Genomic DNA, 287,003 nt, shown 5'->3' with positions numbered 1-287,003 from the left:
AGGAGCTTGGTTCACTGGTGGCTGCTCTTCCCATGTGGTCTGCTACTATTTGGATCATTATCCCAGCTCATGATTTCATGAGAAAATAACTGCACAATATTTAGTGTTCAAAAGATTAAGGCAGGAGGACACTCTTTCTCACAATACTATATTGTAGACTCTAGAGGCCACTAGATCAACTCTTTTTCTTTCTTTTTTTTTTTTAGATTTATTTTTATTTATTTGAAAGGCAGAGTTACAGAGAGAGGTAGAGACAGAGAGAGAGGTCTTCCATCTGCTGGTTCACTCCCCCAGATGGCCACAACGGCCAGAGCTGGAATAATCCAAGGCCAGGAGCCAGGAGCTTCCTCCAGGTCTCCCACATGGGTGTAGGGGCCCAAGGACTTGGGCTATCTTAAACTGCTATCCCAAGCCATAACATAGAGCTGGATCAGAAGAGGAGCAGCCAGGACTAGAACTGGCACCCATATGGGATGCCAGCTCTTCAGGCCAGGGCGTTAACCTGCTGTGCCACAGCACTGGCCCCAGATCAACTCTTTTTCTAGAATATACTATGGAAACCAAAAATATAAGCACCAAGATAACTTACATTTTGGGGGAAAGATTCCACATATTTTTTAAAGGCTTTTTTTTTTTTTAATTTATTCGAGGTAGAGTTACAGACAGTGAGAGGGAGAGACAGAAAAAGATCTTCCATTTTGCTGGTTCACTCCCCCAAGTGACTGCAACGGCTACAGCTGGGCTGATCTGAAGCCAGGAACTTCCTTCAGGTCTCCCATGTGGGTACAGGGGCCCAAACAAGTACTTGGGCCATCTTCTACCACTTTCCCAGGCCATAGCAGAGAACTGGATCAGAAGAGGAGCAGCCAGGACTAGAACTGACACCTGTGGGATGCCGGCACTGCAGGCGGAGGCTTAGCCTACTATGCCACAGCACAGGCCCAGATTCTACATAGTCACATATCAGTTTCTTATAATATGTCTGCCTAGCTCTGAAGATACACCCTCCTGTTGAAAATCACTAAAATGTGTGTGTGTGTGTGTGTAAATAGTAAAGGAGTTTAGCAGAATGTTGGACAGAACTGAAGAGAGATTTTTAAGTTGGAAATTATGCAAAATGTATGAAAGAGAGTAAAAGAACAGGAAAAAATGAAAAAGTTAAAGAGACCCAGAGTATGGAATGGTGAGGTCTAGCAAATGTCTGCTTGCAGCTCCTAATGTCAACAAATAAAGAGAATTTTTCAGAGCCAATGGAGAACACTGCATCAACTAAAATCTGTCAGGAGACAGAAATGATGCCATAATTTGTCCTGGAAATTTTAAATATAAAACTTAACAGGGAATCCCCAGCTAAGTAAAAAGTGGTTGGGCCCAGCACTGTGGCATAGCCCAGCTCTAGCCATTGCAGCCATTTGGGGAGTGAACCTGCAGATAAAAGGCCTCTCTCTCTCTCCCCCCCCCCCTTCTCTGCCTCTGCTTCTCTGTAACTCTGCCTTTCAAATAAATAAATAAATCTTTAAAAAAAAGTGGTTAACCACTAAAAAAGTATGTGGGGATGCTGGCCACCTGAGGACCCCAGGCCGTGCTGCTGTAGGGTTGAGCCTTACACCCAGCCACTAGCTTAGTGGAAGCCACCATTGCTATAGAGTCGCTTGCTGAGTCACAAGCCCACAACCAGACCCCAGGAAACAAAACCCCAGAAAGTAGCAAGTCTCTTCCTCCTCTTCACCTCTCTTATGTCCCTCAAGAGTCCCTCACTGGCAGAAGGTGAATTGTATTTTCAGAGTCCAGCTTGTATATGGCAAAATACATAAGGGTAGGTTGGCGTTGTAAAGCAATGATGGCTAGCACAATTATAAATGCTCAGAGTCAGAGGTGCTATGTATTGGGCACTTATTTAATGCAAGTACTGTTTATATATATATATATATATACATATATATATGTATATATATATATATATAAACTATACATATAAAACTATTTAACCCTTGGAACAGTTCTACAAAGGGCTACATTTAGAATTCCAGTGAATTCCAAACAAGATATGTGAAAAACAGTCCAGTACTAGACTTTGTATTGGTAAAACTGCAACACCGAAGACTACAAGAAGATGTTAAAAGCATCCAGAGAACAAAGTGGATCACCTTCACAGGTGACAGTTCCACTGATGGAACTGCAGGGCAGAAAGCAACAGACAGCATCACCAGGCAATAAACAAAGGAATTGTCAGCCTAGAATTCTGTAACCAGAAAAGGTCTTTCAAGAATTTGGGCAAAATAAAGACATTATCAGACAAAAATGGGAAGATCACTGCTGTAGGCTCTCTTCTAACCCAGATATTTTAGGCAGAAATAATGTGAACCTGGTGGAAATGCTGAGATGCAAGAACAGAACAGCTAAGGATACTAATACAGGGGTGACAGGGGCCGACGCCATGGCTCACTTGGTTAATCCTCCGCCTGAGGCGCCAGCATCCCATATGAGTGCTGGGTTCTAGTCCTGGTTGCTCCTCTTCCAGTCCAGCTCGCTGCTGTAGCCCAAAAGGGCAGTGGAGGATGGCCCAAGTGCTTGGGCTCCTGCACCCGCATGGGAGACCAGGAGGAAGCACCTGGCTCCTGGCTTTGGATCGGCACAGCGCCAGCCGTCGTGGCCATTTGAGGAGTGAACCAACAGACAGAAGACCTTTCTCTCTGTCTCTCTCTCACTGTCTAACTTTGCCTGTCAAATAAAAAAAAAAGTGTTTTAAAAAATACATGGGTGACTCTAATAGACACAAGGAACAATAATATGTGGTTAAAAATAAGCAAGATGGAATTAAAATACATATCAATGGCTTGCTAGTTTCAGGGTAGGAATACATGAAGTTAAAGTGTTCCAGATAAGATCGAAGTCGGTGAACTCAAAAGGCAAAAGGCTTCCATAGCCTTGGCAACTCATGACTAGAGCCTAGGGAGATTACTGACGCCATAAACAAGAGTGTCAAATTGTTAAGTCAACAACAGGTGTCACTGTGTACTTACTTCTCATGTGGGATCTGTCCTTAATGTGTTGTCCAATGTGAAGTAATGCTATAACTAGTACTAAAACAGTATTTTACACTTTGTGTTTCTGTGTGGGTGCAAACTGATAAAATCTTTACTTAATATATACTAAATCGATCTTCTGTGTATAAAGATAATTGAAAATGAATCTTGATGTGAATGGAATGGGAGAGGGAGCGGGAGATGGGAGGGGTGTAAGTGGGAGGGAAATTATGGGGGGGGGCATTGTAATCCATGAACTGTACTTTGGAAATTTATATTTACTAAATAAAAAAAAGTAAAAAAAAAAAATAAAGTATTCCAGATGTTTGTATTGAACCGTGAGGATAAAAGTACTGATTATCTGTCTTTGGATTTTGGCAAGTTGACTACGTAAACTGTGATTATCACCTCATCATGGTGCCCTGCTCATAGTTGCTCAGCACTTGCCATGTCTCTCCAAGTCAGCTTTTCCTACTGTAAGCACCTGAGACTCTGAGAGCTGTCCCTGGTTGTAGGAGTATGTCCAGCCTCCATGTTGGGCAGGCCAGAAATGGCAGGGAATTAAAGCTGCAGCTCTCAACCAGTGACAGATCAAAGTTGGTGGGCACCCGGGGCAGCTTCCTTGCTCCTGGGATAAAACAATCCTGAAACATATCCTGGGTACTCTCCCAGAGGCCCCCATCACGATTGAGCCACTGATGCACCTGCATTGGCTTCTTTTCTTGTTCTGATTCCTCCCATGTTTCTACACAGGTGTTTCATGGGATCCAAAGTAGGATACTTAGGCTCCAATTTTCAATACCACAAATACAATATAATCAAACTGTATTAACTTCCAAATTAGCAGCTGAGAAGAAATGGAATAACAAAAGAACATCAATCCAGAAGAAGGCATGAGTGGAAAGAAAAACAGATCTGTTAGGATAATAACAAAGCCTAGATGAGAAGGTAATTGATGAAAAGTTGAACACAGAAAACAACATCAGTAAAAACATGCAGGGCTAATCAGGTTGACTTAACAGGTGTGTACTTGTGCAGTACACGGCACTGACAGCGACTGCTGTGGTCTGAATGTTTGGATCTACCTAAAAGTTATGTTGACATCCAAACCTCCAGTGTAATGACATTAGGAGGTGGGGGCTTTGGGATGGTAATGAGGTCATAGGGCTGGAGCTCTCAGGAAGCGAGGGTAGTGCTCTTATAAAAGAGGCCCACGGGAGCTCATTTTCCCCCTCCAGCATGTGTGAGGACACAGCAAGACCCACAAACCAGCAAATGGGCTTTGAGTGGAGGCTAAACCTGCTGGCGCCTTGACCTTGGTCTGCCCAGCCTCCAGGACTATGAGAAATTTCTGTTGTTTACAAGCCACTCATTTTATGACATATTTTTTGTGGCAGCCCAAACAGACGAAGACGCCCACGCAACTGTTTTATGAATCACAGGCCATTAATAAATCCCACTAGCTCATAAAGCAAGCCTCAACATGTTTCAAATGATTGGAATGATTCAGTGTATTCTTTGACAAATGCATCTAAGCTAAAAGACCCAGCCCCGGCTATTTCAGTATTCTGGAGAGTGAACCAACAGATGGAAGATTTCTCTCACTCTTGTCTCTCCCTTTCTTAACCCCAATTTTAAAAATAAAGAATTAATTTTTTAAAATAAATAAAAGATAACCAGAACATCCTATATGCTTAGAAATGGATCGAAGAATAAATCATAATTGAAATTATAAAGTATTTTAATTGAATCACAATAAAAATACTACCTGTCAAAATCTGGGCGTTACAGCTCAAAGTAAAGGGGATGCCATTCCTCCCATATGTGTACTCGTACAGGTTAGTAAGTGAGGAAGTCAGGAAAAGAACAGCGGAATAAACGAAAGGAGAAGAAAATAATACAGAGTAGAAAAGTTGCAACACAGTAGGGAAGGCCAGCAAGGCTCAAAATTTGGTTCTCTGAAAAGACTAATAAAAGAAACAGATTCTGGCTAGAATGGTCAAGGCCAAGAAGCAGCTCATTTACCCAGGGTCAGGAATGACGAGGGGCCCCTGTCGGATGCTGCAGACACGTAAAAGACAGCGATAGCAGATGAATGACTGTAGGCCAATGTATTAAAAAATTCAGATTTATGAGTCCTACAGAAATATCTAATACATACAAAATCCATTTAATTCTATGGCCATGCAGATTCACACAAAACCTTCAGGAAATGTGGCTTCACCAGTGAGATCTACCATATATTCAAGAATCAATAATTCTGATCTTCAGAAATTCTCAAGGTGGGCCGGCTCTGTGGCATAGTTGGTTAAGCTTCCACCTGCCACGTCAGCATCCTATGTAGGCGCCGGCTCAGGTCTCAGCTGCTGCCCCTTCTATCCAGCTCTCTGCTGATGGCCTGAGAAAGCATTGGAAGATGGCCCAAGTGCTTGGGCCCCTGCACCCACTTGGGAGACCTGAAAGAAGCTCCTGGTGCCTACCTTCAGATCAGCCCAGCTCCGGGTGTTGCCAGCCATTTGGGGAGTGAACCAGTGGATGGAAGATCTCTCTCTCTCTCTCTGTGTCTCTGTAACTCTGCCTCTAAAATAAATAAGTAAATAAATCTTTGGGGAAAAAAAGAAACTCTTTCAGAGACTAGTAAAAGAGAAGATGCCTCTCAACTCTTTTTGTAAGTCCAGTAAAACCCTATTACCAAGGTTATTAACATGATGGAAAAATTACAAGCTAAAATCACCCATGCAAACATCCTTAATGAATTATTTTCCAGTCAATAAAATTGTAAACACATGGTGCTTTGTCCCAGGGATAGGTTTAAGCATTTTGGACAAATTGCTAAACATTGAAATAGTTTTGACTGTGAGTTAGGCACTAGTATATTCCCCATTTCAGCATCTAAGGAAACAGAGGTACAAACAGGTTAAGTAACTTGTCTGAGCCACACTGCTAGCCAGTGGGATAGCCAGGTTCTAGACCAGGCAGATTAAGTCAAGAGCTAATTCTTTAGCAGCTACATTAAGACAAAGGTAGTTTATCCCAGGAATACAAGATGATTTGATATTCAAAAATAAGTTAATGTTAATCATCACATTTACATATTAAAGGAGAAATACCTTCTGATCCCTTCAATAGATGCAGGGGAAGAAAAGCTCAAATTCAGCATCCATAAAAAGAACTCTTGCTAAACTGGGAATAGAATTAGACTTCATTAATCTGATAAAGATTATCTACAAAAACCTCAACAAACATCACACTTAATGATGACACATTCAAAAGCTCTCCCTTCAACTTGAGGACAGAGACCAGAGTGCTAATGATTACCAATTTTATTCTGGACAGCAGATTAGGTTAAAAAAATAATAGGATTGGCCAGTGTCGTGGCTCACTAGGCTAATCCTCCGCCTGTGGCACTGGCACTCCGGGTTCTAGTCCCGGTTGCTTCTCTTCTAGTCCAGCACTCTGCTGTGGCCCGAGAGGGCAGTGGAGGATGGCCCAAGTGCTTGGGCCCTGTACCCACATGGGAGACCAGGAAGCAGCACCTGGCTCCTGGCTTCAGATTGGCGCAGCCGTAGCAGCCATTTGGAGGGGTGAACCAACAGAAGGAAGACCTTTCTCTCTGTCTCTCTCACTGTCTAACTCTGCCTGTCAAAAAAATTTATAATAATAATAGGATTGAGGGGCCGGTACCGTGGCACACTAGGTTAATTCTCCATCTGCGGCACCAGCATCCCATATGGGCACCGGGTTCTAGTCCCAGTTGCCCTCTTCCAGTCCAGCTTTCTGCTGTGGCCCGGGAAGGCAGTGGAGAATGGCCCAAGTGATTGGACCCTTGCACCTGCATGGGAGACCAGGAGGAGGCACCTGACTCCTGGCTTCAGATCGGCATAGCTCCGGTGGTAGCAGCCATTTGGGGAGTGAACCAACGGAAGGAAGACCTTTCTCTCTGTCTGTCTCTCTCACTGTCTGTAACTCTACCTGTCAAATAAAAATCTTTTAAAAATAATATGATTGAAAGTTGGATGTTTGGCACAGTTGCTAAGTTGCTGCTTGGGGTGCCTGTATACCAGGGGTACCTGGTTCAAGTCCTGGCCAGTGTGCTTTCCATCCAGTTTCCTGCTATGGGAGGCAGCAGGAGATGGCACAGATATTTGGATTTCTTACACCCACATGAGAGATCCAGATGGAGTTTCAGACTCCTGGCTTCAGCCTCGCCCAGCCCTGGTTGTGGCAGGCATGTGGGGAGTGAGCCAGTGGATGGAAGATCTCCTTGTCTCTATCCATCTCTGCCTTTCAAGTAAAAAAAAAAAAAAAGATATCAATAATTTTAAAATATTAGCATTGGAAAGGAAAGTGACAAAATTGTTATTATTAGCAGATAACATGATACATATAAGTATAAAATGAGAAACAACTACAAACAAATTACTAGAATTAATTTAACAGTTTAGGGAAATTTTTGGATATAAAAATTAAATTCATGTCCAATCAACAACAGTAATAAAATGAAATTTAAAACAGACTTTGTCCACAATGACATTAAAAATTATCAAGTACCTAGGAATAAATCCAAGAAAATATGTACAAGACATTAATAGAGAAAATTATAAAATTTTATTGAAAGACATTAAAGAAGACCTAAATAAATGGAGAAATATACCACCTCATGGATTGGAGGACTGAACATTGTAAAGATGTCATTTCTTTCCAAATTGATTTATAGACTCAGTAAAATCCCAATTAAAACTCCAATAGGTTTTTTTGCAGAACTTGACAAGCTGGCTGTAAAATTTATATGACAGTGCCAAGGGCCAAGACTAGCTACTCTTGAAGAAGAGAAATAAGGTGGGAGGACTTGCTCTACTAGATATAAATACTTATTATAAAGCTACAGTAATTAAGACAGTGTAGTGTTGGTACTAGGATTGACAAATAGACCAGTGGACCAGAGTAGGGAGCCATAAACAGACCTATACCTTCATGAACGTTTGAAATATAACAGAGGTAATGCTCAGATCGGCAGGGAAAGAGATGGACTCTTCAATAAATAGTGCAGGAATAATTGAGTATCCATCAGGAAGAAAATGGAAGTAGAACAGCACCTCACATTATACACAAAAATTAATTAAGGCGGATTAACAAGCTGGACAGGAAGGGCAAAACTCTAAAGACTCAGAAGGTAATGTATAAGAATATGTTCATGACCTTGCGGGTAGGGAAGTAGTTCTTAAAACAGACGCAAAATCCATACATCACAAGTGAAAGGTTTATAAATTTGAGTATTACAATTAGGAAGGTCTGTTCCGCACACACTTTAAGACAACAGAGACAATCCACAGCATGGGAAAAGATGCCACAACATAGAAAACCGACAAAGGATTGAGATTCAGAATTTATAAAGAACTTTTATGGCTCAAAGTGAAAATAAAGAAGGAAACAGAAGACTTGAACATATACGTTTTACAAGAAAGGAAATCCAAATGGCCAACAAACCTACAGAAAGATACTTAATCCCACCGATGAAATGCAAATTAGAACACAAGGAGATACAATGATACAGCCATCAAACTGGCAAAAATAACATCTGACCAGCACCAACGGATAGCCTCATGCATTAAACAGGTGCAGCATCCTGGGAAACAGCCTGTAGCCAGCAGAGCTGGGTTTGTGCATTGCCTGTGCCCAGCTGTTGCACGCCTGGGTATGTCCTGGAGAAAGTGTGGCACTTGCAATGAGTGTTCTCAGCAGCATGGTTTGGAATAGCCCCCAACTAGAAGCCGCCTAAATGTCCAACAAGAGTAAAGAACGTGCATACATACATTGACGTATATAGCAATGCAAATGAGCAAATCACGGCTACGGGCACCGATTCAGACGACTCTCCAAGTGATGTAGAGTTAAAAAAAAAAAAATCCCAAGGAAGACCTACTTTTTGATTCTATCAGATTCAAAACAGACCAAAATGAGGCTATATTGCTTTGTGACGCATAAGTGGATGGAAAGACTGTAGAGAAAAACGGTGAAATGATGCGCAATCTCTAGGGTGGCCTCCACGAGCTGGGGGACATGGGAGGAAGGGGATTGTGTTCAGGCCGGACAAGGTGCTTCTAAGATCCTGTAGTGCGAACCGGTGTTCACTTTGTATTTATTTTTATAATAGAGGTAAATCTTTTGTTTAATTTCCCCACATGTCTGCTGTATCTCATGATTTTCCAAAGCATCCTGAGGCGGGCATTCACCCTCAGTTAAGACACCTGTGTCCTGCAGCGAACCGCCTGCACACGAGGTCCAACTCTGCCTCCTGGCTCCAGCCTTTTGCTCACGCAGAAGGAGGTGGTGCTGATGGCTCTAAGAGCCGGGCTCCTGCCACCAACGCGGGACACATGGGTTGAGTCTCTGGCTCCTGACTTCAGTTCAGTTGAGCCTCAGGCTGTGTGGGCATTAAAGGGGAGCAATCAGTGGAGGAAGGCTTGCTCTCTGCCTCTCTCTGCCTCTGAAAACAATTGGGGGAAAAAAGCACCCCGCCTGTGCAGATGCAAAGTGTCTGGACATCAGCATGAGTTTAGAGATCAAGGGTACTTGTAATACAGGTCTCCTCCAGCGTTCCCTCTGAGGCAGGACCCAGGGTGTGTCCTGCTGCTGAGCTGTACCTTTCAGTGGCACTAAGAGACACACACACACACACACACACTGCTATCTCAACAACAATGGGGATGGCCTCTTTTAGAAACCATAGTTCAAGTTTCTCCAAGAGTCCTCTGCACCTCAGGTGACATCAGGGCCTACTTTAGACCAGAGTCCCAAGATGCTCAGAGGTGACACAGAGTCCAGTAGGAGCGATCTCTCTTGACAGTCCATGGCTCCTGCTGATCTCCCAGGAAGAGTGTCCCCCCAGGCACAGCACAGTGATCATGAGCCTGCTCCGTGGCAAGGCAGGGGTTCACCTAAGCTGCAGAGAAGCACCTCCTGGGCCTCGTCCTGGTTCCCAGCTGAATCTTGTGCCAGGTGTGAGCCCCCAGGTCCGAAATCAAAGGCAGAGCCCAAGTAAGCAACTCCTGGGGTCAGAAGAACCAGAGATTTAATGAACAATAAATAAACAAAATTACAACCAAGATGATAACTCATCAAATTGATGGGGTCCCACCAGGCTCGACTCAGATTTTAATGAATAGGCACGCTGAGGCCAAGGGTGATTCATCCGAGCCCTCACTGCAGGGAGGTAGAGAACTCTTTCTTTATTTTTTTTATTTTTTTTTATTTTTTTATTTTTTTATTTTTGACAGGCAGAGTGGACAGTGAGAGAGAGAGAGACAGAGAGAAAGGTCTTCCTTTTGCCGTTGGTTCACCCTCCTTAGAGTCCACAACCTCTCCGTGCTTCCCTCCTTCGTTAAGTGTCTGGCTCCTGTGGGACTCCCCTGGAGGCTGTTCCATCAGATCCTGAGTGAGGAGCCCTGTGTGTGCACAGAGGGTTCCCTCCCACATGCACATGCTCACAGCCACAGTCACAGCCACAAAGAAAACTGATTCCCCTAGAAACTCCAGTTGTCTAGCATCTGGCTACCAAGTCTCAAGAATCCCAAAATTTGAAACTGGCTACGGAACCTGTTGCAGGTTACAGGAGACATGGAAAAGCATGCCAGAGAGGGTAGAGGAAGGGTGATGGGAGAGAAGAAATACTGGGGTAGGGATGGTTGATGGCCTCCTGGGAAAGGAAAGAGATAGCTACACCTCAGCCAGGACCAGGAACAGTGTCCATCATCCAGCCGGGAGGCGTCCAACCCCAGCCTACCCCCATTGCATGGTTGGTGAACTGCAGGGAGATGGTATCCTGGGTTGCAGGGCCTTTGGCAGAGCCAGGTGCTAACAGCTTTGCTATGGCAGGCAGCCAGCTTGGTAAAGGTCAGTGCATGCCATTGAATGCAACACCAAATGCCAGCGAGATGGAAAACCAGGGAGGAGCTTACACAGCATCCGGCTGGCACATGCTGGGAGCGTGGGTGGCTCCTGTGCTGTGGGGATCGTTTGCCTTTGTTTGCTGTTCTCCGTGGCGTGGTGCTCCTTTGTCACATACTTGCCTACCAGTCTTCCTGGAACCTTCTCTGTACTGCTGGTGACTGCAGAGGTCTGCATCAGTCAGGACAGCCATCCGTGCCGTGCAGACGCCCTGTGGCCGGTTCCCAGGGAGCACCACCTTTCAGCACACTCACCGAGACCAAGGTAATGCTCAGGAGTGAACATTGCCTGCTGGGGCCACTGCAGGAAGAGTTGTTAGCCACCACCCGCTGGCCTCTCCTCTCCTGTAGAGAGCATGGACGCGCGAACGTGTGGGAATGTGCTGCACCTCCTTCATCAATAATCAGATCTGTTAACTATTGCCAGGTATTCTTCCAGTGCTCATCTGCTTGATAACCACAGAGTGTTTAACCCTGACTCAACGCATGCACCCACCCTGTAAGAGAAGCACAAGCCTTAACCAGACTCGGGCTTGTAGGGCAGCCAGCTCGGAACACTGACTGGTTGTTTACAGGTTTAAATCCTCAGTTGGACTTGCTGGATAAACTTTGATTTTCCAACGAGACACTGATGATTTCAGTCCATACTATTAACTACGGATGCTACATGAATATAAGTACATCGTATCTCACCCTTCCCTCCTTCTGTTTATTATCTATCCAAAAATCAATTCATTTTATGTTTTGGGTAAAGGATGTTAGGATTAACATTGGATCTTGTAATTCTGTTCCTCTTTTTTATGGTTTGCTTTTGTTTAGTTTTTGAGAAAGCACAGGGCCAAGTGATTAAAAAAGCACGCTGATTAAACTGGAAGAAGGGCAGCGAAGGCTGGCAAGGGTTTTTTCCAAACGTGGGGCTAAGACGCAATCACCTCGCGGAAATCAGATCCTGGAAAGGACGCCGAGCCGCAGAGGTGAAGAGCTGTGATTGTCTGTCTTCAGTCTCTTCTCAGCGAGCTTTAGAAGTGAACCAAGAATCTGCAGAGTGGAAGTGAATGCATCTATTAGCTTCTATTTTCTTTTTTCCCTGCCAATTTCCACTCTCATCTGACTCCCCGATAGGCAGCCATCCTCAAGGGTTTACCATATTTTCTCTTCTTTGTACTTTTGTGAAATATGTGCTGCTATTGTGTATATATATATTTTTATTTACATCATTTTCACTACTTTTTTAAAAAAAGATTTATTTATTTATTCGAAGGCAGAGTTATGGAGAGGCAGAGGCAGAGAGAGAGAGGTCTTCTGCTGGTTTACTCGCTAATTGGCCGCAATGGCCAGAGCTGGGCCAATCCAAAGCCAGGAGCCAAGAGCTTCTTCTGGGTCTCCCACGCAGGTGCAGGGGCCCAAGGACTTGGGCCATCTTCCACTGCTTTCCCAGGCCACAGCAGAGAGCTAGATCGGAAGTGGAGCAGCTGGGACTTGAACTGGTGCCCATATGGGGTGCCAGCACTGTAGACGGTGGCTTTACCTGCTATGCCACAGCGCCAGCCCATTTTCACTACATTTTGAATGCTTATTCACATAATTGTGTATGCCTGTATTGCTACTGCATAACTCTTCATGGTTTGCATCCCCTTATTTACTTATCCAACCTCCAGTGCTGGGCATCCAGATTGCTTCCAAGCCCTCAGCTCCGTGACTTTGTGGAGCCCCAGGTTTCTTCCTTGTAGACCTGGGTGGAGGATGTCTGTGGGGTGTACCTCCAGTAGCAGAGCTTCTGGGTCCGATGATAGGCACCAGTTAACCTGAGCGAGAATGTCCAGGTCACCCCAGTCAGCCTATACCAGCCTGCAGTGCCGGCCGCTGTGCATGGCGGTTCCTAACTCACGATACCCGCTCTCATCCCCACCCAAATCCTTGGAATAACATGCTTTACTAACTTTTGCAAGCCGAATGAGAATAAGCAAAGTTGTATTCATTTTTATATTGCCTTTCTCTGATAAGTTTGAGCACATCTAAAACAAGTGTATCCGAGAGATATGCTAAGTGATGTAACAAGCTCCAAATACCAGTGGCTTCACAAAGTAGGTGCTTATTTTTAGCTCACATCACAGATGAGTGTGGGGAGGGGCTGGGCAGGGGTCATTTGGGCACTCAGACCTCTTTGATTGAGTGGCTCTGCCATTAAGTAGGCCCCCAGGGTCCTCCACTAGGCGCCCTACCTCCAGCCAGCCAGGGAGGGCGGAGAGACTCTTTGGAGGAGGATGGAGCCAGAGGTTTGAGGGCCTGCGTGAGAGAGTGTCACACACTGGCCATTCATACTCGTTGAGTCCGCATTGTCACGTGCCATGCAGCAAGGGGGCTGAATTACACAATCCAGTTCTGTGCCAAAAAAGACATGGGAATTAGTGAGATCCAGGCAGTCTCTGCCATGGAATGCTTGCTACCTTAGCGTTTTCTTTTCCAGAAACTTCCTCATACTCTCCTTGCTCCTCTTGTCTTTTGATTTCCTCCTGTTGTTGATTTACAGAAGTTATTTGTATATTTAGAAGGTATTGGGCTCCTTTGCTTTTATCCATTACAAATATTTCTTCCAATTTGCCGGCCTCATCATGGTGGCTATAATGTCTTTCATCTGTTAGGAATCTGATTTTTATGTAATGTAATGCATTTTTAGTATTAAGGTTTTTGTTTTTGAAATTGTATTTATTTGCTTAGAGTCTTAATCTCTGGGTCCCTCTTGAATTTACTCCACTGAGGCACAGGGCTCTATCTCCTCTCTGGATTTTCCGATCTGGGTTGTGATGTGGTGCAGCGGGTTAAGTCCTGCTTGCGATGCCAACATCATCTATCGCAGCACAGGTTTGAGTCCTGGCTGCTCTGCTTCCAATCAGCTTCCTGCTAATGTGCCTGGGAAAGCAGCAGAAGATGGCTAGTGTTTGGGCTCCTGCCACCCATGTGGGAGATGCAGATGGATTTCCTGACTCCTGGCCTTGGCCTGGACCAACCCTGGCCATTGCAACCATTTGGGGAGTGAATCAGTGGATGAAAGATCTCTCTGTTTTTCCCCTTTACTCAGCCTTTCAAATACATAATTTTTTTAATTCCCAATTTGCAGAGAAGTCACCTGTTTAGGTACAGGAAAGTAGAAGTTCCCAGAGGAAAAGATCCAGCCCCAAAACTAATTTTCCCACCTCCAAGTCTCCTGTCCAGCATCCAATGTCCTCTAATTCTAACTCCCAATTCTGGAATACCTCAGTTCTCCAAAATGCCTATGGAAACACACAAAATTGTCCTGGAAGTCCCTTCAACTGGCTGAAAAGGCAGGCATGAGCCAGTTTGTGAGTCTGTGTCCATTAAAATGGTTGCACCATCCAAGGGTTGCCAACTGGAAGTGGAGTTTTCTCAGACACACTCAGCTTCTAATGCCCCCCGTGCTGTTTCTTGACTCCCATCTCGGCCTCACACTCTGTCCCCTTGCCTGAAAAGCCCTCTCTCTCTCTTTTGCTTGCTCGAACCCCCTTATCCTTAACGCTCAGCTTGAGCATTAATTCCAGGAAGCCATCTCTGACCTCCCTGCACACTGACCCCAAGGCTAAATTAATGCAGCTCTTCTGTGCTCCCCAAGGCTTTGAACTCACTCACTCTCTTTCTCCCTCTCCCTCTATCTCTCTCTCTCTCTCCCTCTATCTCTATCTCTATCTCTATCTCTATCTCTATCTCTATCTCTATCTCCAGCTTACCACACATTTCACAATGGCCATTTGCCTCCCAATTGGTATACTTTTTGGAAGATCCTGAATCTGATCCATCTTTGTATTTTTGTCACTTGCATGGGACATAATACAAACTGTTGAGTGCATCAAACCAGCTCACTATGCTCTGTCCACTGCACTGGGCCCTCCTGCCTCGGCTTCAAGGGCTTTAGGGCAGTTTTCTCTACAGCAGAGAGCAGCCAGAAGACTTTCTTCCAGGGGCCAGCTGGTGCCCCTCCCTTAGTATGCTGTCCGGGTTACCGCCTTAGCTGAGACCCAGAGCTGGCAGAGCTGGGTCAGCTTGCCTGGGCCTTGGCTTCCATTGTGGAGGCTGCACAGTGCGTATTGTGCATGGCTGAGTGGAGGTCAGGGTGCTCTGTACTGGCTGCAGCCTTTTTCTTCCCGATTCCTCTGTTCAGAAGCCAGGATCGTGGAGGCCAAGAGAGCAGGCTGCAAGCAAACAGTGGACACGCAAGGAAGATTTCTCCTGCCAAATTGCCCTGCAGCCTGCCAAACTCAAGGCTCGGCTACCCCCTTGTGGCCAGAGAGTGAATGACATGGAAACTCAATTCAGAATAGGTCTGCGGCAGTTCAGGGAGCCATCCAGTGGTCTCTATGGCTTCTCCCAGAGGGCACACACAGAAGGGTGACTTCCCTGTCCCCAGGAGTGGACCAGTGCCTGCCTGTTGTTTTTCCCTGGAGAACTGAGTTCCTGGCACTCTCTTTTGGAAAGGAAAAAGGAAAGATTTGAAAAGTTATGTGGGGGCTTCTCCGGGGTGGCCCCAGACAGGGTGTGGACAGAGCGGCTCCTGCTTGCTGTGGCTTCTGCTGCCAGAAACGATCTCTGCTCCACTGGCAGGGTGGCTTCTCCCCCAGGCACCGCCTGCTCGCACGGCCTCTGGCTCTGCACGTCCCAGCCTGGGTCTGTGGTTCCAGACACTGCAACATGGAACAGCCCCAGCCCTGCTGCCCCAGACACGCTCCGTGATACCACCCTATGTATTTCCTTTTTTAAATAAAATTTTATTTTATTTGAAAGGCAGAATTACAGAGAAGGATGTGTGTGTGTGTGTGTGTGTGTGTGTGAGAGAGAGAGAGAGAGAGACAGAGACAGAGAGACAGAGAGAGAGAGATCTTCCATCTACTGGTTCACTCCCCAAAATGGCCACAACAGCTGGGGCTGCAAGCCAGGAGTCTGGAGCTCCATCTGGATCTCCCACATGGGTGCAGGGGCCCAAGTACTTAGGCCATCTTTTGCTGTTTTCCCAGGAGCATTAGCAAGGAGCTGGATCAGAAGTGGAGCAGTCAGGATTCAAACCATAACTCATATGGGATGCCAGCATGACAGGCAGTGGCTTAATCCACTGTACCACAACACCAACATGTTTATTTCCTTTTTACTCTCAGAAAGTATAACATATTTTTGTCTACTCTCCCTTCTACTCCCTTCTCTTCCCCTCACCTCCCTTCCTTTCTCTCCCCTTTCCCACTAGAATGGAGCCAGAGCCTTTGCCTGCTATATTCACCGCATCTCAGCATGCAGTCCCCCAAACACACCTGATGCCCATCCACAGTGCTCACTTTTGCCACGCTGCATCTTCCACCTGGAATGCTTTGGATGTGCCAGCCCACCCTCACCTCCATCTCTCCATCTGCCTGGAGCCCCAGTACCTACTGAGCATTTAAGACTCAGTTTGAGCATACTACCTCCTCGTGACGCTTCCCCTGTCTCCCCCAAATAAGCCATTTCTTTCCATGTGGCCTCACCTCCTGTAAGCCTGGTGCCATCACCTGAGGGGCCAACCAGGGCAAGAATGTTATAGTATCTGTGCCTCACAGTTGGTACTCGGCAGCTGGCAGGTGCTAAGTAAGTGGTAGCTGATGAACTCTGGTTACCCTGCAGGAGTTGCTAGAGCCCACTGCCCCACTCTTCATGTCTCCCTCTATGCTGCTCTCACACCCGCCCTCTGCACCTCCAGCCAAAAGAAAGGTCACTTCACTCACTCACCATCTTCCTAATGCCAAGGTTTTAGCACCAACACTTCCTCCATCATCCCCCTTTGACACTCACCTTGGCTGCCACTTCCTCCATGAGGCCTTCTGGGTTCCCCTGGCAGGAGCTACACCCTCCCTCTGCTGTGCACCCCATCATTGCCTTGTATTAGAGCTAGCAAATTCTACCTTGTAGTAGAGTCCCACGCACACTCAGTGGGGGCTCAATAAAGCCAGGCTGCTTGTAAATCAGCGAGCTGTAAGCTCTTCACGGTCACCAGCCATACCTTGCACATGTTGCTATCACTCTATTCCCAGAAGGCTAACCGCAATACCTGCTCATCATGGGCCCACAGCGTCTGCGTGGTGACTTGAGCCAGTAGCTCCCCAATGTGAATGGGCTGTGTAACTAACATGGAGATCTTAGAAGAACCTAGCCCAGGATGGGCCCCCTAATTCTGGTTGTCCCAGACTGGCTGATCTACACATCGTGCAACCCAGCCCTGCCTAGAACGTGTGCCCTGGAAACCCTCCCATGTGTCTGCCTGCCTGGTTCTCTCCCTGTCCATTGCAGCTTTCTGGCTGCACAATCCAGTGTGCACTCAGAGGGCTTGGAGGAGGAGGTGTTAGCACTCAGCACCTGGTCCCATCTGCTATCGGCTTTTCCTGGCAGCTAACTCCTGGTCTGACCCCAGCTCCTGGGATTCAGCATCACCCAATATCATCCAAGACACAGCTCCACTGACAGGTCTATCCCACACTGCACTACAGAGTCACCACACACAGAGTGCACACACTCACATGGGCATACGTGACAATGCACAGATCCATACCTGGGGGGGGGGGGACTCCAAAAACTCTGTGGAAAATGGAATGGAAAGATAAGTGGAAAGATAAGTTTATTTTGGTACAAAGAAACTTTTGAAATGCATGTGTATTTTTCTTCCTAATACTCCTTTTCCATGAACTTTTTGAAGATGCCCTGTACATACAGGTACATGTGTGCCTGGGCACATGTGATTATGTATATACACACACGTGAGTAGGCAAAGAGAATTCTTCCTGTAGCTACCATGCTTCCTCTTATCTGGGTGGCAAAGGATACACACTAAACTGCTGATGCCTGCGCGGTTGGCTGGGTCGGTGCAGTCCAGGGCTTACCTGTCACGCCAGCCCCGGGCAGTGCCTCAATTTATGTGGGCACTCGGCAAACACAAGTCGCCCAAATCGGTGACTTGCGTGCTCACCTCGTACCCCATCAGCAGGCACCTCCACACTCCTCTGCCTGTTGGAAGCCCTGACCGACCTGGTCAGCCACACCAGGTGCCCCACGCGTTCCCGACATCGTTGAGGACGCTGTTCCCATCTATGCTCAGTGTCTTCAAGTTTCCCTGCCGTTCTCCACACACAGGCTACGGGGAAGCCCTGCTCTTTACTCCCCGTCCCTCGGCCTGGCTGACTCCCGGCCATCCTTTACACCACACTAATAACCTGCTCCTTCCTCCAGAAAGTCTCACCCAAGCATGCCCTTCCTGCCCCGGCCGGGGTTAGGTGGGTTACCTGTACCAAGAAGGAAAGCAGCCTCTCTGGTCTCTCTGTGACTGCCCATTTCACAAACACATACAAGGGAACTTCCAAAAGGTGAGAAGATGGAGTTCTAAGGTAAGTTTACTTTGGTGTGAAAATTTTTTTTAAAGATTTATTTATTTGAAAGTCTGAGTTACACAGAGAGGAAGAGAGGAGAGGCAGAGAGAGAGATCTTTCATCCACTGGTTCACTCCCCAGTTGGCCACAACGGCCGGAGCTGCGCCGATCCGAAGCCAGGAGCCAGGAGCTTCTCCTGGGTCTCCCATGTGGGTGCAGGGGCCGAAGCACTTGGGCCTTCTTCTGTTGCTTTCCCAGGCCATAGCAGAGAGCTGGATGGGAAGTGGATAGCCGGGACTCGAACCGGCACACATATGGGATGCTGGCATTACAGGCGGTGGCTTTACCCACTACACCACAGTGCCAGCCTCCCAAATTTTTTAAAATTCATGCATTTTTATGGTACACATATTCCAAGATATTTCTTTTAAAATTTTTTATTTGAAAGTAGGGGGAAGGTGAGGGCAAAGAGAAATCTTGCATCTGCTGCTTCACTCACAAATGCCTGCAACATCCAGGGCTGGGCCAGGCTGAAGCCAAGACCTGGGACTTCAATCCAGGTCTCCCAGGTGGGAGGCAGGGACCCAACTACTTGAGCCATCACTTGCTTCCTCCTAAGATGTGTGTTAGCAAGAAGCTTAATTCGGGAAATGAGCAGGAACCTGAATCCAGACACTCAATGTAGGATGCAGGCATCCCACGAGGCTGCATCACCACTGTGCCGTATGTCTGCCCGCTGCCTGTGAACTTTTTGAAGCACCCTCGTATGAGGTCAGCCAAAGTCCTGCAGTCTACATTGCACCCATCATTATTTACCAAGTGCATTCATATCCAATCCCTGGGGTCTCACAAGACCCGGGGGGTGGGAGGGAGGGCAGGAGGCCATGTTTTTCCCTCTCTGAGGCTCTGAGATGTTAATGAGCCGCCAAGGTCAGGAGCAAGTTCCCCAGGTGGCCACAGTTAAAAACCCATGCCCAAGCCTGTGTTTTCATCTCAAGGGGCCAGGCTGGGAGGGGGGGAGGACGGGGTGGGAGAGTGAGCTCAGCCCTTGTGCGGGCTCATCCAGCGAGGCCCGCACTCTGTAGGCATGGGTGGGGCGACGGCCTCTTCCACAAGAAGCACCAGAGACGAGTTTCGGTGAACATGTCCGCGTTAGTAATGACCACGCACACTTAAAGGGCAGGCAGAAGGGGCATAGCTCTTTCAGGGCAGCACTAATTCTATGGGATAGAGCCAATACTGGTGCTGCAATCAGCTTGGCGGTCATGTAGGCTAATGTAGCTTTCCTGATGGGCCTGGGCCACACCCGGGAACAGTCTACCTGATTGGCAGAAGGTGGAGGTGGAGGAAATGTGCCTGGGGCTCCTTCTGCCTGCCAGAGGTCAGGCTAACTGCATGGGCGAGGCAGGCAGTCACGGGATCACCCACACCCTTGTGTAGTCCAGACCACCTGAAACAAGAGATTGTGAGGGAGGGCCCCCATCCAGCTCACTCCATGCCAGCCTGCAGAGCCCCCGAGGCTGGGGCAATCCCAGCTTTATCTCTCTGGCCCAATCCTTGCTGCCCAGCCTGGGTCATTAGTGGAGTATATCAGAAACCTCTCTAAGATAAACAGCTACCTGGCAATGAAGTAGAGTGAGCATTTGCTGTAAGGGCCCTAAATAAAACTGAAGGGAGTTGAAAGCAAATGAGGTGGGGGCAGAATGATGTAGGAAATCCTACCCTGCAAGCTCCCAGCCTCAGGAGAGCAAATCCTGGCACCCAGCTTCTCAGGCTCCGGGCTGGTCCCCTGCAGCCCTCACGTGGGCATTTCTCTCCCAGAGGCGGTGCACGGAGGCTCTGCAGGAGCTGCCCTGCTAGCCTCTGCCCAGCTCCACAGGCCCCTGGGCCACAGCAGGGTCCCTGGGTGGTGCAGGGCATCGTGGCCAGACGTGGGCAGAGCTGCAACCCTTGAGGCGCGAGGAGGAGGCGCCTGTGGATTCCAGAGGCCTTTCTTTCCAAATGTCACATCTGAGTGCCTGGCAGATGACCGTCCTGAACTGCTGCTGCCTCTGGAATGGAGGAAAGAGCGGCCCCGGCTCATGTTCATCCCGTGGGGCACACCCGTGCCTCCTGGCCACCCTCTGCCTCTCACAGGCCCCCAGGATAGCAGTATGTCAGGCCCCCATTTTTCCTGCTGCTCCACCAAATCTTTTGTTTCTTAATCTCCATCTTCTTGGGCATTTCTAAATGCACGCCATGGGACGTTCTTGGCTCAGAGAGCGAAGTAAAGCTCTGGTATTTGGAGGTGCAAAGGAAAGTTCCAAACCTTCGAGCTCACACGTGTTTCTCCAGTGGAGACCAGTCAAGTGCTTCTGGCAGCTTCTTCAGCCGTGTTTCCAGCTCCATAGTCAGAGACGAGGATCTTTGGAATGAACGGTGGGCCAGGCCAGAGTCCAGCACAAGCTTTCCTTTCGGTCCACCTGTTGTAAACAGCCACATTCTAAACCACCAGTACCAGAGGTCCACTTTCCCCCAAAGGTTCTACTCCCTCTAACCCATTTAGAGAGACTCATATGTTTTGGCTTCAGGGAACCAATCATCTGGGGATATGAACTCTAGGATAAGATATTTTGTTGGCTCTAACAGCCCTAGCATGTTCCTGAGCACTGGGCATGTGTGGTTTGGGTAGGAAGGGAGTATTAGAAACAGTAGGGCAGGGAGGGGCAATCCTGGAGAACTGGCTTTGTCCTGATGTCACTGGCTTCCCTACTCCACACACTCTTTCTGAAGTGCTCTATGGCCCCACTGAGACCATCCAGATGCCCCAAAGATCAATCAGTACCCATTTATTGAGTGCCAGCTATAGTCCCAGAGCTTTGATTGACAGGTGGGGGAATAACGGGAGAGGACAGGACCTACTCAGAGAGCCCTTACCCGCCCTTTCCTATTATGTCTTCTCTGTAGCCAGGGAGAGACCAGGTTGACACAAAATGTCAGTAGCATTTGGACTTTGGTGGCACGGAGAGGAAAGTAGCTGGCCCCAGGGGTCCTGTTTCAGTCGCTGCCCTGGCCTGGCCTCTCACCATGGTTCAGGAGGAAGAACCTCTTTCACCTGGGCCCATCTGCTGACACTGGAAGCTTTCGCCAGCTGATCCCTGTTCTAGTAACTGCGGGTCTTAAATACCTTCAGATGGCCGAACACCTGGAGGTCTTGGGCCTTTCTGTACAAATAGTCATCTCTTTAATTCTAATACACAAATTAAGAACCATTTAGCAAGCAGGAAACCTGCCAAGGCAGTTGTCAGACACATATGCAACATAAACTGAGAGCCACATGCATGCAGATCCGGGACAAAATGGGCTACAGGATTCAGCAGGTTCGTTTGCTCCCAGAATCTGCTGGGACTCCTCATCTGCTCCCTGTTCATTGGTTTTTCTCCAGAGAGTGATGGGCCAGATAAATCAACACAGGCATCAAATATCATGACAGAAAATTGTCAGTTGGGAAAAATCCTCTCTGTTGGGTTTTTCTCCTGCAAATAATAATAAAAAAAAATACCCATTATTTCATTGTAGTGGTTTAACCTGCCTAGCACCCTGTTCCTCCTCCAGGGGCAAGGCCTGGAGTCATTGCCTCGATGCCTCCATGGGCCACAGTGGTACCTGGGCAGAACAGTGAAGCCCACCTGCAAATGCACGGGGCTTCCCACACATCCTGATGCCCCTGCAGCTTCGTTTGCCAGGACCATCAAAGACCACAGCTCTCAGACTGCACAGGAGCTGAAACTTTTGGCTTTGGAAACCTCAGTCTCTGTGGGACTCACACAGGTGCCACACACGAGGCACACCTGAAACCCTCCCAAAGGGCAGAGCCACACACTCAGAAGGTCCGAAGTCCCTGCCCAGCCCTCCTCCCTCAAAGTACCTACCACAGGGCTGCAGGAGATTAGTGCTTGATTGAAAATTTGCATAGCCAGAAGGCTCTCGCACTGTTGAAGGAGATCAGCATCAGATTTAAAAGTGTGGCTATGGGCACCGCAGGGAGGAAAAACGTAGGGAGCTGTGGATTTCAGACAAGCCACGGAGAGCGGTGAGTCTGTCCAGGAAGGACAAACAACCTGATCCTTTGGGCCTTTCTTGACTAAGCCAGGGTCCATAACTCTCCTTCCACCCTCAGCCTCAACCCTAAGCCCTTGGTTGAAGGACAAAAGAGCCCGTGGAAGAAACTTCCTGAGCCCCGCTCTCCATGGCTGCTCACCTTTGTCCTACCTCCTCTCTCTCTTTCTAGCTGGTGCACAGATGCACCTCGTGCCCCTGCCCCCCAGCCCTTAGTCTTTTTAATGGTTTATCTGGAAGGGTTTCCAGTCTTCCAGTCTCTTTCTGTGCTGTATTTCTTACTCTTCTAGAGTAGGTTTTCTTCTTCTTTTTTTTTAAAGATTTATTTATTTGAAAGTCAGAGTTTACACAGAGAAAGGAGAGGCAGAGAGAGAAAGAAAGAGAGAGAGGTCTTCCATCCACTGGTTCACTCCCAACCAGCCTCAAAGGCCAGAGCTGTGCCGATCAGGAGCCAGGAGCCAGGAGCTTCTTCCAGGTCTCCTACACGGGTGCAGGGAAGGGACCCAGGCACATCATCCATCTTCAATTGCTTTCGTTTTTCTTCCTAGAAACCTTTTATTTAAGGTACACAAACTTTGTACATTTCATATATGTAAATTTAGGAACATAGTCCTATTTCCCATCGTACTTTCCCTCCAACCCTTCTTCCTCCTCCATCTCCTATTCCCATTATTATTTTTTACTAAGATTCATTTTCAATTAACTTTACACACATAAGATAAACCCTAAAGTAAAAAGCTGAACACATGGTATGAAAAAAAAAAAAAAAAGATCAACGCTTAAGACAAGGGCTGTTCAAAGTAATCACATCTCAAAGTGTCAATTTGTTCACATATTATCTTTTAGGTATTGCATTAGTTACCACAGATCATGGAGAACATATGGTATTTGATCTTTTGGTACTCACTTATTTCACTAAGTATAATGTTTTCCAGTTGCATTCATTTTGTTGCAAACAATAGCATTTCATTTTGTTTTTTACCACTGTGTAGGATTGCATGGTGTACATATCCCAAAACTTCTTTATCCAGTTTCAGTTGATGGACTGAATATAGCTAAGATATGGAGATATGGACTCCATATCTTAGCTATTGTGAATTGAGCTGCAGTAAACCTAGGGGTACAGGTAACACTTTCATATGCTGATTTCATTTCCCTTGGGTGAATTCCCAGGAGTGGGAGGGCTGGGTCATATGGTAGGTCTATATTCAGATTTCTGAGGTGTCTCCATACGGTCTTCAACAGTGGCCGTAGCAGCTGTCATTCCTACCAGCAGTGAACTAGGGTACCTTTTCCCCCACATCCTCGCCAGCATTTGTTGATTTCTCTATGAAAGCCATTCTAACGGGGGTGAGGTGACTCCTCCTTGCGGTTTTGATTTGCATTTCCCTGATGGCTAGTGATCCTGAGCGTGTTTTTTTGTTTTGTTTTGTTTTGTTTTGTTTTTTTGACAGGCAGAGTGGACAGTGAGAGAGAGAGACAGAGAGAAAGGTCTTCCTTTACCATTGGTTCACCCTCCAATGGCCGGCGCACTGTGGCCGCCGCACCACGCTGATCTGAAGCCAGGGGCTAGGTGCTTCTCCTGGTCTCCCATGTGGGTGCAGGGCCCAAGGACTTGAGCCATCCTCCACTGCACTCCCGGGCCACAGCAGAGAGCTGGCCTGCAAGAGGAGCAACCGGGACAGAATCCAGTGCCCCAGCTGGGACTAGAACCCAGTGTGCCGGCGCCGCAGGTGGAGGATTAGCCTGTTGAGCCACAGCGCCGGCCCTGAGCATGTTTTCATGTGTCTGTTTGCCATCTGCATTTGCTCTTTTGAAAAATGTCTGTTTAGGTCCTTCGCCCATTTCTGAACTGGGTTGTTTGTTTTGCTGCTGTGGGGTTTCTTGATCTCTTTATATATTCTTGGTTATTAATCCTTTAGAGTTACATAGATTGCAAATAATTCCTCCCATGCCAGGCTGTTGTGATTATAACTGCCCTATAGTATGTCTCAAAATCTGGTATTGTGATGCTTCCAGCTTTGTTTCTGTTGTATGAGATTGCTTTAGCTATTCGGAGTCTCCTATGTGTCCATATAAATTTCTATATATGAAAAGAATGTCCTTGGTATTTTGCTTAGTTATCTCATTGAATCTACAGATTGCTTTCAGGAGCATACAGATTTTGATGATACTAATTTTTCAATCAATTAACATGGAAGGTTCTTCACTTATTTTGAGTCTTCTAATTCTTTTTTAAAAGTTTTGTAGTTTGTAATTCTCATCATAGAGATCTTTGACATTCTTGGTTAAATTTATTTTGAAGAACTTGATTTGGTTTTGATTTTTTTTTATTTGGGAGCTGTCATGAATGGGATTAATCATTGAAGTTCTTTCTCAGCTATGGCATTGTCTGTGTACATAAAGGTTGTTGATCTTTCTGTGTGGATTTTATGTCCTGTAACTTTACCAAATTCTTGTATGAGTTCCAATAGTCTTAGTGGAATCTTTTGGGTCCCCTATATATAGGATCATGTCATCTGCAAAAGGGATAGTTTGACTTCCTCTTTCCCCAATTTGATTTCTTTTTCTTGCCTAATGGCTGTGGCTACAATGTTGAAGACCATATTGAATAGCAAGGGTGACAGTGGGCATTCTTGTCTGTTTCCGGGTCTCAGTAGGAATGCTTCCAAGTTTTCTTCAGTCAGTAAGAAACTGGCCATGGGTTTGTCATAAATTCCCTTGATTGTGTTTAGGAGTGTTCCTTCTATACTCAATTTGCTTAAAGTTTCCCTCATGAAAGGCTGTTGTATTTTATCAAATGCTTTCTCTGAATCTTTTGAGATAATCATATGGTTTTTGTTCCTCAGTTTGTTAATGTGATGTATCACACTGATTGATTTTGTGAATGTTGAATCATATCTGCATACTGGGGATAAATCCCACTTGGTCCAGGTGAATGATCTTCCTGTTGTATTGTGGATTCGACTGGCTAGAAATTTGTTGAGGATTTTTATGTCTATGTTCATCAAGGAAATTGGTCCATAATTCTCTCTCTATTGCGTCTTTTTCAGGTTTAGGAATTAATGTGATGCTAGATTCGTAGGAAGAATTTGGGAAGACTCTCTCTTTCAATTGTTTTGAATAACTTGAGAGGAATTGAAGTTAGTTCTTTAAATGCCTGGTAGAATTCGGCAGTGAAGCCATCCAGTCCTGGGCTTTTCTTTGTTGGAAGGGCCTTTATTACTGATTCAGTTTCCATCTTGGTTATGGGTTTGTTTAGGTTTTCCATGTCTTCATGGCTCAATTTCTGTATGTTGCTTGTGTCCAGGAATCTATCCATTTCTTCTGTTTCCCAGTGTGTTGTCATACAGCTGTTTGTGGTAATTTCTGAAGATTCTTTTTATTTCTGTGGTGTCTGTTACATTTTCTTTTTCATCTCTAATTTTATTGATTTGAGTCTACTCTCTCCTTTTTTATTTGGTTAGGTGGGCCAGGTATGTCACTTTTGTTTTTTCAAAAAAACAGCTCTTTGTTTTGCTGATCATTTGTATTTTTTTATTCAGTTGTGTTGATTTCTTCTCTAATTTTAATTATTTCTTTTCTCCTACTAGTTTTGGGTTTGGTTTTATGTTTTTCTAGATCCTTGATGTATTGATAGCTCATTTATTTCCAATTTTTTAATGTAGGCACCTATTACTATAAACTTTCCTTTTTTTTTTTATTTTTGACAGGCAGAGTGGGCAGTGAGAGAGAGACAGAGAGAAAGGTCTTCCTTTTGCCGTTGGTTCACCCTCCAATGGCCGCCGCTGTAGGCGCGCTGCGGCCGGCGCACCGCGCTGATCCGACAGCAAGAGCCAGGTGCTTCTCCTGGTCTCCCATGGGGTGCAGGGCCCAAGCACTTGGGCCATCCTCCACTGCACTCCCTGGCCACAGCAGAGAGCTGGCCTGGAAGAGGGGCAACCGGGACAGGATCGGTGCCCCGACCTGGACTAGAACCCGGTGTGCCGGCGCCGCAAGGCAGAGGATTAGCCTAGTGAGCCGCGGCGCTGGCCTAAACTTTCCTTTTAACACTGATTTTTCTGTATCCCATAAGTCTTTTTGTTTTCAGAAAAATTTTTTATTTCTTTTGATTTCTTTTTTGACCCACTCTTCATTCAGGAGCATTTTATTCAGTGTCCAGGTGTTTGTCTATGTTCCTGAGATTCCTGAGTTGCTGATTTCCAACTTCATTCCATTGTGGATGGAGAATGTACATGGTATGGTTTTGTTTTTTGTTTGTTTGTTTTTGTTTTTTAATTTGCTGAGACTTGCTTTATGGCCTAGCTGTGGTCAATCCTAGATTAAGTTCCATGCACTGCTGAGAAGAATGTGTATTCTGCAACTGTAGGATGAAAATTCTGCAGATATATGTTATGTGCATTTGGTGTATAGTGTTGATTAAATCTGTTTCCTTGTTGATTTTCTGACTGGTAGATCTGTCCATTGCTGAAAGTGGAGTACTCTGGAAAAAAAAAATCTAAATGAAAGATCTCTGCAAGTGAGATCCCAGTGGAAAGAACAGGCCATCAAAGAAGGAGGTACCTTTCTCTGAAGGGAGGAGAGAACTTCCACTTTGACTATGACCTTGTCTAAATAAGATCAGAGTTGGCAAACTCAAAAGGCTCCCATAGCCTTGACAACCCATGACAAGAGCTTAGGGTCATTACTGATGCCATAAACAAGAGTGTCAATCGTTAAGTCAACAACAGGAGTCACTGTGCACTTACTCCCCATGTAGGATCTCTGTCCTTAATGTGTTGTACAATGTAAATTAATGCTATAACTAGTACTCAAACAGTACTTTACACTTTGTGTTTCTGTGTGGGTGCAAACTGTTGAAATCTTTTCTTTATATACAGAAGATCAATTTAGTATATATTAAGAGAATTGAAAATGAATCTTGATGTAAATGGAATGGGAGAGGGAGCAGGAGTTGGGAGGGTTGTGGGTGGGAGGGAAGTTATAGGGGGGGAAAGCCACTGTAAACCAAAAGCTGTACTTTGGAAATTTGTATTTATTAAATAAAAGTTAAACAAACAAAAAAGTGGAGTACTGAAGCCCCTCCCCCTTTATTATTGTATTGGAGTCTGAGTCTCCTTTTAAATCCTTTAACATTTATTTTAAATAGCCAGGTGCCCTTAATTAGGTACATATACTTTTATAATAGTTATATCTTCCTGTTTAATCCCTTAATCATTATATAGTGCCTTTCTTTTTCTCTTCAGTTTTTGTGTTGAAGTCTATTTTGTCTGATATTAAGATGGCTATACCAGATCTTTATTTGCTTCAGTTGGCATGGAATATATTTTTCCATTTTTTCCACTTTCAGTCTACATGCACCTTTGTTGGTGAGATGTGTTTCTTCTAGTCAGCAAATAGATGGGTTTTGTTTTTTAATCCATTAAGCCAGTCTGTGTCTTTTAACTGGGGAGCTGATGCCATTTACATTCAAGGTGACTCTTGATGGTAATGACTTGGCTCTGCCACTTTTCTGTATATATCCCTATTGTTTATATTTCCTTTGTAGTTTTACTGGGAGATTTTCTGCCTTCACCTTCTTTCATAGTGATGACCATGTTTCTGTGTTTCTGTGTGTAGCACATCCTTAAACATCTTTTGTTTTTTTAAAATTTTTTTTATTTCATAAATGTGAATTTACAAAGTGCAACTTTTGTATTGTTGTGGCTTCCCCCCCAACCTCCCTCCCTCCCGTGGCCCTCCCCTCTCCCTCTCCCATCCTGCCCTTTATAGAGTTTCATTTTCAATTACCTTCATATACTGAAGATCAACTTAGTATATACTAAGCAAGGGTCTTAAACATCTTTTGTAAGGCTAGATGAATGGTGACAAATTCTTTCAATTTCTGTTTGATATGGAGGTTCTTTATTTCACCTTCATCCATAAAAGAGCACTTGGCAGGGGAAGTATTCTGGGGTGATAGTATTTTTCTCTTAAAACTGGACTATATCTCACCATTCTCTTCTAGCCTGTAGGGTTTCTAATAAGTCAGCTGTGACTTTAATAGGAGATCCTCTGAATGTAATCTGGCATTTCTCTCATATACATTAGAACCTTTTCTGTAAGTATTAGTGTGGAGAGTTTGATTACAATGTGCCATGGTGAAGATCCTTTCTGGTCATCTCTATTAGGAGTTCTTTGTGCTTCCTATACTTGGATTTCCCTTTAACTTGATACACATATGATTAACTCTACACTCATGAAAGAGTTCAACAAATTGTATGGGGGAAAAAAACCTGTACCTCAATAGTCAAGGCCTGTTCAAAGTCATTGCATCTTGATGTTTTAATTTCACTTCTATAGATTACCATTTAGGTGCTCTATTAGTTATCACAGATCAGGGAGGTCATATGGTATTGTTCCTTTGGCACCGGCTTGTGTTACTTAGTGTGATTTTCCCAATTTCATGCATTTTGTTGCAAATGACTATTTCATTTTTTTTTTTACTACTGTGTAGTATTGCATGGTGTACATATCCCAAAATTTCATCAACATGGAAGACTTTTCATTTTTTTGAGTCTTATTTTTTTAAATGTTTTGTAATTTGTCACTTGCATCATAGAGATCTGACATTCTTGGTTAAATTTAAAGTATTTGATTTGTTTTTTGTTTTTTTGTTTGTTTTGGTAGCTATTTTGAATGGGATTAATCATTGAAGTTCTTTCTCAGTTAAGGCATTGTCTGTGTATATAAAAGCTCTTGATCTTTCTGTGTTAATTTTATATCCTGCCACTTCACCAAACTCTTCTATGAGTTCCAATAGTCTCTTAGTGGAATCTTTTGGGTCCCCTATATATAGAATTGTGTCATCTGCAATAGGGATAGTTTGACTTCCTCCTTCTCAATTTGTATCCCTTTGATTTCTTTTTCTTGCCTTGAAGTAGGTATGAAGGACCCTTATGGGGGAGAGGGACAAGAAACTAGGCCTGGGCAGATACCAGGGGCTTCTTGGGGGGTTGGATGTTCCCCAGGGTCCAGCGGGCACGTTCTCTGGGAAGGAAAAGTCTATCCCCTTTGGAGAGCCTCTAGGCGTGCCCAGAGCAGAGCTGCCTCTCCCCTTTGGAGAGTCTCAGTATTCTCCTCAGCATTCTCTTCACCTGGTTCCCTCAGCACTCTCCTCAGCATTCTCTTCAGCTGGTTCCCTGAGCACTCTCCTCAGTACTCTCCGGTATGCTAATTGCCCCTCCGAACCGGCCAATCCCATATGCTAATTTGTTGACTATATAACCTGTGTGGAACTGCCGCTCAGGGCTCCTCACCGCCTTAGGTGGGGGCCCGTTTGCGCAAACGTACAATAAATACCTCATGCTTTTTGCATCAACTGGTCTGGAGTCTGGATTTTTGGGCGTCCTCTCGAGCAAGTGGGCATCTCTACAACTGAGAGGTCCAACATTTTGGCGCCCAACGTGGGGCTCGAGGTCGCCCTCAGACCCATTCTCTGCAGGACCAGTTGGAGGTATAATTAAGTGTTTTCTGTATGTTGTCTTTGTCTTGAGTATTCTGATTCTGATTCTGACTGAAGTATTCTGACTGGCCAGTATCTGACCTGACTCTGTGGGACCAGTGGGGGAGGCAGGCGTGCCCTGCAACCCCTGGTCCGTTCGGGACCAGTGGGGGAGGCAGGCGTGCCCAGCAACCCCTGGCCCGTGCCCCGGAGGACGCTCCGGGATGAGAGGGGAAACCCTCGGTCTGTTCCCCCGGAAGACGCACCCGGGGTGGTCTGGAGGTGGGTCGGAGACCAAGTCTCCCTCCTTCCCGGGGAGGGCTGGTCAGGTAGCCGCTCCCAAAACTATTTTAGCCATGTGGTTTGTCTTACTTATTGTATATGTTTGTGCATTGGCTGTTCTTTTTGTTTGGGTTGAAATCCTTGCACACATGGGTCAACAAATAACCACCCCTTTAAGTCTCACTCTAGATCACTGGAAAGACGTTCGAGAACGCGCGCGCCACCTCTCAGTGGAGATTAAAAGGAAACAATGGGCAAAATTCTGTTCCTCAGAGTGGCCGGCCTTTGAGGTCGGCTGGCCAAGGAACGGCACTTTCTACAATTGGAAAACCCATAACCCCTCTTTCTCTCAGGACCCCCAGGCTCTGACTGGGCTGATCGAGTCAATTTTATTGACTCATCAGCCCACCTGGGATGATTGTCAGCAGCTTCTGCAGACCCTCCTCACTACTGAGGAAAAGCAGCATGTCTACCTTGAGGCACGGAAAAACGTCCCTGGAGCAGATGGCCGACCGACCCTACTGCTAAACGAAATCGAGGAGGCGTTTCCCTCAACCCGTCCTGATTGGGACTACACCACCGTTGCTGGTAGGGAGCGACTTCGTCTTTATCGCCAGATTCTCCTTGCGGGTCTCAGAGGGGCTGGAAAGCGCCCCACCAATTTGGCCAAGGTACGTGCAGTAGTACAGGGGGCTGAGGAAACGCCGGCAGGCTTCCTAGAAAGATTAATGGAAGCCTACCGTATGTATACCCCGTTTGACCCCCTGGCAGAGGACCGGCAGGGAGATGTAATCATGTCCTTTATAGGACAGTCAGCGCCGGACATCCGCAATAAATTGCAGCGGCTAGAGGGGCTTCAGGGGTATACTATACAAGATTTAATAAAGGAGGCAGAAAGGATTTACAATAAAAGGGAGACCCGAGAGGAGAAGGAGGAAAGGATCCGCAGGGAGCAGGAGGAAAGGGAAGACAAAAGAGATAAAAGACGTAATCGAGAGCTTAGTAGAATTTTGGCCACCGTAGTGCAGGATACAGAAAGGAGTAGACCAGGACAGAATAGGGACTTGGGAGACAAACGAAAGCCTCGGGTGGAAAAAGATCAATGTGCTTATTGTAAAGAAAGAGGACATTGGGTCAAAGATTGCCCGAAGAAAACACAGGGACCAAAGATCCTGTCCCTGGAAGAAGACGACTAGGTGAGTCAGGGCCAGGAGCCCCCCCCTGAGCCCAGGATAACCCTTGAAGTGGGGGGCAGACCGGTAACCTTCCTGATTGACACGGGAGCCCAGCACTCGGTACTGACTTCAGAAAAAGGGCCTTTAAGCTCCAAGATTTTCCTCAGGCCTGGGCAGAGACTGCGGGAATAGGGCTGGCCGTCAACCGGCCTCCCTTGATCTGAAGCCCACGGCCATTCCCGTGTCAGTTCGTCAATATCCGATGGGCAAGGAAGCTAAGGAAGGTATCCGGCCACATATCCAGAGACTGTTACACCTAGGCATTTTAAAACTTTGTCGTTCACCTTGGAACACCCACCTACTACCAGTGCGGGAGGTTAACAGGAGAACGGAGGATATGCATACCTTGCCTCCGACCCATGTATGGTACACTGTGTTAAATCTAAAAGGTGCATTCTTTTGTTTAAGACTGAGCCCTCAGAGCCAATCCATCTTTGCTTTTGAGTGGAAAGACCCAGAGACCGGGTTTTCAGGACAACCCACCTGGACAAGGTTGCCTCAAGGATTTAAAAACTCGCCTACCTTGTTTGATGAAGCTCTGCACCTAGATTTGGCCGACTTCCGAGTCAACCATCCGGACTTGGTCCTCCTGCAATATGTGGACGACCTCCTCCTTGCCGCTGAAACTGAGCAGAGCTGCCACTCTCCTCAGCATTCTCCTCAGCAATTCATTGCCCCGGGCACCAACGAGGAGACGATCCCGTAGCAAGGGGAAACAGGATGGCAGACGAGGCCGCTAGGGCGGCAGCCCTGAGCCAACAGGTGCTCCCGTTAAAGACAATTGAGCCCACCCAAGTATCGAGGGAACCACCTTTCCTCTATTCGGACCGAGACTTAGATACGATCCAGCGGCTCGGTGCAGAGTATGATGAACAAATAAGGGTTTGGAGGCTCGGAGAGAAAATAGTAAGGCCGGGCAGTTATGGGAATAAGTATCTTCTAAGTTTTTGTAGACATTTTCTCCGGATGGACTGAGGCATTCCCCACAAAACGGGAAACCGCCCAGGTGGTCGTCAAGAAGATCATAGAGGAGATCTTCCCCCGGTTCGGCTTGCCTAAGGTAATCGGGTCCGACAATGGCCCAGCGTTTGTCTCCCAGGTAAGTCAGTTGGTGGCCAAGGCATTAGGCATAAATTAGAGATTGCATTGTGCCTGTAGACCCCAAAGTTCAGGACAGGTAGACCAAATTAGCGTTGGAGACTGGCGTTAAAGACTGGGTCCAACTCCTCCCTATGGTGTTGTTCCGGGTCCGAAAACACGCCCTCTCATTGCGGGCTGACACCATACGAAATCCTTTATGGAGGGCCCCCACCAGTAGCAGGCTTGCTTGACCTTGCCAGTGACTCCGTTGCCGATGCCCCTAAGTTACAGGCCCGGTTGAGAGCGCTCCAGATCATCCAGAACCAGGTCTGGAAACTTCTTGCAGCAGCCTACCAATCTAAGACTCTGGAGCCCCGGTGGAAAGGCCCCTTCACTGTGCTGTTAACAACTCCCACCGCTCTCAAGGTCGACGGAATCGCTGCTTGAGTCCATGCCTCACACGTGGGGCGAGTACCACCTCCCCAGGGCCCCGAGGATCCGGATAGACCAGCTAAATGGAAGCTCCAGCGCACTCAGAACCCACTCAAGCTAAGACTTTCAAAAACTGTTTAATATTTATGATGTTCCTGGCCTTTCCCCATTGTTTTTCCAACCCCCATGCTCCGCAATTGTTAACGTGGAACCTAACCCAGTCCAGTAAGAACAGAGTTTCCTCCCTCCAGTGAGGCAGGTTCTCCCCAGGCCGGTTCAATAGATTTTAAGATTAAAATCTTTGCAAAAAGAAAAGGAGGGAATGAAGGACCCTTATGGGGGAGAGGGACAAGAAACTAGGCCTGGGCAGATACCAGGGGCTTCTTGGGGGGTTGGATGTTCCCCAGGGTCCAGCGGGCACGTTCTCTGGGAAGGAAAAGTCTATCCCCTTTGGAGAGCCTCTAGGCGTGCCCAGAGCAGAGCTGCCTCTCCCCTTTGGAGAGTCTCAGTATTCTCCTCAGCATTCTCTTCACCTGGTTCCCTCAGCACTCTCCTCAGCATTCTCTTCAGCTGGTTCCCTGAGCACTCTCCTCAGTACTCTCCGGTATGCTAATTGCCCCTCCGAACCGGCCAATCCCATATGCTAATTTGTTGACTATATAACCTGTGTGGAACTGCCGCTCAGGGCTCCTCACCGCCTTAGGTGGGGGCCCGTTTGCGCAAACGTACAATAAATACCTCATGCTTTTTGCATCAACTGGTCTGGAGTCTGGATTTTTGGGCGTCCTCTCGAGCAAGTGGGCATCTCTACAACTGAGAGGTCCAACAGGTACAGTGGGAGTGGGGACAGGTGTGCAAGTGGCCGCCCTGGGGTAATGGCCAGAGGGCGCAGCCAGCCGGAGCTCTTCAGGAGTCTGGGCCCCCCTTGGGAGCCCTGGGGTGGGTGCAGCTGGTATGGGGAGGGGCAAGTGAGATTTTTCCCACTGATAGAATCCCTGGGTCACAAGTGGGCACAATTCTCACCAGCCTTGTTGCTTTCAGAATTGTGCAGGGGGGGACAAGAGTCTCTGGGCAGCATTGCCCTTAGGTGCGGATGGCTCCCCCTACCTGCCCGCTGGGGGAAGGCACAGTGGGGCTGGTGTTGTTGCCCTGATTATGTTGTACCTGAGTGGGTGCAAACAGAGGAGCACCACACATTGATAAAATCTATGGTCCTTTATTGCCGGTGGCCGAGAGTAGGCTTATGAACCAAAAAACTCTCAACCCTGAAGCCCAAAGCAACAGGGTTTATAAAGGCAAAAACCACAAAATCAGGAGGGGAATACATGGTTACCAGGGTCAAGCTAACCTAAAACCTATGCGGAACTAATATCAATCATAATCTTAACAATACTAGTTGTAACCTTAACAGTTTTAATTATAATTTTTATTAATCCTGGTATTGGCTTAAATCCTATGTATGATATAGAGAAATTACATTTTTATCATTAACCCAGGTGCAGCCTATCCACTTCCGGGCTTGAGTGATCATGTTCGGGGGTTTCTATGCTTTGCCAAGTGTGATGTAGTATACTGTTATCATCTGAGTGTTTTAGATCATAGTTTCAGACCAGAGTCTCACAGAGTGGGGAGGTGCCTTCCCAGGGGATGGAGTCTCAGGTGCTCCAAAATGGAGTCCCTACTGTCAAGGTGTTGCTTCAATCCCCCTTTGTGCTTTGACAATCATCAAATCCTTGATTTAGCCACATGATACGGAACAGGAAGGGTATTTAGAGCAGAGTTAAAGGTAACTGGTTAAGAATGCAGGGGCCTACAATCGGTCTAGGGAGAAGGAGGCTATTGTGTAGAACAACTCCTGCAAGAGACTTTACTTGGCTATGTAACAGATCAACAGAAGATTGGAGAGGGCTGCTGTTGGCACCTAGAAAGTACATAACTCACCCTGAACCACAGATACTGTGCTGGGGGCAGCAGTGCCCGTCACACTGAACCCAGCTAGGTCCAGAACTAACAAGAGAACAGTGCAATGTTGGTGATCATTAAGGCCTAGGGGGTTAAATGATGTCCCTCAGGTCCACTGTAGGCGTAGACCTGAGGAATGACATGTACAGTAAATACGAAGAGCAGGGCTTTTGGTGACAGCTGGAATGGGAGGTGGTAAGAGTTTTTGTTTTGATGGACCCAGACCCCCCTGGCCCTGATGCTAGTTTTGGGTAGAGGATACCACACTGAGGAGAGGTGGGAGCAGGAGTCAGAGCAAACCTTTCTGTCACAGCTTACAGCCTGCTTGCACAGGATATTTGGTTAAAGCCTGAAGGGCCCACAGACACTTAGCCCAACCTGATGGCCTCAGCCCTTCCTATCTTTTAAACCACACCTTGCTATTGTAGGGACCCAGGACGTTGATCTTGTCTTGGCAACTTCCTGCTGACAGGGTCATCCTGGGGGCCCCTTAGGGTGTGGAGTGGGGAATGGCAGTCAAAACAGGAGGTGGCCTCTCGAGGAGGCTGTAGTGTCAGCTTGCAGAAACCGCTTCGATCCAAGGTTTCATGTATATGGCCATCTAGAATTGTATTGCTTTAAGTCTGGAGAAAACAAGTCTAACAAGCAGATTACATGCACAGAGTCCTAAAACAAAGGACAGAGTCATCATCAGAGGATCTATGAAAGGTGCTGTCCAAACCAGGAGAGTTGTTTTTGTTAAGAGGCAAACAAACTGACAGGGGGAGCTTGGAAGAGGTACTGGAAGAGACATCTTAAGGAAGGTGTGAACCTCCTTAGGGCAGGCACCCTGTTGACTCCCATCGCCTAGCTGGCCCAGGAGCAGAGTTGGCCTGAATGAGAGGTCAGTATAGAATAGGCAGGATCTCTAAAGCAAACCTACAGCTCTGCCTGTAATGTTACTGACCCTAGGCTGCCCCCTGATGGCAGTGGTTACTTTGGAAGCTGGGCAGAGTGAAGGGATTTTTAGCTTAGAGCCCACATTGTCTGCAGCCCTGACCTAGGAGACCTTTGACTCCAGGGCAGTTCCATTTCTGGTGATCCAGCTCTGGGCTGGCAGAGCTGACAGGGCTCTTCAGAGGCTGGCTTCTGCCATGACTGCTATCTGTCCAAAGCCCCGGCTTTCCACATCCAAAACCAATGCCATTTAGGGTGGACTGGCCTTGTTGGATCTCCTTGATGGCAGATTGCTGTGGAAAGTTGTTATTAATTGTTCTGTCACCTATCCTTACATTGCTCCTCTTGTCCAGCTTACTTGTCTTTCCTGGTCCTTGTTAAAGTAGACCACAGAGGAGGCCTTTAGGATGTTAGCCAAGGGGGTGCTCAATCTCATCACTAATCTTTGGTGGCCTGGGATAGAAATGTGTTGTCACAGGCATGTATAAGATCAAACATGAAGACCACTTTATCCAAACTGTTTAGAACCAATTAGTAAGACTGTATCTCTTTATTAGTTTGCTTTGAAAAGGGAGGTTTTGCCTGTTTACTGTATCCGTGGCAAAGTAAATCTAGCTGTTATATGTGGCCAGGCATGACTACAGAAAAATGTTAGCCATTTATTTTATAAGGTCCGCAGATCAAACTGTACATCCTGATGGAGAATATATAATAAAATCAGATTTTCACCTTGAAGGAAATACAGGCTTTTTAGATTGCTTGCTGTCAATTTAATAGTAAGTGAAAACTTAGCAAGCAATTTTAACTGTCAAATAACTTATGAAAGTATTTACCAAATAATCTAATGTCTTCTATAAATTATAAGAGTACCTGTAGTTGGAAATATTTTTTGAATATCTAACACAAGTGTAACTTGTTTGACCAGCAAACCTAAGCTAAACATGTCAATGACTTAAAAAAATCATTTTTGGTTTCTCTGTACCACCAAGTTTAAAACACTTGATACAGAGGTTTATTTAGCTCACATAACTCAAAAGTGTATTTTGTATTAACTTAGCAGTTTAAATTTATGAGCAATCTTATATCTATAAGTCAATTAAAACAGCTCTTAATTTTTTATGTAGGCATACAATATATACACATATAACATACATTACAGTATAGAACAATAAATCAGTCTTAGTAACAGCTTTTTAAGATCTTTAACTGTTTTTTTTTTAATTACCAATCAATTAGAATTGCTTTCTGTTTTTAGTAACCTGAATTAACCATACTTTTTTAGTTGGAACCTGTTAAACTTTGCCTTTATCAATTTGTATGCTTTCTAGGCTTTGCCAAGTGTGATGTAGTGGACTGCTGTTGTCTGAGTGTTTTAGATCATAGTTTCAGACCAGAGTCTCACAGGGGCGGGGAGGGGGGTGCCTTCCCAGGAGGTGGGGTCTCAGGTGCTCCAAAATGAGAGTCCCTACTGTCAAGATGTTACTTCAGTTACAAGGTGAGGACAGAATCCCACCTCCCTTCCCCTGGTTGATTTGAACAGCTGTGGTTGCCCATACCAACAACCCTCACTAGCTGCCAGATGTGCACAGAGAAGGTGGTGCCGCTATTCCTGTTTATGTCCGAAATAGCACCAGCTAGTTAGCTGCAGGGCGCTGGCGTGGTGGGAGAAGTGGAGAGACGGGTGCACTGCTACCTTCTCCTCCTCTGGGCAAGCCATTGCAAAGCTCCCCTGAGGATTCTGGGCTGGACCCAGATGCAGTGTAGTGTACTAGAATCTCCCTCAAGCTGTAAGAACAGTGGAGCAGGCTGGTATCGTCCTACCTCACCTGTGATCCAGGGCTGCAGGCTCTTCTGTTGCTGTGTTCATGCTCCATGCTCCATGCTCCGTGCATCCAGGCTCCCTTCACTTCTTTCAGAAGATTCCACTGCAATTTTCCTACAAACCTTTCTGTGAGACTGTAACTTCTCCACTTTTTTTTTTTCCGCCAAGCTCGCGGAGCATGGAGAGCACCTCCCTATCAATATTGTTCCATCTTAACCTCCCCTTCCCTATAAGTGTTGATATGTTATATTGTCATCTTTGATCATTTCCAGAAAATTTTGATTTCCTCAATGACCCACTGCTCATTCAGAAACATGTTGTTCAGTCTCCGTGTGTTTACATAGGTTCTATAGATTCTTGAGCAGCAGGTTGCAAGTGTCATTCCATTGTGTTCGAGAAGATGCATAGGATTTCATTTTTTTATTTGCTGAGATTTGATTTATTCCCTAGCCTGTGGTCTATCCTAGGGAAAGATCCATGCACAGGTAAGAATGTGTGTTCTGCATCTGTAGGATGAACATTCTGTAGACACCTGTTAATATCCATTGAGTCTGTGGTGTCCATTAACTGTTTCCTTGCTGATTTCTGTCTAGTTCATCTGTCCATTGCTGAAAGTGTAGTATTTAACTCCCCCATTACTACTGTATTGGGATATATGTCTCCCTTTAGATCCACTAAGATTCCTTTTAAATAGCTAGGTACTATCATTAGGTGTGTATACATTTACAAGAGTCACATCGTCCTGTTGGATTCATCCCTTAATAATTATAGTGCCCTTCTTTGTCTCTATAAACAGTTTGTGTGTGAAAGTCTATCTTGTCTGAGAGTAGGAAGACTATGCCAGCTCTTTTGGGCTTTTCTTGGTATGGAGTAATTCGTCCATAACTTCACTTTCAGTCTGCATGTATCTTTCTTTCTTTTTTTAGAAAACTTATTTAATATAAATTTCATAAGTACAACTTTTGGATTATAGCTGCTTTTCCCCCCATAACCACCCTCCCACCCACAAACCATACCATCTCCTACTCCCTCTCCCATCCCATTCTTCATTAAGATTCATTTTTTATTATCTTTATATACAGGAGATCAACTTGGTATATACTAAGTAAAGATTTCAACAGTTTGTACCCACACAGACACACAAAGTATAAAGTATTGTTTGAAGACTAGTTTTACCATTAATTCTCATTGTACAACACATTAAGGACAGATCCTAAATGGGGAGTAAGTGCACAGTGACTCCTGTTGTTGATTTAACAATTGACACTCTTGTTTATGACGTCAGTAATCACCCGAGGCTCTTGTCATGAGCTGCCAAAGCTATGGAAGCCTCTTGAGTTCACCAACTCTGACCTTATTTAGACAAGACCATAATCAAAGTGGAAGTTCTCTCCTCCCTTCAGAGAAGGGTACCTCCCTCTTTGGCCCGTTCTTTCCACTGGGATCTCACTCACAGAGATCTTTCATTTAGGTCATTTCTGCCACAGGGTCTTGGCTTTCCATGCCTGAAATACTCTTATGGGCTTTCTAGTCAGATCCGAATGCCTTATGGGCTGATTCTGAGGCCAGAGCTGCGTGTATCTTTCTAAGTGAGCTGTGTGTTTCTTGTAGGCAGCAAATAGATGAGGGTATTTTTGTCTTTTCCATTCAGCTAGTCTGTATCTTTGAAAGGGAGAGGTGAGGCCATTTACATTCAAGGTGACTATTGATAATGGCCTGCCATTTTGGGGGGGGGGGGAACAGGCAGAGTGGATAGTGAGAGAGAGAGAGACAGAGAGAAAGGTCTTCCTTGACCGTTGGTTCACCCTCCAATGGCCACTGTGGCCGGTGCACCGCACTGATCCGAAGCCAGGAGCCAGGTGCTTTTCCTGGTCTCCCATTCGGATGCGGGGCCCAAGGACTCAGGCCATAGCAGAGAGCTGGCCTGGAAGAGGGGCAACTGGGACAGAATCCGGAGCCCCAACCGGGACTAGAACCCGGTGTGCCAGCGCCACAGGCAGAGAATTAGCCTATTGAGCCGTGGCACCAGCCACGGTGACAAATTCAATTTCTCTTATGAAAGGTCTTTATTTGACCTTCATTCATAAATGAATGCTTCACAGGGTACAGTATTTTGGGGTGACAGTATTTTTCTCTTGAATGGGAAGATACAGTCCAATCTTTTGTAGCCTATAGGGTTTCTGATGAGAAGTCAGCTGTGACTCTAATAGGAGATCCTCTGAAAGTAATTTGGCATTTCCCTCATACACATTTTAGAATCTTTTCTTTAGGTATTACAATGTGCCATGGTTAAAATCTTCTGGTCATGTCTATTAGGAGTTCTATATGCTTCCTATACTTGGATTTCCCATTCTTTTTCCAAATTGGAGAAGTTTTCTGTAATTATTTCACTAAAAAGGCCTTTGAATCTGCTCTTTTCAGACCTTCAGGAGCTCCTAAGACCCAATTCTTGGGTCATTTGATAGTAACCTATAAATCTCCAACACTTTTAAGTTTTCTTAACTTTTTCCACAAGAACTTTAAGGAATACAAACATCATGCAGATCATAAGAAACTTTAGGAATATAGTGATTCTTCCCACCATACCAGCCCTCCCACCCACTTCCTCTTCCCTCTTCTATCCCATTCTTATTGTTTATTAAGATATATTTCCCTTTAACTTGATAGACATACAATTTACTCTGTACTCATGAAAGGGTTCAACAAATTGTATGGAAAAAACCTGTTCCTAGGCCGGCGCCGTGGCTCAACAGGCTAATCCTCCGCCTTGTGGCGCCGGCACACCGGGTTCTAGTCCCGGTCGGGGCACCGATCCTGTCCCGGTTGCCCCTCTTCCAGGCCAGCTCTCTGCTGTGGCCAGGGAGTGCAGTGGAGGATGGCCCAGGTGTTTGGGCTCTGCACCCCATGGGAGACCAGGATAGGCACCTGGCTCCTGCCATCGGAACAGCGCGGTGCGCCGGCCGCAGCACGCTACCGCGGCGGCCATTAGAGGGTGAACCAACGGCAAAGGAAGACCTTTCTCTCTGTCTCTCTCTCTCTCACTGTCCACTCTGCCTGTCAAAAATAAAAACAAAAACAAAAAACAAAAAAAAAAAAAAAAAAAACCTGTTCCTTAATAGTCGAGACAAGCCTGTTCAAAGTCTTTGCATCTTGATATGTTATTTTCACTTCTATAGATTACCACTTAGGTTCTCTATTAGTTATCACAGATCAGGGAGGTCATATGGTATTGGTCCTTTGGCATTGGCTTATATAAATAAGTATGATGTTTCCCAGTTTCATGCATTTTGTTGCAAATGACAGGGTTTCATTTTTTTTAACACTGTGTAATATTGCATGATGTACATATCCCAAAACTTCTTCATCCAGTTTCAGTTGATGGACATCTGGGTTGACTCCATATCTTAGCTATTGTGAATTGAGCTGCAATAAACCTAGGGGTACAGGTAACACTTTCAAATGCTGATTTCATTTCCCTTGAGTGAATTCCCAGGAGTGGGAGGGCTGGGTCATACAGTAGGTCTATATTCAGATTTCTGAGATGTCTCCATACTGTCTTCTTTAGTGGCCATACCAGCTGACATTCCCACCAGCAGTGGGTTAGGGTACCCTTTTCCCCACATCCTTGCAAGAATTTGTTCTTTGTTGATATATCTATGAAAGCCATTCTAATGGGGGTGAGGTGATTCCTCATTGTGATTTTTGATTTACATTTCCCTGGTGTTTAGTGATTTTGAGCATTTTTTTCATGTCTTTCAGCCATCTGGATTTCCTCTTTTAAAAAATGCCTGTGTAAAGCCTTTGCCCATTTCTAAACTGGGTTGTTTTGCCATTGTTGAGTTTCTTGATCTCTATATATTCTGGTTATTAATTCTTTAGAGTTGCAGAGATTGCAGATAATTTCTCCCATGCTGTTGGCTGTCCACTTTGCAGAGTGTTTCTTTTGCAGTGCAGAAGCTTCTCAATTTGATGTAATCCCATTTGTCAATTTTGGCTTTGAGTGCCTATGCCTCTGCCTCTGGTCTTTTTCAAGAACTTTATACCTATGCCTATGTCTTGCAGGTTTTCCCCAATGTTCTCTAATAATTTGATGGTATCAGGTCATAGATGTATGCCTTTAATCCATTTTGGGCCAATTTTTGTGTAAGGTAAATGGTAGGGGTCTTGCTTCATACTTCAACTTGTGGAGATCCAGTTTTCCCAGCACCATTTGTTAAAGGGACTGTCCTTGCTCCAGGGACTGACTTTTGCTCCTTTGCCAAAGATAAGTTGGTTGTAGATGCTTGGGTTCATTTCTGGCATTTCTGTTCTGTTCCACTGGTCTCTCCATCTGTTTTTGTACCATACCAGGCTCTTGTGTTTATAACTGCCCTGTAGTAGGTCTCAAAATCTGGTATTGTGATGCCTCTAGCTTTGTTTCTGTTGTATGATACTGCTTTAACTATTTTGGGTCTCCTATGTGTCCATGTAAATTTCAGCATAATTCTTTGTATATCTGAGAAGAATGTCCTTGGTATTTTACTCGGTATCTCGTTGAATCTATAGATTATTATCAGTAGTATGCACATTTTTATTATATCAATTCTCCCAATCTAACATGAAAGATTTTTCATTTTTTTTGAGTCTTCTATTTTTTTAATGTTTTGTAATTTGCATTATACAGATCTTTGACATTCTTGATTTATTGTAAAGTATTTGATTTTGTTTTGGTAGCTGTCGTGAATGGGATTAATCATTGAAGTTCTTTCTCAGGCATGGCATTGTCTAGATATATAGAGGTTGTTGATCTTTGTGTGTTGACTTTATATCCTGCCACTTTACCAAACTCTTCTATGAGTTCCAGTAGTCTCTTAGTGGAATCTTTTGGGTCCCCTATACATAGGATCATGTCATCTGCAATAGGGATAGTTTGACTTCCTCCTTCCCAATCTCTATCTCTTTTATTTCTTTTTCTTGCCTAATGGCCAATGTTGGACTATATTGAATAGCAGTGATGACAGTGGGCATCCTTGTCTGTTTCTGGGTCTCAGTGGGAATGCTTCCAAGTTTTCCCATTCAATAGGCACTGGCCATGGATATGTCATAAATTTCCTTGATAGTTTAGGAATGTTCCATCTATACCCAATTTGCGTAAAGCTTTCCTCATGAAAGGCTGTTGTATTTTATCACATGCTTTTCCTGCGTCTTTTGATCATGTGGTTTTTGTTCAGCAGTTTCTTAATATGGTGTATCACACTGACCTGTGAATGTTGAACCATCCTTGCAAACTGGGATAATCCTCCATGGTCCAGGTGAATGATCTTACTGATGTGGGACTGGATTCAATCGGATAGAATTTTGTTGAGGATTTTTACATCTATGTTTATCAGGCAAATTGGTCTGTAATTCCCTTTCTCTTGTTGCATCCTTTTCAGGTTTAGGAATTAAGGTGATTCTGGCTTCATAGGAGTTTGGGAGGATTCCCTCCCTTTCCATTGTTTTGAATAGCTTGAAGAATTGGAGGTAGTTCTTCTTTAAATATCTGGTAGAATTCGGCAGTGAAGCTGTCCAGTCCTGGGCTTTTCTTTGCTGGGAGGGTCTTTATTACTAATTCAGTTTCCATCTTGGTTATTGCTCTGTTTAGGTTTTCTGCGTCTTCATGGCTCAATTTTAGTAGGTGTATGTTTGTCCAGGAATCTACCCATTTCTTCTAGGTTTCTAGATTTGTTGGCATACAGCTCTTTGTAGTAATTTCTGATGATTCTGTTTATTTCTGTGGTATCTCTTGTTACATTTCCTCGGTCATCTCTCTTTTTATTATTTGGGTCTTCTTCTCTTTTGTTAGTTGGGCCATGGTTTGTCAATTTTGTTTATTCTCAAAAACCAGCTTTTCATTTTCTAGATCTTTTGTATTACTGTTTTGTTTAAAGTTTTTCTTTTTTCATTTCTTCTCTAATTTTAACTATTTTTCTCTCCTATTAGTTTTCAGTTTTGTTTACGGTTTTTTTTTTTTTTTCTTAGTCCAAGAGGCACATTGATAGCTCATTTATTTAGTGCCTTTCCAGTTTCTGGATATAGGTATCAGTTGCTATAAACTTTTCTCTTAACACTGATTTTGCTGTATCCCATAATTTTGGTATGTTTTATTGTCTTCATTTGCCTCCAGAAGCTTTTTGATTTCTCTTGATTTCTTCAATGGCCCACTGCTCGCTCAGGAGCGTGTTGTTCACTCTCCTGTGCTTATGTATTCTCTACAGATTCTTGAGCTGCTGATTTCCAACTTCATTCCCTCATGTTCAGAGAAGATGCATGGTATGATTTTTTTTTTAATTTACTGAGACTTGCTTTATGGCCTAACATGTGGTCTACCCTAAAGAAAAATCCATGCTCTGATAAGAAGAATGTGTACTCCGCATCTGTAGAATGAAAAGTTCTGTAGATACCCATTAAGGTCCATTGGGTGTATGGTGTCAGTTAACTCTGTGTCCTTGATGATTTTCTGTCTGGCTCATGCTGAGAGTCCAGTATAGATGTCCCCAATAAGATTGTATTATAATCTATGTCTCCCTTTAGATCCATTAAGATTTCTTTTACATAGCCAGGTGACTTGTCATTAGGTGTGTGTATGTTTATAATAGTCACATCTTCCTGTTGAATTCTCTCTTAATCATTACTTAGTGTCCTTCTTTGTCTCTTTGAACAGTTTTTATGTGAGTGTCTCTGTTGTCTGATAATAGGACGGCTATGCCAGCTCTTTTTTGGGTTTATCTTAGTGTGAACTATTTTTGTCCATCCTTTCATTTTCAGTCTGCAGGTATCTTATTTGGTGACCTGTGTATCTCAAAGGCAGCAAATAGGGAGATGTGAGGCCATTTACATTCAAGGTTACTATTGATAAGTAATGATTTGGCCTGCCATTTTTCTATATATGTGCCTATTGTTTACTTTGGATTTCCTTTGTACTTTTACTGGGAGATTTTCTACTTTTATCTCCTTTCATAGTGATGACCATGTTTTAGTATAGTGCATTCCTAAGTATCTTTCATAAAGCTGGACAAGTAGTGACAAATTCTTTCAATTTCTTTTTGTATGGAAGGTCTTTATTTCACCTTCATTCACAAATGAGCGCTTTACAGGGTACAGTATTCTGGAGTGACAACATTTTTCTCTTAAGACTTGGACAGTATCTCGCCATTCTCTTCTAGCCTATAGGGTTTCTGATGAGAAGTCAGCTGTGACTAATAGGAGGCCCCTGAAAGTAATCTGGCATTTCTCTCCTACACATTCTAGAATGTGTACTGTGGAGAGTTTGGTTACAGTGTTTCATGGTGAAGATCTTTTCTGTCGTGTCTACTAGGCTTTCTATGTGCTTCATGTACTCGGATGCCCCAGGCTTGGAAAGACAGGAGATGGCCTTGATGGAAAGATGAACACACAGGCCAACAGGAACCAGCAGTGCCTGTCATTCTGGGCCTCCCTTCTCAGGCTTGTCAATGGTGGGGATTAGATTGCCCTCTCTTGTCAGGCAGACAGAGACCCAGCCTAGGATGCAAGATACGGGAGAGCCACACTGGCACTTGTGATTGCCTGAGCTAAGGCTATGCTGCTCTTGGTGCTCAGGGTCTTTGTCCTTGAGTCTGCAGAGAATCAAGGGCAAGGGTTCTAAGTTAAGGGGGATTGCTAACAAGGAGGACGTTTCTGAGAGCAAGGGGAACATCAGCCAAGTTGAGTCAAAGTTGGGGAGATGCCACGTGCTCACTGGAACCCGCCGTGTTGAGAGTCTGCCCTGGCCACGAGTGGCATGAGGAGGGAAAGCCACTGCCTTCGGTTGCCTGTCTGACCACCCATCATGCATGCACTTCCTCCTTCTCTCCACCTAGCGTCACTAGAAGCTCACTCTAGCTAAAGCTCACACGGATGAAGGTTTAGGGAGAAAGACTGCTTCATGTTTAAAAAAAGTCCCAACAGGTGGTAAGGAGCAGGGCTTTGTTTTCCCCTGGAGATCTTTCTGGTGGACCAAGGTCCTAGAATCCAAGAAGTTTAGCATTTGGGGGATTGAGGGGTGGAGGGGTGTCTCCTGAACCAGTTAGCTCCGTCCCCTTAGATGACTGGATGTGCCCAGAGGTTGGAAAAGAAAGATGGCCAATTCCAAGGTCACTTCCAATCACCCCTCTGCAGACCCAAGGGTTGAGGTGTTATCCAGCCAGAGCGAGCTGTGGTGGATTTGGGGCAGGCCCCAGGCTCGCTCACCGCACTAGCAAGACAGTTCTAGTGGGGGCAGGCACCTGCTTCAGTGACCTTGCACTGTGGCTTTCCTAGGCTTGCTGAAGGTTCAGGGTCTCAGGAAGAGCAAGCCCCCCGCCCCACGGCCTCTCACCCCCACCTTTCAGCCCGGAGGCCTGGGGCTCTCAGCTCCCCCTGCAACTTCCCATGGCCTGCCAGCTTCTTTGCCAGGGGGAAGCTGTGGAGCAGCCGAGTCCATTTGAGGCTGGTCTTCCCCCAGGGTACAAGGAGCCTTCATGGATCTGGAGTTGGGGTTGTCTGACAGCAACTTCCAACAAAGTCTCCTAGGAATGGACAAGGTTGGGTTTGGCTGGTTGTCCATGGAGGAAAGGGTCAGGATGGAACTGTTGACTGAGGAGGAGGTCTGGAAAGACCCAGTGATTGTCCTCACCCCACCCCCCGGGTAGTTTTCTTTTATTTATACACACACACACACACACACACACAGTCTGGGCCCAGGATTGTTTTGCAAGATAAGAAATATATATACCTTCTCTGGCAGGAATCTGGGTCACACTCACCCTGACCCCAGCCCATTAGAGCAGGGGACCCAAAGTTTGTTTTTTTGTTGTTGTTTTTTGCTGTTTTTTTTTTTTTGTTTGTTTGTTTGTTTGTTTTTTTGACAGGCAGAGTTAGACAGTGAGAGAGACAGAGAGAAAGGTCTTCCTTCCGTTGGTTCACCCCCAAAATGGCTGCTACGGCCTGCACACCGCACCGATCGAAGCCAGGAGCCAGGTGCTTCTTCCTGGTCTCCCATGTGGGTGCAGGGCCCAAGCACTTGGGCCATCCTCCACTGCCTTCCCGGGCCAAAGCAGAGAGCTGGACTGGAAGAGGAGCAACCGGTTCTAGAACCCGGTGCCCATATGGGATGCTGGCACCGCAGGTGGAGGATTAACCAAGTGAACCATGTTGCCAGCCCCCAAAGTTCTTTTTTTAAGATTAATTTATTTACTTGAAAAAGACAAAAGCTGGGAGCCAGGAATTTCCTCCCAGTCTCCCACATGGGTGCAGCAGCTCAAGTACTTGAGCCATCTTCTGGTGCTTTTCCAGGCACATTAGCAAGAAATCTCAGAACTGGAGCAGCCGGGACTTGAAGCGGTGTCCCCAAGGCTGCCCTTAAGGGCTGTGCAGTCCCATTCACTTTCCCCAGCCCGAGTGGCTGAGACAGATGCAGCTGCTGCCCACTAGGTGGCGATAGAGTCCCAGCGATGCCTGCAACAGGGGCATCACCCCAGAACCCGGCGCTCCTGGCTCTCAGCCACAGCCCTGTGGGCTCTTGCCCTGGAAATGGATGTCTAGGCCACCAGCTCCCCCTCCTGGCCAGCCTGAGCTGCCCTTATTTGTAACTTATTTTTTTGAAACACTGTGGCTTGTGGAAAGCTGACTTCTCAATTGACCTGAGAGTAGATATCCGTCCTCTGTATTACAGATGGACAGAAACCGGGCCTCAGAGAGGCTGAGATGCAGCAGGGTGGCACAAGGCACAGCAGAGCTGGCCTCAAACCCAATCCTCTTGACTTAGATCCCAGGTTCTTCTGCTGAATCCCAGCGGCCCCACCTCCCCGGGTGCCCAGCATGGCAGCCACTGAGCTATTTCAAATCAAAGGGGCGCCTGAGTGTTTGATGCCATGGGTCCAGATGCTATACCCTGATGGTGACCATCTGGTTATCAGAGCCCAGCTCTGCCCCAAGGCCAGAGCCCAGCTCTGCCATGGGGGGAAGGGGGGGCTTGAAGGCACTTGGAGACACAGGCAGTGACAGCAGCATGGTCATGGCCACTTCTGTCCCAGGGCTGGGAGCCCATGCAGGCTTCTAATCCCCAGACAGCCCCAGGTGCGTGCATGGTGGAGGCCGCCCAGGGTTGGGGAAGGATCTGACTCGGATGTGCTGAGAGTAAAGCAGAGCCTTGGTCCCGTTTCCAGCCAATTCCGGGCTAGCTTGTGAATGAGGCTGACACAGCGGGGAGATGCAGGGCCGGATCCAAACAGGGAAAAGCTTCCTTGCTCATGCCAAAGGGAGGGAGCTGTGGCAACACAGGACTCGGCAGAAACCGTCAGACCTAGGCAAGTAGGCGGAGCATGCCCTAGACAGCGCGGCAGGTGCAGAGGAAAGAGCAGAGCTATGGGAGTGCGAAGCCCTGAGTTCCAGAGCCACCTTTGTGCCTCCCAGCTGTGTGGGGTTCATAGAGGCCAGGCCCAGCACCCTACTGCACAGGGGTTGTTGTAAAGTGTTCCGAGCACCCCTGAGACAGGAGACCCTGCTGGCTAGGGGGCCGCCGTGCCCTGGAGCTTCCACCCCATCAGCCAGGACAACAGGAGCCCCTTGGATCCAGGACAAAGTCTGTGTGAAGACAGTGGCTCCTCATCACTGTCCATCTTGGGGAGTTGGCCAGGGTGGCAGGTCTGGGGGTTCTGGGCCGGGCTGTGCCTCTGCACCCCCGCCTCCCTGGGGAAATACGGGGGGAACAGCGTGCAGTGGGGAGCGGCTGCGAGCAGCACGGCTTTGCTATTAATGTAGTCAGTAAATAAATAAAGGAGGGCTTAGGCTTAGTGTACAGCAATCAGTTTAGAACTACAGGGTAATTAGCGCTGCGGGGGGCTGCCGGGCTGCAGAGTCAGGTTTAAATGAGTGAGTTCACTTTCACTGGGGCCCGCCCTGGGGAGCAGAGAAGAGGGCTCCAGAGGAGCCCGCCCTCCTGCCAGCTCACGAGGGCCAGGGCCTGGCTCCGGAACCACGGAGAGAGCTGGGGGGTGGGCCAGGTGTGCTCCACATGCGAAGGCCCCATGCCAGCCACGCCCAGGCTGCTGGGAGGTGCCACCTGTCTTGGGCCTGGTGACTCTGCACTCAACAGGGGCACTGTTGCAGGGAGGCAGAACCCCTGCTGGGCCCTGCCATGCGTGCACACGTGTCTGTGTTTGTCATGTAGAGGTGCCGTGGACACAGGATGTGCTGCTACTTAATCCTGTCTCTCGCCCCGACAACATCCTCAGCCCCAGCAGACTGACAGCCTCCTTCCTTTCTTCCCTCTCTTCCTCTCTCCCTTCCTTCTTCCTTCCGGGAACTTCAAGTGCAGGTGGTCCTGATGCACTGTGACAAATGGCACCACAGAGGCTCGGCACAGCAGGTGGCCAGGAAAGGCTTCCTGGGAGAGGGAACAATGAGAAGAGGAGAGCTCAGAGAGGGTGGGTGTGTGTCTGTGCAGCTCCCAGGACGGGGGAACAGCAAGTGCAAAGGCCCACAGGGGACAGAGCTCTGTGTGCACCAGGAACCATCGTGGTCTGTTGGCTGGGGCAAAGGGCAGGGGTGGCCCGCGTGCAGGAGCTCTGTCACCTCAGGACTTGCCAGCCTGCTGAGAAATTTAGATTCCATCCTGAGGAGCCACCAGCGACCTCCATGAATGGGTGCTGGGACACCATTTGTGTTTTTGGAAAATCGCCTTGGCTGCAAGCAGAGGACAGAGCTGAGGGAGGGAGGGACCGGGGGCCGAGCACATGAGGTCCGCAATTGTCAGACCTCGCTGCTTCCTGGTGTCGGGAGTGGGAGGCCCCACAGGCAGCCAGGTGGGAAGGCCTTGCTCTTGGCCACCTCCCCCTTCTCAGCTGCTACAACTTGAGTGTTCAGCAGGTCTCCACTGGCTCGGGGCTCAGTTTACCAGCTTTGCTGGGAAGGCGGTCCCTCTGCAGCCACCAGCAGGAGAGCTGCTCAGGCTGATGGGACTCTAGTGCCCAAGTGACTCTGCACAGGGAGGGCACCCTGTGCACGGAACTCGAGTCACTGTCCCCGGAAGTCACCTGCACCCAGATCCCACCTCCCCAGCCCCAGCCTCAGATGCCTATCCCCTGCTCCGACCCCAGCCGTGTGCCATCCCAGTCCTGGAGGAGGTCCTAGAGGAGGTGGCCCACAGCGGCCGGGGCAGGGGCAGAGGGCAGCTGCGGCCAGGGCCGGCAGCGGGAGTGGGAGGGGAGTCGAGTCAGGCCAGGGCGGGAGAGAGCAGTGTTCTCAGGCTGGCCGGGCCAGGGCCCCTTTCTCTCCATGAGATCATATCTGGGTCAAAGAGCATGTAAAGCAGGCAGACCCTGGCGGTCACACAAAGCCCATTCAGCCCGGCCCCTATTCACTCACCCCCTCTCCCCCAGCGCCCGCGCCTAAGCCCCAGCTTTGATGTCCAAGAACAGAAAACGGCGATTAAATGTTGTTTTAAAGAGGGAGTGCTCGCTGCCCTCCCATCTGTCAAGAGAAAGCTGAGGCCTTGGGGGGGAGGGGCGGGCAGCGGGGCAGGGAGGAGCAGGAGGGAGGCCGGTGCCTCTGGGGTGGGGCAGCAGCTCCGAGCCAAACAGACAGATTCTGGGCCCAGGATTGTTTTGCAAGATAAGAAATATAGGGAGGGAAAAACTATGGGCCAGGGAAGGAGGCAAGGAAAATTGGGGTATATGTTGGGGGGGGGGGGCTGAGGGAGGAGGAGTGGAGGAGAAAGAATGATGGGGTGATGAGGAGCCTTGAGTAGAGGGACCCATGGGGAAGGGAGCGGCAGGAGGGAGCTGGAGCCAGGGCGACCCCGACTCTGCTGCCCGGTCTGGCCTCTCCCTGGGGCAGCTTCCGGGAAGCAAGTGTAGCTTGAACGTTCTTGGGCTCAGTAGCCCCAGGCCTGGGGTTGGACCAAGGGCTGAAAGGCCACCTCCCAGTCCTTCAGGGGTGGAGTGGGCAGGCAGGCAAAGCGAGGACCTTCCTCCCTCTTCCTCCCCCCACCCCCTCCCACAGTGGCAGGGGGGGTCAGGCCAGGGTGTGTGGCATGGGTCTGCTGCAGTAGAGTGACCCACAGAGGGAGTCACGCCTGGGTCCCCAGGTGCTCGGTGAGGCGGCGCAGGATTTTGATGGGAAAGAGTGAGTGGGAGTGGCCCTGGGCACAGGTGCCAACCACCAGGCTAGGACTGAATGGAGAGGGGTTTTATGGGGAAGGACAAGTTCCCATCCCTGGCAGGAGGGCGGGTGGGCGGTTGGATGGACATCCTGTCCCCTGCTAGGCTTGTCCCACCCTCCCGGCCTCGGCCATCTGTGCCAGGCTCCCTCATCAACAGGTCCAGGCTGGACCTTTAACTGATGGGAGCTCTTTGTTGAGACGGGAAACCCCTGCCTGGGGGGGTGGGGGGAGTCCTGGGGCTCCCACTGCTGCCCGCGTGAGCCTGGGCAGGTTGCCATACCCCACCCCCAAGCCAACGGAAGGGCTCCATCCAGCCACCTGCAGGTGTGCACCCCATGAGGACCAGGGTTTGTCTGCACTGCACTTCATTAAAATATCCTGCCCGCAGCAGTAAGGTGGTCAGGTCTTGCTGAATGAATGCCTGTGTAGTGCCCGGGACAAGGCATCATGTGGTGTTCACGTATTTCATGCTATTTTTAAACCAGCGAGTCTTACACGGTGTTAGGGCCTGGGTGTGCCTGTGAATGCAGCCTGGGAGAAGTACCTCAGGGAAGGTGAGCATGGGGCTCTCTTTCCCCAACCCACAGCAGTCTCAGTACCTCTCCGGTGCTCCCCAACCCCCAAAACGCCAAGGCAAAAAACCAAAAAACAAAAAGGAAGGAGGACACTTCGAATCAGAGACAACTGAATTAACTTTATTCTCTTCTAACTGCAGATTCAAGGTATACAACTGAACATTGCTATTTTTCTTATGAGACTTATAAATAAAAATACAAAAAATGTTCACTACAAAAAAATCTACTGTTAGTAGGATGTAAAAAATATTCTCTTTGCTATAGAAGGCACAAACTTCACTTAGTGACACATGGAGAGAGAAAAAAACCTGCAGCAGTAAATTCGATTTTTCTTTTTTTTTTTTTTCTTTTTTTAAATCTTTTCAGAAACACTGAAATTACAAAGAAACGCGGCAATCTACACAAAACGAAGGCAGATGTGGAAAGCTGCAACTTTGAGTCAACTGCTCGGGCAGGAAAACGGCTAAGACTGGCAAGCAGACCAACTGGGGGGGCGGAGCGAGGATGGCACACACAGAACTGGGAGGGCCAGGAGGCGGGACGGGACCGGGAGAGAGAGAGAGAGTGGAGGAAGGAAGAAGATAGACAGAGGTGGAGGTGCATTTGTACAAAAAGGAACCAGTAAAATTGAAGAAACAAAATTGGGCAACCTCCTAAAATTAGGCTAAGAGGAGGTGCTGAGGTAGACATTAACTAGAACGTTGATGAATTAAAAACACTATTCTGTAATACAGAGCAATCGGACTGGCACTTGTGCTGTCACGACGTAAGACAAGCCACAGAAACAAACAAGTAACAAAACGAAAACAAAATACCCAGACCAAAAGGCTTCGTTTTGCTTGGTCCAGCAGGGCCGCAGGGCCCTCAGTGCTATAATTTACATACATATATATATATTTATCTTTATCTATGGGGGTCGGATGTCATGGTGCACCACCACGGCTTCGTAACCTCACGAGCATCATGCATCACACTATGCGAACGAACTCTATGATACACCCAGGAGGCAGGGTCCCTGTCTGCCCCACAGGCCGCCGAGGCCTGGGGGACGCTGCCAGCACACAGGCCTGCTCCCCACCCTCTTCCCCTCCCAGGCTTGTCCTGCACCCCTCTCTTGGCCATTGCTACCTTAGTTTGGCTTGTTGTCTCCCACTGCAATATCCAGGTTAGTGCTGCCACCCCAGCCCAGCCAGTAGGAGCTTCGGAGCAGGGGCCAGGTGAAGGGAACAGACAAGTGCAACATGGGCCTTGGGAAAACCAATAAGCAGGCTCTCCCCCTCCTCCTCCTCCATCCTGGTGTCCCCACTTTCCACCCCAGGTGGGCTTGCCAATGAATTGTCCCCCACCCCCAGAAAAACCACACCCCCTGCCACCCCCAATGGGCAGAGTCCAAAGGCCTCCCGCACCTGTGCCCCTTGCCCTAGGAGACAAGCCCACGTCTTCTCCTGCCCACCTGCAGTAGTTACGCCAGCAGCCTCGAGAGAAGGGCTATACACTTGTGAAAAATTGCAGCAGTTTTTTTTTTTCCTTTTTTTCTCAACATGGGAAAAACTGTTCAGGCACAAAAATCAAACAAGCCCGTGTTGCATCCCTGGATTGTACGGAACGCTGGGTCCCCCCAGCCTCCTGCTCCACCGCTGTGCCCCATCTCTGCCTTCCCCATACTCGTAGCCTCCTCCAAAGCAGCCCAAAGCAGCAATGATAGTTACTATTTTATATCTCTCTCTTGCTATATATATCTCTCTATATATATTTGTCTATCCTATATACACATAGGATTTTAATGCTTTGAATGAATAAAGAGGGGAAAAGCACAGGGGTGAGGGATCACTCACCGCAGGTATGAAGGGCCAGGTTTGCACACGGAGGGGACTATTAACAACTGGGACTGCCCAGGCTGCGCAAGCGTCACTGTGCTGGGTAAGGCAGGAGTAAGCGGAGTGGTCAGCTAAAGGCAGCCAGGTGGCCCAAGGAGCCAGGGGCAGAGAGAAGCGGGGAGAGCAGATACTGAGCTCACCTGGGGAAGGAGCACCCTCCGCCCCCTCCTGAACTCCAGCCACCGCCACAGCCCCAGGACGGCTGCTTTCCCGGCCAGGAAGCCCTTGCCAACTTTTGAACTGTTTTATCTTTGTGGGTAGGAAACTGGGGTAGAGGGAGACTGGAGCCTCCCTCCTCAGGGTGACTTGGGGCTTGGTGGGAGCAGAGCAGACTGTGCAGTAAGAACAGGGATGGGCTTGTCCAGCATCCCTCAGACACGATTCCCCCCACTCCACCTCCAAACCGGGAGAGGCAGGCAGGTGCTGACCTAGTACCGTCTAATGCTGCAAGACCAGGTCGAGGCACCACTGCGTGATTGGCCACACACACAAAGCACACACACACGTGCATACACAGGGACGCTGTGGTGGTGGTGTGGATTTTTTTTTCCCTATTCACATTACAAAAGGGAAGGGCCAGGTCCTGTAGAACTGATGGAAGAACAAATATTACAAAAATATTACAATTTGTAAAGAGAAGCTCACCCCTCTTAGCTTCTGTGACCAGGGGCAGGGGGAAGCCAGGCTGAGTGGGAAGGGTCGGGGAGAGAAGGGCCAGCTAGTTCTAAGGAATAGTTGGATTATCTTTTTTTTTAATTTCCCTTCCAATGCTGAATGACATCTTGCCATTAAAAATACTGTTTTCTGGAATTTCCAGATGCCTTGAAGGCCCATGAAGGAGGGACAAGAAAGCCACAGTGCACAGTGGTTTCTTACCTGGCCGCTCCCCCAGTGATCCTGCTCTTTTCACATTCTCAACATGACAGGTGAATCTCTTGTCCTTTTCAAAGCACAAAGTCACAGTTACTCCCTACCTTACCTGCCTAACCCAGTCTAGTGACACAGCCCCCACCCCACCCCCCAGGTCCACTGCCCCTCCCACACGGTTTTTAAGGCCTTCAGATTCGATAGACAAGACGGGGGGGGGGGGGCAGGGGAGGGTGGTCTCAGCAGCACCCACCCCTCTGACCTCCATGTGCTCCTTCACCACCCTGCTCCCCACAAACCACTTCCTAAAACCTAAGATCCAAACGCAGCCACAACTTTCTCAGAAAGAGAAAGGAAAGAAAAAGAACACAAGTCAAACTCCTTACACATAGGGCATGAGATGTAACAGAGCATCGTCCCAAAGCCGACTGGGAGATCACAAACGTGCTTTCCCACACTCCGAGGGGGCGGGGCAAAGGCGGGGAGCAGAGCAGCCAACGGGGGACAAAAGAACACTTGGATGAACACAAGAGGTAGCTTTTGGAGAAACCACACCTCCACCCCAACACAACAGAACTAAAAGCTGGCTCGCCCCCAGACCAGCCACAGAAACCTAGAGGCTCTGTGGCAGTGGCTGTGGACACAAGTGGGCGAGCCCTCCAAGCTGGCTGGCCCAGCAGAGTGGTGGAAAGAAAGGTGGGATTTTCTCCTGAGTGTTTTGGGCTGAACTCCTACAGGGCACTGAAGCTTTAAGAGCCTAGGATGGAGGCCCCCGTGGGGGCAGCGAGACCCCGGGGCACCATCCCCTGCGCCCACCCTCCCATTCAGATCCTGAGCACTTGACTCCTCCATACAGCGCCTTGTGGCTGGGAGGCCCAGGCCAGCTGAAGTCTATAAACTATTGATTTACACAAGAAACAGAAAAGGACACCCACCCCGTTCCTCCAACCCCCCAACCAAAAAAAAAAAAAAAAGCAGGGGGTGAAAAAAGCTCATGAGGTCACAAAAAACTGAGGTAATTCAAGTACAATGTGCTGACAGGGGACACAGAAAAGAAGCAAAACATGACACAAGGCCAAAACACTTTCCACTCCTCCCTCACCCCCACCCCAAGCCCAACCCCGTGGACTGAGGGGCCCTGGAGCTGGGCTTCTGTGCTGCTGTCTGCACCTGGGAGTCCCCAGGGCCTCACTAGGTCTGGGGGACCCCGGTCCCCACGTTGAGGGGGTCCCTGATGCAGCCCAACAGTTCAGTCTGTTCCCGTGCGCAGGTGTAGGGCCCATCTGGACAAAGACACCCCCATGGCTCCCCCTGGACAATGAGTCTTTCTTGGACTCTTTCCCCTAGCAACTGAAGAGGGTTGGAGGGACTGTTTGTTTGCATGGTGGGGAACTATACACTCGGTGGTTACGATTTTCCATTTTGGAAGCAAAAAGCAGCTTGGCGGGAATCTCCCTTGTGATGGACAAAGGGGCTTGACCGGGCTAGGCTGTTCCATCCCTTCCCATTCTGTGTTCTCAAAAGCAAAGGCAGGGGCAGCTCCTCAACCAGGACACAGGCGAAGGAAGACAGTGCCTCCGAGAGTCAGAGCCAGGAGGTGCCCAGAGCGCCCCCAGGTCCTGACTGCCGGCAGGGCATGAGGAGCTCAGCCCAGAGCCTCGGGGTTCTTGGGAGGCCAGGAGGGGATGCTCAGGGGTGGCAGGCGGGGAAAGCAACAGGTGAAAGTTGAGTGCTGGGACGAGCCAGGGGCTCTTCCCCTGTCCCATCAGCCACTGGGAAGCCAGAGCTGCCATCATGAGTGTCGACCAAGGCCCAGCCCTGCCCCGCCAGCTCAGCCTTGTGTCTGCTGCTCCCCTCCCTCGGCCTCAGAGGCAGTGGGAGGAGGGCATGCAGACTGGGACCAGAGGCCCTCTCCCCTGTCCCCCGCCTCCACTTCTGGACACAAGAGGCGGGTCTGAGTAGAGAGAGAGGGAAAGGCTGCCTCCATCTGAGTGAGCAAAACCACCCCCGCCCTACCCCTCCCAAGAAAATCAGGCCCAGGAAAGGAGGGGGAAGGGGCAATGGCGTAGCATCCCAGGCTCCAGAGCCTCAGGGAGAACCCAAGGCCCACCAGCTTTTCGATTTCTTTCTCTTCTCTCCTTTTTCCCTTTTCCATTTGTGTCTTTGCGCACAGTGCTTCCTCCACGTCGCCCCGCGCTCCTGCCCCGGCCCCAGGCGCCACCTCACACGTAGCACAGATAGAGGTACGTCTTCTCTATCCTCCAGTCGGGCGGGATCTCCTCGGGCTTGTGGCCTTTCATGTGCTTCTGCATGGAGGAGAGGCTGGGGCAGTACTCCGTGCAGATGGTGCACTGGTAGGGCGAGGCGCCGTTGTGCGTGCGCAGGTGCTTGATCATGGCCGAGTAGTCCCGGGAGCGCTGGTGGCACAGCTTGCACTCAAAGGGCTTCTCACCTGCGGGACGGTGGGGGGCAAGACGGGGCAGGGAGAGTGAAGCAGGCACAGCAGCGGGGCGTAGGCCTGGTGCCGGAGGCCTCCGTCCCTCCAGCTCTGCACCGCCCGGCCCGCCGTTCCGTGACACGGTGGCCGCCAGTCCCACCCGGCTGTGGTGTGGCTCATGCTGCCAGCCCACTACACTTTTCACTTTATTGTGATGTCACACGTGTGGCTATAGGAAGGCTTAGCATAGCTCCAGCCCCCTGTCTTGCTGGTCCGGACTCTTAAAAGACTTGGCCTCTTTCCTTCCTAAGTAAGGAAAAGGACGTACCTGGTGAGGGCTCCTCAGGCCACAGTGCCCCCACCCCCTGCTCAGCAGCAGGACCATGGATGTGGGGGGTAGGGACAGGAGGAAGTCAGTCCCTCCAACATTATCCCCGTTCTGCCTCCCCACCTCCCTGGACTAGAACTAGGGGAGGGCGGGGACCAAGAAGCTAGGGGTACAAGGCCACACCTCAGCCTGCTCCTTGCCCTTCCCTCCGTGAGCGTCCCCTGGAGCTGAACAGAGGGTGTGAGGGAACCTTGTTTCAATACAGTAATTAACTGGCCAGCCATCTCGCTATCGATACTCCTCCGTGCAGAGGCCCCAGCAAATAATGAAGTAATGAACAGCCAAAGTGATCTAACTATCGACCGGCTATTTACAATAGTCACTGCCAATGCACTTAATGATCCACTCTCCAGGTCATATCCCCGACAAGCGGCTAAGGAAACCCCAGGGCTCCGGGAAATCCCCTGGGTCGCTGTCAGCAACACGCACCCTGTCTGCTCCTTGGGCCCAAAGCATCTGGTAAGGCGTGCTCTGCTCACTGCACACTCCGTGTACCCCTCCGCTCCTGGGGCGACACTAAGGCTGCAGGCCCTGCCTGGGCTCACCGGCCAGTACAGCTGTCTCCTCTGCTCGAAGGACACTCTTCCCAGCAGCCAGGGTCCCTCACCTCTTACCCTCAGCGGCAGTCCTTGTGCACAGCTACCCTCCCTGTGCCCGGCAGTGGTCAACAGCCGGCTCCCCACAGACCCGGCTTGACAGCGTGTGCCGACTGCCATGTTGCAAATACTCCACCCAACCAAGGAGATTTTAAGCAACCGAGGGGATGGCAGCAAACTTCTGCGATTGGGAAGAAATGCGCAACATAGGCTTTCACAAGTCAGTTGCCCTCAACTCAAAAGCTTCCAGAAATCTGCACCACTTGCTGCGTCCTCAGACCCCACCTTTATCTGACATAAAGGAGGATGGGAAAGTGCTCTGAACTGGGAACAGATCACGCACACAGAGCTGATTAAATGATCCGCTCCTCCAATCTCAGATCCCCAACGCCATCTAACTTTACAATTTCGCCCCCTCAGCAGTACCTAATCCAGTACACCCAACTTCTTACTCGAGGGATAACATGAAACCACCCTAACCTTCTTTCAGCAAATCAGGCCAACTTCACTCTAATTTGGGACTCCTGAGTAGGCATCATCTTGCCTGTCATGACTGCACTATTGGTGTGGCTGCCTGGAAGGCTGGTCTGGGCTCACAGGACAGCATGTTGTGATCGATTATTGATGTCTGCCCTGGCCTGGAGAGGGGGCTCAGGAGCACTGAGGACACCATGCTAGCCCACAGTGGAACCTCTTTGGCTTTTTGCGGTTCAGCCTCAGACCAGCCTCTCTTGGACTTGCCTGGGCACCTACCAGCTCCCTACCCAGTCCCAGAACCAGTGCAGGTGTCTGCCACGGCCCGTGGTACCTGTGTGCACCCTGTAGTGCGTCTCCAGCTGGTGCTTGAGGCTGAACTTCTTGCCACAGCCGTTGCACTCGTAGGGCTTCTCGCCCGTGTGGATGCGCTTGTGGCTCTTGAGTGTGCTCTCATCCCGGAAGCAGCTGCCACAGAACTCGCACTCGTACGGGTGGTCGCCTGTGTGGACAGGGATTGGGTAAGGCCCTGGGCTCTCCTGGCCCCCTCTTTGAGGGATGGGAAGTGGGTGAGACTACCTGTAGGCACCTCACTTAAGGATCCACAGCCTCCGCCCTCCCCATAGCATAAAGAGGGGGTGCCTGTGTTCACATGTGTCCGTATTTCATTAGGTCTCGGTGGTCATCCATGGGGTGGGGGAGGACCAGCCCCGGGAGAAGAGAACCCATTTGGCTCAGGGATGAACAGCAGCCCCCAGACCCGGGAGGCATTGCAATCTTGCTCTTTTCACCATCCCTTTCTGTTAGCTCTGGGTCAGTCTGGCCTGATTCTCCAACCCTCAAAAACCTCCCTCCAACTTGGGGGAGTTCTCCTTGTCCCTACCATGCTCTTGGCTCTTCCTTCCTCCCTAGTTTAAGCTGTTTGCTCTAATTTCCTCTTGCCTCCCCAGAGACCTCCTGGTCGCCGCTTGATGCCCTCGTTGGGAAGCTTCCGGTGAGTCCCCCAAACAGAACGAGTCACAACTGCTACACTGTCCCAGGACAGCAGACACGGCCAGCATTGTGTTTGCTTATTCGTAGGATGCTTTCTCATGAAAATGGCCTGTATTTGTTGAGTGCTTACTACCACACTGAGCACATCACCCAGATCATGTCCCATGACTGTGGCAATGACCTTAAAGAAGAATATCATTTTCATTTTACAGATGAGAAAAAGGAGATGCTTAGAGGTGTTCAGGTATCACCTCCTGGGTCACACAGCTCTCAAGTTCTGATAGGTGTTGATGGGGCTCGCCAGGATGTGAGCTGACTCACTGCACTGTGTCTGAGGACCTACCCACTGTGCTTCTAAATGGAAGCACCTCTGGGATAAGAGGGGCTTTATCTGTCGGTGTGGCTCCATTGTAGAGCTAATGGTTGACCCAGAACAGACTCAGGGGAAGCACTGGCTACCAGGGTCCTTCACAAGGTCCCCAGAAAACGGAAACCAAAGATTATTTTGTTGCAAAAATGGTTGAAATCCATGCATACGAGGGGTCCTTTAAAAAGTCATAGAAGACACACATTAGCAAACAGTACACAGGATTTCAAAAATGTTTTTTTTTTTTTTATTTATTTGACAGGCAGAGTGGACAGTGAGAGAGAGAGAGAGAGACAGAGAGAAAGGTCTTCCTTTGCCGTTGGTTCACCCTCCAATGGCTGGCGCACCACGTTGATCCGGAGGCAGGAGCCAGGTGTTTCTCCTGGTCTCCCAAGCGGGTGCAGGGCCCAAGCACTTGGGCCATCCTCCACTGCACTCCTGGGCCATAGCAGAGAGCTGGACTGGAAGAGGGGCAACCGGGACAGAATCTGGTGCCCCGACCAGGACTAGAACCTGGGGTGCCGGCGCCACTAGGCGGAGGATTAGCCTGTTGAGCTGCGGCACCGGCCCAAAAATGTTTTGCACCAAAAAACTTATCTTTTCATTCCATCTGTCCAGGAACTTTCTGAGGGGCCCTGGTCCATGAAACTGGGGGAGAACTGCCTCCCCTCAGGCCAGAACCTATGGCCATCAACCTCCCTGTAGGGTGTTGCCCTCTCCCCTGCCCAGAGGGTGGGGGGCTGGGCTGCGGGGATAACCACCTTGCATTTTTGTACCCAAAGTCAGGGGTTTGGAGGAAAGGTGAGGACTCCAGCTACTTATTTATTACAGGAGTGAAGGCACAGACAATAAAGATAGATTGATCACCCCAGACTTTGTTCATGAATATTTAAATATCGCTGATTCGTCTTGTCACTGTAATTACAATTTCTCTGGGCTGCATCTCCAACAACCACAGTTTATGGTAAAGAATGGCCCACTGTATTTCACTTGTCCCTCTGCAGATGTGCGGGGCTGCCAACCGTGTAATGTCCTCTGCATTTCATACATTTTCTTCAGCTGCTGAGGTTTAAGTCATCCACAATGACCTACGTTTTTTCATTATCCCCATGTCAAACTGCGCTCGTGCCTGGGCATAAATTGTCCTTCTCGTTATAGACTCGCATGCCTGTGCCTTCACTTCCTCTTTAAAATGATATTTTACTCTCTCTCCTCTCTCCCCTCCTCAGGCCGCTAACCAAACCGTCCCCCCCGCCCAGATGGAGGCCCTGTACCCACATAAATTCTCCTCTCTTCTGATGGCTCTGAAGGGTTTTTAAGGCTCTGTGGGGAGCAGACGCTGGGGTCTGTTCACGGCTGACTCTCATGGGTGGACGATTTGCAAGAAGCTCTGAAGGCATGGGGATGGTAGGGGGAGGGGGCACTTCCACTGAGGAATCGGATGAGAGGAGCTCCAAGAGCAGAGCCAGCCTTGGATGCCACGGCGTGGGTCCCATCTTCATCTACAGGGCATCACCCCGGCTCAGCAAGGCCCTTGCTTACAGATCTGGGAGTGGACCGAGTCCTACAGCTCTCTGTTGGGAGAACCAGTATCCACCTACCCTCTTGCTGCCAGGCCCTGGCACTGATTAGCTATGTCCATGAGAGTGAGGGGCAGCCTGGGGGTGCACGCCACTCTCTCTGTCTGCCCACGTGGCCCCGTCTGGTCCGACAGCCCACTCCCCCTCCTTACTGAATCGGCAACGATTACGACTTTAATCAAAGATTCAGTATCCTCATTAAGATATAAATAAATAAATAAAGCAAGGGCCACGTGAGACCTCAGCCAGAGCCGGTAATTAAAACGTACATCGGCAGCAGCCCAGCCTGAGGGAGGTGGGGAGGTGGGGAGGAGGGGGGTGGCCACCTGTGCCTTTCCCCCTCCAGAGGGGGCCCTGAGAGTTTGAGAGAGACAAAGGGTAAGGGGTGTGTTTGATCAGATTTTTATGAATTTAATTATGAAGTGGATCACGTGTGAAATGAGTTTAAATGGGAAATCTCCTGAGTCTACCCAGGAAAAGGAACAAAAAGAATTTAGAAGGAAAAAACGAAAAGTCACTACTTTCTCTCTCTCTCTCTCTCTCTCTCTCTCTCTCTCTCTCTCTCTCACACACACACACACACACATGCACACACACTCACACACGCACTCTGTAGCAGGGCGAGCACCTGGCCTGAAATCCTCACCCGGAGTTAATCGGGTCAGTGTCGCCACAGTGTACACAAAACTGGCTGCAGAACTCAAAATCCAATTTGTGGTATGTTGATTAACTCTGGAGCCTCTTTAATGAGCTTGACATTAAGTGCAGGACAAACGAGACTAATTAGAGCCCCTCCGGCCTGCCCAGTGCACCTGCGACCCCTCCCCCAGCCCCGGGCTGTCCTTACCTGGAGGTTTCCCTGACCCTGGCCAAGCCCCAAGGTGTCCTTTCTACCCCAGCCCCAGCCTCACAGCTCCTCAGGACCCTCCCTCCCTGTCCCACCTTCCACACAGCTGAGAGTTTATTATATGATGTGCTGTGTGAATCAGGGATCCATCAATGCCAAGAGCGCGGCTGGACTAACCTACCAAACACAGCTGCTGATGCTAAACACCCAGCCCCGGCAGCAAATGGGCCAAGAACAACGGAAATTAATGAGGCATTGTGTGTAGAGTGTGCACAGCCTGTATATGGCTTGTGTGTACTGCACCTCACTGGTGTGAAAATCGATGGGTGTGTGTGTGTACAGACAGTACACACGCTCTGTGTTTCCTACAATAAGGGCCTCTCTCACACTCGGTCTGGAAAACAGTCCATCCTGACAGATCTGAGCAGAACACACACTCAGGTCCTGAACTCTCAGGAGGGGGCGTGGGCAAAGCAGTGTCTATCTGGGGTGGACTCAGTAGGACTGGAATCATTCAAATCACATGAAGCTGAGGGATCTGACCCGGCAGCATGCTCTCAGTAGCAGAGAGGGGAGTGACATCGCTCCTAAGGCTGGACTCGGGGACCCACCGAGGGAGGCGCTGGCAGGAAGGTGACTACCTGCAGCTGAGATGCTTATGCAGTTGGATGTTTTGGTTTACAGTCAAGGGCCTTGTCCACATCCCTTCCTTCCCCACCCTGCTGGTCAGGCCTTACCTTCTGGGATCTCTCCCCCTGTCCTGACCCCAGAAATTTCAAGTCATTTTAAGCAAATCTGGTGATGCTAAGGCAATGTTTGCCTGAACAGAATGGCGTCAGGCAGTGAGACCCCGGCTGGCTTCTTGGTGAGGGGCCGCCTGCCACTGGCAGGTCGGGTCAGCAGGGGCCGTGCTAAATAAAGCTGGTATGGGTACAGTCAGTCTTGTGTCTCCCCAGAACTCATGCAAAATGTGTATGGATTAAAGGTGCAGACTTGATGTAACTGCAGCAGCTGGAAGGTGGGCTGATGGGAGGTGTTCAGGTCACTGGGGGCACATCCTCGGAGGGGGTCCTCGAGGGAGAACTGATTATCCTGGAGTCTGAGTCTGGCCTGGGTTTTCTCTCTTCCCAGCTCACCAGGTCTTCAAGTCTCTGCATCTACTGTAACCAGCTTGTGCCGAGGCCACCCAGTCCTGAACTGTGATCTGCAAACTAAGCTGAAATAAGCCTTTCTTTCCCAAAGGAGCTCCTCTTGGGTACGTCAGTTAAAAGCAACAAAAGGCCTCGCTTCTTCAGCAAAGCCTGCCACCCATGCAAGGGCTTGATGGATGCACAAACCCTGAGCCATGACAAGCCCCTCAGGAACAAGCAAGGGGCCTGGCACTCCACTCTGGGATACACAGGGCTCTCTAAACCCTCTCCAACAGACATGGGCAGATACTCCGTTAAATATCCAGAGAGGGACCTGACCCTTCCCTGCCCTCAAGCATGGATGGACAACACACAGCAGACAAGCACGGGGACTCAGAAACAGGCATTCCACTGTCCAGAGAGAGAAGATCTAGTTCTGTCTTAAAGAAGAGAAGGGAATTTAAGTCATTCATTGCCCTGCCTAGGGGAAGGCCAGGAGCTGCTACAAGGAAGAAAAGACCTCACGGGCCCCAGGGACCAAGTGTCCCACTCTTCCACCTAGGGACTGGCTGGAACTCGGGCAGCTGGCACACTCTCCCTGATTCGCCATCTCTTGCTCCCCCCATGAGGTGGGACCGCCTGGCTCACTGCGGAGATGCCCTCGTTGTCTTTGCTGAACAGGGGGAAGGCCAGGTACAGGCTTCTGTTATTGTGCAGAATGTAGGATCCGCTTCTTTAGCACACACTCAGCCCGAGGCTGACTTCAGGAGTGTGTGTGGGTGGCGTGAGGACACCTAGCAAATCAGCTTTTCTCAAGATGCATCTTGGGTGCACCTGCATCAGAATCCTTGGTGAAAACTTGCTCTAATTCTGACAATTCTCAGGGCTGGCATTGTGATGCAGCAGGTTACGCTGCCCATAACCGAGTGCCATTTCAAGCCCCAGCTGCTCCACCTCCAATCCAGCTCCCTGCGAATGGACCTGGGAAGGCAGTAGAAGATGGCCCAAGTTCTTGAGCCTCCGTTACCCACATAGGAGACCCAGATGAAGCTCCTGGCTTTTGCCTGGCCCAGCCTTGGCTGTTGCAGCCATTTGGGGAGTGAACCAGTAATTGCAAGATCTGTATGTGTGTGTGCATCCGTCTCTGCTGCTCTATCACATAAATAAACCGATCATTGGAAAAATGCTGAAGTTTCTGAGGCTGGCACATTTTTGATGAGCACCCTCTGTGTGGAGAATGGAGAGATCAAGAACCAGTGATCCGAGGATGCGACCTGGAGAATAATTCCTAACACCTTCCTGCACGACAGGAAGCCCCTACATACACAACCCTTGGGCAGGGAAAGGCCGAAGGTCACTGTCTGCTCTCTTCTCCTTATGTCTTTGGTGCTAAGTCCGAACATTAGTTTCCAGAGACCCCCCCACCCACCACCTGGATGGGCCTACCTGTGTGTGAGCGCAGGTGGCGTTTCAGGGCCGTGTGGCTAGGGAAGGTGCGGTTGCACTCGCTGCAGATGTAGCTGCGCACGCCCGCGTGGACCTCCATGTGCTGCTGGAGCGCGCTCTGTGCCTGGAAGCGCTTCCCGCACAGCAGACAGAAGACGGCCATGTCTGTGCCTGGGAGGACAGCAGAAGGAAGAGCCTCAGGAGGTGGAAACACAAGGCCGCCATCAACCCATTCAGGGCACAGGGAGAACCAGCCTCAGGACCAGCGTGCCCAGGTGCCCAGGCTCAGGAGCAAATCCGGAGGCAGCCGAGTCACCCGGGTGGCACCAGGGCTGTGCAAAGTCGACAGACTTCTGGCCCTACGGAACCTGAAGTCTAGGGGGAGAAAGACGTTAAGCAAATATATCAGCCCACCTGCCTCTGCCATAGAGCTGGGTGCTGTGCAGAAGGCAGGGTACTAAGGGCACAGTTCAGAGGGGCTTTGCGGAATCTGAGGCAGGAGTGGAGAGGAAAAACAATGAGGAGGAAGACAGGGGCTTGGCATCGTTCTAACGTAACTCATTCTAAAACACAATTTCAAAAGGTAGGCTCTACTCACCGCACCCTTCAGATAAGGAGTCTGAAGCACATAGAAACTGAGTACCTTGTGCAATAATCCATGGAGTTTCCAAATGGGAGTATCTCTGGGATATACAGCCAGCTGCCTGGATTTGAATTCTTTCCTGAGACCTGCTATAGACCCTAGGCTTTCAGCTACTTCTCCATTCGCTAAAGCAGGAATCTGAAAGGCCCATTCATTTAACAAATAAGAATGTCATTTTGGTGCCTTCTACAAGTAGGACGTTCTGTTTGGCTGCTCTGAGCCATGGCCTTCTTGGCTATAGCAGCACAGGAGCCCAAGTCCTAGCTGGTAGCTCCTTGCCCACCTTTCTGGATTCCAGTTCTTTGGCCATGTCTGCTGGCATCTTGGCTAAGTCACTTGTGCTTAGCCCCACATCACTATCCCCTGGGCAAGGGACACAGAGCAGAAAAGGTGGTCAGGCCTAGCACCTATCAGTCAGCCCACAGCAGACTGGGCGCCAGGCCCTTGGTTGCTGCATGTCATCATGACTAGGTATAGAGTCAGGGAGTTTCTGGCAGCAGGTGGGGGTGAAGAGAGAGGACTGTATGATACACTTTGCTGCCTTCCCAGCCCAGCAAGGTAGATAGCCAATGGGAGGTCTGGGTCTCACCACTTCAGTCCCATTTGTAGCTGAGTTTGGGATAGCCTAATGAGAAGACAGGGGCAGTCTCTGGCCAACCCCTCATATCCACCCATAGACCCTCTCTTCCCTTTGCAGACACTGAATCCCAGGCCCCTGCAACCATGCCCCCCCGCCCCCAGCAGTCAAGGAGGCTGAGCAAGGGGTGGGGAGCACAGTGAACACAGGATTTTGCCCCTGGCCCTCAAAGAGCAGAAGGGAAGGGAAACCAATGCAGGGACTGTGCTAAGTACTTTATCTATACGTCGTCTCCTTTAAAACTTCCAAGTGCACCAGGCAGCCATTCTTACCCCCTTTCTTCAAAATGGGAAAGCAGAAACCAAATAACTTGGCTAAGGCCACCCAGTTAGAAAGGGGCAGAGTTGCGATCTGGAAATAGCTTGGTCTGTCTGCTTTTAGAAACCATGGGGTTGAGCCCAGCTGTACTTCAGGGCTGGCACGTGTCTGGATCTCCCCCAAAAGAGGCACAGGAATGACAGCAAGAGGTACTAGTGTGCCCAGGGCCTCCTCCAGGAAGGGCTCTGGAGCCCTGGGCCAGGAAGAGTGGGTGGGGAGCTGGGTCACAAGGCACAGCCTCTGAAGCTTTCTAACCCTTCTTAAAGCCAGCACGATCTCTGAGAGGTTGTGATGAGGGGGCTCGCTCCACTCGATGGAGGGGGACACGCAGAGGGAAATGGTGTGCCTGGGCAGAGCAGCCCAAGAGCCGACAGTGAGTCCTGAACATACACAGGAGTGGAGTGCATCTGCAACACGTTCTGCGGCAACAGCCCCCGCTGCTTGCACCCTGGGTCCTACCCAGGACTGGCACCCTCTCTGTCACCCCACAGACAGTCCCAATCAAGCAGGCGTTCAAACATCCACCTTAAATCACCAAGGTGGAACAGGCTTCCTGGGCCAGCCACACCCTTTTTTTTTTTTTGACAGGCAGAGTGGACAGTGAGAGAGAGAGAGAGACAGAAAGAAAGGTCTTCCTTGTGCCATTGGTTCACCCTCCAATGGCCACTGTGGCCAGCGCGCTGCGGCCAGCGCACCACGCTGATCCGAAGGCAGGAGCCAGGTGCTTCTCCTGGTCTCCCATGGGGTGCAGGGCCCAAGCACTTGGGCCTTCCTCCACTGCACTCCCGGGCCATAGCAGAGAGCTGGCCTGGAAGAGGGGCAACCGGGACCGAATCTGGTGCCCCGACAGGGACTAGAACCCGGTGTGCCAGCGCTGCTAGGTGGAGGATTAGCCTGTTGAGCCACGGCGCCGGCCAGCCACACCCTTTAATAGCAATCTTCTGAGGCTCCCAGGTCAGAACATGTATGAACACCATGTATGGCAACCCCAGGAGGACACCCCGGGCCTAGCAAGCCGGGCTCAGGGTGCTCTGAGTGCTGCTATCACTCAGCAGGGCAAACTCCTGCAGCCATCTGCCCCCTTGGCCTTCCCAAGGCCCCTTGAAGCTGCCCCACTATGCCAGCCCTGCTTCCCAGGATGGCCCAAGCCACTTGATATCCACTGAAGCAGGCGCCATGCGAGGTGACCAGGGCAAGGCTGAGGTCAAGCAGAGAAAACTGGGTCCAAGACCAGTGGAGGCCACTGGCAAGCCAACAGAGGGTAAGGCAGGTGACTCTGGGGGCTCCAGGGAAGATTCCGAGTCAGGCTTTAAGAAATGAGAAGCACCTGAGAAGCAAGGACTGGGAGGTGGGCATATTTGCCAAGCTAAGGAAACGCCACAGGCCAATTTCAGAGCAGGTGGAGCCAGAGGACAGGCCCTGGGGATGGAGATAAGCGGGGAAGGTGACTGGGGCACAGGTGCCAGGTGAGACAGCTCAGATCATTCTACAGGTAACACAGCAGTGCCACACAGGTACTGGAGGTTGCTAGGGTCTGATGTCCGTGTCTCTCCAAGGAGCCGGATGCAGACATCCTAACCCCAAAGTGATGGTATTCGCAGGAAGGGCCTCTGAGAGTGTCCGGTCCGGTCATGAACGGGACTAGTGCTCTTATGAAAAGGACCCCAGAGGGCTCCCCTGCCCCTTGCACCAGGTGAGGACACATCACAGCCTGCAACCTAGAAGAGGGACCAGAACCTGCCCACGCTCATCCCGATCTCAAACCCCCCAGCCTGCAGGACTGGAGGAACAGCTTTCCACTGTGCAGAAGCTGCTCATCTATGGTCAGTTGTTGCACAAGCATGGTGCTGGCTCGGCATGGCCTATGCCGGAGAAGGGCAGGGTCTCTGGCACAATGCAGGGACCAAGAGCCACGGCGTGTGGCTGGAAGCAGGAAGAGAGCTTGGGCTACCACTGGGAGAGGGTGGGGGCCAGATGAGGACAGGGGCTGTGAGCACAGGAAGAGGGGCGGAGAAATAAAATCCCAGGGAGACAGCGCGACAGGACCAGGGCCTGGGCTTGAGCAGGGAAGAAGAAACACACATGGAGCTCCAGGCGGCCAGCTCAGAGTCTTGCTGACAGGTTCACCAGGTCTGCGTGAACCTCTGACCTGCGAAGGAAAAGCTGCCATGTCCTCCTAGTGGTCTCTCTCCATCTAGGACATCCCACAAGGTGCAAATTTCTCCCAAGCCACTGACCCATCAACCAGGATGCACGGGAGAAGTAAGGGGCCTCTGAGGGCCTGCATCCCTGGTCCCCAGCCATCTGCTTGGAGATCCATAGCTGTGATGATGCAAAAGTATTTTAAGAAAAAAAAGAAACAGGCAAGGATGGGAGAGAAGTGGATGCGACACAAGAAAAGCTATTGGTGCATGCGAGTTAAAAATCTAGAGACTAGATGTGAGTTATTAAACAATTTGCTGTCGTTTCTGCCTAGCTGATTGTTCGCATGTATGATGAGTCAGGGCAGATTCTATTACTCTGGGAGATTAAGCAAATAAATGCTAGCTTTTGGAAACACATTAAAATGTGGGACTATGGAAATAAAATTATCTAGAAAATTGTATTAGCAATTCATTAGCTGCAGTGAGCTGTGCAGTGGGGCCGGGGGGCCGGCAGCGTGAGGGCACTGTGCTCCCTTATGGAGACACGGCACCTGCAGCTGCTGTGGAGGGAGCAGGACTCTGACAGGATGAAGGAGTCGTTCAGAAGTCCTGTGGTCAGCTGACACAGGGGGAGGCCGAAATACAGGGGGGTCCCAGCTCCACGGAGGGCTTTCCTTGCCTCGCGACCCTGAGCAGATCGCTTAGCGTGTCTGCATCCGTGTGCTCACCATTTGCCATATTGCTTGTGATCACTGGATCATCAAATGCGATACCCATGTGAAAAAGCTTTATAGCCATAACGTGACTGCAGAGCCGATGCCAGCCCACACGCTGCCTTTGTCTGAACCAGACCATCATGTCTCTTCCTCTGAGCACACAGACTCCCGTTTTTAGTGAGTACGGAGAGGGCTGGATGTCAGTGTCTGTCTTCTCCCCAGCTGGGAACCCTTGTGCAGTGAACAACCTGGATCATGAATCATGCAGCCCTGCAAGATACAGAAGCCTGCGTTGTTTTACTGCCTCTAGGCTGCTTCTTCCAGGACATGGATCCTGGAGTAGGCATCTTGGATGAGTTACATCATTTAGGACTCGGTGCCAAAGCCATCATCTTGCTCTCAGCTCTCACTGTGACAACATATAAAACCCATCATTGCATTTACTTTTGACATTTAACTCTGCCTACTAGACTATAAGCCTCAAAAGCCAGAACTATTCTATTTATCCTTACATCCCCCAGTGAATAGCACAGGGCTTGGTATAGAGTAGGCACTCAATAATTGCATGCTGCATTAAAGTATCAATGGGGAGCGGGCAGTGCTGGCACTGTGCAGCAGCAGGTTAAGCCACTGCCTCTGATGCCAGCATCCCATAGGGGCACCAGTTCCAGTCCCAGCTGCTCCAATTCCCATCTAGCTCCCTGTAATACACCTGAGAAAGCAGTGGGAGACAGTCCAAGTACTTAGAACCCTGCCACCCACATGGGTGACTTGGATGGAGTTTCAGGCCCAACCCCAGCCATTGTAGGCACCTGGGGAGTGGACCAGTGGATGAAAGATCACTTGCTTGCTCTCTCTCTCTCTCATCTCTCTAACTCAGATATTCAAATAATCAATCAATCTTGGAAAAAAATCAGGGGCCGGGGGACAGTCACTAAGAAGGGGGCAGGGGTGGTCATGGCACAGAGACAGACAGCTAGGTCTCAGGCCAGAGCCCACCAAGGAAGCCACCACCATCGAGGGTTCCCAACGAGATTCTCCTCTCCTACCAGTAACACAAGTGACCTCAAAGCAGATGATCACAGCTGGGACTCTCCGTCTGTCTGGTGGGCGAGACAGGGCTCCTTCAGCTCCCACTCCAGGTCAGAGCTCAGAAGCAAAGACAGACCACAGAGGAGCCATTTCCCCAGACCAGGCAGTGGGACAGTCGGAGACCCCAGTTCTGGCTGCGAGGTGCAGGCCTTCGTGGACCAGGTAAGCCTTTTGTCCTTGGCCTCGGGTTCTTCATCAAGAAAGCAGAATTCCTAAGTAACCTGCCCTTTCCAACACTAACTTCACAGCACCGTTATGAGACAACAGACAGATGTTTTGGAGAATGTAAATCCTACAAATGTACTGTTTTCTATTCATCTGTAAATTTCCATGTAAATCAGATCCGTAAATCAGCCATGGCCCCAGGAAAGCATTGATCAGGTCAAAGAATTAGCACCTCCCCTGCTCTGGGGAAGAATGAAAGGGGTTCAGCCTGGACTCCTGGGGTGTCAGCTTGAAGGAGAAGAGGGACCGGGCATAGCAAGGATGAAAGAGGAGCATGGAGTGGGTGGTTCCAGGTAACAGGGCAGGCTCCATGCAAATACTTGGGAGCCAATTTGCATCAATTCTATCTCCACAGAAGGTGACCTGCCCAGACTCCCAAGGGCTGCAGGGCAGGCAGGACTCAGGAGTTGCCAGTTTAAAACAAGTTTAATTGTAGCAAAAAAATGGGAGACAGCCAGGTCAGGATGGAACTGGAGGCAGGAGGGGTGAGAGATCGAGGGTATTTACTTCACCCAGGTGATGGCAGGGCCTGAAATTACCAGACACAAAACCCCTCACGTTTACACCTGTGCCATTTCCATACCAATTAGCTCCCTAATAGAAAAGGAAGGAACAGGATCAGAGGGTACACAGCTGGAGAAGATGTTCAGGTGCTACACCTTCTTGGAGCAGGGCTCTTATTATCTCCTGCTGTAAGCAGTTTCTTAATCAAAGGAGCAGAGGGATCTAAATATACTCTGGCTTTTTCTGGTAAGCAGGCTAGGACTATGACGTGTGCATGGGCTGAGGCACGTGCAAGCCTGTGTGTGCGTATGGTGCACACGACTGTGGGTGGGCTGCTCACGTCCCATCTCACCTGACCTCAGCCAGCGAAGGAAGAGCTGCCTGCCCTGCCAAGGGAGAAAGTATCAAGTCCACTGAAAACCTGAATTTGAATTGGAAACACCTTCCACCCTCAAATCCTTCAGACATATCTTTCTGCTTCCTCTGACCCTCTCCCCAGGGTCACTCTTTCCTAAGACAGCCTCTCCAGCCACGAGCGGCCCTCACGACCACACAGGAGCCACTCATACGCTGCCACCTTTCCCTCTCCTCCGTCTGCCTCCTCCCTTCCTGCCAGGTCACTGTGGAAGGTAGCAGAGCTGCCTCATCCACTGTGCAAGACAAAAGGGCAGAGCCGGCGGCCCAGGCTGACTCACACTGAAGGCAGGCAGGCTCTGTCTGCATAGTAAGAGGATGGAGAAGGCTAGAGGTGAGGGAGGGGGGTAAGAAGTAGACAGGGAGAGAACAAAGGCCAAGGCCTTCTGACCTCCTCTGGGCCATCGTTTAAGGCTCAAGGGATCTACTGGGGAAAAGGCCAAGAACCTGTGTTTGGTTCTCCTCTGGTTTTCCTCATGGGCAGGGGATATGGGATCCTTTGGGATTTATTCCCGAATTTCCCAACCACCTCGGAAGGGCAGTGAGGGCCCAGTCCGCCCAGGTTAGGGATGTGCCAGTGCCAGTGACCATTAGGACTGTCGGGAGCCGAGTGCCGCCACTCCTCTTCCTGGGTAGGAGGGGATGAGAGATCATCATGGAAGGCCTTCCTCAGACTAAAGGAGCTTCAAGCTGGCACGGCTGTTTGCCTCCTGCATACAGAGCCACCTACTGCTGGAACGCCCAGTCATCTCCCCGAACCGAGCCAAGTGCCCAAAGCCATAGCACCTAGCCTTCATGTCAACTTCAGCCTCATCAGGGTTCTGTCTCCTTGTCCAGCTCTCCCTCTTTTTTCCTTTACTCCCTGCACAGAATCCTGGAGGCATCGATACATCTCTAGAACTTTCCATTTCCACAAGGCAAAGGAGGCATGCCAGGGTTTCACACCATCAGTTTAAAAAAAACACAAAAAGTCTTCAATGAAAAAAAAAAAAAAGGAAGGAGTGGAGCAGCTGATTGGAATTTGTCTTAAAAGTAAGCCATGGCTGAGGGAATGACTACATTCTTACACACACACAGAGGCACAACTTGCAGTCTCGGGGGGAACGTGGCTGCATCCCCAGGCAGCGGCAGCGGCGGCGGCGGCGGCGGCAGAGCTAGCAGAGCTGGCTCCCGGAAACCCGTGTATTTGTTCAGCAGTGAGCTGCAGACACAAGTGCATTTCATTACTGGGCACCTCCAGCTACAGTAAACAAATTTGTCAGCTCACTAGCTCATTAAGGTGCGCCCCGGACACGGGGGATTTATTGAGACCTGCACAATAAAAGTTACATGAATGGATTTACTAATTTTGTCAATCACTCCAGCAAACGAGCCCAAGAGGGGGCGAAGCTGGGGATGGGGGGGTGGCGAGAAAGGGGGGTGTAAAAGAAAGGAAAAGAGGTTTAAAAAAAAAAAAACAAGGAAGGCAGAAGTTTGGTTTGTAAGAGAGAAGATAAAGGGAAAAGGGACCAGAGCTGCATGGGGATGCCCGGCATCCGTTCTGGGGGGCAGTAGCCCCTGGCAGGCACGGTGCCAAAGGAAAGCAAAGCTGCAAGACAACAGATTGCAAGGCCTGCATCCCTGGCAGAGCCCCACCCATGGGGGTCAGCACCTGCACCCCCTCCCTACGGCATCGCATATGGAACTAATGAATCCGAGGATTAAAAACCACATCGGGAAGTATCGGCTTCCTCCACATCAGCAGAGCCTGATGCCTCCCACCTGTGCCTGCACGCCCCTGCCTCTCGCCCTCCTCGTCCAGCTGCTGGACTCTTCCAGAATGTGTTCAAGTTTCTACCGTAAGAGCAAAGGAAGGAAGAAGGAAAGAGAGCCTGTGTGTGTGTGCTGGGGGGGGGGGGGGGGGGGTCCTGTAGGAGGGTAGTTGGGGTGGAAAGTAAATCCGGAGAGGTATGCAGCCCTCTGGTCTGTAACTTTCAAAATGACAGCAGGACTGGGGCAAAGGTCAGGGGGTCCAAGGCCTTAAGCACCTCCGCCAGCTGTGGCAGTGAAGCCTGGACCCGCAGGACGCCCGCCCGTATAAATCAGCGGTAAGCAGCACCCGCTGGGGGGGAGGACAATGGGCCCCCACGGGGCTAGGAGGCAAGACAATGGGCCCCGGCCAGTGCGCAGGCCCGGAACAAATGTGCCCTGGCACCACGGGGCCCCCATTTGTGAAACTAATTGGCCCACGATTGAAAAATTGGAGCAACTTCAACAGGCTCTGAGAAGGGAAGGGCAGCTGGCAGTAGCCTCACCAAGCCCCGCCGAGCCCCGGGGGACTGGACAGGGTAGCCTCTCTCAGGAACTGAGTCAGGTGCTCTGGAGAGGGGCCAGTTGGGAGAGTGATGGACTCAAGGTGGGGCACCTCCTTCCCAAGACACACCCTGGCTCCATGGCCCAGCTTCCCAACACTGCTTGTTGTTCTGCAGGAATAAACTTTAAAGGGCAGAGACTGGCCCCTGGACCCACTGGATTTCTGGAGCTGTCACGGGGGGTAGGTGGGTAGCGAGCAAACCTAACTCAGCAGTCAGCTCCTCCCTTCTGCAGCCCACCCTTCCTGCATGGGTTCAGGCTAGGGCTCCCTGTTATGGCCACTGTGGGCAGTGAGGGCCCTGTGTGTATGTCTTTGCAAGGCTGCAAGAGAACTGGAAGACAGCAGGCACTCTCGTCTCTCACTCTTCTTGCCGTGGAGGCTGCTGGGAAAAGCAGCTCAGAAGTGTGTGGTGGGAAGTGAGGGTGGCACGGGATAGGTCGGGACAATCCATCCAGCCTCTGTCCCCCTGTGGCTGTTCACTGCAGACTTCCAGCTGAGAGGCTGGAGGGGTGCAAACACCAAAGTCCTCAGCCTGGAGGCCTGTGCGCAAGTCTCGGCTCAGTGAGTGATTCACTGTGTACTCCTGGGTAAGCCACTAGGCCTCTCTGGGCTTCTTTCCTCATTGGTACAATGAAAGGGGAAGTGAACGATCCTTAAGGAGGTTCCCGCACCCTAACACCAGGGGCTCAAGGCCTGCTCTTGCACAGGGCGCTGGCAGAGGGGCCCGTCTCCCGCTGAGATGCGCACAGCGGCTTCCTCCTTTGCAGTCCGACTTGACTTCTAGGTCAGCAGAGTCCCTAGACCTCACCTGCAACCACTTTCCCAATGAGGCTGGTGGAGGAATGGCCACAGTCAAGGCAAAGAAGGGGTCTAACACTGAGCACGTGTCGGATGACAGTCTAAGTCTTTGTCAGGCAACCCTGTGGGACTGGGACTTGGGGGAAGCTCAATAAAGCAGTGAGAGAAGCTACAGGTCCTGTCTCTGCGTGGCCACCTGTTACCTGCTTCGCACCTCCCTCTACTGTCCAGCTGCTGAGCAGCTGGGTCTGAAGGTCCCTGAAACCCCTTGGTGCCTGTAGAGGGCTGGGATGGAGTGGGGGTGGGGCAGTGGAAGCTCGTTCTCTCCCGTGCCCCAGGATGAGGGGGACAGAAAGGACCACCAGGCAACTCCACAGAGAAGACGAGTGACAGAATCAGAGGTCTCATTCCCTGAGCCCAGGCCAATGCCCAGAGCTTAAGGGAGGGCATGAGCTTCCGCCAACCATGGGGCCCAACTTCCTGATTTGCATGCTAAATTATCACAGGTGCATCTCATCTCTTGTGTTCCTGCAGCTCATGCGACGTTTTCTATAGCCAATGTCCCCAGCTACAGGCCTCTCAGAGTCAACTTGAGGCCCCTGGGGAAGAACTGGGGCCCAGAAGCGGGATCTTTTTTGGGCTCTTTTTGAAATTTCGAGTAAACCCCAATGTATTTCAAACAGCAAAGTGCAAGCAGAAAGAAGAGGGGGCATCGGCAGAGAGAGACCAGGGCAAGACAGTCAGCGGGCCAGGGCAGAGTGAGGAGGGAGACAGGGGTCGGGGAGGGGGGCGCAGAATTCAAAGTTGAAGATGAAATGCGATTGTTTCAGATCCATTAAAATATCCAGCAAATACTGAGCAATGAAAAGACAAACTACCCCACATAAATAAACAAAACCCAACCAAAGAGAAGATGTATTCATTTTACTGACATGTTAATGGTGCCTCTCCTTCCCCCCTCCCCAGAAGATGATTGCAAATTAAGCAGCATTTAAAGGCTTTTTACTGTCAACAATTAAACGAGGGCTGCGGGCCTGAGTACGGCAGCCATTCCCTCCCCCTGTAATGGTTACTGGGCCTTCCCGCACAGTACTCTACACAGGGGCCAAAAAGGAAAAAGTGCACACGGTGACGTTGCAATGCATTCAAGAGCAAATGGAAATATAAAAAGCTCCGGGCTCAAAGGGAGACACCAGGACAAAGGGCAGGACAGGCCAAGCCCACAGAGCTGAAGTCAGCCACGGTGGAGTTTTAAGCACCGTGTGATGACACCTTGTTTAGGGTCCTTGTGTTCATTTCATGGCGTGTGTGTGTGTGTGTGTGTGTGTGTGTGAGAGAGAGAGAGAGAGAGAGAGAGAGAGAGAGCGCGCTTGCACAAGGGCAGAAGTTGCTTTGCTTTCCTAGGGACAGAGGAATAAACAATTAAACGTTGAGTCCAAGAGCTCCATAGGCCAGAGCTGGCCAAGGAGTAGGGAGAGGGGAGAGGGCACACCAGCTCCCCCAGCCTGGGTGCAACCTGGAGGAGCAGGCCCCCACTGTCCAGCCCTCTGGGACTCTTACTGTGCCCTTCTCTGGTGGGCCCAAATTGCACCTTGTTCAGAGGAAAGGATTTCATTCCAGGTGGACCTAAAGAACAATCTGGCTTTTCAGAAATTGACTCTCTTTTCTCTGTTCAAACTATCATTACCGATTCATGGCCAACCCCTGCCTGCCCTAACCCAATGCCGTCAAGACTCGCATCTTTCTGAGAGACCAAATCCCCGGCTGTTAGGTTCCAGTAAATTCTGCAGCCAGAATTCCCCCTTAGCTACTTCAATATGGTTTCTAAGAATGGACATGAGCTCAGGTACTTTGTAAAATAATGTAACCATGAAATCTCAACCCCAGAATGAAGGGGAAGGGAAGAAGAGGATTAAAAAGGCAAAGGGGGGGGGGGGTGAAGACACGGGAGGCAGCTACCCATTTCCTTTCCACTTCTTTGGGGAGGGGAGTGAGCAGCCAGGTGGAGGGCCAGAGGCTGGATTTAGGAGCAGCCGGGTACATTTCTGTACCGTCAAGTTTAATATGCAGGAGGGACGACAGAGAAATAAAAGAGACACGTCCCCTTTAAAAGGAAATATAATTTACAGTGTGCAGCCAGGCGGCCCATAGTTTCAATCTCGTTTACTATAGAGAAAACTCTGCTAGCTGTTCTCTATCCCACAAATCCGATTTAATCAGACAAGCCAGCCAGCGTGGCTTGGAGTAAAAACGGATAATTAGTAAACAGAGAGCTACTCCAGTGCTTCATTGGCATTCGAGTTGGGCTACTGTGTCGCATTTAAAATGCAGTCTGATGAAGTTTACAAAATCAAACCATTTGTTACTCCTATTGAAGAGGCTTCAGGCCACTTGCAATTAAATTGGAATTAGTGCTCAGAATGAGACACAGCAAATTCATACTAAAAAGGGATCTGACTTTGAGACATTTGACTTCACTTCAACAGTTTTCTGTGTGAGTGTGTGGGGGGTGTTACTGAAAGGCTCCCCACTACCTGCCACGCCCTGGGCTGGCTGCGGGGGAGGGGAGGCCCAGCTGACACGGGGCGTGGGGCTCTGTATTCACCCCGGGAAGACGCTGTACTAGGGAAGATGTGTCCACAAAGGACCATATGGCTCCCTTCTGCATTGAGCCTTTGGACAAGGGGGCGGGGGAAGCTGCCAGAAGGCACACTTCTCGGGGCACCGGCTCCGCCCACTGCAGACAGCAGGCTGGCGGCCATGGGGAGAGCGGGCGCCTTTTCCTCATGGCTGGGCTCCTGTGCTGCTCTGGGCGAGGTGGGCTTCTAGGGTGATGGCCTGGGCATGCTCCCACCAGCCACACTGGCCCTCGGCAGAACCGGTGAGGAGTTCTCTCATCTCCGAAGGGCTTCCTCCCCTGGAGCTGCAGACCCCCAGGCTTCCGGGGAGATGGGTGAACTTGAGGGGTGGGGGGTGAGGAAGGCCATCTTTATTTTCACTCACCTGCAACCAAGACTTGGGAGTTCCTTCTACTGGGAATGTAAGTAACAAACCAGCCCCATTAGAAATATCTGTCATGACTTCGTTGCCGACAAGTGTCACAGGTATTTTCATGCCAAATCAGAAAGGCTGCCATCATCTCAAAATACCATTTATGTGAGCTGCTTTGGGAAACTGTGATGGCCACTGGACCACAGCCTGATCTTCCCAAGACAAGACATTCACATAGTGCTGGGTGGCAAAGGGATTCTTTGAAAGTATTTTGATATCCTTATGTGAAGTCTCTGCTATAAATCTGTTTTTATTTTACTTTATGCATTTATAGACATTATTCTGAAGAGAGTCATAGAATCCATGTGACTGCCCAAGGAGTGCATGGCACAAAAAGGTTGAGCACTCCTGGTCTAGGAGCCGGCGGGGAGGGAAGAAGTAGAGTCTGTGTTTCACGGTATGGAGTTTCATCTTTACAAGACGGTAAGGGTTCTGGAGATGGACAGTAGTGACAGCCGAGTAGCCATATGAATGGATCGTCTGCTCTTAAAAATAGTTAAAATGGGGATAGTGTTGTGGCACAGCAGGTTAAGCTGCCGCAAGCAGCTATATTTACCGCCAGCGCCGCTAGGCGGAGGATTAGCCTAGTGAGCCGCGGCGCCGGCGAGCCAGCTTCTAATGCTTTTCCAGGTGCATAGCAGGGAGCTAGATGGGAAGTGGAGCAGCTGGGTCTCAAACCGGCGCCCAGATGGGATGCCTATGTTGCAGGAAGAGAGGCTTCACCTGCCATGCCACAGTGCCAGCCCCTATTTTACCAAAATTTAAAAATAAAGATGAATCCCTAGTCTGAAACCACCGTGTCTTCCCAGCCCCTCTTGCCACCCAGAAGTATCTAGACCAAAACCTACATTCACTTCTTCAAACCTCTCCCTCTGTAATGAAAAACAGAACCGAACACTCAGCCTCCTAGGGAAGACAGAGCTCTGGGTCCTTGAAAAGGGTGCTGCAGAAGGCCCAGGCTCCCCTCTCAGCGCTGACGCCGGGAGACTCGCGTCTCTGCAAATGAGGCTTTCACATTTGGGTTTGCCATCTCTCCCCATCAGGGTGAAGACCACTTGGGGGCAGGGACCTCATTTCTCCTGCACATCACTGGGCCTCTGATCTGACAGGTGTTCCACGAATACTGGATGGTGAGAAAGAATATGTAGATGAAGAAGTAAATAAATGGATTTTTATCTCCCTGGACTAGAACTCATCTGTGAAACAAAAGGGGTGGGCTTGGATCCTCAGAAGCTCCTCTAGTCCTAAGGGGCTCTGTGAGCTCCACATTGTCCCCCACTCACGGATCATACTAGTTTGTCATTTCCAGGCATGGGGAAACCCAGCAAGTGGATGTGAGCACCTGGGGGTGGGGTAGGGGGACAGGCTGTGGCAGTGGGGTCTCTGATGTAAAACACCCAGGGTACCAGGCATGCCTTGGGCCCAGGACTTCCCTGTGGACTGCCCCAGCCACGGCTCACATACGTTGCCTGTTGCTGTCCCTGCAGGAATCCAGGGGCTCGTGAGACCTCCTGCCCTGCCAGTCTGGGAGGAAATGAGCTGCTGATGGTGCTGGTGCTGAGGGAGGAAACAGTACATTGCTAAGCAGCTGAACAGACAGCAAGGGGGAGCTGCAAAGGCCTGAGGCAGAGGCTGTCGGGTGGTGTTGGGTGGCAGGCAGTGGCTGCTAAAGACAGGAAGGAAGACACTGCCCTGTTTGCTACCCAAGGAGGGTGGGAGAGGAATATGAGCATGGTTTTAAAAAGAGAGAGCAGCAGCAGCAGCAAAGGAAGTGCAACGCCAAACGTCACGGGGTGCTCTGAGGGTCTTTCCTCCCATGTGGGTGTAGTTTCCAAGGTACCTCCCTTTTCAATTCCTCTTCTGCAGTTTCTGAGCTGCTCCATGACAGAACTGGAGCCTGAAGTGGGCCCCAGAACAGAGGGAGACCTTCAGGTGAGCCCTCCAGTGCCAGTGACCAGGCTATCCCATCCCTGGCCACACACAGTGACCAGACTGCTCTAGGTGTCCAACGCCAGCATCACCTGATTGACAAATCTTCCTGACCCTCCCCCCCTCCTTCCAGCTATCTTCAATTCTCTTATGCAGGAGTGAGTTCCTTACCAAAGGGTGGGTTGGGGCCTCCTTGCCCCCCCCCCCCATGCTCGTCTCTTTCACTCCACCCTCTCGCCTCCCGTCACTGATTGATGCAGCAAGAAAGCGCTCGTCACATGCTGATGCCTTGAACCCAGGCTTCCCCGCCTCCGGAAGTGTGCAGAAATGCATTTCTGTTCTTTACCCATCACCCAGTGTTGAGTTTTCTGCTATGGCAGAATGGACTAAGAACTGTACTTAGGCTCCCTCCAGGAGGTGCCCATAGGGCACAGCCCTGCCTTGCCCTGTAAGAAGAGCCATACACCTCAGGTGTTACCTCCAGACCTCCTTCCCTGTCTTCCGGTTCTCCTGTCCCGTTCCTCCCATCAGAACCATGCAGTGATCACTGAATCTCTCCCTAGCAAGTCCTTCCTTTCCTTACTTCTTTCTCATTCAGCCCACACTTCAAGGTCCATGGTCCAACTACCCAATTCATGGCCAATTCCTGCACTTGCTGACCATTCTTTTTCCTCTGTCCTCTGCCAATCCCTCACCCAGGACCATCTAACCCCTCCTCCACTCCTGCCTCGACTTCCCAGGTTCTCAGGAACTACTCAATCCAACATCACCCTACTCCTGCTTCCACCCATCCACTAAGACTGTGGCTGCCCACCTCCGATAACCAGACTTCTGTGTCCCTCGATCCAACATGTTTTCTAGACTTCCTCTTAGGGAGCTTCTGGGCAGCACTGGAAACTGACTGTTTTTGAAACCCTTTCTGTTAGCTTCCTTGGCACCATACTCTCTGGTTTCCCTCCTATTTCTTCCAGCAACTCATCCCTAACATCCACTGTGGGCTGTGACTGTTCTGGAGGGCTCTAAGGTGCTAGGGTCCCTCTGGATTCCATTCCAGGCTCTCTTCTCTTTCCACAACTCGTTGGGTTAAACTACAGGGCTTCTCTGCTCATACACACACTGATGATTCCAAGGTATATGAGGAATCTTCAGTAAGTGCATGGAAAATGCACATTATAGAGAAAACAACATGCATGGATTTCAAATTTTTTTGCATCTTTCAATTCCACTTTCCATGAACTCTTTGAAGTATCCTCGTGTATGCCCGCTGTCTCCCTCTTCTGCATTCCAGGTGGACCTGTGGAGCCAAACACTCCCCGGGTAGCCTGGGTGTCCACTCCAACCCTGGAGCTCAACCACAAGGCTCTATTTCCCCGCCTGTGTTCCCCATTTCAGTAAAGAGCTCCCCATCACTCCACTGCCCAACAAGAAAGGGGGCATCCTCCTGGATTCCCCTCCTCAACCTCTCCTAACAGCCCAGTTGCCACATTTCTTCAGCCTTTTAGTATCTTAATTTTTTTATTCACCCCTCCTCCAAGGTGAAAACATGGGTTCAAACTACCACAAAAGCTTGCCTAGGAGAAGGTAATATTATCCTGACATCCCTGCCATAAGTTTAAATCCTCCAATTTGGGGCCAGCATTGCAGCACACCAGGTAAAGCTACCATCTGTAATACAGGCATCTCAGATCAGAGTGCTGGTTCAAGTCCCTGCTACTCCACTTCTGAACCAGCTTCATGCTGATATGCCAGGGAAGGCAGTGAAAGGCAGTTCTGGGTCCTGCCACCCACGTGGGAGACCAGGTTGCAGTTCCTGGCTCCTGGCTTCAGCCTCGACCAGCCTTGGCTATTGCAGCCATTTGGGAAGTGAACCAGTGAATGGAAGATATTCTCTCTCCCTCTGTCACTTTGCCTTTCAAATACATAAATATAGGATAAATCTTTATTTTTTAAAAAAAGATAAACCCTCCAATTTATTCACAACTGTGCAAAGAGACTTTTATAACACCATCTAATCTCACTCCCTTGTTTAAGTCCCCTTAACGGCTTCCTACTGTCCCCCAATAAAGGGCAAAACTAGCAAAACTATTTAAAATGACTTTAAGAGGTCTTGTACCATGTAATGCCCATTTACCTCTCCAGCCTCAGGTCCTGGCCCTTCTCCCCACTTTCCATTTTCCACTCTATGGACTTGTCTCACCCTCTCCCCGACCTTGGACGTTCGCCCACGTGACCAGCCGGCCGCTCCTCCCTCTCTTCTCATTACCTTCACTGTCCCGATTCATTTCTTTTCATGCCTCAGGTGACAGCTGATACAACACCACCTCCAGGAGGCCTCCCAATGCCTCAGTCAAGTTGGAGCTCCTGTGTGCGTGCTTTTTGCCATCCCACACCCCCAACATGTGTTTAGCGCATGTGAGAGCGACTTCCTTGCTTGCCTGTGCCCCTAGGAGGCCTGAGACCCCTGAGGACAGGGATTCTGTCTCCCTTGCCTCAGCACTCCTGCAGCTGAGCATGTTTCCAGGCGGAGCCACCAAGAAGAGCTGTGCCTGCCTGCAAAGTGCCAAGTTCAGGCCTTCTTCCCGCCCCTCCAGCTCCTCCCACCAGAACACTTTTTTTTTTTGACAGGCAGAGTGGACAATGAGAGAGAGAGACAGAGAGAAAGGTCTTCCTTTTCCGTTGGTTCACCCCACAATGGCCGCTGCACTGCGGCCGGTGCATCACGGTGATCCAAAGCCAGGAGCCAGGTGCTTCTCCTGGTCTCCCATGCGGATGCAGGGCCCAAGGACTTGGGCCATCCTCCACTGCCTTCCCAGGCCATAGCAGAGAGCTGGCCTGGAAGAGGGGCAACTGGGACAGAATCCGGAGCCCCGACCGGGACTAGAACCCGGGATGCCGGCGCCGCGGGCAGAGGATTAGCCTATTGAGCTGCGGCGCAAGCCAGAACACTTCTTAATATTTATTGATTTTATTTGAAAGGTAGGGAGACAAGATAGAAATCTGCCATTTGCTGGTTCACTCCCCAAATGCCCACAACAGTTTGGGCTGGACCAGGACAAAGCCAGGAGCCCAGAACTCAGTTTATATGTCTCATGAAGGTGGCAGGGACCCAGCGACCTGAGCCGTCACCTGCTGCCTCCCAGGGCACACGGGAGCAGGAAGCTGCAATTGGAAGCACAGCTGGAACTTGAACCCAAGCGCCCCAAGCAGCACCTTAACCACTGTTCCAAATGCCCACCACTTCTAATTTTTATTTGAAAAGCAGAGAGACAGAACGACAAAGATCATTCGTTGATCTTTAAACATCTCCCTAGCAAGCATAGGTATATATAGCAAGCATATATAAAACAGGTATTCAAAAAATACTTACTGAGTGGGCTAATAAATAAAAATTATTATAATTTACTGATACCTCGGTGGGCTTGAGTTGAGTCCTTATCCAGTTCTGATTTCCAGAGTCCAAGCCATTATTATCGGACTCTTACCAACCTCAAGGAAACGCACTGTTCCCTTCCTAGGCATCCATTCACCAACCTGGACCCCCATGGTTTGCAGGCTTCTGAGCACACAGGTACTTTCAACACATATATTTTAACACACATGATCACTGGAATATGAGGAGCATAACATTGGCTTTCATGGCTTGTTTTCTGCCCCCAACATGAAAATACTCCTCCATGGGGTTCCTACCCAGCACCGGAGGATCAGGGCATTGGGGCCAGGGGAGGCGCTGGAGCGGCCATGGATTATGCGTGGCCCAAGCTGTGAGGTGGTAACCAACAAGCTCCTACAGTTTGGGACCTGAAGTCCAGCCTGGCAACTCCCGCTGGCCACTGGCAGGACGTGAACCTTAGGCTGCAGGAGGCCCCCGCTGTACACTTCCTACCCCTTTCTATTCCAGGACCAGGCCAGGCCCTCATCTTCCCCTGCTTTGTGCTGCTGGCAGGCACAGGAGCTGGCCCCAGGGCCAGAGTCCTCTACACCTGAGCAGTGGCCTCTCTCAAATCACACTCTGGTGGGGTTTCATCCCTCCTCCGTGGTGATTACGCCCAACATATTGTTCTCAGATTCACTTTGCACAGCAGATGGGAATCCCCCTAAAACTAGGCTGTAATGGAAATGCCAAAAGCATGTCACTAACACACTCATAAATTGTGACCTCCAACAGTTTTCCTGCAAGGAAAATAAAGATTGATCCTTCTTTAAGGAGTTGAACAGGCTTTTTCAGATTGGAGCTGCTCTCCGCCCCAGCCAAAGGCCCCAGTTCTTGCGGATCTAGAGGTGACCTGCGGCGGTGAACACAGTGATTTAAGCAAATGTGACAATGCAGGCAGCCCCCAGGGATCTCCCAGCTGCGAGGCAAAGGATCCCTGATCCTGCCCAGATCCATTCAGGCTCCTTCCTCTGCCCAGACTCCACCTACTCCTACTTCCCAGCTGCCCTATTTCTCAAGTTCAAAAACCCACCAAAGTGAGAAGAGGAACCAGTGTCTACCCAGTCATCTCTGTGCCTCTTTCTTAACTTTTTGGAGGAAGGGGATGGGGAACTGTGATTTTCAGAGGCACCGAGAATTGGAACAAGCAGATGGCCCCTTCTGTTCATTCAGGCTGGGGAAATTGTGGGGGGGGGGGGGGGGAGAGGATTGGGGAAAAGGTCATGGAAAGGTATGCATTTGAGCATCCTTCAAAATGTGCCCATTTGAGTTCAGATGGAAGTACTATGAGGCTTCCAGAGCCCCCAGGGGTCAGCGGGGAGGCAAGAATGAAAGACACTGTCATTGCAAAACTGCTTACATGGAGAAGGGCTCCACCCACCCCTCACCCAGCACAGTTTGTTGCTGGAAACAGTGGGGTCCACCTAGACGGACCTGGTGTGGTTCTACCAGGAATCTCCTCCTAGCGCTCACCGACCGTTCGTCTCTCCTTGCCTCTCTCTCTCTCTCTCTCTCTCTCTCGTGGGCTGGGCACTCTGCCCATCGTCCCTCCCTTTCCCTTCCTTAGCCCGTGACAGCTGCGGCTGTCCCTGCATCAATGGCCCATTGAGAGGAGACTTCAGTTTCTCAGCAGATTCAACAAGGAAATGCTGTGCACACCTCCTCTCCTTCTGAGCAGCCTGGAGAGTCATGGACTCAAGAAACAGCCATGAGGACTGTTCAAGACCTCAGACACAAACGGGAGCAAAGCAACCTCCAGATCACCAACTAGCACACGTTGGCAACCTGAGTCTTGGACTCTGATAAAAAGGCAGGCTTTTGGTGCAGAAGCTAATACCACTTGGGACGCCTGCATCCCATCGTGCAGTGCTGGTTCACGTCCTGGTTCTTCTTTCAATCCCAGCTCCCCATTGATGCACACCCTAAGAGGCAGCAGTTGGGTCCCCGGATGGAAGACCCAGATGGAGTTCTGGGGTCCTGGTTTCAGCCTGGTCCAGCCCTGGATGTTACAGGCATTTGGGAGAGTGAACCAGTGGATGAAAGTTTTCAGTCTTCCTTTCAAATAAAATTAAAAGTTAAAACAATTTTTTTTTTTGGACAGGCAGAGTGGACAGTAGAGGGAGACAGAGAGAAAGGTCTTCCTTTGCCGTTGGTTCACCCTCCAATGGCCGCCGCGGTAGCGTGCTGCGGCCGGCGCACCGCGCTGATCCGATGTTTTTAAAAAACAAGTCGTGGGCAGTCAGGATGGCGTGAGCAGAGGGCAGAGTGAAAGGTGATGACTGAGGGCTTCCAGCAGCGTCTGCTGACGCAACCGCGTCAAGGCCGAGCTGTCTTCACCTCCACTGTCATTGGCTGAATATGCACTTGATGCTACGTTTTAAGGCAAAGTAAGTTATTTAACCCCCAGACAGGCAGGGTCTGGCTTGAATCTCTAGAGAAGATCATTCTCCAAGGCGCCACTTAGACCTCTCCCCTCTTCTATCCTCCGAACACCCATTTAGGGAGGGTGGGGCCCGGAGTCACACCATCTGCACAGTCGCCACCTCAGAATGCAAGGACACAGCGTTCATATTAATTAACAGCTTCAGAGAAAGAACCCTCTCTCCAGGGAGCGTCTGTGTGGTTACTGCTATTTGCTCGGCGGTACGGCTGCAGGGTTAGTCCCTACCCCCACTGCCAGGGCACCTGAATGGATCTGGTAAAGCAAAGGGAAATGGTGCTCTCAGCTGGAAAAACAGCCACAAAGCATGCTGACACACAGCCTGTGTCCTGCGCATGCCTGCAAGCCTGCATCCCAGGAAACGGGGAGAGGTCTACCTGGGAAATTTTGATGATGGAAAATCCTGCTCCAAAGCCTGGTTTTCTACAGAGCGTCTGAAGCTCAGAAATGAAGGGCCTACACCACCCAAGAGCCTTCTAGAATATTTACCTATTTATTTCAAAGACACAACGGAGGGAGAGAGGGACAGAGAGAGAGAAAGAGAGATCTTCCATCTACAGGTTTACTCCCTAAAACCCTAATAGCCAGGGAAAGGCCAGGCAGGAGCCCAAGTACTTGAACCATCACCTACTGCCTGCCAAGCACATGAGTGGCAAGGTGGATTGAAAGCATACAGTAGCAGGGACTGGAACCACTTCGAGATGGGACATGGGTAACCCACTGTGCCACAGGCCCACCTCCACCCAAAACTCCACAGGACAGCTGCAGTGAATGTCTCTCATCTCATTGAGCCCTCATAACCATCTCTAGCTAGGACCCCCGTGAGACTAGCTGGATACTGCTTTATTTATTTACTCATGAACTAATGGGGTGGTGGGGTGGGGGGTTCCACAAAGCAAGAGAGAAAACTACAAGTCTGCTTGAGCTTTTCCCATCATCTCTTCCAATGACCCAGCCCTGGAGCCGGGTGGCACTCAGCACGCACATGAGACCAACACCATTCCTGCCCTCAGTGAGCATCCCTGGAGCAGACAACGTTACACAAGTGACCACTTACTGAACCCTCACCAGAGCGGGCTCCAAGTTAAAGAGAGTCCCAATGCCTGCTTCTTCATAATGAAAGGTCTGTGTAGGAACCTGAGGCCACCAGGTGACGTATTCAGCCACGTGTGCGCGTGTCCCCGGTGCCCACACCGCTGGGGCCCGGGCTGTGTCACTGCAGAATGGCAGGCAAGCAGTCGCTCCAGCTTCCTGGTACTGGAAGGCTGCTTCTGCCTGAGCGGACTCATTCCAAGGATGGTATAGCCCAGGAGAACACAGACTGTCCTGTCTGAACGGCCAGCTGTGTCAGTCACTCCTCTCCACCGACCCTCTGTTCCCCAGTCTTCACGCTCGCCTTCATTCCCTTCGATGGAAGCCAATGGCTGGCTCTCTTCTCACTCGTCCCTGGACTGTGGAAGTCTGTCCAGCCCAACAAGCCCCAACCTCACGTCTGTGGTCTAGAAGTCACACTGAAACTGCAGGGTCCCCCTCACTCTCCCAGACCTGTCGCCCTGTATGTGACATGCTTATAAGGGTACCCCGACAGGCTGCAGCTTGGGCTTTCAGGGCTTCGAGGCCCTACACCCGCCGGACTGGCAAATTAGCCCCAGGAAACCGAGCTCCTCAAAGCTCTCTTGGGACATCACAGACGAACACACGCCTCCCAGCACTTCTGCACACAGCCCGGACAATACCGTCACCTCCTTACACGCATTGGCCTTAAAGCATCCTCTAGCTGCCTCCCAGGGAGCCTAGCTTTTCATTTTTTTTTTTTTTTTAAAGCTACAGTTCCTCCAGAGCAGGGAAGAAAAACGATCTACTTTTATCTCCCTCACAGCCCAGGACACAGCTACGCCCCGAGTCACAACTCAATTTTGCAGTAAGAATGAATGACCCCAACCCAGAAACCCTCAATCTTCTAGCTGGGATAAAAGCCTAAGATGCTGCCTCATCCCCCACCCAACACAGACAGACTCTCTCTCTCTCTCTCTCTCTCGCTCTCTCTCACTCTCTCTTCCCAAAAACCCCGGAATCTCTGCTGTGGGAAACAAGTCAGCTACCTGCTCAGACCCCTGACCCAGCATCACACACCTGCTCAGGAAGTGACCTCTGAGAACTGAATGTGGCTGCCGCACGTTGATGTTGGTGCGCATGTTCGTGGCCTGCAGTGTTGTGTTTTGTTAACTGTGCTTAAACAGAAAAGTGAAGAAAACAGGCAAGTCTGACGTGAGGATCTTCACCCTGCCCTTCCCCACGCTGGCTCTCGTAGACACACCCCCCGTTGCCGGCTCCTCCATTCAGATGAGGTGGGAAACAGTGCATCTGCCACTCTGCCCCAGCTTCACCACACACACACACACACACACACACACGCCTCTCACTTTGTATATCGCCTCGTGCCAAGACAGAATTGATGGTGATGAGTGCAGGAGACAGGAAAAAACTCAAGCGGACGATTAGCTGGGTTGAGTTTATGGCAACAGGCAACAAACTCATTCGCTTCGTGTTTTGCAGAATATAAAAGCGCTGAAACATTTTAATTTTAAATTCTTATCATTGAATTTACTGCTTTTCTCTCGCAATGATTTGTGTTGCTTTTTAATTTTTACAGTCTCTACAGAAGCCAGATGCTACCGCCTAAGGACAAAATAATAAAAACCTACTGCAGTCATGAGTTACAGAACAAAAAAGAAACAAGCAGTTGACAGAAGTTAATATCTCAATTTAACAGTGCTGCTTTGCTAATGATCCTTTGATATGTGTTTATTTAGAAAGGTCTGATCTTGACCTTGAAGGCAAACTCAACCACAAAGTCTTTATGAGAAAAGAAAAAGACTTTATTTATAGATTGGCTTTATGTCAATCACGCCGGCAGCTGGTCCCCAAGTGGCAAGCCACTGGAGGCGGGGGTGTGCAGGGAGAGAGGGACGCTCATCCCACATGAAGTGTCCTTCCCAGGGTCAGTGTGTGGGTGAGAGGGGCAGGCACAGGTATCCTTGGAAATAGAGGCCACACGGGGCAGGGACCCCCCGATCTCAGCTTCCTCTAAGAAATGAGGGTGCTTATATTCCTGACAGACCAAGCACAGCAAACCCAAGAAATGAGACACACACGCAGGGGGATGGAACCCTGGACAATGGAGCCAGTGAGAAGGGCTCCCCGGGGCTGGACCCCCCGGAAGCCATGGGCAGCAGGGACAGTCCCCTGGGAGCAGGTGGGCAGACCTCAATTCCTGAAGGTCTCACCAGTTCTGACATTACTCTTCTCTCCAGGGCAAAGAAAACGCCAGGAGCTGTGCCAGTAGAGGGCCTCCTCACCCAGACGGCCCTGTCTGTACACGGGAACCCCCGCGGCAGCTCGTGCCATGGGGCTCCTCCAGCACGAAGTGCTCCACATCCACCTGTCCTGGGAGGGAGGCCCTTCCCCGCTGTGCACTGCCCCTGCCCCAGTCCCACTCCACTCAGCTCTGCCCTCCACCCATGGCACTGTGTGCCCCACCCTCTGCCCAGGTAGAGGTCACGGTCATGGTCTCCACGCCACCAGGAGGCTACGAACTCAGGGGTCTCCAGCCCAGAGTACTCTCTGAGCATGAATCCAATTGCTGCCTGGATGCTCACAGACCCTGCACTCGGCCCACCCAGAGCTGAGATCTGTGTCCACCTCTCAGGCCAGCAGCTCTCCCTGGACCTCTGTCTCAGCTGTCAGCACCAACATCCATTCTGTGACTGCAGCCAGGTCCTGGACATCATCCCGATGGCCTTGGTGTCCATGTCCCAACCCTGCAACTTTATTCTTATCTAAGTTCTTCCCTTACGTGCCCCCTTCCTCTCGTTCCAGATGGGCGCTGGGTTGGTCCAAGCCACCAGGATCACCATGACAGGCTTCTAAACACTCTCGTCTCGCTCAGATATGATCTGAACCCCAGAGCGGCCTAACGGAAGTTTATCTGATCTCATAACTTCCTTTTTAATGGCTCCCAGGGACTCGTCGTCAGCTAGGGATAAAATCTAGGCTCTAAACACAGCCTAACAAGATGTCTGTAATCTGTGGCTGCCTACACCTCCACCCGCACTCCCACATTCTGTCTCAGCCATGGTACTTAAGCCACATCACCACATTCATCCCCAAACTCATAGGGACTCAACCCTTTTGCTCTTCTCTCCTCTGTCCTTGCTAATTTGTATTTCTTCTTTAAAATCATTCTGTGTCCTTGCAGGCAGCAGGTGATGGTTCAAATACTGGATTCCTGCCACTCTTGTAGGAGCCTTGGATTGGGTTCCGAGTGCCCAGCTGCAGCCTGGCCCGTCTCTGGCCATTGTGGGCATCTGGGGAGTGAACTAGCAGAGGAGAGCCATCTCTGTGCCTTTCAACTACATAAAATCCTAAGATGTCGCCTTCTCTAAGCAGCCTTATCTGCCCCGGGGCGTGCTGTGTTTCCTTCCTCTGGGCTCCCACAGCATCCTGGGTACAAGTATCTCTACCCCTGCACCTGGCATTACCTGTTGACCTGCCTTCCCCATGACCTTAAGTTCACCGAACAGAGAGACCGAGTCTAGTCTTCCTTGTATCTGCAACACTTAAGCACACAGCAGATATGCAGTAAGCGCTGAACAAATGAGTGGCAGCTGTCTTGGTGCTTCTGAAAATAACAGGGAACAGGGGGCCATTTAGTGACATGCCAGCTCCATGGGAATCTGAGAGGGCCAGGGAGGCAGCTCCTTAGTTCCATACGTGACGTGCAGTGTGCATAGTGCTATAGGACGCCTTCGCTGGAGACGTTTTTAGGCCACTAGGAAGCCCTTCCAGACGGTTCCTCTGGGCCTCAAATCAGCCAGGAGGGCATTCCCCTGCCAAAGGTCACCAGTCTCCAAATGCTCAAGCACTGTCCCTCACCCTGCCCTCGTCACCCAGCCTCTTGACCGATTCATCAGCTCGGCAGGGGTGGGACAGGGAGAAGAGCACCCCTCCGTCAGTCTGAGCACAAGGCCAGCAGAGGTGAGACTTAATCCATAGACCAGAAATGTCCCTGCTCCCTGCCCCCAACTCTGCCAGGAAGTAACAAGCATCCAGGTGCAGTTTGCATTTGTCCCTGCCCATCCCATATTCCAAAGCTGCAGCCTTTGCGGGTGCATGTGTGCATGGAGGCGGGGGCACTGAGAGGGTGGGAGAGTCTGTCTCTACTCTCTTTGCAGCTCACCAGCCCTGAGCAAAGACTACTCAGTAGGGCCCGTTCTTACCCAAGGTACCATGGGCAGAGCTGACAATCAATGGGAGCCACAGCTTTAAGCCTCCGTCAAGGCTCCCACACACAGACCCTGGTTGCTCTGTGCAGATTTTCATTGCGTCCAAACCCCGCCCCTGACTACTTCAGATGAGAGCAGCCAACCTAGCTAAGATAGTATTCATGGCTACTGCTTCAATTCTGTAGCCGACAACTAGTACTTTGTGACTTGAAGTCAGAAAGTAATTCAAACTGAATGTTCAAAACATAAAAAATGGCCCCAAAAATTGTCAAAGCATAAGGGCATGTGTAACTGCCAGACGTACCGGAAGTGGCTTCCGCCATGATGGAGACATTCTCACTAATGTCTCACCTAAGCTGTTGTTGCTGCTTTGCTAAAAGAATCTTTTAAATTTATCTGAGAGGCAAAGATACAGAGAAACAGGGAGGGAGGAAAGGAGGAAGGGAAGGAGGAAGAGACAGAGAGATCCTGTCCACTATTTTACTCCCCAGATGCCTCCAACAACCGGGACTGGGCTGTGGTGGGGGGCCAATGCCGGGAGACGGAATTCTCCCATCTGGATCTCCCATGTGGGTGCCAGGAACCCAGCTACTGAGTCATCACCACTGCTCCCCAGGGTCTGATTAGCAGGAAGCTGGAGTAAGGAGCCAGAGTCAGCAGTCGAACCCACACTCCGATCTGGGATGCTATGGTAAATACCCACTCCCTTCACTGCCTCTTTCCATAGGGTAACGATTAGTGGAACTTTTCTCTTGGTTTCTATTCTCTTCCCACAACACCAGACAACCTTTAGGTTGCCACCACCCTTGTTTCTCCCCCCCTCTCGGCAAGAGTCAGTTCTGGGAGGTGAGCTCTTGGCCATCCTGGACCGGCACACCGGCTGTCCCCCACAGTCCTCCACGGTGAAGAACCTGAGCCTCACCCTCTGCCCACGGAGGCAGCAGAGGAGAGGGCCTTCCAGGAGGAGCAGGACAGCAACTTCCCAAACAAGCCACGGCACTGCAGGCAGCCAGCGCAGGTCCAGACTGAGTTATGGGTTCTTTGTGTTGAACAACTACTAGTTATCAAGTAAGTCATAAAGGATCATTCATAAAATTAGATTCACCGCTTGTTTTTATAGCACTCATTAAGAGACATAAAAGACAATCCTTTTCAGCATTTTGGTGAATTATAAATTCAATTAATTGGACACCGTTATGTTCATAGATCTAGAAATCAAAGAGGCAACGTTTGACTATGAGCAGACAGAGAGGACACATCCCTGCCTCCATCTTCCAGGTCCTCCACGCCAAGGGAGGCCTCTCTGCAGCCCTCACTCACTTGCGCTTCTTCTCCATCACTCGTACCTTTTTTTTCTGCTTTGAGAAAGGAAACTAATTTTGGGGAAAAAAAAAAATGAAAGTCCTGAGTCCTTGAGCAAGACGTCGAGCAGAAGCCCTCCACGCTCAGCCTCGGCTTCCTCCGGGAGGAGCTAACATCCCTAGCTGAGTCCCTGTGCACCTGGTGGGCCCACACAAAACAGCAGACGGGTACCGAAATCGTCTCCACGAAATTTAAACCCAGCCCAGGTCCCACCTCCCCTGCCTAATCCTGGTCATTTAATCAGCATCTGGCCCCTGTGCACCAGGCCCCGCCTCAGCCGATGATTAAGCGCAGTCCACTTCCTGTGGGCGACCAGAGAGGCAGGCAAGTACTGAGTCCTCGTTAGCATATTCCTCCCTACATTCCTCCCCACGCACCACCCAGGTTGGCATCTGATTACACGGTGACCTTTGCTGGTCTCCGGCTGATTTATATATGTCTCTCTGTGGTGTCTCCCCAGCAAATTTATGTGGCAAAAGACAACAGAACATGAGCACTGGCACCACAGAGCTCTGGGCTTCAGCTCAGCTCCACGACTCACAGAGGCAGAGCAGGGAAGCCACGGAGCAGGAACTCTGCAGTTATATGCTGTGAATCAAACTCCACATCCCCGACTTGCTACTGCTGCGTGACCTTGGGCAAGTTACCTAACCCCTCTGTACCTGTTTCGTCCTCCACAAAGCCAAGGATAACAACGAGACCTGTCTTCACAGAGAACCTATGAGGGCGCAAGGAGAAGATGCATTGGCTACCCGGCTCAAGGCAGATGTTGCACGCATACTAGCTATCACTGTGATCCCTGGTCTTCCTTGGCTGGCCCCGAGAATGTGTGCCTGGAAAAGCTGATGTGAGGACGAAATAAAGAAGAGGAGTGGGCCACATCTGAGCACAAAGCGGAGCCCCTCAGGGACTTGGGGGAGGATCCCATCGGGAGCAGGAAGGACCACCTCTCACATGGTTTTCACACCTTCCTCACAGGGGTGCCCCATCAGGCCAAATTAGCTTTCACCAATTTAGCTTGAATGGCAATGGAGGAGGAAACAGAAGGGAATTGGGATTTCCTGAGTTATTCCTTCAAAGGCAATTCTTTGTATTGCATTTCTTACACAGGGATGGTGTTGGAATGGGGAGGGCAAAAGCCAGGGTTTCACAGAACTACGACCCACAGCCTGCTCCGGGTACGCCGTACCCTCTGTAGGGGACAGCCTGGGTGACACTCACGGGTAAACCGTTGCCTGCTGTGGTGTCACCGCGGTGAAGCAGTACCCTCTACCTAGGCGTCCTGGCCTGTCCCAGCTCCGGAAGGGCCCCGCTGGACACACGGCTGCACACAGACAAGTGTCGACTGTCGACAGGCTCCCGTGCCACTCAGCGCGAGAGGACAGCCAGACCACCAGGTGACAGCACTGGGAGGGGGTGCTGGCCTCTCCTCCCAAGCTGGCGCCACAGGGCCTTCCCCTCTGCAGATTCTTAGAGGGCACTTGGCAATTCTTCCAGGCCGGGTCAGCATGGCGCCCACTCAGCAGCAGGGACCATGAGACCTGTGGTCCCTTGAAGCTCCTTCGGCCCAAGGGATGTAGGAGCAAGTTCCCAAGACTCCAACATCCAGATTTGAAAGCAACCAATGAAACACAGTGGTGATCTCTCACTGGGCCTTGGAAGTTTCTGGAAATATCTCAGGAGACCCCAGATGCCAGTACATGGCTCTGCCGGGTTTTCAGCTGCTCGGGCTCGGTCTCGTCAACTTGATGTAACAAGGGCATCCAGAGTCCCTCTCTCGATTTTTATGGCTGTGTTAAAGGACAAGGATGACCCCTCTCTCCTGCTTTCCCAAGTAGGCTCTACATTAGATGCTAAGGGGAAGTCGGAAGGCAGACCTGGGAGTGGGGATACAACAAAATCCCTTACTTTCTTTCTTGCCTGTTTTTTTTTTTTTTTTTTTTTAAAGTCACTCCCAGCTTCTTGGGACACAAAAGTATCTGTTAAGGTAAGTTAAACCTTCTCAAGATGAATTTTCCTGCTACTTTTAATTAAAAGTTCTTTAGAATTAAAAGGACACTATTCAGAAAAGGTTGAAAAAAAAAAAATTCACTGACACTTCCCCCACCCCCTCCCCCTTTTCCCAAGGAAAAGAAAAAGCCGTTTTGTGCCCCGTGCACCCGGTCCACACTGTACAAAAGGGGGTGGGCCGGCGGCAAGACACATGAGATGACCCCGTGACCCCGGACCGCTGACAAGTCCTCAATGGCATAAATACCAGATAATCAATCACATGCCAGGAGGGCCAGTCCCCCTGCCCTCGCCCCGGCGTTGGGGTTTATGAGAGAGACACTGTAAATAGACACTGGCTTCTTAAAGAGGCCCCCTCGGCATTCCAGGGGCCAGCCGTAATCCTGAACCAGGCCGGGCCAGATCCTTGACCATCTCGTTTTACAGCTTTCATCGCAAGCTTATAAAGTGCTTGCCCCTCCCCACCCCCACCCCGGCCGGACTTCCTGGAATGAAATGAAGTCAAACTTTAACCCTCATGCAACGTGGGGGGACTCTGAAAATGACCGCGAAGATGGTTGGGGAAGAGGCGGAACAGGAAATGGGAAGGTCACCAAGGGAGCCCTAACGTGGCAGGGGCTGGGGGTGGGGGTGGCAGAGGGCGAGCGGGACCTGGGAGGGGACGAAGAGTCGGTCACGAGGGCAGGGGCAACACTAGCGAACGTCCATCAGATGCTCAGTGGGTGCCATATGCCATTCTGAGCACGTCACCTAAATCCTACTGTCTATCCTCAAAAGCACCGCTAGCAGGCAGGCATCGTGACAGCTACGCCCATTTTACAGATGAGAAGCTGGGGCTCCGCGTTGAGCTCACCCCAGGGCCAAAAGGACAGGAAATGATGGGGAGGATGGGATTTAAACCCAGGAAATGACTCAACTCAAGTCTAGACACACCGCCAGCCCGGCCTCAGCTCCATGTCTTTCCCCTGGAGGGGAAGCAGTGGGCAATCAGTCCTTTGGACCCACAGCTGGCCACGTGGGGGCGTTCAAGAAGGTTCTGAGGATGCAGGTCCAAGCACCCATCTCCCACCTCAATAGAGGCAAACCTCCAAGAGCACCACGAACTTGGCTCATCTTAGGACAGAGGGCTTCTCAACCTAACTCATGCATTCTGAACGCCCTGCACGGCAAGACTGCCACCTCGCTGCTTTCGTCTGCCTTAGCCCCCAGGAGCCCTGGCAGTGCACACCGGGCTTGGGACAGTCTCTAAGGCAACAGCGACCTTGCAAACTTCTGCTTCTGCTCCAAAGAGGTTTACCAAGATCCTAAAGGAGCCCCTGCAAACAGGGAAGTGGGGGCAGGGCAGGGAAGGCAGAATCTCTGGGTAACTAATTTTGATAATGCTTTTGTTCCAGGGTCAAAGGTTAAATATGGCCACACTAATCCGCTTCTTCCAGAATTCAAGCACAAGGGGAGACTTTTCTGTAGCTTAGCGAGAGGGCTTTTTCTCATCGCTGGAGAAACGGTGCTGAGCGAGCCGGCTGAATGGGAAGCCTGCTGCTGGGGACAGACTCAGGCTCGTTTGCACAGGACAGGCCAGCTCCTGGCCCAAGGCTGAGAGTTCTCTGTCATTAAGATGAAGGTGAAAGGATTGCCAAGTGGCACTTGAAAAATTTACAAGTCCCCCGTCCCATCTGACCCGCCTGTGGATAGGACAGGGGAGAAAACGGTATCTGAGAAGCCCATAGTCAGACACTGTATGCATCTCTCTCTCTCTCTCTGCCTGGGCTCTGAGAGATGCCATTAATAACCAAAGAGCACATTACAGAGCATCCACTGAGTGTGAAGTGCTTCCATACACATTATTCCACATACACTGCACAGTAACCCATCAGGCAAGAGGCTGTTTTGGACCCGCTCCTGCCAACAAGGAGAGCAAGCCCCTCCAAGGACAAATGACTTGTTCAAGTCTTGCTCCTAACAAGTAGTGGCACCAAAGCTAGCACCAAAGCTTTGTCACTGTGACTACAGTAGATGGATAAATAGACAGCCTCCATGGGGGTGGGGGGACGCCCCCAGCAATCAGGAGCCCTGTAACAGGACGGCCAGAAGGAATTCTGGTCAGAAGGCTTCCCCTGGACCCACTTTTCCAAAGCTTACTCCCCAGGGAGGGGGTTGCCCCTGAACTGGCAGGTGAGGGAGGGGTGAGGCATGCAGACAGCTGGGAAAGCTGCCTGGGGGCCTGAAATTGAGGACCCTCCTCCTCCCACCCAGAGAGCTCATGTCCCTCCTCCCTTCCCCGCTCCCCCCCTCCCTGTTTGGGGGGAACAGTCACCACCCCGAGGCAGAGAGGAGAGCTCCCGAGGGAGCCAGTTGCCTTGCAAGAAATGATTGTCCAAGTGTCAACAACCTGCTGCTTCCCAGAGCCTGGGGTCAGAGGCCAGGGAGGAGCACAATGGGTTTCTGGAGCTGAAGGGTCCAGGGAGAGGGGCCTCTGGGGACCTCCGGAATGCAGGAGGCTCTGAATCCAGGCACTGGGGTCTCCTGTCTTGCCCTTTTATATCCTTCCTCCCTCCACAAATCCCAGACACCACTAACCTCAGAAACAGGAGACCAAGAAAGGAAGGGGATTAGGGGCAGCCTACATACACAGGCACACACACAAAGGGCTATTCCACAAGAGATGGTCAGCAAAGCATCGCCATGCCCACAAAACGAGTTCACCCTGAAGCAGGAGGCCGACAGCGAGAACGATTCTCAATCTGAGCATCACCTCCTCCTGCTCCCGCCCCGGGCTGGCCTGCCTGCCCCATCAGGACTGGGCAGCCTCCCTTCCTGCACCTACCAAAAACAGCACAAAGAGGCAGCCTCTGCCACCACCCACTCCTCCATTAGGTCCTAGGGGACAGCAGAGCAGGTCTCTTTGGAGGCCAGCACCTGCACCAATGGTTGCCGCTCACATCATATTTAATGAAGAAAGGAAGGTACGGCAGGCAGCCTTTGAGGAATCTTCCACTGAAAACTCGCTACATATGCACCCGGAATGGCTGCCATGTTGAGTTTGTCTCATGGACCCATTCAGATGAGGCTGAGCCAAAAATCCCAAGGATACTTCTAACCTCTGGCCACCACCTGGCACTCAGCACTTACTTACTGGGACCAGCCTACTACCACCATTATTTTCCTTTTCATTTTTTAAAGATTTATCTGAAAGGCAGCTATTTAGAGAAAGAAAGAGAGATCAATCTTCCATCCACTGGCTTACTCCCCAGATGGCTGCAACAGTCAGGGCTGGGCCAGGCCAAAGTCACAAGCTAGGAGCCAGGAGCTTCTTCTGCGTCTCCCATGTAGGTGCAGGGACTCAAGCACTTGGGTCATCATCTACTGCTCTCCCAGGCTCATTAGCAGGGAGTTGGATCAGAAGTGGAGCAGCCCCGGGTCTGAAACCCATACCCATATACGATGCAGGCACTGCAGGTGGTGGCTTAACCTGCTGGAACACAACGCCAGGCCCCAGCATTATTTTCTTGATCATTACAAATATAATAGTAGCTGACTTCCTTTAGTACAGCATCCATTGTATGTACAAGGGCAGAGCACGGCAGGTGCAGAAAGGAAGCCAAAGGAAGGAAAAGGCCCAGAAGAGCTGTGCAGAGGGCACAGACAGGTGCATGGGCATCCCTGGGCACCCTGAAGCCCAAGTTACCTTGGGTGTCAGCAGGGGACATCACAATTACAGCAACACCAGCAGCCTGAACTGTGCCTACCACTTAGAAAGACACCACTTTGTCCCAACACTGTTCGGGTCTTAACCTCTAGTTCTCGGGGATGGTATGTGTATTCCAAGCATGATGTCTTAATTTTTCAGCCAAGGAATCTCAATTTGTGACGGCTGAGTGACTTATCCAAGGCCAGACAGCTGTCAACCGAAAAGCAAAACCTTGACTCCAGGATGAGAAGTTTCTTCATTCCTGCTTCTAATCAGGAGGCTCCCCTACTGCTTCTGATGAATCACACAACACGTATTTATTGAGTGACTGCTTGTGTTAGCACAGCAAAGGACCCAGGCACCCAAAGATAGGTCAGCCATCTGGAGCTGTAAGACATAGGGCATGTCCATGGTGAGAGAGACCACAGGGAGCGAGCAGTACTGTGAAGGGTGTCACAGACAGGACACAAGTGGACCGACAAGAAGTATGCCATGCAGCTGTGACACAAAAGAGCATCGGAGTAAGGAGAAGGTGCATGGAGACGGAAAGCAGCAGGGAAAGTTTGGGAAATCCAAGTGGCTCAGTATAGACGCACCACAGGGGATAGCAAGACGAAGTCCAAGACTCTGATCAGAGGAAACTTTCTTGGCCAGGCCTTAAGAGTCTGATCTTAGCCCATCCAGAAGATCTCAGCACTAAGTTGTACACGAGAATCTCCTGGGAGCTTGGGAGAGCACATGTCCAAAAGCCATACTAGTGATTCTCACTCACCTGGGAGGAGGCGAGAGTGCCAAACATGGTTGTTTTCTCAAATACAGTTCTGCCCAGCAATCTTAATGTGTAACTAGGGTTAGCCAATGACGACCCCTTGGCATGTAAGCGTTAGAGGTGCAGGTGTGCATTTTAGATGCCACAGTCAACCTCACCTAAGATGCAGAGCCTGAGGCCAAGCTGCCAGCTCCTGGGCTGTGTCCATCAACTTCACACCCACCCTTCCTCTGCCACCTGCATATGAAACAGGCCAGTCGTTCCATCCTGGCATCCTGAGCGAGAAACCTCTCACCCACGGTCCTTTCCCGGTATCTGTTGGCTTTGGACCAACTAGGGACATCCCATCTAAGTGAGGGCCCCTGAGAGATCAGATACACAAGGGGGGAAGCAGTGCACAGCAGCTCTGGGGTTCTGGCCATAGCAGAAAGGACTCCAGACAGACAAAGGGGTGAGGAAGACTAAAATCAGTACCCCTTCACGCCTACGGCAGGTATCAAATCCAACTGCCTTGTTGTATGGCTGTTTTAGATGTATACATCTGTCCTCCCTAGCAATGCTTAGCTTTCTGAAAGCAGCAAGAGGCTCAATTTTTCCATTTTGCAAAAATGTCTGGTAGGCTGAGCGCTGCCCAGCTGGTAGGCACAGTGAGGTCTGAGAACCTGCCCTGGGCTTGCCAGGAGCTCCTCAGGCCCGAGAGTTCTCCGTGCAGGCACTCACTCGTGCATGGTCAAGGGCAGCTCCCAGGAGCTAGTCTCCCACTCTGGTGATGTCCAGGAACGGGGAAGGAGATTACGTGTGAAGTCGAGGAGTCTGTGGACTTTAGAATTCTAAGACTTCTAACTGGCCTCCCCAAACGGGAATCCACCTGAACACCAGGCCCAGAGTATGTAAACGGTAAGCCCAAGGTCTACTTTTGAAAGGTGGGGATGTGGCACCACCACTGAAATGGGTTACATTTATTAATTATTTTAATATTAGTATCTCGAGGGTTCTTGCCATCTATTCAGATAAGAAATCTGAATATCAGCTCGAAGAAAACAGGTGACATGGTAAGGTTTAGCATTCATTTAGAGTGTGAGAGAAATACACAGGAAAGTGAGGCTTTATAAAAGGGAAAAGGGGTTTAGAAACGTGAGCTGGGGAGTCCGTAGCAGGCAAAGAGCAGGCTGGGAGCCATGTGCTAGAAATCCACAGGCCAGAGCCACACGGAGCAAAGTGTGCAGTTAGGAGTAACCACAGGTAGCGTAGCACTCGGGCAGGGAAAGGAGTGGCAGTGGGAGAGGGGGCAGCACACTCCACACTTTTTTTGTTTGCTTCCTGATTAACAGGTGGGCGTATACAGGTAAAATTAGGTAAGAGCATGAGATCACACAGGGGGCACAGGGGTGTGGTTTTGCAGCTCATGAATCTAATTAAATTTAATCCTATCTGCCTGCCCACATCACCTTGACACCCCATTGATGAAGTCAATCTTTCTGAGCAGTGCCCAAACCACCTCCCGACACCCCGGAGCTCAAGGTCAGGAGCCCACTGAGCATTCCACAGCAGGGAACCGCGGCCAGGGAGCCAGGTGGGGCCAGCAGCCAGGACCACGGCCCGAGTGACCACAGAGAAACACTTGGCGCTCCTTCATTTGTCAAAACCCTCAGCCGTGTTCTCCAGGAGACAAAGTCAGACTCCAGGGCCCAAGGGGCAGCTTTCAGACGCAAAGTCTCCCCCTTTTCAATTCCTGTAACTAAAATGAATATGGAAAAGATAATTACCTTTAAAACATACTTAATACTTGAACACATTATCTCTACCTGCAGAAAAAGAATCTTATCTGATGGGATCTTCCCCATAAGCTTAATCAAATTGCTATCTTAAAAGTCTCTGGAGTCCTGTGAAACAGTAATAGAAAATCCGAAGCAGAGGCTGGAAGCCTTTTATATTTGTTTGGTTGAAGGGGAATGTGTATCCCATCTGACAACGGGCTCTTAGAGACAAAGTCATTTCCAATCTGTAATGGATCTTCTCAAAGCGGGGCAGGGAACATGTCGGACCCACACCTGCAATCTCTCTGGTTAGGCAACTTTTCTTAACGTGCAAAGAAAATTCCAACAGAAAAATTTCCCTAACACCTGCTTAGGGCTCAGTCTGGGAAACCATCCCTCCTTGGGCCTGGGACACTTAATGTAATAGAAATGCTCACCTGGCTACTTAACCCAGGTTTTAACTTGGCAAATAAATGGATGCCTATATTCTCCTCGGTCTGCCCAGCCCCGCAGGGCAGTGCCATTTGTTAAGTTAGGAGAGGAGGTAAATTATCTGCCCAAACCCTGCCCAGGGTGAGTGGCCGTTGGCAAGGCTAGAGAAAACCAAAGGGAAGCAACATCTCAGAAGATTGACTGTGGGGATTGGGTGTGTTCCAGCATCTCAAGCTTGCCCGGAATGGCCGAGCAAACAGCTGCTGCACCACTGCCCAGCCGGCCCAGTTTATCTTGTTGACAGAAGCAGCGATAGGCAAGGGGTGCTAATGGGCTACATCTCCGTCAGCGGCATCTCCTGCTCGCAGTCCCTGCACAAGGCCCTTTTGGTACAGGGTCTGGTCCCCTCCAGCACAGGGCAGGCACGTCGGGAGTTACAGGGGAGAATGCTCAGAAGTCATTCAGGTGACCCTCGAAGTTGGTTGGCATGCAGGTAACAGACCACAAAACGGCACGCACTGCGTATTACTGGCCCATTGTGTTTAAAGAAAAATGAGACAATGATGGCTGAACCGCAGGGGAAACGCATCTTCTGTTTGGTGTGTGTTTCCTCATTGCCCCTGTTGAACACGTAACAGATAAGAGGCCCTGATCAACACTGCCCATGTCCTGCCTTTGGCAAGCCCGTGGTGACTCCACCCAGGGCTGCTGGCTTTTCTTCTGTGGAAGCCACACAGATTACTAACTGCCCAGCCTCCCTCGCCTCTGCGGGCCTCAGACCCACAGCCTCTGCCTGCTCGGCATCCTGACCCGATTCTTTCTTCCCTCCCGTTTCTGAAAATAGAGGAATAAAGAAGGCAAGGAGGCATTCCTGAACCACCGCACTCCCTGCCGCCTTCTGCGAACAACCAGACTCCAAGGATGCCGCCACCTCACTACTGGACTGTCGGGCCACTGCTCTGCAGAGCGCTACCCATCTACGGGTCCTGGGATGAGGCAGGTAAGGGGGCTAGGCGGAGTCTGCAAGAGCGACAAACACCATGAAGCTGCTGCTTATTTTAATGGAGATATGCTTTATATCCCATAACAGTAACCCTTTTAATGGTTTTTAGTGTATTCGCAAAGCGATACAATTGCCAGAATGTTCTAATTCTGGAATATTCTCATCACCCCAAAAAGGAATCCCGTCATTCCCACTCGAAGCCATTCTCAGGGCCAGTGCTGTGGTATAGTGGGTAAAGCTGCTGCCTGCAGTGCTGGCATCCCATGTGGGTGCTAGTTCGAGTCTCAGCTGCTGCACTTCCAATCCAGCTTTCTGCTGTGGTCTGGGAAAGCAGTAGATGGCCCAAGTGCTTGGGCCTCTGCACTCGCGTGGGAGACCCGGAAGAAGCTCCTGGCTTTGGATCAGTGCAGATCTGGCCATTGCAGCCAACTGGGGAGTGAACCAGTGGATGGAAGACCTCTGTCTCTCTCTCTCTCTGCCTCTCTCTCTCTCTCTATGTAACTTTGACTTTCAAATAAAATAAATAAATCTTAAAAAAAAAAAAAAAAAAAGAAGCCATTCCCACTCCTCTGTCAAGCCCTGGAAATGACTATAATGACTATGCTACTCTCTGGAGACTGGAGACAAATGTGCCTATCCTGAACTCCTCCTATGAGCGGGTCATACAGTACGGGGCCTCTGAGGCTGGCTTCTTTCTCTGAGCATGTTTTCCGGCTCGCCCCCCCCCCCCCGGGGTGGGGGGCATATGTCAGCGCGCCCCTCCTTCTCATGGCCCGATCTATTCCATCTCAGGGATAGACCGCATTTTGTTCCCCTGTCCTTCAGCTGATGGACGTTTTGGCCGTTTCCACTTGTGGCTACTGTGAACGATGCTGCTACGAACGTTCATGTTCAAGTTTTTATGTGGACACATGTTTTCAATTCACTTGAACTGGAAACAACATCCTAAAAATAAAATCTCCTTATTGAGCTGTCATTTACCTCTCTCTCTCTCCCACTGCAAAAAAAAATAAATAAATAAAAATTTTGAAAACCCCAAGACTTCTTGCTACTCAGGTTCCCGGTAAGTGGTAATGGCCCATGCTTCGCATGCCCTGACCTCACAGACAAGAACTGACTGCACCCCCCTCTGCCCTCTACCTGGGGTTCCCCAGGACCCCACCTTCACCCACTCACCAGCCCCACTGTGTCTCTAGGCAGGAATCTGCACTGCGGCGTATGAAATATTTAAGCCGCTTTTCTAAATATATACATTATTTAGCCTACAGTCTATAAAATATTTACACTGTTTGTCTCTCCCACCCCCAAATATCTGCATTATTTACAGTACAGATGGGGAAATAGTAGCCTATGGTTTTTGTCTGGTGTTTTCTTTCTCCTGTTCCGTTGTGTCCCTGGTGGGAGGGGAGGCGGCACAGGCTATGAGAGGCAACCGCAAGGGTTCCCTTGGCCAAGTCATAGAACTGGCCCTCAGATGTGTGAGAGAACACGGTGGCCAAAGCCACAGGGACAGAGCTGCGGTCACACCTGGCTCCAGGAGATTCAGGGGCAGATACTTCTGGGGGTTCTTCTGAACTCCAAGCCCAGAGCCTCACGACTGCTCCCAGAAGCTCGCCTATGGGGAGCCACCCCCAACTCCAGCTGATGTGATGATACGGTCCTAGCAACCTCTCAAACCCATCTACTGGATACTCACAGCCTTGTCTTTCTGCAAGTCCTACTCCCTAGAAAGAATGGGACTCAAGGTGGTATTTTTCTTGTTTAGAAGCCTTTGATTTTTAAAAATTATGTAAGTGGTATGTGCTTATAACTAATAACTATTATTCAAAAGTAGATAAAGCAGAAAGTATATTGCCCTTTAATCCCATGTCTAAAGATAATCGCTGTTAACAGGTACGGAGCCTTGCAGAACCATACAGGATGGCTTCCGTATATTATATTAAGTGGGGCCACCCCATATAACCTGTTTTCTCTTGCTCACCACACAGAACATCCTGGCCGTCTTTCCATGACAGCAACCATAATTAATAGATTCCTCACCCTTGGACATTTGGGTCCTTCTCAAAGCTTTGTCATTACGATAGTAAGCAAGAAGCATGCCGAAGGGAAGTTTCAAAACTGGTCTTCGGCACATCAGGGCCAAAGTTAAGGATGAAACTCTGAGGGTTTCTGAGCATCTGTCACACTGTGCTAGGAGTCAGCCTATAGCACAGAGGTCAGTGGCTAAGAAAGGGACCCCAGGGCTGAACAGGGAGCAGCCCTCTACAGCGCACCTGTCTTTAACTTAGAGACACCTGTGACGAGACACCCAGAGTGTGGGCTCAGCGCTCTCATCTCCTGCTAACTCGGGAGAGGTTGTCCCTGCCGCTGCCGCCTCCTCCCCTGCCCCACCTCCATCCCCCCTTGGGTACCTCTACTTACCCTGCCTCTGTTTTGAATCTCTAAAATAATGTGACAAGTTAATGACGGTACAATTATCTAAATGTTTAACAGACATGTTATCTAAGTGAGTCGGATTGAGATTCCATCCCGCTGACAATAAACATCAATGGTAGAGCAGAAAGCGATAGGCAAATTATAGCAAACCCTGCAATTTCAATGCTATTAAATTTGGAGGAATAACAGCCTTGAGGCCTGTAAACTCTGAATAAAATAGGCCCTTGTGTTTGTCCAACTATTAAATCAAAATGCTACCAACATCCTAGAAAAACAAGGCGATTTATGGCTTTTCAAGTTTCACTTACACATTGGTTTTTATTAACTCCTTTCTGTCATCGGGCAGTGGTGTGACACCAGGAAGAAGAGGGAGAAGCTGGAGGAGAAAGACTAAAGCAGCAACAGGGGCAGAGAGGAATCGAGGAGGAGAAAGTGGGGGCCCCACACGCGCAAGGAGAGGCGACCCGAGCAGGACGAGGCATGTGCTGGGAACAGCAATCCGAACCCCATCCCTGCCACTGGATGAGTTGTTTTGTTTGTTTATTTATTTATTTATGTATCTATTTCTTTGTTCGAGAGGCAGAGAGAGAACACGAGCACTCTCATCACCTGGTTCACTCCCTTGAACGCCCAAAAGAGCCTGGGAAGTCAAAGCTGGCAGCCAGGAACTCCATCCAGGTCTCCCACATGGGTAGCAGGAACCCAATCACCTGAGCCATCCGCCACTGCCTCCCAGGGTCCGTTTCAGCAGGAGGCTGGAATCAGGAGCAGAGCCAGGACTCAAACCCAGACACCCAAAATGAGACACAGGCATCTTAACCTACATCTTAACCACTAGGCCAAATGTCCACCCCAAGTGAGTCACTACTGAAACCTCTTGGAGCAGTACCACATTGAAGCCCAGCAGTCAGTGGAGTTGGGGCGGCTCCATTGGATGCTACCCCAAAAGCAACGGTGCCAGGCTCAGACCAAAGTCCAAATATTCGTCCTCAAAGATCAGACTCTCTCCTTCCCCTCCAAATCCTCGTGCAGTTTTTAGAAGGCAAACGAGCCTCATCTCTGACCCACTGCTCAGACACGGCATTTACTGGAAACCTGGTTATGGAACAAGCTTCTAGATGAAGTGGAGGGAATACCTGTGTCCAGGTGAGGGGCAGAGACCACAGACCTCCACGAGGAACAAGCAGCTGCAGTCCGTGCTGCCCAATGTTTGGGCACTGAGCAGAGCGCAGGATCTTCAAAAAGTCTGTAGGAAGTGTGCACTGTGCAAAACTATCCACGGCTTCAAAAACATGCATCAAAATAAACACCTTTTAATTCTACTTATTCCAATTTTCCGTGAACTTTCTAAAATACTCTCACTTTATTGGGTCCTGACAAAAACCATCAGTGGTTAATCACCATTTACAGATGTGAAAACTAAGGCTGAGAAAAAATGGAGACCATCGAAACAAGACCAGAAACTCAGGCTGGGCTTAGAAACACAGAATCCCCCAAACGGCGATTTTCCTTGCTCAATTCCCACATCTGATATTTGACAGAGGCAGAGAAACAAAGCAATTTGTCCCATGTCATAAAGCAAGTCCCTAGGAGAGCAGCAAAGACCCTAGTTCTCCTTTCTCCCAATTCGTTACTCCTTCCGAACATCACACGGTGCCCCTACCCCAACAGCAATGTTCATCAGAATTGCTACGACTATGGGAGTACATTAAGGGTGGAGACCACGCGTGTCCCACCCACCCCTGCATCCCCCCTCAGCGCCCACCATGTCTAGTCTAAGCAGATGCCCAGGATACCTGCTGGGTGAATGCAGCTCAACCCAGTTCCAACCCAAAGCTACCATGGATCAATTCTCTGTCTCCAACTCCCCCAGCAGCCAACCACCACCAATTCCCTCAAAACACTGTCCAGAGTGACAATACATTACATAAAAAGCTACGAGGGTGTAAGCACACAGGGGCCATTTAGGGCAGTAAAACTACCTTGGACAATATTACAATGGTGGACACACGCCTTATCCACCTGTCTACACCCACAGAACACACAGCAGCAGGAGCAAACCCTGATATAAACCATGGTCCATGGGTGATAATGCCATGTCCATCTAGATTCAATGTTGATGTGGGAGAGGATGCACGCGGTGAGGAATCCATGGGAACTCTATACATTCCCCTCAATTCTGCAACAAACCTAAAACTGCTCTAAAAATAGAACCCATACATATATACACACCAGTCCTAGGGGCCCTCAGGGGAGTCCTGGGAGCCACAAGGGTGAACAGTGGGGAAGCAGGCTAGCTTGTCTGGCTAGCAGGTGACAGCTGGGTTGTCACTCCTTACTCCACCACAGCAAACAGCTCCACCACAGCCGCCAGCCCTGTGCTTGGAAAATAAAACTCTATATTAGGCATCCAACATGCCTTTATAGTAACAGCGTGAAATTAGGCCAAGAGTAAATCTAGGCTGGGCACTGACTGTACGGCAGCAGCACATGACCTACCCTCCCCAAGCGCCTGTGACGATCCGCGGCCGTTCTTGAACTTGAGCTTTCGCGTGTTACATTCCTTGGCACACGGTGTGAAATGCTATACAAATCCCCTCTGATATTTATAAAAGTCAAGTGCTATTATGTTTTCAACCTGCGTGGAGTATGCATGGCCACCTGATGCTTCCATGTCCTGTCCTTCCCGGTACCCTCCCCCTGGGCCAGCCGTCTGAGGCTGGCTCTCTTTCTTTTCTTTTCCACGCAAGGTTTTAGGTGGCTTCAGTTATTTCTCATCATCTGCACCTCTGCCTTCCCCCACCTCCACTGGGGCCGGGCACTGAGAGGCTGTCGGTAAGGGGAAGAAGCGGAGACAGAACAGTCGCTGGCCGTCCCCGTGCCAGAGCCAGGGCAGGCGAGGGCCAAGGCCAGCAGCTGCCCTGCGGGAAGTCATGCCGCTGCACACCCTTTCAAAGTCGTCTGCCCCGGCCTGCTCCTCCTGCCACTGCACAAAGGCCTCCAAACAAGGACTCCACTTTCTACCCTGAAGTTCAGAGCCACAGACAGTCCCTGAGGCTTCTCCTCTAAGCATCACAAACTCCGGGAGTGAGGGAGAGGCCAGTCTGAGCAGGCAGCAAGATCAAGGTTGGAGACGAGATGCAGTTCTGAACCTCCACGGGGATGATCCCACAGCTGCAGTGCACGCATGCACGCCCCCTAGCCTCCTTCACACTGAAAGGGAAAGAACCCTTCTGGCAAGGCAGTCTCCAGTGCCCACTTGTTGCTGGAAGGGAAGACAGCAGGTGCGCTGGCTGCCTCTGGACTCAAGACCCTCTTGTAGGCAACATGGAGTGGGTGGGAACCAGTACCTGAAATATCTCCATCTGCTCCAGTGACTTCAGCTGTGACACACGAATGGGGAAACTAAGTCAACTTTTTCTAGGCCAGTGACAGAAAGCCCTCATTTTATGGTCTGAGTGGAAAGTACCTTGGGCCGAACGTCAGAACTTGCGGGCATCAACCGACTCCCATTTCTCAGTCTGGGCGGTTGTCCCCGGCCCTGCACAGGAGATCTGGTGGGGAGAGGAGACAGCATTCCCACAGGCAGATGCTCTAGCTCTGCCCTGGACTGATCTGCCTTAACCTTTCTGGGTCTCAGTTTTCTCCAGCAAAGACCAGGGGGACATGTCTGTGTTTTAGGGCTTTTCTGAAGACTTAAAATCCCAACGGGAAAGCACTCTGTCCCCAAAGCAAGTTCAACCTACTTACTCACTTCCTTCATAGCGCTGTAACCTTCTAGAAGACAGGGACTAGGTTTTGTGTACCATTATATATTGGGTCCACAAATTTCTTGGCACATTGCAGGTATGTAAAAACTTGGGAAGGAAGGAAGGAATGGTGGGACAAACCAGCTCCATGGGCTACTCTCTTGGACTGCAAACTGGAGTCATCAACCTGCCTACCTGCCGTGCCATAGCAGGTTAGGGCCTGGGGGAGACAGCGACTCTAGTTCCACCTAGTACCCTGGGCCTGAGGCAGCTGTCCTCGAGCTTCTAAAACCAGGGATGACCTTGGCCATCTTTCGCCTGCCTCTTTTCCTTGAGGAAGAAAAGGTGAGATGAGATAGAAGGCCCTTCTTTGAAAAAGGCAGGGGGTCTACAATACTGAGGTTCCTGGCAATAGCAAACAGGGGCCAGCACCCTCCCAGGAAACCCAACGTTTCTCAGCCCTCAAGAGCAGGCACCACTAAGGTCTACTCTGAGATGTGTCAAGGCCTGCAGCTGGTGCTCCTAGAGGCTGGTGCACCTGCCTACTCCTGACCCCAGTTCAGCAGCCTGTCTGGCCTCTGGGGCCACTTCACCTATGAAGCTATTAGCAGGGGGTGGCTCCCCTGGGCAGCTTTGGGCATTCCCAGCCCCAGGGCCTTGTGGTCTATGACAGTGGTTCCATGAGACTGTTCAAAGCAGGGAACTTCACCCTGCTCTCACTTCCCTCAACTGCGCTTGGAGGGCCCCAGTGGTTATGAGCTCAGTGGGTACACTGGCAATGTCCTACTGGCCAGACACATGGTTGAGGGCCCCACCTTCACCTTGAAAAGGCAGCTGCATGTGGTTTATGTTCTTCCATTACCCTCACCATGGACAGGGTCCTCCCCTTCCCGCCCACCCCAGGGGGAACCACTGTTCTCCAAACCTCTGATGAAGACCACAATGAGGCAGTGACAGTGGTCACCACCCTTTCCCGAGCACCTGCTCCATGCCAGGCCTATATGCCGAGTGCTTGACATGGACTCAAAATAAATCCTCACCACACCCCTTCTCTGATAGATGCCATTACTGTACTGACATTCCAAGCAGGACACCAAGGCTTACGGAAGTAGAGCAATTTGCCCAAGATCATAAAACTTGTAAGTGGTGAGGCTGGAATTTTAAACTAGACAGCTTGATACCAGATTCCAAGTTCTGGTTCACCGTGCATGAATACCCTGAACTTTACACTCTGACTTCAGGCTCCTTGAGGCCCTTCTTCTTGGCAGACTGCATGACAAACCTGAACTACCCCACTCCCCTGCCTGCAGACAGCTCCGTTTTCCCCAAGCAATCATTTCCCACCTACCTCTCCTGCTTCCTGCCCGTCAGTCTCTATGGCCTGGCCCCAAGTGCAGCTCACAGGTAGGTGGCTGCTCTGAGTGCTCTTATCCCCAGGACCAGCTGAAGATGATCCCAGCCCGCAGTCAAGGCATCTGCCCTGCCCTCTAATTAACACCACCCTACCCTGCCTGTTGCCCCCAGGCCTGTTCAAGTCCCAAATGGGGATGTACAGTGGCCTGAACAACATTATGATTTGTAAAACCCACTCCTAATTAGTTTGACTTTGAATAAAGAGGGTAATTATTTTTAAATTTATTAACTGCTGCCTGGCCAGAGAAGTTTCCAGATCAAATGACATGGAGAAGCTATTTCTGTTCAGTGATGCAGCAATTTATATTACTGATCGGTCATTAGAACCCCTGGCACAAAACCACTTGTGTTTCCTGAGCCAGGACAGCGTCCGTGTGTCAAATTTCAAACCCAGGGTATAAATTAAGCCATTAATGGTATTTATCAGTTTATCTGGACTGAAAGAACTACTTACTAATTTAAGAGCTTCCCGATATAGAAGCCAGGAGGTACACTCGGCGCGCCTGGGAGCGTGCACGTGCGTGTATGTGTGCTTTCTCACTTTTATTTTACTGAACAGTGTAAAAACAATCCTGACGTGTAAATGAGGCACCGGCACCTCGGCAGCCGTCTCGCTGCTCATTCCTCACCGCTCTGCAACCCAAACATTTTGGAAGCAGCCGTGTTTTTGCAATATGTATTTGTCATAATATAAAAGGTGTAAAATGATCTCTGTTTATCTCCTCAAAGTCTTTGCTGTACCAAAACAGAAAATGGAAATGTGACAACAAAGTCTGAGCCCAGCCCGATCGTGAGTGTGGCCTTCCCAAGCACCAGCTTGAGCCCATCAAGGTCTTGGAGGGTGGGGGGCAGCAAGCAAGGAGGACTCACACATGCACCAGGACAGAAATCCCGCAGGTATGCAACACACACACACACGAAAGGAAAGTGAGGCTGAGTGAGGTCAAAGGGCGAGATATAATGATGGCATTTGCTCATGACACTGGAATCGGTAATACTTTCTTCCACACTCATTTTCAGTATCAAGAATGCCTGTGGGACACCATACCACCATTCCACACAATGCTGCAGGTCAGCTCTATTAAATCTTAGGCATGGGATTCAGAGTCAGTTTGATTCAGGGAAACCGTATCCAACATTGAGAGGAGGACACAGCAATCAAGGTGTCAGAACTTCTTTATTAAATCAGTTGTGGAGCTCCGTAAGAGCACTGCCCAGGTCAGACCGGTGGGCTAAATGACTCCCTTAACTGCTTAGCCCAACAGCTAGACATGGTGCAGGGAGCTATGGAGTAGCAGGAAGGGCACCAAAGTTGAACTTGTGTCAAGTTCCAGCTCTCTATTTAGTAGTAGGTAGCTTCTAGGCTTCCATTTTCCCATCTATAAATGGGTATAATAAAGAAAGTGTTCATCTATCTTATTAAGCGCTTATCTTAAATATCCTATAAATAATTGCTTAACAGTAGACGATGGCACAGGTGCTTGGACCCCTACATCCACGTGGGAGACCAGGATGAAGCTCCTGGCTTCTGGCTTCAGGCTGACCAAGCCAGTCATTGTGGTCTTTGGGGATTTGGGGAGTGAACCAGCAGATGGAAGACATCTCTCTCTCTCCCCCTCTCTCTGTAACTCTGCCTTTCAAATAAATAAATAAATCTTTTTAAAAAGAAAGAAAATAAATAAATGCTTAACATCAAAAATACCGAGTGATATTAGCATGATTTTTACTCTTTGTAGTGCTCTCTCCCAACCCTATCAGCTCTCCAATGACATCCCACAACCCACTTGGTTTTTCCCACTCCATGAGCACAAGTGCTGCTTTGCATTCTCTGTAGTCCAGCCTCTCTCTTCCTCCTGGGTCCCCTTTTCCTGGAACAGGGATGGCAAATAGGTTTCCTTCCACCTGGGGCCACAGGAAGCAGTGCAGAGAGTGACAGAGGAGCTCTCCCCTGTGTGAGGAGGGATCCTGGGTGTCGCCTCTTTTTCAACCCTATACAGGGGGCAAAGCTGCTATAGGCTCTGCCCTTAGTACCCAGCACAATGCCTGCCCCACACTAGGCAGTGGCTAATGCTCCCCAGCGCTGGGGGAGCTTGCCCTGGTTCATGCTTGGACTGAAGGGGAAGCAGTGTCAAAGCCTACTCCTTGCTCTCTTGCTCCTAATCCCACTCCTCCCCCCTTTAAGAGCTCAGTTTACTCAACCTTTATTGGGCAAGACACGTGTGCAGTATTGAAAGTCAGCCACGTTTTCCCTCTATCCACACAGGTGTGCCAGGCAGCTGACCTCCCTCTGGTGGACTCTCCCTTGTGCAGCATGGAAGCCCCAAACCACAAGGACTCTGGGTCAAAGATGAGTTCTTGCACCAGCCTCAGGTTGCTCACTTTTTTCAAGAACAGAGAATACGCCTGCAGTGGTCACCACCTTATTCCCAGCATGTGCTGGGTCCATAAGTGGTGCTCAGTACGGGTCTGGAGTCCACGTAGTTGTAACCTGCCCAGGTACTCACCACTTGGAGGCTCGGTTTTTCCCCTGCTCCTGGATGAGAGAGCGGCTTGCTCCACGCTTCCACAGTTTAATCCGGATGGATGGCATGAAGCTTCCTGGCAAAGCTGGCTCACAGCTCAGTCTCCCCAACTCCCCAAGTGAGAATTTCAGAGTGGGATTCTCAGGTACAAGTGGTCTCACAGTAAGAAAGTGGCTGGCACCCTGGGAGACCTGGTGCGCCCCTGGCTTTCATGACAATCAGAGCTTCAGTCCTGAACATCATAAGGTCAGACAGAGGAGTGAAGAAGCCATTGTGCACCCAGCCAGTTGAGCCTCCAGACGATGGCAACCTCAGCCACCATGTGACTGCAACCCAGAAGACAGACTTCAAGTGAAAACCGTCCTGCAGAGCCCAGTCAGCCCGCTGGACTGTCAGAGCTAAGGGCACTTTGCTGCTTTAAGCTACCATTGGAGTTCAGACAGTCCCTGGGGTCAGTGCTTAACACAGGAGCCACAGTAATCTTTGATACACACAAATCATGTTTCTCCCACTCAAAACCCTCTAGCAGGCTTTTTTGTCATGCTTCTCTATAAATGTGTGTGTACATAGATAAACCACTATGCATGTATATTATATCTCAGCAAAGCTATGTCTGTATGAAGTGGTACATGTGATGCCAGTGACACGGCACATGGCAAAGCTCATTTATAGACAAATACACCCACGCACCTAACTGACAGATACTACACACACCATTCAATATGTAACATATGCTTTTAAAGTTACAGTTTAGTGGGGCCGGCGCCGCGGCTCACTAGGCTAATCCTCCGCCTTGCGGCGCCGGCACACCAGGTTCTAGTCCAGGTCGGGGCACCAATCCTGTCCCGGTTGCCCCTCTTCCAGCCAGCTCTCTGCTGTGGCCAGGGAGTGCAGTGGAGGATGGCCCAAGTGCTTGGGCCCTGCACCCCATGGGAGACCAGGAGAAGCACCTGGTTCTTGCCGTCAGATCAGCGTGGTGCGCCGGCCGCAGCGCGCCTACCGCGGCGGCCATTGGAGGGTGAACCAACGGCAAAAGGAAGACCTTTCTCTCTGTCTCTCTCTCACTGTCCACTCTGCCTGTCAAAAATTAAAAAAAAAAAAAAGTTACAGTTTAGTGGATTATAGTATATTTGGAGTTGTGCCACCATTACTACAATCAATTGTTAAGTATCTTCATCACTCCAAAAAGAAATTTTGTCTCCATCATCAGTCGCTCCCCATCCACCCCTCTACTCCTCTAGCCTCTGGCATCTACTAATTTACTTTGCATCTCTCTGGGTTTGCCTACTGAGGATGTTTTACTTGGATGGGATCATAAAGTGTGTGATCTTTCCTGCTTGGCTTCTCTCACTGGGCAGGTGCGTGCTCACCCATCCCTACTGTAGCATGAGATAGTGTCCACTCCTCTCAATGGTCAAATCCTATTCCACTATATGGACACGCCACATTTGCTTAATCCATTTATCAGTTGATAGACATTGGGTTGTTCCTATTTTCAGCTATTATGAATAAAACTACTATGAACAGTCATGACCAAGTTTTTGTGAGGACATATGTCTTCCTATCTCTGAGGCATACATACACCTAAGAGGAACTGCTCTATCATATGGTAATTCTATGCTCAACACTTTAAGGACCTGTTTTCAGAGGGGCTCCACCATCTGCCCTCCTCTCCCACCACTCGCACTCACTGCCTGATCTCTGACCACACTGCCCTTCATGCTGTCCGGTTCAGCCCAGCCTCGGAGCTGCTACAAGCCACCTGTTCCCTTTGCTTATCCTTTCTCACTGCCTCACTTTAGGGCCCTGCTCAGAAAATCACCTTCTCAGACAGGCCTTCTTCCCTGACCATCTTTCCAAAACACCTCTGTTCTCTCTCTCATCCTCTACCTCTTATCCTGCATTGTTCTTCCTAGTAGCACTTATTATAGCCTGATGTTACAGCATAGTTATTGGCTGACGCTGGCTCTCAACTTTCAGTTCCATGAGGGCCAGGAATGTTGCCGGTCTCATATACTGCCCTATCTTCAATGCCCGCCGAGTGCTGGGCACCAGGTAGGAACTCAATAAATATTTATTAAACACAGCTACTACTTTTTGCTGAGTGCTAACTGTAAGCCAAGCATTTTTTAAAGTGCCTCAAATAAAATATTTCATCTCCACAACAACCCTATGCTATGAGGTAGACACTATTATTATTCCATTTTTACTAAGAAACTCAAAAGAGTTTAAGTAATTTATGCATGGTTCCACAAACAGGAAGTGGTAGTCGAAATTAAACCCAGGCTGTCTAAGCCCTGAACTATGAGGCTCCACCCCACCCATCCCTACTGCAGACTGTGGCTTTCCCTCCTTTGAGCTCCAGTCTCCTTGTCTATGACGGGGAAACAGTGACTGAAGGAACTGACCAAGCGGGATCACGCACAGTACTGAGGACAGTGGCTGGCACACCCTGGGCACTCGGCAAGTGGGAGCTGGCACGATGATGGCACCAGTTACAACGATGCGAAGATGCTGATGCTGTGAAATCAATGCTGGTGCATCCAATCGAGCTCCATCATCATTAGCAAACGTGCTTAGAAAACATGCTTGTGTACGTACTGATTTCCTGCAGACAATGGCTCAAATCTTGCAGAGGGAAAACCAGCCCACTGTGGCCACACGAGAGTTTCAGAATTTTTTATCCGATGAATAATGAGAGGTTCCTTAACTGTTCCCCAAGGTTTAGCTCACTTCACAGATGGGCTAAGGCCTCAACAAAGGCATACTAGGTGCCTCCATGAAGAAGAGAGTTCGGGGGTCTGTTACAGACCCCGGTCTCAGCCTAGATCCCAGGAGCTCTTCTTACAGAGCAAGGTCCATACTTGCCAATCCCTGCCCCGCCAGCCTTGCACACGAGAGTAGCTGCTACTGGCAGAAACCCAGCCCCACTCACAGCTCCTCCAGAAAATGACTGGCTACCCCGTTTTCTACAAGGAGACTGCCCCTGAGATACTTCGTACCCATGTGCTCTCAGCCTGTAGGAAACCTGCAGAACGGGAAGCAAAGGGAACTCACCGGTGTGGGTCTGCCTGTGCGTCTCCAGGGCATCCTCCTTGGAAAACTGGGCTCCGCACTGATCGCAGACAAAGGCTTTGGCACCCGCTGAAAGGAAGGAGAGGCCATTAGCATGAGGGCGATACTCCAGTAGCACGAGGCGGGTCCTGGCCACCATCACACACGTGGATAGGAAAGAGGGCTGGTCAATTGTGAAAACCCACAGTGGGGAGTGATGTGTGGCCCCGGCAGCTGGCCCAGGCCCCCATCCAAGAAGTAACCACCCACCTAATTTACTCTCTGCCCTTGTCCAGGGGTCACCCAGAGAGAAGGGACACAATCAGAACACCCAAGATGGACAGGGAAGGTAGGACACCCCAGGAAGAAGGGGGATTCTGAAGGGCCAGCTCCAGGTAAGGACAGAAAGGAGTAAATGCCCCCATGACGGGGAACTGGCGCCCTGCTGCCTACATCATGCCTTTGGGGGAGGCGGGAATTGCTAATACACCTCTGCTTGGATGTCCCCAGAACTTCTGACGTGGCAGATCCATCAATTCCCCAACTGCCCCACACACACACACACCTGACCCTTTAAACCTTGAGTGCCTTGAGTTCAAGCCCAGCCCCTGCCTCACTTCACCGCCTCTCTGTGTGCTCAGCTCAGCACTCCTGTCTTTCACACCCCACTGCTGTTCCTACTTCTTCTCCCCTTTCCTTGTCACTAGGCCTCTGCACCTCCCACCCATCCTCTGCCTCTGACACTCTCCCCTCTGCCCCTGGCCGGAGCTTCTGCTCACTGCTGAGGCATCAGCTGTAAGACCTGTGCCCGCCACGCCTGGGTGAGGCGACCCTTCCTGATGTCCCATTGCACCCTGTATGGCCCAGATCACAGCCCTGGCCATGCTCTACTCTAAACACCTGTGGGCCCGACCCTCTCTGCAACCTTACTCAGGGACTGTGTCACCTTGTGCACAGCTGTCTGTCTGACACACTGGGAATCTGTTACCAAACACACCCTGTGGATAAACAAAACCAACTCGGTGCACCTCCATGTAATAAAACTTCTTAGAACCACAATCTGCAAGGCTCAACGTGACAGCACCACCAGGGCAAGACCAAACAGTGCTTTCTACCACTGGCTAATAGTCTTCAAGGCTCTAACACGGCATCTAATCCCAGGGTCACCTGTCACAAGCCTTAGTGTTTTTCCTCCCAGTGTCTTCTCGAGGGAGCTCTTCTACTGCATTTGGAGAATGGCCGCCCCACCCAGGCCTTTGCGGTGTTATGTCTTGCCTGCAGCACGCTAAGACTCTAGGGGTTTCCACACCACCAGCCACCCTGGGATGCACCCACCAACTGCGGGCTCCTTGAGGGCAAATTTTCACACGTCCTCATTCAAGAAGATGCAATGGCTCACACCGAGTATGAAGTCTCTACCTGGCTACAAGACCTCCTACAACCCGCGTCAGGGAGCCGTCGAGCTCCACAGATGGGCCATCCCCCCTCGCCCTCTCCGAATGGGGCTCGACCCTGCAGGAATCTCCCCGCTCTTCCACCTATTCCAAATCCATGCAGTTTCTAGGGCCAGAGTGTGTGGACACTGCTCCCCAGACTCTCACTGCTCCACCCTTTCCCATCTGCACTGTACCTGTTCCTTTCAACCTGTCTCAGCACCACCCCCCTCCCCATTTTTTACTGTGCCTGTGTGTTTTCTGTATCAGAGCCTCCAAAGAGCCAGAACTACTTCTTACACCAAGAAGCAGTCCTTAGTAGTTTTCAAACCACTGCAGATTTCCCCAGGCTTTACCATAAACCAGGCACGATGCTACGTGCTTAACGTGTACCATAACCTAACAACAACCACTGAAAGTACACTCCACTGCTACACCCACTTAGCACATGGCTACACTCAAACCAGAGAGGTTAAGGACTCTGCCCAGTGTCACACAGAGGGTAGCAGTGGAGCTGGGCTCAAACCCAGGCAGCCTGGCTTCAGAGCCCTCACTCTGGTTCCCTCTGCCCTCCAGACCCCTTACATGTGCAAAGATGCATGCAGCAAAGGGTAGAGGCCCTGCTCCCTCTTCTTGGCTCAAACAGGAAAGAAAAGGAAACCCAATTTACCATTTTATACATCAGGGCTTTGTACAAAATTGGATTTGGAAAAATGGTTCCACTACTTACAAGTCTGAAAACCTGTGTCTTGGAATATTAGCAGACACTTAAGGAATATAACTCACGAGGCGCACTGTATAAGCACAGACTTTTTTTTTTTTTTTTTTTTTTGACAGGCAGAGTGGATAGTGAGAGAGAGACAGAGAGAAAGATCTTCCCTTTTGCCATTGGTTCACCCTCCAATGGCCACTGCGGCCGGTGCATCTCGCTGACCCGAAGCCAGGAGCCAGGTGCCTCTCCTGGTCTCCCATGTGGGTGCAGGGCCCAAGCACTTGGGCCATCCTCCACTGCACTCCCGGGCCATAGCAGAGAGCTGGCCTGGAAGAGGGGCAACCAGGACAGAATCCGGTGCCCCAACCGGGACTAGAACCCGGTTTGCCGGCGCCGCAAGGCGGAGGATTAGCCTGTTAAGCCACGGCACCGGCCAATAAGCACAGACTTAAACAGCGATGGAGCAGGCGATCCGGCCAGTGGAGAGCATGAGAATCCTCCCGCAGGTCTGGAACGTGAGGTCCTACGAGGACGCGGACTGTGTCCATCGCATCAATGCCCAATTCCTAATGACGAGCAGGATGTTTCTAAATAAGAGCTCAACAAATAAGAGTTGTCTGAGTGAATAAATGAGTGATCAAGTACCCCGAGGAAGACACGAAATTGCTCTTCCTGAAGAGCATTAAAAATAAATATTGTCATTCGTCTTAGGTGGCTAGCATTGGATTTCACCTGGTGGCAGGGAGAATCCCGTGATGACCTCTGGGTGTCCCTCCAAGCTGCAGGCCACCCTTGGCCAAGCACCTGGTGCGTGGCTCACAGAGCTTTGAAGAAGGAGCCAAGACAATTCCTACCGTGGATGACGTTGAGCCAGCCACACTGCATTTGCAGAGGTAGCTATTGGGAGCACGTTCATCTCCAAGTGCAGAGCGGGTCAGGGTAGGGAAGCAGGGGCTGGAGGCAGCTGCGCTTCCCTCCAATTAGAAACGACCCCCCCCCCCCAGTCCCAAATCATTAGGTACCAATGATTTTCCGTGGATCTGCAAGGGATCTGATTTTCATTGTATTTCTTTCTTCGCTTGGCCATTCTCACGGCTCCCTATAGAAGGGGTGGGGGGCAAGGAGGGGAGCGTAGGCTGGGAAGGGACGGGCGCCCATGGGCTCAGCCTTGGGCCGCAGCCCTGCGACCCAGCAAGATGCCTGACGATATGAGGGCTTCAAAGGGCGGCGAGGTGGAGGGCTTCTCGGAAAACTGCCACCCATGCCCCTGCAGCAGCTTCTCTCTTTAATGACTGCGAGGCAGAGAGAGAGGAAGGAGGGTGGGTAGGAAATAAAGGGCCGGATGTGCGCCAGCAGACAAGTTCAGATGAAGATGCGCACACGGTGTAGTCCAGGGTGCTGGCTGGGCCCACGCCTGACCACATCTGGTCCCCTTCAAAGCCCGTCCCACTCCACCCACACGTGCTGAAGTCATGGAATCAGGTTGAGTGTGTGAAAGTGCCCTGTCCTCATCACACAGAGAGACTACAGCTGCTCCCACTGCCAGCCCCGATACTCCTCCTGCCCCCATCCACGGAGACTATGACCTCCCCCCGCCCCCACGCCAGCTCTCCAGGGTGAGCCAAGCAGCAAAGACAGGGACTTCTACAGCTACAGGAGCCTAGCAGAGAGAACCAGACGGAATTCTCTCTCCCAAGCAGGCTGGTGCCTTTAAATTGTCTCCGTAATGGCTGGCTCAGAGGCAGAAATATTTGGCAGCCCTGAAATTAAAAGTGATAAATTTCCTCGCCAAGCTTTGATCGATAATAGAGGCCTCATCTGTTAATCAATAAGACAGTCTCTGCCTGTTTACTGTGCATATGTTGTTCGCTGCTGCCTTCAGGATGATGTCAGGTTTGCATTCAAAGCAACTCGAGTGTGTATAAACCACATGGCTATTCCCAAAATGCATTACGGTGACATCATGCAGCCGCTCATACATTTATAAAGCATCAATGGCGGGGTGGCAGGGGAGGGGAGGAGGTCATGCCAGCTGAGCACGACAGGTGCACGCCGACCTAGGAGGGGCGTTTACTCCACAGCATTTCCTGGGGCTCATCCTGGAGAGGGGAGAACTCTGGGGATGCAACTCTGAGATGGCCAGGACCCCCTCGCACCCTTCCTGCCCATAGGGGCTGGTGCTGGGAGGTGCACTGAGCACAAAAGGGAGATCACAGAAAGCAAACCAAAGCGATGGAATTCTGCCCTCATGGAGCTTGCAGTCCAGAGCAGATGGCTGGCTTTTTTTTTTTTTTTTTTTTTTTTTTTTTTTTAAAGCAAGCAAATAGAAGGTAGGCCTGGTAGTGATAAGTGATCAAGAGAGAAAGGAAGAGGGACAGAGGATGGCATAGGCTACCATTTCACATGAGCGGCTGGGGAAGACCTCTCCACAGAGCTGACGTCAGAATGGAGAAGTGAAGGCAGCAAGAAGCTCTCTGAGGATGTCCACTCCAGGCAAAGCAGAACAAGGAGGCCAGCAGGATGGACGGAGTCGGGGAGGGGCCAGCGGGAGACAGTGGCAGGGCAAGGGATCGACAGCAGGGAAACACATTTTTTTATTAAGATTTATTATTTGAAAGGCAGAGCTGCGGTGGGGGGAGATCTTCCATCCACTGGTTCACTCCTCAAGTGGCTACAACAGCCGGGGCTTAGCCAGCCCAGAGCCAGGAGCTTCTTGTAGGTTTCCCACTCAGGTGGCAGGGGCCCAAGGACTTGGGCCATCTTCTACTGCCTTCCCAGGGCATTAGCAGACAGGACTTGAACCGCTGCCCATATGGGAATCTGGCATCACAGGCAACAACTACCTGCTATACCACAATGCCAGCCCCTAGGGAGAGAAATTAAATAGCAGTAGGAGCACAGCTGGAAGATAAAGTGAGCTAGCCTCATGCCATCATCTCTAGGAATCACAGATCCCAGTGAACCCAGGAAGAGAACAGCCAATCCAGAGCCAAGCCAGAGCCAAGCCAGAGCCAAGCCAGGGAGAACAGTGTTTCAGAATTGACTCAGCTGCTCACTGATGTGGACATCACATCGGTCATCACGCCTCAATGAGCCTGTTTCCAATCTGTAAAATGGGCTTGAGCCTATCTGTCTGCCTCACAGAGGCTGCTCTGAGGACCACAGGAGGCAGGGATGTTAATGAATACCAAACTCCTTGCTAATCACAAAGTACTCTGCAGACATGAGACTCATATCACTGATGCTACGTGTGCCTCCGGAGGCAGTGGTACAAGGTTAAGAGCCCTGGGTTCGAATCCAACAGAGCGGAGGTCAAATCCCAGTGAGTGAGACACCAGCCAGGACCCTCGGAGAGTCACCTAACTTCTATGAGTCTGTCTGCAAAATGGAAACAGCAAGAGGACATTCCTCAGAGGCTTGACACAAGGTAGGTAAAGTGCTGGGCCCTGCACGTGGCCAGCACGTGTGCAGAACCTGTAAAGTAGTGGTTACCATCACCACCAGTCACAACTCTTTCAAGAAAGAACTCCCTCCGTGCAATTAGAGTAGGATTGATTTTGCTGAAATTCAATGGACAGTTATGTGGGAGTCATTTATCTTGTACAAAGTGAGTCTCACATCTGTAAAGACATATTTCACCACACCACACATGCACACACCCTTGTCCCTCTAATTTGAGGTGAGTGATTGTTTTGTGGAGTGGAGCAGAAACATCTGTCATCAGCCCAGTATATCCGTATCAGTGGCTATTCACCAACCTGTCTTCTGAATTCCCCCCAGCCGCCCCCACCACGAGCCCCAGTAGCCCATCAACCACCCAGTGTTCCTGGCTCTGTCCGTCTTCTCCAGCCGACTGTAGCGCCAAAACAGCAGGTGAGCAGCGGCCCTGGCTCTGCCACACCCCTGGCGCCTGGCCCAATGTGCATCTCAAGCCCACTGAACACTTGTTAAGCAGAACCCAGCCAGGTTCTTTGTGCTGAAGTGGCCTGGGAAGGGGGTGATGACCATGGAGGGCACTGCCAAGCTGTCCCCTAGGGGGTGGCAGAGTCCTTGTGCTACAAACTCTGGGCTCTCTACTGCCTCTCTTTGAAACATTCAAGGACACAGCCTCTGGCTGGAGCTCAGGCCAGTCTCAGGGAGAAGAAAGCCAAGGTTAGGAAGGGGGCTGTCTCTGCCTCTACAGCAGGACCTCCAGCCTGGCCGGCCACACACTCACCATGGCAGCAAGCAAACAGCTCCACCCGGCCACACATCCAGTGGCCTTCCTGTCCCCAGGCAGACCCCGCAAGGCTAGAGAGCACCCCGGACTGGCGGGCCGTGATCTGCTGGGAGACTCCTTCATCCCTATCCCAGGCACTGAGCTCATCTGAGAGTCGTGTTCCCAGCTGTTAAAGAGACAGGCAGAGGAGCCGGTGCTGTGGTGTGGAATGGCAAGCCTCCGGCTACAGTGTCAGCATCCCATACAGGCACCGGTTCAAGTCCCGGCTGCTCCATTTCCAATCTGGCTCCCTGCTAATGTAACCTGGGAAGCAGTGGAAGATGGCCCAAGTGCTTGGGCCCTTGCACCCATGTGGGCGACCTGGAAGAAGCTCCTGGCTCCAATCAGCCCAGCCCCGGCCTTTGCAGTCATTCAGGGAGTGAACCAACAGACAGAAGATAGCTCTCCCTTTCAAATAAATGAAATAAACTTTGGGGGGGGGGGGTGCGCAGATAGGCAGACATCCTGTGCCTGCCAGTCCCCCAGGGCCCTACAGATGAGGGTTCAAGGATGCTCGAGGGATGGCTGACAGTCGGGGTTTTCCTGACTCCTAGTTTGTTCTCACCTCCCCCTAACTTCCTGACTCTTCCAGGAGGTTAGACAGGGGCTAAAGGAAGATGGTTGAGAGCAGGTTATGATTTGGTGACAAGACAACACGGACACCATAAATCCACTGGAGGCTGGGCTGGGCTGAGCCTGCCAGCCCCGGGGCAGCGCTCACTCTGTGCTAAAGCTCACCCCTGACTTGTGTGCAGGAATCAAAGGAGGGAGCAGACAGGAAAGCACACACACAGAAAGCTTTCTCTAAATGCCAGGATCCCAGCGACAACAGAGCTGAAATGCAGCAGAGGCTGGTGACAGCGCCCCTCAGCTACCCCCCCACACACCCCCCAGCCTCAGCTACCTCCACCACACACACACACACACACACACACACCCCAGCCTCAGCTACCCCCACCACACACCCCCCCCAGCCACCACCTCTGGACTCTCCCCTTGCCCTAACCAGAAACAGGGTCGGAGGATCCTGCACATTGAGGAAGGGGTCAATGATGCTGAAGGCATCTGAGGAGTGGGCTCTCCCAGGATACCAGGCAGAAGCCAATGAGAGACAGACAGAAGCCCCCGAAGCCCTCCCTCTCCCAAGCCTCTCCCCGCCTCGTGCTACGATAATAAGGAAAACAGAGAGGGGAAAGGAAGCACTGAAAAAACACGCCGCGTTTGCCAGCATCCAATGTGGAGTGGTGTGTCCTTTTTTTTTTTTTTAATTCCTTGAGATTTTAAAATAAACATCTTGACTGTTCTGATGAGATATGCATGCCTGCTTACATAAGGAAGTACAGAGTGTACCCAACAGCAGACCCAAAAAAAGCCCAAGCTGTCAGAACAATGAGTACAGACGCAGAGCACTTTACAGCAGGCCACAGTGTACAGTTTTATTTACAGTACCTCTTATCAGACGGAGAACAGTACACTGGCTGCCCATTCCAAAGGCCAGCACTGCGTGTTCTTTCCCTCCAGGGGATCTGTGCCCTGGGGAGGAGCTGCAGGCACGGCACGCTTGCTCCCCAGCTCTTGCACGCTTGCTCGCTCGCAACCTCCTTCTCCTTTATCAACAGCGTGAAAGCCCCAGCACCGGGGTTTCTTTCAGAAGCAAAAGGGGAAGCAGGTGGGCCATGCCGGCTGCATGGAAAACCACCAGCCCTATCAGTCGGCCCAGGTTGTAGCTGCGGTGGACGATGCCGTGGGGGCAGGCCTTGGAGCCCAGCAGCACCGGGAAGGGAGCACGTCCCAAAGGGGGCAGGGCCCCAAATCAGAGGTACGGTCGAGAAAACCAGCCGCCCGGAAGGCCTCCTGGACTAAGCAATAGAGAGAGGGGAGACGCCTGGGGTTGACGGTGGCTGGTTTTCAGATCTCTGGAAGTCAGCCTCTCACCGGTGACCTGGGCAACGGCTGACATCTTGTGTTTGGCTTCACAGCCCTTTTGGAGGAGACAAGTCCTTGGAAGACACCAAGGGGAAGTGCTGAAGCACCTGCTTGCCTACCCAATAAACAGCAGGCTCCATCGTGCTCAGGCTTGCACTGGGGTCCTGAGCGCCCACTCTCACCAAGAGAACACAAGTCCACCTCCTCAGCCAAGGAGGCTTGCAAAGCTCCCTCCTTACCACTTTGAGTGCCACCAGGTAATCCACAGGCTGAGCCACAGACACGGCCAGTACTCGCAAACACCCGCGCGCAGCAGAGCAGCTGGGGCCGTGCCTGCTGCAATCAAACAAACTCAGAGGCAAGCCCAGTTCCACCATTTCCAGGGGCCACCTAGGCCAGCAAAGTATCTTTTCTGGGTTTGTTTTGTCGGAGCTCAGGTTATTTACATTACAAAGTTGGGTGAGTGATGACTCAATGAAATACTAAGAGGGTACTTCAAAACAACTCAACAATGAAATAGAATTAGAAACTTATTTTGGTGCTAACAAGGTGAAATCCATGCATCAGAGAGGTCTCCAAACTTTGCATATTACAGGAAAACTATCCATGGATTTCAAAAAATTTTTGCACCCAAACAAGATGTTCCCATGAACTTTTGAAGTCCCCTCTGATAGGTAAGTCTGGCATACAGTAACGGTCTCACCACCATCTCATCATGACAGCTATTATTTTATCCCCAGCGTCACTGTATGAGACACACATAAACATCAAATGCATGCAATAGATATATCACAACATTGAAAATATCCTTACCACTCCTGCTCAGACAAAGCAAAAAAGAAGGGAAAGAGATGTGCCCTGTGACCAAGCCTCCATTCAGCAGGCTTCCTCTCACAGCAGAAGACAAAGGCAGAAGGTACTAACCACCATGCACCCCAAACCAACAATGTACAAGCAAAGTCAGGGTCGGGTCACTCTTCCTGGAAGAAGATCAAGAAAACAACAAGCATCACCCCCAACTCGGCTCCCACCATTGTTCACAGCCACATTCTCATGGCATTGTTTCTTCCCTCTGCCCACGCAGAAGGTAACCAAGGAGCGCAAACTGATGTAAGGTAAATCATTTTAAATACAACACAAGCAGGATGGTGTATTTATTACAACTAAAAGCCACACAAGTCTTCCTGAAGTCTAAGAGACCTGAGCTGGAGGCTCACCTGAGCACCGTCTCTAATCTCTTTCTTCTGGCAACTTCCATTGGTACAAAGACACAAAAAATCTTATGGTGGGAACATCAGCCCTGTTGTGGTGGTCCACATGGAGACTTCCTTCCAGACACGCTGCGCCCACTGAGAGATTGTGAGGTTAATGGCCAGACCCTTTCAACTAAGCTAGTGTGGCCAGACATGGCTTTGGGGTTCTTCCTCTGATCGGTGAAATTGGTGGTCTTGGCATCAACTTTGTAACCTCGCTTCCCTCCTTAAAATGGGGTTTAACCCTCACACAGTAGTTCAGACGAGGACCTATATGAAGCAAGTACCTGGCACGTAGGAGGTGCTCGAGTCACAACCCTTGTGATTACAGGATAATCTCACTTCACCAAGCCGATGAGCTCCAGAAGGCCAGCCCCTGGCTAGAGTCCCCAGGAACTCCAGTTGGTGACACTCCCACCTGGGAAGGCCTAATGGCAGTGAGTGAATGGCTGGGTAGGGGAGAGCCTCCACTCTCCAGCACTCTTGAATGCAGAATATTCTGCCCCTTGGGAAGCGGGGCAGGGCCCCCTCTAGAGGAAGCAGGTGGGCCAGCGGTGCAAGGAAGGTTCTGTTGCCCACAGCAACAAAGAGAGATGGACTCAGGGTCCCAGCTGCCTGTTTTTACTGCCTAAGCAGCGTGACCTCTTCTCTGTCAACAAGTTTTAAATGGAGACACCTCCAAGGGGAAGAACAGATGAACAGGTGTTGTATGAGAAGAAACTGGAAGCATGTGGCTAAGAAAGGGGGATGTGCTCAAACAGGGAGCTCGAATGCTTGTGGCCCTTGGTGTTGGAGGGGCAGGTGCTGGCTGGACCAAGCTGGGACTGGATTCCTCGGTGCAGCCAGGGGGATCCACGTCCAGGGGAATTCTTTGCTCTAGCAGGTGGGTGAAATGGAACAGAGAGTCCAGACTCGGGAGAATCATTAGCCAGAGTGAGGCGGAGAGCCTATAAGGCTGTGCCAGGGGCTGGCCCCTGAGTTGCAGGGACACCTGGGCTTGTTTTGTTTAAGAAAGACAGCGACACAGCGGTGGCATGTGTATGAAGCTAGGTGAAAAGGCCTGGGGCTTTCGGCCACGATTGATGGGATGGCCCCTGGACTCCTAGACCCCAAAGTCGCCTTCTTCCCTGATCCCCTCCTGGGGACTCGCAGGTGAGTGGCTCAGAATAAAAAGCATTCCTGCCAGCACCAAGGCAGCCCACAGCTCTGTTTACCACCTGAGCTTCTGACCTCCTCCTCCCCGCCTCGGCTGTACCGTGGTCCTTCTGAAGCGACCTCAAAGTGCTGTGTCATGGGCCTGCATCCTACATGTGAGATGGGGTTGCATGCACACATATGTAGACACACACGCACCCTTCTTCCCTGGGGAAGAACCACAGTCCTGACTGGACAAAGGAGAAATGAAAACCAGGGCTCTTCCCTTCTCCTTCCCCACAAGCCCTGTGTGCTCCTCTCTCCTACCATCTTTCTCCAATGCCACCTGCATCTGTCTTTGTGATGGATGTGTACTGGTTAATCCCACTTCAACAAACGACCAGGCAGAAAGCCCTTCCGAAGTCTTCAGATGCTCTCACAACTAGGACAGCCGCTGCCCTCCCCAAGAAGCCAGCTGGCAGGTGTGTGCATCCAGGCATCCAGTGGCTACTCCATGGGTGGCGAACACAGACCCCTGCAGATGGACACTCTTCTTCCTCTGGAGATCCTCCCGGGAAGCAATGCCCCAGCCCTCCCAGATATCCAGGCTGGGTTCAGCCTGGACAGGAGCTTCACTGCTATGTCCCCATCACAGAAGGTTTAGCAGGAAGGGCCTGGGCTTTGACGCCCATAGAACTGAGATGTTAGCTTAGCTCTCCACTAGTCACATCAAGAGCATTAGACACTCAACCTCCCTAAGCCTTGGGTTCTTCGTCTGTGAAACAGATGATGATACAGGCCTGAAGCTGCACAGCTCCAGGGGCACCACTCGCTCAGAAATGAGGCCAAGATTTGCAGGGAAATTTAAATGAGGAAATGCGCATGGAAGCACTAAGCACAGTAACCAGGACTAACAACCCCTTGCCCATCCTTCCCTTCCCGGGATCCAAGGGGTCCTGCTGGGGACGCCCCCCACTGTGAGGAGTGACAATGCTGCTGCTGCAGCTGTTAGCCAACACAGGAATACTGACCACCAGCATCCACGGCGCATGCATTATGAAGCAAGTACTGTGTAAACCACCTTACATGCAATGTACCATTTACTATTCCCAATAGCTCCAAGATTATCCTCGTTTTATAGATGTGAAAACTGAGGTTCTGAAAGCTCACTTGCCCAAGGCCTCATAGCTAGTGTCAGAGAACAAGGACTTCGGGTATAGTAAAGCATGGGAAGTTCATATCAAGGGGAGAAGAAGGCAGCACACTCAAGTCCTCAGCTCTTCTCCACGCTCTGGTTCATGCCCAGGAACCAGGAGCTCTTCCCTCTGGGTTCCAAGGCTGCCTTCATGTCAAAGCGCCTCCTTGCAGCCCTTTGCCCGTTGAAAGAACCCTCATTACCTGTCCAGCAATGTCGATCAGAGACAGTGGACTGGAGCAGCGGCAGAAGGATCCATACCGGGCTACGCTGTGGACGTCATTGCAACCTAAGGTCCTGCTTTTCTTGGCCTGTTTTGCCATCTGCAAATGGACATCATGTTCCTAAGCCCCTCTCTGTCCTCAAAAGCTAGAGCAGAATGAATTCAAAGATGTGGAAAATATGTAGACCTTTACAGAGGAAAGGGTACAACCCACCTCCAAGACTGACTTAGAACCAACCCCTGATGAGGCATACCCCCCACTGTCTGACTCCCTTCTCGGGCATTCTCTTGTGACACCTAAGCAAGCAAGACGTTCTTTCATAAAAAACAATCAATCATGTTCACCGAAAAGTAGGAAAATGGATTCTCACACTGAATGACAGTGCACTGCAAAGGCTAAAATAGACTAGGTAGTTTGTTTGGTTTTTTTTTTTTTTTTTTTTTTTTGGTTGACCTTCCATTAACCAAAAAGTCCTTTCATGGCACCTTCGCTGAGCACGCCAATGAACCAGGGCTTTGCAGAGTGGACTCCTGGTTTGCACATGCCCAACAACTTCCCCCTTACTGCCCATATGCACCCACTAAAACAGCAGGGAAATGAGACTAGCTTGGGGCTGTGTCCCTCCTGGACTCCTAGACTTGTCCGTTACTCTAAGTTCATCATTACAGATACACACACACACACACATTCTCTCTCTCTCTCTCGGTCTCTCTCCCCCCACCACGGCTTCCACTGTTTCTCCATTCTTGACTGCTGGGAAAGAGACCCCATCACCATCCTCACCCGCCACAGCACCCTCTTATCCCATCTCAGATCTGGAGCCCAGGGGACTGCCACTCTCCATCTTCCTCGGGCCCCTCAGTGGCACCTCAAGGCTGCCAGGCCCGCTGTGGCTTTCAGAAAACAGAGCATGTCTATTTTTAGCCCTTCTCAGCCTAATAATACTCCCCAACACCATTCAGCTTAATCACTTTATTGAGGACAAGAAGCGGGCTCTCCAGCCCGGGTGCTTCTGATGTTAGGAAGTAGTAAAATGTTCAAACTGGTTAAAAATGACACTCATTGGCTTGCCTTTGGTGTTTCTGAAACCTTAATTGTGGCTCAGGCCATGGATCTAAAGAAGCTTGCAGGTTTCCGAGTGTGGCTTTCTTACCCCCTGCACCATAATTGAGGTGTTACATTACAGCCACAGCACTGACATTTTCAGGCTCACAATTCAGAACCCTGAACATTCGCGCCACACTCAAAATATCGCCTGTCACGCTTAACGCCTGTCTCCCCAGCAAAAAACCAAACCAAAACAAAAACCCTTTTTGGCTCGCCCCCTGCAGAAGGCCCAGGTCGGGTAACTATTTCCTATGTGAAGCCCGTGCCATTATTCAAGTGTTTCTGACAACTAACACGACATGGAGTCGCTGCTTGGAAACAGATTTGTTTGGTGTGATGAGAGGACCTGCGAGGCTGCTGGGAGTTCCTGTGCACGCACCTTGGAGACCATGACTTGCAAAGCTTGAAGGGGAGTATTTGCAAGTGCACAGTCTATACCCTGTGGGCTGGGAGGTGGGTGGACAGCCTCCGAGGTGATGGACACGGCCTCAGAGCTAAAGCTGGGGCTTCACATCGGTCTTGTGAGGACCAAATGAGGCAATGGAGAAAACACTAAGGCACGGTGCCTGGCACCTGTAAGCCCCTAGTAGATGTTGGCTGGCTGTCATTGTCATTGCTGTCTTTAACCTCCTCCCTTCTATGGGCTCATTAAAAAAAAAAAATTTATTTATTTGAGAGAGAGAGGAAGAGACACAGATCTTTCATCCACTGGTTCACTCCCCCAAATAGCTGCAACAGCCAAGGATGAGCCAAGTTGAAGCCAGAAGCATCTTCCAGTCTCTCCTGTGGGAGGCAGGGGCCCCCAAGCACTTGGACTACCATGAGCTGCTGTTCCCAGGTCAGTAGCAGGGAGCTGGATCGCAAGTGGAGCGGCCAGGACACAAACTGGCACCCACTATGGGCTCCTTCTAAGACAAAGCATTTAGTCTTTGTCTCTTCATCTTTGCCCAGAACAAAAAAAGGCAGGAGGGTGCCAGAGTGGCTAACTGAGGGCAGCTGTGGGCAGTCTGGGGCTATCCCTGGAGCTGCGGTAGGGCATCCCAACAGACGCAGAAGGGCCAGAGGAGCTGTCCCAAGAGCCAGAGATGACATCTCAGGTGCCACTGCCAAGCAAGCGACAGCAAAGTCCTAAGCCTGGACACTCACTCCCTTGGCTGAGCCTCTGCCTCACACCTGGGCAGCGGCTCCTGTCCCTACCCTGTCTATCTCCTGGTGCTGGGAGCACCTTTATCTACACTCCGCTCTTCGGAACGCCTCATTAACTTCCTCAGCTAATTTTACAATTTAAGCAAACACTACATTGGTGCCTCGATTCAGCCAGCCCCTGACTGTGGCAAACTTTCCTAACTGGGAGATGGAGGAAAAAAAGACGGTCCAGGCAGAGACTGAAAGGAGTCCTGGAAACCGAAACGAGAGAAGCAGGAGCAAGCGAAACAGTCAGCCACACTCTGCACAGCCCTGCGTGCCTCCAGGGCACAGCCACAGGCTGTGCAGGTCGAGATGCAAGGGCAGGACGCCAGGCCGGCCACGTGGTGGCAGCCAGCTGGAGCGCCGCGCTGACAATGACTCCCCTGTCACCTTGAGGGCCGGGGGCTCCATCAGGAGGCACAGTGACATGGTGTTCTCTGAGGGGCATGACTCAGTGCTGCTGGGCCACAGGCCAGAGGTGAGGCAGGGCCGCCCAGAGGACGCGTTCAGCGTGGCTGCGCCTGGGGCCCCTTCCAAAGGGCACTGAAAGGCCCTTCCCAGCCCACTGAGTGCAGGCCCCGTGGATGCCCGTTTCCCACCTCCTGATTAAGATTCTGAATGGGGGTGGAGGTCTGGGTAGCATGGCATGGCTAAAGATGTTCGCCACCTACAATCCCATGGGATGGAAAAGACACACACACACACACACACCCCCCACCACCACGAGGTTCTCATCGCGGTCCGGTTTATCCAAACTGCAGCTCACCTACCCAGGAAGGATGCAATCCCAGCAGAGACAAAGGGTATGACTCTGCTCTCAGTACTTGTACCAGGGCCTGCCCTCAGCACACAGGTAAGCAAAAAAAGACATGGCCCTGTCAGTCTCCTTGCTCCCAGGTCAGCTCCAAAGCTTGCACCTGTTCTTCTCAGTCCATTACTCCAGGGCGTCTTAATCGAGACCCGAAATCTAAATCAGTGCAAAACTGGCCCCCAGCAGGGCTTGCTCACCTGCGCTGGGTTGTTCCCATCAGGCCCTAGGGAAGGGGACAGACAGCAGCCTTCCATCTCCCACCCACTGTCTATCCTGGACTCCTGTTAACAAAGGCAATGGGGGAAGATGCCGGCAAATCAGAAGTTTTGGAGTTCTCTCCTTACCTGGAGTTACTTTGTTACTGAAAACAACTGTGGGCTTGCATAATTACCCCAACAACACGCAGCCGCCAGTGAGCTGCCCGAGCTCAATTAGCTTCTAATAGTCAGCGAGACTACTACCCCAGAAGACTTTTTATCCCAGCTGCCTAATGAAAAGTTTACAATTTGCCTTTTTGTCCCTCTTCCCTAGCAAGCAAAAGAACTACAATCAAAACAGGACTAGTTTTGGAGTGGAGAGAAGGAGGAAGAAGTTTAATGTTAACTACCGGGGAGAAGTCTTTTTTTTTTTTAAGGTTTTTATTAATTTGAAAAGCAGAGTTACAGAAAAATGGGGGAGAGAGAAAGACAGGTATCTTCCATCTGCTGGTTCGCTCCCCAGATGGCCACAATGACTGGGGCTGGGCCAGGCCAAAGCCAGGAGTTTCAGGTCTCCTATGTGGTTGTAACAGCCTAAGGACTTGGGCCATCTTCCACTGCTTTCCCAGGAATATTAGCAGGGAGCTGGATCAGAAATAGAAGAGCCAGGATTCGAACCAGTACCTATAAAGGATGCTGGCATCACAGGCAGCGGCTCAAGGCCAGCTGCAGGGGGAAAAGTCTAGAAGAGACATCGTTGTCAAAATGAATCCTGGAGAGAGCCAAGCAAAGGAGCCCCTAACTACAGAAGCACCAGCCCTCTCCCATCGCCTTCCACCAAGGGCTCCTGCTGCACTAAGGGACTCATGGGGAATCTTGGATGCCTCAGCGTGACAGGGCCCACAAACGCCCTCCTGGGAGGCCAGGTCTGTCTTGAACCTCACCCAGGGGTCACCCTCTGCACTCTGTCTGCTCAGCCTGCGCTCTGTGGAGCTCCAGACACTCACAGCATATCTGGGGGCTTCTCAAGACCCCCTCCCAAGAAATCAACACTCCTCTGGCTTTGGACCCAAGTTGAAAGCATCCCTTTCATAGGTGTGTTCATTTGGTAAAGGGACCAGCTGAGGTGGGAGAAGAGGACTTCAAGTGCAGGGCATTGGGCTCTAAGCCTCTTTGAGACGCTGTGGCAGCGGCGAAGGAGAGGGGGAGGAGGAGCTTGCTAGCCAGTTCCAGCTCGGCCAAGTTCTCGGCCCCTCTAGTCCAGAAAACTAGCCCGCTACCCAGCATACGGCTCCTTCTGGGGAAGGAAGTGGGGAAGACTCCACCCCAACCCCACAGACCTCCTACGTGAAGCCATTTTCTCCTCACCTCTCGCCCCCTGCGGAGACAAGGAGCATACCCACCACAGGTGACACTGTCTCTTGCCGGGGCACTGCTGTCCCCCTTTCGGCCAGACTGTCCACGCCCCAAGGGAAGGACACTGGCTTCACGCCCCTGCCCATGCCACTGGCCTTCAGTTCAGCAGCTGTGAACTTCTCCCCAGGAGACCCAGGAGAGGGCCATGCGTGTGACCCGGAACAGTCATTGAGGTTTTTCTCGGTTGCCCAATCTTCACCATCTGGCTCCCATTTGGCGGATCTTTTTGCTCCCCAGAGAGGGCTCCAGCAGCCCCAGCTGTGTGCCTGGGGAAGACGAGGTTGTCAGAGAAGAGGCAGCACTACCCCCCATGCCAAGTCGTCCAGCTTCACAGGACATAGCAGGGCCAGGCAGGGCGGCTGCAGTCCTCCTGACCATCCCACTCCGAGGGCTAGAGCTCTATGCAGCTCCTGGTCCCAGCTCCCATGTGTACGGCTGCAGGAGGTGAGCTTACCTGAGCGCGCAGCATGCCTCCTCCCCCAGCAGGGCCCACACACGCAGCTCTCTACTTCTACTCTTCTCCGTGCAGCAGGAGTGAGGCCAGGACACAGCCAAGCTCTCCCCTGGGTGGGGAGAGCCACCCCCAGACCCTCCAGCAATGCTCCCAGAACTACCCACCCTAAGGCGTTGTGCAGGAACAATGGCCACACCTCAGCAACCAGGGAACACTTCCTGTGCAGGCAGAGCAGGAAGAGACTAATAAGCCACACCTGCTCCTGGTGGCGCAGGTGCATGGCCATGTGGGGCAGTAACCAATTACTGTATTGGCCACCCCACCCCAGAACCCCTGAGCACAGACCCTTCCCAATCTCACTCCCCAGGCCTAAGACATTGGGTTAGCTCCACAAACAGAAAAGCAGGTCAAGCACTCAAAAGCAGTAGGCCAGAGGTTCAGGGTCAGGAGCAGTTGTAGCGTTTACTAGAAGAAAAGCAAAGGTAGGCAGGAGGGGACAGAGGGCCTGGCTTCAGATCCAGCCATTGCCTGGCTGTGTGCTCTTAGGCGAGTTGACTCTTTTTTTATTTGACAGGTAGAGTTATAGACAGAGAGACAGAGAAAAAGGTCTTCCTTCCATTGGTTCACTCCCCAAATGGCCGCTACGGCCGGCGCTGCGCCAATCCAAAGCCAGGAACCAGGTGCTTCTTCCCAGTCTCCCATGCGGGTGCAGGGCCCAAGCACTTGGGCCATCCTCCACTGCCCTCAAAGGCCACAGCAGAGAGCTGGACTGGAAGAGGAGCAACCAGGACAGAATCCGGTGCCCCAACCGAGACTAGAACCCGGGATGCTGGTGCCGCAGGCAGAGGATTCACCTAGTGAGCTGACTCTTACAGTCTCAGTGTTCTCAGCTGTCAAGTGGAACCAGCCTGTCTCACTTCCAAGATGAACGGAAAATTAAGTGAGCTCACATATGCAGAACACCAGGCTTGGTGCGTGGAACACAACAGGCACTCGGGAAGCGTAAATACCTTCCTCTGTTTCCCGAGTCTTCTGCATCCATTCTGAGCCACTCGCTCATTGAACAGATGCCAAGTATTTACCGGGAGCTGCTGTGTGTCAGGCCGTGAGGGTGCAACAGAACCCGCCACTAACAAGGGCCCTGCCTCCCCGCTTGTCTCTGTTCAGACTGCCAGCTCCCAGGGCTGGAAGGAAGCAGGGGCGTCTTGGGTGTGTTCCCTCCCTGGGCTCATGCACACACCTGCCCATGCCAAATGCGACAGCCGCTATGCAGGTGGGTGACCACGCCAGGTCAGGGAGTTGGGGGGGGGGGGATGGACACACAGAAATAAGCCACGTGTTCTCAAGAAGTCTACAGCTTAGTTGGTGAGAAAGGAATCACAGATAAATAGCTACTCTACAAAAAGGGTGATGGGGGGGGGCCCTAAGGGAGCAGATAAACCGTACACACGATCAGATGGGGCGGCCCTTGTCCTGCCCAGACAGATGCATCCCACGGCTGAGCAGGTTCACTTTGAACAGAGAGGAAAAAGGGACCCCTGGCTGGCCTGGCACCATTCCCGGCACAGGAACAGGATCCATTCCAAGCAGCCAGGGGCAGGTGAGAGCCTTTGCCTTCAGCTCCCAAAACTCGTGCTTCTTGGGACTGAAGGGCTGACCAGATAGATCAATCCTGCCCAAACCCCACTGATTTCTGAAAAACCACCTAGCTGTTGCCGGGATGATGAAAGAATCTCGCCATTCAAAGGCTGGGTCCGCAGTGGGAGGGAGGAGGAGCTGGGGGGGGAGGGGCCTGGGAAAACAGGGACACGCCCCCCGATACGGATCAAGGCTGGGGAATAACCAAAAGGCAAAGGGAATGCATGCACTAGAGCCGCTTTACTACCTAATTAATTCCGTAATTTCGAAAACAATTTTATTTATGTTCCATTTACCACATCAAAAGTGGAAAAAAAATCCTACCGATGCTAAAATATTACCTCAAGGCATCTATTTTTAATCAGTTAAAAATAAAGGATTGGGGGAGTCTAAGAAATAATAATAAACTAGCCCTGGTTTCTCTCTCCCGGGCAGACCACCAAACCTGAGGGGGGTGGAGGAAGGAAAGAGAGAGAAAAGAGAGAGGGGAGAGGAGAGGAGGGGGGGGAGAGAGAGAGGGAGAGAGAGGAGAGGAGAGAAACACAGCCAAGCCCTCTCTGAGAGCCTTCCTGACTGCTGAAAACTGAGCTTGTCAAAAAAAACAAATCCATAATGGCCCGAGGCTCCTCTCCAATCTATTTTCTGCTCAGCTGGTTTTAAATGAAGTTATTATGAGTCATTAAAACACCCGCAAGCCAGTGGAAGTCAGCCAATTACAATTTTAAATTTAGCCTGTTCTCTGCCCCATTCTCTTGTTTTCTTCCTTTGCCCACAGAACGCTGCTGCTGTTATTTTTTCCCTCCCTTCCTTTACCCAAAGCAGAGGAGACAGTTATGAAAATGCATAGTAGTGCGCGCCACACAGAATCATTCATAGGAAACTCGAATTATCACAGGAAAAAAAAACCCCACAAACTTCTGTCCCCTCCGAAGTCAACCCAGGTCCCGCCTTAGCCCACTGGATTCCTCAGAAACCCCAATCGGGGCCCTACAGGTCAGGGTTCCTTGGTGGGGTCACACAGCACCAGCAAGCCCCCGGCTGAACCTGCAACGTCGGATAATTAACGAGCAGCGCCGAGGTTCCCATGCAAAGGTAAAGCAGGCTTTGCAATCAAGCATGAATGTCGGTAAGTCACTAGATATGATGAGCTCATTTAGCTTTTGAATCTTAAGGTAATGGTCTGTGCGGGCCCATTACAGCGAAAGAACAATTTTGAGTATTTCATGTAAATGCTGCTTCTCAACCTTTTTTCTTTTCTTTTCTTTTTTTTTTTTTTTTTTTGCCTTACGCTTGCACACACAACCCCCTACACACGCACGCATGCACGCACAGTGTTCTGATTAGGACCTTGCCCCTCACTGCTGGGAATACAACAGCAGCTTTCCCCACCTTCTGGCCCAGAGATCTGAATCAACTGTCTCCACCTACCCTGACCAACAATGAGGCTGCGAGCTCCACAGAACTCTGCATGTGTTCCCTGTCGCCTCTATGCCCCTCTCCCAGGCGCGCGCGCGCACACACACACCATGAGGGGTCCAGTCCTCTGCCCTAGCCAGACTCACAATTCCACTGCTCCAGAGAAGCAGAGCCCGAGAGATGCAGTCAGCAGGACCACTCGGGCAGGTGCACACAACGTCATCTCTCTGAGTGTCACCGAGGGGCAGTGTGGAGGCTGAGAGGCCACCCCGTGTGCCTATCCTCTTGGTGCCTCTGGGTGAGAAGGTGCTTAGGGTCTGTCCCGACCAACCAGCTTCACTGAGAACAGACTGAAAGATCAAGAGACTCACTCCCAGGCCCACTGTGACAGCCACAGCTTACCAAAAGCAAAGGGATCTGGCTTGAGCCCAGTGGAATACAAGCCCGAGGCCTGTGCACACCACTGCCCTACACCCTGAGTCACCAGAGCTGAGCAGATTCCCCGCCCCCAAAGCCCCAAGTCTCCCCACTCAGCTGCTCCATCTCGGGGGCCCTCCTCCACTCCTGATGGCTCCTTGTGGTTTGTTCTCCCCAAGACTGAGAAAGCCAGAGCCTCAGGGCCCTCCCTGGCACCAGCCCCTGCCCTGGAGCAGCTCCCACGTATGATATTGCGAATCTGTGTCTGAGGGAGGGCACCTCAGGCCCCACCAAACCCAAATCGGCCCAAGTCGTCCACCGCTTGAGTGACAGGATACTCATTTATTCAGCAAATACTTATCGGAAGCCTTCTAGGAGCCGGGCACACTGCCAGGCTGTGGGCACGCGGGGCAAACCATCTGCAAGGTGTCAGGAGGATTCTGCACTCAGCACGCAGGACAGAGGGAGGCAGAGCACCAGCAAGGTGGACTTTGAGTGGCAAAGTCCAGCGAGGGCCTCACAATGCCTAACCTTGCTCATCTACTTCGTGCAAAGCCTTAACGCAACTTAGAAAACATCCAGGGACCTAGGAAGAGCAGGCTGTGAGGCAGAGAAGCTCCACGTTCATCCCTTCGAGGCAAGAGTTGGAGGTTTTGGGTGCTGGGGACATTCTACAGTCTCCCAGGCCTCTGGGCTAGGGGGACACTTTGTTCCCCCTTCCAACCATTGCCTAACTTCCAGGCCAAGAAACTTCCAGGAAGAGGGAGGGACGGATTTGGAGACAGACAGTGAGAAGAGATAGAAATTAAGACAAAGACAGAAGGAAGACAGGAAACACACAGGGAGGCTTGTCAAGAGAGCCTGAGGCCGACACAGACAAGGACTGAGGACAAAGGGATGGAGTGCGATGAGAGGAGCCGGGGAGATGGAAGGAGCACAGGGGAGTGCTGCTCAAACCACACACCTGCCACCACCGAGGCGGCAAGGAACAGCCTGCGACAGCGTGACAAACCGGGCAAGGCAGCACCTGAGCCCCAGAGGCTGAGACCCAGGCACGGCCAGGGCATGGAGCTGGGGCCGGAAGACGGCATGGAAGCCCCCCTCTGAACCCTTCCAGCAGGGGGCATGTCCAGGAAGGCAAAGGCGGGTGAAAACAACACGTAAGAAAAGGGCACTGCCTGCGGGTGGACCCCATGCAAATACCCCAACCCTGAGCCCCCATCATCCATTCATCCTCAGACAAAAACTAGGGCCGCAAAGCAGCCCAGCACTTCGGATGGATGGAAGAAGCAAGGAAGACGAGAAGAGAGAAGGAGAATGAACGGTGGACAGACAGCTGTCCCTGCAGCTACCCCCAGGACTCCCTTCATTTCCTAGCAGGAGCGTCATCAGCCAGTTCTGCACAGCCGAGTGGTGCAAGAGAGGGGCTGCGTAGGAGAAACCACCCTACTTCGGGGTAGAAAAACCACTGGGGGGTGGGGAGGAGACAGAGAGAGAAAGGAGAGGGAGGCAGAGAGAGGGAGGAGGAGGAGGAAGATTATTACATAATTTCCACTTTCTTTCCTCCACCCTTAAAGTAATGTTCTATCTGACAGGCTCTTCTCTGGGGGAGGGGGAAAAATGACAAATCCCATCCAAAATTCAACAGCCTGTGTTCTGTTCAGAGAGCACACAGTGTACTGTACAGCCCATAAAACTCCAAACAGCCTCCAGACACTGCCGCAATCGTCCTCCATCAAAACACTTTGTCTTGCATACAAAAATAAGAGACAGCGCTGAGTGGAATACACAATCAGCCCATTACAGTACGGCGAGACTGCTCCTTAGCAACGAGGGGGCTCTACAGCCGCGATGCTCTACAGGAAGCAAAATCTGTCGAGCCTGTTGGGCAAATGATAAACATTAGCAGTATTAAAAAACACAAAAGCCATGTAAATGGATAGACATAATGTGGAAGCGAATTTATAGAATAAATTGGGACGGGGGGCTTGCGAGGTGCCGGGAGAGGCTGGGATCCAAAGGGGTGGATGAACCATCTTCCCCAACCCCTGCCAAGGCACCATATGGAGGCAGAGACGTGTGTATTGGGGGGGCTGTAGGGGGAGAGAGATGCAAACCTCCTCTTCCTCACACAGGGGCTGGAGGTGCAAGGCTGGGAGAGAAGTGGTATAAACACTGTTTAATACCATGACCTGCACTCAACTTTCCCAACTTTCTCAGCTCAGCTGGCCTGACCAGAGCTCTTCAGGGGCTGGGGGCCCTGGCCTCGCACACCCAGGGCCCATCCATGGACAGACAGAAGCAGGGGATCTGTCCTCCCTGGGGCCAGCATCGCACCCGGGACTATCACAGAACCTGATTGTGTTGCTGTCAACACAATCCCTGGCCCCAAAACCCACCAAACAACAACAGCAACAAAACACTCTGACAGCAAAATCAACAACACCCGCCAGGGCTAGAATATCAGTATATTTCATCAGGTAAAAGGGAGAAACACTCGGGCTGTGAATCGGCGGCAGGGTTTCGGATCTCAGCCAAAACAGGAGCTAAAAAGCAAAACTATATTCTTTCAGTCTCCATTTAAGCTCTTGAGGCAGAAAGTGAGAGGGGGCGGGGCTGGGCAGGGGGCAGTGAGGCAAGGGGAGAGGAGAAGGGGGCAGGAGAGAAATGTATTTTTCATCAGCCAGTGTATAATTTATAAACAGCATTAAACAGTTTTTGTTTTCTTTTTCCTCTCTCCCGTGTATGGGCTTGGACGGCAGTCAAGCCTGCATTAATTTCTGCTTTGGGTACAGTGTGTTCTTGGAGGCGCATCTGCAAGCGATCATAAACTCTCTGGAATGCTGGCAGAACATCCAGACCTGCCGGCAGGCCAGTGACGACACCACTCTGGGAAAAAGTTCGGGAAGCAGGCCAACCTCAGAGGGAGGGGGCGAGAGAGAGCAGTGTGTTCAGGAGAGAACCAGAGAAACAGCCTTCCTTTCACTCTTTGCTCTCTCTCTCTCCAAGCCCTCCACCCACACGGACCCAAGGGAGGACCCTCTGATCTTTGGTCTCCTCCACTCTCACAACCCTGCCCTCGGTGGTGCCAAGTCTTAGGGCCCAGAGCAGGTTGCTCCTGCCTTATCTCCCGGCTCTACCCTGAAGGTAGAGCTCGCAGGAGCTGGAAGGAGAGGTAGTTGCAGAGCAGGCAGAGAAAAACAAGACTGGCCACGAGCTCTCCTGTGCCCGCCCGGACAGTCCCCGCACCCCCCATCTCTTTCTCTGAGCAGATCACTAACCCGGGAAGAGAGAGGGGAAAGGGAGAGGAAGCTGCAAGATGAGAAGCAGCCCCAGGCCCAACGACCCCATCTTAAGACCCTAGGGTGGCTCTCCCTCCGGTCATGGGCAAGGGGACCACCTCTGGGAATTCGTCACTTTCTTCCCCTACCTTCTTGGGCTCTAAGCAGCAGCAGTCTGGAACCCAAAGCCAAGTGCTCCAAAAAGGAAGGGAGGAAGGCAGGAAAAAAGAAAGAAAGAAATGAGAAGCTGCAAGGACGAGGCACTCCTCTTTGCCATCTGGTTATTTTCTTCCTGCACAGGATCACCACAGGGGACAGCATAAGAGAACCAGTCCCCTCCCCTGCTGGACAGATGACCCACGCCCCCCATGACAGACCCCGGCCACCTCACGTCATTGCTAGAATCTGAAAATCTATGAGGTCAAGTCCACGTTCATCCCCCTGTGGTTGTGACTCAGAGGCCACACCTCGCAGTGCCTGGGCAAGGGCACGGGAGCAGTGAGAGGAGGGGGTCTGCCCCCGCCCCCACCAGAGGGACCAACGGCCAAAACAGGGCTATGTGGCCCTAACCAGGGCCGGACTCTCCACACTCCAGCCGTGGCCAGCGTGGGCTGCCCACCCTGACTCTCCCCAGGATGCCACCCAGTGCACATCAGAACGTCCCACAGTCCCTTCTGCTCCTGTGTCCCTCCCTCTCAAGCTTGCAGGGCTTCAGGGAAGCGCCAATCATTCTGCCACTCAAGGCCTTCGGCTGTCGTCCCGCCTCTCCTTGAGCGCCCTGCACTCTCCTCCCCGTGCTGGGTGCTTTCTGCTGCTCTCCCCAGTTTGTCCAGGAGGACCCTCCCGTGGAAGGGCCCCTCTGCCTGCACAGTTCCCTGGGCACCGCGTCCTGCCACACAGCCCAGGCTCCATTCTTTGGGCGTGATCTCACGACAGAAACTCCCTGAGGGCAGGGATGCTGCGGTATTCTCCACCCTTCAGTGCACAGAGCCCGGCACGTGCCTTGCGCCCAGTCTCACAGGACCCAGAAACGAATGGCGCTCCCAGCACAGGGCCAGGCCACCCAAACACACAAAGCCCTGGTAGCTTGCAGCCGAATCCGCACCAGGGGCCAGCAGGGCTAGGTGTGTGCTTGCTTACAATCCACCTGCCCATATGGGGAACACCACCATACCCAACTGGAGTCTGTGTCCTCTGCAGCGACAGAGAACAAGGAGAGGCAAAGAGATCATGGAGCCACTGATCCCACAGGGCCCGATCGCCACAAAGCAGCAAGGCAGCAGGGGTGGGGGTCCTCCCCACGCCCACAGGCACAGTCCTGTGCCCAAGCTTTACCCCCGCCCAAGGCCAGCTCAGCGAAGCCTCTGAGACTGCCTTTCTTCCCAGTCCTTCTGACCTCAAAAGCCACCTATGTGCATCCAGGGCCTGGGCCAGATAGCTCTTTAGTTCATGAGTTACTTTACTGCTGGTTCGTTGCAGCTTCTTGTTACCATCAGGTATGTCTCATAAACACTTGATTAGTTAACGCACTCAAATCTAAATAAAAACTTCAATTACACTGAACATTCCCTACTACCATCTAGGATCTTAAAAACACATGAAGAAGAAGAAGAAGAAAGAGAGAGAGAGAGAGAGAGAGAGAGAAAGCACTGCGTCTCAGACAGGCCTCCTACAGGGCAAACTTCTAATTAAACAAATTGTCAATTTCAACACAAAGCAAACTGATTTAGGAGTATAAATTTAGTATTCCAGTCACTGGAAATAAGGCCCGCATTGTGGATCTCCTGCAGGCTGATTCCATCCGATAGGAAACGCAGGGTAGAGGAGGAAGCCAGGGAGAGGCTACGGAGCAGCAGGCAGGAGCATTCTCTGCCTCTCTCTTAAAGAACATCTCGGCGGAATTCAGTGTGGCCTCTTCGCCAGCATCAGAGAAACTCATTTCTTGCCTCTTCCTTCACCCCACCCCTACCAGATCAGAAAAAAAAAAAAAAAAAAAAAATTAATCGTGTATGATGACAAACTTGGCTCAGCACTCACTGTACATACTGTACCCACAAGTCTGGCTCGCAGCCAGGCCTGGCTGGGCGCCAGAACTACAATAACAAACACTGGCAGTGCTAGCCAAGAGAGGGGGCGGGGGCTGTGGCATGCAGAGCTAGTGAGGAAGTGAGCTCCACGCAGCGCCTCCACCCAGCCCCACAGAACAGCAGGATCGGCAGCATGGAAGGGAGTGGCCATGGCCCCCAGGCAGATCCGGGGTTCTGGAGTGACTGTCACCTTTCTAGGCTCCCCACTGCCTCCCCACTACCTCCCCCAGTTAGCTCCTGTGCAATGGGTCTGCACTGTAGACCTGGAGACTGCTTGGTGCTATCAGCTGCCTGCACGCACCTTCAAAGCAGAGCAGTAGCAAAATTTCAGCTCGTCCAATCAAATACCTCTTCTAGAGCATCACACTGTTTTGTGATCCGGCATCTGGGGGCAGCAATCGGAGCAGGTGGAACCTCCACCAGAATCTGTCAGGCCCAGCCTGATCCCCCCGGCGAGGCCAGGACTCTCCAGAGAGCCCCGAGGTAAGCAACTGTGCAAGTGAGCCAGCCGCTCTAAGCCCTCTGTGTTGTTTTGTTTTCAGGACACGCCAGTGAGGGTGAGGGACCCGCTGGGGACAGTGGGAAGAACCCAAAGAGTTGACTTCCCCAACTCTGCAGGCTGTGAGTGAAGCACCACCATGACTCATCACACCTGCCCAGCCCCAAATCCTCGCTGTGGGACGAGTCATTCCACACAGCCAGCTGTGCTGCCCACAAAGCCCAGCATGCTAAGGGAAAAGCAGGAGCACAGGACCCCGCTCCCAAAGCCTCCAGGCATTCATATGGGACCACGGGACCTCAAGGTAGTGTCTCAAGTAGGACCGGGCAGCACTTCCCCAGGGAACCCCCAGCCCTACGGTGGCAGGGGTAGAGGGTAATAAAGCCAACTTCACGTCTGATTTGGGGACCCTGTGCCCACCTCGAAGTATGAATACAGCCCCTGCCCTCACTGGTGGCCCCTCCAACAGGGCAGCCGTGTGCTTCACAGGAGAGACAGTGGCTAACTTCCACCTGGCTGCCTGCCTGGAAGAGGGGGCAATGTGGGCCAGTGGGCTCCAGGCTGCCCCCACAGCGAGCTCCTCAGAGGAGCCTAGAGTTCTCCTGAGTTGTTCCGCGGCCTCCCAGGCGGCACTCATTCATTCAGTGAACATTTGTTAACTCCAGGCAATACGCCAGACCCAGTGAGGACAGATCCTGCCCCTGAAGGTCCATTAGAAGAGCAAAGGGAAAGCCACACTTACCAAGACTGATTGTACACAAAGCACAGCACTGAGTAGCTGAGTCTTACATCTCCAGGCGGGCTCAATGTTCTCATTTTACAGATTAAGAGACTGAGGCTCCGAGTTTGCATTTCTTTCCCAAGCTCACATCATCCAGAGGTGAGTGGCCAAATTCTTCCCACCATATCACTATGGCTTCCATGTGGGAGACACAGGGCAAGACCATAAGTAACCATAACATGCGGAAGACAAGACTGAGCCCTGGCCGGCGCCGTGGCTCAACAGGCTAATCCTCCGCCTTGAGGCGCCGGCACACCGGGTTCTAGACCCAGTCGGGGCACCGGATTCTGTCCCGGTTGCCCCTCTTCCAGGCCAGCTCTCTGCTGTGGCCCGCGAGTGCAGTGAAGGATGGCCCAGGTCCTTGGGCCCTGCACCCCATGGGAGACCAGGAGAAGCACCTGGCTCCTGGCTTCGGATCAGTGCGGCGTGCCGGCCGCAGCGGCCATTGGAGGGTGAACCAACGGAAGGAAGACCTTTCTCTCTGTCTCTCTCTCTCACTGTCCACTCTGCCTGTCAAAAAGGAAAAAAAAAAAAAGACTGATCCCAAAGAGAGCTTCTGAAAGAAGAAATGTGGGCACCCAGAGGAGGGCATGATTGCTTCTGGCTGGAGGGGGGAACTGCTGAGGATGGCATTGTCCGAGGGACGCTGGGAGACATAGGAGAAGGGCTGTCCTGAGCAGATGATGGAGTGAGAACCACTCGGTGTCTCGGAGGACAGGAGCACCACCAGTAACCCCACGGGTGGACGAGCGCAGTTGGTGCACCAGCCTCAAGGAACGAGTCACTGGGGCGAGTTCCCGAGAGGACAAGGGACCTTTAACAACAGGCCGGGAGGTACAGGCCCTCCCAGGCCACTGAGGCAGGGGGCAAAAGGAACAATGGTGGGGCAGGAATGGCTAACCTGGGTGGCAGACCGTTCACAAAGCCACACGCTGAACTCTAAACAATGCCCACAGCTGAAGGGAAGCAGGAAGCTACACGGTGCAGTAAAACAGCATGAAAATAAACAGCAATGAGCACCAAGCAGGTACTGCACACAGGGTGCCAGGACTCGGGACTGGGCTGAGGCGAGAAGGTGGGTGGGACCAGGCCGGTCCGGGGGCACAAGGGGTGGAGTGTGGAGGCCCCATGGGAGTAGAAGACACAGGGACCCGAGGGTGGAGCAGACACGCTGAGACGGACAGCTGCTGGCGGTGGCCGAGTCCCTGGATCTGGGAGGTGGAAGAATGGGGCCCATGGGAGAGAGTCACATGGGCTCTGCAGCAAGGCAGCTAAGCTGAAGCAGAAGAGGCTGCGACAGAGCCCATACACACCATGCCCACAGTGGGATGGCTGGGGAGAAGACAGAAGCACATGGCTACCAGGCACGGAGTCTCTGGAGCGAGATGACAAGACAGCTTTGGGGAATGCAGGGAGAGGGGATGAAGGCACACACTAAAGCCACTGACATTTATGAAATACCACTTCTATGCCAGGGATTTGCTACAGATGCCTCCACTATAGATTCTGCCACCTAATACTCAAGAAATATATATATACATACACACACAAATACACACATATATACAAATACACAAATAACACATACACACACATGTATATGCATTAGCAACCCTGCATTGACAGGGCTTCACAAGATACATCTGGCCAAGGTCACACAGAAGCCCAGATCACCAACATGATCTGAACTCTCCCCGGCCCAACCCTGACGCCCATGCTCATTTCACAAGCATGAAGCACCTAGAGGCCCAAGCTTGCAGCAGTATGGGGAAAGAAGAGGTGGACCTGGGGGCTGTCTACGTAAGGGGAGAGCAAGAGCAAGACCAAGTGAGAAGACGCTCCTGTCCTCAAGTGACTCCAAGACAGAAAGGCAAGTGAACTAACACAGCCCTGGCAGGGAGCTGTCGATGCCTCTACAGCTAAAGGCACATGAGCCTCGGGTCTCGGGACGGAGGCACCCAACCTGCTGGATCCTTCCCTTCCCCGGGAACACCCGGGCCTGCTGAATGTCGGGGGCCTTCTCCACTTGCCACGCCTCGTGGAGCAGAGCAGCTTTACCCAAACATGAGCAAAATTACCAGCAGCCACACAGCCGACCCCACTAGAATTGGATAGAATTAACTTGCAAAAGACAGCATGCTATAACTAGCTTTGTGTTCCAACCTTTCTATATCTATTTAATTAAAGGCTCCTGTATAATGTGAACCCAATAGTCAGATTCATTAGACAGTGAGAACCTAATTCCACAACTGTTTTGCTAATGAAACTGCAGCCTACTTCGGAAGGTAGATCACACGGGGCACTGGGTGCCCAATGACACCCTGGGAGGCCCAGGACAGCATGAGGGCCGGTGCCTACAGATGGGCACTCCATTGAGATGGATTTTCTGCTCTGAGAACCTGGAGGAGTTTCGGGGCAAGGTGGACCAAGGCTGGCACAGGGGACATCCAGGCCACAGCAGACTCTGAGCAGGGGTGCGGGTGGCCGAGTGGGTCAGTTGGGGCGTCCTCGCCTACCTGAATGAGCCAGTAAGTGCATTCTCAGGCGCAAACTATCCAGGAACCGCTTTCCGCAGAGCTCACACCCGTACGTCTTCATCCCACTGTGCAGCTTCCTGTAGGGGAAAGGAAAAGACAGGTTGCAGCTGCTCAGGCTGGACAGAGGCAGGCCCACCCCTACCTGGTGGCTTGGTGCTATCCCTCTACAGTAAGGAGGACAGCAGGCGGAGGGCATGGCACGAATGGAGACACATCCTTGGGTCCCCAGGCCAGCCCTTTTACCCATGGAGTGCTGCCAACCCAGGATTCTTTCCTGGTCTTGGCTAACGGCCAGAGGAACAGAGCCCAGCCCGCTGCTTTACCCGCAAGGACGCAGACCAAGGGGGAAAACCAGATCTAGTTTCAGAGGGAGGAAGGGAGAAGTACCCAGCGTAACCAGACAGATGCTGAGAGGCCTGCTAGTCTCTCTACCTTCACCGTGTATGTGCCTGGCTCCCACTCCACCTATGAGGTTCAGGGGAACCGAACCTGGGTCTGACCTCTCTCTCCGGCGGCCACCCCAATGACAGGAGCGGGGGAGGTTCCTGAATAAGCTGATGGAGGAACCGATGTCTTTGTGGACACAGATCCCTCCCCACCCAGATCATCCAGATGTTCCAGGAACTGCGGTGACTCCAGCAAACACCCCCAGTTGTAGAGCCTCTTCCCTCTCCTCTATGTCTTGTCCCAACAGAAAGAAGAGTTTCAAGAAACCAGATGATGTTTTATACCCACAAGGTGGGAGCAGCATTGTAGGCTTTCCAAAGCACCTTCTGCCATAACAGTAATTCTGGGAGGTGGCCTGGGATGTGTGCTCAGCCCTGGGAAGACAGAGGCCCCTGCAACATCTGGCCACAGGCCCAGCCTGCAACAGCGCAGCCCGCGCACCCCAACTCCACATGCTGTGTTTGGTCATGAAGTAGCCATAAGCCCAGTAAGATGTAGGGAACTGGGCTGCTGGCAGAGCGTCCCAGCCTGGGAGAGGCTCTGAGCCACCAGCTGCCCAGCCACCCACACTCCATTCTCAGGCCCTCCGTGCCTCCACCTCCGCCCTAGTCAGCACCTTCCTCACAACACCTCCAGGGCCCCTGGGCCAGAAAGAACAGGACAGGAAATGGCAGCCAGACACAGGATCTGCGGGGTGGCGAGGCGGGCAGGAGAGAACAGAAGGTTCTCTCAGAGCCAGCAACCTATTGCAATCTGAACGCTGATGTGTCAAAACTGCAGTAAAGTGCTGGGGACCTGGGGCTGCTGTGAGATAAAATGGGATGGGGCGAGCGGCAGCGGGTAATAGGCACTCAAGCCAGCAGCACCCAGATCTGGACACCAGTGCCCAGACCGTGACAGTGAAACGAAGCCACCCACTGCCACCACCTTCTGAATCCCAGAGTGAGAACCCAGCAGTGTGTCCAGGCCACGTGGTCTCCTCGGTGAGCCCCCAGCCTGGCGCCCGGTCTGTGGCCATCACGGCATGCGGTATCCAATGCGGGCAGCCTTCTGCTAGGGTCACATACAGTTCTCTTCGCAGAACTCTTTCCCAACCACACTGTTTTGTTTGCTTACTTTCTCTTGACCCCCTTGCCAAAGACAAATGATTTCTCAATCCCAAGTGCACGCAGGCGCATGCACACTCTCACATACACACCCAGCCGTGACCCTGTAGGACACCCCCTCCGCCTCCCCCTCCCCCTCATGTTATCTTGCTCCTGGCCATTGCTGATCCATCCAAATTGAGAAACAGTAACAGTACAGAACATTTTAACTGAACATTCTTCACTCCAAATATATTTCACAACACTGGGCACTGGGACATGTCCCAATCGTGTCTGGGGCACAGCATGTTTTTAAATACGTACCCAGGCGGGTGAGTGCATGTGCCTGCACGTTGAGTGCACACACGTGCACACACACACACGAGCAGAGTATTCCTGCCCCTTGCTCAGGCACAACAGATGCTTGCTTTTTCATAGCCATGCTGCAGAGTGGCAAAGGCTTGCATCACAAAGGGTGGGGCAAGTAAACTCACACGCCATCCCGGCGAGACTTGGTGGGTGGCAGTGCAGGGGGTTCCGCTCCTTTTCCTCCTTTCCCTCGGTGGTGATGTGTTGGCGGTGCTCACCTCTCAGGGGTGGCTGTCGGGAGGGGCACAAGGGCAGACCCCCACCTGCTTTTGTTTTCCAAAAGGACTCCACAGTGCTCAGTCTTCAGATTCCAGGAGCCACCTCCAGGCTAAAGTCCCCTCATGGGCTCCCATCTCCTTCCCCAGGGTTCCAGGTCAAATCCCTCACCCTGACCAACATGCTTTGGGAATCCCCACTGCCTTCTCTAGATGCCGGTGGACCGGCCTAGCGGTGGGTGGAGGCAGACCAGCGTGGTGCAAGGCGGTCATGCTTGCCCTTTTACTACAGAGGCAGCAGGGTGGAGGGAAGATGCCCAGTGAGCAAGACCCGACCCTTATCCTGACTCAGTCATGAGCTCACCTCAAGACAAGCCACCCTACCACATTCTCTCTATTCCTTCTCCCCTGTAATGAAGTGGAGGACGTCTGAACTTTGCTCATTCAAAAGTTGTACCCCGGGACCAGTGCTGTGGCATAGCAGGTTAAGCCACCACCTACAGTGCTGGCTTCCCATGTGGGCACCAGTTAAGAGTCCCAGCTGCTCCTCTTCCAATCCAGCTCTCTGCTATGACCTGGGAAAGCAGCAGAAGATGGTCCAAGTCCTTGGGCCCCTGCACCTGCATGGGAGACCTGGAAGAAGCTAGTAGCTCCTGGCTTCAGATCGGCCCAGCTCCAGCTGTTGCAGCCATCTGGGGAGTGAACCAGTAGATGGAAGACCTCTCTCTCTCTCTCTCTCTCTCTCTCTGTAACTCTACCTTTTAAATAAATAAATCTTAAAAATAAAAAAAAAAAAAGTTTTTCCCAGCCTCCAAGGAGTCCTCTGATGGACACAATGATTCTTCCTGAGCCATGCCCCATCTGTCACCACCCACTGGGACACCCTCAGACATATAGGTTGTCCAGTTAGGAAAGACCCAGCAAAACTCCAGACCCAACCCAGCAATTTATGCACTGTAAACCCTTCTGATCCAGGTGACCTGAGTTTCCTCCTTTATCCATTTGCTATTTACTTTTAGTGAAAGAAACTTCTAGAACTCATCACCAACCTTTCTTTGGAACCACTCTGTTGCCATGTGTTCTCCAGTCTTCAAAGACACAGCTGCCTATCCTGTCCAATGCTCAGGGCAACTGCTTAAACTAACTCAGTGCCCGACATGGATACCAGGGCTGAGCACAGCATCCAGGTGAGTCTGTATGTGGGACAAGGACAAAGGTCTTGCCCCACAGGCACAGCGGCCTGGACTCAGCACACAAAGTTCAGAAGATAAAAAGGGGATGACTTCCCGGGCTTCCAAGGAAGTTCAGCAGAACCCAGCCCTGGTTTACTGGCATCTTTACCGAGGGAAGACTGACAAGGATGGTTCTCCTATTCAAAGGACTTCCTAGAGCAGAACTAGAGTGTGTGCGAGGATTCAGCCATCAGTAGATTCTGTGGCACAGTCTGCACTGTGGCCCATGTGGAAACCAAATTTCAACTGGGTTCTAGAGCGTAAGTGCTAATTGGTACGAACCTGTGATCTATCCCTCTGTACACACCATATCCCAGCACCAGCACCATGTCATGCAACTGCAAAGCATGTAGATCAAAATGCAAACTCCGTCTACCTCTTTCTTCCTTACCACACACACGCACCTTTTCCCCACCTGGTGCTGCCTTTTCACAGCTCAGCTGCTCGTGGCCATCTGAGGTTCATCAGCCTCCATTGCCACACAGAAAAGGAGAACAGCTGGGCACATCTGTGTGCCTTTCTTCATACCGTCTGCTTGATGAGGGAGTTTTCACCCACTCTTCTCTCAGAAGAAGCCACCCAGAAAAGAACGTGGTTCCAGCATGGCGCAAGCATCTCTACCCCTTACTCAATGGAGAATCCGTCTCCCCATGAGTCAGCTCCTTCCTGTCTGTGCCTAGGGAGCACAGTCAAGTTCTCCCCTACCCCCCGTGGTGACCCCACCCAGGCTGCACCTCACCCATTAGGTCAACTCACTTGGCACAGAACAGATTTTCACTTCTGTCCACAGACAAGGGGAGAATCATTAACTTCTGGCAAGTTCCTATCTGTATCCAAAAGAAACCTAACTCATTGAACGAATCTGGGCCTTTTAGCAAGTAACTGAAGGATCATTTCTTCCCACCAACTCTTAACTCCCACTAGTAAAACCAGGCGAGCAAGGCCCAAGCACATCATCTGAACCACCCCCGAGCCACTGCAAGTCTGAAAACCCACAGAGATCCTGTCTGGTTTGGACTGCACACTTCACGTCGATGGAAGCCTATCTTCTTTTCTTGAGAAGACCAAGTCTCGAAGCGATTGCTCAACTCTGCTGAAGAAATCCCTCTGCACAGAGCAGAGGCGAGGGCGTTCCCCTGCTGAGGCCAGCAGTATTCCAACTACAACAGCTTCCCGGGCAGCCTCCAGTGCAGAACGGGACCATGTGCGCTGGGCTCCTGGAGTCCACACGAGGAAAGCCCAGGGCTACTACACAGTGGCGTGAAGCCTGAGCCTGAGACCCATCTCCCCATCTCCTGGGGGAGCCTCCATCAAGCCTGAGTGACAGCAAGGAAAGACCATCTCCAAGCCCCACCCTCCTCTCCTGCAGCCCCTGAGTCGGCAGCCCTCTGTGCCGGTGCCTCCTCTCTGCAGGAGGGGCTCAGCCCGCTTCCAACTCAGGCAGCTGAGGACCAAGGAAAGATGGCAGGAGAGGGCCTCACTGTACCAAGGGCCCAGAGCAAAAGGCCAGCGACCCCAGCTGGCTGAGAGAGAGGGGCTCGAGGCCCAGCACTACCCATGCCACATTTCCTTCCGAGTTCTCTGCCCAGAGACAAATGGCATGGCTGGAACCAACCAGCAGGCAGCGATGGTTCAGGGACAGAATTCTCAGTTCCAGCAACCCAACCTCACTCTCCTACTGCCAAGACGAAACTGCCTGGCCTGTGGGTTTTGCTAGACAGAACGGTGCTAGGGGCTAGGGGCTAGGGGCTAGGGGCTAGGGGCCTGTATTTGGAGAACATGAGAGGGCGGCAGCTCCACAGCTGGACCACCCACTCCTGAGTGAGGAAGAACGAAGTGGGGGATCCACCTGCGAGGGCTTCTGCACGATCCTGTTTTCCTCGTTCTCAGCTTAACGACCAACAGCCAGACCAGGTCTATACATCCTAGAAGTCCTTTAGATTCACTCTATCCTTGGTTTGAGGCTGCTTCACATGCAGAAGTCACCCCAACGCTTAGGGCTTTCCCTTCCTGACCCCACAACTGTCACTCGATCAGCTCAGGGTTACTAAGGTCCTCAGGACAGAAGCAGAGGGACGCTTCTGTGAAGGAGATCCAAACCAAGATCTAAATGACGCCCCCACCCCACCCCCCAAAAAGCCTGCTATCCACACAAGAAGCAACCGCCTCCAACATGTTCTACTTCCCAGGAGACCCCTGTGCCCCACAAACCTCCTGGTCCTGTCTGGAGCAGGGCTCGAAGGCCAGTCGGCCCTGACAAGCTACCACGCCTCCCAACGGACGGCGGCGCTCAGCAGGTCCTGTCCCAGGGCTCCAGCAATGTTCTCTATCTCAAAGGCAACCACTGACTCTTCAGCTCGGCGGAAAGACGACCTCACCTTGGAGAGAGGGAAGGGCATACACAGCTCGGCAAAGGGCTCCTCATCATCTTCCTCGGACCCTTGCTCAATTCATACACCCACCTGCAGTGTCTGTCTACCTTTCAAAGACAAAAGTCCATATAGCATCCTGTGCTCTAATTTTAACAGGAAGCGGTGACTAAAAAGGAATTAGGCTTTCAAGAATTTTACCCCAAAAGTTTCTCCCAGGGAGCCTGCAGCTGTTTCCCTCTTTGGTCCAATCCCCTGTACTTCCTGCACCTCTTTCTGTAGGAAAGCCACAGTCTGCACAGAGCTTGTTCTCACAGAGCCCCCCACCTCACAGCCAGAGAAGGTTCCACTCAGGAATGTTCCCTGTCTTCTACGGGTGACATTAGATCTTCCCAAGAAATGTCTCCTAATGCTGTCAATAGTGCTGTATTCCAGGCCAGGCCACTTGTCACATCCAGTGTCATTCTTACATAGCTTCTTGGAACATCAAGTTTGTAATTCAAGACTAAGGCATTCAAACATTCTGCAAAACGTAAGCTCTCTGAGGACAGGATCCACGTCTTTATCCCTGTCTTCAATGCCCTCGGCATTGGTTGAGGCAGCCAGGGCAGACACATGAGAAGCTATGGCTAGTGAAACAAGCTCCTGGCACCCTCAGACAAAGGGATACCTTGCCACTAAAATTCAGCTCCGGAACCCCCCGTACAGCAAGGGAGACCTAGCTCCCCATGGGAGAAAGAAAAGGGACAGTTATAATCACGGGTGGGAAATGGGTCACTTTCATTTTCTCAAGGCATAAGGGAAATTATCCTTTTACTGGCTTATCTTTTTTTTTAATGTTGAGATTAGACAGTCGTTTGACAAGCTGCGAATGCTTAGCTGGTATTACCACAAATTATCCTTCCAGCAATAGAGTTCGTTGCTCCCTGACTAGTCAATATTAATAAACATTACTGAATGCTTTTACAACACAATTTATTTTTTAATATGGCTCTTTATGTATGCCATAAAGTAAATATACCAATAAAAGCCAAAGATCTCAAACAACGGATTTAAAAAACAACCAAGAACTAACCAAATGCTAGCTAACGCCTTGCATGCTGCAGGTATGGGGGAGGGGAGCCCAGCAGGTACCTTTCTGCTGGGAATCCCAGGCAGCAGAGTTAAGGATGACTGGTGCCCATTTCGTTGTCTTTGGAACCTTTTAAAGGGAAAGGGAAATATTATCAAACAGGCCATGTTTTCCCAAGGATCTTCTAGATAAAAAGCATGGCATGTTGATCTCACATACGTATACATATTGATTGGGCTGGGGGCAAGAGACCTGGTTTATACTCTAGCTCTACTGGTGACCATCAGGTCACCCTGGCCACACTGCATGCCCTTCCCAGAGTTGAGTTTACATCTTTGCAAGAAGGCAAGGGTTGAGCTAGATGATTGCTTAGGTTCTTTCCAAGCCGGTTTACAAAACTGAAAGGCTGTGGGGTTGACAGGGTGTGTGCCAGGTGGATAAAGCTCCTTCACAACGGACCCATCTCGGGGTCATCTTCTCCATCTTTTGTCATTAATCCCAAAACATAGTAGGGGCTCAGTACATTTTTGCTGAATGAATGGACAAAGAAGGAAAGTTTAAGGGAAACAGGTAGATGGGAGGAGGGGGGAATACCCACCATCTCCTACACACCCACCCAACCGCCCCACACACATCCACGTGCTAGAACACTTGTCTCTGTCGTCGGAAAGAGGAGCCCTCCCTGGGCCTGGTAGAAAGACGCATGCCCCCTGCATTGGCCTAGGATCAAGGCCAAGCTGTAGCTGGCTGCAGAGTGGAAGGCCCTGTCCTGAGCCCTGACAATTCTAGGAAGGACAATGGCATCCCCCGCGGCTACAACCACCCCAAGTACAGTACTTGCAGATAAGGCTGCCTGCCAGTGTGAGCACACGATGTCAGAAATGACAAAGGGACTAATCTCGCCGCAGCAAGCGCTCAGGCAGGGATCTTGGTGGCTGCTGCACACCAGGAGGCCTGGGCTTCAAGCTCTTACGTAACCAGCCCTTTGTTTTACAATACTGAGTTCTCCAAAGTCATTTATTTGAAATATCTCTATCAACAAATTTCACCAAGAACAAAAGTTTTTCATTTGGGCATCGGGGCTGTGGGGTGATCTTATCGCACACAATCTCATACAGTCTCTTTCAACAAGGTCTTAGCGTGCTTATCTGTGAAGTTCCTGGTAGCCAAATATGATTGAAATGTTCTATTTATGCTCACTGGATTAAGGAGATGTTGCAAAATGGCACAAAAACCTGGCAGATGTAAGCAAGGTATTACAGCCCGCCAGTTAAGATCTGAAGGGAAGGGATCAATACCCACTTTTGTAGTTTTCTTTCTTTTCCTTTTTCTTTTAAGAAACCAGAAAAGTTGGGCTTTTAGAAAAAGGAAGAGGAAAAATAGTAAAATGCCTTCAGATTTATTGCTTCTCTGAGCCTCTTTGCAAGCCCAGAACAGGGCACCATGTTGCACGCTGGATGATGTCAGCCCAGGCAAACAAAAATAAAGCCAAAATATCCTCTCCAGCCCCTGAGAGGCCCTATAAGGGAATTCAACGATGGTTACAGATGAACAGAGTTTTTGTTGTTCTTGCCTCCCACACAAGGCTTTTAACCAGCACAAATAGCCAATTTCTGGGAAAACAGTTTTCAAAAAGCTGCAGACTTTTTCTTTCCCTCCTTTGCCTGGGGTGCGTGGAGGCAACAGCTTTGTCTCCTGGTTATCTCAGCTCGGTTTTGACGTTTCCACTTTAGCCAGGAAGCCCAGCTGCTGCCCCCAGGTCCCACGAACCAGCCATACCGACGTGGAGACCGCTGAGCATCACTGAGGGCTATTAAAGGCCTCCGAAGAATGTTTCTTTGGAAATCGACCATTCCGAAAAACCTTCGTAACGTTTACTGCCGCCTCCTTTCTGCTTTAGGACCCTGAAGATTAAATTACTTCTCTGTGAAGCGTCCGAGCTGAAGAGCCATCACTCTAAGCATCAGTTATGAGCACGAGGCTGGGCCGACTACCTGGACGGACACCAAGACACACTGTGAAAGCAAACACCACTTCAATGGAGAAGAAGGCAAAAACCAAATAGGCACTTGCATCTTTCACGGGTTGTTTTCTTGTAGAAAAATGCAAAAATAATAAATAAATCTAGTCAATGGAGTTTTTAGAATACTGGGATCAGTGTGTTTGTATTTCCTGAAGATTATCTCAACTACCCTGAGGCTGGGCAAGGGGCTGCAGGAACGCTTTGTGGATAGATGCTGGGGGCTGGACTCTTCCCAGTGCAGGAAAACCATCAGCTAGAGGGGAGACACACGGCATGCCTGCACACAGCTTGACCTCACCACAGGGAGTCAAGAACAGAAACACCGCTAGGAGGAGAGGGAAGCTGACAGATGGTCCCCGGCTTCCAGCACCCACAGACAAGCTGGGCCTCAGAGGGACTCTGCACCTCCCACCATCCACCCAGTATCCATGATACCTACTGTGTGCCAGGCCCCGGGCAAGTCACTGCACTGGATGCGTGGCTCATCTGGGGAGGTTCCCCATCGACACTCTTCCCCACTAATGTACTTCACCGATTTCCTTGATCTCACTTGACACAATTTGGTTTCTTAGGTATTCTTGATCTCTATTGGACTGCAAATATCTGCTGTGTGCTTGGGGCTGGCGGCAGGCCTGGGACAGAGCAGGTGTCACCACATTTCTCTAAGTAACAGTTTTACTGAGGTATCATCCACATACCGTAAGATCGCCCCAGAAGTGTACCACTCCAGTGGTTTCTGGTGCATTCACAGAACTACGTCACCGTCCAGAATATTCCAGAATATTCTCATCACCTTAAAAAGAAACTCTGTGCCTATTAGCAGTCACTTCCCTTTCCCTTCAGGCCTAGCCCCGGGCAAAACTCATCTACCATCTCCCTCTTTAGATGTGCCTATTTTGAAGATTTTGTACACATGGAATCCTACAATATGTGTCCTTTTGAGTCTGGCTTCTCTCCCACAATGTGCTGTTTCGAGTTTCATCCCGACCGTCGCTTGCATCAGGGCTTCGTTTCTTTGCACTGAGCGGTAGGATTCCATCGTCAGCAGGTCCATGCTCTGTCTACTCCCTCATCTGCGGACGGACCCTGAGCTCTTTCCCTCTTCCGACCATCTCGGAACCGCACTGGCACGAACAGTCGTGTAACAGCGTATCCATGGCCATATGCTTTCCCTTCTCGCTGATGTGCACCTAGGGGTGGAACTCCTGGGTCTTTTGGTACCTCTGCATCTAACCTTTCACGGACCTGCCAGAGTATGCCCCAGAGCAGCTGCTGCGCCATTCGCCACTCCCCTCAGCAACAGAGGCGGCGGCTAATTCTCAGTACGCTCTGGACCACAGGACTAAGTGACTGAAGTCCTCCTCTGCTGAGAGAGCCCCCAGAGAAGGAGATACCGCTTCCAGGCCCCTTTGGTCAATCAGCATCTTCATCTGCGTGCCACTTGAGTTTTATAGGCACCCCAAAGAAAGCCATTTATGTTGGGTTCATCTGAGAGGATCAAACGAAGCAAAGCAAAGCAAAAACACCAGACACAGCTCAAAGTAAATCACATATGTGATTTCAAGCCCTACCCTCCAGCCCACATCCAGCCTCAGTAATTGAATAATGCACACTCCATACTCAGATTCAGTTGAAAAATAGGAGCAGGATCCCTGTCCCCTTTTGATGCAGCCAAGGGAGCCTGATCTGTGTGCCCTTGATGGGAAGGGTGCAGACAGACTTAGTAAACACTTAAAAGCACACAAGCAAATAAAAAAGTTCCCCAGATAAATTCAAGGAGATGGGGCCACGGAACTGGCACCTGTGGAGAAGATGGGAAAGCCACGAGCAAGCCGTGGCCTCTTTGCCTGAGCCCGGAGGAGTAAGCAGGGTGTCCCCTGCGTGCCTAAGTTCTGTTCAATGCTCCCCAAACTTCTTTTCCTGTCTCTGCGAAAGAGGGCAGCCATAGCCCTTTCTGCACAGACTCCTGGCAAAGAACAAACAAACAAAGGCTGGGACGGAGCAAGGCCCTTTGCAAGCTGCAGGTAATTAAAACAGCCTGTAAATGCCCCAGCAGAAAGCACTTCAAAGACACAGTAATTCCAGCAATGGCCAGTCAAGACTGTGTGGTGTAAAAATTATGAGTTTTCCCAACAGGGAGCTTTGTGTGAAAAGGACAGGGGTTGGTGGCAAAGGGAGGGTGAGCCACTCAAAGAAGGTTTACAATTGGTGTCCATGCCCAGTGTGTGCGGGATGGGGTGTGTGTGTGCGTGTGTATGTGTGTGGCACACACATGCAGGCCAGAGAAAGGGGCCTGTGTGCATGTGTGTGTGAGAGCACACATTTATCAAGGCCCAGACGGTGCAAGCGTGTGGGCACGAAGATAAAAGGGAAAATAAAATAAGAGCAGCAAATCCGCATCCTCTTCCCCGCTGGGCCTCGTTTTCATGGGGAGAAGGACCAGGCAGCCTGCGCATGCCTCTGGCTCCTAACTTGCAAGACTGCCGAGCACACGGGCACCAAGGCCCAGCAGCAGCTCCCCGGATACGAGCACCTGGCTCTCACAGTCCAATATACCATAGCCAGCAACACGCTGCAGGTTCTGCTCCCTGGAACACAGGATGGAGACACAGAGGCTTTACCTTGACTGTGGCTGCCTTTGCTAAACCTCTGTGCCACTTGCCCCGGCACCCCGTGCTTAGATGAAGTAGTGACCAGTCCCTGAGCTGTGCACATGAGAATGGTGGCTGCAGCTCTGATGCATGGGGACTCTGGCCTTGGTTCTTATGGCAGGTGACACAGAAAACCCCAACTGACACCCAGCACTGACTCCCTGGCTACACACACTTTGGGAAAAACAGGTACATGCTAGCAGCTTTTTTTGTTCGTTTTGTATTGGTATTCTCCCTGCAGACACCTGATTTTCCCAAAGGCATACTTCCCTAAGCAGGAGGGCCAGCAGCAACCCCAGGAAGCCTTCACCAGCCGACCTCCTCGGCCCCCCACGGCCGGCCCCCTTCCTACCCCGTCTGCCCCGTGTTTACAGTTGCACAAATGGCCCTACAGTACCTCTACCAGCTTCCCTGTCTGTCCAGTGAGAAGGGCAGCAACCTGAAGTCAGAGCTTGGCCTCACCTATCTCCGGATTCTGAAGCCCGGCAAAGGCGTGGCATTCACGGGAGCTCAGAAACTCGCTGTCATGGGACAGATGCATGGTGGGTGAGTCTCGACCGCACTGAGGGCAATAAATACATCAGAACCTGGATGGCTACAGCATAGGACCCCTCACCTCCGGCAGCCGGCGGAACATTCAGCTGGCCCACAGCAGCCTCCGCGCCCACACGGGGACCCAGGGAGCAGCCCCCTGCCTGCCAGGGCGGCAGAGAAAGCAACGCTGCCCACTGGCTTTATCTCCTCTTAAACAAAACCCTGCCCTGCCTCCCTCACACCCCACTCACTCACTCTTCCCTGACATCACCGGCCTCAGGCCCACACACAAAGACATCCTGCACTATTTTCATCTCCCGAGCTTCCACTCCTCCCTCCCCTGTGTGCAGATGAGAAAGGAAAGCCTCCCTTCTAATGGAAGGGGAAGGGGAAAGGGAAGCCAAGTGGAATCCTTCCTGAAGGGGCCACAACTCCACGAGGAGCCTCCTCCTCCCCAGTCTCCTCCCCTCCCCCTCCACCTCCCCCTCCCCCGCCTCCATCCTCCCTTCTCGCCATTCAACACAAGATGCATGGATTTTGGACATTTGATTACTTCTAAGTATATATTTTTCCCCCAAATAGACTGAATACAATGGTTAGGAAATGTGACAGAAAACTATTCTCAGCCATTTATTGCCTTAATACCCACCTTTGTCCAACAGGCAGTTTTGACAACAGCGATAAATTCCAAATTTATGTCAACAGAGCATATGTTGAACACCTCATTTCTGAGCTAAAGCGGCATGCTGCCCTATAAATCACCGTTCTGTTTGAAATGAAAGTAGATTACAGGCCTGTGTTATTGAGCAGTTAGAGCTATAGTCATATAAATCAGAACTTTTAACTCTAGGCAATCCGTTGTGCAATTAACTAAAGGGTACTTTGTCATTTCAAGGCTTGTGCACAGACTTGGCAGGGCACAGAGCTACTGGGGAAGAGGGTGGGAAGGAAAACAAAGTTCTGAGGCAACAGGAAAGTTGTCAGCCGCAGCCTCTAGCCCCTGCCCCCAGCCCGGCTTGGTCCCACAGCCGCCACCCCAAGAGCCTGCCAAGGTTGTGTACTGGCAAGGACAAGCTCATCAGTAGCATCTGCCCAAAGACAACTCCATCTTCACCAAGTCACCTCTAGGAATCCAAATGCCTTTTCATTCATCCACAAAGCATTTCCTGAGCGCAAGCCTTGTGCATATACATCAGCTCAGGTGCTAAGATGATGACGCCAGAGCCACGGGGGCTGATGCAAGCACTGCAAACAGCCACCATCTACGTGACGCTGGCGAGCAAGAAGCAGAAGCACATTTGCACAAGACGGAGGTGAGCCTTGCCCGTCTGTTCACGCTTCCTCTCCTCCCATGCTCAGAGCGGCCCAGGAGGCAGCGATTATTTCTGTATCTGTTTTTCTGAGAAGAAAATAGAAGCCCCAAGGATGCCGTGGCCTTGAAGCTCGTAACTGGCAGAGCTTGACACAGCTAGTTAGTAGATGAAGACACGCAAGATCTCAGACTCGGGTGCCAGCCCTACTGGAAAATTCCATGCCCACAAAGTACTAGCTCGAAGACACCTGGATTCTCCAAGTCTCAGTCTTCTCACCTGTCAAATGGGGTGCTAGCAATGACTTCAGAAGGTAGATGAATGAGACCGTGTAGGCAGAACAACCGGCACGGTGCCAAGAACACAACATGTTGAATAAATTTAAGCAGGTGCAAGGCCGAGGAAGAAGACAGACAGGCCCTCGTTCCCTGGCCAGTCCATAGCCAACCACACAGAGAGCTGGAGAAGGAGACAGAGCTGGAATCCAGAAAGGAGAATGTGGTGCTAAGGCCAGCATGTCCACAAACACCCAGCACCACGGATGTCCAGACAAGGAGTGGCCAGCCAGCAGCTGCTGTCGCTGGAGATGTCTCAGGACATGGTAAGACCCAGCTTGTCCTCTCAGGGACTCTCCTCTGTAGGCTGAGAAGGGCTCCTCTACCCATGGTCGGGAACACTAACAAAAAAGCCTGAGCTGAGGGCAAGAGCCCCATGGGATGGAGGTTTGACTTGAGCCAAGGGTTGAGGTTAGGAATGAGCGAGTCCTGCTGGCCCAGCCCTCGGGAGCTGCCTTACCCACAGTGGGCAGGTGGGGGAGCGGGTGGGGATAAGCTTGCAGGGCTGCTAGAGCAGGCTGTACATGCAGAGTCCTAGGAAGAAGGCTGCAGCCTACGATCCCCGTGCCGTTGTCAACAGGTAACTGCCGAAACCCTGCTCTGAACAATGGAGGTGGCTGGGCGTGGCGGGGCTCCACGTGGGCGGGGATCATGGAAGGAGACACACAAGATTGCCCAAATCCTAAACTGAGAATGAGGGCACTTCCACAGACAGCAGTTAGGTCAGCCTTCCATAATAAAATTCCAGTGCAGTACCACTACCATATCCCTGCAAGATGCTTCTGTTCCCTAAGAAGGTACAAGGAAAGAGAGATGGAGCAAACCACCTATCTCTAGCAACTGCCTGGCATAGGTGCCTGCCTCCTCAGAGCATAGCTTACTTGTGATAAAGCAGGTTGGCCGGCGCTGTGGCTCAATAGGCTAATCCTCCGCCTGCGGCACCAGCACCCCGGGGTTCTCGTCCTGGTCAGGGTGCCAGATTCTGTCCCGGTTGCTCCTCTTCCAGGCCAGCTCTCTGCTGTGGCCTGGGAGTGCAGTGGAGGATGGCCTAGGTCCTTGGGCCCTGCACCCGCATGGGAGACCAGGAGAGGCACCTGGCTCCTGGCTTCGGATCAGTGCAGTACGCCGGCTGCAGGAGCCATTGGGGGGGTGAATCAATGGAAAAGGAAGACCTTTCTCTCTGTCTTTCTCTCACTGTCCACTCTGCCTGTCAAAAAACTTAAAAAAAAAAAAAAAGCTGCCACTTGCAATGCTAGCATCCCATATCGGAGTACAGTGGAGTCCTGGCTACTCTGCTTAGGATCCAGCTTCCTGCTAACGCATCTGGGAAGGCAGTAGAAGATGGCCCAAGTGCTTGGGTCCCTGCCACTCATGATGGAGACCTGAATGGGGTTCCTGGCTCCTGGGTGGCCCAGACCTGGCTGTAGTGGCCATTTGGGGAGTGAACCAGCAGATGACAGCTTCCCCCCGCCCTAGTCTTTTGATTAATAAATCTTGAAAGACAACAAGAACACAGATGGTAGCAAGAATGGGCAGCAGGGGAACTCTGCCGTGCTAGTTCTTCCTGTTTAGCCCTGAGCTGACTACCAGCTCAACACGGCTGAGGCCAACACTCCTCAGATCTTCCTGTCCCTCATGAGTGAGGACAGGCTGAGAATCAATTAGGGACTCATCTGGAATACAAAAAGAAGCAACAAAAGCGTGAGACACCAACTCATCCGCCTAAGCCTTCACTGAAGAAAGACGACAGCACAGAAAACACCAGAAACCAACCCTGGCTCACGTGGTCCCCCGACTGCAATCGCAACACCCACAGTGAGTGGAAATCAAAAGCTTAGAGGCCTCCAGAGGAGGACGGCTCCAGACCGGGCTCAGAAGGCACGAAAGGTGCAGCAGGCAGAGAGGGGAAGGTATTTCGGGGGAGTGGGGAACAGGCTCAGGAGCGTCACTGCTGGACCAGCAGCAGCCAGCCCGCGACAGGTGAACGAGAGCGTAGGTGAGTGTTGCCGAGCAGTGGCCCCACAGCACAGGCCTGACACACTCTGGGCGCCCTCCTTCCCATCCCGACGTATAGCGCTGCAGAACATCTGGCCTTGGAGGCGGGCCAGGCGTTTGCTCCTCCATCCTCCCATTCGCGGCAACGTGGACTCCTCGCCGCAACGTGGGGGCTACTGGGCCTTCCTGCCACTTGCCAAGGTGCTCTGTCTTGCTCCATAGTTGGAAGCCAACAAGGCAAGAAAATGCAGCAGACACCAGCACCCTCCCTAAGAATGCCCTCCACATTCAAGTGCATGGGCGGCACGGACCCCACACATACACCAGCTCTCACCATCTGGCTTGGCAAACTGCTGGGGGTCTGAGCAGAGGAGAAAAGAAAACCTCATGGAGATACTTGTTTAATAACTGAAAGGAGGGGGCAAATGAAGTATGTAGGTTTCACTTAGAAAATCATTAAGCAACTATTCTAGCATTCTAGTAAAAATGAGGTTTCCAGTTTCCATAGAAGGCCGAAACAATCGCACTGAGCAGACTGGCAGAGCTGGTGAACGAAGCCGTGGCAAGAGAGGAAGTACAATAAAAATAATAACTGGAGGAGAAGAAGAAATCAGGAAATGCCAGGGCATTGGAGGCAGCCCCCTTCCACTCTGGGACTAGGGGTCAGCTTGGCGTCAATCAAAAGTGCCAGCCCACTGTGGCGTGGCAGGTAAAGCTGCCGCCTTCAGTGCCAGCATCCCATATGGGCACCAGTTCGAGTCCTGGCTGTTCCACTTCCGATCCAGCTCTCTGTTATGGCCTGGGAAAGCAGTAGAAGATGGCCCAAGTCCTTGGGCCCCTGCACCCACGTGGGAGACACAGAAGAAGCTCCTGGCTCCTGGCTTCGGATTGGCACAGCTCCGGCCATTGCAGCCAATTGAGGAGTGAACCAGTGGATGGAAGACCTCTCTGTCCCTGCCTCTCCTTCTCTCTGTGTAACTCTGACTTTCAAATAACTAAATACATCTTTAAAAAAAGTGCCAGCCTGGAGAAAGGCCTCCTCTGGTCTTTAGAAGCAAGATCCCCTCCAGTCCTTACATCCACTGCCATCTCATGACTCAGATCTAAAAATCCTCACAAAAGCACCTCTGCAGGAGGAAGAGGCTGGCACCTGCCTCTTCTTCAGGTGGAAAATCAGACCAGGGGACAGGAAGGAGACAGCGGGAGCACAGGAAGCAGAGCTCCTAAAAGGAAGGGAGTAAGCAGCACTGGTTCCAGGTGCTCTAAGTCCACGCACACGCATGCTGCCCACCCAACGCAAGGCGTGCTGACGGCCACCATGGAGAGCTGCAGAGAAACGTCCACCATCCCCTGGCTGTGCCCTCAAGGAGCTTAGTCAAGTAGGGGACACAAGACACACACATGGAGAAGACAGGACAGTGCAGGCCAGCAGCGCATGACAAGAACAGGGGAGACAGGAGACTCAATGCTAGATGACGAGGCCCGAAGGCTGTGAACGCAGACCCCACACGAGAGAAGCCGAGCGCAGCCTTTTCTCTGTGTAAGGTTTGTCACCATCTGGGAGGCTCGGATCCACTTCCAAAGCCCTCAGCACCCCTCCTGCAGCTCGTACATCCCCTGCTGGCCTCCACTGCAAAATGCTAAGTCTACCAAAACTCCAATATGAACCCCACCCACCCTGCAATCACACGTCCTGTTTTTCTCCAGGATGGGAGGGCCTAGGGTGAAGATTCATACTGCCCCGAGGCTGCAGGCACCAGTCCACACTGTCTATCTGCTCTCCTCCAGCTTACAAGGGGAGGACTGGCAGACGGGCCTGCCACAGCTCTGCTGCCCACGGCCACCCAGGTGCCTGACAGGCACTCCTCTACAGGCCCTCAGGCCGTGCCCTGCCAGCTGCCTTCCCTGTGAGTCTGGCAAGGAGCTGTGCCTGCCCCGGCAGTCCTCTCTCTGCCGCTCACCAACACAGAGCACAGGGCTGACGGCACTGAGAGCACGGGGCTGACCACACTGAGAGCCCGGGGCAGCACCTTCTCCCAAGTCTGCCCTGTTCCCTGGAGGAAGTGGGAGACCCCCATCAGAAAGCCCCCTGCCTCCAACGCAGTAGCTCTCCACAACCTGGCTGCACTGGCTTTCCCACGGCCTCCATCCTGTTCTCTCTGCCTTTACAAAGAGAGGGCCATGGTCAACCGTAATGAAATAAGCTGTAATAGACCGGGCAGGGAACTTCATCTCACTTCCAGAAGAGACAATCAAATTCACACGCTAATTGCCATGCTGGGAGCCTCCAGGCCTCTCTCCACAAGCAGGTAGAAGGATGTGGAGGTGTCATGGCCTGGAAATCCTGAGTCTAGTCATATAAATACTTAACTGCCATCTCAACACCCATTCACGTCACCTCGGTACACCCAGCAAGGGCATGGCCGAGCCCCTCCTCCAGCGAGGCTGAGAGATAGACCACAGGGAGCCTTCCCACTCTCCTTGTCTACTCTCCACTACCCCTCCACCCTAGACAGCTCTTCCTTGGGGCGCCTGGGCGAGGAGAGCAGCAGCGGCCCCTTTAATGGGCTGTCGGCTGTGACCTTAACCAGGACGGTGAGCTTCAGTCTCTCTTTTGGTAGATGACAGCAACAGACTTCCGACGGTAGAGAAGGGTCTGCCTCCTGAACAATGTCCCCCAAAAGTCACCGCTGCACGCAGGAAACAAGAGGACCCAGAGGCGATGTCTGGTTCTATGGTAGCCTCACCTTGGAGCAGCAGAGTCCAGCAGCCGGGGAGGTCCCCGGGGCCTTCTATGTGTCCAGGAACAAACGCACCCTAGCCTTCCACACACATCACCTACAATCTACTTGAGAACATTCCCCAGATACATGCCACATAGAACACTGGACAGCTGTGGGGTACTGGAGGACTGGAGAACACAGCGGTAAGTGTGAGAACAGGGTGCATCACCCAGAGATGGCACAGGAGGATGACCTCCAGTGGGGCTCCACGCACGGTTCTTCCAGGAAAACCGCAATGCCCAAGACAAGTCGTCACCAGGAGATGTCATTCACAGGTGCCACTACCATGGAGGATCAACTCTCCAACCCCCAGCCTTTGGCAGGCAACCCTCTGCTCAGTGCACACCTTCATTCACCTTGGAAAGCTGCGCACTCTAGCTACCACCGCAAGTTCACCCACAGCTCCCAACACTAGAAGGCGAGAACCTCAGAATATCCCAAAGCCAGTACGGGGCACAAGGTGACTGTGAAATCCTGCATGGACATATGCATGCTCTATGCCTCGGTTTCCCCACCTGTACAATAACAAAGTTCTTTCCAACACTGCCAGCATGGGGACAGGTCTGTGATCCATGAGCTCATGAGTCCCTCCCTTATGGGCACAACAGTTGGGACAACTCAAGCCGGACAGCACTTCCACAGCTACCGCTGGGTGGCCCCACAAAAGAGCACCCTCACTTTCCAAACAGTAGGAAGTGACTTTCACAACATGACCACATGGGATCTGAAGTATAACGCTATCTTCAGCACTTCCTGGGAGAATCCACTTCTTTTTTAAACTGCATTCAGGCTGTTCACACAGTAAAGAGAAGGTGGGAAGAAGGACCGGCGAGGAGGGTCGGGAAGGACCCTGGCACCAAAGGAGGTGCTCTCACTGGGGTCCAAGCCCGAGGATGGCATGCACACTTCTCCCCTTACTCACTTAGAGCCCCCAGCAGGAGAGTCCACACTCACAAAGTGACTTCACAGCCCAAGAGAAAGAGGTGAGTCCATGGTGAGAGGAAGGAAGTCCATGGAAGAGGCAGGGGGAAAGGCAGATCTCTTTTCTCGGAGCTGAACAAGAAGGCTGGATACGGGTCCACCCTGCCTGGGTTTCCAGGTAAAAAGCTGCTCCCTGTTGCAGAAGCCCCCAAAAACTACAAAAGGAGGAGTACTGGTTCCCATGTCCCCAGGGACGAGCCATCAAGTTCCTTCTGCTTCACTGTTGTGGCACTGTTGGTTGCTACAACAAATTGTCACAAACTTAGCGGCTTAAAACAACACAAAGGGGGCCAGTGTTGTGGCACCGTGGGTTAAGCCGCCAGTTGTGACACCAGAATCCCCCATCAGAGTGCTGGTTTAAGTCATGGATGCTCTGCTTCCAATCCAGCTTCCTGTGACTGCCCCGGGGAAGGCAGAGGGTGATGACCCACGTGGGAGACCTGGATGGAGTCCCTGGCTCCTGGCTTCAGCCTGGCCCAGTCCTGGCTGTTGCAGTCACTTGGGAGAGAACCAGCAGATGGGAGATTTCTGTTCTCCCTATCTGTCATTCTGCCTTTCAAATAAAAATAAATCTGTTAAAACAGAGACACAAGCCTATTATCTTACAGTCCTGTGGGTAAGGAGTTTGAAATGGGTCTCCCTGCTATGTGGCTTCTGCAGGGTTGAGAGGAGACTCTGTCCCCCACCTCCTGCAGCCCCCAGAGACTGCCCTCACTGCTGGGCCCATGGCTCAGGCCTCCACTTCGCTCACTCTTCCTTCCGTGACTCGGACACTGGCTCGTCTCCCTCCTCATCCGTGTAGAGACCCTGTGGTTACACTGAGTACAACAGACTCGCCTGGATAGGTTGGGACAGTCTATCTGAGGTCAACCGACCAGTAGCTTTTCTTCCCCTGTGATATCCTAGTGGGTTCCAAAGATTAAGACAGGGACATCACAAACTGTACTTCTTCAGGAGCAGAGTTTTCTGTCCCAATCTGCCCAATACCCAGCACCTGCCACACTGGACATCACAGCAGGCCCCCAGGGCTTTCTCCTAAGGAGGTGGGTGTCCCATGGAGGACCCCAGTCAGTGTCCTGTGCACTGCTGGAGCACTACAGTGATCCCCTGGGTACACGCATCTCTGCATACACACCTGTGTGCAGGGGTCATGGTCTCAACCCCAGAGGGAAGCAACTACAGCGCACACCCCTTGTCCTATCCAATGTACCTGGCACAACTCTGCACATGGAATGACTCCCTCAGTACTGGTGTTATCTGGTCCTAAGACCAATAATCCCATCTAGAGGTTATCCAGGTTCCAGAATGAGGGAACTGCTCCCTCTTAGCTTTGGAATTAACCCAAAAGGTGTTTATTTGGAAAAGCACAGACCAGTGTGTATCATACAATAGACACTTAATAAAAGTTTTCCATCTTTCTTCTCTGTCTCTGGTTCCATTCCTTTTACCCATTTTCATGATTAAAAAGTGACTTCACAGACATGGAGGGCAGGCAAATATGTAAGAACTAGTAACGAGGCTTTCAGAAAATATAATTATGGATTTTCTGTTCTTCCATCCTGGCCTACATTCCACCAACTTGAGGGCCACAGGACCCCTAAAATTCACCTCTGTCAAATTCTCAACCACGTGGCCCAGACCAGATATATAAAATGCTGGGTCCACTTGTGGCAGCAAGCATTAGATGACCCCATTCGGTACCAAGAGCAAACACCCCTTTCCTCACCTTCACAACTTGCCCATGAACCCAAAAGCCTCCATTCCCCAGCCTGCCTTTCACTGCTGCTGCATCTGGAAACCAAGAAGTGCAAGGGGGTGGGGGAAGACTCCTCACAAAGCCACGGTGAGGAAATCCAGCTCTGCCTTGTGGGAACGCAACTCGCATCAGGAGATCAAACCCAAGCCGCCGGAGGTTTGCCAATCACTGTTTCCCTGTACCTACTTGGCACCAAGACAAACACCAGGGGCAGAGCAGAAGGCAAAGGCAGTGAAGCTATGCAGCTCCCAGAGTCCTTCCAGTCAAGTGTGGAGCCTGTATTTGGATGACGTTAAGCACTTTTCAGAGCCACCCCTGCTCGGCAAAGCCCTCCCGAGCCCGTGCTAGGTGCGCACCTGCGTGTCTCAGGAACCACGTTTCCCGCCCGTCGGCCTCACCACTCTGGGCACTGCTAAAAAGTGGGGCCACTGAGACACCTCCACAGGAGATGGGAATACAAGGGTCTTTAAAAAGTCCATGGAAAAGGTGTATTACGGGGAGAGGAAGCATGGATTTCACAATTTTTGCACTAGATTCACCTTTTAATTCCATTTTCCAGGAACTCTGAAGTTCCCTCTCACTCCCCCAGCCTGTGGGGGGGCTCTCTTCAGAGTGGGCGCCTTACCTGGGATACGGTACCCTGATGCCACAATCTGGCCCTCTAAAGTCACAACAGGTTTGTGTGGACCGTGGGGCTGAGCCAGCCAAGCACCTGTGCCGGGGGGGAGGGGCTCACTGAGGCTGCCAGGGGAGCCACTTCCACTGATGCTCACCTGCCAGGAGACTCATTTCCTTTACCTAAGGTCCCGGCCCTAGCAAGCCACGGCCAAGACCTCCGAGCTGACGTTCCTGCTTTGCAAGTGGGGTCACTGCAGGGACCACAGCGAGAGGGCCGGGAGGAACCTCACCAGCCCTGATGGCTGCCACCTCTACAGACTCCAGCCTGGAGCTCAGGCCTTGACAGGCAAGCACCCTTCTGGGCCTCAAAGCTGTTGCTTTTTCAATTCCAAGATCAGACTGGACTTAGGAGAAGGTGGGTCCCCTCCTCCCAGTGGCTGCCAGGACTCCGCAAAGGAGGCACCACGAAAAACACAGATGGGGACCTTCGAGTGGACGACCCCACGGGCACCCAGCCAGGCTGAGCAGCACCACGAGGTGAAGGAAGGGGCGGGGCAGGCCTGGTAAGTGGCCAACTCCTCCGGGTCAGGGCAGTCAGTCGTTAGGACTGAAAAGCACACCCTACGCATCTTGTAAACGTGTAAACGGACTCATTCACCACCAAGAGAACCCGGGCACCTCAAAGAGGCGGGGCCCCAGCGGATGCCATGAAGGAGGGAGCATAGAGATGGACGGGCAGCAGTTTGGGTTTTGGTGCGATCTGGAAGGTTACCAGCCCTGTGAGGAGCTGCACTATAAAAAGAGTCAGACACTAAGTATTTCCTTTCCCATAAAATATTCATTGCTGCATGGAAGAGCCAAGAAGCCGAAACCTCAAGCATTTCTAACTTTGTGCTGCAGTAATAACAGAGTTTTATAGGAGCCTTCTGAGTGTACACAGACCAGGCTATAAATACACCTCCACCTAGGAGAAAGGAGGGGAGACACACACAACCCCTTCACAGTCTGCACTGCAAGGCAGAAGACCCCAGGCACACCTCCGCTTGTGCTCAGCTCTGGGCCGGCAGCACACAGGGCGCCCACCAGACCAGTTCTTGCCGGAATGCCTGCAGGGAATCCCAGCTCCTCTCAGGAACAACGCTGGAGGTGTACTCCGAACTCCGCTCACACGTGCCACTGCTCCTGCTTCGCAACGGAGCTGGGTCCCACGTGCCTGGTGTCTACTCAGCTCTTAGCAACTTACGGGGTGCTTTCCTTAGCCCTTCATCCCCAAAACAAGCTGCAAAGTAGGCAGAGGGGGTGCTGTGGCCCCGACAGGGCTCACAGAAGGTGAGCAACTTGTCAGGCCGAGACCCTCCTCCCTCTGACCCCACTCCTCTCCCTGCTGCCCTCCTTCCTGGCACACACGGAAAGGTAGAACACTAAAGCATAACCAGCCGGACTGATGACCACACTTCAGTGGCACGACCCTGACCTTGGCGAGCGATTTGGAAAGTTCATCTTGCAGGGGTAGCTCTTCCCTCTCCCGTGTGTGTAAAATAATGAGCCCCTGCCAAGGGTTATCACCTTGAGTACCAGGCACGCTGAGCCGAGTGCTGCTCCAGCTTCTCACACCGACTTCACTTCACTACCCCTTCACAATGTTCCACACGGAAAGGCTACAGGTTCACAAAATGGTGTGTAGTACTTCCAGAACATGGACACTGACGTTTACCTGGAGCCTAAGTTCAAAAGCAAAAGCTTTTCCTCTACCTTGATAAAGCAGGTCCTCCAGTGTCCCTAAGTACCCCACCCGAACAGCTGGGTTCTGCCAAGAGACTTTGGGGCTGTCAATTCACTGACTTCCAATGATCCGTTCAGAGAGTCAAAGACTCAGAATCTCCCCGTCTGCCCTGAGATACACCTATCACGTGAGGGCCAGACAGAATCTGCCAGACTCGGGTAAGGACACTGCTAAGAACCCGCGAAGGCGCCTCTATTCTGACAGCACAGTGAAGTGCGCCACGGCGAAGCTGCCTGTGACCAGCAGTCAGTGAAATACACCTTGCCTCCTCCAAAAGCTCTCCCGGAGTCTGAGCACTCAGTGTGGGTGCCAAAGAACAAGAAGGGGGGTGAGTGACACCTTCCTCGGAGATGACTGACTCTGCCTCGGTCAACTTAGAGCTGGTGTGGCCCTCACAGCTTTTCATGGCCCTACATGGTTCAGTGAATTTGGGCATTCACTGGTGGGCCATCTGGGGACAGGCCTGCCCATCTGCAAGCTGGCAGGCTTCCCCACTTGTTCTGTCGAACAACAAAGGGCAATACATTAGCAGCTTCAACTATTCACAATGCTTCTAGCACCCGACTCTTAAGAAAAACCAGATCGGCAAAAACAAACGACCTCATGTGCAAGAATTTAGCGAAAATTTGAGGACAAAAATGTTTAAAGCTTTATCATAGAGGGCAAGGCTTTGAATCCTCAGCTCTACTGGCATTTTAGACCAAGTGATTATCTGCAGTGGCGGGGGGGCAGGAGGAGGGAGACCATACTGTCATTTTAGGGAGTTTAGAAACACCCCAGGGCCGGCGCCGCAGCTCACTAGGCTAATCCTCTGCCTTGTGGCGCCAGCACACCGGGTTCTAGTCCTGGTCGGGGTGCCGGATTCTGTCCCGGTGGCCCCTCTTCCAGGCCAGCTCTCTGCTGTGGCCAGGGAGTGCAGTGGAGGATGGCCCAAGTCCTTGGGCCCTGCACCCCATGGGAGACTAGGAGAAGCACCTGGCTCCTGCCTTCGGATGAATGCAGTGCGCCAGCCGCAGCGGCCATTGGAGGGTGAACCAACGGCAAAGGAAGACCTTTCTCTCTGTCTCTCTCTCTCACTGTCCACTCTGCCTGTCAAAAAAAAAAGAAACACCCCAGCCTCTACTCACTGCGTATGGGTCACGATCGCCCTCAGTGTGACAACCAAAGATGTCTCCAGACATCGCCAAATGTGCCCTGGGAGACAAACCTGGCCTCCGAGTGAGGATCACCGCGCGAGTTCTATACCTTCCATATGCCACTGTGCAATCATCGGTGATAACCAAAATACCAGCCCCTCACGTGCTGTCAGATCATGAACGGTCCAAGGACTCCCTCACTGCACTATCTCCGGGCTTTGTAAAGCGGGAGAATGCCTACTGTATTACACAAAGTGCTTCAGCACGAGGATTTGCCAAAAACAACCTCAGCTGGCCAGAAAATGTCCTGAGTTATCCCAGCCTATCCCCAAATACTCCAGTTAACTGTGTTTCATTCTCTTTACAGAAGCATACGCAAATACGCATGGTACCATTTGAAGCTAAGCTCACTCAGGCTCATAAAAGGACTCAAGTGTGAGCTCCATGATCAGCTGAAAGCATCTATTTTGTTTAGGAACAACTGGGAGAGGGAACTGGGAAAGCAGTTGTAGAGGAGATAAAACGAAGTTCTGATCACCTCGCTGGATACCATTCTTTTGGCTATGCATAGCTCACTAATAACAGCCACCAGGAACCAGAGACTGGCTTGTGCAGTCACAGCTAACCTGCGTTCAGAGCTCAGATGCATACACACAGCCATCCGTGCCCGGCACTGATGCTGACACCTGAGAAACGTACACAACCAAGCACCTGCCCACTCCCCGCTCAGGACACAGCATCAGTCCCAGATTCCCAAGCGGCACATCTCCACTAGCCTCAGAAGTGAAGTGGAAGTGGCTGGGGCTGGGTAGGGATGGAAAGGATACAAAGATCTCAGGCAAGTACATCTTCCCCAGCCACGCTGCTGGGCGCATGTGGACCTCCAGGATGTACTGTGAGTTTTCCAACTCTCTCCAATGACAAAGTCTCTGCAGGTGTCCAGGGACAGGCTCCCCACAAAGCCCCAGGCAGTCACTGGGGCCGGGGGCAGGGGGTATAGTCCTCTAGCACCAGGCTATGCCCCTGGGACATCTGCTCTTTCCTCAAGACAGTGAGCCGGCCCAGCCAAGTGGCCTCTCTCCCAGGCTAACACACACAGAAACTTTTCCTAAGTGCAAGAAAAACAAAGCCAGCTCCTCCCCAGGCACCCTGCCTCTCTCTCTCCAGGACCATCGCTGAGAGTCGCCTGATTTCCACACACACCTTGCTCGTCCCAGGAAATCAATATGAAAATCAATTCATCCACTGATATATTTTATCAAGATACATGTGGCCATGCCACATTTCATTTGCAGCGCGGCACTCAGGGAAGCCAAGGTCACGGGGTAGAGAGCGGGCTGCAGGAGGGAGGGCGGGGCAGAAGCCCACATTTCTGCACTGGCTGCAAATAGAAAAGTGAATGAAATGGGAACAGAGATAGAAAAGGGAGCCTGGGGATGCAACAATTATTGTATGTAGGAGGCACAGCCACGCTCCAGCCTGCCAGCTTGTTTAAATGTGAAGTAGTTGGTAGATTTAAAATTCTAAGCGTTTTTCTTCTTAACCATGGCAAACGGAAAATGGTTTCGCTAGCATGCCGGTCAGTAATAGAATATAAAATATTTTTCACCAGAAATGAAGACAGTGAGAGAGGGAAAAAAAATGGGGGCAAGGTTGGGGTGGAAGGCAAGGGAGACAGACAGGGCAAAGGAGACAGACAGATAGACCCTGGCAGAGGAAAAAGGACCGGGCAGGTGGGCAGAGGGATACATGCTGGGAGCCAGCGTAAGGCAGGAAGCGAAAGGAGATTTTGACAAGCCTTGTGGAGGAAAATTATGATATCTGCATGGCTGCGAAGGGGCATATTTTTAGTAAATTTGAAAGTGATTTGCCACACACGGCACCATCCCACTCGGAGGGTTCTCTGCCGGCTCCAGTGACTGCGCCGCCGTGGATCAAATGTACTCAGTAATTGCAGAGTCACTGCTACCCTCTCACCTCTAAACAGAGCAGATTAAAATAGCATGAACAGCTATAATAACAGGTTTGGGATTCAGCTTTTTACAGCCAGAAAAATGCTTATGGAAATAGGGATTTTGCTGACTATTTTCCAAGTGAAGGGAAAGAGGGGGGAAGAAAGTAGCCACTGGAGCTGAACGGCAAAACTGTGCCTGGTGCCGAGCGGGGCCCTGGGCTGATGCGTGGCTCTGCCCAGCGGGGCCAAGGCTGTTGACAAAGGTGCCAGACAGACTCAGGGTGCTGGAATACACACTAGGATCTGGCCTCTCCTCCCGCCCCCATGCTGGGGCCTCTCTCTGTCCAGGTCCTTCTTGCTCCAGGGCTCAGGGGTCCTGCAGAGATTCTGTGTGTCCCTGTGCTTGCAGGAAATCCCATCCAGCTGCTCCAGTGCCCCAAGGAAGGGAACCTGGGCAGGACAAACAACACATGGGATAGGGGTTGGGGGAGACACCCACTTTTGGGGAAGGTAAACCGACTCCATGAACTTAGACCCCCTTCTAAAGCAGCCCAGGGTTTCACTAGCAGAACCCAAAACTAGACACTGCCTGAGCTCCACTTGGCAACACCTGTCCTCCAAACACAACTACAGCTACCGTCCGTGCCTGTGCTTCCTGGGTTCCAGGCCCTAATGAGGCTGTTTCATAGCTCACTGAATCCTCATCACACACCCTAGGAGCTAGCTGCTATTTTACCTCCCATTTTGCAGATGGGAAAATCAAGAGTTCTGAGTTCGAGGCACTTGCCCTAGTCCTACTGGCTGGAAGGTGTTTGAGTCAGAACTCAAACCCAGGGCTGCCTGGCCCCAGAGGTTGAGACCATCTGTCACCGTGGTCACTGTGCCCATGTGGACTGCTTCCACCTGCTCCAGACTCCACCCTCTGCACCTTCCACGTGGCTGCCCACGGGTAAAACCAAGAGCAGCCCCCCCCCCCCAACAAGGACATGGATCCAGGGTCCAAGCTGCTGTGGGCAGGTCCATGGGTGAGCTGAGTCACTCATGGTCATCACTCTTCCAAATCTCCAGCACCTGGGAAGCTCAGGCCTCAGGGAATGCTCACTGCTCTGGTGGTTCCTCTCACCTTGGTCCAGCAGTGCACACTGCATGAAAGCCAGGGCCAGGTGGCACAGTCACAAGGAGACAGGGCACACTCCCCAGAGAGGGAAAGAGATTTTCCAAAGTCCAAAGGCGAAGATCCAGGCAAGCCTAATTCAGCCCTGGGACTTTCCTGCCAGGTCTTTATTAACCCAGCTGGCATTGCGAGTGATACACTGGGAGGCTGGGGTGGAGGGCAACGCCCTGACTCTGCATACCCAGGCCTAGCCTCATTAGCAGGAGACAGTGCTGAGATGCTGCTACTCCAGCCAACCCACACGTGCTCAGCTGCACCTCCGCAAGCACAGCACAGGAGCAATCAGAGGCCTTTCCATAGCTCCACTCCAGGACAGCCACAGGGGCGCAGGTGACACCTGACAGGAGACCCGCCCATCTGCCTGGCCATGGAGGCTGCTGCAGGCCCCTCCCTGAGCCCTTCTGCCTCCCGGGCAGCCTGACAGGGGCCCTGGTCTAACATGTGCCTTTGGAGACCTCCCTCTTGATGCAGCACTTACTCAAGAGCCCAGAACCAGGTACCACCTCCCACCTACCCACAAACACCTGGAAGACAAAACAATCCTAGCAGCAGAAGCCATCCCTGAATCGGCCATGTGAGTGTGTGTGTGTGTGTGTGTGTGAGTGCATGTGAGACAGTATATATGTGAGTGTGTGAGTGCGTGTGAGCATGTGAGTATATGAGTGTGTGTATGTGCTTACTGGGATGAGGGCCTGGGGGACATAAGACCATTCCAGTGGTCCTCTAGGGCACGTACACCCATCTGGAGAGCTTATCTAATATCGTCCTCCATTCCCACTCAAGCGTTCCGATTCCAGCCCACCCACAAGGGCCCAGTCTTTAACACACACCCCGTGGGGTTCCACTGCCAGCGGCTCAGCAGATGATTCTGAGAAACCCTAAGCCTACAGGCTGCAGAGGGAGAGAAGACACAGCCAGGGCAGGGCTCCTCACAAGGGCAGCTCTGTTAGGAGGGAGTCACACATGACGGGTTCTGGAAAGAGGAGGATACTTGAGAAAGCCTGTAGAAAACGGAATTAAAAGATGTTTACGTCCGTGCAAAAACACTGACATTCATGCACGGTTTCTTTTTCATAATTTCCTACCGACTCTTTGAAGAGCCCTCCTAGACAAACATCCCCATCCCTGCCTTCACCCTGAGCTAGAGGGGAGACACTGTTGCCCCCAGACTCTGCCGGGGGTGGAGCGGAGGAGCAGGAGTCGGGGCACGCTAGCCCAGAGACCAGGATATGGTGCTGGCCTGCAAGAGGCTTACGACCTGCTAGGGGGACAGGAAGACATGCACCTGACACAGTCGGGGGACCCCACCAGCTGGGCTCAAACTAAGTCCATTTCTGTCCAGCAGAGACTCGGCTATGGATTGGGAGGTGGAGGAATGCAGGGAGCCCAGCACAGGGCCAGGAGCTCACGGAGTCCCAGCTCCAGCAGTGGCCTCCCTCCCAAGGTCGTACAGTCCAGGACACACAGGGCCCCCACTTCAGGTTGTGCAAGTCTCAGAGAACTCAGCTTTCAGAAACCCCCTCAAGAGGAGGATATCTGAGCACTCCCCCTCCCTCGCTGCTGTCCCCCGCAGCCCTGGACCCCACAGGATGCCAGGCCCACTCCCAGCAACTTCGCTCACCTCCTCCCAGATGGGTCTGAGGGCCTTGGCCACCATCCCTGTTCCAGACAACATGGGCCCCGCTCCTTCACGGTCAGATTTCCTGAGACCAACCTTATAGGACCCAGCTGACTGTGTGGTCACCACCCACCCCAGCAACCTCAATGTCCCATGGCAGGAATGAGGCAGAAGGGGCAAACAGGGAGAAGCGGCCCTGGGACTCCTATTGTGTGGCTCCCTCCTGGATTATTCCAATTCAGAGCAGCCGACTCGCCCCACGTTTAAGACCAGATGGGGCAGAACTGGCACTGGATGAAAGCACTGTCTATGCCTGGGCACGAGGGATGGGTTCCAGGGAGAGACTGCAGAACAAAGGCTCGGCGCTGGAAAGATCCCTAACGTGGCAGAACCCACGAGCACAGCTTGTCCCAGCCCTTCCATCTAGGAGTGCGCACTTAGCAGGGGCGGGGGGCTGCAGGGAGGACCAGGGGCTCCGTCCCCAGGGTAACCCGGTCCTCTCCTTTCACAAACGAGGACACACCAGTCCCGAGGGTTTGAGTGTGCACACCCAGTTCTGGCCCCGAAGTCCGTGGTCTTCACGTGTCTGGGAGTGAGGCTGCTTTGCGGTCTTCTCATTGGATTTCCTCTTCGTGGAAAAACAGGTGTGTGTGGAAGGCACTTCCTTGACGGGGGTCGGATCTGACTCTAGAAGACCCCAGAGGCCACAGGGGCTGAGGCAAGATGGTGCCTGTGCACCCAGCACTCCCGGGCACCTCCCAGCAACCCAGGCTCTGCTCTAGAGGGAAACCTAAAGGGACCAGGGCCGCTCACAGATCTGGAGCAGGACAGAAAGAGGAGATAAGAGGAGGCTTTTCTTGTTAAGCATCCCCTCGTTGTGAAGGAAACGGGGACCCCTCCTGCAGACTTGACCAGAAGACAGGGTCTACGAGGAGAGACGAGTATGAAAGTAAGAAGTCATGGGGAAGGAGGGCAGGGACCCTGGCCCTGACATTTTCTAAGAAATGTATACAGGGGGCTGGCGCTGTGGTGTAGTGGGCTAAGCTACCATCTGCAGGGCCGGCATCCCATATGGGCACCAGTTCAAGTCCTGGCTGCTCCACTTTCGATCCAGCTCCCCACTAATGCGCCTGGGAAAGGAGCAGAGGGTGGCCTGAGTGCTTGGGCCCCTGCACCCACTTGGGAGACCTGAATGAAGCTCCTGGCTCCTGCCTGGCCCAGCCCTGGCTGTTGCAGCCATTTGGAAGTGACCCAGATGATGGAAGATCGGTGTCCCCTCTCTCTCTCTCTCTCTGGATGATCGCTCACTTGCTCTCGCTCTCTCTCTCTCTCTGATTCTGCCTTTCAAATAAACAAAATAATTTAAAATGTTTATATTCGTCTGCTTCAAAGCAGAGTGCCAGAGAGAAAGAGAAAGAGAGAGAGAGAGAGAGAGAGAGAGAGAGAGAGAGAATCTTCCATGTACAGGGTTACTCCTCAAATACTCACAGCAACCAGGGCTGGATCAGGTCAAAGCCAGGAGCCTGGAATTCCCTCTGTGTCTCCCACAGGGATGCCAGGGCTCTAAGCACTTGAGGCATCACATGCGGCCTCCAAGGATGCATCAGCAGGAGGCTGGATTGGAAGCAGAGTAGCTGGGGCTCGAAATGGCACTGATACGGGATGTGGGCGTCCCAAGCTGCAGCTTAACCCGCTACACCCCAACACAGGCCCCTGCCATTCAATAGCTAGATAACCTTAGACAGAATGCCCAAATTCATTGGGCCACACCCTCCTCAGCTCCAACACAGCAAAGGCTAATGCCGCCTACTCCCTATCTCCAAAATCAGCTTCGTGCTCACAGGAGACCAGAAAAGGAACCAGTGGAGCAGAATTGTTCAACATCAGCATGTTCGAGTTGGTAAAGGCAAAGTGGGAGCTCTTTGGTTTCTGGTTTATTCTTGAAACTTTTATGTGAGTTTGAAATTATTTCATAAGAATAACACACAGGGGCCGGTGCTGTGGCTCACTTGGTTAATCCTCTGCCTGCGGCGCCAGCATCCCACATGGGCGCCGGGTTCTAGTCCCGGCTGCTCCTCTTCCAGTCCAGCTCTTTGCTGTGGCCCGGGAGGGCAGTGGAGGATGGCCCAAGTGCTTGGGCCCCTGCACCCACATGGGAGACCAGGAAGAAGCACCTGGTTCCTGGCTTCGGATTGGCACAGCGCCAGTCCTGGTGGCCATTTGGGGAGTGAATCAATGGAAGGAAGACCTTTCTCTCTGTCTCTCTCTTTCTCACTGTCTAACTCTGTCAAAAAAAAATTAAAAAAAAAAAAAAAACCACAGCTCGTTTTGCTGGAGAACAAAAATGCAGGAGGACAAGAGAGATCGTTCACTCTCTCTTTGCATGGCTCCAATTCTTGAGTGTGTGTTACCGCTGTCTTTCACTTTTTAAGCTCCAACAAAACTAAATGAAACAAAAGAAAGGGAAGCAGGTGGATGGGCAGGTTCAGGGTGTGGGGGCTGTGCCTGGCCCAGGCAAAAGGGTCCATCTAGGTGCCTCCTGCCCTACCTGTCAGCTGTGGCATGGACATCCTCCCCAGCCACACTGACAGTTCCCGAGAGATCAAGACCCTCTACCCCCACAGCCTCCGGTGCCACACTCTGCCCTCGGCAGTCATTTAATACCTGTGTCTGCCTGACAATGAGGGTGCGAGAGCCACTGGAACAGGTGCACCCTGCACAGTCATTACAGACAGGGAGATTTTCATCAGGCTCGCTTGGCTTAACTGTCCCCTTTTGGTGTGCGAGGCTCAAGTTTCAGGGATGTGGCCAACAGACTGATTTGCCAGTGGCTAAAACGATGAAACCATCTCAGTGCTACAGGCCCAAGGGGTTAATGTTTGAGGTTGGTTTTTTTTTTTCTTCTCTCCCATCATCCCCTTTCCAAATGACTGGTCTTAATCCCAGAGCTTAGCAAGGTGGAATTCCAGAACACCTCAGTTCCGGACCCTGTATGGCAGGGGGTGGGGGCACGCAGGGAGAGAGGCTAAGAGAAAGGAGAGGGTAGGAGAAGCACTGGAAGCTAATCTAAAGACCCTTGTACATGGCTGCCTTTGGGTCATCACGGCCATGAACCTGGCCACCAGCATCTGCCGTCCATTCACCGTCGCTGGTATGAGTGCTGGTGACAATGATGTATTAAAGACTCAAAAAGGCTGCTTGCTTCCGTGGGTTACCTGGTCCCCTGTATGGCATTCACACACACACACACACACACACAATCAGTTGAATAAATAAGACATGAACACCCAGAGAGTCGCAAATGGAACAGTCACCCCAGTCTCCCCGGAGCAAAGTGACCCTCCATGCATCATACATCTGCTGAAACCCTGTTGAGATTATTCGTATGTTTTCATTCCTAATTCAGAAATAATAAGTGGTTCATGGGTTCCAAGCTTAAAAATATATTCATCATCTGGTCTCTGTTGCAGCATGCACCCCACCAGTATGGGTGCTCCCTAGCAGCCTGGAGCCCATAGATGCTCGTAGCCATGGGTGACCGGCGTGTGGGGCCTCACGGCGCCTCCTCTCACTTTATTAAAAACCCTATTTTAAGGCCATTGTCAAGAAGACTGACTTAATTCCTCGGCAACACAGAGCTAAGGGCCTGGCAAACTGTAAATCCAGCTTGCTTGACTATTCCTCAGAAGGCAGGAAACCCACAGCGTGAGAAGCAGGAATTTGTACCCAATTTCAACCTCCATGTGTAAAGTGACATGGAGAGCAGTTCCTCATGTGTAGACAGGGACCCAGACCCATATGCAAACATTCCTTTCCCACAAATTCCTCTCCAGGTGTGTGTTTGTGTGTGTATGATATATGTATATATATTTATATGCATACATAGATCTACACACATATACAAGGGAACTTCACAAAGTTTGTGAAAACATGGATTTAGAAGATAAGTTGATATAAAAAATTTTGAAATTCATGCCTAGTATTTTCACAACACATATCTTCCACAAACATCCTGAGGATACCTTCTAGATATGTTTCAAAGAATAAATAAATTTATCTTTTAATTTCACGGTCCACGAATTTCTGAAGTACCTTCATGCATACGTGGCTGTCCACAGACACAGGCGTGCACAGCACAGGTGCTAAACCTGACTGTGATTCCATCAACAAGGCAGTTCAGGGCAGGTATTAGCTCAATGGTTACAATGATCCTTGGGACGCCCACACCCTACACGGGAGTTCCTGGATTGAGTGCTGGCTCTGCCTTCTGATCCAGCTTCCTGCTAATGCACACCCTTGGAGGCAGCAGGTGATGGCTCCAGTAGTTAGGTCCCTGCCACCCACCATGGGAGACCCAGGTGGAGCTCCAGACTCCTGGCTTTGGCCTGGCCAAGTCTGGTTATTGCAGACATCTGGTGAGTGTAACAGTGGTTGGAAGCTCTCTCTCTGTGTGTGTGTGTGTGTGTGTGTTTCCCTCTTTCTGCCTTTCACCTAAAATGAAAATAAATAAATTTAAAAACCAATGAGATTCAGATTCCAGCCTGGCACAGGGCATAGTCTTAGCAGTACGTGCAGCCTTCTTGTCTTCTGTGGTCTCCTTCCAGGGGCCCCACCAAGCCTCCTTCCAATCCACAAGGCCCTAGAATGGATTCCAGCAGCCGCGTTATGCTGTACGACCGCCATGGCCTGAATTGTGTCCCAGAGACTACTATGTGGAAGCCCTAACCCTCAGTGTGACTGTATGTAGAGACAGGATCTATAAGGAAGTTACTCAGGGCAAACGCGGTCATAAAGGTGGGGCCCTGACCCAATAGATGAGTGTTCTTAGAAGATACCAGAGAGCACATGCCACCACCAGGTGGGGACACAGGGAGAAGGCAGACGTCTACAGGCCAGGAAGAGACTCCCTCACCATGCACCAGGCCTTACTCAATCTTCGCCTTGGATTTTCCCTCCTCCAAAACCATGAGAAATACATTTCTGTGCTCTGAGTCGCCCAGTCTGGGGTATTCTGCTGTGACAGGCCGAGCAGAAAAGACAATGACACTCCCCTACCCCATGAAGCCTTCAGTGAGGAACTGGCCAAGGGTGGACACCTACCTATACCGCATCAGATTCTCCTTCTTTCTAGAACTGGGGGTACAGACAGGGAAGGCTGCAGCAGGCCTTGTCACATGCAAACCTGGTGTCCTGGGCAGTCATCGTTTGCCTTCCACTGTGTTCTGAAGAAACATGAAAATGGAACTCGCAGAGGCTAGCCATGGATGGTGAGAGGGAGCAGACAAGAGAGAGTATGGACAGGTAGATCTCAATTCACCTGCCTTTACAAAGTTGGGTCTGTATCCCTGCCCACGGGCTCTAGGAAATACCCCTGTAACAATGAGTTCTCTAGGGTTTTGCCTTTTTTTTTTTTTTTTCCGGCCAGCATAGGCCACCTACAACCTAAAGAGTGCTAAGTAACATCAAGGTAGACTTGGAGAGATCCAGAAGCCAAGCTTTGTCTTCCCATTAACCACCCTGCCCCCACAGCAATGTCCACACTCTAGGGAGACCAAGCAACAAACATGGACTTAAAATCAACAGGTTCCACCTGCCAAAGATCACGCCACACACCAAACACAGCCCAACTGCAGCTCCACACACAGACCCGTCTCCAGCGGCATGCACGTCTCTGCCGGCCACAGATCTCGTGCCAGCGCGAAGGATGTCACGTTCCCCTCCTCCACGCCTCCCAGGCAGGGCGTGCATTCAGGAAGTGAAGAATAAAAGGCCGTTTCCATTTTTGATCCCACCCTCTCTGCCAACCATACCAGGCACACATCTGCTAGAATAAATGGTTGCTATAGAAATCACCATTTTTGGAACAGGCAAACCCAGTATCTATGAAGAATGTAGCCATTTCAGTCCTCAGTGAAATCTGTAGACTTGGGGCTTGGGAAGTGTCTTCGAGAACAGCCAGGGCCTTGCAACCAAACGCTCAACAATGGGGCACGAACCTCCCATCTCAGAGAAGCCTCTGGACAAGCCCAGAATGGGAAGCTGCCCGCAGGCAGGCAGGTTATGCTAGAAGACCCTAACTTCACGGTAGGGTCCAAGGTTTAAAGAGAGCTGTGAAATGCTGTAAAATCAGAAAACAGGATGGGGGGTCCGGGGTTAGGATGTGGGAGCAGACCATTCGGATTTCAAATTCTGGCTCTGTAGCTAAAGGCTAGGGAACCCTGTGCCAATCACCCAGCCTGTGTCTGTTTCCTCCTCTGTAAAACGGAGACCATAACTGCCCCAAATCCCATGGGCTTATGGTCACGACTCACTGGCATCACGGATGCGAGCAGTCCACTGATGGCAGCAATACGAGCAGTCGCTTCACTGAATACCCACAGTGCCAGCCAGAACCAAGAATGGAGACACAGAGAACAGAGCCGCGCATTTCAGGTTTGGATTTGGTGAGGCAGTAACGTCCCCATCTTACTAGCAAGGCTGAGACTGCCATTCTGGAGCCCGGCGAGGGCGGCCAGTGTTTCAGCGCTGGCAATCTGAAGCCATGGTGCCCTGGCATCGGCTGGCACCACGGTGCACGTCCTTCCCCAACTCTGCCTTCAGTGACGCCCCCTGGCAGCCGGCAGTGAGCCGGGGGGGGGGGGGGCGCAGTGTTTAGCCCATGGAAGTCAGCAAGAGCTTCAGAGCAGGACCTTCCCCCTGGACACTCAGTTATCAGACACGGCCTAGCACACCAGTGAGAGAACTTCCTCACCAGGAGACAGGGGCTCTGACAAACCCTTCACGGGGCCGGCTCGAGTCCTGGCTGCTCCACTTCCAATCCAGCTCTCTGCTGTGGCCTGGGAAAGCAGTACAAGATGGGCCAAGTGCCTGGGCCCCTGCACCCGCATGGGAGACCTGGAGGAAACTCCTGGCTTCAGATCAGCCCAGTTCCAGCCATTGCAACCATTTGGGGAGTGAACCAGTGGATGGAAGACCTCTCTCTCTCTCTCTCTGTCTCTCTCTCCCTCCCTCCCTCCCTCCCCCTCTGCCTCTCTGTAACTCTGCTTTCCAAATAAACAAATATTTTTTTTAAAAAAAAAGAACCCTTTACACGTCAGATTCTGAGCCATTCTATGGTTTCTCTGAACATGACAGGGTTTCACAGAAACCCACACTGGGCACCCACAACAGGTGCTCCCACTCTCTTCCCAGCCACCTAATACGCAGACTGGCTCCCTGGTCATGTGCTGCCAGAGGAGGTCCATCTTGGAGCGGCTGAGGCCACGTGGCTTCCAGAGAGGGGAAGGAGCGAGAGAGGTGACAGGGACCACAGAGCCACGCTGCCCAGCCCCAGCTCCTCACCCCACACCAGTCAGCAGCACCACCAGCTCCAGACTCTCACACAGGCTCCTAAGTCCCTTGGCAGGCTGTGGCTTGGCCCTCTTTGGAGCTTGTGCTCAGCCTGAATCAGCAGAACATTCAGACACAGCAGGAACTCAAATGCAGTGGGGCCAGGGACCAAGGGGGAGAGGTGTTGAGGAAAATGGGACAAATGAGAAGAGGCCGTTTCTCCCACACCAGAGGCCAGCAAGTGGGAGATACCAAGAGGACGCAGCGTTACAGGATGAGCCACAGAGCGGAATGGAGAAGCAACAGGAAGGGTGCAGGACGCCCCAGAAGACCACAGGTGCGGGGAGCCACGTCGGGTAGCGCACAGCCTCTCGGAGCTGTTCCCGGCCGCTGCCCCGCACCCTGCCCCCGTGCGCTCACAGACGAGGTCTGCAGCTCCTAGGAAGTACAGAAAGACGCCCGGCCTTGGACACCGACCTCCTAGGTGGGCCCCCACCTCTCCCCCCACGGGTGGCCCTCTGGGAAGGCTCTGTCATCTTCTGGGACATCCCTCCTCTAAGGCAAGGAGCTCCTCATTCCGCAGTGAACACATTCCAGCGCTGAGGGCTCTGCTCACCTGTGGGTGCTAGGAGGCGGTAGGGAGCCACGGCAGTGGGAAAGCTGGAGCCCCGGCATCAAGGTCCCAGCCCCACTGCTTTCCTAGCTGTGTGACTCCAGACAAGGCTCTTAGCCACTCTGATTTAAGGATATTACAATGCTGTGGTGAGAATTAATCTAAACCTGGCTTCGAAAGCACCTAACACAGGGGCTGACAGAGCACACGTGCTCACAGGAGGTGAGCTGTGGCTCTTGCTGTTAAAATCCACACACTTCATCTCTGCTGAGACGCAGAGAGGAGTTCCTGACCTCTGCAGGTGACACCAGGAGTCCTCCACCGACCCCGCACCCCACACAACGCCAGAGCACCTTGTGAAGTCCCCTGCTACCTTCACGGGGAGTGCTCGCGCATCGCTCGGGGCAGCAGCAGGTGCTGAAGGCAAGGGTCCCTAGTAGGAAATCCATCAGGCAGGCCCAGAGTTAGCAAGGGGAAAGGCAGTGGTTAAGAGAGGACCTGTGTATACACGCACCATTCATGCGACAGGGGCGACCTGATGTCAACCTCAACGGCAAGTCACTTCCCCCTTCTCTGCTGCTGCTCCATTCCAGTGTCCCCAACTCTGAGACACGGAACACCGTGAAAGTCGGAGCACTCCGTCTCATCACAGAGACACACCCCCTCTCTTATCAGGCACATTATTCCTTCTTTTTTAGAGATTTTATTTTGATTTCCTTGGAAGGCAGAGTTACAGAGAGGGTGAGAGGGACACTGACAGAGATTTTCCATCCATTGGTTCACTCCCCAGATGGCTGCAACGGCCAGGGCTGGGCCAGGCTGAAGCCAGGAGCTGGAAGTTTCAGCCAGGTCTCCCATATGGGGACAGGGGCCCAAGGATAGGGGCCATCTTCCACTGCTTTTCCCAGGCACGTTTAGCAGGGAGCTGGATCAGAAGTGGAGCAGCCAAGACCTGAACCAGTGCCCATAGGGGATGCTGACATTGCAGGTGGTGGCTTAACTAGCCACACCACAATGCCGGCCCCCATTATTCTCTCTTAACTCCTCACTCAAAGCTACTTCTCTTGCACCTGTTCTAGGGATAAGCGAGAAGACACAGCCTATGAGCAGAAGGCCCAGGTTACAGTCACTTCACTTCACCTCCTCCCTGGGCCTAAGTGTTCTCAAGTGAGACAGTTAATTTTGTCGTCTCCATGGGCTCAAATTCCGCGATTACACATTGGACAATCAGTTAACACTACCAAAAAGAAAAAAAATATATCCTTCCCAAACGCTAGCCTGTTTTCTGCAGATCTTGTGGATTTCATAAAGTAATCAATTATGCAACAGATCAGCACACTAATTTCAGTTACACACCTGGGGTCCTGTGATAAAGTCAGTTGTGTCTATACAGCCAGGGATTAAAATTTCATAGAGTTATGATTTCATCAGTTACTAACTACAAAAGATTAATTAGGAGCGAGGAAAGGGCCCGTGACTTGGGAATCCAGACCTAAGGAAAAGATCTCTCTCTGTTCCCCAGATGTGAGCACACACATGAATAAAGAGCTTTGATGAAAACACTTCTCCTTATTCAGGGAACTCCAAAAATACTGTTTTCTGCCATGGAATTAAGACACTTATGATTTTTATTCACTCGACTCTGTCATCAGAAGTCAACGAGTACAACTGAATTAGTACACGGACGTCTTCCACTTGCCAACACAGCCTTCCTCCGAGACTCAGCGCAACTGTGCACGCTACCTTGACAGAAAGTCTTTCCAAACAGAAACCAGGGTGTCCTTCCCTCTACACTCCCACCATCCACCAGTTATCCAAGCCCAGCAGCCTCTCCCGCCCTCCTCCTCCTAGTCCCACCGCAGTCAACAAGACCAGTTCACTTCACCCCCACACTCTGCCCTTCCTCGTCCCCCTCCTCGGTTGCTTCTCCCCCACCCAAACCACTCGACTTCCTCAGTCTACCTCAGACTCCCAGCTAACTCCCTCACATCCACCCTCAATGCCAATACTCAGAGGGTTGGCTCTTCTAAAGCATGGTTCCTTGATTAACACCGTGCAACACCTTTCCCTACACTTACACATTAAAGACCAAGTCCCTCTGCTGCACAAGCAGAGGATGTGCACCTTCAGGATGGGCTCAGCCCAGTCTCCAGCCATCACCTCGACTCTACCTACCTCTTTACACATCTCAACCCCAGTGAAAGCAAATGTCCTACTGTTCTCCACTTCCTCCTTCCCTAGGCCTTTGCACATGCTGCTGCTGCTACCCAGAAAGCCTTGCTCTCTCATCTAACCAGTGATCTTCCTCGTCATTTTGAAAGCTCTCCTGGGGCTGGTGCCGTGGCTCACTTGGTTAATCCTCCGCCTGCAGCGTTGGCATCCCATATGGGTGCCAGGTTCTAGTCCCGGTTGCTCCTCTTCCAGTCCAGCTCTCTGCTGTGGTCTGGGAGTGCAGTGGAGGATGGCCCAAATGCTTGGGTGCCTGCACCTGCATGGGAGACCAGGAGGAAGCGCCTGGCTCCTGGCTTCAGATTGGCGCAGCGCCGGCCGTAGTGGCCATTTGGGGAGTGAGCCAATGGAAGGAAGACCTTTCTCTCTGTCTGTCTGTCTGTCTGTCTCTCTCTCTCTCTCTCTCTCTCTGTCTATAACTCTACCTGTCAAATAAATTTAAAAAAAAAAAAAAAAAAAGCTCTCCTCAATAAGGTCTGTTCTGCAGCCCCTTCCAAAGTATAATCAATTGTTGCCTCACTTCCACCCCCTATATCCTTTATGCCTTGTTTTATTACCACTTGTATTACAGCCTAACACACTGCCTATGTCTATGGGTCTGCCCCCTCCTACTCGTTTATTAGATTCCCGCAGACAAGAAACAAGTCTTTGAATGTCTGTACCTCCGTTGTCTGGTACACAAAACTCAAAAAATACTCACCAAATGAGTACTCAGATGAGCCCAGGCCCCTCTTGGGGCTTCCCCTGCATTTTCTAATGGTCTCAGGGAACACGCTTCATTCTACCTTTCATTACAGCCATTTGTGTACCAGTTCCAACCCCAAATTAAGAGCCAGCAGGAGGAGTGTGCCTCCCCAGCACTTCAACAGAGCCATACACATCTGGTAGGTACTCAGCAAATATTTGATGAGTTGAACAAAGTGAGTTCAAAGCTACTCCCCAGCAGAGATCTAGCTTTTAAAAAAGGACACACTGCTCAATCAGCCACTTAGGAGGCCCTGAGAGGCTTCCAAATGCCCAAATATCCATCTTCTGAGCCGAGGTTACCTAGGGTCAGATTCCAACCTGCCCACGACGGGAGGCTGAGCCAGAAAGGAAGACTGGGCCATTTCAGGTCAGTGGCTCCCACGGCACTCATGTCCCCACCACGCCTTACATCACATAGACCGTCCACGGAACACGGCTACACACCTGCATTCATACCCTGATCTCCTTCTTCCAGAGCTATCTGCACCCAATTCCAGCAAACTGGGAGCTCGGAATCCGAAGTGAAATTTTTCTTGCAAATTAAAGAAAATCAAGGAAACCCATCTCCAGTATCCACCACCCGTGGTTCTCAGTTCCTGCTGTGTAGCCGGGGCAGGGAGGGGGTGCAGCAGGCTAGCGCAGCTCTGAATGAACACGTGGAGCCCGGCCACCGTCCCCTGAAGGCAGCATGTGTACCCGGGGTGGGGAGGGCCTTTCTGCGGAGCAGGGCCACGCCCCTGCCTCTCGGTCCTTCTCCCCTCCCTCCCTCCAGGAAAGATAAATTAGCAGGCTGTCAGCGGAGGACAGCCAAGGCAGTTGTGTTTCTGTAAAGGGGCAGTGGAAGTGTCTTTGATTAATGAAACCTTAATACGCGCCTGTTAGACAGCCTCTCTTCAGTCGCTCTGAAGGAAGACAGATCCCCTCAGACAGGCTTTAAAGAGAAGGGGAGAAAACCCAGCACACTCCCACACCGCACCGGGAGAGATGCAGGCCCGGGGCCTGGGGACTCCGGCTCCAGGGGTAGGGATGTGGTGGGACGTATTTCTCTCTCCCAGAAGAATTCGGGACTCACTCTCTCTCGCCTGCTCACTAAAACCAACACCTGCCCATGTGCTAAGAGTCCTCTTGAAGTCCCCACAATGGACATCAAAGCTGATGTTTGGGAGTCGAGATAACAAGGAAAGGGAGTTTAAAAAAAAAAAAAAAAAAAACGGAGGGAGGGAGGGAGGGAGGGGATCAACACCAACAAAAAGTCTGTCTCACCTCTGACCTCTGGAGAGGCAACAGGCCACAGGGTCCCCCATTTTGTCACACCCACATATAAAATGCACTGGCCCCCCTCTCTTTCCCAGATATGGTAACAAAAGGGCTTAGCTCTTCAGGGGAAGGCAGAAGGAAAGGGTCTCTGGGTTTGCGGCAATGCAATAACCCAGCCTTCCACAACCCTGTCCTGCCTCCCTCTGAGCCAAAGCAGAGAAGGATGGAAGGGAGGAATCGGGGCCTGAGGTCTCCATTGCTGTGCCCGGCAGCCCATCACTGAACAAGGATCCGCAGTCCTCTGTGAAAACCAGCCTAGCCTGGAACTGCCCTAGCTCCTACCCCGACTCTGCCCCAGGTATTGCAAACTATGTTCTGTTTCTGAAAGAACCCTGGGAAGACCTGATACAAACTTTTGTACCTACATGCTGGCTTAAATCATCTCCAGGCAGCTAAAAAGACACAAGACCTACCAGGTGGGAAAATCCTAAGAACTTTTAAAAATATCTCAGAAGTTCAAATAGTTTGGAAAACATAGGATAAACTATCCAGAAACACTGGAGGCCCCTGTGTGTCCCTCCCCTGTCAGGTTTCCCTCCCATCCCCAAGTCAACTCCATCGTAAATTTCACACCTCCAAGTCTTGCTCCATTTATTCCTTCTATAAACATTCATTGCTCCCCTATTTTGTGGCAAGCGTCGTAGACACATTCTCCAGAAATCACCTCCAGTTAGAATACTAGGTTATTCTAGGCCCCGTGTTTCTACATAACCTAGAAATATGTCCCGGAGACAGAAACAGCACTGGCTGGTTGGAAGCCAGCCCATGGAGCACATACCCCCATCCCCCAGCAATTTGATCCCGGCCACCTATCACTGACACTAAAAGATCAGCTTTCTAATAGAAAAGGAGCATGAGATTGGGAACCCCTGCACTTAACATTTGCTAATAATTGACTAATCCAGCTAATATTGATTGCACAACTTTTTGTTGAGTGAATAATTGGATAAATGAAGAAGCAAGACCAACCAGCTGACTAGAGGGCTGGCTAACTATGGCTGCCCCAATAACCGATTCTGAGAAAGCCCCAACCAGCTTCCTCCAGGAAAGGGAGAGAACAGAAGCGGTCATCCAAATAGACTGAGGATAACATGGAAGGCTCACTTACAAAGTGTTTGTATTCTTGAACCCTTCTTTCGGGGGGAGGGTCTAAATCTTCAAGAACGGCCTCCTAAGGGCAGAGATCGCAACTTATTCCTATTTGTCCTACTTGGCCTCACTCAAAGCCAAACACCTGTCAGGTACTCAAGGAATACGTGTTGGCTAAGCTGCTGTGAACTCACTAGGTGGGGAGGGGTCATGACTAGAGAGTTTCTGGATTAGGAGAAGCCTGAGATCAATGCTGTAGCTCTGAATTCCTTCTTCCCTGCTACTCTCTCCTTCCCTCTTCCCCAGATTCCAACCAGTCTCCAGGTGAACCCCTAAGTTCATGCCAAGTCTCTGCAGTGCTGGACTTCCAACCCCACAGACCTCTTATAAGGCACAGCCCTTCCTCAGAAGAGCCAAAGGAGAAAGAATACAGGAACGATGATCTGTTCGATGTACTATTTATTGATAAATCGTTGTTATATACTGACTGCTAAAGAGAGTGTAGAATTCCAAGATGAGACAGACAAGCAGACAGGGTCTTTACTGCCAAGCAACACCCTACAGAGAGAAAGCACATTTAAGAAATCTTATTGAGACTGGCGCTGGGGTGTAGCAGGTAAAGCCACCATCTGTGATGCCTGCATCCCACATGGGCACTGGTTCTGGTCCCGGCTGCTCCACTTCGGATCTACCTCCCTGCTAATGTGTCTGGGAAAAGCAATGGAAGACAGCCCAAGGACTTGGGGCCCTGCACCCACAAGCGAGACCCAGAAGCCCCTGACTCCTGGCTTTGGCCTGGCACACAGCCTTGGTCATTGTAGCCATCTCTCTCTCTCTCAAATAAATCTTGAAAAGAAGAAATTTTACTGCCACAAATCAGAAAGCAGCAGAGTAAAAAAAAAAAAAAAAAAAAAATCAAGCACATGGAAATGGAAGAATGGAACTATGCATGTGCACAACTATTCAGAATATGGAAAGCTCCATGCTGCAAGTGCATGTTGCACCCCAGGCTTCTCCTTAGAGACAAGTGGCAGGGAAGGGCCGGCATGGTGGTACAGCAGGGTAAGCTGCTGCTTGTGACCCCACATCCCATATCAGAGCACCAGCTGGAGTCCCACCTACCCTGCTTCTGGCCCAGATCCCTACTGATGTGCCTGGGAAGGCAGCGGATGATGACCCAAGCGTTTAGACCCTGGCCACTGAACGTGGGGAGACCAGGATGGAATTCCAGCCTTCTGGCCTCAGCCTGGCCTGGGGAGTGAACCAGCGGGTGGATGATCTCTCTCGCTCTCTCGCTCGCTCACTCTCTCGCTTTCTCTCGCTCTCTTATTCTTGCTCTTTCTCTCCTTCTCTTCCTCTCCCTCCCTGTCACTCTTTCAAATAAATAAATAATTTTTTTTTAAAAAAAGGCAGGGCCTCTTTAAAGAAAAAAAAAATCATTGTTGCAATAGCATTCACTCTCACCATTCACTACTTTCTCCCTCCCTCCCTCCCTCTCTCCTTCTTCCTCTCTGCATCCAAACGCTCTTGCCAAATTGAAATTCTAAAATGTAACCATCAAAGGCTCTAAACCATCCATTCTATGAACATCACTCTGACACTTTAAAATTAAATAAATAAAAATGTTCTGTGATTTAAAAAGCTCCCATAAAAACTGTAGAATAAATGATAGACTTGGAAAAAAACAATTGCCATGTATTTGATGAAAGATTAATAGTTCTGATTTATATAGAAATCAAATCAAGAAATGTGTGAGGAAAAGGCAAAAACTCAGTGAGAAGTGTGTGAAAGCTTCACATTTTTGATGTAGTCAAATTTACCTAACTTTTCCTTTATACCCTTTAAGTTGCAGATACTCATGTGGTCTTCTAAAAGATGTGTTATTTAAAATGCACATCTGCCCCCCCAAAAAAAAAAAACACCTGATCCATGGACATGAGAGTTTTTGTTTATTTTTAAGTGGCTCTGGGAGCCTCAAAAAAAGAACAGAGACTTGAGGTAAAAAGGGAAGAGGAAGACTGTATCTCAACAGGAGCCAATAAACACACTCAGGATAAATAAATACAGCATTCTGGCATCCACAGACCCAGCAAAACTCAGCTCCAGATTAAATTAATTAGGAGAACCACCCACAACAGACCAATAGCACCGGGAGAGGGCGAGACCGAGGCGTGAAGCCCAAGTGTCAGAACTGCTCACTCCTAAGCCCTCCGAGGCACTCCTCCCCCCTCCCAGCGTGCGGCGGTCCCTGCGTCCCCGTTCACGGAGTCTGCCTTGGCCGAGATCCTGAACCACAGCAACATCTGTACAGAAGGAAGAGCTATGTCAGTGCACTCTCTCTGAGAACTTTGAAGATATTTAGAGCAATTTCGCAAAAGGACAATGCAGTGCGTGTCCTTCCTTCTTAGGGTTGGCAGGGCTGGCTGGTTCCATGCTCTCCTTATTGGCGTGGAAGTGAAAGAGGGAGAAAGAAAGAGATGGGGAGGGTTCCACGACGGAGGGGAGAAGAGATGAACAATTTGAGGAGCACAGCCAATTACATAGGTTGCTTTAATTTTGAAAGTGGTGCTTAAATACCAATGGTATTGCCTTGAGCTCCCTGGAAACTACAGTGTAATTAGGTTCACTCAACTTAACTTCAACCATGGCCAGGCAGTAAAATTTTTCTTGATCCAGCCAAGTCATTACACACAGACACACACACAAACACACACTCACCCCTCCACCCCAGATCTCTAAGCCAAAAGTACATCACGTCCCCAAGACACAGCAGAACACATCTGCGGCTTTGCAGGCACCAAGCTCCAGTTTCATGACCTTCCTAACAGATAACATTCTCACGATTAATTAATTTATGAATAGTTCCCCCCCAACATGCACAACAGGTTCCATGCAAATTCTGAAGCTTTTAAATTATACTGTTAATGAAAGCAAATAAAGGCAGTTAAAAGGCAATTTGCTCAATTGGTGTTAATATTTAAGCACAGCATGTGTAAAAACAAGATCACAGAATTTAGTTTTTACCAAGAAAACTTTAACCCAACTTCATTTCCAAAAGATCAAACGTGCTACCAAGATTTTCTTTCTCTACCCTTCAGCATCAGGTAATGAGGCTTTTTATTGAGTAAATATTTCACATTAACCTCATCAGTTTCTATCACTTAGAAATTCCAATCTATAAAATCAAATCAGCTTAATCATGTTTAGATTAGATCCTGCATCCTGAAGGCAAGCTAAATTGTTTACTTCTCCCCGCTTCTTGGCACATTCAGACACCAAGATTCCCGATTGGGGGTGGGGGGGCTTCCCACCACCACCTATCCTTGCGGTCTCCCCCCAGTGCCTGACCTCTGCCATCAGCGACACCACCGTGCCAGCCTTGGCATCCCTGCAAGTTCTTTTGAACCAGCCTGGGAAGAAAGCCCTGCAAGTTTACGGGCAGGGCCGAAGCACGCAGTGGCGTCCTGGAGCGGTCCTCCCTGCTTCAGGGAAGGTCAGCTGAGTCGCCAGCACTCCCCTGGCGATCCCAGACTCCCGCCTCGAGGGCCTGTGCACAAGGTTGCCACAGAACATCACTTCCTGCCCAGCCTTCACCCCAGGCTCTGAGTGAAATCTCAGAATCTCAGAAAGTTGGAGCTCCTCAAAGGAACAGGAAAAACAGGGAGGCCAGTGAAAGGAGTCAGCCTCACCATGACACCAAGGACCCTCACCAGGAGCCCTGTGCATCACCGGCACATACACACTCCCCACCGTTCTCCAGTGCAGTTCCCTCAACACCTACAAAGTCCTACAATGCTGAAGAGCTTCAAAGTCCTAGAGTAGGTAGGAATCTTCCAGAAGTTTCCATGTGGCCCCCACCTGCTCCCTGGCTTTCCTAACACACCTCGGTTTCCCTCAACACTGCCTGAGAGAAGCACGCCCCCCAAGAGAACCAGCCCAATCCCCATTCCATCAGCTCCATGAAGCCGGTTTTCAATCAGGACGGACATGCCCTGTGGCTGCGTCAAGACCCACCACAAGGTGGCCCTGGACAGCCTTGCGTCCCTCCCCTCCCCCTCAACTCTGCCTTTCCTCTCCCCCACCCTCAGGCTGCTCATCCCTGCAAACCACTGCTATTGGATGAAGGGGACTGGCTCAGCAAGGATGTTTACATTAGGCTCACTTCCAGGCCATAACCTGTCCTGAGGGAACGCATTCCTGATCAGGGCAACGGGAAAACTATGCAAAACATCTGCGCCTCTCTGGGCTCCCCAACTCCAGCCGTGGGGAATTCCACCAACCTCCGGGTCTCTCCCAAAGTGAGTGACGCCAGGGCATGGGGGCCCGGGCCTGGCTCCAAGCGTCTGAGATGCCAGAAGAGGATGCAGCCATTTTTAGTCTCACCAAAGACCTGGCTAAGCTAAAGACGCTCACCTCAAGGCAGCGGGCTGCCCTCTCCCCTCTCCGTCACCACAGAGCAGCTCTACCCCTGTAGAGGCAGCACCCTGCAGGGCAGCCAGGAGGCCAGCTAGTGCTGGGACACACTCACTGCAGGGCCCCGGAAGTCCACCAGAAGAAAACAGGTGCCTCGGCCTGCGCAGCGGCTCACTAGGCTAATCCTCCGCCTTGCGGCGCCGGCACACAGGGTTCTAGTCCCGGTCGGGGCACCGATCCTGTCCCGGTTGCCCCTCTTCCAGGCCAGCTCTCTGCTGTGGCCAGGGAGTGCAGTGGAGGATGGCCCAAGTGCTTGGGCCCTGCACCCCATGGGAGACCAGGAGAAGCACCTGGCTCCTGCCATCAGCTGTCCCGGTTGCCCCTCTTCCAGGCCAGCTCTCTGCTGTGGCCCGGGAGTGCAGTGGAGGATGGCCCAAGTGCTTGGGCCCTGCACCCCATGGGAGACCAGGAGAAGCACCTGGTTCCTGCCATCGGATCAGCGCGGTGCGCCGGCCGCAGCGCACTACCGCGGCGGCCATTGGAGGGTGAACCAACGGCAAAAGGAAGACCTTTCTCTCTGTCTCTCTCTCTCTGTCCACTCTGCCTGTCAAAAAAAATAAAAATAAAAATAAAAATAAAAAAAGAAAAAGAAAACTGGTGCCTCAAGGCCAGGGGCATGGGCTGTGCTCTTCTCCTTCCTGCCCACACACACCCAGCGCCAGCTCTCAGCGCAGTGAGAGTTAGGACAACATATCGGCTGCTCCCCACCCAAAAAGGGGGACTGACCCACTGACAAAGCAAACATAGAGGTAAGCACACCAGCGGTGTGCAGCCACTGCTGGGCGGGTACCTTTGTCCACTCATCATCACTGAGGCCAGCCAACCCTGTCTCTACAGAGAAAATCCAAGAAGGCATTGAGAGGGCAGGGTGACGATCACACAGAACCGGGTCCTATCTCCAGCTACCCAACTTCCGAGCACGGGCTGAACACCCAAGCTCACTGACCTTCTCATGTGGAACGCCAGGATGCTGAGGGCTGTTGGGGTCACATGTGCCATTGCTGAGCTCAGAGGGGGCACCCTGTGGGTGCTGGACCCCACAGCCACCTCTCACCAAGCCTAGGGAGGAAAGCAGCTGTCGCCACCACCACCTACCCCGGCACTCCCCACAGGCAATTCCTCAATAGCTTAGGCATCCTTCAGAGAGTTGGGTGCGGAAGGGAGGGAGGGAGGAGAGGAGCTCCAAGCTCCACGGCGGCGAGGCGAGGCGAGGCGAGACTGCGACTCCTTGCAGAATAAGAAGATAGAGAGCTATCACCGAGGAGACCCGTGGACAAGCACATGGCCATCAATTCCACTCTAAAAATCAGACACTGTGACCGCCGCTGCAGTCATAGAAGCTGGCTCACAGATTCACACTGGACAGAAGGCAAGAAAAAAGAACCCCAAGACAGGGGCGATGACAAGGGCCCTAGCTCCAGAGCTGGAAGACTTGGAAGAGCTTTCCGATGGCTGGAAGTGGTTCTCACACTCAGCTGCTCTCTCTGGCCTCCGCTGTCAGGGTCTGGGGCTGCCGACTGACACACAGAAAAGTTGAAACAGCTCAATGAGCGAACCCAGAAACTACTGAATGATAAAGGTGGACGGTCCCTGTCGGCCTCTCCTGGCACCAGCAGCACTCACTCCCAGCATCTTCTCCACGGGGGCTTCCTTAAGGTCAAACCAGTAACAGTAATAACAGAGGCAGACGGACACAGGATCTTACTACAAAGGCAGGCAGGCTTTACAGGAAAAGAGATGGGTCTCAAAAGTCCTGCCATATTCTGTTTTTGCTACAGGTTAATTTGAAAAATCTATCTGCTCAAAAAGAAACAAAACAGGGGCTGGCGCTGTGGCGTGGAGGGTAAAAGCTACCACCTAAGGTGCTGGCATCTCATATGGGCACTAGTTCTAGTCCCAGCTGCTCCACTTCCCATCCAGCTCTCTGCTATGGCCTGGGAAAGCAGTAGAAGATGGCCCAAGTCCTTGGGCCCCTGCACTCTTGTGGAAGACTCAGAAGAAGCTTCTGGCTTCAGATCGGCGCAGCTCCAGCCATTGCTGCCATCTGGGGAGTGAACCAGTGGATGGAAGACACCCTCCCTCTTACCTCTGTCTTTCAAATAAATAAATCTTAAAAAAAAAAAAAAGAAACAAAAAAGTGGGGGTCGGCACTGTGGCATAGTGGGTGAAAACCGCCGCCTGCAGCACCTGCTTCCCATATGGGTGCCAGTTTGAGTCCTGGCTGCTCCAGTTCCAATCTAGCTTCCTGCTAATGAACCTAGGAAAGCAAGCAGCAGCAGATGGCCCAAGTCCTTGGGCCACTGTACCAGAAGAAGCTCCTGGCTTCAGACCAGCACAGCTCTGGCCATTGCAGCCATTGGGGGGGTGAACCACTGGATGGAAGATCTCTCTCTCTCTCTCTCTCTCTCTGTTTCTCCTTCTGTCTGTAACTCTGCCTCTCCAATAAATAAATGAATGTTAAAAAACTGCTGTACCGCACCACATCTCCAATCTGCAGTTCCTCCCAGCCCAGCTCTGTTCCTCCTTGAGAAACGTTTGTCTCCAGGGTCCTTTAGCAAACAAATTGCGTAACCAGGAGCACAACCCTCTCCCAGGATGCACGGGCACATATTTACATCACCCCATGCAGAAAGTCGCTGTCAGGCACCCACCGTGCAAAAAGCAAACCGCCTTTTAGTCACCTCGGGTTACTACTCACTTATTCTCCCAGGATGGAAAATTCAGCACTGCCATCGCTTGAGCAGGCTGAGAAACTGGGTGCTTTAGAGAAGAGACCTCATAGGAGGAAGAGTGACCGGCACTGCTGCACACGGAGCCGGGAGACACGCTCCTTCCGAGAGCCAGGCCCTTCCTAGCAAGGGGCTGGAACACAGGGAGACAGGGCTAACCTGGGATTTCAGCAGGCTACGGTGGCTCACAACGCACAGTGTTTTATGGTACATGTTACAAGTTCTATAAAGTTCTCAGGACATCATCAGGAACAACACAAAACGCGGGTGAGTGAATGTTGTGAACTCGCAGGTCTCTGGTGCTGGCGGCGTGACCTCGGGCTAGTCACAGGCCGTTCTAGATCCCTTCCAGCAACTCACAGTGACCATCAGGTCCCTGCCACCTGTGGCTGGGGCCACAGTAACAGGGACCAGAGTGATCTTTCTTAGGAGCAAACATACAAAGGGTCTTCAAAAACCTCCCGGAAAATGCATATTAGGGAAAAGAAGCAAAAACCTATGCAGGGATTCAAAAATGGTTTGTATTTTTGAATAAACTTATATAAATAAGTTTATCTTTTCATTCCATTTTTCCACAAACTTCATCCACATGTGTTCCTCTGTCTCCAGCTGCACTCCTGCCCATTCCTAAGTCCAACTGGTGAAGATAAAACTTGTAAAAACTACTGAGTTTTTAAAAAAATTTTTTTAAAGAAAAACATTTATTGAGAATTGGGCTAGGGTACAAAATTCTAGGATCAGAGGGCCCTCCCTCAAAGAAAGGCCAAAGACATGAGGAATTCACAGCATTTCTGGAAGTGGCCAGGGAACAAGAAGGAATAAGAAAGAGCTAGGTTTCTTTTCCGCCAGAAAACAGAGGATTGTGAAATCACAGACCCTCGGGCCAATTTATACAGGCTGCTAATGAAATCGCCAAAGGAAACTAGAGCTAAAGGCTCTGCGTTTTATTTTCTTTTTAATTTTCCCATCCAATCCATCATAATGAGGTTTCTTAAAAGGCAGCCACAGTAGAGGCCACAGTGACCCCAAAAGAGGGTAAACAGAGATAAGAAATGGGCCAAAGGGGCAGGGATGAGCAGCCCCCTCCCCAGAGAAGGGACAGAATCCTCCAGGCAGGGGTCTGCTGCTGGCCTGGAGGGAAAGGAAGGAAGAGACACAATGTCCAGCCCGGCATTTTTCTCCTAACAACCCTGCACTGATAGAGGTTAACACCCGACTGGAGGGCTGGGGCCGCAGGAGGGGGAGAGGAGGAGACAGGAAAACATTATGCAATATTAGAATGCTACTTTTATTTTAAAAGCCATCATGTGTAAAGCATTAGTGTTTTTGAAATTGCATTCTTGAGTTAATTAAATGGACAATCTTTTATACATAAAAGTGAAAGAAAGCAATTAAAAGCTAAATGAAGAAAAACCGCCTTCCCCTGGTGATCCAGGCTACCCCAATCCCTTTGTATCAACATCGAGCACTGACAAGGATCTCCCCAGAACCACTGTCCAAATGTCTCTTTTATGGCACCCGTGGTGACAGTTGGAGAAGTATTTGTCTTCCTTCTAAGTTTACCTAGGAGACTGTTAGGATAAAAGGAGGAGGAGAGAATGATAGGGGGAGAGGGGAATGGAAAAAAACTCATTTAAGCGGAGTTTATAAACAAACAAGGAACACAGAGAGCGGCCAGATCTCTGCCTTGGACGGAGCCAGCACACTGCCCAGCCCTTTTCAGTTACCTTCACCAACAGACAGCCCCACCCAGGGCTTCACCCAAGAGATTTAACTCAGTGTTGAGGTGTCTGGTTCACAGGTATGTTGCAAAAAGCAGAAAAGTATATTCAGATTACAACGAGAGAAATTAGAGTTGGTTACCAGAGGAACTTCCTAAATGGACTGCAATGTCCACCAAGCGGGTGCCAAATTATCAACTGTGTACACTGTGTTTTTTTGTTGTGTTTTTTAAACACAGATGTGTCTTCCCCAGGGATGCAGGGTAGATGGCTATTCCAAGGGTAAAGCTGCTGGCCCCCTCTGCAAAATGGGCAGGATGGCTAGCAGTGCGGCACAGCTCTCATCTAGGGGGAAACTCCCCTTCTGACAGCCAAACGGACTGACTCTTATTTCTCAAGGGAATGAGATTACGCCGGTGCCCCTACCAGAAGGCCCAGATAGCAAGAGACACTTCCTTTCTCTCTGGTGTCGGCTCTAAGAAGGGCATGACCTGGTCAGTGTCCATTCTCAACATGGCTTTCCAGGGGGAACACGCTGCAGGAGCTGCAACGACGCTGCCTATCATGCAGACTGGGTGGGCCCATGCTCAGACAGCTGCCCCCAGGGCCCAGGCTCCCGACTTCCAGGATTGGCTACCTCTTGACTTCGTGGGGGCCCAGCCATCCCGTCACTGAATCTGACAATCATCTCAGAGACACTTCTGGAGAACACACTTCAAATCCGCAACAAAACAGTACCAACCTACTCTTCGCCCTCCACTCACCCTCCTCCCCAGCCTGGTGCTGCCTGCTAGCTGCTCCAGGGTACTTTCCTCTCCGTTCCTGCAATGATCCAGAGAGAACGGTGAGAACTTACATCTTGGGTGTTGAAAGTGAAGGCAGACACCTTTCACAAGCTAACCCCGTCCTTCCCTGGCTAGCAGGCAATGTCTACAGGCCTGCACATGCTTGGTATTTACTTACAAACCCTTGTTAAACCACTCCCTACTCGGCTCCTATCCTTTCTGCCTTCAGAGTAAGGACTGTTGTGCGGCTGAAAAAAGCAGAACAAAGCAGAACACGGTGAGTATCCGGGTTATAAAGCAAAGCTAAACCTCTACACAATTCACATGCAGCATGGTGGGAAAGAGCCTTGTGTTGTCTCACAGTGCCCAAGTTGGTCTCCACGCCCTTCCCTACTTACCCCTAGCAAATGCGCTGAAATTGAGCACCTCAGCCAAAATGCCAGGGTGAGCGGAAGGGAGGAGGGTGAGAAAAGACAAGGAACTGGTGTGGATAACCCACAAATTCGATTTACAGCCCACACGCAGGAAAGAATAGTTTGTTCCACTTCCCCTTGATTCTCCAAGCTCCAAGCCCACACGTGAGGGTCCGGGGAGGCAGGTAAGCAGGCCACCGACCACACCACAGCCCCCGCACCTCCTTTCAAGATGGAAGGCCCAACACCGTTTGCTCCAGCCCGGCCCTCCCTCTTCTGTGGTTGAGCTCTTCTTGGGCCCCAGCTCAGGAAAGGAATTCAGGGTGGGTTAAACGTTACCTCTATCTCTACCCCGCATCTCCTTAACCATCTGATAAGCGCTGGGGAAAACATCCTGTGTGCACAGGTTTAGATGCTGACGTGGGGTGGGGGAGCACCAACGACACGGGGCCCACAGGAGTTAATCCCCCAAGAGATAGGGGCCCACTCTTTGGAAAGTTCAGAGAAAGCAAAGAGAAGAAAGATTCTGCCGGCTGTTACATGTGGTTACCAAAACACAAAACACAAATGCAGGTAGAGACTATAGCACAAAGTCAGGGAAAAAAAAAAAAAAACTCCTTTAGTCCTAGCAGACGGTTCACATTAAAAAAGAGAAATTTTAAAAAAAATGCATGTTTAAGCAGAATGTTCAGCCAACTGGCACCCTGTCTATGCCCACTACCCAGTGGGGCGATAAACCACACTTTGCTCTCAAGCCTACCTTCGGAACTCCATCACTCTGCCTTAATTCCCTCCCTGCCTCCTACACAGCACTGGGCCTGCCTTAAAGGCAAGAGAAGGTTTTCAATGACCCCCAGGCTCTCTCAGCTCCTACCCTGGAGCAGCAATATCCACAGTGTAGTAAGGTTCAAAGCAGAAATAATGATCAGTGCAATGAAGTGCCATCTAACTGACCTCCAATTTCAGTATCACTGATATGAGGGGACTTCAAACAAGCTTGTGGGAAAATGGGATTAAAAAGTAAGTCTATTTTGATGCAAAAAAAAAAAAAAACTTTAAAATCCATACATGGCTCTTTTCCTAGTAACTTATTTTTCATGAACTTGTTGAAGACCCTTTGTATAACATCTGCTTTCAAATAAACTCTTTTAATACTTCCAGCAGCTGGGAGGAGCAAGACAATGGTTTGGAAGGGCACCCATTTTGGATCCGACTGCTTGATACAGGTCCATACCCTCCCCAACACACAGCTGGCACTGGGGGCTATGAATGTTGAGAGGCATTGAAGGCTTCAACCCCAAGGTTGCAAAAAGCTCCAAGATTGGCCTTTTAATCGTAGAACTGCCCTAGGCACTCCTGCCTATAAAATTCTCCAGGCACCCTATAAATAATTAAATGACTGTTTACCTCTTATTAAACCACACCTCAGCATTGAAAGACCAACACCCCCCCCAACCCCCCCACCCCCGGCTATCAGCAAAAGACATCCCTCTTTTCCACACACACACCAAAAGCATCCGGGAAACACTGGCCCAAGCATTTCCCAAGAGGTTCACTCTCCAGAAAGTAGGGGGAAAGACACCTAGAAGAAGAAAAAAAACATGAACAACTGCTCTGCCTTTTCCCTCTAAGCACTCTGCAGCGAGCACCTCCCGTGTGCTGTGATGGATGAGAACAGTGACGATGAATGACAAACCTCTCTCCTGAAAACCCCAGAGTGAAAAATTCACCAAGGATCCAGGACGGTCCACGCATAAATAGCCCAAGAGCATGTTAGGGATGGCGGTTCCGCAGGCTCCATCCCAGTGAGATTCCAGCCCAAACTCGCTGCCAACAATTTGCCAGTGTCTTAGAGGCCATGATAAGAAAGCCTTTCTAAAGGATTTTTTTTTTTTTTTTTTTTTTTTGGCCTTGAAAGAGAAACAGCAACTGAGAACCAACACGCAGAGCAAAGCAGCCGCGGCCTGTCTTGGAGCTCTGCAGACGAGGGCCCATACGGTTCCTACCATCACTGACTGGCATGCACACTGCCACCCCCAAATGCTCAGACGAGTCCACCAATCCAAAGGGGTGCTGGCCACTCAAGTCAAAAGGCACAGGAGACATGCCTGCATCATCCCCAGGGCACCCAATTTCATAAAGCAAAGAAAAAAGCTACTGGTAAACCTTACCTTCTCCCCCCCACTCCCACCCTTTTGGGCTATCACAAGTCCCTTTGTCAGCACCATAATAAATACAAAAATAAGCAAAAGGCAAACAATTCTCCTCCATCCGTGCAATAAAAAACACAAAGAAATAAAATCAAGTGTTCTGTTCTCAAGAAGAGAAATGAGGGGAAGAGAGCTAACACCCACTGGGTGCTTTCCTAGTAATAGCCGGGAGAGCTGCGTAAATGTTTTCATTTGACATTCCCAGCAACCTTGCCCGAGAGAGGACGCTGAGCCTCTGGGTGTTGAAGGGATGCACCTAAGGATGCACAACCCAAAACCGGCCCAGCTCTCCATCCAGGCAGGCCTACTGGGCTCCAAAATTCAGGCTCCCACAACCACACCGTGTGATGATGATCTCAGCAGGCACTCAGGTTACTAGCAAACTCGTCAAAGAAGTCTGGTTAAACACAGATCAACCCATCCCAGGAAAACATGCCCCCACAGCCCCAAATGCTGAGCCAGAGAACATGGAGAGTTCTAAATCCCTTGATAGGAGGTAGCTATCCAAAAACACAAAGCAAACAAAATCCGGTCTGCAACGTCCCTGGCCACAAGCGCCCCCTCTGGACCCCCGAGATGCGGGTCCACAGGAGTCTGTCCTCATGAAAACAACTCCAGGGCTACTGCCACCCCACGGGTCCCTCTGGACGCCCAAGCCAGCTGTGGGGTTCGTTTCAGTGGTAAATCCCTGATCTTTAGAAGGGGCCTGACCATCTGTGTCTGGCCCTGTTCTAAGCTTGTCATTTTCCCAGTCTTGTAAAAGATGAATGATTTCATGAAGCAAGATAGAATCTTGCAAAAAGGTCCATCAGAAAGGTCGGAATCACTTCAGTTCTCAGCACGGCTCAGCGATTAAGTCTCCCCATAAAACTACAACAACCACAAGCATCCTCACCGAGTTTCATCTCTTTCCATCTGTGCCCGAGTGAACTCGAGGGGAAAGGGGCCAGCTGGCTGACACTCCCCAATTCCCACACTGTTCTGTGACTCCTCCAAATGAATCAGTCTTTTAAAAAAAATTTATTTATCTGAAAGGTAAAATGTCAGAGAGACAGAGAGAGAGATGCCTTCTACCTGCTGGTTCAGTCCCCAAATGGCGGTATATGCAATGCCGGCATTTTAGGTAGCCACATACTGAACCCTAAATCAGTCTTACTTTAAACACTTCTATCCTACAGTCAGACCTCAACTAGAACAATCAGGACCCAAACTTGTGATGCAGTGGGTTAAGTTGCTGCTTGTGACACTGGCATTGCATATCAGTACCCGTTCAAGTCCCAGCTGCTCTGTTACCCATGCAGCTCCCTGCTTATGTGCCTGGGAAGGCAGTGGGAGATGGCCAAGTCCTTGGGTCCCTGCCACCTATGTAGGAGACCTGGATGGAGTTCCAGGCTCCTGGATTCAGCCTGGCCCCAGTCCCAGCCCTTTGCATCCATTTAGGGAGTGAACCAGCAGGTAGACAATCGATTTTTCTCTCTCTGCCTTTCAAATAAATGAATTTTTTTTAAAAAAAAAAAATAAGCTTAAAAAATCAGATAAAACTAAGTACATACTGACCCACTCAAAGTAAGTTGATCATCATGCCAACAATCCTAGAAATTAGGGGGTATACAGGTAGGTGAGGAAAGAAATTTTTTTACAAGAATTCCTGAATCATAACACAGCCTTTCCCCTAGCTGTGAAGATCCAGCCTGTTTCCTGGGCTTGGACCAGTGCAGCCAAGCTCATCAAGCCTTCCTACCCCAAGCTACTGCCATCCAATTTTAAGTGTCACCTTGGGCTGAGCGTGAGCAGAGAGAGATGATTGGATAGGCTGTTTACCATCATGTGGAAAACAGAAAAGAAAGAGACATTTTGCCACTATTGATTAAAGAGAACCTGCCAATCTGAGTTAAAAAACACACAAACACAAACATCAGATCTCAGAATATATTAATGTCATTAGGAGATGCTGTCCCCAGTCCATGGGATGCCAAGTATGGGGCAGCAGCTCACGGTCCAGCTGCTCATCCTTCTGAGCCTCTCACTCACTCCTTGTCAAAATAAAGCACAGCCACTGAAAGCCACAGAACACAACCCGGGGCGGGGGGGGGGGGGTGAAGACTACTTAGAAAGGTACAAGGAACATGGGGTGTGCACCACTAGCAGCCACAAGCATACCAACTCGGTACACTTGTTACACCCCGACATCCGAGGGCTCTAGAGCACCGTGTTTGGAAAGGCATTTTTTTTTTCCCTGCTGAACTCTAACAAAGTGACGGAGGGCCAAGTGAAGAGGACCCAGGCTGTCTCCAAACATGACAACCACATATCATACACCAACACACACACACTCATCTGACAACACACAGCTTCAACGACCACTGAATCGCCCGTGGATGGGGTCCTCAGACCCCCATGTCCCTCACTGGTTAAACTCGGACCCCCACTAGACACTCAAGCCATGTTTCTTGTTGTCTTTCTTGTTAAAAGGCAGGGTCGGGGGAGATCAGGAGGCTGGAGAGGACGGACCCAGAGGAAGCCAGGTGCCAGAGAGGCGATAAATCTAAGCCACACCTCCCCTCCCCTGTTACAAACTACACTCCCGCCTCTAACTCACCGCATCATAAACATTACAAAATAGATTTATGATCGATATGCACATGTCTGTGTTCGCAGTGTCAGAGCACCCACCTCCCCTCCTCACAGGACAAAGATCAGAGGCTGTGAGACCACTGCTTCGAAGTGTAATTCCATACTCAGAAAAACTGAAATCAATATCTGTCGTAGCACCTCTCTCTCTCTCCCCCAGGAAGAGCACGGTTGTTTTAGGAGTATACACGCTCCTGAAATGCAGCCTTAACAAACAGAACATTGCTCAACTGTTCCAGAGGCAGGTGTCATAAACAAGCAGCCACATGGCAAACATATTGATTTCCCGGCCCTTATCTCACAGCAACCAGTGCTCAGTTACCAGGCTACTTTAATATGTGATTTACTGCAGGGGGGACAGCGAAGGGTTGAGGACATCTGAAATATTTACTGTAGAATTCGGCAATGCCACGGAGGCTGGCAGGCAAACAGGGAGGATTTTGGCTTGCAAACCAGGCCAGGTCATTAGCATTTCCAAACTGTTCCATGAGCAGACACCCCTCACCCCAACCCCCAGCCCCTGTCCCCTCAATAAGAACCCTTTCCTCTGGCACAATGGGTCTTCATCAGCTAGGTACATGCTGTGAAAACCCAGCTCGCCACCACCTCTATTTAAACACGAATGCTTCATTTCTGTCCAAACAGTCCCAGGAAATGACCTCCATCTATGACACGTGTTCCTTGGCCTGCCGGCCCACCTGACTCAAGATAAAAATAAAGAGGACGGGGGGTTAGGGTTCCAAAGCTCATCATTTCTGCAAGACGCGTGAGAATGTCAGCAGTTAGCTTTTCTTCCCTTTATGTCAGACTTTTTATATATCCCAAGCTGCAAAACACCAAAAAAGATCCAACACTAATTAAAAGCAATCAATGTATAGCTACATTAAGTGGGAAAGCAGCTCCGTGTCTGGCGTCACCTAGAAATGCCAAAGTTAAGCTCAGATGGGCGCCAGCGCGCCCACACGCCTGGTACTATATATATGGCGAGCGCCATACCTTCCCCACGCTGGCCAGCAAACCTTGAGAACTCAGAGGGAGGCTGCTGGCTGTGATGCCACCACGGGGGCAGGGAACGCTTCCATTTCCAGAGCTCACACCCTCAACTGGAGGTTCTGATTTGGGCATAGAGTTCCACTCTGAATTCTCTCAGGAGTTTTTAACTTCTCATTAGATGAAAACGAAACAAAAAGGGAAGGAAGAAGAGAGAGAAGTTCCTTACAGGCGCTCACGAAATCTCTAGGGAGGACAAGGCCGCTCCCATATGGCGACTATAAAACCCTGCGCACACAGGTAAAGTCTAAAACCATAAATATCTCTTCTATTATTTTCAGCAGTATTGCAACTCAAATTGAATTTCCTTCCCCACTGAAACCTCTTGGCACTCCAGGCCACAGATTTTTTTAATTATTTAAGTGCCACATTAAAACAAACAAACAAAACACAGCATTGGGGATGGCATTCTGGAGCAGCTGGTTAAGCCACAGGCTGCGATGCTGCGTTTCCTATCAGGATGCCAGTTTAAGTCCCAGCTACTCCAACTCCAATCCAGTTCCCTGCTAATGTGCCTGCGAATGCAGCGGAAGATGGTCTTTGACCTGACCCAGCCCTGGCCATTGTAGCCACTGGGGGAGTGAGCCAGCAGATGAAAGATCTTTTTCCTCTCTCCCTGTCACTCGGCCTAAATGAATCAGGGGCCGGCGCTGTGGCACAGTAGGTAAAGCCAACTCCTGCAGTGCCAGCATCCCAGATGGATGCTGGTTTGAATCCCAGATGCTCCACTTCTGATCCAGCTCAGTGCTATGGCCTGGGAAAGCAGTAGAAGATGGCCTAAGTGCTTAGGCCCTTGCACTCGCGTGGGAGACCCAGAAGAAGCTCCTGGCTTCTAGCTTCAGATCAACACAGCTCCACCTACTGCGGCCATTTGGGGAGATAAAAAACCTCTTTGTCTCTCTCTCTTTGCCTCTGCCTTTCAAACAATAAATAAATAAATCTAAAAACAATAAATGAATCTTTTAGAAATAAATTAATTTAGGGGCCAGCACTGTGGCGTAGCAGGTAACACTGCTGCCTGCAGTGCCGGCATCCCATATGGGTGCCAGTTCAAGTCTCGGCTGTTCCACTTCCAATCCAGCTGTCTGCTATGGCCTGGGAAAGCAGAAGATGGCCCAAGTCCTTGGGCCCCTGTTCTTGCATGGGAGACCTGGAAGAAGCTCCCGGCTTTGGAGTAGCTCAGTTCTGGCAGTTGCTGCCAATTGGGAAGTGAACCAGCAGATGGAAGACCTCTCTCTCTCTCTGCTTCTCTGTAACTCTTTCAAATAAATAATCTTTAAAAAATTAACTTAAAATTAATTTTAAAAACATTAAGAATGGAAGATTTCCCTCAAACTTCCCTCTAGAAAAAGGACAGCTACTGAAACTCTTGGAGCCAAAAAGAGAGCATTTTCCCAGAATTTTTGGAGTAGTAAAAGGACAATATCTCAACAAGTAATCATACCACAGAGACACATCTAATAAAAATAACTTTAATTAGTAACAGTAGGGGCTGGAGCCGTGGCTCACTTGGTAAATCCTCTGCCTGCAGCTCCAGCATCCCATATGGGCACCGGGTTCTAGTCCCGGCTGCTCCTCTTCCAGTCCAGCTCTCTGCTATGGCCCAGGAGGGCAGTGGAGGATGGCCCAAGTGCTTGGGCCCTGCACCCGTGTTGGAGACCAGGAAGAAGCACCTGGCTCCTGGCTTCGGATCAGCACACCTCCAGCTGTAGCGGCCATTTGGGGGGTGAACCTACAGAAGGAAGACCTTTCTATCTCTCTCTCTCTCTCTCACTGTCTAACTCTATCTGTCAAATAAATAAATAAAAATTAGTCACAGTAATGATGCTTAAAAGACAACACTAGATGAGAATTGTTACAATGACGGGTCATTTTTTTTTTTTAAGACTTATTTATTTATTTGAAAGGCAGAATTACAGAGAGGAAAAGACAGTTCTTCCGTCTGCTGGCTCAAATGCCAAACAGCCACAACGGCTGGAGCTGCACCAAGCAAAGCCAGAAACTTCATCAGGGTCCCCCACAAGCATGGCAGGGGCACAAGCACTTGGGCCATCTTCCACTGCTTTTCCAGGTTCATTGGCAAGAAATCGGATTGGAAGTGGAGCAGCCGGCGCCCATATGGGATGCAGGCACTGCAGGCAGCGGCTTCACCCACTGCACCACAGCGCCGGCCCCATTTGCCGGGCCTTTTTGCCTCCAACTCATCTCTCCTAGCCTAAGGTCTTCAAAGTTCATCAGCAAGTGCCAGCACTTCCCACCTGGGCAAGGCTGCACACTCGGGCTATTCATTCAACGGTCCACGGATGCTTTCGAGTCTTGTGAACAACACCGCTATGAATTCTCTTCAACTTCCTGCCTTTACTTCTTCTAGATTATACACCCAGAGAGAGAACCACTCAGAAAACCCATTTCTGCTTCTTTAAAAGGCATCTGCCATCGGTGCTCCAGTATCCAACTCTCCTACGAGAACCAAACAATGGAGAAGAAAAGTACCTGATTCGATTTAGAACACTAAAGGTGACATTGTTGGGGAAACAGATGGTCACGCACGGGGTGGGGGGGTAACAGACCACCCAGGAGGAGCCACGGCTGCCACGTAGAGGCGCTTGGCCTGTGACCCCTCGCTTCCACGCTCACACCAGAAGCGCACCTTCCTAAGAGACTCCCAGGTGCAGGGAACACCGCCGAGCAGTTTAATGAGCAATCTTGGTCTGCGCCGACTGCCTGGCACCTTTGGGAGACCACACTGTTAAAAAACATCCACAGGGTTTTTTACATGACTCTATTATTTGAGAGGCAGAGAGATTCAGGGGATAGGGCACCGAGCAGAGAGAAAGTTCCCATCTGCTGGTTCACTCCCCTAAACACCCAATGCGATGGCTGAGGCTGGAGCCAGGAACTAGGAACATAATCCAGGTCTCCCAGGTGGGTGATAGGAACCCAATTACTCGAGCCCTCATCACTGCCAGGTATGTTGTGTTGCCAAGAAGCTGGAATCAGAGTCAGAGCCAGGAAGCAAACCCAGGCACTGATATACAGGACATGGGCATCTTTACCACTAGGCTGAACACCCAGGCCCAGGGCCAGCATTGAGGTATGGAGTGCTGGTGTGAAGTCCTGGCTGCTCCACTTCTTATCCAGCTCCCTGCTAATGCACCTGGGAAGGCAGCAGCAGATGTGGCCCAAGTACTGGGGCCCTGCTACCCAGAAGACCAGGAGGCAGTTTTTAACTCCTGGCTTTGGCCTGGCCCAGCCCTCGCTGCTGCAGGCATTTGGGGAGTGAATCAGCAAATGGAATCAATCTCTCTCTCTGCCTTTCAAATACATAAATTGATTAAATCGGGCCCGGCACCGTGGCTCACTTGGCTAATCCTCCACCTGCGGCACCGGTATCCCATATGGGCACCAGGTTCTAGTCCCAGTTGCTCCTCTTCCAGTCCAGCTCTCTGCTGTGGCCCAAGTGCTTGGGCCCTGCACCCGCGTGGGAGACCAGGAGGATGCGCCTGGCTCCTGGCTTTGGATCGGCGCAGCGCCGGCCATAGCGGCCATTTCGGAGGTGAACCAACGGAAGGAAGACCTTTCTTTCTCTTTCTCTCTCTCTCTGTAACTCTACCTGTCAAATAAATAAATTGATTAAATCTTTTTTAGACACCTGCTGCCAACATGACTTTTTGTAAACCTGCTAGGAACTGACAGTACCAGGCAGCACATGAAAACTGGCCTGCTAACATGCTGGGACATATAACAGTACTTCAGAAAGTTCATGGAAAATGGCATCACAGGGAAAGTCGGGCCGGTGCTGTGGCTCACTTGGTTAATCCTCCGCCTGCGGCACCGGCATCCCATATGGGCACCGGGTTCTAGTCCGGTTGCTCCTCTTCCAGTCCAGCTCTCTGCAGTGGCACAGGAAGGCAGTGGAGGATGGCCCAAGTGCTTGGGCCCTGTACCCGTGTGGGAGGCCAGGAAGAAGCACCTGGCTCCTGGCTTCAGATCGGTGTCGCTCCAGCCATAGCAGCCATTTAGGGGGTGAACCAACGGAAGGAAGACCTTTCTCTCTGTCTCTCTCACTAATTCTATCTGTCAAATTAAAAAAAAAAGGGGGGGGGCAAGTCCATTATGATACAAAAAAATTTGAAATCCACGCATTTTTTTCCTAATAGGGATTTTCCATGAACTTGTTTAAGACCCCTTATACAAGCATGCAAGAAACCAGAGATCACTTCCATCTCAACAGCTTAGCCACCTGCCATGCCAAGATAAAACTGTGTATCTCTTTAAGATAGGCCTATGTTAAGAGGTTTACGTCTTACCACAAATCAGAACTAATAGATAAGCCGAACCCTCCCAAGTGCAAGGAAAGCTGAGGCCACATCAGGTTTGCACTATCCAGAGCCTAGCAACATATCTCAGAAGCTCAGTCGTGGCCCAAAACGGCAGACAAGGGAGCATAGTTGTAGGTTCCCGCAAGGGAAATGTGGGCTTTAACACTGTAATGTTCCTGCCTTCCTTGGAACACAAGGAATTTACTTTTTCATAGAATAAACTTTTCTTTTATACTCCTTTTTTTTTAAATACAGTGTCTTAAGTAGATCTTTTGGAATTTACAAGATAAATACTGGTAATTTGATTCTTATCTTCTCTAAATCCAATTCTAAGCCAATTTTGTGTAAAGGACACTAATTACAGCCTACAGGGAGAGAAAGGTAACCTATCAGAGAATACACTTGAAACATTTAAAAGGTTGCGAGACCCTGAAAAGTTAAATAGATTTCAAATCTATTGGAGTAAGAATAATAATTAGCTCAATGGAAATTATTCTCAGGGCCTGTTCTCCTTCCCATGGGCACTTCTGAGTCTTAGCAATTCAGAAATGGCTCACTAGGGCTACAGGGACCAGGGGCTGGACTCTCCCTCCAGATCTGCACCTAAGAGCTACTTTGGTGAGAAACTCAGACCTTGCTGCAAAGAGTTAAATGGTCCCTGGTTAACAGGTCGCCTTCTCCCTCTCCACGTATAAGAAGTGGGCTCTGCTTTTCCAAGCTAACCCTACAGACTGCAATGGCGGCGACTGTGGGGCCATGCATAGCTCTTCGCTACTAGCCACTCTTCCTGCCATGTCCAAAGGCGGCCATAAACCCAACCTGACGCCTGCAGGCAGCTTCAGGGGAGCTAGGACATGCAGGGAGGCCCAGTGCCCTACAGCCGGGAGCGCTGTGGCTAACGGCAGGCTCAAGCCAGCTAAAGGATCAGGGAAAACAGAACTCAGAGGCTCTGGCCTTGGGAAACTCAACGAATCAACAGCTCCAAACATCTCACCACAACAGCTTTCACTGTAGGATCACTCCAGCGCCGAGGCCCCCTTGGGCCAGGGACCCATGCTTCTTCTTTTTTGAGAAATGTATTTATTTATTTGAGAGGCTGAATTAGAAACAGGGAGAGATGGAGGGAGGTCTTCCACCCACCGGTTCACGCCCCAAATGGCCCCAACAACCGTAGCTGGGCCGATCCGAAGCAGAGAGCCAGGAGCTTTCTCCAGGTCTCCCATGTGAGTGCAGGGACCCAAACACTTGGGCCATCTTCCACTGCTTTCCCAGGCTGTCAAGTAAAACAGCTGGCTCAGAAGTGGAGCAGCCAGGACTCAAACCAGCTCCCATAAGGGATGCCCGTGCCGCAGACTTAACCTACTAGGCCAATAGCGTCGGCCCCAGACCCCATGCTTCTGAGAGGACAAGCAGGTGTGAGATGCAGCTCCATGCAGTTCACCGAGTCCCAGGCCTAGTTCAGAACCTCTCCAGGCCACACCTCAGCACTGTGTGGACGACGGGCAGCCACGCTCGAGCCCACACAAGGACGTCCTAAGCAGCAGAGGCTCTGCACGGAGGCCACCGCCTCCTTCCTTCTGCCCATACCCCCAGGTCTCACAGCAGCAGCACTGCCATCCGTGGGGCAGCTCAGCTCGGCATCAACTAGGAGAGCCAACCTTTCTAGGGGGCCCCCTCCAACACCCCAGGGCTCGGGTAGTCGCAGACCGGAAGTGGGCTCAACAGTATCGTTAAGGACCGACACTGAGAATTAACCAGAGAAGGGCTCAACATCTAAACCAGGGACAATGTCACTGCTCCAAAGACACAAAAGTGGAAATATAAAACTGCCCTTGATTGTTCTATTACTCCATAAACCAGGTGCTAGCCTTGCATATAAAGGACTGTCCCAAAGAGCTAAAATGATGCCTTTTCTTTTGGCTTTAAAGATTTATTTGAAAGTCAGAGTTACAGAGGGAGAGAGGGAGGGAGAGAGAGAGAGAGAGAGAGAGAGAGAGAGAGAGAGAGCTCTTCCAACTACTGGTTCACTCCCCAAACGGCCACAAGGGCTGGACCTGTGCCAGGCCAAATCCAGGAGCTTCATCTGAGTCTCCCACTTGGGCCATCTTCCACTGCTTTCCCAGGCCATAGCAGAGAGCTGGGCCAGAAGTGGAGTAGCTGGCTGGCGCCGCAGCTCAATAGGCTAATCCTCTGCCTTGCGGCGTCGGCACACTGGGTTCTAGTCCCGGTCAGGGGGCCGGATTCTGTCCCGGTTGCCCCTCTTCCAGGCCAGCTCTCTGCTGTGGCCTGGGAAGGCAGTGGAGGATGGCCCAAGTGCTTGGGCCCTGCACTCCATGGGAGACCAGGAGAAGCACCTGGCTCCTGGCTTCGGATCAGCGTGGTGCGCCGGCTGCAGCAGCCATTGGAGGGTGAACCAACGGAAGGAAGACCTTTCTCTCTCTCTCACTGTCCACTCTGCCTGTCAAAAAAAAAAAAAAGTGGAGTAGCCAAGACTCAAACCGGTGCCCAGATGGGATGCCAGAGCTGCAGACAACGGCTTTACCCACTACACCACAATGGTGGTATTACCTGCTATGCCACAATGCCAGCCCCCTAAAATAATGCTGTTTCTATTAATCATGGAGAAAATGGACTCAGGTTCAGTGGCAGAAATCAGGCTCTCCCATTTCTCTTACAGATCAGTCCCTCTGGGAAGCTGGGAGCAGAGAACTCAGCGCTGGCTACGAGACAAAGTTCCTTGACTGTGTCTTTCCCACCTTTCCGCAGGCTCCAGACACTTCTGGCTGCTGGACACTGCAATGGCTTGGAGGGTGAGAGATTTCCTGCGGCCACACCTGATTCCCCTCCGAAGCGGTGTCCTGCCAACCTTCTTTGGGCAGTTCAGTGAAGGTAGCGTCGGCAGCTTGCCGAAGGGCACCCAGGCAGCACAGGCACTGGTGATTTTCTGATCTTCTGAAAAGGCAACTTTGGGAGCCGGCGCTGTGGCACAGTGAGCTAAGCTACCACCTGTGATGCCGGCATCCCAAATGGGCACCGGTTCAAGTCCTGGCTGCTCTGCTTCTGGTCCAGCTCCCTGCTAATGCATCTGGGAAAGTGGCAGAGGATGGCCCAAGTGCTTGGATCCCTGCACCCATGTGGGAGACCCGGAAGAAGCTCCTGGCTCCTGGCTTTGACCTGCATTACAGGCATTTGTGGAGTGAGCCAGTGGATCGAAGATTCTCTCTCTCACTCTCTCATTCTTTCAAATAAATAAATAAATCTTAAAAAAAAATAATAATAATAACACAGTGTGCCCATTCCCAATCCCAGACCATGAAATCAGTTTTCAGAAGTAGCCAGAGCTGTCTCAACAGGCACACGCATCCTAGCTGTGGCCCCTGCCCTCTCCCACTCCCTCTCCCCCATGGCAAACTGCCAGTGACAAAAGGCCCCTTCAGTGCTCTGGGCGCCCCCACCTTTTGTAGCAAGCCCTGGAAAGCCTGGGCGCGCACAGTGCCTTTTCACCGCGGCCGCACGGAGCTCCTGTGTCGCGGGCGCCATGAAAGAGGGCGCTGTAAATAAAAGTGCCCTCCCTGACATGGCCCCCTCCTGCTCTACTGTAACAGAGCTGGGGCCCACCCAGCCTCCACCCCTCCGTCCCACCCCACTGCCCACAGCCCCTGGGCACCGACAGGTAGCAAGACCAAAGCAAGAGGGCCAGGCTGGGTGAAGGGTGTCCCGTGAGCAGGGGTGCACGGCCTGGCCAGCCCAGGGACTGGGAAGCGCCCAAGCAGGAGTGTCAGGCCGCAACACTGCTGCTTAAGTGGTCTGGGAGTGGGGGAGGGGAGGCCTCTTGGTTTTCTTCTCTTTGTCCAGCCAACTGGACAAAGGCAGGGGGACCAGGGTACACCCTCAGTCACAGCACAGGCGGAGGATAATGTTCCCGCAAGTCTAAGAAGCAGAAGGGAATGAGGTCACACTAGGTGCGCTTACCTATTTACAAACAGGACGAATGGAAGGGAGGGAGGGACAGAAGATTCAGACAAGAGTGGAGGTCGCAACCAAACTCAGGTACAGGCAGGGAAGACAACAGTCGTACCCCCAGAGCATCCACAGGCTGAAAATGGAGAGCGGTACCGGGGGCAGGGAAAGTCCTGAGAACAAGGTGGAAGGTTCTGTACTGAACACTCACAGCTTTGGTCTCTGCAGCCAGACAGGCAGGAATGTGGCCCTGGAGCCATCCCACTGGACCCTCTATGACTTTCACTGGGACTCCCTTAGGGCAGGGTGGGGAGTGGAGCGAATGCAACCTGAAACTTGGAGAAGAAAATAAATAAGCAGAAAGAACAAAGCGGCATACATTTTTCCTGAACGTTCCCATGAAGATAACATGCTGCAGAAAGAAACCAAGAGTCTGATAGAAACTTGGAGATCTCACGGAGAGCGAGCACAGTGCACACTCCGGCCAGCAAAGCACAAGCGGGGCTCGGGGCCATGTCCACAGCAGCTCAGAGCCTGCCCGGCAGCCAACAGCATAGTCATTTCCGAGTTTTACAAGGAGTTGTCCAGGATGGAGGGACGAAGGGGCTACACAGACAGATCAAAGAGCTGGGACTCCAGGCAAAGGATGCTGTAGGGGTCACCGAAAGCCAGGGGAGGCCCTGACTCAGGGAGAGCCAAGAGTTCAAACTCGTTCTCCCCCATCCTTCCTGTGCTGAGACCCTAGGAATGACCAAGGGTGGTCTTCTCAACACTCACCCACAGGGTCTCATCCCGCAGAACCTGCATGTGCTAACAGAGGCATGACCCCTCCCCTAACCGCCCACACCACACCCTGGCAGGGAGCCAACAGCAGACCACAGGAGCCACAGTCAAGGGATGTGGGGGAGCCATGCTGCCCTGGGGGTCTCAGTGACTTGTCCATACACTGGGTGTGCAAACGGTACTGCTCCTTCTCCTGCCCGGGAGCCGGGAGCTGAACCCAACGACCCCCTTACGTCCCTTCTGGCTCTAAGACCTTAACTATAGGAACCATCTCAGCAGCAGCAAACGAGAGCAGCCAAGTGACCCAGGATCAGCCACTTCCTGCCCTGTACCCACTGGCTGCCCCAGTGAGGCCCCAAGTGAAGTGACAGACCCACACCTGCTATCCGGGAGCCCATAAAACCTCTGGACCTTTCCACAGCAAACACCTAGGGATTTGCCCACAAAGTCCAGAGGAGGGAGAAGGGAAGGGACAGCCAGGCCTCCCTGCCCCCTCTCACCCCCGTTTCCAGCTTGTATATGCACCAGGCTCACAAATGCTACAGGATGTGAGGCACCTGGGCAAGACAGAGGCACAAGATGATTCCCCAGCGGGCCTTGAGGATCTAACCCCCCTGCTTTGCTGTCAGCTAATTCCCCAGCCTCTGTCTGCCTGTGGCCAAGGCCAAGTCATAGAGAGGAAGATCCCTGCACAGCCCCCGGAGACCTGATGCCCTCCTTGGGGCTTAGGGACCAGAAGCGCCCCTCTAATTCAACCCACTGAACCCAGCATGGATTGTGACCCTGTGCCACCTGCCAGTGTGGGCACTGAGACAGGAAAAGGCCACCGTCCCGTCCTCATGGAGCTCTCAGTCTTACCGAAGAGAAGGCAAGGAAAATGAAGGCAGAGGTACAATCACCAGGCTAACCACCCAGCAGGTACAGGTGAGAAAGCCTGCCTGCCTATCAGACAGCTGCCTCCCCCTCCAGGGCCCACTCCGCACAGTAAGTAATCCCCAGGAAAACCCCAACTCACTCCCTGCCTGCCGCTGCTGCCACATAGCTCTCCCTCTAGGACTCCTTTTTTTTTTTTAATTTGACAGGTAGAGTTATAGACAATGAGAGAGAAACAGAGAGAAAGGTCTTCCTTCCGTTGGTTCACCCCCCAAATGGCCACTACAAACGGCGCTGCACCGATCCAAAGCCAGGAGCCAGGTGCTTCTTCCTGGTCTCCCATGTGGGTGCAGGGGCCCAAGCACTTGGGCCATCCTCCACTGCCCTCCCGGGCCACAGCAGAGAGCTGGACTGGAAGAGGGGCAACCGGGACAGAATCCGGCACCTATATGGGATGCCGGTGCCACAGGCGGAGGATTAACCAAGTGAGCCACGGCGCCGGCCCCAGGACTCTTTCTCACTAGGATGTGGCCTTGTCAGGTGCCTCCCGGCTGGGAGTACAGAGTGCAAGGAGAGGGGAAAACGTCATCCAATGGCAGCGGCCAGAGTTCTTGTCCCCAGGTAGCCTGCTCATTGTCACCTGGTGTGTGCACACAGGCTACAGTGCGTCAATACCCAAGCCTGCAGAGTAAGGCATTGTATTAGAGACCCCAGCCTCCTTCCTTCCCACAGACATCCCACTCTCCCTGGCCCTTCACTCCTGCCTGGCCCACTCCTGCCACAATAAAGATTCAAACAGGCCCAGGTTTCCACCAAGCAAAAAAAGAAGAAAACTCTCCTAAGCAAAGATGCTTCTGCTTTGATGGGGCCCAAGCCGGGGGCAACAGCTGGGCACCCCTTACTCCCAGCACTGCCTTGGGAGCTAAGCCTCGAACACCAGATTGCAGATATTCAGCGAGCTCAGCCCAACCCTGCCCACAGGAACACTGCTCTCCTTCAGACAACCTCCAGCCCTTAACCGGCCAGATTTATGGAACACCCACGACATCCAGGGACCTGGGCGCAGAGAGGGAGGCGCAAAATGGGGCAATTATGTAACCAAATAGGGCCCCCAGCTCCTGCCCACCAAATCTTCAATAGAATAAACGCTCAAGCTCTACGCCAGTCTTCTGGCACAGCATCCCAACGGCGGAACACGTGACTTGTAACTGGAAGGCACGGGAAGTGTGTGCGCGAAGGAGAGCATTTCCACTTGAGTGTGAGGGCTCTGGCCTTTTGTGCTGAGTGGAGAACATGGTGGGTGAAGGAAAGTCTGAGTGCAACTCAACAGCAACACAGCCCGGACGAGCGACCACCAGATGGTGGCCGCACAGACAGGAGACAGATGGTCCCCTCCTTGAGGTGCTAAGGTGTATGCTGAGAAAGGGAGGCCAAGGAGAGACGCGGCGGAATCCAGGGTCCTGGCCGGCTCTGGGCCACACACTGAGTCTCCGTTTCTTCTCTAGAGCAGGGAAGGGAGGGTCACTGCAGGTGTCTGAGCAGGGTGCCAGGCGACAGAGCTCTGCTAGGAAGGTCATGGTGGGGGGCCACAGCACTGGGGGCACTGCAAGAAGCCAGATGGGAGAGCAGGAGAGCCATCCGGCTGAGTAAGAGGCCAGCAGTGGGTGCCCGAGGCCGAGGAGGCCGAAGTCTGGAGCCCGGGGCCCGGAAAGAGGGCACAGGCCCCGGCAGGACGTCAGGATACAGAAGGAGAGACAAGGAGGGGACGGGGATGAACGCAGCTCAGGCACACGGCGTCCTTGCTCCTGGCAGGACTGGTGTGCCCGGCAGGCAACCGGAAAGGAATGCGTGGAACACAGGAACAGTCAAAAAGGAAAACAAACAACCATCTAGCAATGGAGATCTGGAAGTCGTCCACAGAGAGGTGCTCATGGAAACCACGGGACTGCCAGAGAGAGGGCCTGGAGGCGAGCCAGAGAGAAGAGGCAAGGGCACCTCCTTGGGAAGCACCCTGCTGCCTGCGGTCAGGTCAGGGTCACGGTCAGCCTTGGCCAACTCTCAGCACCCATCCCACATTTGCATTTGAGAAGCACAAGCAAACTCTGGGGACCAGAGTGTTTGCCACTCAGCACACCACACCATCAGGATTCAAGCACAGCCCCTGGGCTGCACTGCCTCCGGGGAGGGAGTCTCAGGAAATACCAGGGAAGTGAGAAGGGAGGCAGGGGTTAAGGGAGCCACAGAAGTCACAAAGGACGATGGAAAGTGAGCAGCTCTTGGGGCAAATGAACGCAGAAGCCCCAAGCTGGAGGAACAAATTCATAAGCATCCAAGTCTTCCTTTTCACAGTACCCACCTCATACGCCGTGGTGAGGCGGAACCATGCAAATACAAATAAGGCACTTGGTCCATAGTGAATGCTCAATTAGCTGCGTGCTGAGCTCCTACTGTTTTGTTCAGCATGCCTGTCCCAGGACAGGAGAACCCCGACAGCCGTCCTCACAGACTCCAGTTTTAACCGGGAGACAAAACGTGAGCTCAAACAGTCTGACAAGGAGGCAGAGCTTAGCATCAAATGGTGCACACGGCGAGTGCCACAGGGGACAAGACAGGAAGCCAGAGGGCACCAGGTGAGACAGCGCTTCCCAAGGAGGCTGAAGGCCGGCTGGGATGTGGAGGACCAAGGAGACGGAGGACAGTCCCGGTGGCAGCGGGGAAGCACCAGAAGCGCACACTCCCACTCGGAGGGCCACCCTCCTGGCCATAGCCCGACTCCCCGGAGGCCCGGGGCTGCATGGGCACTGCTGTGCATCCTGTCCCAGAAGGCTGGGAGCCACCAGTCTAAGTCCCCGCGCTGTTGCTCACGCCGGGCTTTGCAGGGCACCTCTGTGGGCCAGGTGGTGCAGCAGGCATCAGGAAAGAAGGAACTGTAGGAAAAGGCAAGCACCCAGCCCAGCCGCCCGCGCCCCACCGCCAGGACTCAAGAAGGCTGCCCGCCCACAGAGAGGCTCAGCCTTCTGAGCCACCACATGGGACCACCTTCCCCCAGCTTTGTCTTCTCCTAAAACCTCCACCGTGCAACGCCCAGCCTATGTCCAGAATGCTAGCCGGGCATTCCAAGCCTGGCCCCAACCCACCTTATCCCTTGCCAGCCCCCATTCCCGCCTACCCTGTGTGTGTGCCCCACCCACTCACACTGCCACACCTTGGCTCACCCACCACCTAGAAGCGTCAGTTCCTTTCACCACTTGTCCAAATCCCAGCCATCCTCCAAGGACTGGCCAAATGCCACCTCCTCCTTGAAGCCCTCCTGAATATTCAATCAGAATCACTCACTTCCTTGCCTCTGCTTCCCCTGTACCTCATTTACTAGATAGCTGAGCATATGGTCTGAGATATATATACACACACATAAGATATATAATTTTTATATTTTTAGACATATATAAAATTTATATATATATATATACATACACACACATATAAAATCTGCCCTTTCTGTTCCACTGTGTGTCTGTCATGGACCTATCTATATCTCTGCACTACCCCCAAAGCTCTTGACAACCACCTCGCTCACTGTAGGTGCTAACTAAATGTTATCTGAGTTAAATATCCATGGCTAAGACCTCGCTGTTCTAGAGAGTTCTTCAAACCATGGCACCCACCCACAAGTGGATTCTGATGAACATTTTCAAATACAGCAGGATAGAAAGAATGAACGAGAAGATAGCCAAGCATCCAGGGAAGACGGGGTCGCCTGGAACCTTCGGCCTGGATCGGGAAATGTACTGCCTACCATGGGTCACGATTCCATCCAAGAACTCAAAGAAACAAGCCACAGAAGGGGCCCTCAAAAACAGAACTTAGAAGGAATTCCTGGGTGCAGGGGCCACCACACATCCATTCCCAAGCCTCCTACCACAGCTTCAGAACAGGATCATCATAGCAGGTTTTGGGGATCTGGACAGGAGTCCTCCCTCACAGAACATTCCAGCAGTCCCCTAGACTCTGCCTCCTTAGGCAGGACACACGCCAGCTCCAAGGTGAGCAGCTCTGTAATCAGCATTAGAACCAAAGGGGACGGAGCACTTAACCCTCAGCTAACAGGCTGCACGCCTGAGCAGCAGTCCATGTAGACACTGACTATACATCAGCCCAGGAGCAGCATCCACAAACGATGCCAAGCGAGGGATTTCTACCCCAGCGCCCTGCTCCCAGAAGGGCACCCAACTGGGGCTTGGCCACCCAATGCTCTGTAGGTGCCTCACCTGCCTCAGCACCTGCTCTGCCACCTATCAACCTCTCCACACATGCAAATGTGACCTGGGAATCACACAGCCCTGCCACAGATTTCTAAGTAAGTTCTGCAGCCTCCTTCCTCGGGAGCTCTTATCCCTCTAAATAATGAATTTCTCAGCCCTAATTAATGCAAGGAACGGGATGATATACATTTCTCTGTTGCCTTAAGTTACAGCCAGTCGGACACTTTGAGGGAAGAGCAGCCTCTTGCTAAAGGGTCAGATAAGCTAAAATCAATATAAGCCACCACCTCCGAATCTTTTAAATCACACTTTGCCTCCCGACCATCCCTGAGCCAGACCCCTACGTGGGCATGGAGCAGCCTCCAGGTCAGGAAATGACCAGTCAAGCTGATGGTGGGAGAGAGACCCTCCCCAACAGCCAAGAAGAAGGGACGTAACTTGGGCATGCAAAGGAAACAGGAGGAAGGAGGTACTCAGAGGACATGTTAAAAGAAGCAGAACTTTTTTTTTTTTAAAGATTTTATTTATTTATTTGACAGATAGAGTTATAGACAGTGAGAGAGACAGACAGAGAGAAAGGTCTTCCTTCCATTGGTTCACTCCCCAAATGGCTGCAATGGCCGGCGCACTGCATCGATCCGAAGCCAGGAGCTAGGTGCTTCCTCCTGGTCTCCCATGCGGGTGCAGAGTCCAAGCACTTGGGCCATCCTCCACTGCCTTCCCGGGCCACAGCAGAGAGCTGGCCTGGAAGAGGAGCAACCGGGACAGAACTGGCGCCCACATGAGATGCTGGCACCGCAGGTGGAGGATTAACCTAGTGAGCCACAGCCCAGAAGCATAACATCTTAAACAATGGAGGCGAGAGCATGTTTCTTCTATGTATTGGTCAAAGCCACCTGTTTACGTCACTGATGTGAACGGACCAAACACTGACATAAAATTTACAAACTGTGAGCAGCTCTTTGGCTCAGCGGTTAAGGCACCGGGTAACATGCCTGCATTCCACATCTGAATGCCTGGGCTTGAGTCCCAGCTCTACTTCTGATTCCAGCTTCCCACGAATGCACACCTTAGAAGGCAGCAGGTGACAACTCGGCCTGTCGGGTCCCGGCCACCCACATGGGAGACCGGGACAAAGCTCTTGGCTCCTGGCCTGGGCCTGGCCCAGCCCTGGCTGTTGCGGATGAGAGCTCACTCTGTTTCTCCAACAAGTCAATCATTAACTAATGAATGTTTTTAAAGAAACGGCAAACCTGTATCTCGAGAGAGCTATGAGGATGGTGACAAGGACTGAAATAAGGCCGAAGGGAGCCAGCACTCACTGCGGGGCTTGTGCAGGGTGCTCTGGAAATGGAAAGAGCTGCCCAAGGAGAGGCAGCACAGCACCAAGCACAGGGCGGCCACACCAGGCGACACCAGGGGCCAGGGCACTGCCTTCTGTTGTCCCCCGCAGGTCAGAGGCACAGGGAGTGGGGTCCCCGTTCGCCCTCGCAGGCTGCTGGGTGGCTGTGGAAGCAAGAAGACAAACCAAGGGCAATCTGTTTTCTCCCACTGCTCCCTGGAAGCAGCCACTGGGCTACCAGGAAAGTTGGTAAGGCTTCTCAAGTCCCCAGAACCAGGAGGGCTGTCTCCACCACCTGTGGGACTCGAACTGCCACCTCAGAACTGTGTGTTATTTTGTTTGGAGTGAGAGTGGTAGATGTCAAGCGTGACTGTCCCCCTTTCAGCTTCTCTTTAAAAAAAAAAAAAAGAGAGAGAGAGAAAGAGAAAACAAGCAAAGGCCCAGAGCCCAAGGCCACACTGTGCTGTAGGCGGCCTATGCGAGCTTCCTTTATCCAACCACAAAAAGGCATCAGTGGGGCCAGCGAGGGGCCCTGGAACGGCATTTCCAAGCCCAGCGGCTCCTGCATTGAGGTTAGCAGTTACCCAGGGGCCAGGACCCATCGGGCAAACAGCCTGTGGCCCTCATTACACAACGCCTGGCCTTATCTCCCCGTGCCACTGTCGGTTGCAGCCATTGCGTAGAGCTACAACCACAGGCGCACTGGCCCGCGGGAGATAGCTGTGTATGCCCCTATCCGGTGCGGACGGTTAGCCTGAAGGCACACTCCGTGATTCTATTAAAAGCAAGTCAGAGATCCAGTAACAGTCCAGCAGCCCAGCTCCCCGGATCTCCGCCCACAGAGGACAGGAGGCTTGCGTCCGCCCGTTTGGTGTCATTTCATCAATCTTGGTAGCGTGCCAGGTACGAGATGCAGGTCTCTCAACTCCTTCCCACACTGCCTCTTGAAGGCAGGAGGGGAGCAGGGGAAACTGGATGCACAGCTGGTAGATGTGGCCTCCACGAAGACACCTCTGGCCATGTCACTCTGGGTCTCAGATGCCATCGAAGCGCCCAGCTGGCCAGGTGAAGTCCAAAACTGGACAACACTTAGGTTGGTGGAGCAACGACATTGTTCAAGGCGCTATGCAGAGCAGGTTACCCATGAGGGCACTTCAGAAAGTTCATCAAACAATGCGGTAAGAAGGCTGAGTCCATTTCGGTGCCAAAACACATCTTGAAATTTTTGAAACTGTTGTAGATCAGGGATTTTCAACAAGTCCATGAAAAAACTACACACGGGTTTCAAAATGTTTCTGCGCCCAAACGAGCATGCCTTTGGATCCCATGAGCTACTGAAGTGTCCTCATACAGTACTGAGACCCTCAGGCTGGCCCACCCATCCTGGGGACAGGGATGTCCCAGGTCTCCTGCTGCTTAGCCATCACCCCGGTGAGGAGGCAGCTGCCCTGGTCCTCAAGCTCGCTTCTCCCAAAGCCACTCCTCACTCTCTCCCCGGCTCTGACCACACATAACATCCCTCCTTTCTGTGCCCATCTTCAGATTCTATTTACTCTTTACTGTATCACTCAAACAGTACTTTGTCCATTACAACTGCCCGTGTAGCGATTTGCAGGACTGCTCAATAGAAAAGCCCCACAAGGGCAGGGGCCGTGTCTGCCTTGCTCCACACTGTATTCCTAGCACCCAACAGAAGGGAGGTGTTCAAATATTCTAAAAATTAAAGATGGGGCTGGTGTCCTGGGACAGTGGGCTAAGTTGCTGTTTATGACCCGGTATCCCAAATCAGAGTGTTGGCTCAAGCACTGTCTGGTTTGCTTCCGATCCAGCTCCCTGCTAATGCACCCAGGAAGGTGGCAGACAATGATGGACGTGTTTGGGCCCCTGCCACTCACATGGGAGACCTGGATGGAGTTCCAGGCTCCTGGATTTGGCCTGGAACAGCCCTGACAGCTGCAGCCATTTAGGGAGTGAATCAATGGACAGAAGATCCAACTCACTCCCCATCCCACACCTGTCTGTCTCTCCCTGTCACTTTGCCTTTCAAATTAATTTAAAAAGAACTGATCTGAAAATATATCTACTATAGCCCTTCCACTTCCTACTCCCTATCACGGTCATCAATCTACACGGTATTTTAAGTATTTTTACTCCCCTGTGCAAATAAGAAGCTCCTCAAAGACAAGCTGCATGTCTTACTAATCTTCATACCTCAAAATCTCCAGCACAGGGCACCACCTGTGAGCTCTAAGGACCTGATGTTCAAGGCTGTGTTCAGGCTGACAGCAGTGAGGGTAAAGAGCACCCCAAAGGCACAGGCACCTAGCCCCTCACCAGAGTCTGAAACTGCTCTCCCGTCACTCTAGGCCTACCTCGTGCTCCATGGAAGTAGGGACCAGACCTGCACAATTGGGTTGGTTTATTAAAGAGGAATTGAAGCAAGCTGGGAAGGGAGCCAGCACTGTAGCACAGAGGGTTAAGCCGCTTGCCCGCAATGCTGGCATCTCACAAGAGCACCAGTTCAAGTCCCAGCTGTTCCTCTTCACATCCAGCTCCCTGCTAATGTGTCTGGGAAAGCAGTGAAAGATGGCCTGAATCCTGTACGCTTGTGGGAGACCCGGATTAGAGTTCCAGGCTGCTGGCTTCATCCTGGCCCAGTCTTGGCCACTGAGGCCATTTGGGAAATGAACCAAATATCCGTGTCTCTCTCTCTTTCTCTCCTCCTCTCTCTGTAACTCTTCCTTTCAAATAACTAAATAAATCTTTTTAAAAAACTTTTTAAAGAATAAAGTAGGCTGGAAGGAGAGATCTAGGATCGGGTCTTAGTTTGGCCAAAAGCTTTCTTTGTGACCTCGGCCACATCACAGAACCTCTCTGAACTGCCACTTACTCCTGCCTCCTTGAGCACGCTGAAATACACGACTTTGAGGGCTACACCAGCCCTCGCGTTCCCCGATTCCTGCTCACACCCACCAAACAGGTGGACAGCTTGGGTGGCCAAGAGGCAGCCCAGGGACAGGCCCCAGATACCCACTCTGCACTATTCCTCAATACTCCAAAAATAAACAAACAAACTTGAGCTAGTGAATAAGCCAATTCTCCCATTAGCAAGAACGAGAAACATGATGCGAACCTGAATCGGAAATAAAGGAAAAGGAGAAAGCAAATACTAAAATGGATTTTCAATAAACAACTTCCCTCTAGTTAAGCCTGGATTTTTTTCCCCCCACATACGTGTACTTTCACAGATCCAGTTTGGAAGTGTTCAAATTAGCACGACCTGGCCTTAAATACTGTGCAAAACACATAGTAAGCATTTTGCTTTTATTTATGTCATCAATGGTTTCAATGGGAATGACTCATCCTGCTTCTTTCACACTCTGTTCTAATATGGTTTACTATAAATAATGCAGAGAGAGAAAGAGAGACTGTGCACAGGGCCCCTGCACAGCCGGGCACGGCAGACAATCCCAAGGTGAATCTCTGCCCGGCTGATGGACAAGTGACACTTCAACGGAGAGGAAAAGTCAGCATTCCTCCCTCCACTCTCCAAGTGTTCAGAGCTGGTAACCTTGTCAGGAAAAGCGGCTAGCACGTGTGCCAGGGACCAGGCCAGCACTGGAAGACATGAGCTTCTCGAACCATCCAGAGCCTTCCAAAGAGGCAGGGTCAGAATTCACACTCAGGCCGCTGGGCCTCTCATACCTACTGCCTTGGGGTGTGGGGGTCAAAACTCAATCAATTCTTTCCAACTCTAAGCAACATCTCCTGGTGATGGGCCAGGGTCTTTAACCGAAGTGCCTCCTAGGGACCCAAACTCACAGGAGGCCAAGCCACAAACGCAGAAGCATCACAGCAACACAAGATAGGAGTTGTTCCCTGGCCCAGGAAATCCAATGAGTTCCCCCACTGCAATTCCAGCCAGAGCAGCTGTCCACTCCCACCTAAAAGGTGAAGCCAGCACTCAGCCCAGGGCTGAGCTGACCTGCCCTCCCCATACACTCCTTCCAGAATCTGCCTTCTGAGCTGTCATCCCACAGCACTTATCACTCACCATATCCACCAGATTTGCCACTGAAATATCTGGGTCGTTTCCAAAAGCCAAACCCACCCTCCTGAAAGACAAGGCCAAAGAATGCAGCTCAGGCTTTGGAAAGGATTCCGAAAGATTTCCAAACTTTGGGGCTATGGCAGCCTCCTGGGCCTAAGTGATCTTATTCGAATGGAAACCTTTACATGCACAACGCACACGTGTTGGTCTCCTATTCCAGCTGCTGGCTACCAGCACAGAGTGAGTACAGTCATCAATTTCACAGGGTCCAGAACAAAACATCGCACTGCTCTTTTCCCAGTTCCTCCCCTAGGCCAAAACAACAGACTTTTTTTTTTTTTTTTTTTAATTTTTGACAGGCAGAGTGGACAGTAAGAGAGAGAGAGACAGAGAGAAAGGTCTTCCTTTTGCCGTTGGTTCACCCTCCAATGGCCACCGTGGTAGGCGTGCTGCGGCCGGCGCACCGCGCTGTTCCAATGGCAGGAGCCAGGTGCTTCTCCTGGTCTCCCATGGGGTGCAGGGCCCAAGCACTTGGGCCATCCTCCACTGCACTCCCGGGCCACAGCAGAGAGCTGGCCTGGAAGAGGGGCAACCGGGACAGAACCCGGTGTGCCGGCGCCGCAAGGCGGAGGATTAGCCTACTGAGCTGCGGCGCCGGCCAAAACAACAGACTTCTAAGGGCTGAGCTCTACAGCTCAATAGCACTGCGTTTACCCAGTGCCTTTGCTGCACCAGGCACTTTACATATATTGTATTCTCATAACCATGGACAAAGTGGTCCTATTTTAAGAACAAGGAAACGGGAGCTCAGAGAAGCCAAGCAACTTGCCCAATACACATGGTAAATTCAGGAGTCTGGGGGCTGGCACTGTGGCGTAGCAGGTTAAGCTGCTGTCTGTGTCTGCAGTGCCAGCATCCCATTTGGGCGCCGGTTTGAGTCCCGGCTACTCCACTTCCGATCCAGCTCCTTGCTAATGCACCTAAGAAAGCAGCAGAAGATGGCCCAAGTGCTTGGGTCCCTGCACCCATGTAGGAGACCCTGAAGAAGCTCTTGGCTCCTGGCTCCAGCCCAGCCTAGCCCTGGCTGTTGTGGCCACTTGGGGAGTGAAACAGCAGATGGAAGATCTCTGACTCTCCCTCTCTCTCTGTAATTCTGACTTTCAAATAAGTAAAACAAAAATTCTTTTAAAAACAATTTTAGCAGTCTGAGTTTTCACCCAGCATGCCTCACGCTGAAGCCTGGGTCCCTCCCAGGCCACCCTGCCCCTAGCAAACACCACTTCAACCACCTCCCAGGGAGCTTTCTGGAGTGAGGACCCCCCACCCCACCCCAATTCCTGGGCCGTATTTCACTATCTTCAACTTCTCGTGGACTTTGCGCTTAGCAGCTTCAACTTCCCGTAAGGCTGAACCAGCAGATACTCCCCGCTCTAAAGAGCTCGCTCCATGACCTGCAAACACGACAAGGACCTCAAAACAAAGCTATCAGCCAGGTCCCCAGCTTTAGCAGCCCGTCCAGACCCTTTTGTTTGATTCTCAGACAGCTTATTGACTAAGCTGACGGGGTCAGAAGTTTTCACCCCGAAGTGGCAAATTCAGGACAGCTAGAAAATTGCACCCATTGAAAAATTAGGATTTGCACAGTTTTGGTAACACCAATGACTTACCAGCCAACAGCTTGGAGGGGTGGGAGAGGGTTGAGGACAAAGAGATAGGAGCTAAAGAAGCGAAGATCTGTACAAAGTGGGGCACAGGCGACTCACTCAGAGACGCAGCGTCCACACGACAGGGGAGGAAGGCAGGTGAGGGCAGGAAGCTGATAAGCCGTATGACTGATGCAGCTGCCATGCTCGACAAGATACCCGTTTGCTGCCACCACACTCTTTCCCACGTCTGCACCCCAATCGGAGAGAGGGTCCTATGGCCCCACCTGGCCCCTCCTTTCCAACACACCACCCCTCACCCTGACCCCACAGTTTATCTTTGCATATTGGAAAAACTGGCATTTATCAAGTCATCTACTCCTAAGATTGTTAAACAGACTCCAGGGGTTATCAGTGGAGCTGATATAGGAAGATAAACAGCAACCTCTTATGCAAATAGCACTAAGAATGTAGGACTGGCCACAGGGCAAAAGCAGAGTTTAGGAGAACAAGAATCTTAACACTTCTCCTCCATTGCAACACTGGAGATGGGAGCTTGAGAATTGGCCCGGCTGGGCTTTTTCCGCCTCTCCTGCAGGGAGGGGCAGGTACACCCCAGGTCCTTCTGCAAAGAACAGAGGGGCATCACAGCTGACTAACACAAGTCCTCTCCATGGCCACCAGCCTCTCCTCCTCCTCGCAAGAGCCATTTCGTTTTCCTGGGACATCAGACCCCGCTGGAATGTACTGGGTTAGGGTTGAGGAGGGCGAAGACTAACTGACAGGGAAAGATGCTCTCCAAGGTGGGAGTGGGATTCAGAGGGGGAAATAAAACCTGCATGGAGACCAGGCATTGTGGGTGCAGAGCTGCACCCATGTGACCAAATGCCCTATGGATCTGCCTTTGCAGGGAAAAGCATCGGCCAGCAGCCAGGTGGCACCTCTTGTGAGACTTCAGTATTCGCAAGGCAAACTCCCACCGGGAACCAAGAGGTGAGTGGCTCTGAGTGACAAAAGAATTGCCCTCGGAGGGACCCAGCGAGCTGCCTCTCACACCCGGCTGCAGGCCAGGCAGGGGAAAATGGGAGCAGCATGACAGAGTCCAGGGCTGGCCAGAATGAAAGCCTGAATGGAATAGGCTAATTTACACAGGAAGTAAGCACTTACCAGACCCTTCATCTCAACACACAAAACCCTCGGCCATATCTGGAAGCAATTACATCCAGTTAACATGATCTGCTTGCCACTAAAATTAACTGCAAACAGAAATATTTTTCACTTTTGCAACAAGGGATGCCAAGGTTTGGCCTGTTCTCCCCCCCACCCCCCAGCCACTGAATTCTGGCTGCTGGAGAATATTTAGCAGCTACTCAGCTCAAAAAAACAAAAACCACTCTTGTAGCTGTCAGGCCATAGAAAGTAAAATAGAGGATAATTATGAATGGGGGGGGGGGGCCTTGCAATGAGGGGGGAGGGGGAGAGGCGCAATGAGAACCACTGTGCTGGGAACGGAGGGACAGGGGTCTGCCTCCCTCCCAAGTCCAGCGCGGTTGTCCACACTTCCCAGTGTCCCTCTACAGACACCTTCCAGACCGCTTTCACCTGCTCTGGGGCTCCAAGCACAAGCTACTTCCTCGGCGAGGCAGGCACCATGGAGCCACGTTCAGGAGCAGGAGAAGCCCAAGAGGAGGTGCAACCTGGCCCCCCACGAGTGTGTGTACCTGGGAATGAGCCCGTGTCCCGTCCTCCGGGTCCAGCGGCCTGCCCTGGCCCACTGCTCTCCTCCTGCCTCTTCGCACCCAGGCCCGCCATCAGATAAGCATGTATTTGACAGCAGTTCCGTGAACTGCTGTCAACGATGCCGTAAATGCCAGAGACAGATGGACAGACTTGTTTTAAAGTTCCCGAGGAGGCGGCGGCGGCGACAGTGCATCCCACCCCTTCCCCCACGGGCCCCCTCTTTTCTGGGTGACTCTGGCACACTGTCCCTCTGAAAGTGCAGTTCACTCCTTTGTCACCAGGGGCCTTTCACACGCAGCAGCCGCCGCAAGAGTCACGCGTGCCTCTGCCAGACAACTCACAGCAGCCATCTCGGACAAGCGCCTCCAGAGCGCGGGCCGGCGCTGCCGTGCCGGGCGACACCCGCTTTCAGAAGCGTCACTGGCCGGGGAAAGCGGCGAGGAGCAACCACAGCAGCTTCTCTTCAAGGATTCTGGGTGCCAATCGGGGGGGGGGGGGGGGGGGATGGTCTCAACGAGTGACAAGGAAAGAGAATGACGAAGCCTTTCTCTTTGAAAAACAACATTTTACATAGGAGAAAAAAAATCAAAAGGCGATCCAAAACAGCATGGAAAACGCCTGTTAGGAAAAAACCCCACGTGCACTGTGACACCAAAATAAACTTCCCTCTTCATCCCACTTCCCACAAACTTTCAAATACACAACAGGAGGCCGCCCCTAAGGCTACAGCGAACGCAAACGGCGCTGTGATCCAGGTGCTGTTAACCTCATCGCGCAGGTGAGGAAGGGGGGGGGGGGAGGGGTGTAGGAATCCTGCATGGTCACACAGCTTTTAGGGGACAGGTTCAGTTCCAGGTACAACGCTCTCCATCTCCCCCACCACCCCATAACCGACAACTGAAGGAACCCAGCTATGATGGGGATGCAAAAAAAAAAAAAAAAAAAAAAACCACCACCTCCCCAGAAACAGCCCCTGTCAGCATGTGGGGGTTTCTCCTTCCCCCGACTACATACACACACACACACACACACCACACACTCTCAGCTCTGCCACCGTGCAGCTGTCCAGGCATGGAAACGGTTAAGTCGCCCGCACCGCATAAATCAAAAGTTCAAGGCTGCAACATACCACAATGATTCCCTCTTTACCTATGACAAGAACCAGAGAGGGGCTGCAATCCCAAGCATCCTGCGCGGGGTCTCCCAGCCCGCACAGGTTACGCGGCCAGGGTCAGGGCCGCGGACCTTTAGCGGCAACATTCATTTCCTGAACAGGACAGGTTCTCCTGGCCATAAAGCTAATAAGAACTTCCTCGCACGGCCAGCTCTGGCTGACGGGCTACTTGTCACTGGCCACGCAGGAGGAGAGCCCTGGTTCCCATTAGCGGGTTATGATGCCAGGTGCTACTAATAAGGTACATCGGCAAGAAACAAGAGCCTGCTAGGCTGCCTCTCCAACTCTGGAAGTAATCAGGCCTCCTGGGCTTGGGGCTGGGGAGGGGCCTCGTTCCACGAGAGGGGCGGAGCAGACCCCAGCAGCCTCTAACTCGCCGAGCAGCTGAAATAAATAAATGCCCAGCAATCCGTCCACATTTCCCCCAGCTCCCATAAAGGGCTCCCCCAAATTAACACTAATAATGCTTCCCCCAGCTCGCGGGGCCTGCCGGCTCACCCCAAGGGCCATTACGGTCGGCCACATCTGCTTCTCACTACGCCAGGGAGAGTTGTGCCAACAGGCCTAATGGCATTAAGATCCCAACGCTCGGCTAATCCGCTTAGAGAGCAGGGCCGGCCGAGGGTGGCAGGGGCTCGGGGTCCCAAGAGAAGGGAGAAAGAGCCGGTCCCTGACGCATGCGTTATCTCATTCCATCCATTTGTTCTACAAGCTGCACTGAGATATGGGGCTGGCTTCGGGTCACAGGGAACAGGGGACCATTCTGAGGGCACCAGGGTGAAGGCATTTGCCGTCCCCAATTCGGCGCTAGCATCAGACCCGCGTCCGGGCCACCCCGTCCAGCCTCGGTCCCTCTGCACTGCCACCTGCCCACCGCACAGCCAGAGGCTTGGGGGTGCGGCCTGGAGGTGGTGGCCTTGTGCGATTGCGCACGCCTTCACGTCTGCCTTCACAGCAATCACAATGGCCCTAGGAGGGGAGAATCTAAAATCAGATCAGCTGGCCTAGAACTTCTCCTTTCCATTAGATATCTGTGGCCCACACTTCTAATAGCTTCCTTGGTAATGCCCCACTGCTTTTAGGAAGTTCCCTCTCTTATCTAACTTGGCTCCAGCCTGCTGCAAAGTTGTACACAATCTGTTCCCAATCGAGTGTCCAGGACACAGTGGAAAGTGAGCTGGGAGTTTAGAATGCAGCAGGTTTGTGCGAGGTTTTAGCCAGTTTCTGGGCTGACAATAAAGCACGGGTCCCTCACAGCTGCAGATAAGCTTCACGGAGGCAAACCACGGCCCCAGCCTTTCCAGACTGAGCCGGCATAATAAGGACACTGGGGCTTTTAAGGGGAAACAGTAGAAAGGGGGATTTCTGATTATGCTGGCATGAAATTAACAGCATGGGATTTTTATTTTTGTCTATGGGTTTCTTTTTCTCTTCCTTTTCCTCTTTTTTCGAGTCAGCATAAAAGGCCTCTATCACTAGAAGCTGGTCTCTTCGTGGTGCTAAGAGACGGCGGATGACGTAGAACTCCTTGGACCCACGAGGCCCGGGCTCTCAGGGACCTGAACCCTTTGCAGTAAATGGCATCCCCACTGCCCACTCCCAAGCCACCGGAGGAAGCCAGGAGGCTATGGGCACATCCACTCACCTCTCGTGCTTCCCTTGGCCCATCCACGACGTGAGACTCATACCTACCACCCAGAGCAGGTGGAAGGTTTAAGGAGATACTAGAAACTCACTCAACACAGAACCCAACACACGGGGCAGGTGTTGCGATGCGGCCAGTTAAGCTGCCGCTTCAAACATGGGCATCCCACATAGGCGCCAGTTCAAGTCCCAGCCTCTCCACTTCCAATTCAGCTCCCTGCTAATGCACCTGAAAAGACAGCGAAGGATGGCCCAAGTGCTTGGGCCCCTGCCACCCACATGAGAGACCCGGATGCAGTTCCCAGCTCCTGGCTTCAGCCTGGCCCAGCACCGACTGTTGCAGCCATTTGTGGAGTGAACCAGCAGATGGAAGATCTTTCTTTCTCTCTGCCTCTCCTTGTCACTCTCCCTTTCAAATAAATAAAATAAATCTGCGAAAAACAAACAAAACGACCCTGAAATATATCAAGCACTCGTCATAAAGTTGCTGAATTCACAGGGAGAAGCATGCCAAAGGAAGGCGCTCTGGACCGCCCAGCCCCAAGGCTTCCCTCAGCAAGTAGGTGCTCATGCCTGCCTTCTGCAGCCACCACGGTGACACACACGCAGGCAACAGGACGCTGCGTGGCTGAGCCGCCTCGGCATTTGGAGCTGACGACAGCGGCGCGCTGCCCAGCTAAATTTAAACAAGGACAGGAATGACTCACCAGGCCCTCGGGTCAATGGGACAAAGAGTACCCTGGCCACCACGCTGCAAGAAGAAATGAGCTTCTGGGGACAGACACAGGTACACAGTGCGTCTCAGCCCCGGGCCCAGGCCGCCCACAGCAGCAGTGGCACAGCGCGCGCGACGCTGCACAGGTGCCTCAGTGGGACCCACTTCCCAACCACGTCGGCAATGAACACACCCCAGCGGCAGCCAGGGCACACTGCCTTGTGCACAGGAGAGAGCCTTCCGGTCACTGCTCCTGACAACCCAGCCAGTAGATACCGTCAGGTTGCCCGTTTTACACATGAGTGTACGGGCACAGAGAGGTTAACTAACAAAGCCACAGTCACACAGCTGGTGACCAGTGAAGGTGGGATTCTGGCCCCGACGGCAAAAACGCTCACGTGTGTAAAGTGTAGGGTCAGAGGCTGGGGTGGGGGAGAGTGTGGTCCATTTTGAGACCCTTTCAACATGCAAACTGAGACAGGCCTGTGTTCATTTAGCAAGACTTAGACTTTGGCCTTCAGTCAGACTTGTTTTAAAGTCATTCATTCAAAAAAAATTATCGGAAATGTTTTGCTCCTAGATTAGCAAGAAATGAAAACTCTGTGAACCCAGTTTGTTTGTATCAGTTCAGGATAATCACTATTTTAAAGATTCATGATAGCTTTCCTGGAACAAGCCGGAGTAAAAGGTGCCACTAAGCTCTAACTCCCACACCCCTACCCCGGCTCCCCGCACCCCCCAATCTGGCAATCAGCAGCTCAGTCCAACAGAGACAGCGAATTAAAACGGGACGTCTCGCTGAGATGAAAGAGCAGGCGACCATCCTTCATTGGAAATAAAAGAAATCGTCTTCAAAAGTTCCCAGAGTGCCATCTAAACCCCAGAGGGCTCCTAACCCTCAGCAGGATGAAGTACTAGAAAGTGCGCTCAGAGCACGCAGAATCCAATCAGGCTTGACCCCCTGTTTAGCTGGCCAAACTGCCAATCCAGACGCCAAAACAGAGCAAAATCCAATTAGCCGAAAAGACTTCATGAGGATATGAGTCTATGCACAAGGAGTCAAAGAAACTTTTTTAAGAGCTCAACGATCCAGAAGGAGTTCATCCAAGTGCCTCGTTTTGTAAATGAAGATATTCAAGCTTGGGGAGAAAAAGGTACCGGCAATGGTGACAGAGCTAAGAAATCCAGAGCAGGGCGTGGCGCCCTGGCCTCCACAGCACCCGGGCACGCCACTCACGCCTTCTGCCACCTTGCTGTCTGCTCAACTACCGACCGCTCCAAAGACCCAATTTTCAGGAGCCCAAGAAGTGACAACCTTAAGCCATTCATCACCCCACAAAGGTACTTCCTGGAAATGGAAATGGATTCAGAAAGGATTTGGGCAAATCTGTGAATGACAGAGGAGCCATAAATAGCCACGAGGACAAGCTGGTGCACACCTGACCTTTTGCACTGACGTCAAGGAGGACGGCTGCAGCCTCCCATGGCCGCAGCTTGGGCTTGGTGTTGGCATCCAAAGACTAGGTCAGATGGATCCTACCCAGAACAGCGATGCCCATGTTCTTATATGGCCTGGTGCACAGTGCCCAGGACTGTGAATTAGAAGACAAGCTGGGCGCCTGGCTGTATCCATTTATAGCCACGAGGCCACTGGCAGGTCACCTACCTGCTCCAATCTCAGGGTCCGTATCTGCAAAGTAGTGCCCATGAAAGACCCACGATCCCTCACCCAAAACCCTTGGGTGCTTCAGAAATCAGAAACATTCAGCTTTTAGAAAGGCGCTGTGGTGCCTGTGGTGTGTAACAGCCCCAGAGTCTAGGGCAGCACTCTGTAATCAAACACATTAATATTTTTGTAGCAAAACATATGAATATTCAAAATAAGCGGGATAAATATAGTCTCCCATCAGATCAGACTTTTTGCTGCTAGATGAGTATACTGCAAACTTGCACAAAACCTTTTAGCCTTCAGAGCTTTCCAGACTTCATAATCAAGGGGCCTATACCCAGTGAGGGTGGGCTGTGAGGCAGGGAGAAACTCATTCAAGGTGCTTTGCAAAGAAGAAAGCGCTGCAATGGATGAAGGGCTAAGGCAGCTGCTCTTGCTCTCACTATTCCACCGCAGGCCCTCTCCAGACAGCACCTGGTTTGACATCACAGGTTCCCAGCACAAAGAAGAGAACCGAGAGTTCCAGGCAGTCTCCAAGCAGCCGAAAGCAACATTAACAACCCTTTCCACGGTCAACCACCAAGAGCCGAGCAGCTGGCCATCTGATGAGAGACCAAGGCAAAGGGCCAGCAGGAACTTGGACACCTCATGCACCCCAGAGCCAGCCCCAAAGAAGTCTCCAGAAGGGACTGAATCCTGAGTCCAGGGAGCTGATGAGACAATTCCTGGTGGCTCCTGGGTATTCTTCAAGACCCAGGCAACAGTTCTGACTGTGTCTGGGCAGGCCGATCCCAGGGCTGGCCTGTTGAAGATCCAGAACCCACTCTGATTCTGCAGCACTACATTCAGAAACCCATGAGGACCAGACTGTATGAGCCTAGGAGGAGACCGAGGGCTAGAAAGGAGGAGTGTGTTCCCTGTGCGCTTATCACACAGGCACGTAACCTGAGGGTAAGCTGTACCTGGGTCCCTCAACCATACCCAGACAGGCCTAATGCAGAACTTCTCCTACCTTTTGAGAGTGACAGAAAAGACAGAGCAAGCGAAGAGACTGAGCCTAGAGGGGTGAGTCGAGTCTTCCAAAGCCTGATACCACCCTCCCTCAGACACCATACCCTGCAATGTGGGGCCCCTGGGGAAGACTTGGGGGTCCAAAGCTTGCTCCTGCCTCTGCTCGGAGACCATGGCTGATCTCTCAGGTCTTCTCACTGTTCCGCCTTCCTTCTGATTGCTTTAGGTCAAGGTAAGTAAGCCCTGTCGTATTTACCCAGACAGCATCCTTGTCTGAGCTCCCCATCAGTCCGTGACTCCATCTGACATTGCTTTTACATCTCGCCATCTGCTGCAAAGACCACAATGCACCATTTCACCAAGCTACCCTCTAACTATCTGCCAAGCCAACAGGTGCTCCCCCTCGTTCCACACCAGTCTGGGACCAAGTCACAGGGCAAGCTCTGGACGGGACCCCACAACACATAACTAATCCCCCACTTGCCTCCCCTCCTCTCCTCCCCAAGCTCTTCTGCTCTCCCAACAAGAAAAGCAAGAACTGCTGGGGACTGAATCTTTACCAGCATGCTAGCCTACTGGCTTCAAAAGCAGATAAAGTAAACCCTGCAGCCCACCCTTTCATCATGGTCATCACTGTTAATACCTCCAGCCAATTCCATGGCTTCCTAGCACCAAAATCTCCCACTCGGATATGTTTTTGTCTTGCCTTTTTGTGTGCAATGGTAGCAGTGATGTGTTTTCTTCCACCAGACGGAGCATTTCTCAGCCTGCTGATGGGGGAGGCAGGAGCAGAGAACAGGGGGGAAATAGGGAAGCAGCACGTTAGTCCTAGGGCCCTGAGGGCCAGGGAGAGAGGAAAAGACCTTCCCCAAAGTGCTTGGAGCCGGGAGCTAAGAGGCTGCCATTCAGAGCAAAGGTTGAGTGCACACAGGAGTATGGTCTCCCCTCCTTGGTTTCCTGTGACCCCTGCAGCTGTCCACAGAAGGCGCTACCCCAGTGCCAGCCACTTAGGCTGCAGTGGCTGACTCGGCCCCTTGGTCAAAAGCACGTTCTCCCTGCCAGCAGCCCTCGGCGGGACACTGAGAAGTCCAGATCCTGCCTCCCACTATCACAGGCTCGCAGGAGCAGGGCTGATGCCTGCGCCACCTCACAGGCCACACGACCCCTTGGAAGGTAGCTCCTGAACTCGGAGCCACGGAGGATGCTGCAGAAACGAGACCCAAACAAGGTGAAGGGACTGTTCACCTTCGCCGTGACCATGAGCCAGTTCCAGCCCCAGAGGTTTCTGCGTCTTGCTTCATCCATTCAGCACCAACCCTGATGACCAGCTCCATTTTTAGCCAAGAGTAACACCAGGCTCGGCATGCTGATAACGGTCAGGGTCACAAGCTCTCACCACCTGACGCGGCTAACTCCGCCACCCAGGCTCTCTGGAAGGGAACAGCAGTCACCCCTCCACCTCCCCCGGGAGGAGCGAGGGCCCCACCAGAGGGGAGTGACGTCTTTTGTGTCCGTCTCGGGAGTAGGAAAGAAACTGAGATGCAACAAGAGCCGGGGGAAAAACCTGACGTTCCATCGTCACCCACTTCTCAGCATACGGCTGCCAGAATCCGCCCCAGAGAGGCCGACAACCCTATGTGGTCAAGTCCAGGACGGGGTTTCCTGCAGAGGAAAAAGTGTGAGCTCCAACCCAGCCTCAGTCTGCTTCCAAGTGGTACCCATGTAAGGAAGACACACCTCAGTGGCAGTTTCTTCACGCCCACCAGGGAAAAACAAAGGGGAGGGGGGCTACATTTAGGTCAGCAGTACTGTTTTCCACCCAGGAGAGTCTCATAGCATCCAAGCAGGTTCTGGGGAGGGCAAGCGGCTCAGCTCCCAGAAGCCCCACCACCACCCTCACTCACACCCCCGCACCTGAAGCAGCCACAGAGGCACAGGGATTGGGGGGGGGGGGGAGCAGTGAGCAGGGTCCCCGCAAGACCAGCCACACAGCAGGGAGAGGTGAGCCATGGAGGCAACAGAAACTAAGCTTCTTACCCCTGTCCTGGGACCCAGGGACTGGAGGGTAAGATGACAGGCACCTGACTCATCACCAAAACCTTCTCCCGAGTTACTCCACTTCTCAGGAGCAATCCTCAAGAGCCTGTTCCGTAGGCAGGATCTGCTTCAAGACTGGATGACTCCAAGACTCAGCAAAGCACAAGGGGCTGAGGACCTGACTTCAAATCCAGCCCTGCCTCTATCGACGTAACCCTGCAAAGCGGACTTTACGTCCGAGTCTTGGCATCTCACCGTGCAAAAGAAGAGCACTGCCTACCTACAGGGCTAGTGGGACAAAACTGCAGCTTTAACTAACTTGCTCTGTCGCAAACCGAGCCTGTCCTAACAGCTCTGCGAATGGTTACTTCAGAGAGAAACAAGCAGAAGCCCAAGGGAAGCCAATGCCGGCAGCATTTAACTCTGGGTGAGCAGAGCTGGGACAGGAGTTAACACCTCACAGGTGGCAAGGCCCAGACTTTTATACCCACCCGGAATTTAAATCAACCACCCCCCAAATGTGACTGCAGGAAGAGAAAATAAGAAGGGACAAGGAACGTCAGGATGCACATTCGCTGAGAACGACACATGGCACCTGCAGCGGCTACTCCTGTGGCCTCCGCAGCTTCCGGCCCCTCCCATGCTCCCGAGCTGCAGACAGCACCAGGCTGCCATTTTAGGAGAGGAACCCAGTACCTGAACCTGGTAACCAGATCCAGGCCACAGGGGCCCTCAGCCTGAACCACACCTTCCCGCCACCCCTGTCCATCACTGCAGGTCCAAGAGGATGGACCAGGTGGCAGAAGCAGCACCAGGCTGCCATTTTAGGAGAGGAACCCAGTACCTGAACCTGGTAACAGATCCAGGTCACAGGGGCCCTCAGCCTGAACCACACCTTCCCGCCACCCCTGTCCATCACTGCAGGTCCAAGAGGATGGACCAGGTGGCAGAAGAAACAAATAGGACCCCAAAAGCAAAAACAGAGGGAAGCGCCTGGTCACACCCTGGGCCTGTGAGTTCCCTAATGCTTTGGGAGGACCACCTGACCCCTCACCACACTGTGAATGGTGTCATCCCCCCAGGACTTTGGAAGAAGTGTATTTAAAAAAAAATATATATATATATATATACATATATATATATATATGTATATATAATAGCAAGGAAGAGAAGGGAGCTAGGCCCCCAGCCCTGGAAGCAGCCAGGGTGGAAGGCAAGCTGTGAGAGCTGCATGTCCAGCAGCAGGTGCGAGACCGCACCGGGGCCTACCTGTGCTGCTCCACAGCCTCGTTGTCAGGGAGCTCAACCCCACACACGCTACACTGCTCGCCCATGCTCCGGCTCTCCGACTTCATGCCCACCGCCAGCTCGCCCAGCTTGCTGAAAAGCTCCCTCTGGATGAAGCCCTGGGGCAGCAGACCCCCGTAGGTGCTGAAGTCCATGGAGACGGCCAGCGCAGGCTGCACGTGGAGCCCAGAGGTCACCGACGCCGGCATGCTCAACACGGCGTCAGCCTTGTGGTTGGGCAACACCGAGTAGATGCCCAGGTGCTTCTCCGCAGGGGGTGCTGGGTGCTCCGGGCGGCCCGGGGGGCCTTGGCCAGCCTCAGCCGGGGGTGGCAGCTGCTCGGCGCTCTCCTCCCGCCCGTAGTGCAGCTCCCTGGCACTGGTGATGACGCTGCTGCGAGTTGGGGTCCCAGGGCCCTCTTTGCTCCTTTCCTCAACTTTGTCCCCCAGTCCTCCCGAGACGCTGGATTCGACTAGCCCAGGGCTGTCCTGGCCAGGTACCTCGTCTACCTGCATCATCTCCGTCTTCACCTCGGCCACACCAGGGTGCCGGCCACCCCCAGCCAATGTCGGCTCCTCGGGTCCCGCAGGTGGCTGAAGCGTCCCCTGCAGGAGAGACTGTCCTATGGTCATCAGACTGTCCACGGCAGCTTTGGTGGGACTCATGGCTGAAAGCCCAAATGAGGTGGAGACGGAAGGGCTCTGGTCCACCAGGGGCCCAGCGAGGCTCTGTCCAGCCACACTGGCGTACCCACTCTCCTCGCTGGAATGCTTCGAGATGAAGATGTTCTTGAGGCACCGAGCCTTGCGGTCCTCTTCCTCCTCAGCCCCGCCGTCAGCCATCGTGGCCTCCGTGTCGTTGTCATCTGAGGCCTGGATGGTCTCCAAGATCTTCAGGCACTGCTCCTCCAGGTACTCGATCTCCAGGATCTCGGCCGCATAGAGCAGGTCGTCCAGGTCCTCCGCCTTGGCCTGCAGCGTGGCCGTGTAGGCATACTCCAGAATCTGCTGGAAGGTCTTTGGCGAGAGGAAGTCCAGAGTATAGTGCTGGCTGTTGCGGTGGAAGAGGATCTCAAACATCTTGCTGGTGCAGGCCAGCACCGTCCGGTGGGCGTGGAACTCCTGGCTGTCCACCATGATGACAACATCACACAGCGTCCCAGCCAGCCGCATCTGGTTGGCCTTGCACAGCAGCCCCGTGGGGTGGCTGGGGTTCTGCAGCTGGATCATGCCCATCTTCGTCAGATCCATGGCGCTGCCCGCGGCTCAGGCATGAGGCTCCCCTTCCGTCTGTGCTCTGCGTGGCGGGGCAGGGTAGGTTTCCTGGGCCGATGCAGGAGACTGAGAGAGAGAAGAAGGGAAGAGGCAAGAAAGGATGAGAGAACAAGAGGCAGACAGGCTAGTATCTCCAGCAGGAGTAATGCAAACCCTGCATCATGTGCCCGCTCACCCAAGCCCACAGCAAGAAGGAGTTTCCCCAGAATCTCCGAATCTGCCTGTGCAAGCCCAGGGACAACGAGAGGGAGAAGGTTCCTGCACAGCACATGCCGACTCTGCTGCTCTATGGCATCTGTTGAAGGAAACTGCAAATTACAGTGAAGTCCTCTGAGCCTGCTCCTAAGCGAGGCCAACATTCATCACGAGGAGGTGCCCAAGCACTTTGTGAAAATGCATGAAGACTTAGATCCTCTCCTTTAGTCAGTGTAGGCATGCAGCTTCCCCCTCAGCCTCCTGAAACCTCACCTCCAATACAATGCCTTTTTTAAACCCTGCCCCACTGTGGCAGCCCCAGGAACCAAGCAAAAGTGCAATGCGGGACTGGCAGGCTGCAGTTGTGGCCCACAGACACCTCCAGGCTGTAGGCTGTCCTCCCCGAGCCCGCCCTCTCACCATAGGCTGTTACCTTCCCAGGCTGCTCCAGGCTGCCCCCCGGCCCTGAGCCCTTTCTCAGGCTCACAGCAACACTCATGTATCCTGCACACACTCACTTGGGTTACTTCCATTCACAGCGGCCTTAAAGTGACAGCATATGGAGCCCCCCAATCTGGACTCTGTGTCACTGTGTGCACGCCAGCCAGAGAGACAGCACTAACTCAAGAACCCACACTCACCCTCCTGTCCACAAGTGCTCAGGGACAGGAACAGCAAAAATCTGAAGGCCAGTGGGCCAGGCAGTTACAAAGAGCAATCATAAGAAAGGGCTTTCCAACAGCTAGCGGTGCCCAGGCTGGGCTGGGCGTGGCCTCCAAGTCTCCCAGAGGCTCCCAGGAGTTGGCAAGTCCTGTGACCAGGAGCAGCAACTGATGCTGGCCAGCCTCAGAGATGCTGCAAGTGACACTGGCACCAGCATCCATGGTGTGAGGACAGGGCTGGGAGACAAAGGTCTCTCCCAGAGCCTGGTCGGGACTCCCGCACCCGGTTCAAGGAGTACCAGGAAGCCTTGGCCGGCCAGGCCCCTCCCAACCTCTCCCTGGCTGCAGCCGATATTGCAGTGTGTGACGAGCGCGGAGAGCGCAGCACGCGCGCCTCACTCCTCAAACACTGCTCATCACCACGCCCAAAAGCAGCCCTACTGGCTCCTAAGGCACCTAGCTCAAGCAGAAAGAAAGGGTTAACGGGGTTGGCTGGTCAAGACACTTTGGCTGCCCAGCCCAGGGTGGGGACGGTGGCCACAGAGAGTGGGACGGCCATCCACGCACGCCTCGCTGCCCTGTGCTTTCCTGCAGACCCGGGAGTTGCAGGAAAACAGGAGGAGGCAACCGAAGGGAATGGAAGTGCCCCTTTCCTCCAAACCAACCCTGTAGCTCCAGAGGGAGGCCACGGTGCCCTGGGACAGTCCCCCCCGCCTGACCCGCCGCTCGGCGCCCTCGGCGGCGCAGGCTGCGGCTCCACTCCCGCGGCTCAGGGGAAAGCCAGCACTCACCCGCCCGAGCTGCGGGCACCGAGCACGCGCGCACACGCCCCGAGCTCCCAGAGACCCCCGCCGAGACTTGGAAACGAGTTCGGCAAACTTGGGGAAGCAACTTTTCCTGGGGAGTCAGCCGCCTGAAAGGAAGGGAGCCCAGCTAGGGAGAGGGAAAACGAAAGAGAGCAGGCGAAAGGCGACGAGTCCCGGCGGGCTGGGAGACGGACCCGGCCCGCCGCGAAGGGGCAGCACAAAAGCCCTGCGGCGACTCGTGCGAAAAGGGGAGATAAGGGGGTCTCCGGGCTCCCCCGGCTCCGACCCAGGGCCGTGACCCCCGAGGAGCAATGAGCAAGGTTCCCGGTTTCGGGCCGGCGACAGCAGCCGCCGGGCGTGCCGGGCCCGGGGACGTGGCGACCGACCCAGGGAGGCGGCGAGCTAGCCGGTGCGGAGCGCGTCTGTGCGTTTCAGTGGGTCGCAGGCCGGCAGGATCTGCGCGTTTTGGGCGCGTGCGGGAGTGCGCCAGGGGCTGCGCGAGCCGGCCGCTGGCGCGCCGTGGTGGCAAAGGCATCCCGCACGCATCAGGTGCAGAGCCGGGGCGCCCACCGAGCGCGGCCGGGAGCGCACGGCGAGCTCCGGCGCCACGGCCAGTCCTGCCGAGAGCCGAGGAGGGCCCGGAGCACGGGCGCCCCTCGGAGCTTCTCTCCCTCTCCACCCTACCCCCCCCCAAAAAAAGGGGGGAATCAAGTCCAATCAAGAAAGAAGGGCCCACTAGGATTTTTCAAAGAGAAAACAAAACCCAAGCGTGTCCCAATCCTGCTCGCCTCGGCCCCAGATCCACTCGCCAGCTCCTCTGAGGCTAGCTTCCCAGCCGGCCGGCAAATAAACAAATAAATAAGCCACAAGCCTCGCTCACGCCCGCAGAGCGGTCCGCATACATATGAGCCCCCGCCGGCCCCTGGCTGTATAAAGCCTCGCGATCCCCGACCCTATGCTCGCGCCCCAACCCCCGCAGACCGCTCTGCCCCCCGCCTCTCACCCGGACCGTGCCCTGCGGAGGAAAGGCTGGGGAGGCAGCTGCGCCCAAGCTGACAGCCGGGGCTCCCCTCTTGGAGCTGACCCCAACCGGCGGCGGCGGCGGCTGCAGCGCAGGAAAGGAACACGCGGGATGAAATAAGGTCCAAGCGCAGCGGCCGAGTGGCCCAAGCGGGCGCGCCACCCCCCCCCCCCGACCTCTCCGGCCCCGGGGCGCCCGGGCGCGCGGCGCTGGCTGGGCGGTGCGCCCCTCCCCGGGCCCCCCACTCACCGCTGCCGAGCCGGGCGCCGTGGGGTGGGCGTGCGGGCCTGCCGGGGGGTGTGTGCCTGCGTCGGGGAGGGGTGTTGCTGGAGGAACTGTTGCTCTCGGGATCAAGGCGGCAGCGGCGGCATCGCCCGGCAGTTCGCAGTACCCGCTCTCATCGCCCTCAACTCCTGTGTGCTGCGAGGTTAGCAAATCACCACCGGCTGCGGCGCCTCCGCCGCGTCTCACGTCAACGCCGAGCCCCCTCCCCTGCGAGGCCCCGGCGCCTCTCCATCTTTAGTGCTGGCGGCCGAGCCCGGCTCCCTGCCCACAGCTGCCCCCTCCTCCCCCTCCCGCGCTGTCCCCGGGCTCAGCCCGCCCACCCCCCGCGCCGGCCCAGCCCGTGCGCGCTCCCCGCCCCACCCGCTCTGCCTGCGCGGCGCTCGGCGCCCCGGGCTTCGCCTGACACCTAGCTGCTGCTGGGGCGCCACGGCCGCCGCGCTCCGGCCCAGCCGGGAGCACGCCAGGGCCGGGGCGGGGGAGGCCGGGCGGGGGGCTCGCAACGCTCCGTGCGGGCCCTGGGGGGCCAGGGCCAGCCCCCACCTCACTCGCAGCTTTTTCATTGCCACTGGACGCGGGTTTGTTTCTCCCACTCCGGCGCTCCGAGCGCGGGGTTTTGTGCCGGGCTCCAGCGTTTGCCCCCTAGCCTTTCACTTTTTCTCCCGGTTTGCGCCCGCCTCGCGGGACCCCTGTTTGCCAGAGTGTCTGCCCAGCCCACGCCCAAGCGCCTTCAGCCCCTCGGACCCCGCGCGCCGCCGGGCATGAGCATCTGGGGGCAAGAAGTCTCGGGGCGCAGAGCCAGCGGGTTCTACTGAACTAGGTGCTAGGGGTTCCCGAGGCTGTGCTGTCCATGGGGGCGCCCCGTTCTGGCAGCCGCGGTCGCTGGAGGCTGAGGTCGAGAGCGGAGAGAAACTTTTTCTCCTTCGGCTCAGTCCCTCTACCCCCTAGACGGACTGCTCAGCGCGGTCTTCGGGGCCGGTGGCAGCTTGGAAACGCTCGGGACCGCCCTCCAGGGCGTCCTCCTCCCGGGCTCCCTAGCCCCCCTTACCCCTCCGCACGCACCTCGGAGGGCAGAGTTCGCACCGCTAACCCCAGGGAGCAGCCACCGTAGGAAACCGGCCTTCCCCGAGCTGCGGAAAGCTCCCTTCCCCCTTTTTTATGGAGCCAGCCGGAGGCGCGGGGCAAAAGGTGGGAAGCGCTCTTCCCAGCGCCGTGCAGGCCTCGGGCTGGAGTCCAGACGCTAGGAGGATGGGGGCGGCAGAGAGCGCCATCCAGGGGTCTCAGCGCAGTCAGTCCGCGGCGTCAGGCGGCTTTAGCTGCGCCAGGCGTCAGTCACTGAATCAGTGTTCCCTCCTTGCCTGGCGGGTGGGCCAAAGGTTTTCCGCAGGACTCGCATGGAATCCCTGGCACTGCGCCGGCCCTAGAACTGGGAGGTGATGGAAGGTAGCAGAAGCCGGCCAGAGACAAAAAGGGGAAGACCTGGGAGCAAAGTTTGCATATCGGAACTGATCTGGACTCACAGAGCTGCCGATGGACAGAGCATTCCACCCATGCAAGCCTGGCTCCGGGCTCCTACCTGTAGGGAAAATGCCCCAACCAGCAGGAGTCTGAGACTGGAGACTTGGAAGTACAGGAAAGGGACAGGAAAAGGACACCAGCAAACTCACTGGGAGGGGAGAGTCAGCCCCAGGCGACTCTTTTCACCATGATACAGTAAAAAGCAGCCCCTGTTTAGAACCTAACTCTTTTCCTAGCTAAAATCTAGGATCCAGAAAGAACTGAGGTGCAAGGAGATCAAGAGTGGAGCGAACGGAAGGAGAGGAAGAAAGACTCACCTGGCACCAGCCAGAGAAGCAGACGAATCATTCACTTGTTGATGCTGGCTGGAGGTTGCTGCCCAGCTGTCCACAGCCACCCACTCTCTCCTCCCCAGGGCAGTACAGAAGCACACCATTAACCCCTGAACCTAATCTCCTATTAATCCTCAAATCAGAGAATTTCTGAAAGCGATATAAGAGAAAGAACATTCCCTCCATGGCCCCTGCCTCTCCCACCCCCCCACCCCGTGCCATAGTCACTCTACGCGAAAATCTCCCTTGCTTCATAAACTCTGCCCATTAAAAAGCCCAGCCCTTGTTAGGAAGTGTTAAAGAGAGATTAATGCCTGAATTTAAGAGGTGGAGAAGGTAACAAAAAAAAAGGAAGAAGGCAGGCAAGGCAGTGGGCTGCGTGCCAGCATTGGGCTCCAAGCATTTCCACTTAGCGCTGAAGGCTGGCTGCGAGGCAGTTTGATAAGGTTTATTGGGCCCAGATAAAGCAGCAGCAGCTCCCCCACCAGAACTGGCACCATTTATAGCCAGAGCGATGTCCTTGGGTCCTGGGAAAGCTGATGAGAATCCCCAGTTCAGAGATTTCATGTGGCAATACCTAAAAACAAACAGGATGGAAAATTGCAGGAGAAGACTTCTCTCCCCCCCCCCCCCCACCATCCCCTTGTCTCTCTGTCGTGTATTTCATATATTGGCAGTGATTTTTGTCGTTGCTTCTTGAAGGTGAGGGACACTGGGATAACAGCACTCCTGTGTAGCAGACCTCAGTGCTAGGGGAAGGCCTGCTGGAGACAGGAATGGATGCGCTGGCCCTTGGGTGAAACCCCCTTGCTAAATCTTACTGCCTGCCTCTCTCTTTGTCCATATACCGCTCAACAACGGCGGCCTACCAGAATTCATGGAATGGGAGCCCGTGTGAGGCCTGAAAGACCACTGGGGAAGAAGACAGTAGGAATGATTCATTCTGCACACCGACATGAATCAACACACCACCTGTATTGTTGTATTTAATCATTGAACCCTCTTGATTGAGGTACTATTGATACGAATGAGGAAAGATTATGACCTGGGTTCTTTGTCTCACAAGGAAGAATTTCCAAGCAGATAAGGCGAAGAGAAAAGCAAAATGTATTTAAAAGCAAGTTTAATTTAAGTCAGAGACCTGGCAACACGCCTCTCCAAGAGAGGCAAAATCCGAAGGGGCTGGTGGTGCTGGGGTTTCTAAGCATGATTTGGGGGAAGAATAAAAAAACTTGACATTCAGTTACAAGGCCCGGACAACCCCCTCAGAAGGCCTGACTAGTAAGCTTTTCGAGCTGTCTGCCTTTCTCATAATAAAAGAGCCATCAGAAGGGTGGGATACCTAATTTGTTTTACAGTAAACTAGGAGCCCAGAATCTCCACTCCCTTGCTATTCTCATGGTAAAAGTGGAAATTCCTAAGAAATGGGGCAGGCACTTTGGACCTGCTAAAGAAAACTTTTTTTGGGGGGGGGGGGGAAGCATTTTGCACCCTTAGTTTCCGCCGGGACCACCCTGGCTGCCTATTAACCTGGCTGACTCCTCCCACTGTTTCCACGTTCTGCAGACTAGGAGCTGAGGCGCAGAGAGGTTAAGTTCCTTACCCAGTACTATAGATCTCTTCAGCATCAGAGCTGAGCCGTTAGATCAGACCATGGCGACCGCCACGTGTGTAATACACATACCGCCACGTGTGTAATACACATACCGCTACACCAAGCAGACAAGGACTCTTCAGTTTCCTGCTCCTCTTACTCTACCGACACAGGGTCTAGACAGCAGCCACCCACCGAAAGGTTCTCAGCTTAGCCACCGAGTAGTGAATAGACTTGAATGTCTGCACTTTCTCTCCTTCCCCAGAATCTCAGGCAAGAATGAAGAGGAAGTTTCGAATTACGATAAAATGTCAACTAAAGAGATACCTGGGGAGAAGGTGACAGTGGTGTTTTGAGTCTTCAGAAGGGGAATGGAATGTTGGAATTGTTTTGTTTCATTTGGAAAATATGTTTTAAAATTGAAAAGTCAGCTTTCCTATCATGGTAAGTGAATCGAGGATGCAAACCTTTTGGGGAGAAGGAGCTGTTTTACATATCCCCAGAGCCTTGAGATGAGTGGGGAATGAAGCCTGTTTGGGGAAGGTTGGGGCAGCTCCTGAATAGAACAGAGCAGTCTCCTTTGCGCTGGGGGACTCTGGTCGCCACTGGCACTTAAGTAAGGCTGTCCACTGGCTCTCAGAGCTTCACCCCACTGGGCGACCTCAGGGCAAGACAAGAGCAAACCTGTTGTGTCCTTTGCTGGTGGCAAAGGATCCTATCATGTTGCAGGTCATCATGCTGAACATCAACTGCAGGCGATGCCAAAAATCATGTAGAGCTGGGATGGGCATTTGGCCTAGTGGGTAAGACTCTGCTTGGGACCCCTATGTTTCATGTCAGAGTGCTTGGATTCTGGTTGCAACACCAGTCCCCATTACTGCTTCCTGGGAAGCAGCAGGTGATAGATAGCTCAGTAGCTGAGTCCCTGCCACTCACATGCAAGACACGGATTAGGTTCCCAGCTCCTGGCTTCAGTCTGGCTCAGCCCTGATTATGGCAGCCATGTAATGGGAGGGAACCAGCACATCAGTGATCTCTCTCTCTCTTCACTCTGCCTTTCAAATAAACCAAATTTTAAAAATAAACATGTTTTCTTTCTTTTTTTTTTTTTTTTTTTTTTTTTTTTTTTTTGACAGGCAGAGTGGACAGTGAGAGAGAGAGACAGAGAGAAAGGTCTTCCTTTTTGCCATTGGTTCACCCTCCAATGGCCGCTGCGGCCGGCGCATCTCGCTGATCCGAAGCCAGGAGCCAGGTGCTTCTCCTGGTCTCCCATGTGGGTGCAGGGCCCAAGCACTTGGGCCATCCTCCACTGCCTTCCCGGGCCATAGCAGAGAGCTGGCCTGGAAGAGGGGCAACCGGGATAGAATCCGGCGCCCCGACCGGGACTAGAACCTGGTGTGCCAGCGCCACAAGGCGGAGGATTAGCCTGCTAAGCCATGGCGCCGGCCAAACATGTTTTCTTAAAAAGTTTAGTTCTTTCATGTCACTTCCTAATAGCAGAGGAGGAGACGCTTAGCTGAGGCCCAGAAAACCAAACAAAAAGAAGGCTCTTGCCATCGTCCCTCGTACCCCCAGGAAGACCTGGGTAGTGGCATCCACAATCTTGGGGTTTTCTCTTGCAGGTGCCATCTGCAAAGCAGAGAGTGGCTTTTCCGAGGGGAAGGACGGGGTGATTTGTTTTAAGCCTCTGAGGCCTTGAGTCACTGGGACCCCAAGATCTTCATGACTGGGGAAGAGAAAGCCTTTTTTCCCTTCCTCTCTAGCATATTGCAAATGGTGTTGGGACCTAATGTTGTCAAGTCAAATAGCAAATCAGAGTTGTTATTAGCGCAGAGATGCCCCGAGGGGCAGGCCCTGTGGATGAGATCTGCCATGGGTGTTATGGGGAAGTGTGTTTATAATTATAATGGGATTTAATGTACGCTGGGACCAGATGACGGCCGCCATTTAAAAAAGAGATGCTTAATAAGAGAGGTCCCTTAATGGCAGACAGCAGGGCTCAGGTTATTACGGAAGGAGCACAGTGTCTCACTGAGTGTCACAAACCATGTGCCAGGCCTGATGGGGTTGACGCTGCAGCCATCGCTATTGGCTATGGCACATGAGACATAGCATTTGAATGTTGGTGCCTTCAAAAGGGCCATAGGCACTTGAGAGAAAGGCGTTTCTCCCTTTCCCACAGGCACACACGCACAGTCCCCAGGCCAACACTGAATCATCTGTGATGTCTCCGGAAATCTGTTTTGCCCCAAGAAAGACAGCCTTGATTTCAAAATTGAACTTTTGTAGCTATCAAGGGGTGCATTTTCTGTATAGTGTGGGTGGAATCAAGTGGCATGACTCCCACTGGGGGAGTCTGGCATGGCACAGACACCCTCAGGCACTGGGCTAAGAATGAACCCCCAGCTCCTCACCAGGAAATAGGAGTTTTTACAAAGGCTGCTGTTTCTTTGTTGGGGGCCAGAGAAGGGGAAATATGTAACATTTCCTTATCCTGTTGACTTTACATGGCCAACTGGTTAACTTGGGTTCTTTTTAGGGATTCAAGTCCAAGGCAGCACAGTGGAACGTGAGTGTGAGAGCTTTGGACAAAACCTCAAGGTCAGGTTCCTTGGAGGTCCCAAGGGACACCACAGTCCAAAAATACAACTTCATGCCCTCTGCCAGGTTGTAGCATCCTGTGGATTTCTGTTTTGGGTGTGAAAGAAGTACATGAAATCATTTGTTCGTTGAACATAGGCCTCCCCTGTGGGACTGTGCTGTCTGTTCCCAAGGCACAGGATGCCCAATCTCAGCGTCCCTAAAGCTGAATACATCTCTCTCTCTCTCTCTCTCTCTCTCTCTCTCTCTCTCTCTCTCTGTCAACTCTGACTTTCAAAACAAATACATAAATCTTTTTGAAAGTGGGGAGGGGACACCATTCTGGTGTAGCAGGTAAAGCTGCCACCTGCTTTGCCAGCCTCGCATACGGGCAACAGTTCATGTCCCGGCTACCCCACTTCAAATCCAGCCCTCTGCTGTGGCCTGGGAGAAGCAGCAGGAGATGGCCTAAGTGCTTGGGCTCCTAACTTCCATGCGGGAGACCCAGATGAAGCTCCTGGCTTCTCACTTTGGCCTAGCACAACACTGGCTGTTGCAAACATCTGGGGCATGAACCAGCAGATCAAAGATCTCCCTCTCTACCTCTCCCTCTCTCTCTGTAACTCTGACTTTCAAAATAAATCTTTAAAAAAAGAAAAGAATATATCGTGTGTCATTCTCCTATAAGACACATCCAGAGAAGTGCTTTGTCGGGTGACTTTGGCATCATGTGAACATCACATAGGAGACTTCCACTAATGGAGGCAGCTGCCCTGTCACTCACCAGGTGATGTAGTTCAAGGGGACCGTCATCATATGTGCACCTGTCATTGACTGGATTCTGTGGCAAGTTCATCTCTCCTGAACTAAGTGAAATCTCAGCTTCCAGTCACATACTCTACAAAGCTGATTGGCCAGAGGAGCAACTCTTCAAATAGAAGTGCCATGGCAGGGGCAAAAAGCAAAAGGTGCCGGAGCCGCAGCTCAATAGGCTAATCCTCTGCCTGCAGTGCCGGCACCCAGGGTTCTAGCCCCGGTCGGGGTGCCAGATTCTGTCCTGGTTGCCCCTCTTCCAGGCCAGCTCTCTGCTGTGGCCAGGGAGTGCAGTGGAGGATGGCCCAAGTGCTTGGGCCCTGCACCCGCATGGGAGACCAGGAGAAGCACCTGGCTCCTGGCTTCGGATCAGCGTGGTGCGCTGGCCACAGTGCGCCGGCCGCAGCGGCCATTGGGGGGTGAACCAACGGAAAAAGGAAGACCTTCCTCTCTGTCTCTCTCTCTCACTGTCCACTCTGCCTGTCAAAAAAAGAAAAAAAAAAAAAAAAAAAAAAGGCCAGTGCCGTGGCTAAATAGGCTAATCCTCCGCCTTGTGGTGCCAGCACACTGGGTTCTAGTTCCGGTCAGGGCACCGGATTCTGTCCCAGTTGCCCCTCTTCCAGGCCAGCTCTCTGCTATGGCCAGGGAAGGCAGTGGAGGATGGCCCAAGTTCTTGGGCCCTGCACCCCATGGGAGACCAGGAGAAGCACCTGGCTCCTGCCATCGGATCAGCGCTGTGCGACGGCCGCAGTGCGCCAGCCACAGCGGCCATTGGAGGGTGAACCAACGGCAAGAAAGGAAGACCTTTCTCTCTGTCTCTCTCTCTCTCACTGTCCACTCTGCCTGTCAAAAAAAAAAAAAAAAAAGCAAAAGGTGCAGTGATCTTACTCATTGGAGCCAATTGTGTCACAGTTATTATAGGAAAACAGACGCCCATATCCTGTGGCATGGGCTTCAGACATTGGCTGAATGAATGAAAGACGGCTTTGGGCCTCTCCTTTGAGCAAAGCACATTGTTTCCCTCTAGGGCCCGGTGGGTGGGAGACAGGGAGCCTGAGCTGGATGATTGGACTCTGCCTCCCCTGCCAGACCAGGTTCATCTGTGTCCATGGGAGGTCCTTGCCGGATCTCTGATGTAAGCTTCTCCACCCGTCCTGTGGTCAGAATTAATCCCCCCTCTTCCCTAAGTCCCTCAGTGAGAACATGTATCCATGTTTACCACTGCTCTCTGTCCAGATTACGAGCGTTCTGACCAATCCTTCTTCTGTGAGTTTCTGGAAGGCAAGGCCCCCGTCCCAGGGCCTAGCACACTGTCAAGCTGAGCAAATGCTGTGGAGGCACCAATTGTGTGCAAGCATGAATGAATGAGTGAGTGAACAATGAGTGTACATAGACATCAAGTGTTTTAGGAATTCAAGGGAATCACACCACTCTGTACTCGAGTATTAGCGCAGAATTCTTCATAGCTATAGGATCTTTACCAACCCTTGAAAGATCAACACGGTATAAGTAAGGGTTGAATTTACAATAGGGCATACATAAGGGTTGGAGCTGTTGAATTTGGTTTGTATACAGCTCTATGAAAGTAATGCTGGGTTCTGTGGCCAGAGGCCTAGAGCCAAGCTCTTCTCAATATCCTGGGAACGTGAATAAATATTTTATTAACTAGCATCGAACTGAAATGAATTGATTTGAATCGCATTGCTCATTACTCTTACAATGACCTTGGAAGCCCAACCCCAAGTCAGTACAGGGCAGAGAAGAGAGCGTCTGACCTCCTGGGAGGGCGCCAGTGGGTGTAAGGCTGCTAACTGCACCCAGCACTTGCACAGGAAATGGGCTTTAGGCCCAAGCGGTAAGGATTCAGCTCTGCTGTTACCAGGTGTGGAAGAGGCTGGCTGGCTGCTCCCCAGCCTTCTTCCTGAGCGCACCCTTCCTGGGCTGCCTTTACTGGCTTACCGTGCATGTAGGTTTGGGCATGTGGCTGAGTTCTGGCTGGTTGTCATGAACAGAAGTCTCTTGCGTTACCCTCAGGACTGCCCATAAAACTCCACTTGGAACCTTCCATGTACTTGCCCTTTCATGGGAGAGCCTGGATCCCTGAGCCACAACTTGGAGGAGAGCCGCCTGCTGACTAAGAACACTCGTTTTAGATTTTAGATAACTAAACATAAATGTAGGATGTCTTGAGTAGGGTTTCTAAATAAAATAAGGTCACATGATCAATTTGAATTGCAGATCAACAATCGTCAGTTTTTAGCATAAGTATATCCCACATATTGTTTGGGACATAATTATACTAAAAATGTTGTTTATCTGAAACTCAAATTTAAATTGGTGTCTTCTTTTTTAACCAGATCTAACAAGTTGAAGTCTTTAGTTAGTATAGATTTTAAAGATTGTTTATTATGGTAGGTCGCATTATCCTGATGAACACACCTTGTTTCATTTGTCAGGACAGCAAAGGCACAGCACCTACACTGGGACTTGATCCGGGACAAGGAGATGCCCCCAGGTCCTCTCAACAATCAGATCACAGTGTGGAGCACCCTGCATGGATGGGAGGATGAGGAGGAGAACAAGGAATGATCCTGATGGATCCTAGTTTGCCCTTCTTCCTATGAGCCCATCTTTCTTTAGCAGTTCTGCACCTAGATTACAAGTTCTCTGGGGGCAAGGATGATTGTACAAAAGTGCTTCAAAGATTTTTGTTAAGACCTTGAAAGGTAAGTTTACTCTGGTGCAAAAAGCGTTTGAGCACCTGCCAGTGCTGTATGTAGTAGGTTAATCCTCCCATATGGCTGTAGTCTCAGCTACTCCTCTTCTGATCCAGCTCTCTAATGTGGCCTAGGAAAGCAGTAGAGGATGGCCCAAGTCCTTGGGCCCCTGTACTCACATGGGTATCCCAGAGGAAACTCCTGGCTCCTGGCTTTCAATCAGCTCAGCTCTGGCCGTTGTGGCCATTTGAGGTGTGAACCAGCAGATGGAAGACCTTTCTCTCTGTCTCTCCCTCTCTCTCTCTGTAACTGTATGTCTCAAATAAATAAATAAAATCTTTAATTTTAAAGTGTTTGAAATCCTGACACAGTTTTTTTGTTTTTTTGTTTTTTAGTTTTTTAGTTTTTTTTTTTTTTTTTTTTTTTTTTTTTTTTTTTTTTGACAGGCAGAGTGGACAGAGAGAGAGAGACAGAGAGAAAGGTCTTCCTTTCTTGCCGTTGGTTCACCCCCCAATGGCTGCTGCGGCCGGTGCTCTGCAGCTGGCGCACTGCGCTGATCCAAAGCCAGGAGCCAGGTGCTTCTCCTGGTCTCCCATGTGGGTACAGGGCCCAAGGACTTTGGGCCATCCTCCACTGCACTCCTGGGCCACAGCAGAGAGCTGGCCTGGAAGAGGAGCAACCGGGACAGAATCCGGCACCCTGACCAGGACTAGAACCCGGTGTGCTGGCGCCGCAGGCAGAGGATTAGCCTATTGAGCCCATAATAAGAGATCTGAACGTGTTAGATATTGACAATAGGTAATTCTTCTTTCCATCTTCCCCCTATAAAATGCCTTAGGATCAATATTTGGGGTAAGGTCTCGTGATGGGTGAATTTTGATTTTTTTTTTAAAAGTGCGGTGTGACCGAAGATTCTTGGTTTCTCATCGCAGCGGAGTGGAGTGGAGCCGCTCCTGGCCCTGTTCTCCCAGCCTGATCTCATGTGCTTGTTCAGGAGCGGGGTGAGCAGGCCGTGCAGAGTGACGCCCAGTGGGCAGGGGGTGGTGTTCATTTTCACCTTGTAGTGTGACGTGTTTATTAGGTGTGCGTACTCCGAGCGCAGCAGCCTGGTTTCCTTGAGTGAAACAGCAGTCATGCCCAACTGGCTTTCCATGTACCATGACTCCAAGTGATTGAGTCAATTTCTCCCTCTGCCATGAGTTTAGGTTGTAAACCTCTCAGCCGGACAGGGAGGCAATGCTGGGCTGCCTCTTGTGATTATCATTAACCTCCAGCATGGGACTCACAGGACCAGGGGTGTGCAAGGGAGCTACGGTCTCCCTCTCTTCCCCATAAGCCTGGGGAGCGCTGAATGCTCACTCGGCCTCCTATCTGGAGTGAGAGACCCTCGTGTTGGCTGAATGGAGAAATTGTGTTCTCCACTTTGGCTGGCTGGGGATTCAAATGGTCATTGCATGAAGGCTGGAAGATCGACCCATGGGTGGCTTGATGTTCAGATTTCCTAGGCATGATTTCTTCTCTTGCCTTAGATTTCGTAGCTGGACACTAAGCTGCCCACTGAACCTGGCAAGCTTCCAGCTGCTGGACACAGTGGCCACCTTCTGAGTGTTCACATGTCCCTCTGGACTGTGCATGTTTAGCATCTTTACTGTGGGAGCCAGGGGTCCCACAGGGTGCAGGGACAGGCAGATGTGTGACGGGGACACCCTGTGCCCATCCGCAGCTCTTCCAGTTTTTTTTTCTTCTTTCTTCCTTCAAGGACACAGCCTTCTTCCCATGGGCAGATCATAAGTTTGCAGGAATGGCAAATGTGTGGGCCCCTTGTTTTGCTTTTCTCTGCAAAACCTCTAGACAGGAGCCCTCGGTCACTCCCCACAGCCCTGGGGTGTTTGTGTTGCTTCTTGGTCAAAAATCCTAGTGCCTTTTACAGCAGGTGCAGAAGCACCTCTGTGTCCTCAGGAAGCCGGGCCGCAGGCAGGGCAGGTGGTGGGAAGCTTTGTGTTGTTGCTTCTTTGTTTTCCAAAACAAAAGTGGCCAGGGGAAGGGGTGGGCGTTTGAGAGGACAAACAGCAGGCAGAACTGGGTGCTGAGAGATACGGTGTAACCACAGACTAACAGGAGCTGGACAGTACTGAATCCTGGCACAAGGGAATGACCACAGGAGACAGGCAGTGAGGACTTGAGCTGGTGCCAGCCGTTGGCCCTGGACACACAGGACCTCCTTTATTCCTCCACATAACCGCACTGCATGGGTCTGCTTGTCATCCCCATTGTACAGCTGAAGAAACTGAGGCCAAGGGTGAAGGAAGCTTCGCGGGGCAGCCAGCTCGCACAGGCTGCACGTGGGGAACCGCTTGTCCACGTTCTTCCTCTTGGGTGGCAGACACGGGGTCCCTTACCGGTAGAAGGGAAGGGGGTCGAGTGAAGCAGACCTGGAAGCCACTGAGCTTTTCAGACATCATCGCCAGGCCAGCAGAAGCAAGAGGGGCTTTGTTCCTAAGAGGCTGAACTCGGGCCAGCGTGCCTGGGAGCAGGAATGAGGTCTGTGACAGGTTTCCCTATAGGGAGCTGCTAATGGAGAGGGGAGAAAGGTCCCCAGCCAGCCCCTTGGGGAAACAGGTTGGCTGTAAACGAGGGGTGCCTTCTGTTCCATTCTGATCTCTTTGTCTCACGCCCTGTGTCCCCTAGGTGAGGGGCAGGAAAGGAAGCCATGGATTAAGGAAAATGGGTGGGCTGGCAAAGCTGTTACATTATTTCTAAGCAAGGAGGAACAGAGGCTGGGCTGCCCAGGCACAGAGGAAGGCAGTTGGCTCTTCTCAGACCATCTTAAGAGCTTGCCCTCTTCAGAATGATTGCCAAAGGGCAAGTGTTGAGCCTAGAGGTGGAGAGGTTCCTGTCCCACATCAGAGTACTTGGGTTCCATACCTGGCTCCAGTTCCCGACTCCAGCTTCCTGCTAAGGCAGGCTTTGCGAGGCAGCAGCAATGGCTCATGCACTTGGTTTTCAGTTGCCCACCTGCGAGAACTGGATTGCTCTCCGTGGCTCCTGCTTTGGCCTAGTTCCAGGCCCTACCACTGCCAGCATTTGGGAAATGGACAAGCAAACAATGGGCTTTCTCCCTCTCCCTCTCCCGTTCCCACTCCACTTCCGAACCAGCTCCCTGCTGGGAAAGTAGCAGAAGACAGTCCCAAGTTCTGAACTCCCACCACCCGCATGGGAGACCCAGATGAAGCTGCTGGCTCCTGGCTTTGGCCGGGCCCAGCCCTAATCATTGCAGCCATTCAGGGAGTGAACCAGTAAATGGAAGATTCTCTCTCTCTCTCTCTCTCTCTCTTTCTTTCTCTCTCTCTCCTCTCTGTAACCTTGTCTTTTAAATCAATAAACAAATCCTTTCTAAAAAAAAAAAAAAGTACATGATTCTACTGATACATGCTATACTTCAGTTTTTAAAAAATTCTCATTCATCACCCATGTTCTAAAAATAAAATGCCAGAAATATTACCAGGAAGAGAAATTTGGTGAAAAGCAGGAAAGACTATAAATTGACTACGGCAAGGCATGGATTTCTCTGGCTTATTGAAGCCCCACTCTGTAGAAGCTGTCAGTCATTGGAGATTATCTTCCAAGGGAAATCATTCAAACAACACCAATATTTGACTGTGGGGAAGCTCTTTTCAGACTTACATCCAATCTTTCCGGAAAGAGAATGGTCCTTCTGTTGAGTTGACTGCCTGGTGAGTAACAAGGAAAAAAAGATAATCATGCAGAGATGGTAAGTGTTTTTTCTCCTCCAAATGTCATTGGAATGTTCTGGAAGAGTTACTTACCGATGGTCTGTTAGGTACGGGGAGAGCACGGTGAAATAACAGACGCATCAGATCTGCCATAAGAAGACATGGATTCCAGGTCAGCTCTGAGGATCTCTTCTCGTGTAGCCCTGGGCAGATCACTCAGCCTCTCTGTGCTCTGGTTTCTCTGTAACACTGGAAGATACTATATGGGAAAAAAAATCTTTGACCACTTTAAAGTCCCTGCTCAATTCTTTGTGAAGAGCCCTGAGACCTGTCCCTAATTTACCATATGCCCTGAGCCAGTTACTTTGCCTCCTTTAAGCCTCGGGTTCCTTGCGGATAACCTGAGGATTGCGGTACTCACTGTATTACTAAGCCTGCTCTACCCAGGCCACTCTTTAACACTCTTTGGATTCTATCAAGCATGCTGAAATCAGGGATGAGGTGGGTAAATTCAGAAGATCTCTCTTTCTCCTTTTTAAGATTTAGTTATTTATTTGAAAATCAGAGTTATAAAGAGCAAGGGAGAGACAGGGAGATCTTTCCATCTGCTGGTTCACTACAAAGATTGTGATAACAGTCGGGGCTGTGCCAAGTTAAGCCAGGAACCAGGAACACCTTTCAGATATCCCCCAAGGGTGGCAGGGGCCCAAGGACTTGGGCCATCCCTCCCTACTTTTCCAGACCATTAGCAGGGAGCTGGTTCGGAAGTGGAGCAGCCAGGACTCGAACTGGCACCCATATGGGATGCAGGCAGCAGCTTATTCCACTATGCCACAATGCCAGCCCCCAAAAGCTCTCTCTTTTATCATGGCTTTGACCTCCATCCTAGGGGAACCCAGGTGCTGAGAAGCCAGCCACACCCAGGAGCAGGCAAAACCGGAGGAGGAAGAGAGCAAGCTAGGCTTTAGGTTGGGCAGGAAATGGGAAGGGCTTCAGCTGAGGATAGCTCCGAGGTTCCAGTAAGGAAAAGAAAAGAAATATCGGGGCCAGCACCATGGCTCACTTGGTTAATCCTCCGCCTGTGGTGCCGGCATCCCATATAGGCCCCGGGTTCTAGTCCCGGTTGCTCCTCTTCCAGTCCAGCTCTCTGCTGTGGCCCGGGAAGGCAGTGGAGGATGGCCCAAGTGCTTGGGCCCTGCACCTGCATGGGAGACCAGGAAGAAGCACCTGGCTCCTGGCTTTGGATCAGCGTAGCTCCGGCTGTGGCAGCCATTTGGGGGGTGAACCAATGGAAGGAAGACCTTTCTCTCTGTCTTTCTCTCTCTCACTGTCTGTAACTCTACCTCTCAAATAAATAAATAAATAAAAAGAAAAGAAATATCAATGCTAAAGCTATGATCAGGTGGTAGAGGAGGGAGTAGGAGGTGAGGGCATGGCAGCTGTAGTTATAGAGAAATTTAGCTGTGACCCTCTAAGCTTCCCTTGGTATGGCAAAGGGGAAGAAGAATTAGATAGAGACAGTCTATTTTGAATTAGGATATTTCTCCAAATACCCTTCTTAGTGTCCAGATCCCATACACCTGACTCAAATCAGGTTAACATAGCGAAAGTTCACTAATTCCCACCTCGGGGCCTTTGCACCTGCTGTTCCCCCACTGCAAATCCCTCCCTCCAGTGCACAAGAGTATCTTTGTTTCCTCTGATCCTTATCTTCAAGCTCTCAACTCACACAGCACTTCCCATTAGAGACCCTCCCTAAAGCTGCCCTATCTGGAACTGGCTGCTGCCCCAAGGCCCTCCACCCTGCTTGACTGTTTTCACAGCACTTGTTACTACTTGAAATTATTTCCTTTGTTTATATGACTGCTTGTCTATTTCCTGGTTGCTGACCCTGGAGCTTCCTTAGAGGCCCCTTCTAGTTAATATAAGCATCATGAAGGCAAAGGGGCTGGACTCTAATTCCTGTTCTTGTATCCCCAGCACCAAGATAATGCTTTGCACATAGTAGGCTCACAAAAAAAAAAAAAAAAAAAAAAAAAAGTTGTTCAAAGAAGGAACCAGCAGAACAAAGAAATGTGCATTATCTTTTTGCTCTCTGCCCAGGAAGACTTTTGAACAAACAGGCAGCCTGTTCTAGAGAATGTGGGATTCAGGCCCAAGTAATTAACAGCAGGGGGAGGGAGAGAGGGAGAGGAGCCTGTTTGTCCCCAGTGTTTGAGGGTGGTGGTGACTTTTGTGCATGGCAGTGATTCTTACTGATGCTGCACTGGAGGAGACATCCTCACGCATCATGACATCCCTGCCCTCCCGTGGTGTGCCGGCCGAGAATGGGCGATGATGCCAGAAATGTGTACAGTGCTGTTCCCAGGAGTTCTGCACGACCCATTTTGCAGATGGGAAAAGCTCTGCTCCCACGGCTCTACACCTGACTGCAGTCATCCAACACGGCTGGGACTTGGCCTCAGGTCTGTCCACAATGGAGCCAACAACACTCTCACCTTTGCATGTAAACACTCTGCAGCTACCTTCAGGCTTGCTGAGCCGCCATGCCCCGGCCCCACCACCACTCGTGGAGAAGTCACAGCAGATGCCGTGCCTACCGCTGAGTGTCTTGGCAAGGCAGCCGTTGGGCACATGCCCCGTTCCAGCAGTGGTGCCTCCTTCAAGTGCACCCCATACACACAGCCCGTGCCTCACTAGCCCTCCCCTTGCTCCTTGGAGCTTTTAGCAAATTTTCTGTCCTTCCCTATCATGTCATCTGATACTTATTCGTCTAGAAAGAGCCTTAAAATAACCAGAGGGAGAATTGATCGTGGGGCAAGGATTTGACTCTCTTTGCCAACTTTCTGCTGGCAGCCTTCTCCCCAAATGGCCCCTGACAGCGTTTTTTGAAGGGACAGCTCTGTCACTCCTCTACGGGTGGCTCTTCTCGTGGGCTCCATTAAGCTACTTGGCATGGCCTTCAAGACCTTTATGAATGGGCAGCATTCTCCCGCCCCAGTGAGCCACTTCCTAGTCCCTGACCAGGCTGTGTTGTGCTCCAGTGGCTTTGGACAGACGGTGCCTTCCACTCCAGAGCCACCGTCATTCCCCCTTCACAGCCCATCTCCAAGGTCACTGGTGCCCAGCACACTGACTGCCTGCAGAAGGTCTGGGGGACATTCGGGTGGGTGGGTGCGGGCAACCAGGAGCTGCAGAGATGCTGGGATCTTCCCCAGCCCTGATTCCAGAGTTCCTGTTGCAGGTGCCACCAAGAACTCTCAGGAGGAGGATGGTGCACATGGCCAGAGAGGTGTGGAAGGGCGGGAGGAGTCCTCGGGCATGTGCACGCATGTGGAGACATGGGTGGGCCAGCAGATGGCCCATCAGAGTGTAATTCCCGTTTCCTTCTTAGTCCTATGAGGGCTACGGAGTGTGGAAGGCCTGAAGATACCACTCTGGCCGATGCTCTGGTGACCTCCTCCCGTGGTCTCAGAAACTGGAGCAAATCTCATGTGAGCCCCCTTCGCGACTGAAGGCCAAAGGGGTAGCCAGATCTTGTAGGCTGGCACTAGGCAGAGAGTTGGGATCCCAATAAGGCAGCCGGCCAGGGCCTCCCAGGGTTCCTGCCCTACATTCCCTACACAAGAGGGCAGTGCTACCTTGACAGCCAGGCTCAGCGTGAATCAGCCTTTGCTGTATTTCCCTGTGACAGTGTAGGTCCTAGCTGTTGGCAATGAGATGAAACCAGTCTCCCAGGAACCTGGGGCTGCCTGGTCCTCCCGGGCCATGGTCAGAGTCTGCCCATCCACAGGCCTCCCCAAGCCGTGTGACAGGTCTGCAGAGTCCGGCCTGGCTGCTGGCTCTCCTCCAGGATTTTTGTCTGTGTTGCCACGTACTTGTTTTCCCTCCTCCCCAGTGTGCAGCTTTTCTGTCTTCTTTGCCTGATCTTGAGCAGCAAGCCAAAGTCAGGCTGACATTTTGGCCCAGTCTCCCCCAGGGAGCTGGGAACTGAGATCTGAGAGCTTTTTTTCCTGGAAAGAAAGTTTATGGATGGGTGGGATGGGAGGAGCCTGAGAGAAGAGAGCATGACGGCTGTGACAGTAACAACTGCAGTTACAACGAATCTCAGCCCCACCGACCACCGCCGAGGTGCTGTGCTCAGGGATTTTTCACGCTTCTCCTTTAACTTCAGGACAGACGCAGAAGATGCGTGTGACTGCTGGGCACCCATTTTAAAGGCGGGTGTTTGCCATGGCCTGAACATTCATGCAGTTCACAGGTTGCAACCCACTCGCCGTGGGGACGGCATTAGGAGGTGATGAGGCCCTGAGGGTGGAGCCCTGGCGCACAGATGAGGACCCATTCCTCATCAAAAGGACCTCAGGGGTGAGCTCCCTCGCCCCTTTCCCCACGTGAGGACACGGAGAGATGGCACCATCTGTGCCAGGAAGTGGCCCCTCGCCTCACACTAAATCTGCCAAAGCCTGGATCTTGGACCTCTCCACCCCAAGAGCTGTGAGAAATAAATGTTTGTGGTATTCTGTTGTATCAACCCAAACAGATGGAGAGAGCAGGATATCTATTTCCAAATGAGAGCGTGTCAGCCCAGAGAGCAGCATTCCCAGCTCAAGGTCACGCCGTGGAGCTGGCGTCCACGTCAGTCTTCCAGGATGTAGCCCTTACGCTGTGGCGATCCTGAGCAAGTCTCTTGTCTCGCTGAGCCCCGGGCACATTGCATCTGTCCGAGAAGAGGAAGCAGAGGAGAGAGGCCCACGTACTTTACAGCACAGACCCTGGGGGGTCTGCAATAGTGCAGAAAAATGCAAGAGACTTGGGTGTTTGTCCTGTGTAGCTCCTTGTTTTGATTTGAGGTTGTATATTCTGTTTTGAGAAACTGTCATCTTCCACAGTCCAGGGTTCTTGGAAAGACCATGGGAGTTTATGTCCTTCAAAAGATGGTTCTGTTTGAGCCTCATGCTTCCTTTGGGAGTTAAGTAGGATACATACAGTAGTATCATGCCCATTCTACAGGCAGGAAGACTGACAGAACAAGTGACTGTCAGGAAGTTGCTCAGAGCAGGGCCTCGAGATTTCTCACTCTGGCCCCTTGCACTCGCTCATGTTTCTGTTGTGGGCACCCGGGCAGGTGACAACGTTTATGGATTGGCGAGGCCAGGTAGGCAGAGGTGACAGGTCCTAGGCCCAGCTTAGCAGAATGCGCCCAGTGCCCCCGCCCCCGGGGAAACAGAATTTCTATAAAACTCTGTGAGATGTCAGCTGTCATTAACTTCCTGTCATCATTTTGTTTTATTGTTCAAACATTTCGGCTTTGTCATCTCTTTGCATTTGGGATCAGTGAGGTTGGTCAGGTGGCAGGCAGCTTGGTGGGTTTTGCTGCTCCTGTGCACTTTGTCTAGAGCGCCCAGGCAGAAGGAAAGGCTTCACCTTGTATTTGTTTGGGGGGAGGTGCATTCTGGGCTTTGGAACTTGAGCCAGGCATGTCTGGGTTCGGGCACCATCTCTGCCATGTACTCACTGCGTGTCCTGGGCAAAGGCCTCAACGCCTCCGAGCCCCATCTGCAGCGTGGAGCTGGTGCCATGTGCTCAGACACGTGGTGCTTTCCAACACTGGCAGAGGGTTAGTAGGATGCAAACAGAGGTGCCCAGTCCAGTGTCGCCAGTGCTCCAGGGGCTCCAGAGTGCGGCTGATTTCATTCTACTTGGCTTCCCCCCCACCCCATTCTAGTTGGGCTCATGGAGGTGGTGCCCTGCAGGGCAGCCTTCCCGACAGTGTCCTTGTGGGAAGGGAGAATAAGGTATAGAAGTCATGGTGGCTCAGCTCTGAAGAGGATTCAGACGGAGACCCAGGCAGTGGCCAGGACAGGGCCGGGCTGCTGTATACCAAAAAGTCCAAATCCCCCGGCCACTCCCTCCACTGAAGGACCAGGGTGAACCCAGAACCATTTCCACAAATGGCCCCAAGTTCAGTTTCCCTGTCAAGTTCAGGACTCCCCACAATTGTCCCATCCGGGACCAAGATGTCTGCCCCAGCCCAGCTGGCGAAGGGAACAGAGGAAAGGGGTAGCATAAAATGGAAGAGAGGGAAAAAGAGAGAAACGGGGCTGTGGAGAGGGAACCAGACCAGGTGCAGCCAGAAGCAAACCCTGCCGGCCACACAGCTGGAAGCAATGAGGGCAGCTCACAGCACCCCCTGCTGGCAGGATTAAAAGATTGCAGCCCTGTGAGCATCAAACACCACCCTGGCCTGTGTTCCTGGACCAGGGCTGAAGTCAGGGCTGGACAAAGAGCCAGCCAGGATCTGGGGGCAGGGGCCAGGGTGCTCACTCTCTCTGACAATTACAGAATCACACTGGAACATGCGTGTTTCTGAACCTCACTGTAAATCTACCCAGTCATTCTGAGGGCAGGTGGGTGGGGTAGGCTTCAGGAACCTGTATTGTAAACAAATTTCCCCCACACATTTGCCAGTAGAGAATGGGAGACCTTGGGCCAGGCACTGTGGCATAGCGGGTAAAGCCTCTGCGTGCAGCTCTGGCATTCCATCTGGGCGCCGGTTTGAATCCCAGATGCTCCACTTCTGATCCAGCTTCCTGCTAACAAGCCAGTGGAAGAAGGCCCAAGTGCTTGGGCCCTTGCACCCATGTGGGAGACCTGGGAGAAGCTCCTGGCTCCTGGCTTTGGCCTGGCCCAGTCCTGACCATTGCAACCATTTGGGGAGTGAACCAGCAGGTAGAAATTCTCTCTTACTCTCTCTGCCTCTGCCTCTTCTTCTTTATAACTCTGACCTTAAAATAAATAAATCTGTATTTTTTTAAAGGGAGACCTTTGAACAAAGAAACATTTAGAAAGAGTTCTCTCTGGCTTGATTTTAATTATTATGCAAATTAGATTCAAGACAAGATTGACAACACACATTTTGGTTTGCCAAACATCTGTTGTGTACCTACTATGTGCCAGGAACTTATCCTGCCACCAAAAAACCTCAGAGCTTAAACATTTCTTTTGAAATCTATTTATTTATTTATCTACATTTTATTTGAAAGACTGAGAGACAGAGAAAGAGTGCTTCCATCTGCTGGTGCCTCCCCAAATGCCCACAACAGTTCGAGCTGGACCAGGCTGAGCCCAGGGGCCTGGAAGCCAGTCTAGGTCTCCCATGTGGGTGGGTGGCAGGGACCCAGGTACTTGAGCCATCACTGTCGCCTCCCAGGGTAGCATAGTAGGATCTGAAGGGAAGGAGCCAGAACTCAAACCAGGCATTCAGGCATAGGATGCGGGCTTCCCGTGACTTCTTCCCCGTACCTCGCCTCATGGTTTAGAGGGAAAGGGAGGGAGGTGCACAGAGGAATCATGACGCCGTGCTGTGGGCAGCGCCAAGAGTGAGACTGTGCAAATCACCCCTGAGGTCCGGAAGCCAGAACCGAACCAGGGAGGAGGATCTAGAAGTTGAACAAGGAAGATTTCACTTTTCGCTTCTGAGGTCAGACATTTCCACTGATAAATTAGCCTTCTTTTCCCTCGAGACTGAAGTGTGGGGGGAGCCGCCTTTCTCCGGCCTCTCCTTAGCTTCGTGGGGAGGACAGAGAGCTGATCCTCAGGTCCACTCCAACTCGGCCGTCTGAAACTTGGGCCCCGGGGCCTTTATGTGCATCTCCTCTGAGCCAAAGTAAAGGAACTCTCTGCTTCACTCTTCTCCAGCAAAAACAGCAGTGAGTCCAAATTAACAACCCCTGGAATCCCAACGCTGGCCCCTCCCACAGAAAAGATAACTATTTCTCTTTTCTATTCTCGGCACTCCCCCAACCCCCACACACCGTGTGCCTGCTGTGTGCGCTCAGTGAGTGCCTGGACCAGCGCAAAGAGCACTCCTGGGGGAGCCCAGGAGTGGGAGCTATAACCGGGGTTGCTGTTTGAAAAATCTGTTTAAGCGGTGCTTTCAACTTCCAAGGCTTATGGGCCTTGACTCTGCCAGCAGGCCGCCTCTGCCCCTTGCACTGGCTACTCTCAGGCCAGGTCCCAGTGGGCGCCTGACCTTCAGCCGCTGAGGGCCAACTGGGGAAAAGGCTGGCCTGTCCGAGCCCCGGAGTGCTGCTTCCTCCAAGCCCTGCTGACCTCTAGTGGTCACAAGGCAGAACTGAACAGGTACCCCAGGCCAGAGTGGGAAGGGAGGGTTCCTCTCCATCCGTGGTTCACAGCCGGAATCTGCCCTTCAGAGTCAACTGGGAGCTCTGACAACCAGGGCTGCCCAGGTTCCACTTCTGGAAATCCCAGCGTGGCCCCAGGATCTGCAGCCCTTGCTGGCTGCGAGGGGGCCTGAGTGAGCGTCTGTCGGAATATGAGCTGAGAATGCATGTCTTGGGTCAAGTGCGTTTGTTCCTACATGAAGGTTCTGAATACCACGCAGGTGTCGTGCCTGAAGGCACGTGCTGGTGCTGATGCTAGCACTAGTGTGTGTGACCACAGCATGGGTCCATGTGCCGGAGAGGAAGGCTCACTCTTGGCATAGACCTGGGAAGCAGAGTCCTGCCAGTCTTCTGTCCTTGAGAGTTATAGAAGGCGCCCTACAGCCCTCTCTGCTCATCTGCATACTTCCCACTTTTCACTCCTGGGAAGTTCTTCCTGTTGTCTCATCTCACTCCATTTTTCCCGAGGAGAAAAATCAAGATTGGAAAATACGCCAGGCTGCCCATCGGCTCTGGGAGCAGCCACAGGGACGGCATGCCCAGGGCTGCTGGGCGTGGCTGGGCTGTGGTCTGCAGCCCCAGCACTCCATCAGGCCCTGGATGAAATGGGCTGGAAGGGAGGAGAGCCAGCACCAGCACAATTAAATTAATTTCTAGCAGCTGCATGGGATTACAATTACCCACTTTGCTCTGGTCTCTGTGTAATGTTCCTGAAAACCAGCTCCTGCTCCTGGCTTCTCCTCATTCCTCTTGCTCATGGTCACAGCTTTCAGATTCACTCCTGACTGCTCTGCCCATCCCCAGCTGCCCTGCCCACACCATGGCCCCAGAGTCTTGGCCCCAGTCCGACCGGCCTGAACCGCCTCTTTCCAGACTTCCAGGGGCATGTGGGCAGCATCGACGTCACTAGTCTCAGGACTGGCCCCAGTCCTCACCCGTCCCAGAAGTAGAGCCTTGTTGTCCTTGTGCCTTTTGGGAGGCAGAGAACCAGCAATGGCCTGTGTCAGAGCGAGCCCCAGACTTGCAGGCCAGGGACACGGGCTCAGCTGCCTGTCCTTGCGTTAACGAATACATCTCTCCGAGCCTTAGTTTCCCGTTCTGTAAAATGGAGGAGAGGAAGGAACATTTGGGCCAGTGGGTAAGACTGCCTGCAACCCACATTGGAGTGCCTGGGTTCAATTCCTACCTCAGGCTCCCGACACCAACCTCCTGCTAATGCACACTCTGGGAGGCCGCAGGTGATGGCTCAAGTAGTTGGGTTCCTGCCACCCATCCCATGTGGGAGACCCTGCTCCCAGCTGTGGCTTCCCAGCCATTGCAGGTATTTGGGGAATGAACCAGAGAATGGGAGCTCTCTATCTGCTTCTGTCTCTCTGCCTGTCAAATACATAAATGCAGTCTTTTGGAAATGACCTAACTTATGGGGTGTTGTGAAGGCTAAATGGGACAACATGATAGATGTCAATCAATGAGGAAGATAATAGAGCCTGGCCCCTGATGGATGGCCATGCGTAATATTAATTACAGTGATAGCTGGTGTTCACTTGGGTGGTGCTTTAAGCTGCTTAGGTACACTGTTTAAGCATCCCAGCAGTGTCTCAAGCAGGAAAATGAGGCAGAAGGGTGTTATACAAAGACACACAGATCTCTGGCGGTAGACAGGGGAAGTGAGCTATGTCCCAAAAGGACACAACACATGTCCCTGGACTGTGCACATAGCAGGGAACAGTCTTTGCTGGTGATTGCATGGAGTGGAACACACGTGTCTTTGCTGTCACTGCACGGCTCAGGCCTACACTGCTTCCTCTGAGAAGCATCTCCCCCCCCAGGAGGCCACCTCTTGGAAAAAGCAAGGGGAAAGAAAGCAACCAGTCTGCAGCAACTAGCGGGGGCAAAGCCAGGGTCTGTGGACACAGGAGAGATTCCCAAGGGGCCAGGGCAGCGGGGGCTGCTGGGTGGGGCAGCCCATCACACACACCCCAAAGTGTGAAGGCACCCCAGGGGAAGGGACCAGGCTTCCTTCCACAGACTCCTTGCCTGTTTCTCTCTGGGTACTCTGGGTACAGTCGACTGTGCACAGGGCGCTTTCCCCACCTTCTGGTGCCGACTGCAGCCAGCACATCTCCAAGCCTCATACAGCCATGGGTAGGATCCTTTCTGTGCTGTGCGTGTAACTGATGCTAAATGGAATCGGTGCAATTTTGAGTTCTCCTTGGCTGCACTCCTTTCCTTACCTGTCTGCTGAGAGGAGCTAGGGAGCAGGGGACCTCAGCTGAGGACCCACTTCTGCCCTTTTCCGGCCATGGGACCCTGGCCACACCACCTCCTCCTCACCCAGCCTGACCTTCTGAGTCTCTGATTGCAATCAAGTCTCCAGGGGTCTTGGCCATCACGGTTTGGAGGTGGGGGTAGAGTGTGCGGGGCTGCCAGTGCAGTCAGGAGACCAGTGACATGTGGCCCAGGGGAGGAAATGATGGGAAGGCGAGCACGTGTCAGCCTGGCACCGTCCTGCCCACACGGCTCTGCTCAGGGTCAGAAACGGGACTTGGGATGCTGAGAGGCAGTCGAGGAGTTGGGTGTGGCCAACTTTCCCCCAACCCCCAAAATGCCCCAAAGCAACAAAAGGAAACATCAAGCAAAGAGATGAACCTGCAAAGCCTTTCCTAACCCAGCTGTCCCATGTGTAGCGTTTGCTTTGTGCCAGCGACTGTCCTAGGTCCCTCAGGAGCCCGACTCATTGAGTCCTTGGCATGAGGTACTAATATTATTCCCATTTTATATAAGAAGACACCGAGCCATGAAAAGACACTCAGCTAAGCACGTGGTAGTGTTACATAGTAGTAGTAGTAGTAGTGTTAGTGGTAGTGTTAGTGGTTAGTGTTTAAGGGGCAAAGCCTGCTGTCGCACTGAGCCTGCCACCATCAGGTTGTGTGGCTTCCTAGCGTCCATCCAGGTCTAAGGAATTGTGTGGGAAAAGACAAGGCATGGAGTTCTTTCTGGAACCTGTATTAGAAGACCCAGCATTTGCAAGGACGGCCGTAGCTGGGAACGAGGGGGACCCCTGTGGGCCAAAGAACCTGTTTAATATAGAGCCTCCATACTGATGACCTGTAGCCCCAAGCCGAATGCCCCGCACTTGCAGCATAGGGGACAAGGAGCAGGGCAGAGCGGTGTCCTCTTGGGATGGCCTCAGATGGACCCTTTGATGCCCATCTCTCCTTACTGCTTCCTGCTCTGACCACGCCCCTTACCGCCCTCCGCGCCCTATGGGAGGTCTGGCAGGACCCAGATCGCTCAACACGGCACAGCATGGGCACCACACTCCTCACTTTCCAATTTCTGTGGACAACGCTTGCTGGAGACAGAACAGGGAGACGGAGCCGTGCAGAGCCGGTGGCCGGGGCTGGACCCTGGCGCCCCGGTGAATCATGGGAGAATCAGCATCAGCACCCAGCCCCAGGCCTCGCGTGATGCCTGCGGTAGTTGGCCTAACGCCACAGCAGCGAGGGGGCAAAGAGGAAAACGAAAACGGCCCCAAAACGGAGCGGGGAGGAAGACGAGTACAAGTCCCGGCTGATGCAAATATTGACATAACCATTACGAGGGCAAATAAAACTCCCATTCGTGTTATGCAAGTGCTGTGTTCTTCGAAGACTTCTGTCTTGAGGAATTTTTTATTTCGCCATAGAAGAAAAATGTTTTCATATTCTCTCCCGCCGCTCAGACCCGGAACCCAGCGAGGCCTGGTGCCCCCGAGAGCCATAATATTATTTGTTAACATTTTTATGATGCCAAATGGTCTGTAGGAGAACGGGCGCCATTCTTTAGCTGGGAAACCATATGGCACGGCGAGTAATAAATAAGGTATTGTGATAGTTAATGAACCTAATTGCCAGCAAAGGCTTTAATACAGAAACTGTGCTGCTGAGAATTTAGCACCGCATTAGGGATGCTGCGCAGCTCCCCTGACTTCTGAGGCTTAATTTAAGTTCTATATTGCAAACTCCAGAAAATAATTCCAAACCCTCCTGCTGGAAAGGCAGCCTGCTGATAGACTGTGATTATACCGAATTACTAAAATCGCAATCAATTTTATACACACAGTTAACCCTTGCCAGGACGGACTCCAGAGAGGAGGGGGAGGGGCCGAGACGGGCGCCCACTCCACTGGTGGTTCCGCTGGAGAAGGACGTGGTGCCCAGCGGAGGCCTGGAGCCGGGGCGAAGAGAGGATGGAACCGGGAGGCTGATGGCAGCCACAGCCGGTAGGGCTTGCCTCTGCTTGCAGGTCCCCTTCACGGTGGGCCTAGAAGACGGAGGGTCTCGGAGGAGGGGTCTCTGCTCACCCACGGCTCCCAGCAGCAGGAATCCCTGGCAGGAAGAGGGACTGAGTCATTGTCGCTATTATTCCATAAGTCAAGGTTATTAACTAGAGAAGATCAAATCGTGGCAGTCAAATAACCTTGCACTGTGTACAACGTAAATGCCGCGCAGCTGCCGCTGAACTTTCAGTGGGGTTTGGAAGGCTCCCGGGCGGGAGGAGTGCATCGCGATGGGAAAAGGAGCTGGGGAAAGGCGGTGCTTCCGCCTCAGGTTTGGAGCTGGCCACAGCATCCTCCAGGCCTGGCAGAAAAGGGGAGTGGTCAGGGGTAGAGGGAGCCTCGGGGGTGCAGGTGGAGCCCCGTGTGAGGAGAGAGAGTGCTTCAAGGCTGCGGCTCTCCTGAGGATGTGCTGATACTAGGCCACATGCCGAGGCAGAGCCCCAGGCTGCGGCTTGGACAGCTCAGAAATGTCCGTTGCAGGGTGGGTGTTTCGCCCAGTGGTTAAGCCATGGGTTAGTATGCCTGCATCTCACATCGGAGGGCCTAGTTTCCATTTCTAGCTCTGTTCCTGGTGCTAATTCCGGGGGGGGGGGGGGCAGCAACATGGTTCAATTAGTTGATCTCTGCCGCCCATGTGGGAGACCTGGATTGAGTTCCCAGCTCTGAGCTGCAGCCCTGGAGCAGCCCCAGCTGTTGCAGGCATTTGCAGAGCAAACTAGTAGATGGGACTGATCTCTCAAATTAAAAAAAAACTTAAATTTTTAAAAAAAAATTTTTCTATTAGAGCGCCCTGACAGAGATAAGAATCCTCATTTCTTGCAGCAAACTTTACTGCATTAGAAGAGGGGCAAGTAGGGGCTGGCTGAGAGGTGGGATCTTTGCATAAGTCAAAAAGACAAAGGAAGACAAAGCTCAAGAAGAAACCAGCAAAGAATCTACCACCGGGGAGGTAGGGAGGGCGCTGAGCCAGGTAGGAGCCGAGGCAGGTGCAGAGGAGGTGTCTGGTGTCAAATAGGAGACCCCACAAGGGGTGGCCTTGTGGGTCCTACTGTGGACTAGGGCGTGTTCAGCCTCACCTGGAGAGCAGAGTCGGGTACAGGGTCCTGGGGGCACTCTGCAGGACCAGCAGGAGTAGGAGCGAGGCCTCCTGAGCATTAGCACAGAGATGTTCTGAACACACAGCAGGGTCTGGCTCAGGGGTGGAAGGAGGATGAGGCACTGCTGCCCACGTTAAACCTTTGAATGAGGGAACCCCTCTGATCTTAGCAGCCAGCTGACACCCGGGCAGAAACTTGCATGAGATGGGCATCAGAAGAGTACAGGAGCCCAGGGAGGAAGCGCCTGCATCAGTCCAGCTGGGCAGGTTGGAGGGGGTGACACTTCCTCCAGGCAGCAGCACTGGCAGGCTGTAGGATGAGCATGGTCCGCTAGAGGAAGTGAGGCCAGTCTCCCATCAGCTCCATCCTGGTACAGGCCCATATCTGCTGCCCTGGGCTTGTCTCAAGGCTGTGGTCCTCAGCCTATGCTGTGACCCTGAAGCAGATGTTGCCAGCTGCCTTGTTTGTTAGTCCTGCTGTCAGAGCCCAGAGATAGGAAAAGCTGAGACCCCAGAGCTTTTCCCCACCCCTGCCCATGAGGGTGGGGGTGAGGAGGAAGGGCCTTAAGACACTCCAGAGCCTCTCTAACCCAGGGAGCTTCAGAATGAATAGGGGAACTCTTGAAAAATCACACATGCAGGGACCCAATCCACAGAGGCTCCAAGCCAGCCAACCCGAATGGGCGCCTGACCTGTGCAGGTGTTCAGAGTTCCACAGGTGCCCCCAGTGCAGAGCTGGAGGGGTTTCCCCTGGGGAATTCCATGTCCTGGCTTCACTCCGACCTCCCTGCCTCAGCTCCAGACCGTGGAGGAGAAGTGTCTGCACTGCCCCGGTAAGCAGCTGGGAGTACCGAGATTCTGCTTAAACTGTAAGCCAGATAGAGAAGCAGAGAGAAGACATGTTCAGCTCCAGGGGGCTAAATCTTGGGTAAAAGGCACAGGTAAAGTTGAATTTCCACCCCTGGTGGCCTTTCCAGGGTAACCAGATACAGTGTGAAGGCTTAAGCAAAATGACCGTTAGATATTTGGCTTTTGTATAAGTACTGTCATATTTTATAGATGAGCAAAATGGAGGCCAGGAAGGTTTTCAGAAGGGCAGGGCAGTGTTGGAGCTGGCTAGGACCAGGCACCTTGACTGAGGGGACGTTCTCGTTCTAGAACATTTGCATCCTCTTCCTTCAAGTTTTTTATCTGGATACTGGAGGGAATAAAACTATAGCAGGGGGAATTCCAGGATTCACGTTCAGACACTGGGCATGAGCAGACTTCCAGGCCTGAGACTGGGAGTTGCCACTGGCCTTTGTCACCCGTTAGGAAAGAGTTTCGCAAACATGCTAAATCCATATATTAAATATGAAAATTGATAGACTAGGGGACCTGGAAGGAAGGCCCTAATCAGACAACGTGCGCTGGAAACAAGGATTTGCTGTTCTTTGTGAGTTTGTTGTTTGCTGTGAGTTGATTTGTCCAGCCCTGTGCTGAAGACTTTGGGAAAATCAAGAAGGGTTGATCATGCTGCGCTTGTCCACGGGAGCGTGCATCTGGCTGGAGAAGGAATTTGCACACGCAAGGTATGGAGGATACCGGAGCAGGCAGGTCGCTGACACAGGAGCTGTGGTCCCTGAATGAGCCCTCGCTTCCCTTGGAATCTGAGAAGGAGTGAAGTGGGACTCCCTGCGGCAAAGGGGGCCTGGGTGGAGAGCCCAGAGGCTCTCGGGGAGGGCTGCCTCCCCCAGGCAAGGCATGCTGCAGTGAGCCTAGACACAGGCTTTGGAGCTGGCTTTTGCATGACCCAGCCGGTGGCCTCAAAGACCCCAGCTCTCCCTCTCCTAATGGAAGGTGGTGGGAAGCCACGGCAGGCCCAGGACCCTGTCAAACTGGGCAAGTACCAAGATGCAGAGCCCCGGAGTGTGGATTTAATACTGAATATAAATACACTTTACAACCACGGAGAAGGCTTTCTACTCAAGGAGACCATCGGAATATTTTATAGGGATGCAGATCAAGTGAAAAGAAGGGGGATAAATAAGAGGAAAGATCATCATTTGATGGAGTTCTCTTAGGATATGCCACAGCAGGGAATACTTACAAAGAATACATATTACTAGAGAGAGAGAGAGCTATTCACACATCAAACTAACCCATAAATTGTCAGAAGTGAGCAGGGAGGAAAGGACTGGGAGAGACTTGGGTGCCCGTCATGCCAGCAGCGCTGGGTTTGGCTCTCCACCTTGCTTGCGGCGGCTCCGTGCACCAGCCACTGTGCGGCCCGCAGAAGGGAGACGCCACCTAATAAATGTCTCCGGAAAATTACGACTGTACTGCTACAGTAAAAAGATGGCGCCGTTTATCTCAGCGCCATCTGCACAGACTCATTTGTTGCTCCCGAGGCAGCCCACACGCACCCAGCAAGTTTGCAACTCTCCAACATTTGGAGTGTTTTCTCCACAAGGATGCTGGGGGGCTTTGAGATGCTAATTACTCTCGCACCCCTGGGCAGTCAAGCTGGAAGAGGCCTGCAACAGGACCTCTTGGTTGGTGTCAGCCCCCAACTGGAGAGCAGACCTCGACCTCCGCATAGGGACCTGGAACTTGGAATTGTTCTGCTGTAGGCAAAAACGTGTGCAAGACAGCATCCTTTGTCCATCCACTGGCTCACTGATCCAACCAAGGATCTAGATAGAGCCTTCGCCGCATGCCAGGCACTGCGACTGAAATTAGCTTGCTTATACCTCTCTCTGCAGGTTCCTATTCAATGGTCATCTTTTTTTTTTTTTTTTTTTTTGACAGGCAGAGTGGACAGTGAGAGAGAGAGACAGAGAGAAAGGTCTTCCTTTGCTGTTGGTTCACCCTCCAATGGCTGCCATGGCCGGCGCGCTGCGGCCAGCACACTGCGCTGATCCGAAGGCAGGAGCCAGGTGCTTATCCTGGTCTCCCACATGGGTGCAGGGCCCAAGAATTTGGGCCATCCTCCACTGCACTCCCGGGCCACAGCAGAGAGCTGGCCTGGAAGAGAGGCAACCGGGACAGAATCCAGCTCCCCGACCGGAACTAGAACCTGGTGTGCTGGCACCGCAAGGCGGAGGATTAGCCTGTTGAGCCACGGCGCCGGCCCATCTTCTTCTTCTTTTTTTTTTTTTTAAATTATTTTTGACAGGCAGAGTTAGACAGTGAGAGAGGGAGAGACAGAGAGAAAGGTCTTCCCTCTGTTGGTTCACCTCCCAAATGGCCGCTACGGCCGGAGCTACGCCGATCCGAAGCCAGGAGCCAGGTGCTTCCTCCTGGTCTCCCACATGGGTGCAGGGCCCAAGAACTTGGGCCATCCTCCACTGCCCACCCAGGCCACAGCAGAGAGCTGGACTGGAAGAGGAGCAACTGGGACAGAATCCAGCGCCCCAACCGGGACTAGAATCTGGGGCGCCAGCGCCACAGGCGGAGGATTAGCCAAGTGAGCCACGGCACCAGCCTCAATGGTCATCTTCTTAAGGAGGCCTTCCCTGAGCCCCCTTATCCAAAATTGCCCCGCCCCCCTTTTTATAGCAGATGCCGTCCTGCTCTCGCTGTGTCTTCTCAGACCCCTTTGTCATTTTCATTGCACAGACCCTGAGGTTGTGTTCACCCCCAACAGCCAGCACCTGTTCTTTTTGTGAGTGGACTGCCTTCAAGCCACTGGAACGTGCTTTGCTAAAATGTTGGGGAGCTAAAACTGGACTCCCATCCCCACTGGGCATAACCCTTAGCCAATGATTGGCATGTATAAAACCATCCAAAGTCCAACTCCCTTGCCCCCAAAGGCTACAACACTGTGATTCTGGTGTTGCTGAAACATGCAGTATTGGGGCAAGGGCAGGCAGTTGTAAAACCAGAAATGTGCAACTGCTGTACCGCGGTCTGTGGTTTTCAGGGGTGTGCATGGGGTTCATTCCAGTGACGAGATGGAGGTGCCATTATGAAAGCTTACAACCGAGAGGGACAAGGTACAGGTAGGTGGGATGCGGCCACAGCCCCTGCTCTGACTCCAGTCTTTTTCCAAACCACATGGAAGACACAGGCTGCTCTGGCATCTCCTGCTATCCCTGCACAGCTCCCACCAGGACCCTGAAGACCAGGCTCCTGAGATGGCCAGAGACTCCTCTCTCCCCTCCCTCAGAAGGCACCTGCCCTCTGTAGATACCAAAATGAATTTCTCTCTCTGTTCCCTTTGCCCTTCCTGCCTCTCTCCACCACACTCAGCCCAAGCATGTTGACTCCCTGTGTACCGACCCCTTTCTGCAGGAGAAAGATCTGTTCTTCCTGTTCCGTGCAGAGTCCCCTGCTAGACTTCGCTCTGCCACTCAGTTGAAGTAGCTGAGCCACTGGTGGGGAGGGTTGATGCTGGGGAAGTAGGGGCCAGGTTTTGATGAAGCTTGGTAGAGCTTTTCTCAGTAGGTGATGCAGAGCCAGTAGAGATGTCAATCAGGGGAGACGCCTAGTCAGAGCTACCCGAGGCCGGAGAATGAACCAGCTGAGCCCACACCTGAAATGGGAAGTGCAGTGAGGGGTTCCTGGAGCAATCCAGATGACAGTACAGTATGGGCAATGCCCAGGAGCCTTAGAAGAGGGGGAAGAGCTGACGGCTACTCGGGAAATTTAACTAATGGACTTTGGTGACCAGGGGACACGTTAAGCCTAGTGGCTAAGACATCTGCAGGCCTTATCAGAATGCCTGAGTTCTGTTCCCAGTCCTGGCTCCTGACGAATGCAGACCCTGGGATGTAACAGGTGATGGCTCAAGTAATTAGGTCCCCACCACCCACAGGGGGGACCTGGATTGTCTTCCAGGCTTCCATCTTCAGCCCTGACCCCGTCCTAGATATTGTGGGCATTTGGGAAGTGGACCAGTAGATGGGAGTCAGTCTCTCTCTCTCTCTCTCTCTTTCTCCCTCCCTCCCTCCCTCCCTCTCAAGTAAATAATAATGAAAGAAAAAAAATCATTGGTGACTCATTCAGTGTTTCCATATGGGAGGAGAAGAGACTTTCATTTTCTTCAAAACTTCCATTTTGAACTAATTCTAGACTTAAAGAAACATTGCAGAAAGAGTGCAGAGAATTCCTGCATTCAGCTCACCCAGCTTGCCCTGTAGGTAACACTGTACATGACCATAGCACAGTTATCAAAACCAGAACATTAACACTGATGCAGTCCCATTGACTAAACTGCAGACAGTGGGAACCTCTCCAGCGTCCTAGTGAGCTCTGGAGACAGAAGAGCTACAAATACATCAGAGAACAGAGAGGATGGCGAGCGGACATCAAAGTCCCCAGCTCCCTCCTCCTGGGAGGAGGTCTATAGAGTTGACCTATTCGAATCTGAGGGCATGGGCAATTTTGGCTCAAGCTGTGAATGTAGCTCCGTATGAATGGAGTCAGGTGCTGTAGGCACAGAGCCAAAGCCATTGCCACGAGGGCTCACATGTGAGGGGACTTCAAAAAGTTCATGGAAAATGGAATTGAAAGATAATTTTATTTTGGTGCAAAACATTTTGAAATCCATCTGTTGTTTTCCCCCAATGGGTTCTCCATGAATTTTGTGGAAACCTCTCATATGCGTGGATTTCAAAAGTGTTTGCACCAAAAAAGACTTGTCTTTTAATTCCACTTTCTATGAACTTTTTGGAAAGCCCTTGTACAACCAAGCCACCATTCTTAGTCTTTTCGAAGCTTCCACAGTGTCCAAGGTCTGCAGCTTCCATACAGACCTGCCCAAGAGATGAGAGAGAGAGAGAGAGAGAGAGAGAGAGAGAGGGGAAGATCTTCCATCAGCTGGTTCACTTCACTTCTCAAATGGCTGCAACAGTCAGGCTGTACCAGGTGGAAGCCAGGAGGCTGGAGCTCCATCCTGGTCTCCCACATGGGTGGCAAGGGCCCAAGTACTTGGGCCAGCTTCTGCTGCTTTCCCAGGCATGTTAGCAGGTAACTGGATCAGAAGTGGAGCAGCTGGGACTCTAGCTGGTGCTCATACAGGATGCTGGCATCACAGGTGGTGGCTTTACCCCCTACACCACAACGCTAGCCCCACAAGAGTTTTTCCACACAAGCGCAGGCAGTGTAGGGAGGCCGCACAGGCTGGGTTAGATCCCACGCTGTCTGCAAGCTGCAATACGGGGACAAGAGGCCTTTCTACCTGGTCACCGCTCCATACCCACAAGGGTTTCCACAAGGGGCAGCTCTTGGTTCCAAGGCCACTTGAGCTTCCCATCACCACTTCTTGTTTCACCCTCTCCTGTCCTCTTTGGACCTGCCACACCCTTTTGCTTCCCCATCTGCCTTCTTTTTTTCCCAGCCTGCAGCTTGGTGAGCTCCTTGCAGGCACCTGCTAGCCCAGCCTCTCTGGTGGTTGGTGAGATGAGATCTGGCTTTTGGAATCCTGCAAAGCTGGAGCCAGACACGAGACTCCCTCCTCCACACAGTGGAAATGAGTGTTCAGGGGCCAGGTCTGCCCTGGACCTCAGCCCTCCCTAGAGGCAACCACCATGGAGCACTGTGCACGGGGCGGTGCAGTGCAGGCACAGCGTGTGCTGTGATCTCATCCATGCAAAACAGTGTTTCCTCCCTACTTTTGCAGATGAAGTGAACAAGTCTCAGAGAGGGAAGTGATGGAAGGCTCTGGGACTGGAGTGTGCATTAGACTCACTTGTGGTGTGGATGCTGCCGCTCAGGGACCAGACTCCAGGGGCGCAGGCTAGTAAGTAGAAGGCCACAGATTGAAACCAAGGTTTCTGGTCCCAGGCTGGTGCCTATTCCTCTCCACCCACACTGGGTTCTGCTGCACAGTGCCTGGGTGGGATCTCTCCCAGGGCCCTGAGAGCCAGCCACCTGGAAGTTACAAGGAGGGGCTGGGGCCTCCTGGGACTACAGGTCCCCTGGGAATTGGGGTAGGGCAAGACCCAAGGGCTCTGTTCTCCAGCACCAGGAGGGAGGGTCAGAAGCTGGAGGCCCTGGCCAGTGGCCCCTGGAGCTTCCTTTACAAGGCGTTTTAAGGGAGAGTTTATGGTGCCAGCCCCTGGGTGGGGTGAGGGGCTCAGCCCTGCCAGAGTAAGCAGCAGCCTGCTTGGCGGGCGGTGACTGGGGCCCACAGCAGGGCAGTTTTAAATTGCTACTGTATGTAACGGTTAACCCAGCTCCTCCACTGGCTGTGGGGATGGGAGCACAGGAGGCAGGCAGCTCCAGGAATGCGCTGTGAGACTGTATTTCTCTCCATTTGGGGCTCGTGGGGGATTGCAGAGAGAGGCCCCTCGGGGCACAGCGCAGGAGTTGATGTCAACCCCTTGTGCTTGATGGGTTTGAGGTTTGTGCCTCCTGGTTAGTGGGGCCCAGGAGGCTGGGGAACCCAGCTGCTCTGCACGCCTCTCGCCATTCCTGCAGGCGGGGGCTGACTTTGACCTTTGTGGGTCCAGAAATAGAAGCCAGAGCACGCACACAGTGCCATAAACCTTCTCGGCAGCTACTTGCTGTCACCCAGCTCCTCAGGGCCTAACGCTAGCACAACCTCTCCTCTCCAAAACGGCTGCCTGGAGGCAGGGGATTGGGCAGAGAGGCACTGCCAGCCTGAGATCCTAAGGATTTCTGCCCCTTTGAGCCTCACTGTCCAGGGTCTTTATTCCCAGGACTGGGTATTCCAGAATCCCACCCACCTTTGCCTGCTCTTGCCCTGGAAGCCCCCAGCAGGAACCCAGGATGACCCCTGTCTCAGAAAAATCTTATTATAACAGCATTCTGAATATACAATGAGACACAAAGTGAATATTTAGAATGTAAACAGAAATCTTATAAAATTACCTATTTTATTTATTTATATGAAAGGCAGAGTGATGGGGGTTGGGGGAGTACAGGGGAGAGTGATATTGTCCAAATGCCCACAACAGCCAGTGAGAGGCTAGGCTCTGAACCAGGAACTCCATCCAGGTCTCCCATGGAGACCTAATCCCATGTAGGTGGATGGAACACAACTATTTGGATCATTGTCTGTTCCCTCCCAGACACATTAGTAGAAGTTGGATCAGAAACATAGACAGGGGGCCTGGATTGTGGCATAGCAGGTAAAGCTGCTACCTGTGATGCTTGTATCCCATCTGAGTGCTGGTTCAAGTCCCAGTTGTTCCACTTCCCAACCAGCTTCCTACTAATGGCCTAGGAAAGCAGCAGAAGATGGCCCAAAGTGTTTGGACCCCTGCAGCTGCATAGGAGACCCAGAAGAAGCTACTGGCTTCTGGCTTTGGATCGGCCCAGCTCTGTTTCATCCATTTGAGGAGTGAACCAGAAGATGGAAGACCTCTCTCTATGTCTCTCCTTTTCTCTGTAACTCTGCCTTTCAAATAAACAAAATAAGTCTTAAACACACACACACACACACACTCACACACACACACAGCCAGGACTCCAATATGGGATATGGGCATCCCAAGCAAAAGCTTAACCTGCCCCAAATGATTCACTTAAAAAATCCGGAAAGAATGTTTTCATTATAAAGAAATGTCAAATGCTTAAATAGATAAACTTATATTTACTCTTATTGGACATTACACAATGTAAACAAATAACAATGTAAATATGAGCCAGTTTTATATTTCTGTTAAAGATTTTAATTAAAAAAAAGTAAGCTGAGAATGCAGCATTTATCTTTCTAAGGCCATAGCCGTTTGTGCAAATGAGGGGTCACAAAGCTTAGTTTCCAGCAAATCAGCTTCCGTTTACATAAGTAAACCCATATACTCCGGCCTAGACACAGGCTGGAGCATCCAGCACATGACCTACAAAACATCCCTGCCTGGAGCCCCTCAGCTGGGCGACAGCAAGTGCACGGTCCCCTCAAGTACAGTGACTACGGTGTGTGCACAGTACACTAAGACACTACCAAAGCCTGACCCAGACCTTCCTGCCCGGCCTGGTCACACCCACTCCTGAATTCCATGCACAGAACTGGAACAAGAATTTGTTACTCAGCAGAATCTGAGCCCTCTGACCAGCTGCAGGACCTGCCCTGCCTGGCCATCCCAGGCAGACGGACAGCCTGTGCAAGCTCCTAGATGGCACAGGCAGCCAGGCCTTTGTGAAGAACTGCTAGAGTTTACGCAGATGGGGAAAGAGGTAAGAGAATAGCATGGAGAAGTAGGGAAGAGGCTGATTCTGAAGGAGTTTATGAAAATGCTAAGGAGTTTTAACTTCAGCCTGGAGACAGCAGGACTTCACTGGAGATGTAAGGACATACTGAGGTTATGTGTTAGGATGATCGCTCTGAAAGCACCGTGGGAGGGCAAGGTGGCTTAGTAAGGCAGGGAGACCACTCAGGAGGTAATCGCAGGAGCCAAGTGTCTTAGCATTCTCCAGAGAAACAGAACCAATCGGATGCATGTGTGAGTATGTGGAGAGAGAGAGAGAGAGAGGGAGGGAGAAACGGAGGGAGGGAGAGACGGAGGGAGGGAGGAAGGGAAAGAGAGAGAGAGAACAAAAAACTGGTTCACAGGACTCTGGAGGCAAACTCATACCCACTAGATACTCTCCAGCGTGCTGTGTTGCTGAGCCAGGGGTTCCACAGATTAGGAGTCCAGGCGTTTCTGACTCCCTTTGATGGGCTTCTCAAGGCAGAATTCCCCATGAGTGAAGGCTCATCTGTGCTGCAGAGTTAGCTGGTTGTACACTGGACGCTCAAGAAGAGAAAGAAAAGGGTTTGGGAATCTGGGAAGCTTGGGGGCTAGTGAGCCACTGGCAATGGTTGGCCTAGGAGGCTTGAACTTCCGGGAGTGCCTAAGGTCTCTCCTTAGGCTCCTGGGGTACTTCAGGATGTGAAGTATGACGGGATGTACCACAGAGAGCCTAGAGGAATGTGGGTAAGAGTTCCCACTAGGGTTCTGAGTCCTCAGCTGGGCACTTCCTGTAGCTCGGGGCTTTATCACTGGTGCGACATCACTGCTGCCACATCCTACTGCTAGGAGGCACGACCCCAGGCCAGGGTTTAAGGGAAAGGGAAGGGGTGGGTGCAGTCCGTTGTGGTTCACTGTAGGCTGCCAGTGTGGAAGACCACAACAAGAGTTCATGCTTTTTGTGTCCAACCAACAAAATCTTTTGCCCACTATAAGATCATGAAGATATTCTCCTGTATTTCTTTTTATAACTTTTCTTTTTGTCTTTCCCACTTATATCCATCCATCCAAATGGATGTCTATGACTGATATAGAGTAGGGGTCAAGATCATTTTTTCCTGGGGTTGACGCTGTGGTGCAATGGGATAAACCCTCGGCTTGTAGCACCAGCATCCCATATGGGTGCTGGTTCGATTCCCGGCTGCTCTACTTCCAATCCAGCTCCCTGCTGATGCACCTGGGAAGTCAGTGAAGGATGACCTAAGTCTCTGCACTCACTCTGATAGGGGATGTGGGTGTCCCAAGCAGCAGCTTGGACGACCTGGAAGAAACTCCTGGCTTCGGATCAGCTCAGCTCTGACATTGCAGCCATTTGGGGAGTGAACCAACAGATGGACAACCTTCTCTCTCTCTGTAATTGTGTCTTTCAAATAAAAATAAATCTTTAAAAAATCATTTTTTTCCAATGTGGAGACTCAATATGTTTGTTTAAAAGAAAAAAAAATCCCCACTATTTAAAAAATCATTGCTATGCATTTCCACTTTTGTCATAAACCCAGTATCTATATGTGTTCTTATTTTATTACTGGATTTTTCTATTTTATTCCATTGGAATATTTTTCAGTGTTGGCTTGTAGTTCTGCAATAAGTCTTGATAACCAGTAATGTGAGTCTTCCCATTTTGTAATTCTTCTTACAATATTTTCTTGGCTTTTAGCATTTTGATATAAATGCATTAAGGTGTAATAAAATAATAAAAGGATGATAATATTATTAGTGGCTGAATTGTGTCCTTCAAAAATGATATGCTAAAGTCTTGAACTCCAGTGCCAAGGAAGACGGCCTTTTTCAGAAATAGGTTCCTTGCAGATGTAATCAGGTTACGATGAGGTCATCTTGGAGTTGGATAAGACAGAGACACAGAGAGGAATGCCAGGTGACAACAGGGGTAGAGGCTAGGGTGATGCCGCTGCAAGCCAGGAATGTCAGAGATTGACGTCTGCCATCAGAGGCAGGGAAAACTTCTCCTACAGGCTTCAGAGGGGGTGTGGCCCTGCCGACACCTGCGATTCAGACCGCTGGCCTCCAGAATCATGGGGTAATACATTTCGATTGGTATAAGCCACTTGGTTTGTAGAATTTTGTCACAGGAGCCTTAGGAAGCTAATATGAAGATGTTGAAATAAACAACTTTAATCCAATAACGTGGAAGGTTTAGATGAGTGGAAAATTTATAATACAAACACAACTTGAAAATTTGGCACAAAAAGAATGTTTAAAATTCCAAATTCTATATTCGTTAAAGAAATTGGGGCAGGCATTGTAGCACAGCTTATTAAGGGGCAGCTTGGGACACCCATATCCCTTATCAGAGTGTCTGGGTTTAAGTTCTGGCTCTCTGCTTCCTATTCAGCTTCCTGCTAATGCATCCTTGAGGGAGCAGAACACCCCCTCCAAGATTTCCCATTGGGTTACTCTCTCCCTGGGGTCCTTGACCCTCTTCATGGTAGGGCTCCTGGTCCAGCCCTGGTCAGAGGCCAGTGGGTCTGGGTGATTCTCCTTTTGCTCCAAGGCTGAGTCCCACTGTTGAAATTGTGAAGAGGCACTGTCACCAAGCCTGGTACTGTACAGATGAAATCTTATTTATGGGAAAGCTATATCTGCAGAGGGAGCAATAAACTGCAAAGCAAAGTATGAAGGTTTGCAGCAAACGCTGTAAAGTTTTATATTCCTGAAAACTAGGGATGAAAGATATAACCGTTTACAGCAAAGTGGATAAAAGGGGCTTCCATACCATTGTAAAACCAGTCTTGTAATAGTCGCTACTTCCTTGTTACAACAGAGGGACTCAAAACAGCCTTTAGAATATCCAGTGATGGGCCGGCGCCGTGGCTCAACAGGCTAATCCTCTGCCTCGCAACGCCAGCACTCCAGGTTCTAGTCCCAGTCGGGGTGCTGGATTCTGTCCCGGTTACCCCTCTTCCAGGCCAGCTCTCTGCTGTGGCCAGGGAGTGCAGTGGAGGATGGCCCAAGTGCTTGGGCCCTGCACCCCATGGGAGACCAGGAGAAGCACCTGGCTCCTGCCATTGGATCAGCGCGGTGCGCCAGCCGCAGCGCGCCGGCCATGGCGGCCATTGGAGGGTGAACCAACGGCAAAGGAAGACCTTTCTCTCTGTCTCTCTCTCTCTCTCACTGTCCACTCTGCCTGTCAAAAAAAAAAAAAAAAGAATATCCAGTGATGGACAGTGGCAAGAGGGAGAGAAGACAGCAGCGGGCAACCTAAGGAGAGAAGAATCAGGTACAGGTTTCCAAGTGTCCTCCACATAGGCACCAGCATTCCTGCAAGCCCGTTCTGTTCCTGGAACTAACAGCCAGGTGCTGCCGTGCCTGGCCCCCAGGCTCCCTCTCACCGTCTGCCACAAACACTTCATTTCTTGGGGCCATGGTGGACAGGTGCAATGCCACCCCCACCCCTTACCATTATTCACGCAGTGCCTGCATATTCCAAGCACTGTGCTCCGAAGGTAGGAGCAGGAGGGAGACTATGATTCTGAGAACAATGGGGAATCCCATGTAGTAATCAGAGAAGAGAAGACGTGTGGGTATGATGGACACCCAGAGGAGACATTCAGACTTTACAGACACCAATGAAGAAGTCTGCATCTCACATTGGAGCCCAGCTCTGGCTCCTGACACCAGCTTCCTGCTGGTGCAGACCCTGGGAGGCAGCAGTGGTGGTACAAGTGGTTGGGTCGCTGCCACCCATGCGGGAGACCTGGATTGAGTTCTCAGCTCCTGGCTTGTGTCTGACCCAGCCCTAGTCATTGTGGGCATCTGGGGGAATGAACCAGTGAATGGGAGCGCCACCTCTCTCTCTCCCCCTCTCTGTATCTCCTTTCTCTGTTTTCTGCTTACAAATAAGACTTCATAGAGAAGATGAAAAATGAGTTAGATCACATAGGTCAAGTAGGAACTTACCAGAACAGCAACCCAGGTAAAGAGACCAGCATGTGCAAAGCATATGATGAGAGCTTCCTGAGTGGCCTAACTCCAGGGGCTCCAATCACACATAATGGAGTTGTGCAACCTGACAGAGCAACCCTGCAAAGCTGGAGCTCAAAATGTATGCAAGGGGTGGCGAGGCTGATCCAAAACCGCAGCATGTGCACCACAGTGGACCTTCAAGAGGGACTCAGGTTCTATATCCCACCTTCTTCTTGACATCAAACCCCTTGGGTGCGGTGTGTGTTTGGCAGGGCGGAGGAAGAGCTACTGCTTAGAGAGGACCTGGCCCCAGGAGGATCGCTATTCCATTCCAAACTAACAGGAAGACCCTAATCCATCTCCCCCTTTAGTAAAACGATCCCACATTGTTTTTACTCTGTGGGTGAACGGGATTCTCCTTCAGAAAAGAGATTGGTAACAAAGACGTCTAAGGCCAGGGCTCACCTGGAAAGGCCCTGTCTACCCAGCTCAGCTTAGCCAGGATTCAGTCCCAGGGGGCAGGGCTCCTCTGCCAGCAGCACCCCCTCCGCACTGCACCCCAGCCCCACTCTCAAGGACACCTAAATGGCTAAGGCAAGGGGGAGCTGCCAGAGCCGTGTCCTCCCAGGAGGGGTGGCCGGCCTCCCTGCCCCCACCCAGCCTGCCCAGCACCGTCGCTTCCTGCTCCGGAGTCAGCCCATCCTTCTTGCCGGAGGCGGCAGGGCAGAGGCCCGGCCAGGTCCCCCCTCGCAGCCCTGCTCAAGACATGCGGTGTTTGACCTGCGACCCCACAGGAAATCCTCCTGACCTCTGAGGTGAGCCTCCGGAGGAAAACCGTGACCTCCCAGTGGACAAGGGGCTGAGGCGTCTCTTCCCGTTGCGCAGCCCGGGACCCCGAGGCGCAGCTTAGAGAATCTGTGACACTCAGAGCCCAACCAGCGCCGGTCCCAGGGGAGGAAGGGCCCAGCGCAGGCTCCGCCACAGCGCGCGCTCCACATGCCATGGTAGCTGGCGCCAGCGCTGCAAGACAGAAGTACCCTGCCATGGTTGACACACTTTATGGCTATGCTAACCCAAAAGGGATTCCCTGGTATTAGGCCTCTGCTCTGGCGCCAGGCACAGTTCCGGCCCTGGGTACAGGGCCGAGTGACAGCCCATCAAGGCCCTGATACAGGCGCCCAACCAGCCAGAGCACGACACGCAACTTCCGGGGCGTGACTCATTCTCTTGGAGGGAGGGGCTAATGGAGGAAGTGACCTCACGGCTTCCGGTGGCCACCTGGCCGCCTCAGGCCTCCCCCAGATTTTGGGGGTGCCCAGTATCTCTCTTCGGCCTCCCTCCCTGCTCACCACCCGACCCGGCCGTGGCAGTGAGAGCCGCGGGGAAGAGGATTTCCGATGCGCCTTCCCCAACCACAGCTCATTCGCTGATTCGCCTCCGGACTCCAGGCACGGCTCCGGTCAGGCCCACGGGGATGGGTGAGCCACACCTGCCTCCGCTACCTGATTGGCTGGGAGGAGGACGCGCGCTTAGCCACGCAGGTGAGTGCAGGTGTTGTGAGAGTGAGAAAGTGGGACGAGGACTGGGAGGCGAACACGGGGTGTGGCTAAAGTCGGAGAAGAAATGCGCCTCTCACCTTCAGGGGACTTTTAGGAGGGAACCCCGGTGGGAATTTTAAGTCCAATAACAAACCCAGATGGCAGATGGATTTGACTTTCATTAGCGACAACCAGAAGAATGAGCCCTCGGGTGGGAGCGGCAGCCCGAGGCGCTGGGGCCTGACCCCATTGCGTGATCAGGAACGGGAAGGTGGCACGTCCCGCTCCCGGACCAGGAAGGGCCCCGAGGGCTTATCCACCATCGCCTGGCTCTGCGTCCTGTCTCAGACAGGAAGTGGCATCCCAGGGAGTGCTTCTACACACCTTCTTGCCTCAAGAAGCCTGTTTTTAAAGATTTATTTTATTTATTTGAAAGGCAGAGGTACAGGGGTAGGAAGTGGAGAGAGAGAGGTCTTCCATCCACTGGCTCACTCCCCAAATGGCTGCCACAGCTGAGGCTTGGCCAGGCCAAAGCCAGGAGCCAGGAGCTTCTTCCGGGTCTCCCACATGGGTGCAGGAGCCCAAGCACTTGGGCCATCTTCTACTGCTTTCCCAGACACATTAGCAAGGAGATGGGTTGGAAGTGGAGCAGTCAGGACTCGAACTAGTGCCCATATGGGATGCCAGTACTGCAGCCTGAGGCTTAACCCACTGCACCACAACGCTGGCCCCTCAGAAACCCCTACCAGTGTCTAAACTGCCCTTCTCCCCTGGGAGTGGGGCCAGGGGAGGAGACAGAGCTGCTTTGGGCCTGATCCTCTGTCTCCTCCTAGGCTGGTGTCCTAGAACCACTGGCTCCACGGTTCTCTTGCCTCCCCTTCTCCTCAGGCTGTAAAGTAGCTCAGTAGGCCTCACCATGAAGCCAGTGCACAAGTGCGTGTTGCCTTATAGAACGTATGGTTTGTCTTACAGTTTTCATTCAACGAGCCTGGGATAGGCCACTCCTCAGCTTTGCTGTGTGGGAGGCTTCTGTATTATGCATAAGAGCAATGATAAACCATGGTTAAAATTGATCAATTATGGCCTGCGCCGCAGCTCACTAGGCTAATCCTCTGCCTGTGGTGCCAGCACACCGGGTTCTAGTCCTGTTCGGGGCGCCGGATTCTGTCCCTGTTGCCCCTCTTCCAGGCCAGCTCTCTGCTATGGCCCGAGAGTGCAGAGGATGGCCCAAGTGCTTGGGCCCTGCACCCCATGGGAGACCAGGAGAAGCACCTGGCTCCTGGCTTCCGATCAGCGCGGTGTGCCGTGGCCAGCCGCAGCGGCCATTGGAGGTTGAACCAAAGGAAAAAGGAAGACCTTTCTCTGTCTCTCTCTCACTGTCCACTCTGCCTGTCAAAAAAAAAAAATTTTTTTTTTGATCAATTATTTTCTTTAGCCAGACCCTTTTCTTGCATTGGCTCTTGAAAAAAAAAAAAGATTTATTTATTTGACAGGCAGAGTAACAGAGAGAGTGAAAGAGAGAGGGAGATGGGGGGGTGGGGTGGGAGATCTTCCATCTGCTAGTTCACTTCCTAAATGGCCACAATGGCTGGATCTGCTGGATCTGGGCCAGGCCGAAGCCAGAAACCTGGATTTCATCCAGACCTCTAATGTGGGTGGGAGGGGTCCAGCTACTTAGGACATCTCTTGCTGCTTTCCCAGGAGCATTAGCAGGGAGTTAGATCTGAAGTGGAGCAGCTGGGACTTGAACTGATGCTCTGATGTGGGATGCCGGCATTGCAAGCAGCGGCTTAACCCACTGTACCATAACGTGGCCCTGCATTGGCTGGTTTAATCCTCAGAATAACCCAGAAAAGTAGATACCTGAGGCCCGGAGAAGTCAAGCAGTGTGCCCAAGATCTCACGGACTAGTGAGCTCACCATGCTCCCCAGGTCCTAAGGCCCAGGACCACTGGGGCCGGCGCTGTGGATCGGAAGTGAGAGAGCTGGATCAGAAGTGGAGCAGCCGGGACTAGAACCAGCATCCATATGGGATGCCGGCACTGCAGGTGGCAGGTTTACCAGCTACGCCCACAGCACTGGCCCCACACAAAGGTCTTTATAAAGGAAAGAGGGAGTTGGGAGAATCAGAGAAGCAGGCATGGCAGAGCAAAGGGTGGCAAAGGGTGGGGGCAGCTATTTCACTCCTGGCTTTGAAGACGGGGAAAGGGACCACACGTCAAGGAATGCAGCAGCCTCCCCAGGAAGCACATTCTGTCCCGGAGCTTCCAGAAGGGTCCCAGTGTGGCTGGTCCAGTCCGGCCTTGTGACCTCCAGCTCTGTAGGATAATACATTTGTGTTCTAAGTTGGCGATGCGTTATAGCATTGGCAGGAAACAAATACACACAGCTTGTAGGTGGCTACAGCAAAGTCACCAGCATTGCCCCAGAATGGGTCAGAAATCGTGTTATCGAAACGCTACTCAGCGGTAACGCTATCCCTCCATTCTTGTGCCGCAGCGTGGAATAGGGGAGGGTCCCCCAGGGTCCCCTCTCCTGCCTGCCACTGAGTCCGGTCCTCCCCAGTGCCTGCTCTGGGTAACACCTCATTCTCAGCCTTCTTTCCCCAGGCCCATTGAGGAGCAGTTCAGAGCGGGTGCAGACGGGCTGCCGGGGGCGCCATAGAGGCAGGGCAGAAGGGAAAGCAGAGGCCCCACTGGCCTTGCCTGCATGGGTTTGGGTAAAGCACCCTTCTGTACCGTCTGGCATCGGTGTCCTCATTGCACTAGCAGAAAAGGGAGAGCAACTGAGTGTGAGGGCCGGGCCTGCACGCATTGCAGGGGCTCAGCAACCAGGGATCAGCGTGCAGACGGTAGTGTGAGGGGGGAGGGTCAGAGCAGCGTACAAAGCACTCAGAACACGAGCCTCAGTGCCGGCCGGCAGCAAAGAGCCGGCCTTGAAGGAAGGGTGCTTCAGAGGCCCCTCGAGAGGGATGGGGACCTTCACTGGGAGAAGAAAGGGGAGCAAACGTTTCCCAAACGCCCCTCCATAGAACGTCTGGGCTTTGCTGCCACCTTGTGGAAAGAATCTAGAAGGCAGGGTTGTGTGGGCCCTTGGCCAGGATTGACATTTCCTCCAGGGGCTTTGGGAGAGCTGCTCTTTCTGAGTCTTGGGTGGGGAGTTCGCCCAGGCCTGTGCAAATGAATTCCCAGCTGTCCTAATCGTAGAGTCTCTGTCTGCCAAGAGTCCAGTGCTTCTTGCAGTCACAGGGCCACAGGAGGTGGCATTGCAGAGGAGCCATCCAGCTAGGATCAGGACTGGGGAGAGCGGGGCTCAAAGGTGCCCAGGTGCCCTACTCTGTCCCAGACAGAGACCCAAAGCTGGGACTCCCAGAAGAGACTCTGCAAAGAAGCCCTGAATGGGAGCAAAGGGGCAGAGAGGTATGGGACACAGGGTGTGCAGCAGCCTGGTGGGGACAGGGACCTTGGCCCCTCTGGGCCACTGTGAATGATCAGCTCATTTCTCCCCGCCCATTTCTAAAATGGAGACAAGGGTAAAGTCTTCCCTGCTCCTGTCCTGTGGGAGTGGCTCTCATAAGCAGAAGGTGATCAGGGCCGTCCAAGAACAGCTGAGATGCCACTGGCCAGTCCTCCATCACCACAACCATGTAGCTTCCCTGGGCTTGGCCCACGTGGAAGCCCCTGTGAGCCAGGTACTAATATGATCCCATTTTACAGCTGAGAAAACTGAGGCACAGAGCGTTACCTGCTCTCTGGGGTTTTACAACAAGTTTTGTTGGGACCAGGTGTCAGGTCCCCACTCCACACGGCACTCTCATGTTGGCCCCCATAAGTGTGGAGTAGAGGTAGCCGTTCTGCTAGCCCTGGGCTCCTTCCGGACTGGAACTCTAGGACATTGAAACAGATCTTCTCTCCTCCCCGATCTTCCCTCTCCCAGCCTGAATAGAGATCTCGCACAGCTTCTAGGAAATGAGATCCCATTCCTTTGCTTTCACTCTCCTAACCTAATTCATACTGGGGATATTATTATCAGGAAGTTCCTCCTACAGTCTAACCTCCACACACACCTCTACATAGAAGAAACAGAGGATGGATAGCAGGGTTCTATTTCAGAGGGGATGTATTCTTGGTCCCTAAAATCAGAGTTTAATTATCTAACCATGAGAGTCAGGGCTGGCCAATCACAGGCCTCGGTAGGATAGCTTAAATTATAGAGGGCCAAGGTAGAAACACACACATACACACAAGGGCCAAGGTAGAAACACACACACACAGGGCCAAGGTAGAAACACAAATACAACACACACACACACCCACACCCACCCCTCTTTTCAGGCACTGCTGCTGCCGTTGATGGTAATTCATTATCTATGATTTGTGCATAGGTAGGGCTCCCACCTCCACCTCCGACCTCTCTCACTGGTCAGGGTGCACGTTGTGGCCAGGGGAGAGGGCCGATGAATTGGCTTGAGGTCTAACCAAGTGTATAGGAGCCATCCAGACCTTCACAGCTTCATCTGCCACCCCTACCCCACCACTCCCCTCCCAACGGGGGCGGAGCTGCCCTCTCTTGCCCACCACCCTCCCTGAACACTGGGGAGGGAGTGATTAGCATGGGGCATTGTCCCCGGATAATGGGCCCCAGCTGCCGCTTGAAAGAGGAGACAAAGCGCCTGGCGGCTCCACAGGCATTATCCCCTCGTTAAATCTCTGTTATTAGATTAGATTCAAAATGTATTGATTCAGAGGCTGGGGGAGGAAGGGGAGGGAGGAGAGCCTGGCTCCCGGATGGGACCACACCTCCCCTCCCTTCCCAGCCGGCAATGGGCAGCTTTTCCTCCTCTGCACTCTCTCCCTGAGCCCAAGCCCAGGCCTCTGAGCTCAGCAGCTCCACTCTGGCTGTGCTCTCCTGGTGACCTTGAGCCCAGGTCATCTCATCCAGGAGCAAGGGCAGCCCCTTCTTGCAGAGAACCAGGCAGCTGAAGGGGGTATAGGTTTGGGCACCTTTGGTGGAGTCTCAGTAGCCTTGGAAATCAGGGTGATGGGGAGAGGAGAGGAGAACTGGGAGTTTGGGAGGTGAGCAGAGAAGGCTGCAGGAGAGGAGTGGGGATGAGAGAGGAGCAGCGAACTTTAGCACCTGGAAAATGTGGGTGCTGCAGACTTTGCTTAGGATGAACGAGAGCCCATGGACTGAAGTGGCAAGAAGAGGGAAGGAAGCAAGTTCCTGGAGGTGTAACAGGTGGGAGGGGATTCCAAATGTGATCACAGCCCAGAGGGAGCGAGGGTCCCCTCGGGAGAAGGACAAGACCGGTATCGATGGGCAGGACTTGGGACACTGAGCGATTCGCTGGCCTG

General features: G+C 51.8%; 1 protein-coding gene across 3 annotated transcripts; it reads right to left on the bottom strand.

Annotated features, from left to right (window-relative positions):
- Positions 1–52,833: 52,833 nt before the first annotated feature.
- Positions 52,834–242,004, bottom strand: ZBTB16 (zinc finger and BTB domain containing 16). Of its 3 annotated transcripts, XM_062197041.1 has the most exons (8): positions 241,953–242,004; positions 240,085–240,255; positions 235,860–237,217; positions 144,568–144,665; positions 114,628–114,714; positions 64,451–64,621; positions 58,422–58,589; positions 52,834–56,644 (listed from the first exon to the last, which is right to left on the bottom strand). In XM_062197041.1, exons 3-8 carry the CDS (start codon positions 237,125–237,127, stop codon positions 56,415–56,417), a joined length of 2,022 nt encoding a protein of 673 aa, XP_062053025.1. In that variant the 5' UTR covers positions 237,128–237,217; positions 240,085–240,255; positions 241,953–242,004; the 3' UTR covers positions 52,834–56,414. The 3 variants fall into 3 exon arrangements, with proteins under 3 accessions (XP_062053025.1, XP_062053024.1, XP_062053026.1); XM_062197040.1 differs by lacking the exon at positions 241,953–242,004 and having other exon boundaries at positions 240,085–240,359; XM_062197042.1 differs by lacking the exons at positions 240,085–240,255; positions 241,953–242,004 and adding an exon at positions 239,818–239,904.
- Positions 242,005–287,003: the final 44,999 nt, after the last annotated feature.

The sequence above is a fragment of the Lepus europaeus genome, chromosome 7, assembly GCF_033115175.1.
Source record: "Lepus europaeus isolate LE1 chromosome 7, mLepTim1.pri, whole genome shotgun sequence".
NCBI lineage: Eukaryota > Metazoa > Chordata > Mammalia > Lagomorpha > Leporidae > Lepus > Lepus europaeus.
The sequence above is the reverse complement of the archived record's forward strand: the minus strand, read 5'-3'. Positions and strand labels throughout refer to the sequence as shown.

Bases quoted from the DNA above. Each gene is read 5' to 3' on its own strand.
- ZBTB16 (XM_062197041.1), bottom strand. From the start codon at position 237,127: ATGGATCTGACGAAGATGGGCATGATCCAGCTGCAGAACCCCAGCCAC. The intron at 144,666-235,859 runs GTAGGCCCCGGT...TTTCCCCTACAG, and splicing joins GAGGCTGTGGAGCAGCACAG to GAAGCTGCACAGTGGGATGA. The intron at 56,645-58,421 runs GTACCACGGGCC...ACCGTCCCGCAG, and splicing joins GCACTACAGGGTGCACACAG to GTGAGAAGCCCTTTGAGTGC.